The sequence below is a fragment of the Syngnathus scovelli genome, chromosome 3 (genome assembly GCF_024217435.2).
Source record: "Syngnathus scovelli strain Florida chromosome 3, RoL_Ssco_1.2, whole genome shotgun sequence".
Classification (NCBI taxonomy): domain Eukaryota; kingdom Metazoa; phylum Chordata; class Actinopteri; order Syngnathiformes; family Syngnathidae; genus Syngnathus; species Syngnathus scovelli.
Window position 1 is genome coordinate 22,874,300 of NC_090849.1, and position 260,308 is coordinate 23,134,607.

General features: G+C 40.8%; 8 protein-coding genes and 1 long non-coding RNA gene across 17 annotated transcripts in view; 5 read left to right on the forward strand and 4 right to left on the reverse strand.

The window, feature by feature from the left end:
- The window catches only part of LOC125994405 (protein prune homolog 2), an 18,947-nt gene extending 10,132 nt beyond the window's left edge, over positions 1–8,815 (forward strand). Inside the window, exons 8-19 of one of the 4 annotated variants that reach the window (XM_049763737.2) lie at positions 58–392; positions 461–3,478; positions 3,559–3,882; positions 4,621–4,730; positions 5,183–5,527; positions 5,590–5,689; positions 5,885–6,016; positions 6,102–6,188; positions 6,291–6,389; positions 6,553–6,594; positions 7,401–7,433; positions 7,744–8,815. In XM_049763737.2, coding sequence (XP_049619694.1) covers positions 58–392; positions 461–3,478; positions 3,559–3,882; positions 4,621–4,730; positions 5,183–5,527; positions 5,590–5,689; positions 5,885–6,016; positions 6,102–6,188; positions 6,291–6,389; positions 6,553–6,594; positions 7,401–7,433; positions 7,744–7,774 — 4,656 coding nt within the window. In that variant the 3' untranslated portion in view covers positions 7,775–8,815. Of the gene's footprint in view, positions 1–57; positions 393–460; positions 3,479–3,558; positions 3,883–4,179; positions 4,291–4,620; positions 4,731–5,182; positions 5,528–5,589; positions 5,690–5,884; positions 6,017–6,101; positions 6,189–6,290; positions 6,390–6,552; positions 6,595–7,312; positions 7,434–7,743 lie in introns of those variants that run through there. The other 3 variants (XM_049763739.2, XM_049763740.2, XM_049763741.2) reach the window with 3 other exon arrangements.
- A 2,195-nt stretch (positions 8,816–11,010) lies between these two features.
- On the reverse strand, positions 11,011–13,022 carry tmem167a (transmembrane protein 167A). Its single transcript, XM_049763763.1, has 4 exons — positions 12,908–13,022; positions 12,114–12,223; positions 11,838–11,872; positions 11,011–11,778 (listed from the first exon to the last, which is right to left on the reverse strand). Exons 1-4 carry the CDS (start codon positions 12,908–12,910, stop codon positions 11,708–11,710), a joined length of 219 nt encoding a protein of 72 aa, XP_049619720.1. The 5' UTR covers positions 12,911–13,022; the 3' UTR covers positions 11,011–11,707.
- An 8,253-nt stretch (positions 13,023–21,275) lies between these two features.
- Positions 21,276–48,356, forward strand: vcana (versican a). 2 transcript variants are annotated; one of them, XM_049763734.2, is made up of 16 exons: positions 21,276–21,366; positions 22,820–22,912; positions 28,594–28,657; positions 30,002–30,382; positions 30,645–30,819; positions 30,904–31,031; positions 31,796–32,089; positions 34,505–35,581; positions 36,822–44,651; positions 44,735–44,848; positions 44,930–45,043; positions 45,587–45,745; positions 45,840–45,922; positions 47,694–47,838; positions 47,901–48,083; positions 48,155–48,356. In XM_049763734.2, the coding sequence occupies exons 3-16, from the start codon at positions 28,594–28,596 to the stop codon at positions 48,298–48,300; spliced, it is 10,893 nt and encodes a 3,630-aa protein (XP_049619691.2). In that variant the 5' UTR covers positions 21,276–21,366; positions 22,820–22,912; the 3' UTR covers positions 48,301–48,356. The 2 variants fall into 2 exon arrangements, with proteins under 2 accessions (XP_049619691.2, XP_049619690.1); XM_049763733.2 differs by lacking the exons at positions 21,276–21,366; positions 22,820–22,912 and adding an exon at positions 27,084–27,808.
- A 1,021-nt stretch (positions 48,357–49,377) lies between these two features.
- Positions 49,378–203,604, forward strand: LOC137840124 (uncharacterized). 3 transcript variants are annotated; one of them, XR_011086576.1, is made up of 6 exons: positions 49,378–49,685; positions 57,606–57,759; positions 88,532–88,607; positions 164,705–164,777; positions 202,189–202,271; positions 203,094–203,604. It is a non-coding gene; the product is annotated as an uncharacterized lncRNA (long non-coding RNA). The 3 variants fall into 3 exon arrangements; XR_011086578.1 differs by having other exon boundaries at positions 49,379–49,685; positions 57,609–57,759; XR_011086577.1 differs by lacking the exons at positions 202,189–202,271; positions 203,094–203,604 and adding an exon at positions 190,496–190,692 and having other exon boundaries at positions 49,380–49,685.
- LOC125994417 (hyaluronan and proteoglycan link protein 1) lies at positions 50,625–56,417 on the reverse strand. The gene is made up of 4 exons (XM_049763759.1): positions 56,189–56,417; positions 52,739–53,080; positions 52,150–52,452; positions 50,625–51,576 (listed from the first exon to the last, which is right to left on the reverse strand). The coding sequence occupies exons 1-4, from the start codon at positions 56,262–56,264 to the stop codon at positions 51,287–51,289; spliced, it is 1,011 nt and encodes a 336-aa protein (XP_049619716.1). The 5' UTR covers positions 56,265–56,417; the 3' UTR covers positions 50,625–51,286.
- edil3a (EGF-like repeats and discoidin I-like domains 3a) lies at positions 81,365–129,147 on the reverse strand. Its single transcript, XM_049763754.2, has 9 exons — positions 128,835–129,147; positions 113,453–113,581; positions 104,713–104,826; positions 102,194–102,375; positions 99,889–100,044; positions 98,649–98,793; positions 98,385–98,569; positions 87,466–87,621; positions 81,365–83,670 (listed from the first exon to the last, which is right to left on the reverse strand). Exons 1-9 carry the CDS (start codon positions 128,896–128,898, stop codon positions 83,521–83,523), a joined length of 1,281 nt encoding a protein of 426 aa, XP_049619711.1. The 5' UTR covers positions 128,899–129,147; the 3' UTR covers positions 81,365–83,520.
- Positions 192,603–193,531, forward strand: cox7c (cytochrome c oxidase subunit 7C). The gene is made up of 3 exons (XM_049763764.1): positions 192,603–192,767; positions 193,186–193,315; positions 193,451–193,531. Exons 1-2 carry the CDS (start codon positions 192,693–192,695, stop codon positions 193,300–193,302), a joined length of 192 nt encoding a protein of 63 aa, XP_049619721.1. The 5' UTR covers positions 192,603–192,692; the 3' UTR covers positions 193,303–193,315; positions 193,451–193,531.
- Positions 203,605–208,389: 4,785 nt separating the features above from the next.
- Positions 208,390–223,169, forward strand: rasa1a (RAS p21 protein activator (GTPase activating protein) 1a). Of its 3 annotated transcripts, none has more exons than XM_049762841.1 (26): positions 208,390–209,551; positions 214,101–214,253; positions 215,049–215,184; positions 215,378–215,448; positions 215,666–215,783; positions 215,915–215,946; positions 216,038–216,090; positions 216,165–216,315; positions 216,401–216,479; positions 216,550–216,673; positions 216,752–216,908; positions 216,998–217,085; positions 217,323–217,403; positions 217,501–217,658; positions 217,737–217,813; positions 217,929–218,101; positions 218,167–218,326; positions 218,392–218,534; positions 218,711–218,826; positions 218,937–219,023; positions 219,287–219,354; positions 219,458–219,546; positions 219,613–219,690; positions 219,801–219,935; positions 220,019–220,098; positions 221,656–223,169. In XM_049762841.1, exons 1-26 carry the CDS (start codon positions 209,040–209,042, stop codon positions 221,702–221,704), a joined length of 3,168 nt encoding a protein of 1,055 aa, XP_049618798.1. In that variant the 5' UTR covers positions 208,390–209,039; the 3' UTR covers positions 221,705–223,169. The 3 variants fall into 3 exon arrangements, with proteins under 3 accessions (XP_049618798.1, XP_049618797.1, XP_049618799.1); XM_049762840.1 differs by lacking the exon at positions 221,656–223,169 and adding an exon at positions 220,180–221,002; XM_049762842.2 differs by lacking the exons at positions 208,390–209,551; positions 221,656–223,169 and adding exons at positions 211,788–212,118; positions 220,180–221,002.
- Positions 221,042–225,179, reverse strand: ccnh (cyclin H). Its single transcript, XM_049762843.1, has 10 exons — positions 225,044–225,179; positions 224,662–224,780; positions 224,452–224,574; positions 224,265–224,338; positions 223,904–224,117; positions 223,657–223,820; positions 223,514–223,584; positions 223,334–223,442; positions 221,220–221,283; positions 221,042–221,146 (listed from the first exon to the last, which is right to left on the reverse strand). Exons 2-10 carry the CDS (start codon positions 224,776–224,778, stop codon positions 221,120–221,122), a joined length of 963 nt encoding a protein of 320 aa, XP_049618800.1. The 5' UTR covers positions 224,779–224,780; positions 225,044–225,179; the 3' UTR covers positions 221,042–221,119.
- Between the last annotated feature and the right edge of the window lie 35,129 nt (positions 225,180–260,308).

Consider the following 260,308-nt stretch of genomic DNA (forward strand, 5'->3'; position numbering starts at 1 on the left):
GCCAGATGTTTCAGTAGCATGGTTTCATTGTAGAATATATTTTTTTTAATAATGCAGATCTGCTGTGAGCTAGAGGAGACCACCAGCGTGTCTCTCTCTGGCGAACCAGAAACCAGGGGTGATCTACAGGTCTACCAGGTCCAACTAAATAGCTTCTCGCCTCTGGGCACGTCATTGTTGCTGCTGGAGGAAGAGATCCGTGGCCTCCTCAAGGAGTTTGTGGATCGGCGGAGCTCCATGCTAGCCTGTCGCCCCAGCAGCATGACGTCCTCCACCGAGGGGGTGGCGGGCAGCGTGGAGTTCTCCCAGGGTTCGTCTGGCATCAATGACATGGAAGGCTCAGACACCGAGAGAGCCGAGGGAGCTGCTGGAGATGTGGTCGCAATGGAGAGGTGTGTAAAAGGGGCAATTATCCAAAAAGGCAACGTCGTCCAACCTTGTTCTTTTTGTGTTCCTATAGGGTGGTGCCAGAGGGTGAGAATGATCCAGGAGGAGTCCAAGCAAGTGTGGAGTTGGTGAGCCCCGACAGCGGTATGAACACCATCCGCAGCAGCCGCTCCTCCAAGGAGAGCTCAGTGTTTCTCAGCGATGACAGCCCTGTTGCCGAGATGATTGGGTCAGCGGTGGGTCCCGGGGGCCTCCTGTTGAGGAACCCCTCCCCCCTGGGGCTGTTGTCCCTCTCACCTCCTGCACCGCCCGAGAGGAGGCGGCGTCAGCATTCAAACAAAAAGAGGAATGATCTCTTTGATCAGTTTCATTTTGAGCCGCTCCATCCGCATCACGTCCTCCAGAATTCCGCAGGAAAAACAGACAACGATCAGCAAACGGCGGGGAGCTCCAGCCTCTCAGAATACGAGGAACTAAACACGGTGGATTTCTCTGATCCCAGTTCTTTGGGTGGTCTGGAAAGTAGGCGCTCTTCTTCTGATCCAGACTGTCAAGTCATGGAAATGATGGAAACTGTGGTTCCTCCCACACCGGTCAATAGCCTGGCGGGCGGTCACCCTTCCGGCAGCTGCGGCGCCAGGTTCTTCCCCGAAGACGTGGCAGAGAGGATCAGCGGCCTGCAGCACAAGGACAGCGTCTCGTCGTCCTTGTCCGAGACCTGGGAGGAGCTTGGCTTCGACGCGCCTTCCTCGAATGATGCCTGGAGTAGAACCAGAGGGACAGAGAGTCCTCAGAATCTGGAGGAACTACGGTACAAAGAGTCTGATGGTGAAAAAACAAGTAGGGAAGGGAGGTCACAGAGGGACTGGAGCTTGGAACCACAGCTTAGTTTGATCACCGAACAGACAGAATCATATGAAAACTGGAACCCGGATTCTGAACTTGGTGATCAATGGAACCCCGTTACTGCGGCCGATCTCCAGTTGACGCCACCAGAAGAGGAAGTTGAAAGCAAAGCTGGCGTCTTTGGAGTTAAAGAAACGACTAACCCTAACCCTAACCCTAACCCTAACCCTTCTTCACAGAAGAAGAAAATGATACTCAACACTTTAACGCCAGACACATCGAAGGAGGACAATGATGAAGCACAGGAGAGTAAAGCAGGTAGAGCAATGCAGACGCTGGATTTTTGGACCTATTCGGCACAGAAGGGTTTTCTGAAATCAGATAGCGGAACCACCACTTCATACCCGGAATCGCTTGACATGTGGAATACGACAATCCGAGATGACAGTTTTTCTCCACTCATGACACCTTTATCTGAAGACTCTGGAAACTTCGCTGGGGCGACTCCCAACATGAGAGGAGGAGCTTCCTTGGAAAGCCCTCAGGGATTCTCCTATGGAGGCATGGAAATGTGGAACACAACCATACAAGAAGACAGCTCTTCATCCGCAAGCCCAGAAGCACCTGGGAATGGGAAAGACCATAGTCACCCTGATTTAGTGGACGGAAGGGAGACTGCAACCAAAAAGCAGGATAGCGAAGCAGAAAGAGGAGAACGAGAAAAGGATATCGGACCGATGGGTCAAAAGCAGAGTGTCAAAATAGTAATAGACGGAGAAGAAGGCGGACGGTCAGATCCAGTAGGGAATCTTCCTGTTCCTCGCATGGTCATCTCCACTTCAGACTACGACAATGTAGGAGGCTGCAGTTGGAGCATTTCAACTTCTCCTGAGATTGACTGCGGTCCTGTCGTAGATACGATACAACTGGAAGAGCAGTCCAGCCCATTCGTAGCCGTGACCAAACCCGCAGAAGACAAAACGCAATCCGACGGAAGCGGTTCAGATAAAATCTTTCATTTTGAGGAGCAGGGTGACTCGAGTTCAGCTGAGAAAACAGTCGAGGTTCATTCTCCATTTCTTCTGGTTGACAACTGTCAGGCATTTTTAGAGGATCAGCAGTCAAATTTAGTGGAAAGTTGTGAATATCCAATCCAGAATAAAGACTCTTTATCTCAAAGCCCTGATAGTTCGGCGAGTCTTGCGTCTAGTAAACCCAAAAGTTCTGGACCAGCGTCACCACCATTGACTCTCGCTGATAATCAAAGCCAAGAATGTTCCATGAAAGAGGCAATGTCTCTCAGCCCCAGTTCTGGTGTTGACGAAGAGACACTCAAATTGAGCCCGGGCAGTCGAGACGAACTGAGGTCCAATTCAGACGGGGATTCGTCATCGTGCCTTGAAATGGAGTACATTATCGTTCCAGGAACATTAAAGTCTCCCAAAGACACCGAAGGGTCATCAAAAGGATCTCGGAAGCCCATGGAAACGTTTCACATGCTTTCCTATGCCGTTTCCGTGCTGAAAGCTCAGAATCAGAAGACGACAGAGCAAAGTGGACAGATCCAGAATGATCATTCGACCGGCGAGGAGCAAAGTCTTACCCAAGTTTTCCAGTCAGAGTCAAGACCATTGTCTGGAAGTGAAACACAATTGGAACAAGGGTCCTATGAAGATAAATCCAACGTCTTTGGCAGAAGTATGTCACCTTCATTGAGACACCCATCGGATCACTTCCTCAAAACCAGAGAGGAGGTTTACGTCCACTCTCAAATCTCCATGGAGGATTCGGGTTCAGACAGTGGCCACTCACCCGTCAACTCATCTACACCCCATCCCAACTTACAAGTCTGGGGGGATTCGTTACCGAGACGAGACACATCGCAATCATCGTGCAATAGCTCCGCCATCTCTCACACGAGCTCCTTGGTTAGTACGCCCGCCAGTGAATCGGGCGTACCGAGCGACAAGGCCCTTGGATTACCGTTTTCTGGAGATTTGATGGAGGAGGAAAATGATGAAGAGGGGCCAGAGGAAGAACCGACAAGGGTGCAAAGGTCTCACGATCTGTTGAGTTTTACAGAGGAGCTCGTTCAATGTTCTTCACTTCCACCAAACAGCGACCCATTCCAAGGTGATTCACTGGATTATTATGATGGACAAACTGAAAGGGCTGATGATTGCTTGCTTGAGCACCACCAGGTAGATCTTTGGGCCTCTCACCAAAACCGTTCTCAGAATTTAGGGTAAGTGACTAAACCAAGTTTCAGTTGTGTGTGTGGGTTGTTTGTATGACAATTTGACTTGTCCGTCCCTCATTTACCAGATGCCAAAATATGACATCACAACTTTTACCCCATCCGGCCAATCCGAGAGCTACGAACCAGTGGACAACGCTTCAAGGTTCACCTCAGAGCGGTTACAATTACCACCATGTTGACCAAAGGACAGAAAACCAGGAAGGTCCCGAACCAGCGAGGAACACGTCAGACGTCTACGCCGAATTTTCAACTCAAGTCCCTCATGCGGACTTTGTAGTCGAGCGGGACGAAAGCTACTTTGAACCTTGTCACGCTCAATACGAGGACCCGGTGCGGGAGGATTGCGTCCAGTATGTGCCTGAGGGATACGCCCACTTTCTCATGTCCAGGTTAGTTGTGCCTTATATAATATTTGAGAAAAAAAAAGGCATTTTGGAATTTTATTTTTATCATTAGTGTTTTTATCAGTCTTAGTAGTATTATTTCCTGGGGACTCAATATTAAGAATAATTCTCAGTACAATTTTACTGGAACTTGCAATACTGTGTATTGTTATATATTTTTTTGTTCATCCCATGCATCTTTGTTTGTGTGTGTGTGTGTGTGTGTGGCGCAGTTTTAATGATGGCTCCTCATTAACAGTTGCATCACTCGGCCCCCGCTTTGTAATTCTGATGAATTGCCCCCTCCCCTTTGGGGTACGCAGCCCTCCCTTGTCTTTGTTTGTGTGCCTGTGTGTGTGTCTGTCAGTGTTGTGGTCATGTGACACAGTTGCAAAGAAGCTACTCCATGCTAAGGTAGGTGTGTAAATAAGATGCGAGTGTGTGTCCACGTTTCTTATGTGAACTCCGCTATTGTTGACACAAATTATGGTAATGAGTCACGGGGGTGGGGCGGGGGGTCTATGTTGAAAGGGGATAGAGAGTGGGGGGTAGTACGGGTAACACTGGTCCGTATTGTTCCCTTCATCCCACACGTGCAGCTTGTCTTGAAAACTTACTTTATTCCTTTAAACATGTCGCTGTGTTATGTTTGTGCTCTTTTGCGGTGTCTTTTTGTGCATCCTGGACATGGCTGATAGCGCTGATTGCATATGTCATGGATGGCGTTTGTGTACCTCGGAACAGGCGAGAGCCCCAGGAGGATCGGCCGGCAGAAGTGACGGGGACAACGATGATGATGATGATGAGGAGGAGGACATCCAGTGAGGAAGCTGAGACTGTAGAGCACGGGGAAGGTAAAAAAACAACACCACAAAGTAAATGACCTGCTTGTACGGAGCGAAAACTATGTAAAATTGTGTTACTGTCACTTTAAGGAACAGTGTATGTCTTCCTTCCTTCCTTCCTTCCTTCCTTCCTTCCTTCCTTCCTTCCTTCCGTCCTTCCGTTCGTTCGTTCGTTCGTTCGTTCGTTCGTTCGTTCGTTCGTTCGTTCGTTCGTTCTTTCTTTCTTTCTTTCTTTCTTTCTTTCTTTCTTTCTTTCTTTCTTTCTTTCTTTCTTTCTTTCTTTCTTTCTTTCTTTCTTTCTTTCTTTCTTTCTTTCTTTCTTTCTTTCTTTCTTTCTTTCTTTCTTTCTTTCTTTCTTTCTTTCTTTCTTTCTCTCTTACTTTCTCTCTCCCTCCCTCCCTTGCTTCCTCCCTTCCTTCAATTAAGAAAAAAAAAATGTTCTCTACTATACCCTGTGGCAGACCCTGCCTCATCCGCGGACGTGTCGGGGGGCTCCAGTCAGAGGCGTAAGTTGACGGCGCCGCCCATGAACGTGTCGCTGGAGCGCAGCGAAGGCTCCCTGCTCTCCGAGGACGTCCTGGACACGGACGACGAGGATGCGGCTCTCGACACCGGAGATGACCTGGACGTGGACATCGAGGAGCTGGACACGTCCGAAGAGGAGCGCGATCCGCCCGTCCCTCCGGACGGAGTTAGCGAGGGGCTCGAGGACGGCCGGCTGTGGAGGAGTGTCGTGATTGGCGAGCAGGAGCATCGCATCGATATGAAGTGCATTGAGGCCTACAAGAGGGTCATCTCTCATGGAGGTATAGACGCCCGTCTATTTGTTTCCTCTTGACTGGTGTAACCCCCGTCATTCACGTGGCAGGTTATTACGCCGAGCGCAACGCCATCATCGTTTTTGCAGCCTGCTTCCTGCCTGATAGCGACTGTGACAGTTACAACTATGTCATGGAAAATCTCTTCTTGTAAGTAAAAATCCTTGACTTGCATTTCATTGTGAGCCAGCTTCAGATAGGCCACCGCTTGAGTGAAGTGTGTGTGTGTGTGTGTGTGGGGGGGGGAAGCCACATGTGCCGATGCAGTTTTCAGAACTGAAACACACGCATCCAAACTTAGAACACTTCCATGGAGCTGCGACTCCACCGTCTTCTTATGCGCAGGTACGTCATAAGCACCTTGGAGCTGATGGTGGCAGAGGACTACATGATTGTCTACCTGAACGGCGCCACACCTCGCCGCAGGATGCCTGGCTTCACATGGATGAAGAAGTGCTACCAGATGATTGACAGGAGGTCACTCTTCATTTTTTTTTTTTTTTTTTCATAATGTGGTTTTAATGTATTATTGATCCCTTCCTTCCGACTACTCTTCTTTCAGGCTGAAGAAGAACCTGAAGATGTTCATCATCGTCCATCCTTCCTGGTTCATCAGAACACTCTTAGGCATCACCAGACCCTTCATAAGGTTCATTGCATTTATCTGTCCCAATTTTCATTCGATTAACGGCGGGTGAATACACATTAGTCGATATTAACTTGAATGTCCAACATTGTGTTTTGTGTTCAGCTCCAAGTTCTGCAGTAAAATCAAGTACGTGGGCAGCCTGCAGGAGCTGGGACGCATCATCCCCATGGAATACGTCCACATTCCGCCCAGCATCGTCAAGTGAGTTTTCTGAGGCCCACCGGCACGGGTTAACACACCAACTGAACATACATTCTGTAGAAAACTTGTGTGCGGTTGCTCGCAAGAAACAAAAAAACATTTGGTTGGTTCACTTCAAATCACTTTTGTCTGTTGAGCTTGATTTTCCATGTCCCCTTACAAGGTATGACCAACAGAGGGCGGCACACACATTTACTTGCATGAGGTAAAAAGCTCCGAGCCTGAAACTGTACTAACCATCTGATACGGCCTGACGCCGACTCATTCGCTTTTCTAAGGTCCACTTTGTGGCTTTAACTCCTTCGCTGCTCATTTGATGGTTTGTACATTAGTCGCAAATTGCCCTCGTTGTGTTTTCTTTGCCGGGGGTTGAAAGTTAGTCTTCAATGCATATGCATGTATGAGCATTCATGTCAAACCAGTGTCAAATGGTCTTAAGGTGTTTTGCATCATGGTTTGTGATATATCTATTCATTAATTTAGGAAACTATTTCGGTAGGCTTGGCAATTAAGTCTGCTTACTTTAATGTCCTCACATGTGGAAAAGGAGAACCACAGTCACCTTTTATTTATTTATTTTTTTAATTGGCGGGAGGAAAGGAATAAACTCATGCAGGAGCTGCTGTCAACTACAGCTCACGCCCAGACACTCAAATGCAGAGTTTGCCCCACCAGGACACGGACACTCGCGTTAGTGTCAACAAAGTATCACGCCAGGCAACCTTTTGGACTTCTTGAATGATTCCTTTCAATTGTTCCTTGTAATATTTCACTAATTTTCTCAATTTCACCTTCTTGTTCTGAACTAATCCCTCATTGCTTGTCTAGCGTTTTTCCTTTGTTTCTTTTATCCCATCCTAAATGTAAAAAAAATTAAAAAATACTCTTTGCTGTTCCCTCCTCATGTGGGACGGTGGACACAGGCTACTCATTGAAGTGTCTCCAAAAGCAACCCCCAGCCCACCTCATTAACTTGTCTTCTCTGCCCTCTATTGCAACGTCACACACCAGGCTGGACACAGATTTAAAGGACGCCTCAGGAAAGTAAGTCTGCACAAGCCATCCCAAAACAAATGACATTTACCTATTTATTGAAGTATAAGAAAAACGTATTGGAAAAAAAATCTTGTGAAAAATGAGACCATAATAGCAGTCAATTTTTGAACAAGTGTCTCAAATATCAAAACATTTTGCTATAGAGTCATTTTCATATTCGAAGTAATCATAAATCAAGAAAAACAACGTGTAGCAGTAAAAATGGCAGGTGTTGAGCGCCACCTAGGGCCCAAATGTACACGTGCTGGTGTATCTTAACACCCTTGTCATATCTCTTTTGTTTCCTGGTGTCTGTCAGGTCCGACAGAAAGAGAAGTTTGGCCATTTGACAAAACCAGAGCTCCACTTGAGGCTGCTCGTCTTCCCGTGAGAAGGGAAGAGGTTGCGGCGAGGCGCTCGGAAAACACCGCATCACTGTCGGAGACAAAAGTGCTCTCCAGACTGCACTCAAAGAGGTTTACATCGGAATCCATTAATTACCACTGTATCCACCACTTGACTAATATGCCTTTTCTTTCACGATACTGTATCGGTAGCATTTTGGACCATTAATAACCTCTCATGCATCAACAGCCGTGGAGTCGGAGTTTACAAAAAATTCAACATACAATAAATCTCTGTACTGTACTTGTCGACAAACTGATACAAGTCAACATTGGTTGAAATCAGGGGTATGACAATTGCAAGTAATCGAAAGAAACCATTTATGAGAATATCTCAAAAAAGGGACAAACTAATAAAAGAAATATCACCGTAATGACGCTATACAGTTATGGTGTAATGATACATATATTGGATTAAAATGTACTATACAAGTACAAATATATTATCAGTATGAACAATAATAATATTATATATATATATATATATATATATATATATATATATATATATATATATATATATATATATATATATATATATATTATTATATTATCAGCATCATATAGACATTATAATGGCTATGTAACGGCATTTTTGTCCCACCCCGGATTTGAACGTAGCCACTCTGTCGTCAATCTCAAAACCGGCTTTCTCTACTAATCCGTTCCATCACTGTGAAAGTCGTCGAGGTAGCAAGATAGCACTTGAATGTGTTTGCGGTGACTTACTTGTGCATGCCTTCTGCTTGTGTGTGTGTGTGTGTATGCGTGTGTGTGCGTGTGTGTGAGAGAGAAGCGCTGGTGATATATTGTTGACAAAGTCTTGTGTGTGTGTTCCACATTTTTATTTGTAATTCTGCCTTCATCTTCTTACAGTAAAATAAAGAAAGGAATACTCGGCCCGTGTCTAAACTTTTAATGTTTTTAATTAAACATTAAATTAAATGAAAAAAATAAAACTCATGTGTTGAACAAGTGCGATATCCAGAGGAGTTGCCCGTTTCCTATGTGTTTTTGGATGTATTGGTTCGGAACACTGACACACTTGCGGAGGTCTTTGGTTAAGGTCAACAACTGCTCCAACGCGTCCTGCTCGCCCCTCATGATGGCCAAGCAGCGGCAAGCCTTCTCCGGGCTGTCGTCGTCATCATCATAGTCGATCCAGGTGTTGCGGCTGAAGCTACTCGGGGTGAGATTCCGGCCCACCTTGAGGCAAAACATAGAGGGTGGCCAACAGGGCGGCCACCTTGAGGCAAAACCTTTGGTGTTGTCCCCTCAAGCTCATCCTCAAAATGACAGAACAATAATTATGAAATCATAAAATAGTAAATTCACAGTTTTAAAAATTGCATTAGTCTATATTTTTATGTCTTTGTATTGTAGAGAATATTCTGAAAATAATTATTTGAAGTGCAATAATTTTTTTACCAACTTTACAGATTTACACAAACGATAGTATTTATTTACCTAAGGCGACGAAGGTACGTACTCCTCTATGTGTTACGTTTAGACGTCTGATTGTTTTTTTTTTTCTTTATATTACGCCTGCACATTACGGAAACCACACAAAACTTTACAGAATCTTAAATTTGGTCCACACAAAAGGCGCACCATACTAAAAGGCGCACCTTCGTTTTTTGAGAAAATTAAAGGCTTTTAAGTGCGCCTTATGGTGCGGGAAATATGGTATTTTATATTTTCATAATTTATTAAAAACATTTTGATTTGAATATAATTTTGTTTTTTTTTAAATTATTAAATTATTACATGTATTGTTTAATTTTCTAATACTAAGTTAAAAATAAACTGGCAGAAAACATATATTTATGTGCAAATTTGAATTAATACGATAAATGACCTCTTTATTTTAACATCTAATAAGTAGTTCGGGCGCATTGAAAAACGGATCATTGCCGCCCCCTTGTGTTTAATTGAAGCATCAGCAACAACGGTAAAAGGCTCATCGGCTGGTCAGTTATTAGTTCTAACACAACATGTTGGCAGAAAATTATAACGAGAACGTCATCATTAAATCATTTCATTACTTTACTTGTAAAGTACTGGAAATCCCCGCTTATTGTCTCTGCTGCATATTAATGATGCTGTTGCTGACGTCATTTGACTTCTCACGGAAAAGCCGCACAATTACGCACCAAAGGGGCACAAATTGCACAACTGAGTATTGTGCAAAATATGTTTTCTCTTGATGAGTGACTCGTTAGGTTATGCAGTGTGGTTAGACCCACATGGAATTCTCTTTGCTTTGGTTTATTTAACAATAAACTTCAACAGGGAGTGGCAAAAAAAAAAAAAAAACTCTTTGAGGCAAGCACACTTGGTTCTTTTTGGAAGAAATATTCACTCAAAATACAGAGTCCTAAAAAACAAAAATCCAGGTTTGCCATTTTAAGTTTTGTGGTCAGTCAGGGTGTCTCCTTCTTTGACCAGAGACATGTTTTGAGCATCACCCAAACCTTTTTCATGTGGGAGGAATTAGAAGCGTCTAGAGACCTCTAGATGTTGGAAACCAAATGGGATCCACCATTTAGTTAGTTTTTTATGCTGGTCTCGCTAGTGTCACCAGCATTGGCCGATGAAAACGTCCTTATCTTTTCCCTTTCATCAACAGAGACATTAAGGTGCTTCCTTGACATGAGTATCTCCGCTGACCCAAGATAGAAACAGACGTCTGAGAGCATCCCGCTTCTCCTGCGCCCGTGTGGCGGCCTGATAAATCGAGACTTTGCCGGCAGGCATCACTTGAACTCGACCTGGCAGGGCCTGAAATGAACGTGGGCCAACACGGCTCCCTAACAAGGCACGGAACACGGAAGGGGGTGACGGGATACGGACACTCAACAGGTAGCAGACTACGGAAGGTGAGTGAGTCAACAAGTTGTCCTCTTTATTTAGACCTCGGCGTGACACGGGCAAGCGGAAATGATTTATCTTCGGTTATCTGTTTAAAGTTCACTTGCAGTTGACGGAAGCAAGAATGCTGCAATTTGAAGACCGAATAAGGAAGTAAAGGCAATACTATATAGATTAGGACATTACTACATTTCAAATCTTCTTGAACTTTTATTTGCTGCTTCATATGGTCATTTGCCTGCCTTAAAGAAAATATATATAATGTGCTTGCTGCTGCTCTGGACGCTTAAAAAAAGAGAAGGTACAACTAATGCGTGGCCCCGACTTTATTCTGTCTGCTTAAGTACATTGCTATTGGAAAATTAAAAAGAAACAGCAACTTTCCATGGAATTACCATTTCATGCTGACGCCGTTCTCCTGCTTCTCTTGTGTTGGATCTCATTTGTTTGAAGAGTATGAGCATAAGATGTGGTCGCTATCCGCTAACAGTCGGAGACACGTTTGAGTGTCGACAGGAAACTCACATGAGAGGTTATCACAAAAGCCCCTCTTCGCTGCAACGAGCAAAAGAGATTTACACTTGAATCGTTCTCCATAGTCCACTCGAGTCTTCTGTGGATTAGATACGGTGATTTCTTCAATCGTCAACGGGTGGGGCGGGGTGATGTTAATCAGACACACCTTCAAGCCCAACCCATCGACAAAGGCTGTCGGACGATATGAAACATGTAAATGAGGAAAACCCAATCGCTACTTTTTTTTTTCGGCAACTGTTTGAGACATTTGAATGACAGACATTGATTTACAAACATGGATTTTCAACCGGACGGTGTCCCACCCACAATAATGGAACAGGGCCAGAGCTGCATGTCCGCACATACTCTGGTTTCTGGCTGCAAAAAGCGAGGGAGGGCAGTTTCCAACAGCTACTGGAGTTCTTGCCACGATCGCTGTCATTGTCCACAATGTTCTTGTTGTTGCCATTTCCTTCGTCCGATTTCGGATGCCTACTGTAGGAATAGTATACTAAATGCCATGATGAGACAGCAGCAGGCCACCCAAGGACTCTTCCGTTCACCTGAAGCACAGGAATCATATCAAGATCACTCCACTTAAACCTGACAAATATTGTCTCACCTATTCTCGCACATTTCCAGAAGATCCCCAGAAGCCTGAAAGATAAAGTCACATTTTCACTCTGCAACCAGGACAAAGATACCGGAAAAGAGGCCTTGACATGGAATGCATGCGGGAGATAATCTGAATTTAATTCAGATAAACTACGAGTGGGATGATCCAGTGAACACAAAGATAATGTCACCAAACTTGGAAGCTGATTCATGCACTGCTACTGGACGTAAACATCAAGCTGTAGTCCACAGATTGTTAAAGCTGCAAATGAAGCACACATACCCGGTTTTATTCTTGTCCAGCAGGCTGGGAGCCATCGCTCTGACGTAGGCACACGTACATATCAGGAGAAGAATCACCGTGAGCAGTGACTGGAAGTTGAAAATGGCTGACTGCAAAATGAAGAAAATGATTCAGTTCCAAATGTGTTGGAACACATGCCACAAAAGGTGAGCTGCAGCAACACAAGATTTATTTTCCTCGGTTAGCAATGCATTCAATTTCCATCTAGAAGGAGTGGGTGAGAAATTTGAACTTAACCTGCTGCTTGCACATCAATAGTTCCTTGAAAACCAGAAATGTTACTGTACTAAAAGTGTCAGGTTCAAGTTATGTTATTCTAGGAACTTGTTTTTGTGTCAGCACATGCAATTGATCATTTGATTTATTCAAATGAGGCACCATGGTGCAAGTGATGTGATGGAAGCGTCCTCAATGGGACCATTGCATCTACGTGGCACAGAACACATGCAACCCAGACGAGAAAAATCAAGTTAGAAATATATAATCCATGATAATAAGTGACGACGAGTTACAAAGTGGCAATTATCGATAGATCGGTCACGGTTAAATCAGAACTGCAAATTAGCCATTTACTTTTATTTAATGGCTAACCATTTAGCATCATAGCTACGTTAGCCAGCTGCTCCAGTTCAAATCCGTCCATTTACGCATATAATGCATTATTTAGTGTCTTAATAGGACTAAATCAAGAACCTGGTTCCGGCTGGACGCTTTAAATAAAAAAAAAAGTAATAATTAACGAATGTATGCGTTCTGCACAAAAATATGCTTACCATTTTGACGGTACGTCAACGCCTCATATAACTTCCGGTCTTGAAGCGCTTGCGTACAGTGACGTAATTACGCTATGCGTGCAAAATCTAGGTTGCTGATTGGCTGGCAGCCTAACCAAAACAATAGTTGATAGTTACAGCTTGAATGAACAGGGAAACAAGCGTTCAGTAAATTTCATTTTCATAAAGCCTTCGATCGGACATTGCAGTGTGCTAATAACCGTAAGTATGTTTTTACGGCTAGCATAAAGCAAACATCGGGACATTATTTTGTGATATTATTCAATCTCTGTGCAGCGACGCACTTCATTTGATGTCATGTACCGTACAGCCAAAGTAAGACACAGGCGCATAATATGACTTCCCTAGTGCTGCAAATTTTTTGCAAAGTGGTTACAAGAACACGCAAAAAGCGCTTGAGGTGTGCAGGAGAGGAGGGAAGAGAACTTTTCTGCACACCTCAAGCGCATTTTGGTTTTTGGGTGTTCTGCTGAGGTGCAGTGGGGAGACACTTTCAAAACCTCACTGGACACATTTTAATTGCAGAGTAAAATTTAAAAGGCTAATCCAAAGTGAGCTGACAACACAATTCCCACGACAAAAGAAATCAATTGTCTTATATAAGGCTGTGGATGGGGAATATCTTGCTTCTCCGAATCTGTCATTATCAATTTTGGCAAGCCCTTGCTCGCTTTGCACTTACGGAACCTAGCATTGTGTTTTGCTCCGTTTATAATATTGATAAGACAACTAATAAACAAAAGACAACAGGATGAAAGGGTCAAAGGTCATGAGCCCAAACTGTAGTGGAGCGAATGATCATTTGAACACTCCAGCGATTCTGTGTGAAGCACGTGAAGAGAATGACTTCAGGATCCTCCGAGGGTTTTTGTGCCGTTTGCAATTCCTAACAAAGAGCTCTTTTTTTTTTTTTTTTTTTTAATATATAATTGGAATGTCCTTCTGTCATTACCACAGCCTCATCATCCCAGCAGACCAGATGTTACAGTAACTAATGACTAGCTGGGCTCCATTTATGAGGTTAAAGTTGAAGCGTTCATCTCCATCATCCCCTTCGGTCCCCTCCTCTTGCCACACCCCTTCTCGAAGCACAAAGGGTCAACTTTAATCTGCCGCGTTAAGATTTTGGCGTACGGCGCAGTCTGCTTGGCAGCTTATACAGTAAGAAAAAAAACGAGTGCTGTCATGTCACATTATTGCAAATTGTCTTAAAGGACTCAGAGACAACTAGCAACTCGCCTAACTGCCAATTAAGACGCTCTTTTTCCCTTCAGTTCCAATTTCTTTGCCTTGTATTTAAGCAAGGAGGATGTTGATCTTACTCCCACTTCCACTGGAACCGCTAATCGCCTATTCTAGCCTGGACATCCGCAATCAAGTAAAAGTTCTCAAAATATTTCACAGGAACTCAAAGATGTTGCCAATAAACTAAAAGTTATTTTATTTTATTTTAAAACTGATTTTGTGGATTTCATTGCAATGATTTAATTATTACTGACATCTGGCATTGTATTCATATTGACATCTGATGTCATATTTAATTGTTTAATTATTTTTATTTTTTAGAATACGGTGTTTCAAACGTTGGATTTTTTAACTGAGTGAAACGGGAAAGTGAGGCAATTTGGGGTAACTAAAATATTAATGTAACGGAAGTTGAAAAATCAGACTGAAACTTGTTTTCAGGTTGCAGCATGAACGGAACAGTCAGACAGATCACCGTGGCAACACACCCAGGGATCCCTTATTTCCTGCGAGTTGACTTTGCCGGCAACCTTGGTGCTGGCTTCACGCTCGCTCTCTCCGATCTCATCTCTGCGTGGAACGGAGAAGGTAAAGGGACACTTTGACAATTGCAGGTTTCAGCTCACGTCTACTGATTTTACACACAAGCTAACACATATCCAAAGTCTTGCATTTATTCTCACCAATTGCTAATTATTAAATTAATAAAAATAATAGAACAGGTCTACAGTGTATGTGTCACTTCAATATTTTTATGTCATGGGACAAAAATTGTATCTCTGTCTAATAAAATAGATTTTATGTTTACTAGTGGCCCACTGTGAATTATGCTAGGCCAGATAATTGACTTTAAGATATTCTCTGCCGATTGTTTTCCACATTCCCTCCCTTCCGCACCAGGGAAAATGTCATGAATGTACATCAGTATTTTCAGAAGAATATTTGGGGTTTGTATTTTTTTCAAATTTTTGCTGAGATATCCTTGGTCACCATAAGAACCCCCCTGCCCCCCAAGGAGAAAAATCTTAGCGCCGCCCTTGCACGAGTTTAACGAATGAAAATGCCAATAATCGAAATCTTGAAGCTGTGATAAATATTTGTGCCTTATATGTACAAATTTTGATTGGACATTTCTGAGGGTGCTCGGAAAGTCCAGTCTATAACGGTTAAAATCTACAGGTGTCCTGGGACTCCATTCTGAGGAGTACTTGTTTCGAGTGATTACTCCATCACCTGTTCTATCAGTCGACAGACTGGCCCAACTGTTCACCTGCACCTGGCAAAGTCCTGCCCAATAATATTGTTTTCCTCCTTTCACCTTTGTGCTGCAGCTTACAGGTGTATGAAGTCGATGAAGCCCCCCCCCCCCCACACACACACACACACACACACACAAGGCCCGTCTTTGTGCGTGCACGCCGGTCTTGAGTGCTGAAAATTCTTTATGTCAAGTTTCAGAAGATGAGGTTCGGGAGGAGGCCAGCCACACGGAGGTCCCGATGGAGAGATACGTCGAGGATCTTCATCAAGCACTGATGGGCGGCGGAGACGATGACGTAGACGTCTATTCTTTCCAGCTCACTCCGGATCGCCGTCAACTGTCTTATCACAAAATATGTGACGGTGTCCCGGTAAGCCAACATTTTGAATCTACACAATATTAACAATATTAAATAATTGACCACAAAAAAAAAAAATACTGCCCAACATGATCTGTAAATCACAGTGGTTCTCCTACAAATTATTTAACGTGCATCGCACTTAATTTAAAAGATGACGGACCCCCCCCCCCAAAAAAAAACCCAAAGCCTATGTTTAGAAAGATCTCATTGATGCCTCATTACTTTGCCCTTAAATTCCTTAACATCCTGTGCCCACCCCCAGCTCGAACCAGCATTGTTCCCCGGGGAGAAATGCATAGCCCCTAACAGAAAGGAAGTCTTTTTACAGAGGGAGGTGTGTTAAGAAGATAAGGTTTATAGTCTCAATTATTGCAGAAATAGACAAGCCCCTTTCCCTCCAGGTGGCGGCACATGATAGAAATCATGCCAGGAGGTTGCGCTCCATTTGGCACACCCGGCTGGCACACCTCGGAAATCTTTCGTCCCCCAACCGCTTGACTGATTCAACTTAAATAGCAAGGTGCAGTTTCCAAAGCTGTCCTTCACTTAAACATACACGAGCTTCAGCGGCAGCCAATGAGAGTCCTTCTTCCATTCTTCATGGACACGAGTCGACTCGACTCAGCATTGTACTTTCAGTGTTCTTCTTGTCGGGCGGGCGCTCTTGCCTCCAGGGTGCAGGTCACCCCCGGGTCTTGAGATGTCTGTCTCGGCAGAGGCGACCAGAAGGCGAAAGCTCAAGAACACTGTAAAAGACCATAAAAGCCTGATTTATGGACAGGACGTCCTAATCTAGGTGATTCTTTTTAACTCCCTCTAGCTTTCTTTGTGAGAGTGTGTGCTCCATGTATGAAAGTGTGAACAGTTTCTCCGGGGGAACATTGGTGCCCAGGCTGATGGAGTTTTCATATACATATATTATTGTGCAGTGTTGTATAAATAAAGGAGAGTTGAACTTTAAGTAAATTATTACATGGCATTCAATTTATAAGGAAGACAATTGAAATAAATAAATAAAATGAGCTGGATTTTAAATTATTACATGGCATTCGATTTATAAGAAAGACAATTGAAATAAATAAATAAAATGAGCTGGATTTTTGAAATGTTTCTTGATACATGGGTGTGCAATGTGTGTGGCACCCTTGACACTTTTCTTTAACACCTACTTTTTTTTTTTGTGCTCTTTTTGCCTTTTCCCAACATGTGAGAGGTTAAATAGTTCTCCCAGCCAGATAATTTGAGGGTATAGGCATAGTCAAGTATTTGACGGGTTAGAAATAGAAGGTGGGTTGGGACAAAACAGGTGTTGAACTTGAACTCACATGAATATTTTATGAATATGAACACAGAAGTGGTAATGATGAATGTAATTTAGGTTAAATGCTACTAAGCAGGTGTTTTTGGTTGCGGAGTCAGACATGATCTCCTTTAAGTACAAATCTGAGAATGTTTCCAGGAAAGTTCTCTTTGCAAATTTGTATAACTATTTTTATGCTACGCAGTTTGATTCTCATTTCTTCGTAACGCTCATGCTTTCCTTTAAACTTCCTATGAAGTGAAAAATGTCTTTGGGCCATTACTTTCCACGCTTTGACGAGAGACGCTAGCCACGAGCTAGCTCTAGCTCACAAAGGGTTCGTTTCGGTGAATCAAAAACAAATACAAACGTGTTTTTTCCGTGTTTTATTGGACACTCTGAATAACTGTGGGAACAACTTTGTTATCAGGCCCGACCTGGCGACTCCCACCCCTGCTTCCTGCGACTTTATCTTGCTCCACGCCTCCTGACGGCTCTAATGTCCTCTCCATGCCCACGCTTCCTGTCTTGAGCACACTTGCTCACTTTCTACGACTTCATTCTGTCATCATGCCACTCGGTGTTATCACTCTCCATTCCTTGCTTACTTGGAGATGCTTAACCCTTGGAGCGGTTGGGTCAAATTTGACCGGTTTTGACCCAAATATACCAAACTAAAAATAATTATCCCACGCATCATACTGAATAGTGTTTCTAATTTTTAACATGTAGTATCAAAATCCCATATACGTATTTGTATTACCTCCATGTCACTATTTTGACCCCTGTGGTATGTGGTGTTAAATCCGAGTATTGGCTGTTATGACAGGCCAAGTATCTTTTACACCTATGTCCGCCCATTCTGCTTTTGTTTGACCTCGTGCTCTACTTTAGCTTTGTGAAGACACACAAAAACAAACATCGGACCACACATTTGACCATTTGAAGTCATGAACCCTTTACTTTCAAAAATCCTACTCAATATAACATTTAGCGCTGGCCATAATATTAGGCACTAAAAACATGATTTAGCATTAAAAAGAGATTTTTGCATTGTTTTATTACATCAAAAAGTGTCAGAAGGTCATGGATCTTTAAACCTCCCACACCTTCAGCTGACCTTTAACGTTATCTCTTTGTCTCAGGGGAGAAGCAGATGCCCAAGAAAATAAATTGAGCATTCTAGGATCTCTTTCTTCTTTCCACCGAGATCAACAATCAAATAATAAACAAATTCCATCACCCTCAAGCACCGGGCTTGCTTTTACTTTGGTGATGAGATATTGACTTATCAGTAATCCCCCCCCCCCCCCCTCCCAGAATTCCTTAAGAGTTAACTCCATAGAAAAACCTCTTATGGGCTCATTAAAATGTCCAAATTCATGTACTCTATTCGAATCTGAACAGAAACTCTGCGTTGTAATCATGGTTACATTTTTTTTTTGTCAACGCTTAAAGATGACAGCTAAATTGTACTTTACATGATCTCCATTCACATACTGTAGCTGATTTATTTCCAAATGATTTACTTTACGGTCAGATGACAGACAGCAGCAGGTTCAGGAGCAGATTGATGGAAGATTATAGTGAAGATGAAAGCTTCTTGTAAATTATAGATGCGATTATTTTAGATACATAGTTGGCTTGGAGTAGTGTAAAACATTCAGTGTATGCAAACTGAGACATGAATATAAGCCTTGGTGTCAGCCATTCCTCTTACTGGGCTTCTACCAAGCAAAGACTCATCGTTTGGTAGTGGAACATCTTGCACAAAGTCTTAGTCACAAGTCAGTGGCACGCGTTTGGATTTCCCTCTGCACTGGATCAATGTGACATTCTTATGAGTCTCTCTGAGCATCCTTCTCAGATCTCGGGTGGTCTTCCCATGTGGTATTTCCACTTTTGAATTCAATTAATTTATAAAATTGCTCTTGTTGCATTCAATAGACTCCACTTTGTTCAATGCGGTCAATCGTTTTATAGTGCTCAATTTTATTTTTGGATTTTTCACTTAACACAGTGTAACTTAAGTTCCCTCTAACAACAATTTTTTTTTTTTTTTGCATGCAGCAGAGAAAGGTAGACCACACACATACAGGCATGCAGGGAGGGGGCGAGCAAATGGGGACGTCACCCTCTGAGCTGAGTGTCGAGGGTTTCGGTGCCTTGCTGAAGAGCGCCTACGTGGTAGTGGTAATATTGTTGAGAAGGTGAAGGTCATTTTATAGGATTAAAATTAGGGAAGGACGATTACCGATCATTTTAAGATCAGGAGCAGAAATGATCTGTCATCGTTTTTTTGGGGGGAAATTTTATGCATCAAATACATTAGTTGTATCGATGCTTGGTATCGGTGACTACTCGAATATTTCTGGCATTGGCCTGAAAAAATATGCTATCAATCATCCTTTAATTAAAAATTACAGTGCTGAAGTGACAGTTTCCTCACAGCATGCAGTCTGTTTACGTCTTTGGTGAAATTTTGAACTAGGAGCCAATGGGGAGGAAACTGTGTGTTGACTCCTAGTTGAGCTGCTTGGCTATGAATCCTCCCCCTGTGTTTGTCCCAGACGGACGAAAACACCTCATCATCACATAAAGTCTAGCACCTCAGAGAAAACCTGATGTCATGGTTCGTTGCACCTTTGCACTGCAGATCATGTTGGGATGGCACACCAGTGCAAATGTTTGCTGAAACTCAAATGCAAATTTCGGAAAGCGGTGGCAATGAGTTATCGTTTATGTTTTGACCACGACGGGTTATGATCATTTTCTCTATTTTTACAACAGTCTGTTGGCAATCCCCTTTGCATTTGGTAACAGAGACTCTCCACACTGTGCGTCTATGGCTTGCCAATTTCTTCTCCCGTGACATACTTTATTCCAAGACTTTTTTTTTTTTTTGTCTCTTCCCATTTTTAGGTGCGTTTGGGCTCTTTAACGCTTCAACCCGCTCCAGATCCGTTTGCGCTGATCCGGGAGTTGATTCGACAGTCGCTCAAACGCAACACGAATCTGGTGAAGGAAAACTCGCAACTATTGGAGGAGAACTGTAAATTGAAAGAGCATCATGCGCAGATCCTTCAAGAGTAAGTTTGAGAATGTTTTTTTTTCTCATCTTAAAACGTGAAATAAATGACTACCAAAAAATGTCAACACAATATTTGTTAACTGTTACAACTCTTGTTGGTTTTTGGTCCTCACTGCCAGATGTTTTTATACACAAGCAGTCAACCGTTATGACATCATCACCGGCCGCCCCTCTGAGTAGTGAAGGTTACACCCAGGGCTCCAAACTATGCTTGTGATTTCTGAGAACTGCTGCATTGCTTTCAAGGTTTTTTTTTCTCCAGTTGTTTTTCTCGCCTAGGTTTCATAATTCTTCTGACTCCAAAACACTTGTCCAAAAATGTGACGTCCTGTATACACTTACGCCTCGATCTGTTTGTCACTAGGCTCGAACATCGTGTTCAGGATAAGGAAACGATGACAAGGGACCTGTACAGCCGTTTTGTTCTGGTGCTCAATGAGAAGAAGGCTAAGATCAGGAGCCTGCAGGATGAGATTAGTCAGCTCCGACCGACTGCCCCCGTTCAAAGAAAGCAAAGGTCAGCTGCAAAAAATTGTGACTTCAACTGATTATTAACATACCTGATGTGTCAGAAAAGTACCAGGACTGTTATGACAATTTGACAAACAGTACCCACACTTTTTTTATTAGTATTTTCTATTTCTTTTAATTATTATTGATTTTCTAGAAAAGCATTTGACCATTAACATTTTTACAACCCAACCTTAAGTTGTAATCACATGTGGAATCTGTTTCCAGTCTTAAAAAAAAAAAAACTTTACTTTGGTCAACATAATAACCAAGGCGTTGTAAATTGTATTCCTGTAAAGTAGATAAAATAGTTTTTTTGCCAGTTGGATTTAAGTACAGTACTTTCAAAAGCTGTAATGGTGTCATAAATTCTCATATGCATAATTCTACTTACGAGGATGATTTATTCTTATTGACGCTAATATATGGAGACTATAATGGAAACCTCAGAGACAACGAGAACCACTTGGATGCAACGGAAGACTTGACTCTGCTTCCCCACCTTTTTTTTTGTTATAAAATGAAATAATGACTGATAATGACCCTACATAATACAGACACTACTTTTATTTCCAAAGAGCAACTTCAAGTGAGGACGACATCCCAGACAGTCAAGAGGAAACATTTCAGGACAGCCATCCATCGCTGGAACCAACCATCCTCATCGCCGGTTTGTGTTTGATCCGAAATAAATGTCTATGCAGTCCACCACGTGTTTGCAGCGACATTTTTGTCGCTCATTATGACTGTCAACGCCATACGTGATATACAATATAGGCTACACAGCAAACTGACAAATAAGTGTTGACATTAGAGATGAGTAAAAACTGCTCCGATATTTTAAAAAGATACATGGTAATACAAATTGAGCAATATCAATTTGCAATTTTAGTATTGACACATGAAGTCGACGCACAATTTGTCACTTTGTCTGTAACTTTGACACCTATGGTGTACAGTGTAGTCAATTCGATTAGCTTTATTCTGCCAGCCGCACTTTGACTTCCGATCAGGCTTCAGATGAAAAAATGATGGCCGCACTCACTGATGCACTTTTGGGATGTTTATTGAACGAGACAAGCAGCCAAACAGACAAGTAGCTTGGCAAACGTCCAAACGGAGCTGCAGTCAGAGCTGCTGACGTATTCTGCTCGGCACACTTCCACACTTTTCTCAACTGCTGTGTCGTGTTGCGAGCCATAGTGTCCCCGCCCCCCCGTCTTTTTCCAGTTATTGCATTTTACCAGCCAATAAAATTCCCCAGTTGAAAATAACTTACCTACATAAGCAAAAAAAAAAAAACTTCAAAGCACAAATAAGCAAAGGGTGTAAACCCCCTGGTGGCTAAATTCTGGGGAGAACTACGAAGTCGACCGTGATTGCGTCCACGCAGGCAGATCTTACTTCCTGCGTCAACCAAACAACCAACGGAGTCTGCGAGGTCGGAGTCGCTTACAAACTCCCTCATGATGCAAGATAATACGCCCGCCACACCTCGAAACTCCTGCCAAGTGCAGACATGGAGTGTTCACTCAAAGCATGTCTTCGAAAATTACTCACCACTCATGTATCAATAAACTTTTCCTACTATTTCGCGTCATTAGACAGATGTTTTCAAGATGCGCCGTGTAATTTTTTTTTTTTTTTACTAATGACAGAGCCGAATTGGAAAAAAAGAATAAACACAGCCTCGGGGTTTATTGTTATTCTTAAATCACTCGCGGGAGGTGCCGCTAGATGTCAAACTCGAGGTCCGAGGGCCAGATACGTTTTATGCAACCCGCAAAGATACCAATACTAAAATTAGAAATTGTCTTTACTTGAAAAAAAAAATAGAGATATTACTAATCATTTTTATTACCATTCAATTTTTAAAAAAATTGAACAGTTTTTACTTAAAGTGATTGTTGTTAAATGCAATGTAGAGTAAATCAATTTGTTCCGGTATTTTTTTTTCTTAATCACTCAAATTCTACATATGGATTACCCCAGCCCAAATTTTCATGTCTCCATCACGGTTTGTCCATCTAATCTGGATTTAACTTTCCAAGTGTTTAAGGGCAGCTAAGCTTGTTTGCTTGAGATGAATGATGCTGAATCTAAGTATGTGTCTCTCTCCGCAGGCCATAATCAGACCAGCCAGGGTTTCTCTCTGGACCACACCATGTTTCTTGTTGACCAAAAGCCAGGAACTTCTAAAATGGAATGAATCACAGGTTTGTCAGACGTCCATGAAAAACTTGTAATTTTCAAGCTATTTCTGACACGCTGTCATAAAATGAATTTTGCTCGGTTGCATGTTTCAAGTCGTCAGCGACAGTGTGACGGCAAATCACTTTCTTGTTACGTCACAATCAATGTTTTTACTTTTTCCGTAAAACGCGGTTTGACGTTGTTGTTGGAAGATAACTTTGTTCACTGGAAATCAGAAGGCGTTTGATAAAAATTAGTCACAGATTCTGGGTAGAATTTTCAAAGCAGCGATCAAATTTTAGGAAACATTCTTTTCTTGGATTTTGTCTTTAAAATGTTGTGTTCAAAATGTAGCAAGTTGGATTTTCATATCTTCCGCAGCAAAGACGTATGAACCACCATGTTTTCCTCCCCAACGAAAAAAATCAAATTATGATTTCAAATTTCTTCGAATCGTTGCTTCTTCCTCTGTGAAATGACGTCTGGGAATCCGCATGGACACCAACCAAGACAAACTGTTGCAATCTCCTTATGACTAGTCAGCTCCCCCATTTTTAATCCTCAAGGGGGTTCTCCAATTTATACTCCTAAAAAAAAAAGAAAAAAATCACATCTGGATTGTTTTAATAATGCTCATCCTGCGTGTAGACATCAGTGGTGCCGTCATGCAATGCGCTCAGATGCGTCACCGATCACGTGATCAAGAGGAAGCGAGCGTTCCCTCAAAACGTTCCCGGGAACGGATGGCGTTGCCACTAATAACTTGGAGAACGCGTTTGAGATGACACCAGGAGCATGGAAGTCATTTTTCAACAATGGCCTTGAACTCAGCAAGTCTTGGCTCCGGGTGACACCGAGGAGAGCGCAACATCTTGCGCTGGCTACACCCAGAAAACATCGTGTCATCTCCAGGCAACCACTCCTGCTTTGTTGGACCTTATTTGTCATTTCCAGCTGAGGTTCACCCCCATCATTTATTGATGCCTTCAACTAGGGGTGTCCAAACTGTGACCCCGGGGGCCTTTTTCATCCCGTTGTCCATTTTTTGTCAAATACTTCTATACATTCGCAATGACGTGTCGTTTGCCTGCATTGATTCTCTGCGGAAAAAAGGTTTGGACAGCCCCGCCCCTTAGCGTTGACCTGCTTATATTTGTCATTGTTATCCACTCGTCTACTGACCTCACGAAGCTGAGGTGTGTTAAGATGAGGTTAATGGGGTTATTCTCCTCCCCTCCTAACCCTCACCTCGGCTACCAACTTCAGGTCCTGAGGTCACGGCTGCGACTTGTCCCGCTGACAGGAATGATTTGAAAAAGACTCGGGATTCTCGCATGTCTGGCCATTCGTCGCCGTTGGCCTTTATAATTCTGGTATTGTGAAATACCATATATGTCAGAATATATATACCGTACATTTTGGACTATAAGCCGCTACTTTTTCCCCAAATTTTGAACCCTGAATCACGAATTTTAGCTGGTACGGTTGTGGCTTATAGTCCGAAAATTACGGTATATATTCACGTGATGTATTCATCAATCACTGGATTACTGTTACTGAATCAAATAAAAAGATAAAAAGAAGCTTTGTGATGGAATACAGAGTGAACATGATTTCTGGAGAATCTTAAAGTTTGTCCAGTTTGCACAATGCTATTCTATTCTAACGAAACAGCTCCATGACGTGGACCTGGTCTGGTTCTCGTTACCGACCCATTTTCTTGCGTCATTCTCACACACACACACACTTCCTCTCTGTTTGTTCCTTTGCCATTCTTTCAGAAGTTTGCAAAATGGTGGTGGTCTCTGTGGTTCAGCAGGATTTTTCCAAATAATCACCAAAAGAACTCAAGATGAGGCCGATTCGTTTTGGTTAGTTGGCTGAGTCACCGTCACTGGGACCACTCAGTGGGTGCAAGTACTTAATAAGCTTTGGGTGTATACAGTACTCGTTGTCCTAGCATGTTATTCATTCCCAGCGCTGCGAGTTTCACTAAGATCCGAATCTTTATTGTTGAGTTCAGTTTAATTCGGAAAGGTACACATTTTTTTTTTTTTTTGCTTGTGCATGGCAGACATAAACGGTACGGGATGTTCCGATCTCATCGCCTTTGAAATCTGTATTTTACGCTATTGCTTTTAACTACTCTAATTATCTGCATGGGAAAATCCGTTTTAGCCGCGTTGAAGTCGAGACGAAGTTGCGGTGCTACATATTCCGCTTCATAGGTTTTATCTACACACCCGGTGGTGATTTATCAATTTTCTGGAAATTGTTTATGGAAAGGGCTTTTGGGAGCCATCACTTTTTCACATACGGGTTGTGTTACCGATCGCCACGCTATTGTAAATTTCGGGGTGGAAGACGGCATGAGAAGAAGACAAAATGAAAACAGCAAATTTGATGCCGCTTACCTCTCTTGGCCTCCAAATAAAGCTTGAGGGATCATCCTCAGTGGTCTGGGCCTCCATGCTTGGCTCCATAGGATCAAGATTCACATCTGTCCAGAGGCAACTTCATTTTCCCACACAATGGAAGCCTCACTCCCTTACAGTGTGCAACTTTATGAATCATGAAATAAGAAAGCTCGAATTCTAGAGACACTGAGCCAGGTATGAATCGAACAATATTCTTTTTATAGTCCAACTAACCATTAGGCACTAAGCGTCCTTAAATGGTGTCTGATTTAAGATTGTCTATATTTGGAATAAATTCCCCAGTTAGCTTTCAATCCAAGCTTGATTCAATTTTGTCATTTGAATTTTTTTTCTGTCTTTTGCTCTTTGAAGGAAGTTTTGATTTGATCTATGAAGGGAAAATGTGCTTAGGTTGAGTTATGTTTGAAACATTCATTTTTACATTTCTCCCACTCCAAAGTTTATTCTTACTTGGCAATGTTTTGCACAGAAGTCATATAGTTTATGGTACTGGAGGCTTTCCGGTCTCTCTTGGACGTTTTGAATTATTCCAGCAGTGAACTGCTAAACACGACCCCCTCCCCTCCCCTACAAGAAAATGCTTGCACCGTTTCAATAAAACATCCCTGCGGGGCCAGGGAGAAATTTAATGCCCCTTTAATGCTGTCTGTCGTGGCGTGGGGCCGGAGATGGACCACTTTTATAAGTCGTACGATATGCGGCTCATCATGGGGCCCCTCGCAGTCGATCAAACACCGATTGGCTCTTTTACGCCGTGATTTATGACCGCTGAAAAGCAACGTGCTTACGATTTTGACTTGCAACTTCACTTTGGTGACTCATTTAAAAAGTGATTAAATGATTCTTGTAAGTCCAAACTAAACGGTTGTTAATTAACGTCTCGGTAAATTCCATCCAGGATACGGGTTGGTTAGAGAACGAAAGAGAGAAGCATGCTTTTAATTTGAAGGTCAGTTTTGTTTCGAATGAACGTACGGAATGATGAGAATCAAAGAATGAGTCGCAAGCACTTCGCATAACGCAGCCATTCCAAAAACGTCCGAGTCACATGTTTTAGGGATGAAAAGCCAGCGCAAATATAAAAAGTATGATAGAATTTTTAACGTTGAAAATTGAATCATGTGAAAACTAATGTTCCGTTGTAATTCCCATCATGAGATGATCCATTTTTGGTTTTCTTCATTTCTATTTCTGATGCATGTCTCTTCATAGGTGGCGTAAAAATGAAAATATCTTTTCATTACTTTTTTGATAACTTGGCACAACTGAAAGATTTCAATCACATGAGTTTCTCTCTATATTTTTTTTATCAACTTTTCTCTATTATACTCTTTGTTATAATCATTTTTATAATTCTATTTGACAGAGAAGGAATAAGAAAGTTTTCAAATGTAAAAACTTACTGACAAAATACTTGGTAACTTCCCACTACTGCTCAAACCTGAAGTATCTGAGAAGACCCCCACCCATCCCTCCCACCCTCTCTCTCTCCCTCCCTCCCTCCCTCCCTCCACCTGGTAACGGACAGAATTGCACTGCTGGCAACAACATGAAGTTGTGACTCAATTTGAAGCCGAGACATAACTGTACCACCCTGTTTCCATTGCGCACCCATGGCCAAGGGGTGCGAGACATTTTATTCGTCATGTTGTATGTTTTGCTTTTTGTTACGTTCAGAGTCCCCCCCCCCTCAATTTTTTAAATTTATTTTTATTAATCAAGGGGCCGCTCCGAGTATGGTCAGGCTACGCATATGGCCCGCGGGCCACCAGTTTCCCATCATGCCCTAGATGCCTTAAAACATTTGTTAGAAAAGTCATGAGAAATAAAGCTGATTTAAAAACATTTAATAGGTAAATTTGTGAGCAAGAAGAAAGGACAAAGTGAGAAACCCCATTTTTAGTGGTGCTCATCAGCTATTTAGATTTAGTTTTGTGTTTTAGGCTATAATTTCAACAGCAAGTGCATTTTCTGCATGGACCGTTTGAAATTTCATGGCGTAAGGATAAGAAGTGACCTCCATTATCCTCCAATTCTGGACTGGCCCATAAATGTTGTCTTACTGGGGTAATAAAGAGTGGACTCGCCCTATTGACAGATGTTACCTGGGAAAACTGACTGGACGATGATGCGTCGTCCCTCAAGAGCCAAATGAAGTGTTCCCCCACCCTCTCTCCTCCCCAAGTTGTTTCTCTCATTCACTTTCCCGATGGACATTCTTCTGCCCCTCCTCCCGCGACACCAAGGAAATAACAGCGTGCGTTAAAAGCCCAAGTCAACTCGTCCATCGGCGACAGTTCAAGCCTTTCTTTCGCTCTGCAGACCAAGACCAACTCCACGAAGCTCTGGAGCATCAAAAGAGAGCGACGGAGTACTGCGCTCGCTCTTTTGGTGACGCGTTTACGCACGAAAGTTACGCACTGGGATTTACTGGATTTAAGGAGATATTTGGGTATTTTATGGAGTAATAGCAGCTTCACCGTAAGTGCGATTTTAATTAATTTTATTAAGGGATAATGTTTCTCATGGGGCAATTTTGTGTGGTGTTTACATGTTTAATAATAATAATAAAAAGAAAATGTTCATAGGGAGCCACCCAACGATGCTGTGTTGTCCTCGGATAACCTTCACGAATGTTTTTTTTTTTGTATTGCGCACGAGCCGCGCGGGTATTAGGTGACAGCTTGTTGATAAATGTTTTTAATTTTTCTCAAGTAAACGAACAATAATTTATCTATTATTATTTTTGATTAGGTTTTTGTCAATGTCATGTGATTCATCATCTGCGCCCCATATTGTCTAAAATATGTTTTTTGGGGGGTAATTTTATTGATATATTGATATAGAGTAACAATTTATTCCTTCAACAATGCATCGCTTCTGTTTAAAGAGAGTACTTGAGTGTACGGGCGGTGGGTGGGCCAGTCCTCATGTGCAGCCTGACCCCACAGGGAGCCTTGCTGCAACTGTTTCAAACTCATTTTCATCCAACCTCAGGGGAAAATGTGTTAATGGTTTACATTTTGACATAAAATTTCAGCTAAAATGACAAGAATAAATCAACAAGAAACAGATCTGGCACCCGGGCTCTGAGTTTGACACCAGCATCCTGAAAGCAACTGAATTTTGAAATTGCTACTTTTATTACTCCTGCCAAGCTGGTCTGATAATGATTATTTTGAAAGAGAATACCGTTTTAAAAGCCACAACAAACAAGAACAAATGTCCCTGTTTCTAAATGGCCAATTATGTCTTTTTGTCAACAGATGGTACTAAATATAAAGCAGATCCTGTGGCTTTATTGTCTCTGTGAAGCAGCAAGTGCAAGCGGTAGGTTTCAAACCTGGATGCTCCTCTCGGGCGCATCCTTTTCTCCCTTCTCATCTCCTGAGCTTGACTCTTTGTCTTTGTTTTTGGCAAGGTCACATCTAACCGTGTGCTACATGTTCCCCGTGATGCCTTGCAGTTCGCTAACCATCTTTTTTTTCTCAATTTTTTTTATTTATAAACTGGCATTATCAAACATATGGCATGCGGGCTAAAACTGGCTTTCCAACTAGTTAAATCCGGCCCAGAATGTAAAAATATATATTTTTTAATGTTTTGTGACATTTTTAGTTATCGCAATATTTTGTTATTGGCTAAAAAAAATTTGTCTCCATGGTATTATTTCATATTCCCTTCAATATATCCATGCATTTAAAAAGCAGAGAAAACTTTCCTTAAAAAATATAATAAAAAAAAGCAGAAATAATAGCTAAACAAACAAAAGAAAACTTCCTCTTTTGTGTCCGAAGGAAATATAAAACACGGGTTAATTGTGCCATAATTTATCTCGTCCAGCTCACTTGACATCAAATTAGTTAGGACGTGGCCCTTTAACTGCAGTGCAATCATTTTGACACCCCCACTTCAAACCATCCTGTGAGAGCTTTCTCAAGGTGACAGTGTGTCCTAAGACCTTTGCACCTGGGGTACTCATCGCCCCCCCTAAGGCTCTTCATGGCCCCTGGTCTGTCTGTCTGTCTCTGAGGATGGAGGGACACCTTTCAATTATAGCGAGTTCCCAGTCTGCAAATAACAGCTGGTTTCACCTCTCCTCCTAATAAGGCCTTCTGTTAAATTGTGCACACTCATGCCTGGAAGGCAGTCCCACCGTCATTTCCACAAAATTCCCTTCACTTCTCCCCAACCCCCTCTTACCCCCGCTCGCAACCCCTACGAAAAAGGGAAAAAAAAAGCAGCAAATTCCGTCTTCCCCACATGAGTCAGCGTGATTCAGTTGTGTTAGGTTGTCTGCCTGATGTCGGAAGTGGACCGAGATATATCTGCAGGATCCACTAGATACTGTCTGAAACCGCATATTATTTTTTGACTGGCAGCAAAAGTTAATTGCCGACGCTTGAGCACTCATGAAAACAAGTTGCAGAACCCCGCACCCATGTTTGCTCACGTCACTCAATTTGGAACAGACTTACACAGTCCTTATAAAATTGGGCATCATTTAGAAGATGAGGTGTGACTTTCCAAGATGTTCCTGACAGTTTCGGTGATTTTCTCACACACTATCGATGCAAAAGAGTCCCTAAAGACTTGACAGTATATGGATGACCCTCAGAGACAGATTCATATTTCAATATGTCCCTAACTGTCTCGTTTTGTTTTCCCTTCCAGTCGGCAACACATTATCAGTCATCAGGCCAGTCACTGGAACCCTCTCCGGGAAGGTTAACCTTCCCTGTTCCTTCTCAAGTATTCCAACCTCATCACCAGCAAACCCAAACACCACCGTGGGTTTTTCCATAGACTACTTACGCATCAAATGGACCAAAATAGAAGGAGACGTCGAGTCAACGGTGTTAGTGGCACAAAATGGGATCGTCAAGATTGGACCCGGTTACAAGAACCGTGTATCCGTGCCCAGTCACCCTGAAGATGTGGGTGATGCCTCCTTGACAATGGGCAAGCTGCTCGCGAGCGATGCGGGCACGTATCGCTGTGAGGTCATGTACGGCATCGAGGACTCCCGCGATACAGTTGACCTCAATGTTGATGGTAAGAAGATTCTTTTTTTTTCTGGGTACTCTGGACTCATGCAGAAAATATTAATATGACTAAGAGGCAAGCACCAAGCTGAGATGCTTGCTGAAAGGATTGAGGATGGAACCAGACTTGAGTTGTAATTTTACGAACTCCACTTCTATAATTATAACGGTTATTTGGACATAACAAGCAAGCTAAAAGTCTCCACCTGGAGATTCCGATGAAGTTATGAATCCATCGTGCTGTATGAACAGATTTCCCTTTTTGCGTCCAGGTGTGGTCTTTCACTACCGCGCCAACCTCAGCAGGTACACGTTAGACTACGACAAGGCAGTCCAGGCTTGCCGCAACATCGGCGCAAGCATCGCTACGTTCGAACAGCTGAATGCGGCATACGAGGACGGTTTCGATCAGTGCGACGCTGGCTGGATTGCTGACCAGACCGTGAGGTACGTCGTACTTCAAATGTGTCTTAAAAATTGTACACATATCGGAGCAATGTAAAACAGATCTTCCATTACCTGTGTGCATAGATACCCCATCATAAAACCCAGAAAGGGTTGCTATGGCAACCTCCATAATAAACCTGGTGTGAGGTCATACGGAACCAGGAAAGCCAGCGAGACTTATGACGTATACTGTTATGTGGACAAACTTTACGGTAAGAGAAAAAACTATCCGACACTCTGTAGTTGTAACTTGGCCAATAAAAAAAAAAAAAAAAAAAAATGTGATAATGGTGTTGCGAAAGTATCTGGCATTGTTTCTGATGATTTTCCCTCCATGTTTTTCTTACACTCATGTTCCAGACTGTAACTGCTGACAAGCTCAATCCAACTCAACAGAGCCGTTTAATGACTTTTTAAATCTTTGCCCAGTCTCCATTTCGATTATTTAGCGGAGATATTCCATTGCAACAAACGGAGCCATTTAAAATGACATTTGCATCATTTGTGTGAACAGATGCACACGCTGGTGTGAGCCAAAGTGCAAAACCTAAACCAACAGCCAGCTAGCTGTCATCTTTGTATGTTGACATATAAAATTTATTGTTTTGATTTCATAGATTTTAATCTTGATTGCGCATTTACTGAAAGTCCAAGTCAAAAAGGGTGAAGAAAATAAAATCCAAAATCAACCATCGGAACCTTCTGGACTTCATATGTGTCATTCTTTAAGGATGGGCGACATTCCTAGGGTGGATATCGATGGCGTTGTAAATCAAAGGAATTAATATATTTTATGGGATTGGTTGAAATGTTACACCCTGGACTAAATGAAAACATATTTTCAGCCCGTCGTCTACTTTTGGGCTGTAGTTTGATGACGACCTGGAAGCAAAAGTGTGCGTTGGTCAATAAATGAGCTTAATAAATTAATTTCAATCGTAAACAATAATCCAACATTTATTCATCGTCATTCCAGGTGATGTGTTCTACGCTCCCGTGTCCAAGAAAATGTCGTTTGAGGAAGCCAAGGATGAATGTAAGAGGAGAAACAGCGAGCTGGCAACCCCCGGCCAGCTCCACGCCGCGTGGCGACGAGGTCTCGACAGGTGTGACTACGGCTGGCTCTCAGACGGCAGTGCGAGGCATCCCGTTTCTGTACCCAAAATTCAGTGCGGGGGAGGCCTGCTAGGAGTCAGAACCATGTACCGCTATCGGAACCGAACCGGATTCCCGGAACCGACAACCCAACTGGGAGCGTACTGTTTCAAAGGTGAGTCGGTGGTGTTGACTGAGTTTTCGTGGAACATGGCGTTACCTGTTTGGGGTGGCGTTGACAGCGTAATATGTTGGCTTCATTGAAAACTGGGATTGAAGGTGCAGACGTTTTTGTAAAACCTCCCAGACGATGATCTCATCTTCTACTCAGTCCCCACCCTTTCACTTTTTCCCCCTATACATTCCCTTGTAGGTACAAAACAATTTTTTTTTTTTACGTCAGATTCTGATACATGATTTTCATTAAGGTTCGCATTAATTAAAAATACACAAACTTTTAAAAGCATATACTCCTTAGCAGGTAGTGTCCAGTTGTCACTAGCTTTTTTTTTTTTTTTAACCTGGTGATCCTGAAAGGGGGATCCTTCCATCTGTGGTCCCTTCTCAAGGTTTCTCATTTTCCCCTGGAAGGTTTTTTTGAGTTTTTCCTTGCCCTTTTGAGAGCTTAAGATCAGGGGATGCTTTGAGAATAATTGTCAATTTTGGCTATTTGAAGCCCTTTGAGACTGTTTGTGATTTAGGGCTATACAAATAACTTGACTTGACTTGACTTTTTTGTTTCCCCTGGTCCATTTCTGCAAAAAAAAAAAAAAAAAAATAGCCAAAAGGGGAGAGTTAATGGTGACAAACTGTTTACTTAAAAATGATTAGTCCAACTGGCCAGTACTTTAATTGGAAGTTTTTTAGTCAAGAGTTTTCATTCTCCTTTGGGCTTATCCCACGTCGATTGATCTAAACCACATTCTCGGCTCAAGTACTATTCAAACACGGTTCGATTGTCTTTTGCCGTAGCTTCCATGTCAGTTCATTCATTTCAATTGTGACACATCTTATGTGATCTCAGGGCTTGTCCTGTTCAATAGATTCAAGTATGCGTACCAATGAGGTCATTGTTGTGCCACGGGAAGAGAAGGGACTCCGGCAATACATCTCAACAGGGGTGACGCTTTGTGGTTCACTGGAAGTTAGCCGACTGGGACAATTCCCGACTAATCGGCACCCTCAGGGCAAAGCAAACAACTGTTGATAGGTTCCTTTTAGAGAAGCGGCGGAATCCCTCACCTGTCAGCCCTTTTAGGCTCACTATCTTCCTCCCCTTTTTGCCTTTCTCCGTTCATTTCCGCTGTCAGAGACTTTTTCGCTCCATCATTCTCACTCATACTTATCAGAACAGACATTTGGATAATGGACAAAGCTACCGCTGGACTTCTAAATTCAGTCATCCTCGCTGACCTTTGACCCGGCCTTTCCATCTTTACAAATGAGAGCTCGGGCAGATAAGCCGTCCCCTGCCCTGGCCATTTAGTGCTCTGAGGAAGCCTGACTCTCGTGGTGATAAGTCTCCACGGAGTTCAGAGGGCACACAAACAGCCTCCCCGTTGGGTGTTCCGTGTCAGCCGTTTGTATTTACGCCCCCATCTGAGCGGCCTTGTTTTTCGGGACCCGCTGCAACTTGGAATGGAGGGAAAAAAGGGCGTGATTGCCATCTGATTGGCTCCCGGATTGCCTCGGACAAAACAAAGGCGTCAGTAAATGCAACAGCTCAAATCTTACAGTGAGATAATGGACTGCTTTTGAAAGCTGCCTCTGTTTTCCCGTTTGGAAAAATCCTGTCTCGTCCCTGACATCAGGAATAGTTTCACCAGGATGGAGAGACTCTATGTGTATGTTAAAAGATGTGTTTAAACAAGTTATGTGTCATTGAGGAAAACTCTCGAAAGGCTTGTCACTACATTTCGTGTGTGAGTCAATGAATACGAGCAACGGGAGGAACGTTGAAAACAGGGGCGGGCACTTTATTTTGCCAAGAGGCCTCGTGAAATACTGGAATGCTTTCCGAGGGCGAGCTAGCATGCTAATCTAAACGTATGCTTCACTGGGTCAAAAACACTGGTTACTTAATTTTATATATCTTTTATTGAATAACTTTGATGCTACCGATACTTACGCAGTATCTCATAAAAGCCATCTGGTCATCTAAGACTATCTTTTTTTTTTTTAGCTGTGTTTGTCTTTGAGAACCGGGGAAAAAAAAGCAGAAAGGTTCAAGCGCTAATGAATTGTGTAAAGAGTTTACACAGTAAAAGGGCAGGGTGGGTGTAAATGTTTATGTTCTGTTCCACGAGTCACATTTGTTGTTCTGGGGACCTGAGGAAATGTTTAAAGAAGCAGAGTTCTTCTGCAAACTGGGTGTATTGCTTATCTGCAGCAATCCTATTTTTTTTTTTCAAATAATTAGGGAAAATCAGCAAAATTGATGGACCTAAATGACCCATCAGTCCATTAGTTTGATGACCACGTTAGACTCAAAGGTAGATGGCTCAATTAACAGATTGCCCCTTCATTCCCACAAACTGTAATTTCGTGAGAATATTTGTTGTCTGAATTTTATACTGTTTGTATTTTACAGGAAGGAAACAGATAGTCAACCAAACTTCTTTCGTGGATGTTTTTGTGATCAACGACACAAGCACCACCTTCAGCTCCTCCATCATTCCTTTACTTGAGAGTAGTGCAGTTACTTCTGAAATTGGATCAGAAGCTGAAGTGGACCCAGTTCTTACAGATCATCCATCTATGTTCTCTACCAGTATGGTTCCACCACGACCCACTCCAGCAGGCAAAGAAGAGAAGTTATTTACCACAGTGGCTCCGACCGTAATGGAAGACCAAGACATCGATGATCTAAAACCAGTAGACCCAGACTTTGACGACTTTGCAGATGATAATGTAACGTTTGTCGAATCAATTCCCCATCGCGGTGACACGTTGCCAGACGATCACTCGGTCATCGAGATCAGTACGATCGAAAGTGACGCGGTGCTTCGAGATGCTTCTCCTAGCACAGAGCCCATGTTTGCTGAGGGAGAAACGGAGCAAACCCTTCTCAATTCTAATTTCACTGACACGACAAGCGAAGTTGAAAGTGAAAAGGTTTTCAGTTCGACACCAACTGACTCAGCACCGCAATTTCCATTTTATGATGGCCACACTGATGAGATAGAGACAGGTCTACTGGTAGAGGTTCTTCCTGTCACAGGACCATCACAGGATCTCTTGCTCAGCACAGATGGGACGGACATCCCTACCACCACTGTCATCCCCACCACCACGACTTTTATATGTGACACCAAGCCTGCTGACAATGAGTTGGACATCAGCACCATCACCCCCTCACCACTGGAAACGACCACAGGGAACAAAGTCCTAATACAGCATGTCGCGAAACTAGAAGAACGTCTATCCGCAACCGGGACGGGTGCTCCCATTCTCATCGAAGACGTGACATCAGATGACGCGTCGACGAGTGTTTTGGAAGAGTCCGCCGAACAGATGTCAGAGCAAAGCGGCGATGTCCTCACACCGGTTGAGACGACAGCAAACATCGATGCCGAGTTCTTCACAACCGCTCCAGTGGTTTCAACCACAGACAGCGGCAGCGTCGCCGCGGAAACGACAGTCGCAAAGGAAAAGCAGAACACATCAGGTAAGACCTCAAACATCTTTAACGCTGAACACGTTCCACGATTCAAGACTTTCTGTTTCCTCTCTTTGGAGGTTCGATTTGCTTTGACTTGAAATATCAAGTCTGTGTGTCTGTCTTCAAGAGCTTCTCTTTCAAAAGTCTCAGAACGTTTCATTGGACCAGAAGCTCACTTCTGAATTTCAGGTGTCCACACTATAATTCAGGATCTGTCTGCCCGCACTGACTTCAACAATGACACAATGGTTTTCTGAGTCGTCTGTGATTTATTGCTTATTTGGCTTCCTTGGAAACTGTTCTCTAGGTTCTTCCCTATGTTTAACGGAATACTAGAAGTCACTTTCCAGTCGCTGTATGGACGTATGTCTGTGCTTACAGAGAAAGTCTTCCTGTATAGACTGTATGACTGCGCTTCAATCCAATGTCTACAATGTTTGTAGAATTTCTTTCCTTGTCAGCGCACCTCCCAAAAACAAGACAAACAGAAAGCATATGTCTTGGAGTAGCTCATAAATGCCCTTTCTGTAGCTCACACTGGACCTGAGATCGAGTGGTGATGTCAGCGCTAACACAAAGTCTCCGCTCGCTGCCAGGACAGCTGGAGGCCACGTGAGAAAAATGGGCGATTCCAGCTACTTTTACGTCTACATCATGTCATGCGGCTCAGATGACACATACGTTTTGCTCTCTCGGGATTTGTGGGAAACTTTTTTGGGAAAAAGTTGGAGGCATGTCTTGTCTGGGTTGCATAGGAACAGCCCAAAATAAGCTACTGATATTGTATACTCGATTCTTTGACGTAGTATGATGTGTTTGGGAATAATTCAATTCCAAATAGCAGTTTCTACGTTGGTGTTCATATTGTTGATGAAATCCGCATTTCATTCATTTTGATTTCCAAATATTAGACTGTAAAAACGCATATTTTTCACTGACGTGTGGACGTGAGCGGTATAATAAAAAAAAAAAAAACTGCCCCCTGAGGATAAAAATGAGTTGATTAATCAGCTTAATTTTATCCCAACAATCCAATAATAATTACCATAATTATTATATTTGTGGGGGCACATAGAAGATAAGTTTTTCACTTGAATTAACTATATATTAATACTGCTGGACTGTAATACTTGATTATTGTGAATATTATTTTGGTCATCCGCTGTTTTGTTTTATTTATATATAAAAAAAAATAAAATCCTTGCACATTTTCTGATCTTTAGCCTTTTCCTTTCTCTTATTGCAGATGATCGGTTGCAGAACTCTGAGTCTCCTGTCTTGCCTGACCATTCCAACGCCTCAGGTCTTGATGATGAGCCTGTCCTCCAGAGCGGACACCCAGACTTATCTCCTGCCACTGTAACTACCTCTCCGATTGTTAGTTTTATTAATGGAAAATATGAGATAACGCATAATCCGCTGAGTCCAGAGGACAAAGAAGCCAAAGGTACCCAATTTGTGACAAATATGAAAAGCTTAGGCGGAAATGAAGAAACTACCACAGAGTTGGCTTATGGATGGTCCAACCTTCCAGCAGATAGCTTCACTAAATCGATAAGGCTCCTCTCAAGCACAGGCAAACTAAACCCAGATGACCCTGACTCTGATAATATTCCAACAATTGAAACAAAACTCCCTGACGTTTTTTCTGAAATTGAAGAGGGCTCCACACAGAGAGACAAATCTTCTGCTCCAACTGCAACTCCGGGAGACACCACATCATTTCAAACCACACCAAAAGCTAGCTCCGAAACCACAGACAGGATGTTACTAACAACTGCTCATTTCTTTCCAACTGCATCACCATCTGAAGCGCAAACGACCAAAATAACAGAAGGCAGCCAAATAATCTTATCAGATAAGGTAACCTTCACCGTCATCACTACGCAAAAAGAGGGAGACAAGTCCAGGGGCGCTCCCACAACTATGATGAGTGACTCACAAGTGACTCAGACAGACAAAACAGAGGATCCGTCCCTTTTTACAGATCTTCCCACAGACACAAACATAACTGAGGCAACAGTAGAAATCAAAAGCGCCACTGCCTCACCAGCTGCTGAAGATTCCTCTCAAGCTTCTCTCCAAACTGTGTCGAATGATTCCGACGGGGAAACGAGCAATACTGACCGAATCTCAAAACCAAACATATTGCAAGTGATGTCAACAATTTCCTCTTTTTCTGATAATCCAATATCAATGCCATCCTCTAGATTTAGTTCCACCTCAAGTACACTTGACAGCACAGAGACTTCAACATCGGTCACAAATATCGACGAGTCTAAAATACCCACAGGAGAATCTTCTGGTTCTAGCATAACAATGATGGCCACAGAAACACTGCCCAACATGGTCTCCAGGGAATTCTCTGCTGGTTCAGAAATTTCAGATGCAGTTACTTTATCCTCACTCAAAGAGGAACTTAAATTTGTAACGGATCAGACAAAGGAAAAACCAGTTCAGACTCCTGTTTCTGAACTGACAGAGGAAACCTCACTTCTTGGTGATGGATCAGGGGATGAAGCACCGGAGATTAGTACACCTGAAACGGAATCATTATCTGTCAGCAGCACCTTTCCAGAAGGTCTACCTTTTACTAGTGACTCACATGAAACAATAGGAAGCCATGAAGCGGAAACAGATGTGACAACGTCAACCATCAGTGGACCAACAATGAGGAGTGACTTGGATTCAGTCGGTACTACCACATACACAGAGAATTCTGGAAATGGCGTTGATGGTGGTGCCTCAGAGATGACGACATCTGTTTCTTCAATGTCGCATGAAAAAAGCCAGACTGTTGATGCATCCCTTACACCTGAGAACAATTCAATGCCCTCCAAAACAGCCAAAGCCGAGCTAACTGAGCTGTCTCAACAACTACCAGGATCTTCTACAGTTTCATCATTAACAACTGACCTGCATTTTGAGGATAAAGAAACATTTTCCACAAGTTCACCTTTGAACACTGTTGACTCCCAAGAAGCAAATTCACATGAAACAGCAGAAAACCATGAACCAGACATGACATCAGTTCCAGGCAAACCATCCCTGGTCTCTGATGTGACAAAACCAATACCAACCATCAATGGCCCAACAATGAGGAGTGAAGTGGCTTCAGTCCATACTACCACATACACAGAGAGTTCTGGAGATGGTACCGATGTTTTTAGTGGTGACTCAAAGATCGTACCGACCAAAACATTGCATGATGATCGGACGAAAGACAGTTCGAACAAACCTCGAACAACTGCTTCATCCCTACGTAGTACTGAAAAAACAACTCAAGTGGATTCTGAAATACAAACAAGTTCATCAACGAGTCAGGGAGCTTTGGCTTTAACCCCAGCAGATGGAGATGGTTCAGGTGAACAGACTCAAGACATGCTCCATCAGACATCTCCAAATATCGATGATGGAATTATGAGCAGTGTGCTGGTTGAATCGTTACCATCTTTCCATCAAACAACCACGATGCCTGCAATGGCAACAGACATTGAAAGTTCCGGAGACACAATCAATGAGTTTTCTGGAGTGTCAGAAATCAAAACAACTGTCTCTTCAATGTTTAGTACAGAGACACCAGCTGTGACATCATCACATAAGGATGAAATCTCAAGTACTGCTGCATCATCTCTGTATAGTACAAAAACAACTCCTATACCTCATCACATTACAACTTCTGCTCTGACACCGGTAGATCTCGATGGTTCGGGTGATCAAAGCGCAGACATTTTCATTCAAACATCTTCCTCTACTCTGTCCACCACCGAGGCACTAACAAAATCTCCCGCTAGTTCATTTGCAGTCACAAATACTGAGAAAGAGGAGGTCAGCACTGAGCCAGTAATTGGATCAAGTCTAACACCTGAAACTGAATCCTTCTCATTAGTCAATACCAATTTGAATGAAGGTTCGGGACACAACGTTGGTCCTACTAGAGAGTCAACGACTTCTTTTTCTTCAATGTATGGAACTGATAACCCCGGACCATCTACTGAGATGCCCAGTGCATCTCCAGACTTGTCTTCGGTATTCAACACAGAGACACCCACAAAATTGTCAAATGCCGACAAGGACAGTCTTTCCTCATCTCTTCCTTACACACAAGCCCATGGAGGAATGCCCAATGAAACATCAGAAAGCCATGAAGCAAAAACATTATCAGTTACAGAAAATCCGTCCACTTCTGTGACCTCTGTCTTTAAGATCACAATGGCAGCGTCTCCAACGGTTTCAACCATTAAAGTGTCTACTGTTCCGGACATTGATTATGAACTTACGAGTAGTCTAACGACCACGGTTGACTCTGTTTCTTCTCTGAGTGGATCAACCATCCAACCTGGAGTGTCCTCGTTCTTCACTCTCAATAACATAGATGGTTCCGGCATTGAGGACTTTACGGAAATGACTAATTCAGTGTTTCCTACCAATACACCAGCAGCAACAGCATCCCATGGAAACGAGACCGATACTCTGTCAAACACCTCCGTTGCCCTCTCAACCAGCTACAGTACCGAAAAACCAACAGCAGAACCTTTGAGGTCATCTACGTCCGTACTTGGATCTAGTATGACACCTGAAACAAAAGTCAGTACCACTGAAGGTTCAGGAGCTCTCATTGATGTTACTGGAGAGACATTCATTTCAGTAACAACGTCCTCCTCTTCGATGTTTAGCACTGGCACCTCATCAATGACAGTATCACCTTCTGAACCTGTCAGAAAAACCGAGGACTCATCCTTACCGCTGAGGACTATTCCGACTTTGTCAGATATTGAAGAAGAGAGCTCAGGTGAACAAATAACCAGGATGACCGAAAAAGATTCTTCATCGACTACATCTTTCTTATTGTATCACACAGAAAGACCAACACAATTGCCACTTCAAGAAAAGGAGACTTCTACGAAAGACACTTTTTTGTACAGTACGAATCCCCTTGAGCCAGTTTCAATTGAAACAACGCAAAGTTATGAAACTAAGTCATCATCAGTTACCACGGCTGACTCTGAGATTTCTGGAGATAGCAGTGATGAATTAACTGGAGAACCTTCTCCTATGTTTGCTACAGGAACATCGGCAGGGAGTACTTCCCATGGTAATTCAACGAGTGACATTTCAAAAACATTTGCTACTTCTGCACCGTCCTTTGTAAGTACTGAGAAACCAACTCCATCTGGATCTGCTCTTTCAGACATGAAGGACATAGTGGATGAGGGATCCAGCATGATGGTTGAGTCTATTCCTTCCCACACTGGCTCAACGACTAAACTTGGAATCCAATCATATGCCACTCCCACAGATTTTGAGAGTTCTGGAGATAGTACAGATGGATTTACGAAGACGTCAATAATAACAACTGTTTCGTCACTGTTCAGTACAGAGACACCAGCAATGACTCCAACACGAGAAGCTCACAACAGTCAAGCCTCGACAGCATCAGTAACCCTGTCAGCCATCCACAGTACTGATAAACCTTCTTCAGTGTCTCCAGAAACCTTTAACATGAGTCATACAGAGAAACCTATGGCTACACAAAATCCTTCAGATACTCCAATCGAATTTGATGCCGGTTCAGAATCCATCAGTCCTACCACAGGGAAACTATCATCACCATCACCTGAAATTCAAACAAGTACTTCCTTAAAACCTCAAGTGACGTCAGTGTCTTCTTTGTTTACTACTAAGAAAATGACATCATCTACAGAACCATCGACAGAACAGACCACCTTCTCCAAAACCACCATCAGACCATCAGCTACTGTTGATGAAGAAAGTTCGGGAGATAATCTATTTAGTGTTTCATCCAATCCTCAAGAAGGTACTCAACGCATGAAAATCCCAAGTCACTCTGTTTTTCCCTCAAAAGAGACGTTCACTTATGTCGACATGGAGACTTCTGGGCTTTCCCCTGAAGAGGCTGATCTGGAGATGAGTTCAGATGGGTCAGGTGGCTATATCGCCATTGAAACGACTGATGAGGCAGAAACCCACGAGAGCACATATGATTCGTCAACTCAACCGAGCAGACAGTCCGCATGGGAATCAACCCAAGCACCATACAAGACTAGCAATGAGGTTTACGTAACTGAGCTCGGAAGTGGTGTCTTCACTGAGGATGACAATTCGGGTTCTGAATTTTTGGACACATCAACAACTTCCATACCCATAGCAACGCCATCTGTGCTTGACACCACTGCAGGTCAAATCAGTTCTTCACCCATTCCGCTTGCTGTCTCTGAGGAGTCTTCAACTGATGAGGAGTCTACAGAAAAATCAACAATCTTTTCACCTGAGTCCCAAACAAGATCAGAGAATACAACAAAGGATGGCATACGGGAACATTCCACAGAAGTTTGGGCTACAACATCTCATGAAAGGACTTCTACTGAAAGTGAAACAATCATCGTACCTTCCCGCCAAGAAACAACAGTGACACTGGAGAATCCAAAATTTGTTGTCACTGAGGAATCTTCTCTCTTTAGCGGACCCAGGTCTACTGTGACTGCAGCTCCTTCTCTCTTCAGCACAGTTAAACCGAACCCTGAAACATCGTATGTGATGCCAACTGTCCAATCAGTTGTTCCACATGTAACTGATGAATTCACACCAGATTTGATTTTGACAAAAGGTGAGGCTTCTGGTGACCAAATCACAGAGATGTTCACTTCTAAGCCATCTGTGATTATGAACGTTACATTTGGAGAGGCAACAGATGAAAGCGAAACGTTGGATTCAGTCACTTCAACTACAGATGAGAACTTTTCCAATACTGATTTTAAAGACCAAACATCCACCATCGTGCTGCATGTTTCGACACCATCTCCCAACCAAACAATCCTATTTACAGAAGATACAAGAGATGAAGATGAATCCTTCTCCACAGTTACCCACAGCACAGGAGAGGAAAGCCCGTCTGCTAAACTCCTCCCTAGCACTGATATCATCATCGATGCTGATACCATTTCCAACGTTCCCTCTTCTTCATTTCACCCAACCTTTCAGACAGAAGAGGCAGGAGGTCTCACACCAATCACCATGTTGCAACAACTGGAGGTGACCGAGGAGCCCGAGGCTTCAGGAAGTGAGGCTACAAACTTCTTCACACCTACATCAGCAGCCTCTTCTGAATACTCCACAACCATGTCTGAAGCATATCCTGAGGAAACGGTTTTAACTGCAGAATCTTCTAGTGCACCCACTGAAACATTTTCATCATCAGCTGTATCTATCAAACCAAGCCATGACGTAACACAATCACAACCAGTTTCCTCACTTGATACTCATACAATGACAGTTCTCAAGCAGATGGATGGTGAGGACAAAGATACCTTCTTAACGTCATCGCCCACAGCCGCAAGTGTGACATCACCCTCACAACTTTCTGGACATTCAGTCACTGTTACGCCTCTCGCACATTTGTCTACTTCACTTATCAGTCAAGTAACTCAACAAGAGTCAAGCGGGTTTGACTCAGATGAAGGTTCTGGAGGAGAAAATGTGTTTGGTCTTAAAACCACGGCAACAATAGATTTGACAGCAGTTGATAGAGTAACATCACCAGCTTCATCTCTGTTCAGCACCAAGAAGCCTGAAATTATTAGTGGCGTTGACGATAGCATTACACCTTCGAGCATCTGGTCATCCCTCTCCAGTACCGTGAAACCAACGGGCAATTTTGAACCCCATGTTCCTGGCACCTCGAGTAACGAAGGACTGACAGTTTCAACAGTGAAGCCCAAACCAATGTCACATTTAGATGAGTTACCTGAACCCGGTAGTGGGGAGGACGAAATACTTCTATCAACTTCACAATCTATTCAGTCTGCAAAACCACAGCAAGAAACTACACAGACAGATTCCAATTTAGTCTCATCTGAAACTTCTCCCGAAAGCCCAAGTGAGCAAAGCCCCACGTGGGGTAGTACATCCAGAAAGTATCCAGACAGTACCCTCCCATCTTCATTCTTAAGCCCTACAACCCCACCAGTAGATTTCATTTTAGATGTGACTGAACAATTGTCCTCTTTGAATTCAACAAGGCCACCAGCTACATCTAGTGAAAGTTCAAGTTCCTCAAAGAATGAGGAGCCTTCTGTGTCAACAGAGACAAGTCTCATCACATCAACAGAAGAAGATGGTTCTGGGGTCACCATACCGAGTGTCTACAATGCAGACTTGGCCAGTCCAACAGGGTCATTTTTATATGAAGAAACATCTGGTTTTACATCTACTAAGATCCCCATGACACAGATGTATTCAACCCCATCACCTGGTATGCCCGGAATTTCTACTAATACACAATACACTGACATAACAAGCACACTAGAACCCATTGATATGATACATACCAACCAACAAGGAGTGGCTACAACAAAAGCAGAAGAACACATTTCAGAAGTCCCTTTTGGATCAATACCTTCACAGGAAAGTATTTTGATACACTACGTCACAACCTTTCCTCCCCAACAAAACCCAACACCTCCCCAAGAATCATTGGAGCAAGCTCAATCAGAGATTGCTATCACCCATCGTTCTTACTCCTTAGATGTACCACCAACTTCAGTCACCATTCCCGTGTCCGGAAAAACGACAACCGACCTTACGGATGAACACCTTTCAAGTGGCGCCATGACCGAACCAACTCCTGAAACAGATGTCCGAGTAACCCAAGCCCCAGTTGATATCGTTTCCGCAGATTTCAATGAAGAGACCCCTGAATACGAGGGATCAAATCCCAACATCGTGGAGAGCATTCCGGAAGACAATCAAAGTATAAATCCAACAGATATAACAATGTACACAAATTCAGGATCAAATGAAATCCACACCGTCTTGAAGCTAGATGCTACCACTACTGCATCAACGGTGGAGTCGAGGAATGTTTATAGTGTTGGATCTACAATTCACCCATCGGACCGAACGTTGACACCAGCTGAAGCTCAAAACCAGAATCTCCTCTCAGTGGACCCCACCCAACCGACTGACAAACTAAACAGTGACATAGGAAAGAACACAACTTTGGTTCCGGACCATCCCCGGGGGGACACCATTGTAGGAGAGACTGTTGAAATCTCCGGTAGGTTTTTTAATGTTTGAAAAAATATTCATGAACAAATACAATTACAGTTCTTTATTGAACTTTTTTTTTTTTTTTTGCAGGAATTGACTCATGTGGTGAAAACATTTGTCAGAATGGAGGTTCTTGCCTTATGAGCGGCAGCGTGCTAGCATGTAGCTGTGCACCGGGTTATGGCGGCGATCACTGTAAAATAGGTAGGAAATATGTACGCATGGTGTGTGAACACCAAATTTGAAGACTCGTGGTTTCTAAATCGTATATCTGTTTTTTTTTAGACATTGATGAATGTCAGTCCAACCCTTGCCGTAATGGAGGGACATGCGTTGATGGGCTGGCTTGCTTCACGTGTCTTTGCCTCCCGAGCTATTCTGGACTATTTTGCGAGGAGGGTAAGTTTTTGGTGACATTTTTTTTTTTTTTTTACATGGTATTCTGTGTCTTTATTATTTTGTGTACGTTCGATCAAATTTCAAGCATATTGGTCTAGTTCAGAGCACAAAATAATGTTCGTATCATTTTTTTTAGCTAGCTTTTTTATTTAATTCTGAGCCGAGTGTTTTTTTTTGGGGGGGGAGGGGTATCGGCACTTTTTTGGAGTGTCTATTCTCCGCCTTTTGTTTTGCAAGCAATCACTCATCAGTGAATTACCCTCAGATTGTGTACACTACGCAGCTGCTGTTTTAGAAGTGTTTGCTCAAGAGAGATATTTGCTTTTGTATTCGTTTTTAATTGCACTGAAATGAAAGGACTTAAACTAACAGAGTGGCTTTTGTTGATAATATTTCCACGGAAGAATCACCATTAGTGTGATACAGAAGAACAAGACAGCGTGGTCAGCCTAAAATGGACAAATACTTTGCCCATATAACATTTCTTGAACTAACCAGAGATACCTTGTCGTCCTCAATTCCTTTTGCTATCTTCCCTTACAGACACGGAGGCGTGTCAATATGGCTGGCATAAGTTTCAGGGCCAGTGCTACAAGTATTTCCCAAGTAGAAGAAACTGGGATACAGCAGAGCGAGAGTGCCGCATGCAAGGGGCTCACCTGACCAGCATCCATTCCCACCAGGAGCAACAATTTATCAATCGTAAGTCTGAGCAGCACAGTTTAGAAATGGAGAATTTTGTTTTGTTCTATAAACGGTTCCTAATATCTCGTCCGCTATCTATTCCGGTCGCTAGGTCTCGGCCAGGATTACCAGTGGATCGGCCTGAATGATAAAATGTTTGATAGTGACTTCCACTGGACTGATGGGAGCCCCACGGTAAGATCGGTTGCACTCTCACGCACTTCTTTTCGCCCCCTCAACAAACATGGCAGAGCGACAGTCTAAATATTTGGACGTTATGTCAATGACAGATGCACTCGTGTCGAGAGGAACATCCTTTATTAGAGGGCACTGTTGATTTTCTCATGAACTGGGAACAGTGTGAGCCTGACAATATATGAAGAAGCTATTCGGGATAGCATGACTTGATGGGAAGTAACTGAGATTTGGGAAAGAGCATTTCTGGTACATCTAAATGAGACAGCTAATGAGGGTGACACTTTTTGGAGGAGGGGATAGAGAGTGTAGTCTGGAAGGCGTAGACAGGTATGGTTTAGTGTCCCCCTCGCAACCCCTCGAGGCCTCCTCCGCCTGGTGGAAGGAAGGGCCACCAGGCAGGAAGACAACACAGATGGACAACACCTGTGCCCGTCTGCAGAAAGACAGAGAAATGGACAAAGCAAGATGGGGGGTCCGCATGGGTGGTCACACTCACCCGATGGAATCACATTTGTTAAAAACATACTCGGATTGTTGACACTTTTTTTGTACTATCATGATCAATGGGGAGCTACAGTAGCGTAGTAGGGCTAAGTGTTCAGAAAAATTTTGTTCGAGCCTTGATTTCTAAAAGTAGAGCTAACATTATGGTAAGCTAGTCATATATATTTGAATATTAATGTCACTTACATATAAGGAGAAAAATCCTGAATGTATATTTTTTCCTTGTATTTTGGTGATTTTTATAAATGATTCTCAGCGTGGCCCTTATACTAATTCCAATTTTAAACGTTTTGTTTGTCGTAAACTTGTGTGGCTGATCAGTTTGTTTGATTATTTGGAGTAAGCTAGCAACCTGCTGTGCACAGTTGTGCAGTTTTGTTACCTTAGCAGCCGGGCGAGCAGGAAGTTGCTGTGTTTGGAAAGCCTAATGATAGAGTAGCACGGCCCAGGGACAAGACTTGTTGTAGGGGTCGGGGGTTGGGGTGTGTGAGGAGGGGGCTAAGGCGGGTCTCATCTTTGAAGAGGTCGTTTGAAGTCACAATGCGCTGAAAGACTGCAGGTCGCATCGATTGCACGTCGGATACCCCGCAGCGTTCCAGCTGTGTGTATGTTGTGTAAATGAGCAGCACATGCGTGGAGTAACATTTGTAATGTTAAGCATGCAGACTGTGTGATGTCATGTTATGGCAACGCTTCAACCGTGACGTCCTAACCCTAACCCTAACCCTAACCCCACATATTTAATAATCATTCTCATGCTCAAAATTCTGTTGGACTTGAATGTTTTTCAAAACATGCGTTTGGCATGAATCATGAACATTTTTTAAAAAAGCAACCATTTTTTGTCATATTTTCAAAAAATTAATAATTAGTGACATGGTTGCATGTGTGTTAAGAGATAAAAATTCAGAGCGTATTTATAATTTTAATAAATACAAAGAAGACTATTAAATCGGTTATTTTTTTACGTGGTCATTAAGGGGGCGGGGCATTTGGCATTTTAATAGTATTTGCAATAATATTTAGGAATCACTTACACTAAAGTTACATTTCAACTCTGATTACGCATTGACGGCATGTTTATGTACTTTGTGTTGTTTATTTACAATGAATGAGCAGGAGGGAAAATGTTTTGCACTTCTGGAATGACCCTTTGGTGATTTATAACCCTCATACCCATCTTTTCGCGCAGAGGCGCCCTCTTGTGGACATTAAGGAGAATCACTGCTCAATGAAAATGATTTTTGTGCTTCTTGAATTGCAGCACTACGAGAACTGGAGACCCAGCCAGCCTGACAGTTTCTTCACCTCGGGAGAGGATTGCGTGGTGATGATCTGGCACGAGGACGGCCAGTGGAACGACGTTCCGTGCAACTACCACCTGACCTTTACTTGCAAGAAGGGCACAGGTAAATTTCACACGGACAACAGCATATCATTCCTCCAATCTCTTACCTCGTTTGCTCCTCAGTGGCATGCAGCCAGCCCCCCCTGGTGGAGAACGCCCGAACCTTTGGGAGGCAACGTGAACGCTACGAGGTCAACTCGCTGGTGAGGTACCAATGCAGCACAGGATACATTCAGAGGCACCGCCCAACCATCCGTTGTCAGGGCGACGGACATTGGGATGTTCCTAAAATCGCCTGCGTGAATCGTAAGTCGAGCTAACAATTCCTTCCCATTCAACCCGTCGTTCTTTCTAACTTTTCACATTTGCCATCGCAGCATCCAACTATCAAAGAAGCTTCTTTAGGACACATCAACACACAAGGTTGTACAGCGTCAACAATTTTAGGCAGGTCTTCCCGCTCCATCATCAGCGTTACAGGGGACGGAGAGATAACCCGGAGCACAAACGCAAGAGGATGTGATTACCGACGTGGCTCTTGGGACAAATTTGCGTGCAAAAAAAAAAAAAAAGGAACAAGCACAAGGGAATACAGACAAGCTAAGAGGACCTGCATTCAGGATGACAATTGAATCTTGCCGAGTGCCTTTTAAAGACTTTTGCTATCGAGAGACGCACTCACCTGTGTGAAGAAATAGTTTTAAATGGCTACTGGAAATGAAAACAAAAGGACGATTTTACATGAAAAAAAAAAAAATTGCAACCATGTCACTCAATTCCACCTGAACCTTTTAAACTCGCCGTAAGAGGTCCTTACAAAACTTTTGTGAATTTATAGCGCTTATGAATTTTCAATGCTGTCCTGATCTTTTACAAAGACTATAATTGGGAGTATCCGTAATGATGAATAGTACGTCATATAACTGTCGACCGCTTTGGCTTTTTTAAATTTTTTTAATCAATCTGTTAGCGCAGGCAGCTTTCAAAGGTACCGAGTAAAAGTCCATCCTTGTTGCATGGCTTCTTGCTGTGACACGTTTACAAACAATAAAATGCACACGCCACAAAATGTTGCCCCTATCTGCTGCTTCTGAGCTCCACTCTGCCTGTTACTGAGAGAATGTATTTTGTGAAGACTTGAACGTAACACCTGTCTAAGCAGAGACGCACATAATTTATTTCCCATCCGCTCCGCATCTACTTAAAGGCTTCTACGTTACTGACCTGACAAATCAATGCCAGCCACACTGATGACCAAAAATCTTTACGACCAGCAGTGAATCAAATAATATGGATAAGATGTAATAATTTACAAGTGGATCTTTTTTTTTTCTGTGGAAACATGATTTTTTTTTTGTCTGTGAATGTCTTTGTGTCTCAGCCTTAATGTGCACATAATATCCATTTTATATTTATAACATTTTCTTTCTTGTGCCACACTGTGAATGTTTGGGATGTTTGCATTTTTTTTTTTTATTTCTTAAGAAAAGGTCTGCCTGTTCACCTCTCTTTTTTTGGACTCACTAAAGAAATAAAAATGGATATATGAAAATCCTGTACTTGTAACGTTTCATTTCATAAGTCAAAGTGAGGAAATGGTTTATCAAGGTTGTTTTTGAAAGACAATTTTGGATTTATACCAGCAGGCGGTACTGTTGCCCAGTTATTTGCTTTTCTTGTGGGTAGAGCAAGAGTTTCCATACCTGGCAGTGGTGGACATGATTCTGTAAAACTAGTGTTTAAACTTTGCATTTTGGAATTACAGTGGACTAAAAAGGGTTGCCTCCAAAAGCCGACAATTGATTTGCAAGGCTTTTTCAACAGAATGGCATTCCTGCAGAAGTGACATGCGGCATGTGATTCCAGCACCTGGAAGTCTTCACCTGCAATCTCAGCTTTCCATCTCAGGTGACTTTCACTTCTTAGTCTTCCACAGATTCAAACAGTTCCTTTCACTTTTTTTTTATTGTAGTCTAGCAAGTGTTGATTCATGCAAAGACAAATTGTGTATAGACTTCGTGTCAATACTAAAATTACAAATAAGTCTTTACTTAAAAAAAAGAGATATTACTAGCAATTTTCACTACCATTAAATTTTTTAAATAATTGAACAGTTTTTACTCGTCTCTGATTTCAAAACTAGTTATTCATCAGTTTGATTTGTGGCCTATACTACAATAAGTTAATAGTCATAATGGCCTTCTGAAGGACACGTGCAACGAAAATGAGTTTGACACCTTAAATTTGAAATATTGTATAAGTTGGGCCTAATATGTCATTGAAATAACAACAGTAAAATGCCTCAACAAGACAAATGATCATTTCATTTCGCTCTTTTAAATCAATCAATTTGGATTTTGACCAACAAAAAGGAAAATATGTTGGCTACTCTCATAATCATTCTTGTATATTGCCTAAATTGTTAGTTTAGTCGGCCATCATGCTTTTTTTTTTTTTTTTATAGCATGCATGAATATATTTATGGTTGAATCCCGTTCTTCCCTTGTGTCACGTAGACTTTGCATCAATAGAGCTTCTCACCAAGCCGTTTCAGTATACGTAGCTGGCATTTCACGACGGTAGCAACCTAAACCTGACCTCATTCCCATGCCTTGCAACAGACTGCCTTTGAGACAGACCAATGTTCCTTTTGTCTAACCCGAGGGGATTCCCAGCCACCCTGCTGCAAATTAAAATAAGCTAAAGAATAAATAAGCGCATTGCTGTTTAAATCTTCTCAATGCCAGGATGTGTGCGGCCTCTAAATAGGCAGTTTTGAAAATTGCCCCTTTGGGTTTATACAACAAACAAATGATTGTGTGAAGAAAAACTCAACAAAAGAACAGATGCGATGTTTGTTTTTTTTATTTCAAATTGTTTCGTAGAAAAATGCTGTCAGAATTGTAAAAAACAAAACAAAAAAAAGACAGAAAGAAATGTAAAAAAAAAATTTGGGCACATTTCCCCCCCCCATTTTTTAGATAAACGTCTGTGTAAGAGAATATGGAATATAGAGACTCCCGATTCAGGAATTCCAGGTTTGTCAATGATCTTCGACTCCAAAACCATTATTTGTAATCATGACTTATCTTATCTTATATCACAGTCTAAGTTGTGTACATTCATTTGACCTTCCCCTTTAACAACTCCACTAGCTGGTTGAAATGAAACAAGACCAACCGCATCGACGTAAACTGCACACCCAAAGTGGAACTTTTACTTTTTGTGCAAGGTGACATTTGCTGAATATATTGCAAACTTGTATTATGTTGTATAAAGAAACGGTTTCAATGTTTGCACTTTGATCATAGCAGCGCTAAGCCTTCCATAATTACTTTGTGGAGAAGGAACACCCAACTCCTTGTCGCTGAGAAATCAATGATGCATATATCAATCATTGCATATGATATGATAATGGTTTCTTGATGTACTAATGTTCATTTGACTCAAGATTATGTAATTTTTGGAGTTGCGGTTGATGAGACTCTTTGGTGGTCATGCCGAGCTCCTCAGGGGTCAGGCCTAAAGCAGTAGACACCGTAGAGCCTTTCTTGCTTGTCCGGAAAGCCGACAAAGCGCACGGCAGCCTCGGTGGGGCTGCAGTTCTTGCGAGGTCTGGAGATGGGGTAGCGGACGCTGCCGTCGGCCAACCAGCCGGCGTCGCAACGATCGTAACCTTCCAGCTTCCAAGAGGCAAACATCTGACCCACCGTGGCGATCTCGGCGCCATCGTCCACGCAAGCCTGGACGGCCTCGTCGAAGTTGAGTCTTTCGGGTTGGGTCAGCCAGTAGAAATCTCCTGTTTGGAGCAGACAAATCGGAAAATTTCTTCAGTGCCGTAAATTTGTCTTAACCGAGGATGTGTCATGCTACAAATTACACAGACAAGACAAAATGGCACTTAAATTCACTCAGTGCAGCGATGAATTATGGTCCACGTGTGGGCGAAATCTGCTGGCCAGATGTAGCTCTCGTCTCTGTTTATTCTCTTACTCTTTTTTTTCTTTTTTTTACCTTTTCCTGTCTCCTCCATCACCAGTGTTGAGAGGTAATGAAGTATAAATTCTTTTCACAGTTATTACAGAGATTTTTCAGGCTTCTGTACTCAACATTAGTATTTTTTTTTTAAGTTATACTCCCAACATTTGACAACAGATACGACTTAAAATAAGTATTGTATTGAATTAATAGTATAAAGGTGTTTTTATGTTTTACTTTTGCACATAAGTACATTTCAGTATATATTTGTACGTACTAATAATAGTCTAGTGCTAGTAATCAACCAGTACTGTGGATAATGACAAAAAACACACAGGTTAGGGTCAAGGTTAGAGGTCATTGTTTAAAAAACAACAACAAATGGAATATTTACCCTTTAATGGCGTGGCGAAGCAGAACACATCAAAGCGGCCCATGTTTTTGTCCCGCCTGCCGTAGCTTCTGAGGCCGGGTCCGTTGTTGGCACCACCACATGGTTCTCTCGGCTTTGTTATGGGATATTGCACGGTACCATCAGCCAGCCAGCCAGCATTGCACCAGTCCAGGCCAGCCTTCCAGGCTTCGAATAGATGATCGAAGGTGGCGATCACCGCGTCCTGTTCCGAACAAGCCTCCACAGCCTCGTCGAAACTATAGCTGTAGCGGCCGAGAGGCGGAAAGTAGGGGAACACAACACCTGTGGCGGAAAAAGATGCAGTCTCAGTAAGACATCACTCCTGTTGTCACAACAAAGATCTGCTGCCATGATTTTTCTTTTGACAGGGAAAATCTGAAAGTCACTTCTTCAGTTTAGGTCACTGAAGGTTTTCAGTGACGCTGTGGATGTGACACTGAATGTCTGTCAAATTCAGCTCCCTGCGACCCTGAACAGTGACTCGCTACTTTTAGATTCTATGCATATAAAAACTATAATCAAATAATATATATGTGTCAAAAAACAGAACGATATCCAAATCATTTACCATCAGCCATGTCACTTTTCACTTCCAAGCCAATATCTTGCATGGTATCGGTAAACCCGTTGATGATCTCGCAACGGTATGTTCCGGCGTCATCCATGGAAACGTCCGTTATCACCAAGGAAGCGTCGTCACCATCCAACTCCTGCAGGTAGACGCGATCTTCGAAGCTCCCGTATGTTTTCTTGTGGAAGCCCATGGAAAGCAACACGTCTTCATTCAGAGCCTCGTCCTCTGCCAGCTTGGTCCATTTCACTCGGATACCGACGCTAAAGAAGCTGGAGCTTTCTTCCGGCATACGACACGGCAAAGTAACGTTGCCTCCAAGATCGGCGAACATCTTAACTAGAGAGGAACACAGAATGATCGAATGTTGTTAGAAATGTTGAGTTTCAAACAGCTGATGACTAACAAAACACTCAACCCTCAATATGCGAACGAATTTATTTTGTGGCTTCCCACAATCTCTGTAATCACCATTTTGAGACCTCACAGGGCTTGGATAAGTGGAGCAGCCAAGCCCCGCCCCCCTCTAGGCAATAATAGCCCCCAGATGGACAAATGTACACAACCTCTTGACCTCTGGCTCGGCAGGTACAGCCCATCAAACAACCGGTCGAGTAATTGGAGTCAGTGAGCCGATTTGAAATAGCGAGTCTTAGATTTTAATAACAACTTGTGAAGGACATGATTGAGCTGAAGAGTTTCTTGGAATACTTGAGCTTAATATTTCCTCTTGGCACCACGAGTATCCTTGAACTGGTTTTATAAATAATCTGCTGTAATGCACATTGACTCTTCAAGATGTGTGGCTTCAGAGATTTCAGCGTACTTTGCGTGTGTTTTTTTTTTAAATCATTTAAATTTGGAAGAGGTGTTAACACCATTTTTTTCAAATTGAAATGACTGACATTCTGACACTCAGAAGATTTATCTGGAGTTTTTCTTCACTGGAGCCCATGTGTATGCTTGAACCCATTTGGAGATAATCTGCTCTAATGCATTTAACACTTGAAATGATTTATTGTGGCTGCAAAGTCGACATATGTGGATATTGTTTAACGCCTGTTACGTTGTTAATATTGAGCTGTCATGGACACGGACTGCTCCCACACTCAGTCTGGCTCAGATTAAACCAGAACATGTTTCATAAAACTGTGACTTAACATGCCAAGTAGGTTACTATATAGGAAACATCCTTTGGATCTTAGAGTTTTTTTTTTTTTGGGTCTGTGCTGCCAGAAATGACTGAAGACTTTGCCAGGTCTCATAAATGCTCTGCATGAGTACCCGTTTCATGAGGTGTGCTTAAAACCCGAGGGATTCCCATCCACCAACCGGTTTTTGAAAATTCCTGTAACGGAAGACGGTGACGTCACTCAAGATCGACTCGCCAGATGTGATTGTCGTTCACACATTAGCCCGGAGATCTCAATTTCGTCTATTATTTAGTCGATAAAGATGTTAATGAAATTCAGTGCTTGTTTTGAATTGCTTTTCAATGTAAAATATAATATAATCAGGTGTGACACTGATATATTTTCCAAAATCTTTTCAAACGGTGGTACGAATAAAATTACTACTATAGATTCATATGATTCACGGAAAGTTGAATTTGTGGTATTGACCATTTTGCTCGTGAACAGTGGCTTGACTGAATTATTAAGAAGTGTCAAACCGTTCCAACTTTATGACACTTTGGAAAAACACATCTGTGAATAAAAATACATTACGTGTGAATGAGGGGGAAAAAATAATCTTCAGCAGCTGCAGCCAATACTTACACAGCACTTTGCTCTCCCGGGATAAAAAGTTGTATTAGAAAGTGATTGGAACCGTCTGCTTCATTGTTTTAGCTTACAAGCATTACCTTAGTTCAAATCTGACGTTCGAACACTCCAACTCACAACTTTTCTCTTCTGTTTGTGTCAATATGGTGGAATAATTAACAAGCTGGGCCAGACATTGCACATCGAAACTTCCTCAGTAATTACGATACACGCTGAATAATGAGCACAAACATAGAAAGCGGCTACAGCTCCGTGTGGAAGCAATCCCCAACACCCTGTCATATTAAATCGACCTTATAATTCACTAAGTAAATGCGGCTGCATCTAATCTGGTAACCTAAACCTTACTTCAGTCTTGGATTTGGATTGAAGTCATTTCCAAGGCAGCCAACACAACCAACGAGCAGCACTCATAGACTATTACCTCACAGGCAAAGAGTCATTGGGCCGCTGTTCAGTTTGCGATTCTATACCTTTTGGAGACGGGTCGTTAATCTTAACTCGGCTCCTGTCGGGATGCCTGCTACCGTGGCAGTTTGCCAAAATGCTTTGAGTGTGGGAGTGAATCACTAAGTGGAGGACAGGCGGCAGACATCTTGTGAGCGTACGGACAATGTGCTGTTCACAAGCGCTATAAAATTTTACCTGGACTGCTGCACTGTACTCTTGCATTTTTCTAACAGACAGGAGGGACTCACTCTTTCTTTGTAATATGAATTCCCCCCCCCCACCCCCAAAATTAAATAAATAAATAAATACATAAATACATAAAAAATAAATAACATTGCTAATCCATACGGGTGCTAAATGCTACTTTTAAATGAGCAAATATAAATTCTATGTAGGTTGAAATAAAAATAAAAAGATCAATTCAAATAAATCTTAAAAAAAAAACTACTGGAGTTTTCCTGTGGTATTAATTTAATACTGTTTAAGCATAGTCTCAGCTGTGCAAATGCTTTCACATTGCCCCGCCCCCTAGGTCCCCACTACGCATGCACACACACAAATACACACACACACACACACGCACATACCACTGGTCATTGTGGGGACCATTCTCACATTTGAACAGGAAAAAAAAAAGCTTCACTTCTTCCCAGTGTTGTCACTCCCTCAGACAACTCTGAATAGCACAAAGTTGGCCGGCTATCCAGCCTGTGAGATCTGAGTCAGCAAGCTGGGGATGCTGAAAGTGCATTAAATCCGCTACATTTATATATATATTTTTGCATGGTTTGCAGACAACCTTTGTTTTATTTAACTTTTATATTCAATATATTTGCATTGAATCTTGAAGGAACCTTATATTTAGGTACTACTAGGAATTAAAACACACTATTGTATCTAACAAAAAAATCTAACCAAGCTCATTATTTTAGAGTAGATGCTTTTCAAACTACCAATTAATTGGCCCCCATCAGACATTTTCACAGAGTAACTTAGTTGCGTGGTTCCGTCTGACTTGGGGCGTGCTGGCAACAAGCGGGATTTTATCCCTGGAGGAAAGTCAATGAGCCGATGTCTGCGTGTTACTACCCCAGAAACCTTTGCTCCACTGACCCTCGTGCAGTGCGGAAGTACTTTCCTCATTACATGGCTCATTCACTTATGATATCAAATGACATCATCATTTTACACATAATAAAAATTGGAATCTTACCTGAGTATGTCGGCAGACTGTACACGCTGCCAACCAGGGTCAAGGAGAATATCGTGATGCAAAGTAGACTTGTCATTTTGTTTTTTTCCCACACAAAAGACCCTTCTTCAATATGGATTTTAAAAAATTTCAGCTTTTTTTTTTTTCTTTTTAATAATTTTAGGAGCCTCTTCCTTTTAGTGCAGCAGTAGCCTTTGATGCTACAGGAAAGTTTGGGCTCCTCAGAGGTCCACACAAGTGGCTTTTATTGAAGCCTTGTACGGTGGAGACCACTCCCCCCTTACCATCATCATGCGTGGCTCTATTGAGGCTCTTTGGCACATTTTCTGAACCCCCCCATCCCCCTCCTCCATCTTGGCTGAATGGAAGACTTGGCTTGGCGTGTTCTCAACAATGTATTTGATTGTGTGAGCCATGAGGACTCATGCAATCACAACAGTGATTCAGGTTTAGAAAGAATTGAAATAAAATTGATTTTAAAGTAAATTATACTCATTAGAGGCTAATGATGGCCGGACAGATTTGAAGTTTTAGATGGGTTGAGTTCACAGTTGTATTCAGCTTTTTAGTCTCATTTTTAATGAACATGTGGACCTACTATTCTTTTGTGTTCGCGTTCTTTTATGAGGAAATTTGACGAAAAAGTTTCAGTAGAAAATAAAATATGTTTAGTCAGAAGGTGCAATGACAACACAATGAGTTTAACGGTTTTACCTTGAATGGTGACAACACCCAAAATATTGGAAGCATCACATTCAGCAATTATTTGTCAGTGATGCTTTAAGCTACGAGTAAAATTTATTTTGGGATTACACTCAAATTATCTTTCCTCATTGGCCAAAATGTCATGCAATGGTCGTCATTTATTCCCGCCATTGATTTGCGAGCGGCGTATAGCAAAGTTTGCGTGACTCCACTTAATATTTTCCCAGCCACCCAGTTTGTCTGTAAAAAAATGGCAAATGGTGGAAATGCTGCTCTCAGCAAGCTTTCCGGTCCAATTGAACAAATAAGTCATTTGATACAGTCTACTTGAGTTAGCACAGCTGTAATAAGCTAAAGTGCTATCTGTCGCCATCTCTGGCTTCCCTGTCCATCTGTCAGGCTTTCAAAGCCCGCTGAGATGACTGGACCTCCATTGTATATTCGATAGTTCCAACACCGCAAAGAAAAACTTCACGCGGTGATAATTAGAAAACTTAACGATGTTGTCTTTGGAAGAAATAGATGCTGCAAGGGTAAGAAAAGTTGCTAAGTCAGCAACAAATTTCACCTATGCTAGGGCTAGGCAAGTCCGGTCCGTGGGAAACTTCTAAAACAGGCAGGAGAAGCGCGATCTTCTCGGACCAGACTTGCCTACCCCTGACCGATACTTATTGAGACGAAATTAAATAAATAAACATTTTCATTGCTTCAGCAGGACCCACGGACAAGCTGATGGATCGCCAAAAGTGCTGAGTCATCAAGGAAACCAGGACTTGAAAAATGCACAAGGCTGACAAATCACTCATCGGATTTCTTAAGTCGACGCATTTGGAGCTGCGGAGACGGACAACGAACAGCCAACAACGGTACGTGCAGTTCAAAAAAAGGTTACATAAGGCCCAACTCATTCAAACCCTGACGGGAACATGGCTACAATGATGGGGAAACATCTCCACATAAATCAGCATCTATGTGCATATTCCATTATTTTTGCTGGAAGCGCAACTCCCTCCATCTATTCGTATTGAATCCAGTAATCGTAAATTGCTTCTCATGTTATTTGAAACTACACGCTGACGACTTGATGTAAACTGTTAGTTGTGTAGGAATCTTTATATTCTTGTGGTTCACTGCGAAACGAGGACCAACCTCCTCAAGGGATGATAAGAAAATAATTTTATGTTACATAAACTGACAGACAAGACTCTCCACGCGGTGTCCAGTTTTCGGTTTTGGTGAGTTTAATAGAAGCTAAGACGAGAAGATCAGGAGAATCCGCAAATAATCCGCATCTTTGTTTAAACTCCAAGCCTTTCTCGACATTTGACGGGACAAAATGTACTGGAGGGTTTTGAGCTATAGCGGATGTCTCGGACTTGGAGCTCCACCCAAAGTGTCTTTCATAGCTCCGCTGCACCGGAGCCAAATCTCAAGGCCGTGAGCACATTCACAGCTGGCTATCGGGTGATTCAGGTTCCAGGTTTGTGCTGGCTTGTAAAGTTCCTGCTTAACAACAAGCAGCTCTCTCGGTGCTGGCCTTCGGAGCACCGGGGAACTGGGACAACTGGGAGTCGCTTACGTCAAGTTTCAACGGTGACGGTGGAAGCGGCGCAAGTCTGAGCTATGAAGCGCTCGCCAGATTTATAACAGCCAACGTCCAGCATGTGTTTGTCATTATTCTCATCTGCTTTTCTGAAGATGAATAGAGGATAGTGTATTGTTTGCTGCTAACAAGGCGGAGAGAAGAGGCTGAAGGGCGTGTGTGGAATAAGAAAGCAAATGTGCTGACTGGATAAAAAAAATTGAGCGGGCCAGCCATGGCTTCGCACAGCTGGTCTGCGTTTTGCTACGTGTTGGAAGAACTGGGAGAGGCAGAAAGTATAGATGTGGAAGGATGACTCATTGCATGTTGGTGGTCTCTTTGAGGGTCCTTGGGTCATTCTGAAGATTGGGTAGGGTGGATGGATTGAACAGTAGCATCCACTTAAGCGTCCATTTTCTATACCACTTAGTATCCCAATTAGAGTGAGTTGACATTCGGTTCTGGTTTTCATGGCCTACTTACAACACTGGAAGAAAATGGCTTCCATTTGCACCATTTTATTCCTTTTTAAGTAGTTGCACGAAAAATAAATCAATGACTCCTTTATTGTCTACTTCAAAAAACATCTGGATCCAGATGATTTTATTTCATGGATTCACTAACCCTAACCCTAACCCTAGCAACAACAAAATCCTCAGTGTAGTCGACCGTGAAAATTGTTTTACCTAAAAAAAATGGCCACTATAGTGAATTTATGTTGTACTTTAAAAGTGTCACGTCATGAGAAAATAGGGCGAGTATTTCTATAAGTGCATGTCAGAAGCGGACATAGCTGGCTGCTCTCGTATCCCTGCCGGCTCGTTGAATCGTCTCGATATTGCCAAGTTCTCACCCGTGGGTGTGTCAGCAACAGCTGCAGAAAAAATGTGAGAGAATTTCAGAAAATATTACACCTGTGAATTCAACTCATGATATCGACTCACGCCGTCAATAGCGTTTTAGTTATGAAATATAAGAAGATTGCTGGAATTCAGGATACTGAGTTTCCCCGTGATATGACTCGCATGTTTTATCAGTCCTAAATCTTGCTGACAACATCAACTCATAATTTGGAGGATTAATAGTCGACATTTACCTCAAATCGACCGTAAGACATGCTCTAGACCGATTTAAAGAATGGAACACTAACACAGATTTAAAAAACGGCGACTATTAAACCTTGACTCAAAGTAAATCTGAGTCATGCCAAAACGACTACAGAAGAGCTATAGTTTAAAAAACATATTGAGGTACTTTGTATTACTGGAAGTTGATTCATTGGACCCATAATGGAGTCCGGGTTGCCATAAGAATGAGTCACACGTGGAGATTCCCATGGAACATATACAGATCGTTACTCTTGTACGCCGTATACAGACTTTTTTTTTTTTTTTTTCCCACACGTATGATACATATGGGCGTTGGGTGTGATAGTGGTTTGGCAAGCACTGCGGAAATTAGGCAAATGTTGTTGCATTGGTAGTCATGGTAACGATAATTTACAACAATAACCACTCACTGTTTTCAATTAACAATGAGATGTTTGTCTTTAATGATGACCATTATGATGTCAAATGATTCGCTAGAATATTGGGAAATACCAATGGATATGTTTTCAACTAGCAAGCGTTGAGATGAAAAGCAAAAACAGAACAATCAAATTCAAAAAGGCTTTCATTAACCAAAGGGAGTTAATGCGTGAGTTGTGTAATGAGTGTGGGTGGATTTCTTTTTTACCGGAAACCATTCTGTTTGTTTTTTCGGTGTGTCCTTGAGCCTTGTTCTTGCCGCTACCTCTTTCTTTCTCTGCCAAGTACTGTTTAGTACGTTAAAAAAGCGATATCGAATGTATTAAATCTAAATCCCGTTGAATGTTTTTGTCTTTTATTGCTGTGAAGTGATTATCACCCAGTTTATGACGTACATAAATACTCTTCTTGGTTGGAGTTGCAGATAGAGTATCAAAGAGCGCTCCAGCGTTAAATGTCATCAAAGATCTCGATGATGCGGTTTTGGATTGATTTCACACCGATTCAATGGAAAAAAAACAACTCGGGATCCTTAACAATGCCACTATTTGAGCGCATGTGCTTTTTATTTAAGTCTGTGTTAAAAAGTCAAATTCAAAGTTTGGAGCGGCCAAGAACACGGGCGGGGGTGGCTCATTTGAAATTGTGAACAAAAAAACGTCAAACAGCTTGACGAAATGTTTACAGTTTATTAGAAACAAACCAAAGAGAATTATCACGGCCGATGAATGAAGCGTTGTTGCGTGGGGTCACCGAGAACCGCGTCCAACTCCAAACAAAGTAGGCTCTCAACATGCATTTGCTGATTGCAAGCAGACGCTGGCCCGACTTGAACTACGGCACAATCAAGAGCGTCACATGCTTTTACTTTTCAATTAGGACATTTCATGCGATGATTCATCACATTACGGTTATGACACAAACAAAGACAACTTGTTTCGTAATCACCCGAATGAAAGCCAGTAGCGAGGTCGAAATAGCAATATTGTATTTTATACGAGTCTAAATTTAAGATAAAATTGACACTTACCCAGCAGGGCTTATGGAGGGAAATGATGTAATTGATCAATTAGATAATGTAGACAGTAGTTCTCTTTTTCGTGTTATTATTCCAGAGGCTATTTCCAAAACATGCTGTGCCCAAGTAAACAATCTGACCATACTGCCTAACACAGTTTATTTATTGTCTTGAATTCGCTGCTTTTTTCATATTGTTAAACAAAGAAATCAAAATATTACCAACATCGTGTCACGCAAGTCTCTTCATCACAGCAAATTTCCAGCAAGATTTTTAAATCAATAGCTTTCAGGCAGTTATTTAAAATTGAGCAATTTTCTATAACAATTCTTCTATTGTGTCATTAAATTTTGTGAGTGGATTTGATTTTGTGGCTGGCCAGTGTACAAGTTGTAAATATTCCTTTTCAGTATTTCTCCAAACAACAACAATAAAGGTCATAGGTGGGCGGGGCCCAGACTGGTGTGCGGTATACCCGAAATGAGCCCGGACATAATGTTGACTTTAACCCTAAAGCAGGCTGCGATGCAAACAACTGCGCACCCCCCAAACTTCTCCGTTGACTGGCACGCCGAGTCTCCTCTCACAGAGGATCCTTTGTGTAATCGGCGGCGGTGTGAAAGCGAGAGAAAATGAGAGTGGAATGGATTAGTTCGAACCTTTTCTTCTTTTCAATCATGCTGCGAGAGCTGCGTTTGGCAGGAAATAATCAAATGAAGTAAGGCTTGTAAATGGCTTGAATGCCTATATTCATTGGGGCGGGGGGCGGGGGTGATGAAACTGACAATGAATCAGGGGGAAAATGAGATATATCGGAGGAATGGAACATTCTGTTTCACTTGTCACTCAGCACAACACTTAAAAGTGTTATGACGAGGGAAAATATATATAATAAAATGAAATAAATATATCATATTAATATATATGATATATCCTTGTATCTATATAATATAAACAATAACGGCCGAAATTATCGTAAATTTCAAAGCCTAATTCAACACTATACTTATTTTTGTGACGGTTGTTTGCAAACAATCTTTTTCAGATTTTGACACTTAAGTGTAAGATGACGGCATTATCATCCATAGCCGCAGCACACTCCCAATTAACCGCAATAATAAATAATGGTGTCGAAAAAATGACTCAATGACAGCTTTAATTATCTCTTTCGAATAACAACACCACGGTCAAATGTCGATCACAGAATCAGACCCCGGATGTTAAATAATCCAAAATTTTCAATATTCTATTGAACCGTAGGAATTAAAAGGGCCACCCAGTCACCCCGATGTCCCCTTCCCAGACAAGATGAATCTCTAGGTTGTTTTCATCTTATACAAACAAATGCAAATAGAGGTTCCTCAGTGGGGGTAGCATTTAAAGACCACCCGACCATTCTAACGCACAAGCAGGAAGTCCACCCGCAGATCTCAAACAAGGTGACGGCGTTGTGGTACAACACACAGCTGTTGCTGTTTTTCAGAACTAAAGAAGCACATGTTGGAATTCACAAAGCACCGCATAAAACCGTCTCCTCTATTTTCACTAGCGAGTCGCATATAGGCACTTAACTTTCCCCAATCCGAAAGTTCAGCAGTCAAATCCAAGCCAGTTAATTTCAATGCTGCAATTAAACACATTCGGGTTCTGTTGTTATACAAGTCCACTGTGTAATGTTATCCCCGCTAATGCTATCCTTCCCCGTCCAAAATCCTCAACCCGTCCTCTCTCCTGCTCATCATAAAAGTCTCGTCCGTTGCCAATCACATAAATAACCAGGAACTGCGAAGGAGAAAATACACCAACCCATTTGGATCAGGCTGTGTACTTTAAAAGGTATTATGCCAAAAAAGGGAATCGTACTATTCTCAAGAAGTCTAATCTCAGATTCGTGGCGTTCATTCTAGCCGTAACCCTAACCCTAACCTAAGTTGTGCTGCATGCAAATGGAATAAGCAGAAGTGAAGTCAGCCACAAGTATAAATGCTTTTAAATCCAGTTTGAAAAATATACTTATGATTGAGGTCTTTTCAAGTATTTCTATAAGCCGTTTTTCGAAATCTTGCGCTGTTCGTTCTACCTTCTGGGGTGTCTATGGAAATCTGGCCAATCAGTCTACGTGCTTTTGGCGGAGATACCAGAACCGAAATCCCGGCTCTTCTGTCCCTGAACCATCAGTGTCCATGTTTAGTCCTTAGTGCCGGATTCAAACGAGCATCTACCATGAACCCGTTTAGTTTTCCCGGGGGGTCTCATGACTGATAAAGCATGGCAGAAGAACCCTCGCTAGATCGAATAACGTCGAAGCATGTGGACAGCATCACACGTGCATGTGCGAGCGTCACGCTTTGACGCAAATGCACACAAATGCGTATATTGGCCGGAGGTGCGGTTTACTCTCACAGCGTTCCGATCTTTCATCGGCTTTGCGCATGAAAGCACATGCTTGCAGGAAAAGTAAACTGTCCGTTGAGGCGGCTATAGGATAAAGTTACCTCAAGCTGATATCCCCGGTGGGCTATATTTGAAGAAACAATATGAATATTTCCCTCCCTGGAGTTTATTCGTCACTCAGACTGGATGGTGATGACAACCAGAAACTAAAAAGTTTTTAAGTGGGCCTTTTCCATCCAATTCCGTCAGTAGTAGCCGGAGTACGTACGATAAGGCATGATAACCACGAATCAAAGAAAGTTGGTAGTTAAAAGAGCTCATTGCAGACTCAAGTTAAATAGGGCCAGTGTGTTAAATAAATTGGTGGAAGCAGGCAAATATAAGCCCCGAGAGTAAAAATGTAGGGTTTCACACTTCTTTAAATGATCCCGTCTTTTTTTTCGACCTTCCTCCACTGTAACAAGCTCAGATGTCTTTATGCAGACGCGGCATGCATACTAAGTTTGAGTTTCATACTAGTGCATACTAGTTTAAGGTAATGCCTTCACTGTAGGTCATTTGCAGCACACTGACCCATTGTTGCATAAACATTTGGTAGCACTTATTTCTGAGGGGTCCCATATGTTTCCTCAACCACTTTAAGACACGTGGGACTTGTATTCATCTGTTTTGTGGGGACATTTATCTGATTTATGTGTGTATAAAAAGTGGTTTTCACAGATTGGCAGGGATATAAAAACATAGTGACTTATTCTTGAGCTTGAAAGATTAACAGTCAGACGGAATGATTTTTTTTTTAGTGGAGATCAGTTGATTGACACGGGTGAAGAATATCCTCCCAAAAAACTACCGTAATTTCCGGACTATAAGCCATTACTTTTTGCACAAGCCTTGAAACCTGCATCTTATAGTCTGGTACATTATATCTATGGATTTTTATTTTTTTATTTTTATAATATTGTGAAATGATTTCTTTTTGTTAATACAGGTAATAGAAAGTCCAACCTTTTTTTTTTTTAGGTCACTTGAGGAAATGTCCCCAAATGTCAAACCAAATCACATGTAGAATAAAATTATAATATATAAGAATAAGATGAAGACATATTATATTATATTATATTGTATTATATTATATTATTTTATATTATTTTATATTATACTATAAATAAGATTTAGTATTATGAGACCTGTCTTTACAAAGTTAATAATGCTTTTATTCTACATTATTTGTGGTGATTTTCCTTTTGTTCTTGTCACTCTGGTTGACGTTAAGCCAAATGCGGGAAACTGTTAACAGACTTGCAATCTGGGCATCAGAGTTTATTCCAACGGATGATCGGTTCAGAGGTGTGATAAAAGTGCATATAGTGCATCACATAAAAATCAAATCCAGCTCCGCAGTGAAACTCAGATGGAAGGGAATCGGACTATATCGGCATGCGGAGCGGCGCTGTTGAGAAATGCACTCTTATTTATCTCATGACAGCCAGCAAGTGTGGTGTTGTGGGCTACGGTGTAGAATTCGCTTGTTGAATCGTTAGAAAACGAGTCAAAAACATTGGTGGGCCATCTCCAGAATTGGAAGACAACTTCTGCCCTTTTCCTTGAAAACATAATTATGAAAATAAATAGTCTCTTTAAAAAAAAAAAAAAAAATGTGTCTACATTGTCATCCAATCCCGGAATGACTTAAGGCGCATTATCTGCATTGTGAAGGTTGTTATGAACATTTACGAGAAGATTTATAAGGAGCCCCGGCGACCTGACGCATTCAGTGCCATGTTTCCCTCACGCCTGCTCGAAATGAAGACAAAAACAAATAATTCATCAAGAAAGGACATCCATCAAGGCCAAAAAGTGAAAAATGTCCATTTCATAGACCGTTCAAACATTACATAAGTGATTCAGTCTTTAACAAGAGAACAGAATTCTGCCGAGGTCAAACAGTTAACAAAAATGAAAACAGATTGTGGTACAACATGGCAATCGAATGAACTCTTCCTTGGCACATGCCTCACTCGCCTACACAGTTAGCAAACCATTTATTGTGGATAATGATGAATTCTTTAACAAAGAACATGTTCAATGCCATCCTCAGATGAAGTATGTGTTTAATTGAACCAAGTAACCTATCATTTTTTTAGCTTATTGCTAACAACGCAATGCGAAATGCCATTGAGGAGCTAATGAATAACATCCGATTTTTTAAACGATGGCTTTTTAAATCAGAAATATGAGAAGCTTTTGATAAGAAATATCGACGTACTTTGGATTCTTTTTGCATGGCATTCAAAGTTTTGATTGATCATAAGTATACTGAGAATTTACTAACACAGTGAGTAAAATCACAGCAGCAAGGGAGAAGCAGTTTAATTGCCTTACAACATTAACAAGGTGTTATGTGATTTCAAGCCAAGCACCATTTACCTCCTCTGGCTAATAACTCCTTATTTTTGTGGATTCTTGGAAATATAAACCGATTTCTTCGATACACTCATTTTTATACACGGCGTAATGTGTTTTGGTTGACTGCAGATAAAAAACAACAGGAATGCAAATAACTTTGAGGAATGAGCAACTGACATTAAAGGTTTTGGCTTTCATCTTATTGTGGAAGCATCTGGATGTTTTGTTATGATCATAAAATAAATTAAATTAAATTAAATTAAATTAATAAATATATATATATATATATATATATATATATATATATATATATATATATATATATATATATGTATATATATATATATATATATATATATATATATGTATGTATGCTTGCTCTTCAGTGCACATACTACAGCTCCAACAAGAAGAAGAAAAAAAAAGGCAGAGCAAATGAGAATCAGCTTCCAAAGTGTGTGTTCGACATGTTACCTAGCAAATGTTAGCCCGAGGAAGCGACTTAGTCTGGTTAATTGGATGCAAACTTCAAAACAAATGCAGAGTTCAAAAAGAAACCCTTCACTGCTTTCCCCTTGGGCTTATAATGACATACTGATTCGACTCCCCACCAAAAAGCTTTCTCTCCTCATTCAATTTGGCTCTTCCTTTTCAGTCATTAAAATGAATGTAATGACAAAAGAACATCAATAATTCTTTCTTCCTCTAAAATTGTCACATATAAAGTCAAGGCAACAAAGTCAAAGCGAGTACTTCGGAAAACATTCGAAAAGGTTACAAGGTTGTTTCTCAACATGACAATGAAAAACAGCTTGAATAGGAACGCTTCATAGTACACCATGGAAACTTTTTTTTTTTTTTTTATAAAAAGGAAAGCGTGTGCTGTAGACTTCTGACAAATGAGGGACATTGAGAGGAATCCAGGTGACATTTTGTGGCTTGCTGCCTGTTTTCTGTACTCCCTGGGGAGTAATTTCACACTCTTGAGAGGCTCCTGCACACATTTTTCAAAAAGCAACGAGGACTGCGCCGGAAAGGATGAGCGCATTTGATTTCCCATGTGTGTGCCTGGTGATAGGTATGCTTTGTGAAAGTTTTGCGCACTAGAATTCTCGGGGTTTTGTGAAAACGTCTTTCACAAAGGTGACTGGGAGAACATCTGGCGCCTTTGATAAAAAAAAAAAAAAAAACATCACCTATTGTTTGTTTGTGTTTCTCCCACATCTCCCGCCAGATGGGACGGAGATGGAATACGCACCAGGTGCAACCAAAGGCTCAAACATTAAGGTGACAAGGAGGTTATCTGTTTTTTGCAAGGATATATTTCCAGCAGTGGTTCTCAAAACACCAAAATACCACCTAAAAAATCACTTATCTCTCCGAGCATCGCTGTCATTAAAACAAAAGGGAGCTTTCCTGAAACAATAGCGGAATAGCCATCCATCGTTTGCCATAAGCAATCAAAATCAGAGCGAAGAAACATCAACGTTGGCTTGATTGGTCAACAATGAAGTTGAAATGCACATTTATCTGGAATTGAACTCATTCACCGCCAACCCGGTTCATATCTTTGACGTCTATACGCGTCAATGGCACTGAATGAGTTAAGTGATTGTGGATTCGCAAAAATGAAACAATGTAGTGACACAACATTAAGTCAACCTAGCAACTGTGGCTAATGTCATCTGGTTTTGGGTTTTAATGCTAGCTTAGTCTTTCGTTGATTCTGGAGATGCGTTTGTTGCGACATACCACTACGGGGAGTTCACTCACTTGGCGAATCTCCGTTGTCTAATCTACATTTTTGTTTCCCTTTACGGACAGATAGATCGAAACGCGCTCGTTGTTTTCCCACTCCTCATATAGGACTCAAAGCAATAACAAAAAGTTTCTTTCATCGGAGACGGGCAAAATAGTCCGTTCTGCAGAGATCTATAGACGTTTTTTATTTAACACAACCATGTGGACAAGAGATGAAAGTAAAAAGGAAGAGAAAACACATTTTATGTGCTTATTTTGTGCTTGTCAAATATACATACAGTACCACAGGGCTTCCAACTTCAAAGCTATTTCAATATATAATCCAACATAAACTATTTTTGCTGACCATAGCAGAACTGTATTGTAAAATTTCTAAAAAATACAACCTCAAAGCCTCAGTGGATCTATGAGGTCTGAGTTGAGACGCCGCAGAGAATGAGCTGGACTTGGAATCTTTTTTTTTTTTATGTAGTAAGCTCCTCTCCACTTGCACTAAAGTTTTCACTCCAACACCCTTGACAATTTATTTCTGTAAGTGAGAGCGAGCACAAACGCCAGCTGGAGGACGTGAGGAGACTTCACTGAATGAACCCATTATGCTCATTCGGGGTCAAAGGTCCAGCAGAAATGTTTCAGATTTGCATCCTGTATTAAAGTAGAATCAACCACTCAATGCAAAATCACTATTGCAACAATAATTATCATCACGTGCAGCGTTTGACACCTCACTCGGGAACGCCGGCATTGCCCGGATATGACTTTTTTTTTTTTTTTTTTTGTGAAAGGGCAAAGGTGCTCCGTATTATTCTGGGAAGGCGAGCAGGCTTTGTTCAATATTGACGCTCTCTGTGTAATTATATACATTCTTCCTGCTGGGAAACCTGACAATGCATAGGCAACAAATAAACCCTTCATTGCGTTGTTGAACAAACCTCGATGAAAAGGCTTACTTTACCGTAATACCTTTTTACTCGGCTGCTATTATAATTTTGCAAACGCGATTTATAGAGGTCCAAATCGACAAACAATAATAATATAGAATGAGGGTGTCTAATAATTGCTTCTTAGCATCTGGCTGTTGACTACAGTATTAGTCTCTATGACGGTTTCCATAATACTCAGATTTTGGTGTAATTCCACAGTTGACCACTAGATAGCAGTATATTATTTAAGCAACGGCTGTAGATTAATTTTTTATCTCACATACATCTTAGATGGATTATTGCTGATTTATATCATGAGATGATAAATTAACTTAGAAACTTTTTTTTTTTTAAATTGGAAATTTGCTCAACCGATGAGTGACCAGCAGTACTTAATCTTTATTTGTAAACAAGTAGCTACCTGTGCCCGTTAAGTAGTTGTGTTTTACGAGCTGAGTACACACTGTGCAATGTAGGACAATATTTGTTTGGAGTGTTTTACATACCACATACAAAGAGATACCTCTCGGCAATAAAGCCAAGATGCCAGGAAAGTGTTAGCAGAAGCCAATCCCTACGTACGAGCTAAATTCCATTCTTGCGTGTGCATGCGGATGATACGCAGACACATTTTCCACCCTCGCCACTAGCTAGCATCTGTTTGCGCGTTTCAACAGAGCAGTGACAGTAAAAGGAAATCACAGACATCCTGTCGCTTATAGGCCACACACGCCAGCAGAACTCAAACAGCTGTGTCAATGCCCCCTCCCAGCAACAACAAGCCAAATAATGGCCAAATATTCCAACACAATCTTTACTTGTGTGGCTACCATTTACAAATCATTCCAGTTTGTCTAAAGACAAATATAATTGACAAACTTTTATGAATAGAATCAAAGTCAAAGTCTGCTTTATTGTCAATTTCTTCACATGCCAAGACGCCAAAAGAAATCGAAATTACGTTCCCACGGTGACAAGACAAAGCACACTATATCCATACAAGTAAACAACACAAAAAAATAAAAACAAGAAGGTACAAACAATGAATAAATAAGAGTGATGAATAAATAAATAACACAATAAATAAGAGACTAGAATAGATCTTTATTGTCATTGTCACACATGTACAACGAAATTTAAAAAGTGCCAACCGATCAGGGCAAAAATAAATAAATAAATAAATAAAAAGATAAAAAATACAAGCTAAAAACATACACAAACATAATCATTTATGCTTAGATTGTTTGAAATTTCATTCGAGGGCGTGACAGAAAACATCCTCAATTATGCAACGTATCTTTTTAGCAGCAGCTTGGGACTTCCCTGCTCAGTACGAGCTTTATTGAGCTGTGATTGGCTGTTCACATTGACCTGAGCACATCATCAATCACTGCCGCCTCCCCAGGTGCCCCCCCACCTCTATATTCGTCGTGATGTATATTGCCGAGGGATATCGTTCATCTCTGCGGGGGCTGGAAACTGGGGGGACCACCTCACAGTCTGGCACGGAGATGAAGGGAACACACCATTTAAGCCTTTATGTGCTATGATGCATTCAAGGCCACGTTGTTATCCATCCATGAATTGATGCATTCCTCGGGAGGGGGTCGGGGCGATAGACAGTGATAGAACATATACATTCAGCTCCATTAGCAAACATGCAACTAAGAGATGCTACCCGTAGTGGCGCCCTTTTGTCTTTGCTATGAAGTAGATAAGTAGAATGGAGTGCCCCGAGTTGAGTTCAAGTGCATCTATTAAGGGAAGCAAAACATACATATATATTCTCCGCTGCTGATACTGTCAGTGGTGGGGAACAACAAAAGTACAAATACTCAGTTCCTGCTGTACTTGATAGATGTGTAGGACCTTTTTTTCCATTTCAGCTTTTAAATTGTATCGGGACTTTTGTATCTTTTTGCAAATAGTGTGAATGATGACACTTCAGACGCTGTATTTATTTTGTTTATTTTCATTAATCACCAAAGTACTGACTTGGAACTTTTCCACACACGTTTCTCTACTGAGCAAGACTTTTACCATCTCTGTATTGTGGAATTGCGTAATTATATAGAGGCAAACAACCGATATTATTTTGAGTGATATCAGATTAAATAACATATTTGTGACGTCTTGAAAGGGTTTTATTTAACACATCATCAGCATTGAATGCTGCAGCTTCCAAAGAAAGGTTCAGTAAATGAAGTTAAGTGCAGGGTGAGGTATTGACCGCTAGATGGCACCATTGGACACTTGACTCCCCACTTAAATATCTTCAGGTTTGGCATACAGGGTGTAGTCAGACCCATCTATAAAAGAGTCATTCCAAAACACGAAAATAAAAACCACCACATGAATGGTGTCCCTTGATAAGATGAATGTAATTTTCTCAAAATCTACAAGCAATGCTAATTTTACATGGACATACAGTACATGAATGCTTGCTCGCCACTATTTTCTTTTGACTTGTGTTGTCTCTCTCCGACTGCTCATCCGCATTGAGAGAAGCCAGATGAGCTGGCACGGGTTTCTAGTTAGGAAGCCTCCTGGATGCTTCCCTGCTGATGTGTTCCGGGAGATGTCCCACTGGGAGGAGGCTGGACTGGAAATGCCTCAGGATGAACAGATAGATGGATGGACGGGTGGACTGATAGATGGACAGACAGGAATGGGAGTGACATACCGTCATTTCTGGATTAAAAGCCGCACCTGAATATAAGCCGCAGCAGCTAAAATTCGGGAAAAAAGTTTTGTTCATATATAACCCGCACTGGAGTATAAACCGCAGGGTTCAAAGGTTGCGCAACAAGTAGCGGCTTATAGTCCGGAAAATACGATGGTGAAGTAAATGCATTGGGGCCACATCGTGTATTTGAACAACTTTCCAAACACTTGTGTGTTCTCTTCTCTGTTGGAATGTGTTAAAAAAAAATTCCCGCCTAACCCCTTCAACTCTCTGTTTGCCAAGGAAGGAATGAAGTGGTATTGAAGAACGTTCTTAAAGCACCTCCACGAGCTCCTTCTCGTACCCCAGCCTGCATTATTGAACATTCTGCAGCATATCCAGGAGCAAAGACACCAGGTCAATGTGAGAGAATCCGATCAGGTGTAGTGGACATGTTCTATTTAAATCAAGGTCAAACCTGTCCTCAGACAAGCACAGAAGCTCGTGGGGAACCAAGCGTTTGGGAATGCTCTTTGGGTAAAGCCAGGTTAATATTATTGACACGATAGTGATTTCGAGAATAATTGCACTGCAAATTGTTATACAGTTAACAGGAACGTCAAGTGAGGTTACGATTCACTGACACATCCAAGCATCCCTCTGCGGAGAACCGAAAAAGGCATTTACTAAACATCAGGAAGCATAAAACTGTTGGAGTTGACAGCCAACCTCTGATTGAACGGATCAATAAAATCACTCTAAGGCCCAATTCAACAAAGCCGTAAGGAATCAAAACAATAATGCAGCTTTAAAAATGTGTCTTTAAAATGCCAAAAAGATGACATCATTGAAGCAGAATGATATCATAGGGAGGGGACGCTGCAGCAGCTTGACAGCGTGATTTTGCTATTTCTGGCCATACTAAGAGAATAACCAAGCAGCTTGTTTCACATGACCTGAGGTGTCCTGCTGCTTAATCGCTTAGAGGCATGTCAAGTATGCCACGGGGAAAAAAAAAAGATTCCCTATTAAAATAAATTCTTGATTTCTTTGCGGATTGGTGAAATGTGACAAAATAGACAAGCACCCAACAAACTGCTGAGTTGTTTACATTTTTTTTTTTTTTACAGATAATCAGCCTCACTCTTAAGGTCTCATAGTACAAACTGTATCATCATTATCTTGCACTCAGGTTGTCTTGGAAACTTCAGCTGCAGAAAGAAAAATCCACAATGCCTTCTGTGGGAATTAAAGGAAATACATTTGGCTGAACAAGAAAGTATTTACCTATGAGTCATTATCCAATTATTGTCACAGTTGACTGCACTGGAAGATGAGTGATTTAATGGGATGCATTTGGGGGACACTGAGCCGGAAAGTGGTGGTGATGAGTGGAAGAAAAAAAAAATGGCCGCTATCTATCTATCTATCTATCTATCTATCTATCTATCTATCTATCTATCTATCTATCTATCTATCTATCTATCTATCTATCTATCTATCTATCTATCTATCTATCTATCTATCTATCTATCTAAGTTTTAGATAGTTAGCTATCTAGCTAGATCCAATGAACGAAGGTACCGTATTTTCCAGACTATAAGCCGCCGCTTTTTGCACAAGCTTTGAACCCTGCGACTTATAGTCTAGTGCGACTTGTCTATGAATTTCTTAGGACTTTTATGATATTGTCTGATTTGTGCATATTCTCTTATATATGGAAATGAAACATCAAAACACCTGCGGCTTATAGTCCAGTGCGGTTTATATATGAACGAAACAGGATTTCCCCCGATATTTAGTTGGTATGGTTTATATTCCGGTGTGGCTTATAGTCCAGAAATTACGGTAATTGAATTTGTGAAGCAAAAACCTATTGTTTTTATGTTCATGAGAGTTTGTGCGTTGGTGTTTCAGTCATGTGTGAAGACTGAGTATCAAGTCTATTGAAAAAGAAAATAAACATAGGTAAAATAAACACAGCATCACTCCAAAGTATCATATGCATGTGAAATAAGTGGATTGAAAATTTCACTGGGCCAGATGCTGAGCGTTGCAATAAGATTCGTTCTTCAGAGGCTCATTTGTTGACAAACACAATTCATGCCTGGAGGCTGTGAGATTTTACCAATTATCCATGTGTGCCATTGAGCATCCCCGCTCGAGCTGCATATAATAACGCATGTGTTTGGCTCCACGGCACCCACTGGAAAGGCCATTCAGACCGTTCAGCCAGCTCAGAAGCTGGCGGGGAACCTATCATCTAAATCAGTGTGTGCCTAATAAAGCAGCAATTGCAAAGGCATTAAAGCATTTTTTTTTTCGATGTTTGTTTCCACAAAAGGACGATAACAAAATGTGTTTACGTTCTGTTAGTTCAGAGATTGTCAAAGCGTTAGCACAGGCTGAAAGCTAACATGAATTCGCTATTTGGAATTTAGACGAGTCGTCACGCTATTGTGTCAAATTGTGAGGTCTTAAATTGTTTGACTATCCAGTTTGGATGAGAAGTCCTCTGAAGGTCAGAAGACTCTCTGGCGCAGAGTTGGCTGCTCAGACAGAGCGCCGGTGACAGCCATGCATTATGTAGAAGACGGGAAGGGACCACTGAATGTAACATTAAGACATTTACACGCGAGAAAAGAGAGGCTTGCTTGACTTTGAAAATATTACACTGACATGGACATGAAAAGAGAAGAGTGAACCCCAAGCTTGCGGCGCTCAGACACGTGAGGACTGAGTGGGCGGGGCTTGCAGTCAGAACCTGATCATTTACATGCCTGCCCAAAGATGAATGGGCGGGGATGACCCCTAACCTCCCCACCTTTTGCACGCTTGGAAAATGAAGAATATTCCATTTTCGTCTTTCGGAAAGTTTTGAGTTGTCTTTGCAGTGTTTCGCAGGAAGATAAAGGCGTAATTTCCTTTGCAAAGACAATTTTTTTTTTTATCAGTGTCAAGAGAAGCCAGGAATACTCTGTAGAAAATGGCCGTTATTTATTTTTCTCTGAAAAGACCACGATGTGTCAAACACACGGCACAAGTACCAATGGACCAGGCTTGCTTGTGTTTATTGATGATGTGACGCTTGATAAAAGTAGCAAAAGAAATTGTGAGCTGTATAGGAATGTAAAAAAAAAAAAGATAACTGATAGGATGGAACTTTTTGTGCAGATAGGAAACGACCTGAAGCTTTTTTTTATATTATGAAAGCAAGAGAGGAACTTTGGAGGGCTAATGAAAAGGAATATTTTAATGGCTAAGTCAGTGGCCTGCTTTGACCTCAATAGCGCAGCAGCTTTCTAACTTTTTACAAGTGCCATTTTAAAAATACACTTAGCTCTCCAAGTACCATAATGACCAACATTATAATACGGCCAAAGTGTTCATCAAAAATAACAAAGCTTTTATTCCTTATTATTTTCCCCTTGATACAACTGAATTGTACATGAAAAAAGAAGTTGTGGGATAAAAGTTTAAAAATGCCAACTGGCAAGCTTTATTCTATTTATTCAGTTAAAAAATAAATAATAATCTCGTCATATTCTTACATATTGTTGGATTACTACTTTTGAAATCAAGGATAATAGTTTGTTCCGTAATTGAAAGTGTAAAAATATTTGATTACAAAAACACTCGGCAAGCGAGCCCAACGGGTAGTGATGCATTTAAAGACATTCGGAAATGTCAAACACTCAGCACAACATGATGTTTTCGCTGTTGCCCCTCCAACAATAACAATAACGTAAGCCAGTTCATTACAGCAAAATAAATTAAACTCATACCACAAGGCGCTACTGTAAGTCCACAGTGGAAACTTACCACCCACCATAAGCTGCAACCCCCTCAGCCTTTGCTGCACTATAATGGCGCCTCTGCAATTAAAAAAAAAAAAAAAAACTCAGACGGCAAGTGTTGACGTTTTAAAGAACGGGCTTATATAATGTATTCGCAAGCAGTTGCCGAAGATCCCCCCTCCGAGAACTCCTCGCTAGCAGGGTCACATCTGTCCTCCATTGTGTGTGGGAGAGACGCCTGGAGTCAAGCGCATTCATCATCTTCCAAGTTGTTGATGATATTTTTTATTAACTGTGAAAGATTAATGCTTCAGATTAGGTCACTGCAGGAAGTGGCATCTCGTTCACTCTTCACGGTTGGTTTTACTGGAATAATGGTGCTATATTTTAATTTGCTGTAAAACCCAGATATTAGATCAGCCAAATGTCGTTTGGGCTGATTACTCCCGGCGGTAGAAGTAGCGCCATGTTTTTTTGCGTTTTATTTTTGGTTTTTGAAAAACATTTCAATCCAAAAATTACATTTGACTAAGGGGATGTAAAATATTTCAGCGGAGAATCCTCGGAAGCTGGTGGCTAGGGTGTAAAGACTGTAAAGAGACGGCTTCTAAGAGTAATAAAAAAATGGAGAATATTAACTCGGGCGTACGCGCAAATATACGACACGCAAGGCGATGTACTCCGCAAGCTTCAAAAGGTTCTGACATCTGGAAGTGTGCCTCTCGATTAGTCTTTCTTGCCAGTTCTTAATCTTTATCCGTCCGTCTCTTATCTCTGGCGTCAGTTGAGGTGAATTGGTGGCCTTCACCCCCCCCCCCCCCCCAACCCCCCCCCCCCCCCCCCCCCCCCCCCCCCCCCCCCCCCCCCCGCCCACCACTCGTCTTTTCCGCATAACTCGGCCATTTCTCCTCATTACTGCTTCAAAAGACGACGTGGCTTGGCATGATAATGCGGCGGAGCGCTTTTGGCTTGTTAACGCTCTTCGCTTGGTTTTGTGCTCTATGACTGATGTGCGTTCTCCATTTGGCCGCCCACGCTGATTTGGCGCCTCCTGTTAAATTCGTAAAACGCCATATTGAGAATGGATGTTTTATCGCATTTGCGTGGGAAACTCAATGGATACAATTTACATATACATGCCGTACACTTTGTTCCACACTCCCCAAATCCCACAATGCACCGTTTTCAAGTTTTACAATCGATTTTTATTCGTTGTTTCGGTGAATTTCGGTTAGTTGTTTCAGATAAAACAAATTATAGCAATACATGGTATGCTTCTGGCAGATTGCTCTCAAGGATGCACGCTATTTTTTTTCCCCGCTTCTAGCCAACTGGGATGCCACATGTTGAAAGTTGCCTCCAGCTTTTTCGTAAATTCGGATGGTTCTACACAATCTCACTGTCATTTGAATGGCAACAGAAAATCCCAGGCCCAAAACAAGATGTAAATAAATGTGTGGAGGAATAAATGCGAGCAAAATGGAAAGACAGCACACACAAAAAAAGTGGATATTTTCTGTTTTGTTTCATATCCTTTTCAATTCCAATAAGTCATCTTCAAGAAAGGTTCTTGTTGCACGCGTGTGAAGGAAACCAGAGCCTACGAATTCCAGGACAGCGCTCACATGCTGCTATGTGAGCACATGGCGTTTTGACAATTAGCTAACGGCAGCAATTCATCTTGGTAACACCGAGATTGGTTTGCGGAGCTGCTCGCCTCATACAAATATCTCATTAAAAATGAGATTAAGTTCCATGACAACCAGTTTTCATGCTTCATAATAGTTCCTTTCACATCACATATATATTTGTGTCTGTGAACGACGGAAAACGCATATTCCACGCGTGTCCGGTCAGCGGATTAGCACCGCACGTCCGTCAGAACCTAAATGGGGGGGGGTTTGATATGTGCATCTGATTTTCTCCGATTAATTACCATCATTTTTCGCAAATATTAATCAAGTTAGAGAATGAATGCATAAAATCGAGATGAAACTTTGGAGGAGGGAATAAATGATGAGATGTATTGCATGTAGCAGCGGGGCAGCAAAAAGGTTCTCTGTTTGAGCCCTCCAGCATCAAACATAAAACAGTGAGCCATGTGGCTTCATACTGTTTGTATCCACTCAAAGCCCGAAGCTTCATGTATTGAGTGAAATACAAATAACTGTGTCTTTGTAAACATGTCACCCAAGCAAAGGACACTAATAGAATTTTGTCAAACACCGCGGGGAGCGTTTTATTTTTATTTGTTGTAAAAAAAAAAAAACTACAACGAAGAAATCAAGAGATGGGTGTACATAAAAAACGAAATGATTGCTCAAGAATCGCTCAATCGTCATGAAAACGTGGAATAACGTAAGCCGCGAGTCTTATTGTGAGTGGATTGACACTTGCGCACGTAAGGCTCTTTCTCCATCTGTCGAATTATGACACATCATGGAGCGGTTTTATGAGATGGAAGATAATCCCACGTATGTGACCTTGTTTGAGGTGAACACTTGGCATTTTCCATCATGGTTATAATTGAATCATTCCAGGTTTTTAATCAATTCTATTTCTAATCATTCTCAAAGTGCTTGTCACCTTGGCTACTAAATGTCGACTAGGTTGCCTGTTAAAGAATTGACAGGAAACCACTGAGTGTACTCGAAAAAACGATATTGAATGGCAGTTTCATTCGCTCACGTCTTTTGTGAGATAATTATTACTCATTTTATGTTTGTACGATGAATGTCATCAAATCAAGTGGAATTAGCATGAAACATGACAAAGTGAAACAAAATTGTTACAAACAAGAAGATAGAAATCCATCAGCCGCAACACCTCGCCTGTCCAACTACTGGCATCATCATTCCTGTAGATGTTCCAGCCTCAAGCCAACAAAAAATGGTTTTAGTAGGTGGCCTGACCTCAGCAGATGAGAGCCAGCGAGGACAGCTGCGGGGGACAGATGCCATCGTTTCGGGATTTGGAGTGGATTTCCGAATATTATTAGGCTGCACTGTAGTGTAGGCCCCTTTCCGATGATCTGATTCACTCTGCAGGAGTGATTCCCCAATCCGAGTGAACATTCATCTCGAGACTTATCAGTCGTGTGGCATATCTTGGAGATTGTGAGTAGGGCTGAATACTGCGTGGAAAGTCCTCATTAGTGTTGAATGTCAGTGGAACACGCTGAGGTTGGCGGTATCAAAACAATTTCTTTTTCCAACCTGCTCGATATGTCCTTCCTTATCATTTACCTACTTTAACTATCTGGCTTCATTTGTATGTGTTCAACTTCACTTTGCCACTTGGTGATTAGTTTTGATTGGAGAATGGTGAACCTCAGCGACCGAAAAATATGCTAGGCTGTTTTCTCCAGTGTTTGTTTGACTATGGATGCATACCGTAATTTCTGGACTATAAGCTGCACCGGACTATAAGCCTCACCAGCTAAAATTCGGGGATATTTTAGTTTTTTTCCGCAGGGTTCAAAATTTTGGGGTATAAGTCGCGGCTTATAGTCCAGAAATTACGGTATATTATGGTTACTAAGCTATATAAAATTTGTCCTAAAAATGTGATTTAAAAACACACAGCCGAAAAACTGCAAAACAAGAACTTGTTTGCTGACAAGAGTGATAAATATTCATCAAACTTTTTTCTAGAGAGCTCTGGCGGTGCTAGGGGGGGGGCTGCAGGGGGCATTGGCTCCCTGAAATATGCTCGGACCCCCCCAAATGCCAGAATTTACCGTATAGCACCTTTTGCATAGACGAGTTCCCGTTCACCCATGATGACAAAAAATACACAGCTGTACAAGTTCTTCTCAATTTTAGAAAATGTTGCATGTTTATGCAATCATGTAAATATTTCACGGAAATACAGTTAAGTTGAGATAACCAAGGCCACATCGCTTGCTAAGCCCTTGGAGGTATTTCTTACCAGTTGATTGGCAGAAATCCCCACAGAAGTTCCGACTTATCTCGGAGACATCAGGGAAAAGATGGAGTCTAAATTACCTTGCAGAGTATGGACGTGCTGTGCAGTGAAGGTTATTTGAAATAATGCACAAAACCTTCTGATGGTGCCCAAGATGCCCTTGCCTCGTTCTTTTCCCCAACAAGCGTTTTCTTAACGTGTGTTGTGTTTTCTCACCGCATTGGCATTCTGCTGAAGAATAGTCAAGATCACCCGAATAATGAATGAAGAAAAGTCTCTTGTGGCTTTCATGGTAATTTTTGTCCTATTTGAATGCGCGATATGTCTGACAAGTCAACCCAAAATAACATTTGCATTGTTTTCATTAGGTGAGCACAAGGCACAAGATTGGCCCAGTTCTGCCAAAAAAAAAAAAAAAAAAAAACTCTCCCCATAGACGACACAAACAAGATATCACACAAAACTTGCTCGCCCTCAATACTGATTGTGACAAAGCGCCACAAAGGCAAATTTAGTCCATATAATAAATGAGACTAAATTTAGCTCAAACGCCAGCTGGTATTGTGATGTTCTACATTTCAGCCGTAAGATGGATGTTGTCATCCCAGATTTTTTTTTTTAGACGTTTTTAAAGAGCATTATGCTCTGCTTTGTTCCAGACAAGCTTTAAGAAGCATTAAGGAGTATTTAGAAGATGTCTGATTACACTCCCACAGAAACTCAAATATGTGAAAATACCCTGTTTAATGAATTCAGAGATTTGGTTCTAAATGTAGTTGTGGATTTGGTTCTGTTTTTGAAGAAAATGGCTGAAAACATTTGCAAAGACTGAAGATTACATAAGAACTGATGGATAATGTATTTGCCTGTTGACACTTGCGTGGGACACAGCATTTGAGAGCAGAGAGAATGGCTTGATTCATTTTTATTTTTTGGAAGCAGCCTGTCACATTGTTGCACATTTTTAAATAGTGTTTATTCCCTTCCGCTAACCTCGCGGTCTTTTTATGTGGCACATCTGCTGTCTGCGTGAAGTGGGAATCTGCCAATTGTTGCTCTGCAGTGAAACAGCGACCTAGATAGGAAGATCCATAAAAGCTCAGAAGCATCCACAGCCGCATGTACTGTGCGTGGTTGGACCCAAATTAAAAATCATCTTATCTTGGAGCATATTTCAAACTAAATATGGTCGATAAAACTGAAACTCTACACAGCTCGGTTTTGTTTTGGTCCTGTACTCTTGTGATGTCCAAACATTGTTAAGCATTTCAGAAGCACATCTGGCTTTGCCGAGTCGATTCCGTATATCCGCCTGTTCCCTCATCAGTCTTTACGATGCTCTTCTCTCGTTGTTACCCGTGCAGCGCCCGAGGCTCTTGCGAAACCGGTGCCGAATAAGACCGCTGTCTTCCTACCGTACGATCGATTCAATGCCCTGAGAATGAAATGACCAGAATGAATGAGAATATTTACAGGCTTGTTTGCACCGGTCTGCAGCCAGCCAGAAAATAGCAAAATGCACTTCAAGTGGGAGCTTGCAAGCAAATAAGTCTCCTTTCCACGTTGAAAGGATGTGCTAATTTTAGACAGCATGTAATTCTTGAAACCATACAGAGATGGATCACACCTAGGGGGAAACCTAATTAAAATTTGATTAAGGGCCCTTCACACTATCACTTCTAAGTTCATTTGATTTAAATTCGGATTCATTATTTTACCCACTCCGGTCCATTTGGGCAGATGAAGAAACCAGAGATGGGTAATAGAGTAGCCAAAAATAGTACTCTAATAAGAAAACACTTACTTATATGACTCGGGCAAAAGGTATTCCTCGAAATAATTGCTGAAAGGGGGGGGGGCAGTATTTATTCATTCGTTCAATCGTTCGTTCGTTCGTTCATTCATTCATTAATTATGTTTATTTAGTTATTCATCTATTTATGTATTTATTTCATTTTTGTTATTTATTTGCTGAAGTAACTACTTCCATTTTAGTTGTGCAAAAATGTACACTAGACTAAATAATTTATCTGGAGGGCCGGGATATGCGATTTGAATAAGCAGCTTGACATTCTGCGAGAGTATAGAGAGTAAACATGAAGCTGCTGCCTGGAGCCAGTAAGCTTAGATCATCAGACCTGCAGTGACTTCCCCAGAGCTGCAGCCGCTTGCCTGCAGCCTTGCCAAGTTGAGGTGAAATTTCCTCTAAAAAAATTTTGGGGGAACATATGCATGCAACTGTATTTTTATTTTATTTTCCAACTAGTAAATAGTTTTAGTGAGCTTGATGGGAGTGTTGTGACTTTACCAAGATGAGCCTCACCATCTGTTGGAAGACCTTTTTTGCTTATTTGCAAGATTTGAGCCAAACAGTTGTTCATCTACTCTAAGCATTAAAAAGTACTCCAGAAATTTTTGGACAATTAAAAAGTTTAGATGGTGATTGGAAGAAAACGCAACCACACAACCTTCACAGATATGGTTTTATTTGTCAAACTGAACTGATTTTTGGAGTTGAAGCAACTTTTTTTTTCTTTTTTTTAACTGTACACAACATCTGGTGTCCCTCAACTGGCTTGAACCTAACCAGCGTTCTCCTTAATTACATTTTCTAGAAGGACACCCAGGTTGAGCAGATCAAATGACATAGACATAGAAAGACAAGATGAGTTTCTCTTCATTTTCTCCCACTTGTACACCACACAAGACAATCATTAGTGAGTGCAAAGTAAAACCTGTGTGAGATGCATCAACTCAATGTCGCCGTGAATATCGTTGTACTATACACTCCTCATGCAAATCTGCTCACGGGCGACAAGGATGGAAAGGCTGGATGAAAAGATTTGGCAGGAAACACATTTTCTTCAAAATAAAATAGTCATTATTTGACCGGTCCATGAAGAATGCTATTTATGTGTAAATATTGTATTTATACACAATAACAGTTCATACAGCTAAAGATGTCTGAGTAGATATTATTACTATTATTTTTATTATTATTTGCTGTGCTTGTTCTTGTTTGGACAAAGACTTTATTTTTGCATGGCAAAATTTGAATGCTAAGTGAATGAAACAACTGGTTGGAACATTTAATTAAATCATTTACTTTCTCGTAATACATATTCATTTCCCATTTCAGGCTCTAGTGCAATCTAAGATTGGATATGATGCGTTTGGACAAGATAAAATAAGCAAATCAATTCCTTAAAGTTCATCAGTCATGTGACACAAGAGAGCTCTTTCACTTCCTCGAAACGTTTTGAACAAATATTAATTGGAGGCCATTATAAAGAACATCCAATTAGTCCGACGCCATTAACACCATTTTGCATTCTGAACGTGATCGTTGTAAAGATATTTTAATCGCTTCTCAATTCCACAACACACTACCTACTAATGCACTGCTAGTGCACATTGGAAATATTGTGACAAATCTAACGAGAACCACAAAATACTTCACTTTGAGATCGTAATTGCATTGCCGTTTGAGAGGAAGTATCTCATTCGGATTAAGACGTAATCCTTATTGAGTTTGAAGAGTGTATTGTGATCTGTTACCATGGTTATTGCAAGTGTGTGAGATCGTTGCTAGTGTTGCTGTATAAATCATCGGGCAGCTCGCCTTTACAAAAAAAAAGAGATAATCAAAGTCAATGGTTCGCTAATGGACTTAACGCGTACTCACTAACCATTGTGGTTAAATAATAAATCACAGATAATGTATGTGGCTTTTATGAGTGGCATACAGTATATCCTGAGCTTTTTAATAAATTCAGCTTACATATCGACACGACACACTGATTTATAAAAACAACAAAACAAAAAATCTTTTGAATAAATACAAAACGCACACAAATCTTTGAAAGAATGAATACATAAGAACGTTGTCGACATTTGTGTCAATGCTGAAATACAAACGGATGAATCGTCAGGAGTATTTATCGACTTCACAAAGTTTTTTTTGTTTGTTTCAGAACAATTTGTAAATGTACGGAAAATAAAATTCCCTAAATTAAAGTCAGTTTTTGACTGATTTGTCGTATTAAGCAGTCCTTTTATTCACGCACCATGCAATTTCCTAGTCTTTTACATATAATACAAGAGCATTAAATAGTGTTTTTTTTTTTATGCAGTAATGCGAGTGCGCATTTAGGTGAAAGCTTGGCCTGACAAATTTAAAGAAAGAATATATTTGACAATATGATGTGTGTTTGCGTGTGTGTGTGTGTGTTTGGGTGCCAATGCAACATGGCTGACACATACTTTGTTTAAAAAGTGACTCTGTACAATAGTTTGTATGGCAAATCCACAGTGAGACCCCCCACCCTCCTCCCTCCCAAAACCCCGACCCAAACATGTATCTTACAGTTCTCAGGAACAATAAAAAGGCAAGAATCACGCTGTAAGGAAAATTAAATTGACATAAAAAAAGAACGGAGCATTAAATTATTGTACAAATAATAGTTAAAAAATGGTGACCCTTCACAAATTCTTTAAAAAAAAAAAACTACTGTAAATTAATTTCTTCTTTTTTGTTTTTACAAGTTGCACAGTTTATTTTTCCACTACTAATTGGCATACGCCGGTATACCGTTAAGACGGGAGAAATGTTGAACCCGTGGACGTCACTCTTCCACGGTGCAGCCGAGTACCTCCGCACGCAAAGTGATCCTTCCGTACCACGACCACGGAAGGATACGGATGAAGCGAGCGTAGATGGGTGGATCGATCACGTTCTTTCTGTGCGTGTCGTTGTCGAAGTTGCCCTGAAAGACCTGCAAACACGGAAACAAGAACATGAGCGAGTCAAACAAAAGAGGAGTTGCACACTTACTTTTTGCAAAACTATTTAAAATGTAAAAAGTGACATTTAAAAGAAGAAACAGAGCACCACACTTCATTTTAATTCGTAAACTTTCTGCCCTAACATTTGCCATAGTGAATTTTAAATCAGCTTGTTATTATGCCTCAAAAATTGTAGCACTCACCTTCTGTTTTTTTTTTAATTTTCTTAACTATTCGCAGAAATGAAAAATATTTCAAAAGTTCCATTCCTCTAATGTTGGCTTGGCACTGCAAAATATAATCAACATAACACTTTGTGCTGCATGCTGATAGCAATTGTCGCTCGCTCACATGTACCTGGCATTGCAGCCCCTGAATCACCCAGGCAACTAATGGAAGCTAAATTAAGTCTGATAATTAATTTATGAATCACTTTGCTAGCAATAAACATTGAAACAACAGTGTGGGGCCCAACTAATATTTACAAACAGGCAGGATGCAGCATTGCATTGGTAAGTGCTTAATTGACAGTAGACTGAAATTTATTAAGAGGAAATGAATCTACGGGGGTAGCTTCATTGAAGGATATGATCATTCCAATTAAAAAGCCATGATTATGCCCGTTTAATTGGAACGCAATGGGATTCACTGTTGTGCAAAATGGAAAAGAGCAGTGGGCCAAATCCAAACAAATGATGAACGATGGGACATTTTTAGGCTCATTTTCATATTTTTTTTTCTTTATTCAATTCTGAAGATTGATATTATGGGGGTATCGTTTAAACGGATGATCATAGACAACGCACAGGCTTGGAAAATATGTGTTCATTTTTAAAATGACTTTTGACCTAAAATAACTTTAAAATTTGAGTATTTTCTAAGACTAATTTGGATTCTGTCAAATATGGCCCTGCAATATTATAATTTTATAATGATCTCAAATTAATTCTCCAAACATTATCTGCAGATTATAAAATGTATCAGTTAATTAAACTCTGTGTTTATTGTAAATGAAGTAGTGACTTACTGTAAATGTACGAATGAAAGCTCCCAGAAGGATTACAACATTTCTTGGCAAGCAAATATGCAAAGTAACTTCCTCCCCTTTGTGCCTTCATATAATACTTCATCCTATTTGAATTTGTTTCCTGCTGCCAAATTTGCAGTGTTTACCATTAAATTTCATTTTCTCATTTTCTTATCTGTGTCCTGAGACGAGGTTGGCAAAAATCCCGTAAGTAATATTTTACAACTTTACGATTTCATCAGCAACTCCGCTTTAATGCCGTAACGACAACGGACGAGTTTGTCGATCCAAACTTGGACCGATTCATATTTTTTAGCTCAGAAGGGATGACTGTAGGTCGTGACTTCTACTTTCTCATTATAAGGACAAAATTTGCAGCTTAATGTGCAGTATGAAATGTTCCTAATGAAGCTGCATATCCGCCCACTAAATATCTTTAATCAGCCTGAGGCAAGACTGAATTTAATCCTTAATTGCAAACCAATTTGCAATCTCGTCTCTAGGGATCTGCAAACTCCAGTAATCAGGACTGGATGGAAGATTCTAAAAGAGACACAATTGTGCAACTTGAAATTCTGGCCCTGGAACTAGCAAACCTAGCTATTAACTTAACTATTGATTATGTTTTCTGGTATCAATACTATCTTCACATTGCCACGGGAGGCCTTGTGTGCCTTGGGAAAGACAATGTTCGAATATTTTGTGCAGCCCGGGTAGTCTAAACATTGCAATCTGATTAACGTTGATCTTGTGGAATATGAATGAAGCAGTAAAATCCACCCATTTTTATCCATCTCAATGACATCACAGTTGCTCAGGTAACAGCCAATCACGGTTCAGCTTTGCTCATGCGAGAATATAGTCAACCTGTCTATGCTGGAACAAAATAGGGCCTTCCCCAAACTGATAAAAGCAGAAAATTCTCAGAAATGTCTTGGTCCAGAATTAGAATTCCGAATGAAAGCCCGATTGATCAACCCATTGATTAAGATATGTGACCATGCAGTGAATCATTATTTAAACGTCACCATGTGACACGTCTCTTGTGAGGGAAAGGCAAACAAGGTGTCCTCTGTAAGAAGATCCCAATATGAGCTGCTGACTGCCGCTATCTGTATTCTGACAGAGGCTCCTCTCTGAATCTCCATCTAACTGCCTTTAGCTGCCGCCACACAAGAGCTGAAGGCAGCGGCTGAGAAGAATACTTAGAGGCATCTTACACCGTGCCCAAACCAAACACACACATGCTGTCAAGTCCGCTATCGTGGTATGGCAGGAGGAGCCACTGGAGTCCAACAGTCAAATGTGTCCTCTGGCATTAATAGCAACTTGAACCGTCTGAGGGTTGGGTGGGGTGGTGGTGGTGGTGGTGGGGGGGGGGCACCTTGAAGAATCATCCTTGTGAAAGGTCCCCCCCGCTCATTCTCGGGACAAACTGATTGACATTCTCCGCAGCCCTCCTAAACAAGCCCTCTTCTCTAATACACAACGCACACGCTTGGCAGACTGGCTGTCCTTGTTTTGCTCTGGAGTATATCGCCCAAATAACAAGAGGGAGGTGGGTTATACATTGAAATATGAGTTTGCTTTTATCTGCTTTTAAAATTCAACTGAGATAAGAATGTTGTAGTGAAGGTCAAAAGTAGACTAAAGTTGCTAAAAATGGAATAGATGAGGCCATGTGGTCTTCCCCCCGCCCCCTCAACAAACATTAAGCAAATTTTGGATGAAAAAACTGAATTAAACTCGCATTCATAGCAGTAACTACTTTTAGTTCAATGATCAAACACCAAAAAAACCTTTCTTTTTATTTTATTGTCCTGTTTTCTTTTTCCTTTTATATTTTACTGATATCTTTTTCTGTTTTTAAGCTCGAAATAAAATTGATCAATCAATTAAGGAAATATTTCTGCATCACTACAACACTCCTCCATTATAGATTTTAATTCAGTATTACATCTATTTATAGCTACATACCTTCATCATAGATAAGTCTCAAAGTAAAAACAAACCGATTTGCATTAAAAATCGGAATAACGGTCCAATTTTTAACCCAAATTTTTAAGGATAAAGGATGGCATTCTACTTTGCATGATTGTCTGCCTTCTATTTATTTGATCCCCATCATAAATTTACCAACATCTTCCACACTTTTGCAAAACTTCTAATTTCAACTTGCTCAATGCGTTAAGGTCTTCAAAAGATTTCCACCGTCATGGTGTCACTCAGTCACAAATAATCACAAGAGGCAGCGCTTATCTGTCAGTAACACGGAGAGCCAGAAAAGTAAACAGCATGCGCAAGACAAAGGTTTTTAGCTCTCGCCGTATCGAGACAGCGCCGACCGAAGCCCCCACCGCCTCCGATGCCGAGGCCGATTGGCGGCAACACGTGTACTCGACTGAAGGGCCGTAAACAAGCTTTTCTCAACGGAACTGGTCAAGCTCGGTCGACGCAAACGTCTTATCTGATCCGAACGCAGAGAGGCAATATGACAGCGCGAGCTAGGTCAGTCTGAAGTCGAAGTGGAAAAGAGACTCAGCTAGACTACAAAATGGACGTCGGGCATTTTAATCAGCTTGGTGTTTCTTTTTTTAATGCTTTTTTCGCTCACTCTGGAATGTCTTCATCTTTAATGGTATATATAATTCAAAACTTAAGTGTGGCCTCCATCCATGAGCATGTATTTGAAATTATACTTTTTTTTTTTTGCCCCTGATATGTGCATTATGCAGAAGGTTGGGTGAACGTTCCATACCTTATCCTTTCCTTGCTTGTCATCTTGGTACACTTTCCACCGCTCTCCGTCATTACTATACGCCAATTTGTACGAGCCCACAAATTGCACGTGGCCAAAGTCTTTCGCTCCCTGGGTGATTACACCTGTGATCTTGGTAGGCACCAGCAAGTCCACCTAAAGAAAAAAAAAATGCATGAGTGGAAGAGAGACAAAGTGGAGCAGAGTTGGAAAAACGCTGACAAGATTAGAAGAATATTATTTTTGCACGTCTGCGTGTTTTTTTTTGTTTTTTTTTTGTCGTCGTCATGCAATGAGAGAATTATTGAATAGAAACACGGTCACGAGGGATGGCTTTCATTATTCACAGATATTGAACAGCAGGGGCAAGTTCACAAGCTTCACTAAGCAGTCTGGAAATCGCATGCAGCTTCAAAGAGCCACAAATGTTGACTGGGTTTCATTTCAAATAGGTTCTTTTTTCCATACAAGCAGATGAAATGTTATAGTGCTTATGATTTAGAAGTAAAAAATATTTTTATTGATATTTGAGGTTTGTTTTCCTGCAATGGTCGCTTTTACTAATGCAATGTGAAAAGGTGCTTTTAAATCTATTATATTTTTCAAATCATAAAATTGTGTGCCTCATTTTGTCACACGATCTCAATCACGTCCGCCTCACAGTTAGGAGGGTGCGGGTTCGATTCCACCTCCGGCCCTCCCTGTGTGGAGTTTGCATGTTCTCCCCGGGCCCGCGTGGGTTTTCTCCGGGCACTCCGGTTTCCTCCCACATTCCAAAAACATGCTTGGTAGGCCGATTGAAGACTCCAAATTGTCCCTAGGTGTGAGTGTGAGTGCGATTGGTTGTCTGTCTCTGTGTGCCCTGCGATTGGCTGGCAACCAGTTCAGGGTGTCCCCCGCCTACTGCCCGATGACGGCTGGGAAGGCTCCAGCACGCCCGCGACCCCCGTGGGGACTAAGCGGTTCAGAAAATGGATGGATGGATGGATCTCAATCACAAAATGAAACCAATTTTGAGTGTAATTCAATCCAGCGCTAAAATGTTTATTTTTTATTTTTTTTACAGGAAACACAGACGATGCAACTCACACGAGACCAAGCTGACAAATTTAGAAACTCAAGAGAGTACAAGAGCTACAAAGGTGAGCAATCCTTTTGCTGAATATACAACAGTGAGGAAAGATACATCACACTAATTGGCCTAGCCTACATCCGCTAGAGCAAATCACAGCGCGCTGACAGCGGATCCAGTGTAGGTTAAAAATAATCTTTTCATAAAACATTAGGATAGGCTCCGCCTTCTGCTTCACTCTTAGCCCACCACATTGCTCTTTCATTTACCGTATTTTCCGGACTATAAGGCGCACCTAAAAACCTCAAATTTGCGCCTTATATATGGACAAAGTTTTAAAATGGGCCTTATAGTCCGGAAAATACGGTACTGACATAATCTGAAATATTAACCAATCTGAAATATAGCAGTGAATGAGCTAAAGGTATTGCTAACGAGGAAGCTATTGCTAGGGCATGTTCATTTTAATTCTCTTCCATTTGCACAAGTTGACTTGATGTTACTCTAAGCAAGCAATCAAGTGTGGCATCCAAACAAAGGCGCCCTTGAATCGAAACGCGTAATTGTTATCGCGGGTAGTGGTCAGATAATCCAAAGCACCTTTTTGCAACACCAGCGCTCAGCACTTTGATGGATTAAACTAAATTTGTGAGCGAGATAAGCTTGTTAGAGTCGGACCCCTGCTCCCCCCCCCCCCCCCTCCTGTGCCCAAACAAGTAGGAATCACTAAACACTGTTGAGATGAATCCATTTCGTGTTTCTTGCATCAGTAGAAAATGAGAAAATATGCTCCCCTAATGTTTGTCACCAACATTGTTACACAAGTGACCCTAATTGTACCGACAGAAGGCAAAAGAGCAACATTTGTACACTTGAGCCAAACAGACACTCTTGTGCTCATTAGCATGAGATTCGCCGGGCAAACTTTGTAGCTTCGAAATAAACAGATGAATGCAGCGAGGGCAGTCGGAGGCTTTTTGCTATCTTATAAATACAGCACATGCACGCGTAACATATTGCTGACACCATCGCTCGAGCTGTGCCGCTTTAACCGTAAGTGGTGAAGCCTCATTTAGACTTCTTAGCCTGCAGCAAATTCGTGCGTGCGTGCCGGAGATGCATGTTCTCCACTAAGTCACAGTGCAAAGTTCAGAGCACATAAAACTCCCGGAAGCATGAAAGAAATGATGCTATGGACCATTAACTCCACAAACACGGTACAAATGCTGCTTCAAACTGACAAGAACTTGTAAAAAATATATATAAACATTTTTTGATTTATTGAAACAGGCAGCCCGGAAAATGCCATTCATACGTACAGTAGCCTGAGTGAGATGGAGTCGGTAAAATGTATTTATAGAGTACATGAAAGTGCTAAACTAAAGTGCTGCACATTAGTTGAGAAATAAAACATTTAAAGATAAAAATAAATGTACAAAATAGATAGAAATCAGAGGTTTGCAAAGTCAAGAGGCAAACAATTTCACAAAGTAAATACAGTTCCAATAATCTAGAAGGATTTTATTTTTCAGATTATTGTCAAACAGAACAGACGAGTGTGGACAATTTAAGATCCGTTTCAAGGTCGTTGGAATAATTTTCTTGATTGCTGTCCGACCCGGCCATCGATGAATATTCCCAAGTTGAATTTGTGCCAGCTTTAAACTCTTGGAGTGAAAATAGATTCGCTCTAAGGTGACGATCACTACTGTGTTTTGCATTATCCAAAAAAACAAAACCTTGCGTCTGGGATTTAAAAGGAGAAACAAACAAACCTTAAACTGCAAGACATCAACAAATGTTTCATTTCCTTATGGTCAAGTTTGTTAAACGTGAATCAATCAAATGAGCTGAAACAGATTAGCCAGAAACATAATAAATGGATTTTGTTTGCCTTAGCGCTGCGCCAAACAAATAAACCTGTGCTCCTTCATTAGTTCAGACCATGCTGGACAAAGGCATAATAATGGATCATGCCCAAAAGCCGAGGAGGTCATAATGAATAGCTTTCTGGTGAAAGAAAGAAAGCAGATGATCAGGACCACACTGGAATATCATTTCTACAAATGACAATGTGGCTTCTTTTTGGGATAATTTTTAATTTACATGCACGTGGAGTTATCGTAGAACAATAATCGAGGTGTGACAAGATGCCTTTATCACTCAATTAACAAGTCCACGTGTATTCCTGCTTGGATTTTCATCTGTGATTTTTTTTTTCTTTGGTTTATGCAACATGATTAGCTCTCGATGTGTAATTCTCTACTTAGAAAACGACTCCTGACGATATAATTGAAGAAAAGTAGTAGTCTAGTTTTCCTTTCGCCCCCTAGTGGAGATAACAGCAGTGTGGCAAACAAGGCTGGTCTCGCCATCAAAACTACTTTCTCATGAAAAAAAAAAAAAACCCACAACAACACAGGCATGAATGTAAATGTTGCACCTTTGGAAAAATGCTTCTTTTCCACTTCATAGCACCTCATTATGCTAACTTGAATTTTCCCCAGTATGACAAGACGTCATAAATTGCTGAAAATATATTTTGCACTGGATGACTACATTTAATTCATTTTCTTCATTTTAAGTGCATTAAAATAAACACTTGAATGGGTTTAAAAGGCACTTGATGTAGTGGGCTGAATTACAATCCATATAGCAACCTGCAACACTGCTCACCAGCGTTCCTACAGTGTGCAGCAGGCTGAATCCCCCCTCCCTAAGCCTTCATCACATGCTGAAAAATGTGATGCTGACCGACCTGGCAACGTCTGAAATATCATTTCCGTGACATCAGCCAAATGTGACTACAAGAGTAGTCAGTATAGAATGTTACACATCAGCCTGACTTGTTTTGGCAGGACATTACAATGAAGTCAGCTGGTTGCTTGTTCAAAACACATCTCAGAGCCAAAAGTGTAAACTGGGGGATAAAATATGAGGAGAAAACACAGTGGCGAATGGTGGCAAGCACACAAACAGTTTTACATGGCACAGACATCACCATGCATTAGGCAGTAGCTCCTTCCTGCTCTCCAACCCCATCACTTCCACACTCCCTCTTTATATGCCAGTGGAGCAATTGCGCAATTTCGGTGTACCTGTTATTTCCGAGCAGACATATTTTGTGCCTAGAATATTTTAAATACCCATTAATTATCGAAGTTATTTAAAATGAATTTTCTTTTCTTATGAGCAATAATGACAAACGCTGACTGATGAGTCTGTCTGCAGTTTTTCTTGATAGTATTTTCAATTATCAATAAATGGTCAAATATTTTGTTGTTGAATAATTTGATTGGGTGTTTTTTTTTAATCATTATACCATATGTAAATCACATGGTTCTCCTTCTTTACAGTCAAGCGTGTGATACGCATTTTGCCTAAAGTTTAATTCAGCATACGCTCGATAAAGAGCTCCAATTAAATTTGTGACTCGCTCCACATTTAGTCAAGCTTCATCATCACGCCAATCTGTTCAGTGTTTCATGTTACGTATGCCGTCACGTTCCATCCGCAAGTGTTTGCGCTGCCTTGGCATTTAATCGTGTTCTCATAAGCTGTTTCAAAATATAAACCATTGTGTAGCGGTTAAGCTGGTTTATTAATCGTGGACCTCGCGATGAAAATCTTCCATTAAGTCATTTCCACATTCATTGGTTCCACAAGACTCAGATTTGTAGGTAGAAATGAACAGCGCAGACTTTTTGCCAGCTATTATCGTTTTGTATTACAAAACGTATTGTACTATGCCATTGAGAATCGACTGAACAAATCATAAGCAAATCATAAAATCACTGTCCCATTTATTTCCCCTTCTGCGACGAGACTCTAAAAAATACGATAAGCATACCAAACTAAAATTGAATTCGGATATATATATATTTTTTTTCAACAATGGGGGACACCTTTCAGCACTCCGACTGATGTTGTTAGAGCCACTTAATGGTAGACTGCAACAATACAGATGGAGCCCCAGTTCAGCTTGTCAAGTTTACTCGAAATGGCTGCGGGAACAGATGAAGGGAATTGGCCATGGCAACACCAACAGGAAGGAAATCAAGCATGATGCTGTGGGTCATTTAAAGCTTTCACGGCAAGGAGAACAACATCTGTGACTTTCATAGTATGTCAGTAAGAGTGAAGATGAAAAATGGCCCAGATATTGCCTGAGAGCGAGACCCGGTAGATTTCACTCTTTTTTTAATGTTTACCGTGGTTGAGCATGTGACGGACACCGTGACGATATTAGCAATAAGAAGTCTGTTCCGATGTGTGTCCTTGTCTAGAATCCAATCTGCAGTACACACAAGGACACATCAAAAGAAAGGTACGCTTCACAAACTTGAAATATTCCTGCGGTCGACATGATTTTGGATCATTCGGAGTCTTTGATAAATACGGTGAAACCCTTCATTTGAAGTCACATATTTGTGTTAATTGCATTTCATCCGCGTAGAAGATGTCCTGTTTTTGTTGGATAGTCTTCAGAAGTCTTTTTTTTTTACAGGAAATAGTGGGGCAAGTCTACTTTGCTTTTAAAAGCAAAGTAAAAGTAAAAGTGCAATTTTAGACTCTTTGTAAAAAATATTACTGTGGATATTTGTTTGTGTAGCGCAGGGGTGTCAAACTAATTTTTTTCGCGGGACGGATTGCAGTCATAGCTTCTTTCGCAGGGCCATTATGATCACCTCATATTATATACAGTAAAAGCTACAAAACAAACTGACAAATAACTCGTTTTCAAATCAGACGAGTAAAAACTGGTCAAATATTTAAAAAAAATGATATCAAAAGTGAAGACAATTGGCAATTCTAGTAATGACATGAATTTGATGCACAATTTGTCTTCACGGGCCACATAAAATGATGTGGCGGGCCGTACCTGGCGCCCGGGCCTTGAGTTAGACACCTGTGGTGTAGCGCTAGCTTTTCATGCTAGCATGCTAACGACTAATCTTGATAAGCCTCATGTGAAGTCGGTTTGTTTATATTGAATAACGTTACCATTGAATGAATACGCGAGGATATCGAAATGTCCAAAGGTGAATGGAAATTAAAGCAAAATATTCACGTCCAAAATGAATTCTAGTTCAGGTCGTTGCACTCCAGACAGTTCTGGCAGAGCACTCGTGGAATCCATCATCACCAGATAAAACAGATACGCACGCCCTAAGTTCAACTGAGAGCCAGCAACGAGAAGGTGGAGAGCAAGTGTGGCAATGGATGTGTTGTGGAAAGATAAGATGGCGTCCTTGGATAATGAAAAGTTACACAGACACCAGCAGCCACGTACAAAACATTTAAGCGGGTGTATAGGTAGACGCAAGGGATGCTAAAAACCTTCCGACGTAAGTGAATCAAGGCAGCAGACGGAGTCGCCATATATTCCGTAATCTAATTTGGTAGCAAATTTAATCATACTGGCTATAGGGAAATCGAATAAAACAGAGGAGGAAAGAAGTCTAATGAAGAGAATGTTATATAAATCAATAAAAACAATTGTAAAAAAAAAAAAAAATACTTCCAGCATGTTGCGATAAAGCCGTAAAAAGCTTTAAAGCAAGTAGCGTAACGAAGCTTCCGCTAATGAAGCCATCTAAATATTGGTTTTATTTCAGGAGGTATTTCTAACACCAAACACAAGACTGCTTTAGTAGAATTAGTCATTAGTGTTTAATGTTGTATGAATATGTGGGGTTAGCTATCGGCCACCTTTTTTGTTTGTCATTTGCTCATGACTAATTTAGCTCCCCGCTGTTCTTCTTAAAAGAGAAATAAACAGCTACAATTGACGTGTACGTTGTCATCGGCAAACCAGGGACACGATTCAATGTCGTAATTGAATCGATGGCAGCAACAATGAAAATCTCAACTGTTATGATTTGCAATAAAACTGAATAGTACAGATGGAATGAAAAAGTGTTCAAATAATGAGCAGCCATTTATTGAAAAACTGATGAAGAGGCAGACCACAAGGGAAAAGCACCTTTATCTCTGTCCAACTAGATCAATATAGCGTGACAAGAAAAATGCTGGATTCGCCAACAAATATGATTTTATATATATATTAATTTATTTTGTGGCTATGTGTGAGGGGGCGGCAGAATCAATCTGGAAGAAGTCAAACAATGACTCGGTTGCTTTGCTCATAAGTCAACAAAGATGTCTGCTCTCGAGATAAAACATAATTATTGCTTTTCAACTTGATCCCGATTCACTTTAAAAGCCTTTTTGATACTCAGTGGATGGAAGGAACAAACAAGCTAAGTCGAGCTAATGGAAAGAAATACAGTTTGTTGTTGTCGGCGGCGCTCCATTTGAGGTGACGATTAGATCGGGAAGAAGTGCCAAAGTATCCGCCAACTGATAAAAGCCGGTTTGATTACAACGGCATGCTCACAGACACGGACCAAGCGGTAATCAGTCACACATTAAAAGCGGATTGTTCCCTGAGGTCCCACGTAGCATCTACAGCGACGTGTGTCGTCCTGCGACTTGCAAACAGATGGCCTATTTACGTTTTATAGGATATCAAGTCATCCATTCCGCAAAGGGCATTCAGAATTTTAAGATGGGAACATACTTTAGAAGACTTACAAACGGGATGAACAGACTGAGCCTAATCGTTATATTAGGTTATATATAAAAAAAAAACGATTCAAAGGCCCTTATATAAACAAAATTGAGCCAGCTCACTATAGGTGTAATTTATTCACAAATAAGATGTTGTGATTATCACTGTCACAAAAAAAAAGTTTGGCGACAGCATCATTTTTCAGACTTGGCACATTTACTGTGAAACTGCTTTAATTAAAGGTGACTAATTAATTCTCAGTAAGTTGTGGTGTTAATTTCTCTCCTCATCTACTTTTCCTAACACTTGAGGTTTGTTCTTCTATGGGGAGCAATGTTTGACAAAGTCATACAAAGCAAAACAGAGTAACTGCTCAGGCCCTTGAGTACCGTATTTTTCGGACTATAAGGCGCACCGGACTATAAGGCGCACCTTTAATGAATGGCCCATTTGAAAACTTTGTCCTTACATAAGGCGCACCATTAATGCATCATGTCATATTTTTAATCCAAATCAAATCATTCTCCATTGTATCTTTTGTATTTCAACTTCAGATGCAACAAATTACTTTATAATCACAAAATAATGATCCATAGTCTTTTTGATTCGTGATTCAAAGTCTTCAGCGGGCCACTTATGATTGATTTCATGACACAATGCTTCGGGCCAGTTTAAATTTAGGAATTTGGTCCATATATAAGGCGCACCGGACTATAAGGCGCACTGTCGGCTTTTGAGAAAATTTTAGGTTTTTAAGTGCGCGTTATAGTCCGGAAAATACGGTAATCTCTTGTTTTTGCTGAGATTTGAAAAATCTTTTTTTAAAATGCTAAATTGTTAATACAATTATAAATTATTATAATAGTATATTATTGATTATATTAAATGATATATCCAGATGTCATTTATTTAACAATAAAATTTAAAAGTTTCTGAATTCAATGCTCTTCCCAAATTTCCAATCAGAGCTACTTAATGAGTAATCGCCTTCCTCTCGCACTTTCACACTTGTTGCCACCGGCAAGTACAATCTGTCACATTGAGCAAACACGCGTCACACCTGATGTTCTCTCGGCAACGGCAGGTACAAGCCAGCGACACGTGCCCTCGTTGCGGCAGTAAAGAAGAGCTGTTGAAGAATTTCAACAGCCAAGCCCAAAATTTCGTGTGAACAGCAGATGTTAATGACACCGACAACTGCGGATTCGCCTGAAACGAGTGACTTTAATGTTGTTTACAAAGTCTAAACTTGGCTATTAACCACTCCTAGACCTTATCTGTCTTTTTAATGTTTCCTCATGGGATCTGGAAGAATGCGAGAAAACGTGATCAAATTTGAGAGAGTTCTAACATTCCGTTCGACCAACCTGAGCTGACAGCTACCGATAGACAAAATTAGTTTAAATAAAATAATGGACGTTGGATGAAAAAGTTGTTTTGGGGTCACGTAGAACAGGTGCACGTTGTATTAACCGGGAAACTATGAAAGTTGAAAATAATCGGGGGGTGTTGGAGTGTATAATAAACTAATCTGCTTCCACCAGCTGGAGCACTTGGCAGCTCAATCTGACAAGCTTGAGCTTCCCTCTTTAAAACATCTTGAACGATGATTTTTTTTTTTCCGTCTTGGACAAATCCCAAACAGGCATGCTTCTTCTCGTCTGTTGAACCTTTTAGAGCTTGTTGGCGGCGCCCAGTTTGTTTTCGTTTGGGGAAAGCCGAGATGGGCTTTTCAACAAATGGTTCTGCTCAAATATTTAATCACATGGTTGAACTGTCCGTTATCCTCGATTGATGTAATTACGGTGGGTAATTTCATCGTTTAACCGACGAGACATTTTTGCTGGGAATACAACTGTTGATCTAGTTGTCGTAATCAGAAAAAAAAAAAATGGATGCAAGAGCCGAAATGACTTCCTGCAAATCTTGTCATTAACCTTCGACCTTCTTCCTCGCTGGCCTCGTCTTATTGGAGCCAATCTCCAGCGGTGACTTGAAAAATGAGTTTAATTTGTTGCGTGACCTCGCTTGTAATTCACAATTTAATGGAATTGCCTTTTATCTGTTAGAGCTTCAGAATTTTTTTTTTATACAGTATTGAATAAAAACTAGCACTTGTATAAACATGGATTAAATAATTAAATAAGACTAATGACGGCAAAGTGAGGAAATATAAGTAAGACCGTAAAAATGTAAATGCGAGAAAGCTGCCTAAAAAAAAAATCATACCAAATGATTTTTTTTTCCCCCCTGCCATTAAAGTCAAGTGAATGCATCAAGTAGTCCGGTTTGCCATTAGTACCTGAACAGTTTGCAGCTCGGAGAACAGTGTTGGGTGTCTTGATTAATTGAAATACTTAACTTGTCATTAAGGATGATTTATCTCATTAATTTGTAAGGTTGAAACGAATTTGGGAACGTGAATTAATTATTTTCGACGGTGGCACAACAAAGATAACAGATGAGTTGAGGTTCAATACATATAAGAGTGATAACTTCTTGATTAGTCCGACTCAGTAGCACACAATGCACAAGTCTTAATGTTTTCTCTTTTTAAGCCTGTCGGCGAGCATCGATTTTTCTGAGCGCAACTATATAGCGTCTAAAGATTCCTGCAGGCACAGCATGTAATATGAGACACCCGTCTGGTACGCGCCCTGCCATACCTCCAACAAAAGCTTTCAGTGTAATCACAAACATATCTGACAAGAGCCCAACCAATCTAATAAGGTCCGGATAAGTCCACGGGCAAGATGCACCAATGGAGCGACGGTCACGGCAGAAAGGCCAATAAATCAAAGAAATCACTCAGATCTTCAATTCCCTCGGAGGATGATCCACATTGCCGTTCCCTCCACGCTATCGGTTTTACAGATTGAACTTGGAGCGGGGAGGCTGGCTTGAAAAGGAATCAGCCTTTTTTTTGCCTTTTTAAAAGGATTACGGCCACGCGACAGATCATATAAATGAAGACATGCTGCTAAATGGACAATAATCCTAAAATGTATTGGTCTCATTTTGTTAAACACAAAGCGTGGGAGGGTAATGGTTCACTTAGAGGCATATCTTTCCTGTTTTAGGAGACATTTTTGCCCATCACTTACTGTAATGAAAACAAATGAATGACTGCTTTGATGGAGATAATAAAAGCCCAAGATAACGGCGCTCATTCAACGATGGGAAGTTGGAGACATCTAGCGCTAGCTGATACCACTTGCGAATTGTCCGAGCACGGAAAACCATCTTCCAAACAGAACTCTTGGCTTTCCTTACCTGCAGCCACTGCGACTGGTCACTACGTCCCGCAGTCCAAGCGTTGACTTTGCCCTGCTTGTCCAAACGGGCTTTTCCAGGCTCCCAAGTGAACATGTCCATGTTGAGTGTCCTGAAGACGGACGAGGCCGTGACTTGGTAGTCCTGAACGTGACCAGACTTCATCCCTAGTGGTTCAGAGCAACCTGGAGATGACAAGAGTGGATTTCTTTTGTTTTCCGTTGCAAATATTAAAATAAGCGAGTTTACGATCGGGTCACTTACCTGTCACCTCACATCCGAGCAGTTCCATACGTAAGGTGCAGTGCCTTCGGCACACTTGGGGATAAATACGCACAAACTGGGCTTCAATAGGCGGAGTGAAGGAATTGGCTGATGGAGCATTGTTGTCGACGTTTCCTCTGAAAATCTGACGAAAAAAAAAAACGTATAGCAATACGGTGGTGACGAGGGTGCCGGAACGGATCACTTGTACTGATCCGTCATGTAGCAGTCTATCTGGCGCCATGTCTCCGGTGTCTACTTAACACTCTACAAATTGCTCTCCCGCAAGGTCAATGAGCTCCAAGTATTGCGAAACTAGATCGTTTCTCGCACGATTTGAGCGGGTAATTCATAAGAACAGTCGTGTATTTTAGATTAGTGCTCCAATTATAGAACTATTCCTTCTGACAACGCTTCCTTTTCGAAGGACTCATGCACCGTGAAATGGTACGTTTACCCAAGCTTCACGTTCACTGTAAAAGCATTTGCGGTTGACGGGAAAATGTGCTTGAAAATATCACGCCGTTTAAGCGGCCAGCTACGATGTCACGAATATGCTGTTCAGTATTCTTAATTTAGAAATTTTTTAGGGTGCTATCCTGTAGAATATTGGAATTGTATAAATAGCCGATATAGTGAATACTGCCATTACAATTTCCACGGATTCTTTTACATTACCGTATTTTTCGACTTCAGCTATTTGCGTAAAGTTCTATTTCTTTGCTCATCTGTGATATCACATCAGTTTATGCTAACATATTATTGAGGCTAATACTGTGGATGAGGCTAATGTTTTGTTTATGTTAAATAATTTGACTTTGAAATCCAGGTATGTAAGATTGTCTATAGTTAAAATTCAAAAGTAATCATTTTAGTGTGTGTCACGAGTCTTGATTTTTTTAAACTTTTGAAGGTCAGGGTTATCCGGCGCATAGCCCAATGAGGGACAGGGGTAGTCTTCTGTCAGGAATGAAAAAATAAAATAAAATAAAATTAAATAAAATTAAATTAAATAAATACATTTTAAAAATCTACTTGAAAAAATCATAAAAGTGAAGGGGATAAGGGGTAGCGAGATAAGTGCTGTGTCTGCTAGCTAATTAAACAGCAATCTCTGCTTGTCCTCTGCCCTGCCCTTGACTGAGTGAACGACCTTTCACTGCAACGTGTAGCTTCAAAAAATGGAGACACCGTACATGGTCGCCTCCAGTTGTGTTTTGTGCAGATGTGTATTCCTCACCATGTCCTCATCTTTGCCCTTGACTTTGTACGTCCTCCATGTCTTCCCATCCTCACTGTAAGCCACTTTGTATGACTTGACGTACTCCGGGCTGCCAATTCGTTTTGCTCCCTGGGTAATTAGGCCCGTGACCCTCATTCGCCTCTGCAGGTTAATCTGTGGGAATGAAAAGAAAGAAAACAAAAAATAAATCATGCAAATGCCAGAAATGACAGGCTTCACGGGGCTTTGTGCGTCAATTGAAGTCATAGAAATCAATGCAGTCGCTTCAATCTCCCTTGTCGGGGCCATCCATCTTTTCAGAAAGTCTGCGATCAGATAGAACGTTTAATCAATCCTCCCATTCCAAAGCCAATCTGCCATCTCTGTGCGGACTGCCAATATGGTGCCATGTAAATCGTAGAAGTGTGCGTGTTTAAAAAAAATCACATCCTTCAAAATGGATGTTGACGTATTTAAAACAACAAGTTTGTGGGTTTTAATTTGAACTCAGACCCTTCAAAGTCAGGAGTTCTTCTGTTCCACTGTCAAAAATATGTTTTATGTATGTTTAAATTAGCAGGCAGATGGTTTAACCCTCGTGACTCTGCACAGAATAAGCAGAAAGCAAAAGGGATGGATAGAATAGGAATGCTAATAGCCCCTCAAAATCAAATTTAATCCGTTCTGTCATGACACTCAATTTTCCAATTATGTGTTAGCATTAGCATTACGCTAATGGGCAAAAACTGATGTATGTAGTTGTTTTAAATACGCTTTTGACAGAAAATCCCAACTGGCAAAGACATGCTTGAATTTCTTTTTCAAATATTTTTCTTTAAATACCAAAATACCAAATTATTTTGAAGATGAGTTTACTGCCACCATACAACACTCGCATCTCGAGTGAGAAAAAAAAAAAAACGATCAAAATGAGTTCATATGGCAAAACTCCCAAGCATCTTTGCTCACAATTTTGGTCCATTATCTTTTTTTTATCATCTCATACAGGCCTGTGGAAATAAAACTCCTTTTTCCAGCGTACGTCCAGCAAATGTTGACGTGTGCCTCTTATTCCATTAACTGTTTAACATCTTCTCAATTATGCATGGACTTTCACACGTGCTTTGGGCTTTTCCAATCCCCCCGCAGCGCCGGTTGCAAACCGTATTTTACCGATATTGGTCAGACGTGTAGTATATTTCCCTGGAGTGTTCAAATGTGTGAGCAAGTTGTTGAAAAGACTGTTGAGAGAGGAGGGGGGAAAAAAAATGACACTCACAACCGCACAGATGTGTGAGGAGAAACAAGTGCATGAACCAACACAAACAAGCATAGTGCATGCGAGCTTGTAGGCAACGCTGTGATGTATTATTCAAAGTCTGTTGCTTTTTGTGATTCATTTGTTGAGGTTCAGAGGAAAAAAAAAATCCACTGACTAGCTTCCAAAGAGTCCTCACTGCACCAGAACAAGACTTTCCAATAGCCGGAAGAATCTGATCTCTTCACAGACGAGGTTGTCATCTGTCAATATTACCGTGCCATATTATAGACAGCCAGCCAAATAGTTTTCTGATACAAAAGCATCCCCAGAATAATCCCAACGCACTGATATAACTCTACACGTCTGTTCATGTTCCAATTATCTGAACCCACATGAAGAAGAAACACACAATGCCTACAGCATCCCGCTCAACATCCCACATGACATCATTAAAGGCAAACAAACTGCCTGAATGTTTGATGTCCTGTTCTCCGCAACCTCTGCATGTGCCAAACACCTCGTCTCGCGTTAACGTAGCCTTCATGCTTTTCTTCTACAAATCCCTTTTTTTGTTGTCTCATTTTTCCTCGAGGTACCATTTCTATGTCTCTGTATGAATGATAGAAATATGCTAAATTGTATGTTGTGCTAAAGGGTTATGGGTACAGTGTAATTTTTTTGATTGACAATTTAAAGGGATAACTGGCATGTCGTGGATCAAAAAGTAACGTTTCATATTTTTGCTGGCCCAAATATAATTCAATTTGTCATGCGGTGATCAGTCATAGTTCAAAGTTCAAGTAAACTGCTCCATGTGTCCTTAGTGCGAGCGAAAACGAATAGATGGATAGATGCTTTATTTAAATCAACGGACATTATGATTATTGTTTCTTCCTGTATAACAAAGTTTCAGAGACAAATCACCCAGATAAATCAGAGAAATGGATTAAGAAGCAAGAAAAATATTTGCATGAAGCCCATTTTTAACATTGAAACCTAATTTCAGACTTGACAATCAAACTGCTTAGTGACTCATCTCTTCCGAACGCGATGTGTATTTACCTGAATCCACGGCCATCTGTCGTTTTCAGCGGCAGTCCACGCGTTCACCAAACCCTTCTTGTTGAGGCGTGCAAAATACGGGTACCACTTCTGCAAGCCAAATAAAGCCCGGTGGGTGGAGGAAGCTGTTATCTGTTGGTTGGAGATTATGCCGCCTTCCATGCCCAGTGGTCCAGAGCATTCTGAGCAAAGAACGCACAGTAGAACATTTGTCATATTTTCATTCTCAAAGGTCCCGAATGTACAACTGCGGCAAACAGTCATGCTGATCTTAGAGGCACGTAAGAAAAATAGGATACATTTGTAAACACATTTTTCGACTCTGCTGGATAAACAGCTGATTGATTTCTTTTGTTTAAGATATTTCCAGCTCACCTCAAACATTCCTGGCTATATTTCTGCACTCAGAATAACAGCTACTGCCTAATTGTTAGTACCGTGTTTTCCGGACTATAAGGCGCACCTAAAAACCTCCAATTTTCTCAAAAGCCGACAGTGCGCCTTATAATCAGGTGCGCCTTATATATGGAATATATACATATATCTTATATATGGACAAAGTTTTAAAATGGGCCATTCATTGAAGGTGCGCCTTATAATCTGGTGCGCTTTATAGTGCGGAAAATACTGTAACCAAAGTTAGAAACGTTAGCAAGTTTGTCAACCCACAGTGAGAGAAAATTTGTTCGCAATTAATTACAGAACTGAAACACATACAAATCATACGTGAGTTCTATGACAGACCTTCCGGAGCATACAGCTGTGAAAAAAATGTTGCCCAGAAGGAGGTGTTAAGGAAGAACGACCCAATAGAAACAAGTCAAGCACATCATGTCCAGCTGCTAAAACAAACATGGAGCCAGCAATGTCTCGCAACTGTCCAAAGGGACGCAATGGAAACACAAAGAGAGCAAGTAATATCTTTCTTTTTTTTTTTTTTTTTAATACCACCGTCGTAAGTCCATCTCACCTCATAAGACCTTTCGTGTGTGTGTGTGACTCAATAATTCCAGACGGATGAGAAAATGTCGGCGGTGAATGTGGCATTGCACTATTTATCTGATTTTCCACATCAAATCATTTGACCCTCATTTTGGGAGACTCCCAGAGTCCTTTTGTAAAGTCTTTCACCAAAAACTACTCCAATCCAGTGATCTATTAATTGGATTGAATACATTTGTGAATCCCTAACTAAAAGGATAACATTGGATTTGAATATTTTTGGCAAACAAGGTAACACGGTCATCGACGTTGCTAGTCTTAAAATATTCATACCGGCGGGACGAAGGAAGTGGCGTCAAGGAATGAGGAGAAAGTCAAACACCATTTCTGTTATCAAAATATGATGTCCACCAACTGTGAGACGACAAATGTATTCGTTTGTAACATGCAGAAAAATCACAACACTTGCTTTGTGAGTTTAGAGAGTCGTAATCACTTCAAAGTTGTGGTCAGGCAGTCAACCAACAAGACACGGTTCTTCTCACCTCGCAGACATAAGCGGGTACTCTTAATGATCTGCCCGCCAGTCGTCTATCAGAGCAGCAGAGGCAGCCGGCCCCCGAGCCTTGGCCTGCTGGCCCCGGAGCATACATCAGATCTGCGACAGCCCCCATCACTAACGGCACCGCCGCCGTGTGACGCCTGGATCCATCTCGCGCGAGCCCTACCGACAGCCTCGACAAATTAGCCGAGCAATACTAATGAGCGTGCGGCAGATGGCGAGATAAATAAAATAATAATAATCATATCTACCAGGCAGCAGGTGTCAACAACGGCGTCAATACGTGACACGTGAGGCTGGATAAAAAATACCCGTTAGAAAGCTAAATGACATAAATTTATGCTAAATATCGATATAAATCAGAGGTGCTGCCACACATACCCGAAAACCGCCACTGCTCGCTTGTCTCATTGACTGTACTTCAAAAATGAAATATATCATTTGGCAAGTATAGAAAGAGAAAAATGAAATGTAACCCCTTGACAAAAGCTATATGTATTATAATCCAGAAGAAGCGTACTGTATCTTCTCCGCCAGACACCTGCAAAGCAACCCTGGAATGTTTTTCTGTGAACTGTAGACATGCCGTGAGATAGAAAAGCAGATGAGTACATTTGTGAGTCACAGTGCAGTGGAGGCTCACGCTTCCGAGTGTACTGGAACATTAATCCTAATCTGCTCTCAGAGTGAGTGGGAAAAATCCTTAGAAGAAGCGTAAGAAACACACTAAGTTCCTTTTGAGCCACTGAGCATTTTGTAAAAGAGAAAGCCACTCGTGATAAGACAGAAGCTCCCTCTCATTTTCTGTACAGCCAAGGGGGAACACTTAAGTCAAAGAAAAACAAATTGGTTGTGAGTCGTTGTACTGTTTGAATATGTCATTACTTTATGCTTGGGGGTCTAATGTGGTTTTATAAATATGCTTTTTATCTTAATTTGCAAATGTGTTGTGATATAAATTGAAATGAAGTTGGATGTAAAGCATTTTATGATGATGAGCAAAGCAAGTACATACTATGTTGGCAGTTCCTCCCCATGTACTCCCCGGGACATTCGCAGGAGTAGTTTGCAGCCAGATCAGTGCAAAGTCCCCCGTTCTTGCATGGCTCTCTTTCACATTCATTAATATCTGAAAACACAAACATAGATTCACAGTAATCACATTTTTATTCCAACTAAAAGTTAAAACTAATGAGAATTCAAATAGCTATGCAAATTGGCTATTCTGGACAAATTGTGGACAGTAAACTAGATTTTTTTTTTATTGTGATTTATTCCATTCATTTCACTTTATAGAAAAACAATCTTTGGAAAGAAATGATGACATGATTAGAACTCAATTTACACAGCGTGGTAAATACTTGAAATAAACACCAGCGTTAGCATTTAGCCTTTATGTACCGTATTTTCCGCACTATAAGGCGCACCGGATTATAAGGCGCACCTTCAATGAATGGCCCGTTTTAAAATGTTGCCAAGATATATACATTTGGCCCGCAGGCCGGACTTTGGACTCTCCTGCTGTAGTGGCCATATTGGTCCATATATGAGGCGCACCTGATTATAAGGCTTTTGAGAAAATTTGAGGTTTTTAGGTACGCGTTATGGTGCGGAAAATACGGTACATAAAAAATGGCTTTAGTGTCACTTATGTTAATTGTATGACAGTTAAATGAGGTTGTCAACCGCCTGACTGACCATTAACTCATTGCCAACGTACAGCTCACAAGATACATAATAGCACCGATGTATGATAACAATAGCCTGTATTGATTTTTCTCAGGCCTTGGTCCTTGGAATGGAGGAGAAAAATGAAAACAGCACCCACCCACAGAGTGACAGAATTATTTCACCACAGCACAAAACAATACACTAGTTACTCGTTTATGTTCATAGAACTGTTTTTTTTTAACACTATAGGTTCAAATACGAAGGTTATGGGGGGGGGGCAAGTCACAAAAATAGCCTGGAGTCGAACACACAACAGAGAAAAGCATAGTGAGCACTTGTACCGTTTACCTTCATTTTATGAGCAGTCATAAGCCCCCAAGGAGATCAGAACCAGGACTTCACAAGCGCAAAATCATAAGGGGGAGAATGATTGCCTCAAGGAACGTAGTACTAAAAGCAGTGAATGAAAAGGAGACAGTGAAAGAGTGACAGCATGACAGACCGAGCTAGAACCTTAACAGATATGATGGAAGCGAAGCCACTGAGTTGCTAAATAAACCACTTTAGGAGATTTCTTCAAATGAAAACGGCGAGGGGATGACGATACGCTCTTATTAGCTAATTTAGCTAATGATGTGCCGTTTTGTCAATAGAGGAGAAATAAATTTCACTTTGTGCTCTTTTGAAGTGTGAAATGATGAATTTGGTTACCATATTTTCCGGACTATAAGATGCACCTAAAAACCCAACATTTTCTCAAAAGCTGACAGTGCGCCTTATAGTCCAGTGCGCCTTATATATGGACCAAATTCCTAAAGACTTTGAATTATGAATCAAAAAGACTATGGAGCATTATTTTATGATTATAAAGTAATTTGTTGCGTCTGAAGTTGAAATAAAAAAGATAAAATGGAGAATGATTTGATCTGACATGAAGCATTAATGGTGCGCCTTCTAGTCCGGTGCGCCTTATATAAGGACAAAGTTTTAAAATGGGCCATTCATTGAAGATGCGCCTTATAATCCGGTGCACTTTATAGTCCGGAAAATACGGTACGTTTCTCACTACTAGCCTATTATACTGTATGCAGAAAACAGATAGGATCTTTGCTAGGAAGCAATATTTTGGTCAAGGTTATGACTGCAGGTAGAAACAAATTGAACAGCTACATTTAGTTGCAAGACTGCTCTCTGGGTCCTTGTTCTGACTCTGAAACAGTTCACTGAAACGTCCCTTTCTTTGCCTCAGCTCCTATTATTCTCAGAAAAGTGTCTCCGCTGGACAATAATGAGAGCAATGAATAGTGCTATATGTCAGGAAGCAAGGCTGGCCGTGAGCGTAAATTGGCTGCGGTGTGTCCGGGGAGCGGGAACATGCCTTCAGGTCTGCATGGGTATGACTCTGCGGTGACCTTTCAACTGGACTGCAATGACCTCCACGGTGCCTGCACCTGCTGTGGACACGTGGCTGGAGAAAATCTGTCTTCCAGTTCATCCAGGTCACAGTAGAAAAGTACCTCTTTGAGATTAAAGATTAGCATATAGATGGAATTGTGAGACCGACCAAAGTAAAACAATGCGTGGCTTTTATTTTTAGAGAGCGAGGCAAACATTTTAATTGTTTTCCTACGAAATACGTTGATTTGATATCTATATAATGTAACAAACATTTTAATTGTTTTCCTACGAAATACATTAATTTGATTTTATATCTATATAATATAACAATTATATCGGATTTTTTTTAATCCTCAAAAACAAAATTTAATGAAACCGTAGTCCACTCACTTTACCCAGGCAAATCAACCACTATGTTTTACTCTAACCTAAAATAAACAAATACGCTGACTTTGTACAAGACCTAGATCTGTTCTACTGCTCCTAAATGGCCGGGGAAATTTTTTCCAATTCTACCCCTATGCATTAACAGTATATTTAGCTAAAGTAAATATCGTTAGATAAGTGGAGGCCACCCACGGCAGAGACTTCTCAGTTTCCCAAGAAGCAAGCAGCGTTTGTTTGACCTCTCTTCGGTGATCGTCAGGAATGAAGCAGACAATATAATTAATCTCTGACCCTGACTACTCAAAGCTTGTTTGAAGTAATCATCTCACTTCCTTAAACAGTGCGGTTTAAGCCCGGAAAAGCCTCCCTGCTGATGTGATTCATGGTGGTCTCGCAGTCAGACGCTACAGAAAAGCTTACGATTCTCTAGATAACGGCATGAATTTATTAAGGGCGATTTGCAAATCAGACACCCAACATTTTTTAATGCGAGTCTGGGTGGAACTGATCATCACCAGTTTGTAAGCTTAATGACAGTGGCTGTGTTGTGCTTTATCTAATAGAAGAAAATATTTGATTCTCGAACAAAAGTGAGTTTTATTGTTATTCATGAAACTGTGGTTGGGCGATTAAGAAAGGTGTAGAGTATTCCAAGGACTATCCCTTTTTGAAATGGGATTAGTTTGTAAAGGAGTTAATCGCAGAAGCACTCTAAAATGGTTCTTAGCGAATGTGATGCTGAAAGCCGTCAGTGGAGAATAACTGGACGAATTTTAAGGAATCGAGTCCAAGGATTCAATTCAAAAGTTCTAAACAGACTTCAATCACTTTGACTTGAATTATTCATTTTTTCGCTGACCTTAACTTTGAATACTTTCATATTAAGTAATAGCTTCTTCCTTCTCCTTTTTTGAACATGTTGATTGATTTGTCTTCTTGGCGTAACATGGAATTATGTGAAAAAATGATTTTGTTTGGTTGATCTCATGTTCAAAAATAAACTTCAACTTTATCCGATTTAAATATTCTGAATATATATGTATTCTGGAGGAAATAGCCGACTAAATAATGTTCTATGCTTTCATTTTAAAACATAGTATTATGGACCAAATCTACGTTTACATATAACATCCTATTTTTTTTATTTTTTTTTGGTGAGCGTCTTAACTGTGATTGTCTGCAGCTTTGTTTGGTCGAGCTTTTATCAATGTGTCTGCTAATGCCAGACAAAAGCCTAGGGCAGGATTGAGCGAGGGTTTAGAAATGCCTTTGAGCTGATGCTGTCACCATCTTCCAGGTCCTGCAGGTCCTTCGTTTGTGGAGAGGCCAGGAGGTCACAGTGTAGCTGAATTAAAGCCAAGGGGGATGTAAAGTCATCGGCCAAACTTTTTCACAAAAAGGTATAGAGTTGAGGAAAGGTTGAAGAATTGCTTCATTTCAGTGGGTTCTTTAAAAAAGGATGAGAGATTACCTCTTTTTCTGACAGCAAATATGAAATACATTTCTATACTTTTTTTATTTTTCACAGAGGACAGCGAGCTTTTTCCATAGACGGGTATTGAAACGACGTTTTTTTTAAAAGATCTCCACTTACAAAACTAACGACCACTTATCTGGTCTTGCTCAGTGTTGAAACAAGGAAAACCGTTTTCAAATATAAAGATAAAGGCTTCCTGAGAAAAGGTTGAAGAACATATTCATATCAGGAACTACTACTACCTTGAGCCTACCTTGTTAACCTCAGTTTGTGCCCTCTGACAAAGACGAGATAGCTTTGCCTTTACGGTACACAGGATGTAGCGACAAGACCTTGGGTGAAACTTAATTGTATGATATGTACGTATGAATATATTATATATATAGACAGTATTATGATCTGGCGCACACAACTGGATACAGACTCCAGTATCCAATCACATAAAAGCAGTCTAAAGTAGATTAAAAGCAAGGTTATTCAGAATAACGAGAGAGGAGGAAAACAAGAAAACATATTAGCGGAGGCAGACGCTATGCTAACAGACCAACGTGCTAAAAAAGGCTAAAGGCTACCAACACAATTATTTCAGTAATTTATTCCAGTTAATGTTCAACCACAACAAGATAAATAAGATGGTACTTTGAATTAGCAGCGAAACAACTGTGAAAATTTCTGTCAGATAAATTTCACCGTGACCGATTACATCGTGAAAGTGCAAATGTTTGTGACTCTCAGGAGCTTGAACACTGTACGGGTTATTGCTCTCGTCAGAAACCGCTACTTCTGGTTCTCACGGGTCTGTTAGCAATGACTCTGTCTATTTTAGCATTCTCTATTGCTCTGTGTCGTTTTTAATCAAATAAAACCATTAATCAGTCCACTGCACAATTTCCGAGCTATGTTTGATCAAAAACTTTCCACAGATGATCAACAACTCCTTTGCAGCCATAATTACATTTTTTCTTTGGCTAACCTTAACTATATTTCCGTATTGAACTTCAGAGACCATTAACAGTCAATCTGTGGGCTGTTCAATGATGTCTAGAGGTCTGGCTGCGTGACTGTGGTCACGCTTTGAGATATCTCGTCAACTGTGGAACTTTTCACCCCGGAGACGCTCATCTCTTCCTGTAAATGTATCTGGCCACAGTTTGAAAAGAGTAAAAACAGTGGGTGGGCTGTTGCGGTATGTGAAAACAGTCGTGACCTCCGTAAAAATCTATATGGCACACTAATTGAACACAGTGGCAAGCCTGTGCGTTCACTACCAATAGAAATCGAAATCTTCAAGGAAGTAGCTTCCAAACACTGGAGAATATTTTATTGATTGATTGTTGGATATAGTTTAAGATTATTTTCTTCTTCTGTGATTATTAGTCTATCCTACGAAAATGATTCCCTTATTTTTGCATTTAAATTTTTTCTGTTCTTCTGTTTTGGTGTTGATAGCAGTTAGCAAGAGAGATGCCATTAAATCTCGATGACTAGAAACAATCGGTTAGCTCTATTAAAACAGAAAAATCGACTTCACCACAGTCTTGGAGATCTATTTACATTATTGGATTTACTTTGAGAGAGACAGAGACCCTAATGCCTCCAGCCAGAGCTGTCACCAAAGCAGAGGCAGAACAAAACTGGTGTGCACATTACCATAATATTCATTATCCTTCACAACTTTTATGACCCAAAGTCAGATTTAAATAAAAAAAAAACAAGAACAGACCTAAGGCACCCTGACTGAAACTTAAAGTATTGCTTCAGCCTGTTTACATAGGAACTTTTTTCCTTGAGCAAACATTTCTTCTAACTTTTAGCTGTACGTTTTAATCAATTTAGCTAATCCTTCCCTCGCAGCATGATTTCTGGAAGGATGAGGTGAAAATCTTTGGCGCTTAAATAAATGAAGCAGCTTAGATGAATAGCAAACAGATTTTGTGGACACACTGAAGTCTATTTCTTGGAATTACGAATATGAATACCATCCTGATTGTGACACGTACGTCAGCTCCGAGTATTTCCGCCTCCCCAGAAGTCTGAGCATGCTAACCATTTTGACTTCTCTTATGTGAGCAGAAAGTTAATTTCACTGACTTTTTTTACCGAACTTCAAATTCCAGTCGAGGCATGATGTCAGCAGTGCGGTGAACATTGCAGAGGATATAAATGAACATAAAGAGGAAAAAGTACAGACGCATCAGCACAGATTGATGAAAGGTAGCCTGTGATCTGTGGCAAAAGAATTGATTAAAAGTCACCACGCACAGCAGATTTAAGTCGGAGCGATTGTCCTGTGGCAAGAACCGAGATAACTGCTGTCGATGAGCAAAATACGTTGTCTGTCTTATTCATTCACGTTTCCTACATTTAGTCCTTATCGGTTCTGCCCGACTACCACGTGTTCCGAGAGGAATGGTAAAAAGTCCGTCGTCAGCACCCGCCGTCAAAAAGACAACCATCAGCAATTCAGGTTGCACCGTTCATTTCTTTTGTTCAACAGGCCGCTGCCATGTTGAGCGTGACTTACGGTTTGCGGTGAACGGAGGGAAAAAAAATCACACTTGCTGGGGAAAAATCTCTTTATGCTTCATTTGTCCTTGATAAACTTAGAGCATGCACCCTTAAAATGATTTGGCACCCACATGACAAGCAAGGCAATCAGTTGCTATCTTTACGCGGTGACAGTTCATTACGATGTTTGACTCCTTTCCCGATATCGGTCGGCTAGCTCTGGTTCATGACACACACCATTACAAAAGATGAAGGACTGCGAGGATGAAGGCTGAGACGATGAAATCGATCAGACTAAAGACAACTTTGAATTGAATATTAATCTCGGAAATATGAATTTAATACGAACACATAACGTTAGCTAATTTGCTGTCTGAAAGTTTTTTTCGGAAGCCTATTAGGAGTATTAAATAAACTGAATGTCAAGTTTTTCTAATTTGAATCCCATTTGTAAAAACTTCAAAGTCATGTCCATAAATGAGTCCCAAAATTTAAATGATGCTCGTCCAGTACAGCTCATTTGGGAAACTCGGGAGCTTCTGGTTATTTTTCTCGTCCACGTGTGACACTTTTATAGCAGAGCTTCATAAAGCAGCTCTAACAAGCGGGATGTGCTATGCACGCATTAAGGATAATGTTCAAAGGTGTGAAATTGGATTTAGCTCTGACAGAGCAATAAAGCAAATGCAGTAAAAGGCGGAAGATAGTGTGTTAAAGTTCAAATCCACAACCGCTTTTAAAACGCGGGATTTGCGTTTGGTTTAATATTTAACTACTGCTAATGCTTCCAAGACGTATTCATAGCCTGACGAAATATACAAGCCCGTTAAAGAAAAGACTGTTCCATGCAGATACACTAGCGGCTGAACCAATTAGTTGACTTTACTCTACAATGACGTTTATAGCTTGAGGTTGATTATGCGGCAATCACTTTTTAGCAACAACACGGACGCTTTGCTGAATTCAACAGGTGCTCGTGCTCGACATGTCCCCAAAAAAATGATCGAGTGTATAGTTGATTTAAAATGTTGAGCAGATTCTCCCAAAATCATTTATATACCGTAATTTCCGGACTATAAGCCGCGACTTTTTTCCAAAGTTTGGAATCCTGCGGCTTATAGTCAGGTGCGGCTTATATAAGATTTTTTTCGTGATTTTTGTGATGACTTGATCACTTTTATACACTCGTAAAAAGGCTGTGGACCACTGTTGTGCGGTATCTTGAAGAAAAAAAACAACAACAAAAATACTATTTTGAAACACTACTATGGCTGCTGCTTATTCTGTCTGTGTTGCTTGTGACTATTATGAGCTTTAGTAGGAATGCACGCTAGGTGACCTGCGTCAAAGGGCTCTAAACCCTTTCTCTTAGAGATTACACAAAGCATTGGCGCTGTTTGGACCATCTGCATTGTATTAAAACCCAATCAATCAGCATTTAAATTCAATTCTTCTGACATTTTGCTCACCAAAAACAAGTTGTAATGAATGTGAACTTTTAATGCATTTTATTCAGAAGGTTACTTTGAACCCTGAGGCTTAAATGGAGGCGAGGCGTATTTATGGATTTTTACGGCTTTATGTGTCTTTCTTTGTAAAAAAAAAACTCATGTGCACGTGCGGCTTATAGTCCGGTGCGGCTTATGTAAGAAAAAAACTAAAATATCCCTGAATTTTAGCTGGTGCGGTTTATAGTCTGGTGCGGTTTATAGTCCGGAAATTACGGTACATATCAGATGAATCTCAATCTGGGAAACTTGTCTGTCTTTTCTTTTTTTAAGTCAGATAGTTTCCCTCAGCATTAAGTTAGACGACCAAGTAGCAATTATTTATGTCTGTTTATCATTTAATTGCCATAGAGCTGTAGATTTGATTGTCTCTCCAGATGAAGTATTGTCACTCTCTCGCTCACTCATTTTCTCCCATTGAACTGTAATGACTGCGAGGAAAATTGACAGCCATTAGTGCATTCAGCCCGTTTCGAATCAGCTTCCCGCAACCCTGAGGGCTTAAAAGAAAACAATAACTGAATGATGATGAGAACGCTTGCCAGCGCCACACTGTTTTGGCTGGAGACAAATACAATACCGTGATACTGATATGTTGACTTTACCCGATTCCCTTTTGTGGGGATATGTCTTTTAATCAAAACATGACGACAACTTATTTGATATGAGTTTTTTTCTACGATCATTAAAGATCGGGGTGGAATAATTGAGAGCTTGCTAATTGACATGTTAGATATTTACTCAGTCAAATCAAACCCATTGACTTGATGGAAGGACCAGTTGATGATTTTTTTTTTTCAACTTACTGTGTTGGCAGTGAACCCCACTGAAGCCTGGTGGACACTTGCAGACATATCCAATGAAGGTGTCCCCCCTGTAGGTCTCACTCATCTCACATGCCCCTCTGTTGTGGCAAGGGTTTGGGTGGCAAGGCCCTACATGCAAAAAAAAAATAAAAAAAAAATGGTGCAATTAATCAAAGACCATTTCAGGATCAACCTAAAATTCACTAAAACCTTTTACATGTAAACTTAATTTAACCTTCTCTAAAACTTTGAACTACCGTATTTTCCGCACTATAAGGCGCACCGGATTATAAGGCGCACTGTCGGCTTTTGAGAAAATTGGACGTTTTTAGATGCGCCTTATAGTGCGGAAAATACGGTAACTAAATTATAAGTAAAACATCTAAAAGCAAAAGACATTACGAATGCGTGCAGAATTGTGTGTTGAGTGTGTGTCACATCCACATTTTTCAAAGAATTAATTACTGCAAAAGCATGTCATAAAACAACAGCGTGCTGTTCCACATTTCGCACCACCATTGTTTCAATTCAGCGTTTTCGATGTCGAGAACGCTCGGTAGCTCTTAATCATCTGTGCTTTGGAGAGCTGGAAAGAATGGAAACATGGAAAGCTAAAGATGATTAACAACTCGAGCTGAGACTGATAATTAATATTTAACACCCCCTCCTTCCTCTTATCGCTAATGGTGATGATCAAGACATTGAGACTTTTACAACTTATTGAAAGCGGAGCATATGACACATGAATTAGCTCCGAGCTACTTTATATTACAATCCGAGTAAATGTGCAGCATCTGCTTTATGACAAGGTCTTGAGTGAGGGTTATTCCCTTTTATAAATCAATGCGATGCAAATGGCTGACTTATAGTTGAGTGCGTTGGCCAAATTTCAAAAAGAAAAAGCAACTTATTGGTTATAGAACAGAAGAATCAAAATCATGTAATACAAAAATATGCTCAGAACTATAAGGTAGACGTGCAAACCAATTTAACACAATTAAAAAAAAAAAAATCTGTTCATCAAATACTGTCCAAATCGTCAAAAGGAAATACAGAATTTTCATCTGCTTGGCGATGAAGGCATACACGACAGTACCTTGAGGGTTTCCCTTTCAGGATCAGAAAGAAAAAAAAAATAATATGAACCAGTCATTCACGATCCGTCTTCCACCGAAAGAAGAAACCTCAAAACTGCCGTGCCATAAATCCCGTTGACAAACGGCCGTCACATTTTGATTGTCATGTAAACAACTCCGAGATGCCGTGCAGGTTTTGCTCAAAATAAATACAGTCAGTCAGGGGGAAAAAATAAATACAATTTAACATCACAAATAAGCAGATTATTGTTCTCCTTTGGGAATTAGCTGTTGAATAATAATTCCAAACAAGGTAATCCCATCCAAGTGGTTCCATTTCCAAGTGTTACTAATAATGAGAGTGGCAGCAAATCAGCTGTGTAAGAGCCATCACGGAGGCTCGCTCGGCCTGCCGAGGGAGTCTGCTTGACAGCTTTCTGCCATGTTTTGACGTGACGATCTATAGCGGCACCAAAGCGTGCTGACACCTCGCTAATGGAGAATGCATAAAGCAGAAAAAAATAGGAAAGGGGTGGGAGGGGACATTGGTGTCCGTCAGTCTGTCCGTCTGATAGATGCTCTGAATGGCAAAGATGTCTTTTAGGGTTTTAAAGAGAAAACCAATAGGAAAGATAGTAAATAGCAACAATGATTGATCTGCTGACACTTTGATTTATGGAAGTGGATGGCAACATGAGCCGGAAAATGTAATAATAAAAATGATAAAAAGACTGGATTGAAGTCCTTTCTATTTTTTTACTCATGGAAATGTAAAGGCGTAGACATCTCGACATCAAGAATATTTGGGGTCTATTTGAGCCACGGCTGTAATCTGGATCACAGAAAAGAAATGATACCTTCAAGTCACTTCGAGCCAGCATGAAAAGGGTCTCGCCCCAAAATATCCGAAAACGTATTTCCGACCGTTCCTCAGACTGTTGTGACAACAAAACCTTCACCAATTTTCCATAATTGAAAAAACATACAAGCTCACTTCTAATTTACTGCCTTGTCCAAGAATGACAACCAGCCGACATGACATATTTTGCATTTGTGGTTTATAATTTGTGTTATTTTTGTTACGCTCTAAAATGGTTTGCATATTTTCAACACCAAATGCCACCCTAAATAAAGACTTGGCTCACCAAGTACCACCACTCTAGGCAACATTACAGCGGTATAGCAGGCCTAAGTGTTCATCAAAAACGAAGCAGAGGCACTGTAAAAATATTATCGTTACCCACTGCAACTTATTTAATTTGAACATTTACATTTCTCTTATACTCTACTTGAATAATAAAAGTTAACTCAGTGATTAGTCACCGATACCCATACCCGATACCCGTAAGTACCAAAGCCACTCATACTTCTGATTTAAAAAAATAAATACAAAAAAACATATCCTAGTATAGCATCGTAACCACGGATCATGTATGTCGTCTCGCAACATCTCCACAGGAAGTCAGTAATCTTTTCCCTCACTGCTCCATGTTCCTTGTGTGATGATGGACCATGTGATGCATGTCTGAAGGAAAACGGAGGCAGCTTTCCTGTTTGAATGTCAACTACTCCAGCCATCGCGCGCCCTATGATTGATGTGACTTGGCGCACGGTCCAGCGAGAGCGTTGTGATTTTTTTCCACGTCTGAAAAGAGAGTTCAATCAATCAGGCGCCAGAACATGTCTGGTGGTTTAATGCAGAAAAATAATATTTGTTTCCTTTCGGAGATATGCCACCAGACGCTTTCAGGTTTAAACAATGGGTTAGGTGCTCGTAAATCTTCGCTGACAGGTGTCGGGCTCATTTCTAAAAACTGCCTAATACAATCACACTATAGCGATTACAATACAGACATTCAAGGTGAACTACTGTAATTTCCAGACTATAAGCCGCACCTGAATATAAGGCGCACCAGCTAAAATGAGGAAAACTCCTCTTTTGTTCATCTATAAACCGCCCTGGACTATAAGCCTCAGGTGTTTTAAATGCAACATCCTCATTTCTATGTATTACCAAAACAAATACTCTTACGATATCACAAAAATTATGAAAAATCCATAGATAAGCCGCACTGGACTATAAGCCACAGAGTTCCAAGCTTGTGCAAAAAATAGCGTTTTATAATCTGAAAATTACGGTATATGTTCTGATAGTATATCTTGACATCCAGTATATTAAAATATTGACCGATATTGTCATATCATTTTTTTCTCATCCCTAACTTAAGACTTGGTGTAAAATTCCCCAACAGCTTCTCTGATAACTATATTCCGTTACTAAATTATGTTTCCTCCAACTGTACATCATTATGGTGGGTCACAGAACGGTCAGACAAAATATTACCCACTGGATGGCTGATTTTTCCTGATCCCGGTGAAATATAGGTCAAGTTATGGATTCAGCGAGAGGAGCAAATACACCAGCAGCGGTTTTAATTTAATGCTTGGCAAACAAGCACGTCTCACACGGCTTCGATTTAACCGACCGTAACCGGCGTCTTGAAAAAACGACACTTACATCGTCGGATCAGCTCTGGTTCCATAGTGCCGACACATCGACCGCATTGTTGTACGATAAACGTAACAAACATGTTTCACGGGCCTTGGGAGACATCGGCCTGGTCTCAGTCAAATGCGACATAGCCTAAATGTGTCAAACCTGGTTTAAATCCGCCTTTCTGTACAGTTTCGGTTCACAAGCTCAGTGAACCCATCCTTGACCTCCACCGATCAACGTTGGCACCGAAGCACCGAAATGACATCAGTACTCCCAGCAGGGGGCTGCAAAGTGCTCAAGCCGCGAGCGTCTCCCATTTTGTCATTTCAGCCCATCAACGTTTGACAAAGTCAGACAAATGCACTTAAGAGTTGATCGGATTAAGATGCACGAAAAGGCAAAAACGGCTCGGAATATGTCAAAGCGTAATAAAAGCCGTGGGTCACGTTGAAGATCGGCATCTTTCTCCGAGTCTTGTCAGAGACAAAATGTCACCGAAATGTCACAGCCACCACCCTTAAAGGTCTCTTCAAAACAAGGTGTGTTTTTTTCCCTTTGATTCTGATCGTACATGAATTATCATGGATTTTTTTTTTTCCGAATAATCAGAGTCTCTTGAGTAAAGTTTAAATTGATTACATTTCTAGTCAGAAAGTTTTCAAGTCTTTGTCAAAGAGCAATTAAATGTGAGTTCGGAACTTCTTGTAACAAAAAACAAGCTGATTTAGTTTTTTTGGGTTTATTCAACACGTATGTAATAACGTACATACTTTTCAGTCAAAGGTAATGCAATATATGTATAAAATAAAATAAGATATTTAAATTGTATTTCACGGAGTGAAATTTGAGTTCTTAGATGGATAAGTAACTAAATGACTTATGCGTGTGTTCTTCTCTGGTTTCTCATTTTTTGTGAGGCGCCAGAGAGCATGTAATAAATGACTGCATTGATACTGAAGAGGTTTTGGAAATTTGAACAGTAGAGCCTCTTGGTACATAATGGAAGACTGGCATCTTTTATAATCAGACGTTATTAACCCAAGATGGGTTTGATAATACCTACCCAGATTTGGTTTCATACAAAACGAGACGGCATTCAGTAATCACATTGAATTTGTGTATTAAACCAACTGTGAATTCAACACAAAAAAGGTGAGGGCCATTTGTTCTCATTGTATTCATGTTCCATATTCAGCAAAGCTATTTTCCCCCCTTTCAAAGTTTTGTAGCTAAATTCAAAGTGGGTCACAGTAGCAAGGAATTTTCTATTTGTAAATTGGCGAGTAGGCATTCGAACATAAAGAAAAGTTGAAATGGAGCCAATTTATCTGATGCGTTGGCTGTTGAAAATAAAATGAAAGGCGATACCATGTTTAGCAGACTTGGCACATTATATTCCCGCTACTGTCAAGTATCAATGCAAATGTGGATTGGATGGATAAAAAGATTTCAGGTACAAAGTGCCTAAGAAAGCTAACAAATATTCTATTGTGACAAATATTCCTTTTACTGAGACAAGAGGACAAGAATATGTAGATTAGATGTAGCTCGACATACAGACGATATGCAAATTGTGTCATGAGCAATGACAAGCTGTGTGGTCTCATGCGTGACTTTCCTCATCATACTGTCCTATTTTCTCTTCAAGTCCAGTTCCAGGTCAGCGGTCGCGAGTCACACCTAATTTGGGTCGATATGAAGTCGGATAATTGTTTCTCCGGCTGTTCTTCTCATTCTGTCTGTCATGTCAAACGTGGAAACCTTTAGCCAGTGCGTGTCGTATTGAATGCTATTAGACTAATAAGGAACAAACAAGATGATCCTTTTCGATATTTTTGCCATTACTTTGGATTTCAAAATAGTTCCAAATGAGATCATTATATTCAACAGTGATGCTTTGCCATACAAGTCACCCGACTCAGTTTAGATATTCGTGCTCCGTGAGGACTCGGCACACTTCACAGCGGAGAGTAAACAAAACTTCAAAAAAGAGGCTTCAAGCTGTTTCAAGCAACACTCAATATTTGTCAAACTAATTGTAAAACTAAAGAGAATTACTGATTGTGGGTGTTTTTTTTTCTTTTATGTCCACTAGCTTAATGCTAACACATAATTGAATTGCCAGGGTAGCATATAGCATCTACCGTATTTTCCGGACTATAAGGCGCACCTAAGAACCTCAGATTTTCTCAAAAGCCGACAGTGCGCCTTATAGTCCAGTGCGCCTTATATATGGACCAATTTCTGGCCCGCGGGCCAAATGTGTTGTGTGATATTAACATTATCGATATATTGTTATTGTTTTCACTATTTCAAGTTATTATATTGTGACTGCATTAGTGCGCCTTATAGTCCGGTGCGCCTTATATATGGACAAAGTTTTAAAATGGGCCATTCATTGAAGGTGCGCCTTATAGTCCGGCGCGCCTTATAGTCCGAAAAATACGGTATGTGTTATTATGCTTTAAATTATACATATTTGAACACTAACAGAGGTGCAACACACGTAGACCGACAATATGGTGATATTCACGTTATCATTATCCTATCCTATCTACAATTCAATCGAAAGGAAGCGTCAAAGAATATTGCTACACTATGATTGGCACTATAAAGAAGGAAGGATGAAGCTCAGCCGAGACTTACAAACTCACTGTAAAACACTGTTGTGCATGCCCACAAGACACAAATCAATGGAAATCATGTTATCAAGCATAAAAATCCCCCCACCTGCTGAAGTTGGTTCCTCGCCATCTGCTGCTACGGATGGTGAGAGGAGAGGAAGATGGAAAATCCAGCATCTCAGCTATGTTGCACTATGCACTAATCTGACTACTACTGAGCCAACATTAATTACAATATGTACTCACATATGGGTAGTAACAGTTTGCATGCAATCGGAGAACGTGCATACTTTAAAAAGGACACACCTGGTTCCCACGTTCAAAATCCTGCCAAATTTTTCCATGCCCCACTTTGCACTAAGCAATTATCCCATGTCCTGGTTGGAGGCCTTGGACTAATATGTACCCATCATTCTGGACCAATGTCAGATTAACCCCTGTGGCACATGAGCTCGCTCCAAAGCTGTACCCGCCGACTTGCTCGGCACCACTCCAGCCCAGTGGTTGAGATTTGGCTCATCGACAATCATTACCGCAGTCCTCTATCTCCATCATCGCTCATAAAATTGCTCCGAAATGGGCCAGACAACTGGACGCTCGTGAAAAAACAAGGAGTCTGACAAATGGGATGACAGATCAGTGGTGGGGTGACGAATCAAAACACACACAAAAAAAAAAAAAAAACCTTACATATGTCTGGATTAAACTGGTAAATATTAGTGTGGTTTTCTCTCTGACATTCCTGCTCGGCTCTTTCCACAGGGGTCAAGAGGCCATGCACACAAACACACACAACCTTGCGCAGCTACTGTTTGTGAAGATAAAACCAACATAATTGCACCTCGGAGTGCAAATGAGTTATATACAGTAAATGGAAAGACGGAGGAAAGATAAATACATGTTTGCTTCATCCCTTTTACCGACTAATAAAAGTGGTGAATCACAAGGATGCATTGTATTCCACACAGCGGACCCATTATCTGCTTTGAAATCTTGATTTTATTTTTTTTTTTCCATGAGGAGTGCATTGCATGACTTATTTTACAATACTCAACCTCATACGGTAGATAAAAAGTCCTGGAGATACATTCGGGGATGGCATTTGAAAACAAAAATGCATGAAATGAAATAACCCAACGTGACAATATTTATTTCTGGCATTTCTAACCTCCTTTTCACCAAAATAACCCTTACGCAGATTTACCGGTTCATACCTTTCAGACTCTGCATTTAGAGAGGAGAAAAAAAAAAATACAACGGCCTCAGCAAATTGTCTCAGCCTTGATAAATCATAGAGTTGAATTGCATCTATTCCTCTCAGTATTTCAAATGCATAAAATGAACTGCGCTGAAACGGTGTCCATTTGGCAGGCAGGATTCTGGGTGAGCTTAGTTAGTTGGCAGATGAGCTTTTATCGTACCCAAAGCTACAGTTGATCGAGTGAGGGTTACAAATGGCTCAATTGTGCGAACCTTGCCAACATACGTTGTGCTTAATAAATAAATGAAACAAAGAAAGAGACCAACGACTTCAACGAGCGGAGGGGATCCATTTTCAAGCACGAGACGAGTCCATCCTGGGACATATTGGTTTTATCTGACTGATAGCCAGAAGGCAGGAACAACATCCGTAATCTAAATGGGACCAGCCAGTCCGTCCAACATGGCGCTGATACTACGTTTTCCAATGTGTTTCGTGGAGATAGGAAGGTCTGTGTGCAGGGAACATGATACAGAATGCTACATTTGCATGTCATCAGTGACGAAGATGTTAAAAAGGAAAAAATATATAGACACTTGTTGCGTCAAGGGTTTGGGTTTTTTTAGGGGCTCGGGTGAAACTGCAGTGGAACTTTAGAATATATAGCAAAACAATCGTCACCGTAGGGAATAACTCATCATGAGTCTGATAATCACCTTGATAAACTATATGATCGTTACAGGCATATAAAAAGCTAAAATGCTTAACTACCAAACAACGTAAGAAGAAAATATCCAGCGTTAGAAAAAAAGACATGAAAAATAAAATGTGCGGTGAGAAAAAGTAAGAAGTCAAGTCATATCACAGAGGTGCAAAGATTAATCGCTAAATTAGCAATTATTTGTTATTAATATAATATATATCATATAATATTTGATTAATCATTAAGTCTGTATATTTGTCCAGATCCTCAGAATTTTACTATTTTCAGATTTTTACAAGCACATTCATTATCTTTCTGTTGAATCAAAGTAAAACAGCAGATTTTATTTTATTATTATTGAGTTATATTATTATTATTATTATTTTATTTTATATATTTTCCTCTTGTTTGGACAGAAGCGACGAACCCATCCCTGATGACAGGATTTGACTGACTTTGATGTCCAAAGACGCTATAAAGCTCATGACTTGCACCTTCATGGCAAGTTACCACACGGCCATGTCAAAAACAATCCGGCTAATGGATCGTAGCCGTATTGAGACGACTGACAGTCGGCTGTCACTGCTAATGCTGGCAGCCTCGACAGCACTCACTGGGGCAGACAAATCCTGTTTGTGTCTGTCAAGTCCAAGTCGTTCTTGTCTTGAATCTAAAGCAGTCAAACTTTTTCACTAAATTCTTCACGGCATGGGAGCCCAATAAGGGAGTATGTCAAAGTATGCCTTTTACCAAATCCCCCAAAAATCGAATCTAGTTTGAAGCATTATCGCTGCGTGTAAATTCAATTTCAAGTCTTTTTCTTGCAAGCAAAAAAATCTGCCAAATGACGGCTCCTATTACAAAAAACATAATTAGGATGCTTTTATTTCAAGTCTCACTGTATTTAGAAATGAAGCAATTATGTGTAATCATCTAAATTAAGTCTCTATATAATTACTGGATCAAGTTTCACTTTGACATGTCTGAATTTTTTTTTCATTTGCAATAATTCCACCTACATAAATTAAAGGCAGCGCCGGGCGGTGTTAGATGGAAAATAACAACGGTCGTTTTAAAAAACTCAATAGCATCTATTGATTGTGGCGACATAGTTAAGCATCTGCTTGTACTCTAACGTCTGTAATGTTACTCAGGCACAGACTAATTTAATTGGCCTGCATGATTGATTCAACGTTTTTTCTATACAATTTATTTTTATTTATATGCATATTTACAAATAGACTTGTTTTCATTAAATTGATAGGTTGCTTTTAATCATTTACCGTATTTTCCGCACTATAAGGCGCACTGGATTATAAGGCTCACCTTCAATGATTGGCCCATTTTAAAACTTCGTCCATATATAAGATATATACATTTGGCCCGCGGGGTGGACTTTGGACACGCCTGCTGTAGTGGCTCAATATTGATCCATATATAAGGCACACCTGATTATAAGGCGCACTGTCGTCTTTTGAGAAGATTGGAGGTTCTTAGGTGCGCCTTATAGTGCGGAAAATACGGTACTAGTTGGAAACGTGTGTCTAAATGAATCTGCATATATTGACAATTTAGTTTAACGTACGGCAACAATTGTCACTTTTGTGTACAGAAGCTACACACACACACACAAATAGTTCAATCCAAAGCAGATGCTCATAGCACATCCATCTCCCACATAATGTCACCCTTCGAGGTGTTTGTAGCATCACGGCAGTGCTTATTAACATTAAATCATCTCGGTTTGGAGTGGGTGGCTGGCTGGCTGCGAAATGACTCACACACACGCACACAAAACAATAGCAACAATAATTAGAAAGACATTGTTGATGCTTCACTAAATAAGTGAATAGAACACACCAGACACCATTTTGAATGTGAATAGCTCATCCGCCCGTGTCAGAAGAGAAGCATTCAAGTGTGAGCTCGGGAATATTTTCAGCTTTTTAGAAAAACTGTCATCCATTTGTTTTTCCCGCCAGTTGACCGATATTGATAGGCACAAATGATTTGAAAGTTCCAGAGCATGCTTGTAAACACTACACGGCATCTATTTGGATCGATGGCACGTATATCTTAAATGAGGCTACATCAAGAATAGACAATTAGAAAACTTGACAACGTGATAACAAATGTCAATAAAACACAATCTCTGATGTTAGTAATTAGAGTTGCATCATTGATCTTCGGGCAACTCAAGCATGTTGCATCTAATACGACAAGATGCAAAATGTTTAAGAAGCGGCAAAATGTAACGAAGCAGTTGGAATATCGAAATGGTGGGAGAGGAACCCAAATATGATTTAAATGTAGCATGTCATAGTTACCTCCTGTTTTGGTCTCAATACATTTTGGTCTCTCATAAAAAGGAACTTTGTGAGGAGCACTTTGATTAAAGGTGAAATGAAGAAAAAGGGTCAAGTTAAAACGCATTTTATGAAAAAGATGAATGAATCATTGATGACAGAGAACACTGTGACCGAGTCAAGTTGAAGATTAAAGACCGCTTAGATGTACCATGTGAAAAAGATGAATGACAGCCAACAATGACTGTCCGCAAATGTATTTGAAACATTTTCGGTGATATGAACTTAGATTGACATGTTTGTTGTCGGTATCAGTCCTTATTAAAAGCGACAAGTGGAGTGAATTTAATAGAAAAATATGCCACATTCAAAAACCTAACAATGATTTCAAATAGAATTGTTAAACAGCAGTGATTTAATTCCCCCCGGTGTTATTTTCCGACGGCAAAACAAGTGAGAACAATATCAATAATTTCCTTTTTGTCATAATATGGCAACTTAAAATAAAGTCTATTTGATCTAACAAATTGTGGCACTGCCTAGTACGAATATTTGGATAATATTGTATCATTTTAGTTTGGGATTTATATTGTAGAAAGACTCATGGTAATCCTAACCCTACCAGTCCAGGTCTTACAATTTCCAGTTATCTGCAACCTTAATAGTTTTTTTTTTTTTTAAATGACTGGAAATATAAATTGATTTGCGCAGCTCCTCTCTCTCCAAAGTGTTGTCGAATTGCAGCTTGTGGCAGGTTCACAACACGTCTCTCTACCTCTAAGCCCCCCAACAACCACCCCCAAAGCTCATTACAGATGCCCTAGTTTGCTCATGAGCCAGGAGAGTCTTTTTAGCCTCATTACAAACTTGGACACCTCCCATCGTTTGTACCTTCCTACCAGACAAGCATGCATTGGAGTTTCCCCAGAAGAACCTTAAAGAGATGGAAGTTCTTCTACAAATGATCAGAAAAAAAAGACGGAAAAAACGGGAAAAAAATGGGCATTTTTTATCCCAAAGACATTTAACAAAATGAGCGACAGAAAATGTGATGGCAGGTTGAGATCTTTTAATACAAGCATTAAACATGTCAATACTCACTATGAACAAAAAGAAATAGAATTTATTTCAACCAAAGATCTTTGATTCACGTCAGGAGAAACAAGTTGGCCTGAGCAAGTCCTGCCCTGACCTCACTTTGCTACGATGTGTGTTTAATTTAATAGAGCGCAAGTTACCGTGTGCTAGTCCATTTAGCCCTTTTATCTCCGTGTTTAATAATCCCCATGGCTTGTTGGAACCCTTGGCCTTTTACTTGATAATGGAGCGTCATAAGTGGCCATGATGATTATTTTCCTTGATTTTATTTCATTATTTTCCTTGATTTTATTTGAAGTTTTATAAGTTCATTCAAATAACTTTTCAAGTTCACGTCCTCTCTTTTGTCCTTGTAATTATGCAATCCAAGGAAACAAAACATGGTGTTTAAGACTATGCAATGATCTTTTATTTTTGTTGAAAAAGTCAAAATTGTGTAATTATTTATCCAAGGAAACAAAACATGCAGTGCTAAATTCTAGTGAAAAACTTCAAATAAAAAAAAAAAGTCAAAATTCCCCCCAATTTTCCAAGCCAGTGCTCACTCCAATATCTTATTATAGCTGTCCTTCTCAGATCCTAATAAAGTTTTGGGATAAGCACCTCCTCAGCATGTGTCCTTGCACTCTCCAAATCTGTCCCTCTACTGTCCTTCTAATCAGTCAAGCTTGAAATGTGGGCGGCACAAAAAAAAAAAAAAAACCCCAGAGCAGCATGAAGACAAATAGCAGTGTATCCATTAACTTGTCAGCATCACAGACAAATAAAATCTCCTTCAAATCCTAATGGGACTCAAGTCCTGATCAAAAGTGAAGCCACTGACCAATGATGAGGGATGGCATTATGAAGATTGACTCATAAATCCCGATCAAGCATTAAGTACGACTTGTCCTCCGATGGGTGACTTTGACTCCTTTTGATCATCATGGCAAAAGTAACCTTGGCACTGGGGATGACCTCTCTCGACTGATTGAAGACCGTGACTTTTAAAAGTGGAGCAGAGGACATCGCAGAGGTCGGCCACAAACCGTTGTTATTCAAAGTCACCTGGACTACCTTTGCTAGCCTGAATATAATGAGCTTTTAAAAAGATTGCTATCATCTGCGATACATTTAATCCATAAAACAGCTTTTTTTTTTTTTTTTTTTAGTTCATGGTTGCAACTCAAAGTCCAAGACTGGGTGAATTCCCGGTTTTACGGTATCCTAGTTTTGGAATATGCTAAAACTGGCTTAATTGGCTTTTTCCTTTGTCCAATAAGTCGGGTCATTTGGTAATTTTTGGAAGGCTACCATGGCTTGCTTACCAAAAATGCTGCTAGTGGAGACAATTTTGTGCTTACACTACTCCAAGAGTGTCAAACTAATTTTTAATTATTTTTAATAAGAAACATTGAATTGACTCACATGATTTTGCTTTTGCGGGCCACATAAAATAATCTGACGGTCCGGATCTGGCCCCCGGGCCTTGAGTTTGACACCTGTGCACTCCCCTATCATATATACGTGAGCGCCACCCGTCACTCCTCGACAAATTCAGGGTCACGTTTATATACAGCGTTATTGTCGTTTTCATTTGTGATCATCGATTACCGGTATTCCTCACCTTTTCATTTTAAATGTGCCACGTTTTTTTTTTTTTTTTTTGACTGACGAGCTAAAAACCACCAATACATTTACAAATACACGTATACTGAATATCTATTTGCGTATTTCAGTGGAAAGCTTGGATGTCAAACTCTCTTCCCAAAACAGTCCGCATCTGAAACATGCAGCGCTTACAAGAGCAACCATTGCTGAAGCTTACCAGTGGATCATCGTCTAGAAGTGTCAAAAAAATCTCTCCCTCTGATCATCCCGTCAGAATATTTTAGTGGCCCATGCATGATTCTGCTATATTTATAGTACAGTGTGAAAGAAGCATGCTTACCATACAGATGAATTTCCCCTGTGTGTGGTACCCGCTAGCCATCTGTTTTTTTTTTTTTTAGTTTGAAAATGTGAGCAACTAATTCTGCCCATGCACTTAAAAGGCCAATGATCACCAAACATGTCATGCTGTGTTTAACAAGCCTCTATTGGCTAACGGTTGCATAAGCAACACCAACGTCCGACCACAATACTTGTCATGACTCATCAATAACAAACAACATCGCTTTTCCAGATGGCCGTCCATTTGCCTAAGAGACTCTAATTTCAGAGCCATTATGCGAGGACAGAACCCCAAAACAAGATGCATAATATTCATTAAAACAGCTTTTCTAAACAAAGCATCATTGCATTCACGGACCCGGGGGTGGGGTGGGGGGGGTGCAGTCGTGCTCCTAAACAATGCGTGCGACTCGGCACCAGTAACCAAGCAGAGAAAGAGACGTATTGCGATGCTCCTCTAAAACAATGCAGTCTGTTTTACCTGAAGGCGAAGCGCTTCCACCCCATCAATTTGCTCTGGAGGACAAAAACACTCGGTGATATCCTCTAAAGGGTGTTTGCTAGCGTCTGTCTCTCAGAGGACACTTGTCACCTCAAGCAAAGAATAAAGCCTTTGCAGGGTGTCAACAAAGAGAATGCCTAATGAGACCAAGTTCCATGTGGTGGGATTTCTGCTTGGAAGTAACCTCCAGCTGCTCAAGACAGCTTCTGTGTTTTCCTCCCTTTTGGCGTAAGACAACAGTAATTAATTGGGCTGGTATTTTTTTTTTTCTTGAAACAAGTCAACATTCATCAGAAGAGTCGACCGCACGTTTGACACCGAGAGACTCGGGAAGCCTCCGGAACTCGGTCTGTCTAACATGTGTGACTCCCGAGGCGTGCATGTTACTAAATGAGCACAGACACAGAGGCTGTCATGACCCACTTCCATAGAGAGATACGCTTGCTTTCTACAGCAATCCCACAGGTAGGCCTGCCCTGACTCTGACTGAAAAATATTCACTCTGGAAACGCTTACACCATCCTGTCACAACACAACTGGAGGGCAAAGATGGAGGAGGATGTTTCATCTTCAGCTCTACTGTAACCAAGTAGAAAATGCTATTCCTGTAGAAACCGAATGCTGATGAGATGGATGAGCTAAACGGTTGCTACAGGTTAAAAAAATTGGGAAGGAGGCTTAAAGGTAAAGATCATTTTGGGAAAATGCTGGAATGGGAATAATTGCCGATGTGTTCTGCAATAGTCAAGTTGTAATCGTTCAAGAAAGATTTTTTTTTTTTTCTGGGAAAATTGGGAGTGTTGGAAATGTGGAACAAAAGGTGCTCAGATGTTGTAAAAGAGACAATTTAGAACAGGGAAATTTGGAAAAACAAATAGAGAAAATAAGAACAGGGAAATTTGGAAAAACAAAAATATATAAAAAAAAATACAACTTGTGTTGTGAATCTACAACTGTCACGTTTCACTTCAGGTCATTCTAAAAGGGGCTACGATAAAAAGGGTCTTAATATATCATATTTTTCCTGTTTTGTTGTTAGATATAAGTCATGTGATTTTATTGAGCTATCTATTTTTGTTGACCCTGTTTTATGAGATGAATAAAAATCAAATCAACCCAAACCCCGCTCTTCCAGACAATTTAGTTTGAGGGGGAATTAAAAGTGACATCTCTGTGTCTGGTCAGGTTGTTATCCAGTGACACCCAACCCAGCTCGGGATGAGAGTGCATTCCACCTGACATATGCTTTCCAAACGCCCCTCGGCTGAAAAAGAACAACCGCGTTATAGGAGACTCACTTTAAAAATAACCAGTGGTCTGATTCCAATTACGCACGGGTTGCAAACACAACCACCGTATTTTTTTTACGCACAAAAACTGATTCTGTAACAAATATCACTTCATGCGATAACAAGTGGAAAGATTTTCCCCCCCCCCACTTACCCGTCACATGCTGCGGGACAGCGGCGCTCACGCACAGGGCGATGGAGAGGAGGAGCGGTCCCATCCTCTCAGAAGAGACGTGCTTCTTCGTGAGAGATGGAAGAGAAGGATGGGGAGGGGAATCACGACGAGATCAATTCAAAGTTGTCCTTCCGTCACCCCCAGGAGAACAGTAGAGCGGAAAAAATATGTCCTGTGTGATAAAGTCCTCCTCTGTGCTGGAGCAGAGTGGTTGCGAGGTTGCTTGGTGCTGCTTGGCCCGTTACTACCGCAGTGAGTGGAGACAGAGGTGCGCGTACTTGCGCGCAACTCACCAAGAGCACTGTCAAGTTAGCTGGTGTACTGTGATAAAGCATTTCCGGTTTGGCCCTACAAAATAAATTCAAGAAACGTGGTCACAGCAATGGCATATTTGGTTGAGATTCTGGATATCTTTTAGAAGTACTATGGCGTATTTGGGTTATTTGTTGTGGGTTATTGTAGATTTTTGAAGATCAGGTTAGACACTAAAATATTACCAAAGGAAGAAAATATTCAAATGGACTATTTATGGATTTATTTATTTGGTTGATATTCTGAATATCTTTTAGAAGTACTATGGCGTATTTGGTTTATTTTTTGTGGCTCATTCTAGATTTTTGAAGATCAGGTTAGACACTAAAATATTACCAAAGGAAGAAAATATTCAAATGGACTATTCATGGATATATTTATTTGGTTGTTTGTCCCTTTATTTTTGTCAGTAGTCAAGAAAAAGTTCATTTGTCCAGCACATCTATACTATTCTACAGTATATTTCGTTTTTACAAATTATTAAAGACAGCATTTTTGTTTATTTGAATACTAATTTAATATTAGAGGTCCTTTAAAGTCACCCATCCTATGTATTTACAACATACAGCTTTAGGTTCCAATTCTGTGGTTTCATTTTTTTTTCTATCGTTCAGAACCTCCTGCAACACTAAAACAAACATGGCATCACCCGTTTTATTATTTGTATGCAGTGAACGGCGTCCATGTAATTATAGGAGAATTCAGATCGTGCTCCAATGTTCAGTCCAACAGTATCATGTCAACATTTTCAAGGAGCGCAGTGAGCTCGGATTCCATCCATGTTGAGATGTTCCTCCCTTTGCTATCATCTCATCGGTCTGTTGCATCCTTCCATGTGTGTGCAGTCTATACATCACAGCAAGACCAAACAGCAGCTCTGTAACTCCCAGAGGGGAAACATCAGTACAGAAGGGTAAATGTCTCAATGATGGAAACGACTTCTCCACTCTCTCCTGTCGTAAGCTCAAGGAGCCTGGATCATTGGGTTTTTATTTTTCCCTCGAAACCTCCCTCGCTTACTCTAAAGTTAGCACCCCAATCATCCACGTTGACTTATTTGCTACCTGTCATGTCGCTGCAAACTGGATAGCAGTCATACAATATTTAGGATTTTATCGTGTAGTTTACTCTATAAAATTCCAATAATGTTCAGAATTACATGGAAGGGGTGTATTTATTTATTTAGTTGTCTGCTTTGGATTTATTTTTTAAATACGTCTTAAGCTTTCATTACAATTTTCCTTTGTTTCTTCACGGGCCATTGTAATAATGTAGAACCAGGGGTTAAATGATTTTACACTTTAGCCGTTCGAAATTTACAAGGCCATTAACCTGCAGCGGGTACTGTAATTAAAGTTTAGATCATGCACAGTAATTACCGAGATAATTTGCATGTATTTATTATGATTCATTTTCTGTCCGATGTATTATTTACACTAAGATGAAGACGTCAGGAAAAGTATACGTTGCAAGGCGACACTTAATCATTTTGTGAAATCGGTTAAGTTCAGTGAGACATCCTCCAACTCTTTCTTTTTCCTCATCAGCCAACATTGCATAGTTATCAGCATGACCTTGAGTTCTTCGCAATCTCTGCTTCATGAATCATAAAAGATATGGAGTGTCCTTTTGTTTCATGCAGATATAGACCTCTAACTTTACGCACTTAGTCAAGTCCAATAAATCATCCCACTTGGCCAGTTATGTTCCCCGACACCTTCATGCGATACCGCCGTCTGTCCTTACGATCATATTTTCATATTGCTTTTACAGAAAACAAGATCCGTTACTCTCAGTAATGACAACTTTCCCCAAATAATTTAATGGGATTGGACTCAAGCAATAAAATACTCCTCACTGGATGTTTGACCTTTAACCTGCTTCCACTCTACGCACTGACGATATTCCCTCGGCTAAATCTTTTTTATCTGAAACATTGTTCCCTCCTCTAACTCAACTTTCCTCGCCTTGTTTGCCCTTCGCTGGTTTTTTTTTTTTTTTTTTTTTTGGAGTGGCTGAACTCAGACCACTCAGTCCCGCACAGCTCACATCCATCCTCATTAAGATCCACGGGGACCCGTTTAGGATGACTGGAAAACGCGGTGACCTTCTCATATTTTATTTTTTTTCCCGATTATTTTTTGCCATTGAGATGAAGCGCCATGTTTTCATTGCTTCCAAAGTTGGAGAGTTGACAGGGCGGCTTGCCTGACAAGTAATGCTTCCCCTTTTGAAGGAAACAAAGATTTTATTCTCTCAATCGGGTGGAAAAACACAGAGAGGGGGGCGTCCGTGATGCAGAAAATAGCCTCAAATTAAAATGTGACGAGTAAGCGTTTTGACTGAGTATGTACCATTAGCACAAAGCTTTATTATAGTATGTCACGCCCTGAACATTTCCATAAGCACGAAATTAATGAGGTTAACCTCTTCAAAACAGCCTTTCCATCAGCCCCCCCCCATCTACCACTCACTGGACTTGAAGTCCATAACCACTCCATCTCGCTCTCCAAGTTCTCGTCCCTCCCAATCAGACTTCTAGGCTCGAGTCTTGTGTCTCTCCCTCTCTTTGCACTCTCCACAAAGAGAATCTAACAAAAGCCCAAGGCAGAGAAAATGTGCGCCGCTTCCTTCTGGTGGTGGTGGTGGTGGTGGTGGTGGTGGTGGTGGTGGTGGTGGTGGTGGTGGTGGTGGTGGTGGTGGTGGTGGAAGGAAGGAGCAGGATGGAAACTGAAGACAGAGAGTGTGGGAGGTGGTAAGGAAGGCAAGCGGCACTAAATTAGACGCTCTTGGAGAAAAGACATTGAATTAATTCCAAAGAGAATATTGCATTGTGTCATATTTTCCCCATCAGCACTGGAGTTATATTACCCACTGTAAGCGTCTAGATTTCTCGCTCCTCTCCTCCTCCTCCATCCCAGACCACTGAGCCGGCTGCTTGGCATCAGTAGAGACGTCTCACACTTTCGTCAGCAAACATCTTTGCCGGCCTCTCGTTAAACCATGGCTGGCGGGAATTTCATTTTTGAAAGAAAGCTACGATGACTTTTCATCATCTCGTAGTTTTTTGGAGATATTCAAAAAGGCGTCTTGGTGTTTCAAACCTATTCAACACTTGCCAGAATGTGGTTCGAGGATGCAAGAGTAATACGGTTCCGTGTAACCCATACTGTGTTTCCACCACCACCGTGACGAAGTCAAGAATTTGTCGGTCGCTTCAAACTCTGGAAATTTTTAATGCGTGTCTGGAAACACTGAGTCGTTCGTTTTACTGTGTCAATTCCGATGACATAAAAAGTTGGATTCAACTTAATTGTAGTGATAGCTCAAATATGACAATGGCTCACTTTTTTTTTTTTACTTTTTTTCGGGTGAGTTGGGTTTCCCTTTGGATCGTCTAGTCTTTTCTTGCTGCTGAAAAGATCAAATCAGGTTTTGAGAAAGTGGAACATACACATATTTGTGATTAAGGGTATTTATAAGGTCCACCATTTTCTCTGTGGTTCTCCACAATGACATTATGAATGACGTTCCTTTTTTTAAATTAAAAAAAACAGGATTAACTACAAAGTGTGTCATAAATTTCCAGTGAATTGAAAGTGAACGTGCGAAGAAATGTTCCGCTGCCAAGCAGTGTCAACACGAGGATGATGGATCAAAACCGAGGCACCCGCAGACACTGGCAAGCGTGGAAGAGTAGTCGACCCTTGCGCCAAATTTCCATGCCAAAAAAGTAAACCACAGTTGATGCTTTGAAAGAACATGTTTTATTTTAAATTGGACTTCGATTATATTTCTTTTGTTTAGACAAGCGAAACATTTTTAGATGTTACCTGTTTGGACTGTGTCTCCAGTCTTCCTCAGATGCGTCAGCCGAGGTGTTGCCGATTTAGATTGTTCCGCACGACCGTAATGATGGAAAATTATATTGAATTAACCACTTCCTTAACTACAAACTGAGTGGAGTGTGAATGATTTACTGTGCTTATGAAAGGCAATGACAAGATCATTTTACTTTAATGTAACTTTTCAACATGAAAATGATTCTTTTTTTTTTGTCACGTTCCTTCCGCAGTAATTGTGGTAAGGTGCTGCAGTATATTTAGCAAACTTTGCGGATGTAACAGTGATAGTAAAAAATATGCTTTCCTTTAAATGCTTATCATGTTCAAGGCGTTGGCTTAAACTAATATTTTAGCCGGTAATTTGACTGACACAAATGTAGCATCTGTCCAAAAAAAATATGTTTTTAATTATTTTTATTTGTGTATTGAGTAACTTTAGGAAATTTCCTTATAGGGTGCCAAAATGACTTTTTTTTTTTTTTTTTTTTAATTGCCGTCATGTGCTAAATTAGGTCAAATTCGAGTCAAACTGTTTGGAAAATACTGAATCATGCAGATACTTGAAATGGTTGCGTCCTTGCATGTAGTATGTACCGTATTTTCCGCACTATAAGGCGCACCGGATTATAAGGCGCACCAATGAATGGCCCATTTTAAAACTTTGTCCATATATAAGGCGCACTGGATTATAAGGCACACCTTCAATGAATGGCCCATTTTAAAACTTTGTCCATATATAAGATATATACATTCGGCCTGCGGACCGGACTTTGGACATGCCTGCTGTAGTGGCTCAATATTGATCCATATATAAGGCGCACCTGATTATAAGGCGCACTGTCGGCTTTTGAGAAAATTGGAGGTTTTTAGGTGTGCCTTATTGTACGGAAAATACGGTACTAGTATTCAAACAAGTGGTATAAACCCTTATGGCCAGGTAGTGCTGCTTTTTTTTTTTTTTTTTAGCAAGATCCAGCAAAGTTTGAAGTTCGGTATATACTTATCGCCATATTCCTTTGCACAAACTAAGTACATCATATTGTATAGTTCCATAATTACCTATATTAAAAAAAAGATCACATTTGATGCTAATGGTGTGCTCAGTTGGTTTCAATTGCACGGACTGCACTTTTATAATGACATGATAACAAAAGACACTCATTCAAATGTGTTAAAAAAAAAAAGAAAAAAAGCCATGCAGCAGCAGTTTCGAAGATGATCTTTTCGCTGTAAATGATGACAATTTCCAAGAACACCAGATGTAATGGTGAATGTGCGCCCTGGGTGGAACAGAACCCGCATAAGTGCAAGGTCTCCCTCGAGTCCCCAACAGCATCACCCACGTCCGTAGCCATGGAAACGATAAATCTCTGGGGGCGTGCAAGTATCAGTAACCGACAAACAAAAAGCTCCAGCTGTCGTCATGCTTTGGCATCTTAAACCAAAAAAAAACTAATTTACCGGCGTCTTCTAGTTTACATATGACCATTTGCATGCCTGATGTGAAAGATGGCTTGATTGTTTTTTATTTTATTTTTTTAGTATGACAACAAAGAGACTGTCTGCTTCTCAGTGTTTTTTTTAAATTCAATTAATTAAACAATCTGGGACAGCTCTATTGTTTGAATTGAATTATAATAACGTTCTTAGATTATTTTTTTTTTAATCAACTGCCAACACGTCACCTTTAACGTGTTGAAGTTTTTTTCAGATATGATTTTTTTTTTTTGACTTTCATTTGGAGAAAGATTCTTGCTCATGCCATCCTGCTCTGTAGTTTTATTGATCTTCTGTCTCTCCTTGCCTCTCTCACATAAGAATGAGGAAATCAAGGCAATCCTTCAAGATCCTGTCATGGATGCATTTTGGTTTCTTTCAGAAGTGTTTACTTTTATTCTCGTAGGACACCATATTTTGGTTGTCTTTTGGGTCTCATAACACCACCCCGGCTCACCTTGGGTCAGTTGAGGATAACAATATTTTCTTTTCCTTGATTGAAAGACCATTCGTAAGTCCAAAGTACCTTATAGTGTGGAAAATACGGTACTGGTTTGTGTAAGTGACAGGCAAAACTGAAAATATTTAGTGGAAGTCAAAGAATACATGCAAATTTGAAAAGGATAAAAAATTTGACTAGTTTCGCCAATTTTAAAAGTTCCTTTATTGCAAAAAAAAAGATGTTAACAGAAAATGACATTTAATAGTTAAGCTAAATTTGTTAATATAGAGCAGGTTGCTTTAGTCACACGTTTTTTTTTCCCTGGTCTTGATACCAGGCTTCCATCTTAGCCTAAAAGTCTCACACATCACTTAGTTTCATGCTGTGAACATGTTGGGAGCACTTGACAGCCTAAAACGCAGCTGCCTTAAAGGTTTAACCGAGAAAACTCCCCGTGGCTGTCAAGTATATGCAGGATTGGCAAAAATGCTGACACTAAATTCATACATTATAATAAGTACATCATTAAATAGAATTAACGTTTCCAGAACCTTGAAAGTTGCTTTAATAATTCCATTTTGAAAACATTTTATCAGTACAAGCATGAAAATTGATATAAATATGCTGATGTAAACATGTGACAGCACATATATATTTTTTAAATCAGTCCAGCACAACCAAAATCATTTCGACAACCTACTCAACATCACATTTCTAACGCAAATGTAACGTCTATAGTCGTCATTGGTATTGAATGAGTGTGAACAGTCCACTTAAGGCTGCGGTATGAAGTCGAGTGCATTCCGTGCCTTCCACATTGTTACATCTGCATGCAGGGTGTGTGTGTGTGTGTGTGTGTGTGTGTTTGCATGTGGGGGTTGTTGATAAACACCGCAGGGAATGTCTCCTGCAGTAGCGAAGAACTCCCAACGGCCAATCTAGATGCTGCTGTAATAAGGAATGCTGAGCACATGCTAACGTGACCTATGCTTGATCACCGTGTTGGTTGGGACTGCTTGAAATGCTCTGACCATGTTAGGTCGCCTATTTGCGATTCAGTGGTGGCGCCTTGTTACGTTTAATCACTCGTATGCATTTCAATGACGAGACTAGGGGGTGTGGGTTCCCATCCAAAATTTCACAGCCATCTGGCTGATGCAGGACTTGCTGCTGGAGTCTGCAAAGCACATCTTTGTTTTTTTCCAGAAGAATTAAACAACAGCTTTTATTTCCCACAAACTAAAATGTAAGAGATCGCCTTTCGATATTTGGCTCTATGATGTACTCCGATTGTTTTACCTCGACACACTCGACTTGGAGAAGTGATTGCTATCGGTGACAGCTTGATTTTTATGTCTCCATTTGCTTTCCTCTCCGCTTGTAGCAATGTGTAGTGAAGTGGAAAACAATGTTGACGATGTCATTTTTATTCCATTGATTTCATTTAAATCAGTCGCTTTCCCGACACGGTCTGTATATTTAAGCACGGTCCACATGTTCGACAGAATTCCATCCGCTGTTGTAAAATCAAAATCAAATCAAATGTCACTCTTGACTGACGCTTCAGTATTGTAAAATAAAGCCATCACCACCAAAAAAAAAAAAAAAAAAACTTTGTGGAACTGACCTTTCAAGATATGTCCAATCAGAACTCAAAGTGCTACGTTGCTTGGAGATAAAAACGACTGTGTGCCATTTTACAGCAATCTTTCTTGAGAACATATATGAAGCTAGCTCTCACCATAGGTTGATGCGATTAGTAGTCTTAGAAACGATGCTAAAGTTAATCGTATCAATCTAAATTGTAGAATTCCATCACTTATTTTGTTTTGAAATGGTTTCCAAAGAAAGTTGTAGAATTTAAATCCCCCTGGGTTTCTAGTAAAAGCGCCGAAATGCAGTAGTGAAGCAAATCCTGCGAAAAAGTCAATGTCACACTTTAACCTTGTTGTCACATCATTTTTTGACGGATAAATAGCATCCGTTGAATGGGTAAATGAAAAAAAAAATTCTTTGCTCATAACCTTGAAGATTGGGACTGATCGTAGTTTTCTTTTCTTCCGTGTAATTTTATGACGTCCGTATGTGGCGCGAAGGGAAAATCAACAGTGTGTGATTTCTACTTTCCGATCTGTGGCGAACAGTTTGTGTAGTACGTTGTCTTTTGCCCAAAATTAGCTGGACGCTTACCGTATTTTCCGCACTATAAGGCGCACCTAAAAACCTCAAAAGGTGACAGTGCGCCTTATAATCAGGTGCGCCTTATATATGGACCAATATTGAGCCACTACAGCAGGCGTGTCCAAAATCCGGTCCACGGGCCAAATGTATATATCCTATATATGGACAAAGTTTTAAAATGGGCCATTCATTGAAGGTGCGCCTTATAATCCAGTGCGCCTTATAGTGCGGAAAATATGGTACTTGTGACCCTTAGTGAGAAAAACGCTGTAGAAAACTTCCACTTTTCATTTCCACTTCAAATGAAGTCACAGTGACGTTCCTGCCACCTAGACACGCATTTTTTCTTCTTACCATCACAGATGAGAGCCACGATGATTCTATTTGTAGGGTTCAATGTCCCCAAAGAAAAGCGACATTGTCACTTGCAAATGTATCTCTCTGTCTCACGCTTACAGTATTCCGCAAAATGAAGCACATCAAGCAAAATCAAAGTGCTGAGTCGCAGAAACCTGATTTGCTTTTTTTTCTGCTTACGGTCACACTTTATCCGCACGTAATATTTACACGGAACGCAAGCTTTCTACTCGCAGACACAAGAATGCAGTTTTGGATTTCTGCTGGAGCTACGCTTGATTAAAATCACTCATCTATTAAATAAAAAAAAAAATGGTGAGGTTGTCTTTAATGATGAATGAGAGTCTTGCAAACAGGAGATGCGGGACATGCAAATGAGTTTTGCGTAGTGCTGTGAGGTCCCCAGATATCACATGGGAAGACGCTTCGGTGTGTTGGATGAAGAAGAGAGGGGGGCTTCTTATGAAAAGGTGCTCGCATGTTTCGAGGGAATTAGCTTGCCAACTGGCTCAGGCACTTCTTTTCAGAGAGACTTCAAAATTACATCTTTAAATGATACAACTGTATCATCGTGTAAAACTTTGGAGCAGAACCCATTTTGAAGTTCAACCTGATGTCTTTGGGGCTTCATGCATCATTTGGTGCTAAATGAAGGAGCATGCTTCAAATAACAACATGTCCGTGCCTTCAAATCAAGTTGACTTTAATCTGCTTGATCAAAATCATGTTAAACAACCTGCGCCATAACTTAAACCTGCTTTTAGCTGGTCTAAGGTCTAAGTCTACTTTCTGTCAGCAAACTGTCAGAAGAAATGCAAAATGTCAGCTCAGTCTGTCGAATCCCCAATCACAGTAAAGTAGTAAGTAAACTGCCAGGCACATTTTATAGAGATGGCATACCCAAATCACGTATTTACAGCAGGTCGCCTTCTGGAAAATAAGAATGTTTCCCCGCGGATGTATTTTGTGTGTAACAAGCTACCGACTATGATTGACTGGAAGGTGTCATGCGGTCAAGATGAAAAAGAGTCCAGATGGGGAGAATGAGCTGAGTTGCTAAAATAGGCAGGAAAACTAAATGTTTTATGTACCGTAGTGTACATGCTTATGCAGGGTGCATGGAAATATATCAAAGAGAACTGCAGCGGGGAACAAAATATATTTGTACCATGACAACTATGCCTTGCTTTAAATTCAAACCAGTACATTGTTCCTGTAATGATTCACATTAAGGATGCAAGATTACTCATTAAATGTGATTAACTGAAAAAAATAGAAGCATATTTATGCAATTGTTAAAGCAGAGGAGGATTAAGGCATCGCTGTCCTTGTAAGATTTAGCAAATGTTCGGACTGTTATGTAATATACTTAAATGTTTGTTTGTACAATTTAAGCACTTTTTTTTTCCGTCAATGTGTCCGAATGAGATTGTGTTAAAACACGGCCTTAGCATCCCAAAAAGTGGAAAAAGAAAGATGTCTGCATGTGCCTGTGTATGTTATATAAATATACAGTCTGTTATGATTTATTCATTTTTCTTCGCAGACTTAGCATGCCAAGGGGAGTTGTTTTTTTTCTCGAAGGCATGTGAGGGTGTTTTTCATACAGAGAAAAAAAAAAAAACGTCAAAAGCAACCAACGAGACCACCAGTGCCTTCCATTGTTAGTATGTGACCTAAATGTTACCGCTGTAACTCCATGGACGGACACAGCCTCCGATTTGCAATTCAATTCCGTTCAATTATATTTATACAGTGGCAAAGGACTACACGACTTGTCTGGTGGCCCTTTACAGATGCAGTCGCACTTGTAAAACCTCTTTATATATTGAGAGGAGCGGCAAATCCTCTCCAGTGGTAAGGAAAGACTCCCTGGTTGCACGGGATTGAAAGCTAAATATAGTCCATAGGAGTGCAGGTACGTTATGGCAGCAAAATTGGCCACGTGCTGCAAGAAGCTGCTATGGAGCAGCGCCTCAGTCTGAGGTAGCTTTTTATTTTCCGCTACCATGCTGTTGTTAATGTGCTACTTTGAAAGCTGATGTCACACATGCTGACAGGTGCATCCATCATCCAGAACATTGACTACAGTTATAAATGCCGTAAATGATGAGACTTTCAAACTGTAACCCTAGTTTAAAATACCACTTTGAAACCCATAGATTAAATTTGTTAAATGAATACCGTATTTTCCGGACTATAATGCGCACCTAAAATTTTCTCAAAAGCCGACAGTGCGCCTTATAGTCCGGTGCGCCTTATATATGGACCAAATTCCTAAATTTAAACTGGCTCGAAGCATTGCGTCATGAAATCAATCATAAGTGGCCCGCTGAAGACGATGAATCATGAATCAAAAAGACTATGGATCATTATTTTGTGATTATAAAGTAATTTGTTGCGTCTGAAGATAAAATGAAGAATGATTTGATTTGGATTAAAAATCTGACATGATGCATTAATGGTGCGCCTTATATAAGGACAAAGTTTTCAAATGGGCCATTCCTTGATGGTGCGCCTTATAGTCCAATGCGCCTTATAGTCCGGAAGATTTAAAAAAAAAAAGATAAAATGGAGAATGATTTGATTTGGATTAAAAATCTGACATGATGCATTAACGGTTCGCCTTATAGTCCGGTGCGCCTTATAGTCCGGAAAATACGGTATATTTGCTGGATGTCATTTATAATAACCATTATATTATTGTCATGAAGTAAGACTATTCAAATTATATTTGAAAAAAACAAAACATTGTTCCGTTGTTGTTTGATGTGTTGGTGTTTGTAGTTGTCCATCTTCTACGTTGAAGGCTTTCTTCCACCGGTAGCTGCCGTTAATATTTCATGCCTGACTTTTTACACAGCCTATTTGTCTTTTGTCATGGAACGGCAGACGCTCTCATATTTATAATACTTTCAATGCCAGCGAGACGATACCTACACAAAAGCTCCCCTTCACTGAGACTATTTGAATATACAACCGGCTGGCTTGTCCTACCGTGTGTACACAGTGGTGCACGTAAAAACAGTGTTGGGATAGTGCATCCAGTTTTACTAGCTGTATATATGACCGACGAGGTCACAATAAATTTATAGTGCATTGTGTTGCACTTGCTATAAAGTTTCTAAATATGCCTGCACTGTTGGAGTTAGCTAGCGAGCTATGCTTAAATTATATTTACAAAATGCGTTCTTTAACCATATTATCACTACTATGATCTAAGATTGTTTCAAATGGAAATGAAATCACCAGGAGACTTTTGATGAAATAATAAGTTTGCCGGAAGTCGAATAGATACGACTGCATGCTCCCACACAAGTTAGATTTTGGGACACCCCGCAGCTTTCACTGCCACAAAAAGTCACCTACAAATATTCAAGGAGAAGAATAAATCTGCCTGAGACTAATGAAAATTTGGATTTGATGACTTTAAAAAAATATGACTGGAAAGATTGATTTAGAATGAAATATTATTCAAAGGCCAAAACAAGTAGTCACATTGTGGGAGCTGCATCAGCGCTAATGCTTTGTGATGTCGAACAAATCATCCAACATTATTTCAACTTGTTGATTACATTTCTTAAAATCTCAGGGGTCATTGTCATTGTGGAAAACATATTTCCCATCAAGATGTATCAATTAACGCATGCCGGCATAACATTATAGTCGCATTATGAAAATCGCTAGAGGCTTATACTGACAGGGGAATGAATACTAATCAAGTCTATGTCTGTACCGTTTCAATGACGGAAGCATCCAGATGGAAGCAGAATGTCATCTTTTCCTGATTATAAACTAATTTTCAAGTTGTGTATATATAATCAAAACTTTTCTTATTTTAGAAATCCCAGCCTTCCATATTCATACTGCGTATCACACACATCGTATAATTTATCGGCTAAGTATTCAAGATCACAATGTCATTATTTTTCTATTGAAAACTTTTCTATTTTTCCTTTTGAAAACACGGCCCAAAGCCGTAATACACAACACTGCCTTTAAGCGTTGGCATACATGACTCCAAACACTTTATATGTAAATGCTAGAAGTGAGAATTATTGTAATCAAAATAGGCTTTTAATATTTTATAAGTTGTGGGTGGGAGTAGGCATAAAAAACTGCAGCACTCAACCTCATTGTTTGCCGCTACGGTGTGCACATTATAAGGCACTGACTTGCCTTTGGTTCCACGTAATTGTCAGTTAGCCTCTCCGGAATTAGCATGTTTATTGCTTACTGTTGCCTGGTCACACGTGTTTGCATATTAAGACCTTAGCCCAAAAAATTTGCAATTGTCTATCAGCTTCAGGCATGACAATTGTTCCCCGAATTCAAAGCTTGACATTACGAACTGTTCATTTCTCCGCTTATTCTTCTCCAGGGCTAATTACAACAATTTTAATTAACTTCTACTTGACTCTAATAGAAAAATTGAAATTCATACATTTTGCTTGTTGATTGGAGAGTTTCTTGGGGACAAACAAGTAAACAGTTGAGTGAGAAAGTTTTCTGGAGAAAAGAAATATTCTTCTCTGTAAGCTGAAGTGCTTTCTGTTTTTTTTTTGCTGATTGATCAACCACACCTGGATTTCATCCCTTTTGTGGCTCCAATCTATCTTCTTGTGTGACCCCAGAAAGAGCTTCCACTTGCGCTGGATAAAATGGCTCAAGCCATAATGAGTCTGTAGAGAAATAACAGTAGATCACATATCTGTGTCTCCACAGGGCCTGGCACTGAAATCTTGTTACGGTTCAGAAACAACATGGAGGTAACGGGAATTGGTAAAAGTGGGGCCGCTGACTGTAACGATACCCGGGCTCTCTAACTAGACCGCAGGGAAAGCCTTTCACAGTGCGATCGCACTGATTTGATCAGAGGACATCAATTCGGCAGGCTGCGTCATGCTAGCCGTTCCGACGCACAAAGGTCTTTTATTTTATTTTTTTATACGACCCTGATGCACCTGACAATTTGGCGACGAAAAGTAGACTAGACTTTAGAGCAGTTTGGAGCAGGTCAAAGTTGTGGCGCAGGTGTTGTGAAAATGTGATCAAGGTGCAGGCAGACAGATTATGAAGAGTGTGAATGGATGTATTTCATTCAGAAATATGACAATACACATTATTATCATCTTTATTATATATAAAAAAATACAAGGTATGTCAAATCCCGGTTCTGGAGTAGCAAATTAACACAAAACAACCAAGCTGAGTCAAAAGAATATCTCTCACTTTGACATTTTTGTCCTTGACCAAAGTAAATATAAGCTTTGCGTATTAAAATGATCAACATAACATTAAATAAAACCAGAGAAAGTACTTTTTTTTATTTTAATCAAGCAAAATTTATTGTCGTCACGACTTACAGCGCGCTGACTGTATGTTTCCATTAAATCACCGAAGAGAATCCAAGATCACACATAACCTAATTTCATACGGCTTATTTCCGGATATATCCTGAAATCTCTTTAATGTGGGAGACAAGTAGGATATCACACAGCCAGTTAATCACTCAGACATTCTGTCTAGTGCACGGAATCTTCTGAAGAAGACTTAATGACACCTCACTAGGCAGATTTGGATCACCGATGACCTGCCTTTTACCTTGTTGTCTTCATGTGCTTTGTTTCCGTATTCTTTCCCTTCACACGGAAATATGACATTAGAAGAGACGGTGCTGGCAAATCCCTTACGTATAGAAAAATTAGGTCATGTTATTGAGAGAAATGAAGAAGCTTGGCTGTACAATGTACTGTAGTAATTTATGCAGAATCTCAGCGCTTCTCACCTCTCTCCCCGCAGACTTGGGTGTTCTATCTGAAGATCATTTTTTTTGGCAGAGCTATGATACAGTTAATTAGAGCGCACTAACAATTTTTTCCTCACACTTAGTCACACAGGTAGGAAAGGCATTCATTTCTTCCGGGCTTAGTTCCTGAGACAATAATGCATTATTCATTAGACTGCATCAGATGTTTTATTTTAAAGTCAAAAACACTGACGGCATAAAGTTAATGTTATACTTGCTTATCTTTTTGTCGTTTTGTAATATGGAGAAGAGCAGCAACTAAAGATGAAGACTCAAAGTTGTTCGGTGTTAGTTAATCATTTATTTAGAACTTTTTAGTTGACTCCAGCATGCCATGAAAAGAAGGGGGGGGGGGGGGCAACCAGAGAAAATATGGACTGCAACGGATAGCTGGAGTGGACCAAAGCTGTTCCATAGCAAAGATTATATTCTTTTCTCTTTGGTTATTACCAAGCCGGTATTTGGGAAGGCGTACAGATTTGGCACTTCACAAAAGAAAAGAAAAACCGCTCTATTGACATTGTCTAAGACGATACAAAAGGACAGTCAAAGAGTCAAGCAGCCAATTTTCAACTCACAATGGATCCCTTCACTGGTTTTGGTCACCTGGCAGACACGCTATCTAAAGATGAAAACATTGCAGAAGGTTGCATGGTCAAAGAATTGGACTTTGCTCCCGTGAAAAGGCTTTTGAGCTGTGCTTCATTGCGGAATGCCTTCATGCATTTGAAATATACGTGTAGTGGACATCCAAGGTGAATATAATCCAATACACTGAAATTCCTTGTTCCAAAGTCAAGCTGTCAAAGAGTTTTAATAAATAGGAGAATAGTGGGAGCTTATTTTTGGTTTTAAATGCAAACTCCACTTTAAAACAGGTCATATCCAAATATGAGAGCCAACTGAGCAATTAGCCGGCGGCTAACAATGTACCCTTGCGGATCTCACTTTTTTCCAACACCTCTCAATTGTTACAGAAGTGTTAATTCTTTACGGTATAAAAACAACGTCAATGCTTAACGATAGCAGAAGGTGTATCTTCTTCACTTCTTAATTTCGTGTTAATTTCGCATTAATTTTTTGGCAGTATGACATCACCGTGGCTTCGCACTTTTGTCTCGAACTCACACACTGAAGACAAACTGCAGCTTTGTTCCTGATTGAAAAAAAAAACTGATTGATGACATAACATTGGTTATGCATGACTAACTATATGTTGCACCACACAAACACGATTTGACGCCGTCAGAAATATTTCAGAGGTCTTACTTACTGTAGCTGTAGTTGTACTTGTCCCCCATAACTCAATCCCCTCAGGCAAAACATATGTGTTCCGAGCCAGCCATCCCTGAAATTGCTCAAGATCTCACAGACAAAGAATGGAAAAAGGCAAATCCAACACTGAAGGACCAAGTCCAATAGGTTCTGGGGAATGATAGATGATTGTGCTCAATGCATTTTTGCAGTTCAAGCACTTGCTTTATGTCTCAACATTTCAATCTTTCCTCCAACAGGGCCACCCAGAAAGAATATTGTCACATTTTCTATAATAAAAAAAAAGATGCACATATTTTACATTTATATATAAATTAATTCATTTAAATAAATAAATAAATAAATAAATAAATAAATAAATAAATAAATACATTCACGAATAGACCTACTAAGGCCAGCTCTGTGATTTACATTCCAAGATCAGGGTCTAAATAAACTCCTGAGTTCTATCATATTCTAAATTTCATCAACAACTGTTAAATGAACTTTTTTTGGCTTTTCTTTTTTTTTTTCTTCCCCATGGAGCACAGACAAAGTGACTCATCATCACCAAATGACGGTTTGGGGTATAGTGGGAGATGAAATTCCTATTAGCACTGATTAAGTTGCTCTTTTATCCTTGGCAATGACATGAAGATTAATGACACCCTCCACTATTTTAAGCAAGGTTATTTAAATAGGCAATTTTACTTTCCTTACATATCATTGCATTGGTGTTAAGCACAAGTCAAGTCAGCCTGCTTTTCATTTTTTTCGACTCGCCTCTGGGGCATTTTTTACAATGACCTTTAAAGAGCATTTGTACAAAGATTGAAGGACTGAAGTGGTCATTAATTGTGGCGGTGGGGTACGTGCCCCCTCAGAACTTCAACGACCAACCAGAGAGACACAGAACCATTCCGTCTCATTATGTTGCTCCCTTCATGACCTCTGACCTCAATGCGACCGTCTCGAAATATCAAACTCCTAACGTAAGAGCATACAGATATTTTTTTTTTAAATTGTATTTATTTATTTTTATTTTTGTGCATGGATTGTTGGACAAAATATCCTTCAATTCTGGAGTGAGTCAACCATGATGTTTTATAGTCAAGTGCATTTCCCATAAATTCCACTGACTGATTCATAAAATAAAGATGAGTGTCAATAATACCGAATTCTGCAGATGTACTGCGCTTTTTTTTTTTTAGCACTTGAAAAAGCTTTTTATACAAATGATGCAGCCATACATTTAAAGTAAAACCTTTTAGAAGCGACAAGCATATTGTACACACAGATTCCACTGTGAAAATTACACCTTAGTGGATCACACCTGACTCAACACTTGAGCATTTTACAAAAAGCGGCTATAAAAAAAATAAAAAAAACATTGTGAATGCCAACTTGCCAAATGAACGGCCCGATGTTTGTTCGTTTCTGTTTTTGTCTCAATAGTTGAAATGAAATTCTGGAGCAAAAAAGAAGCCATTATCAGTCTGGGTATGCAAAACTATTTCCACCGTGCACTTTTAAAATACCCAATGGAGTCATTTTACCTATCAAACATATCACAATACTGGAGGACAAGAAACTGGTGCAATCTTCAAAAAGTCTCTTTTCAAACCTGCATTTCCAACTACACGTTCATCTCACTCACGGCAATATTTTGAACGTGACTGTTTCGACAGTCTTATCAGCAAGACACAAAAAAAAATCCATTTGGTTGTTTGTCCAAATTTACCCTTAAAAGGACAGATATATCGAATATGATGACGGAACACAGTCGAATATGTTGATTGTGCACACAACAGCAAAAAAAAAAAAAAAAAAAAAAAAAAGTCATTAAACATGAACGTCGCAGTTATCGACTAAACTGTCATCCAACCTGAGTGCTGCAAAACCTTGACTTGGTAAATGAGCGCATTGTATCACCTTTTGCCTGGCTGGATTTATGTCCATGTTACCATGGAAGTGTAAATACTTAGTCTGTAAAAATAAAAAGATAAGGGAGTCATGGATTTTTTTTTTTAGTTTATCAATAGGAGACAGATGGGAGTACAAGAATCCGAGTGAAACAATTTCTCTTGCACTCGCGCAACCGCAACAATACAAGCTTTGCTATCAGATTGATGTGTCAATCCGCAAAGAAGAAGATAGGCTAGTAAAAAAAAAAATGAAAAGAAAATAAAGCTCCTTGTTATTCCCAATTTAGCTCTTGAATGCTGCCTGTAAATCATATTTCTTTCTTTTTGTGCTAGATGCAACAGTGTCATTCCTTATGTTTGCATTGTCGCCAAAAATTTCAATAAACTACAATTAGGAGATGGCATCAGTGAAACATTGTCTCCTGAGGGACAGATGGATTTTTGCTTATAAAGAACAAAGCTCATTTAGGACAAACAGATTATAGGGTTTAGTGTAATCTGCATATAATACGTTCTACCCCCTCTTCTTTATTTCCGGCATAATCCGCAACAATCCCATTTCATTTCATTGGCCGACAGATTACTCTGTTTTGAAGAAATGCAATTATCAGACTTTGACACTGCAGAATACATGACATGTGTTTCACTAATGAATCAAATTTGTTTGTGTGTTTGTTTAAAGCAAACCCTTAATTCAATTTAAAAGAATAGCATCGTATTCCGGCGCTATCCATCTTACTCCGAGTACAAAACAGAGCTATTAATGTCAATATTATAAGGCAGAAGATGTGATCTGGTTAAATTATTAATTCCATCCGTCAGATGTGATCCTTAGGCATAGCAGATTTTTTGATTTACTCTGTGGAGTGTAATTGAGACGCCCCCCCACCCCCCCACCCCCTCCCCTTCTCGTCATTTAATTCAATTTAGTCCAGCCGACTGTCCTTTAGAAATGACAGCATTGCTTTAAACTCTTTTGGTATTCCTGACATTTTGTCTTTTCTTCTAAATGATCCAGTAGACACCATGATAATCATTTTGGTGTCCACGATCTGAAATGTGAGACCTGCAAAGTACAGTATTATTAATGCTCTAAATTGAAATGGAGAACAACACTATAAAGTTAATTTCTGTCCAATAAAACCCAAACCAACAATCATTTCTAAATTATGGTGTATTTCATTCCTATCGGAAAAAAATGGAGCCATTTTAATCGTCGCCCCGGTTACATAAATTGCTCAGCCTATAAATGATGGGTGAAATGTCACGCACAGTTTCATCCTCGTGTTAATGTGCCACTATCTTTTAATTCTCTCATTTGAGTTCAATTATGTGAGCTGCTATTGAGCTACTTCCAAAAATTTTAAATATTAAAGAAGACGAAGAAAATTACCGAGTGACACCAATCGTTTAAAAAGCCGCGCGTGACAAATAAACAAAGTAGTCGTTGATGAGATGATGTTCAAGTTGTTATTGACCCCGTTCCAACTCTGCGTCATTCATCAATTGCAAACGATGCTCTTACAACAAACTGCAAATGTCAACACCACTCCCATTAATCTCCCAGGTGCAAATGTGATTCATATTCCATTAAACAAATATTTGAAGGATGTCTTTAGCTTTAAAATAAATCATTCTGCCCTTCATAGAAAAATAAATAAATGCAAATCTACTTAGCTGTGCAGACAAATCTTCATAAATATCTTGGAAATGAATACTAATGATAAATGTTTCAGTCTAGGGTTGATACATCTTTATGGATTGCCTGTACAAAAAAAAACCCAACAACACATAATTTACTGCAACTACTTATGTTAAAAAAGCGACTTATAAATATTATGAAAATGTACTGCGGGAGAATAATTAAGATGTATACCTAAACACGCAAACTCCAGATTCCTGCAGTTTACATTTAAATTGTCTTAGGACATCTTATTACTATTATATTGAATTATGCACCAAATAACATGCTAATCATTATTCGTTGTTATTTTTTTTTGGTAGGTTAGGAAAAGGGTCAACCTCTTCTTTGTTTGGATTTTTGTACATTTTGTTCCGTAACAATTAAATGATATAAATAATTAATTCCAGGGAGAAACTGTCACCATGTATAATATAAATATTGAGCATTTAAAAAAAAATAAAAATACAATGACGAGTGAGTGACACCAGTTTTGACTGCTCATTTTATGAAATGGCACATTTACTATAACTGATGAAATTTAAATAAATAAATAAAAAATATATGAATTAAAAAAAAAAAATATATATATATATATATATATATATATATATATATATTAGTTATGAGATGTGTTATTTTTATTTTATGAAATGCCACATTTACCACAACTGACGAAATTTAAATAAATAAATAAAATATATACTATATGAATTTAAAAAACTATAATAAATATGTATATTAGTTATAATGAGATGTGTAAGATTGACAATTAAATATGGCCACTACCTGGGAGGGCCCGTCTCAACACCCAATGGAGCATTAGGTGTTAGACAGCATTACGCCGACGCCATTATCGTACTAAAACCTCCATCTTCCCCTCGAGTGTTTTACACGGTCTGGTTCCGCTGAGTCGGTGTTACCCCTCCACCTAATAACAGCGGTCGCTCGCAAAAGCAGCGACAATGTGTAATTATCTTTTCAAGTATTTTCTGAAGAGAGACTTTCCTTCTGAACTAATGAGGCCAGCAATGATGGATTATGTGTGTTGAAAAATTACCGGCAATTTGATGGAGGGAAGAGGACGTTGAGTACGGGCCAACTTTTTAAAATCCGATTTTTTCAGACGTCTAAAAACATGGCAGACTCAATACTGTCCATATGATGTTGAAAATAAAAATATATTTGAGTGTTTCACTATCCCTGCCAAATTTCGCTCATTTGTGAATTAATTCATCCTTGTGACTCCGTCTTATTAAGAGGAGTCCAGAAATCGATATTTCGTGTTTTTTTTTTTATTGCCTGTTCAGCCGATTTCATCTGCTGGTACATTTCCCTCTACACTAACAAATTCAATTCAAAGTGCAGCAAATAAAAAAAAAAAAAAAGTATTTACAGTATTTCTAAGTCCTTGGATTTCTGACCAAGCAGCAGTTGTATTTCTCCTTCCTTGTATTGATTTATACATCTCACATCGCCTTCACCTCTAATTCGTTTTCTGTTTAATTATTCAGGAATAGTCCATAATTTATCATACATGTTTTTATGCATGGAATCCTGCCCATGGGTGTTGTTGTTTTTGTTTTTCTAACCAGTACGGAATACTCGAAAAACTGCGGACTGGAGGCGAAGGGTGTAAATGTTAAATGGAGCAACTTTAATGTTTGAAAAGGAATAAAGTGAAAAAACACTCTATTGATTCTCGGTCTGAGTACACATATTCACATTTGCTGATTAAAAGTATTGATTTGTGGAAAATGGCGGACGTCACAGCACTTTACCACGGGGAATACCCGTCCAATTGTTATATTTCTTTTCCTTTAATTTACTTTAATAAAATTGCGATTCATATGATTATTTTTTTGTTTCAACCGTAAACATTCAAAGAAATGTACTTCAAATTTCAATCATTGACTTGAACCCCTCATGATCACATGTCCAACTGAACTAAATTAAGTTTGAAATAATGAACTCAAGCTCCTCCGGGAAATCAGTTATTGATCGAAAAACACTCGACTTCTGTGACCTTTGACTTCGTTGAGGATTTTACAGCATTATAGGTTGTGATCTTACAATACAACGCTCCAGGCTGTCAATAAATACGGACGATGGGGGATTTGGGAAGAGGCGCTATGTTTGGTTTGATGTCCTCATAAAATAGTATTTTCATTATTTTTTTGATCGATGACCGATTGGAAGAATTTTTGCGGATATCTTTGAAAACTGAAATCAAACGAGAAAGTTTCTTTTCTCAAGCTTTGTTTACTCTGCGCAAGTCTCATGAGTCCGAGCTTGGGAGAATTTAGATCTGAAGGCAACAAAAAGGATGGAACCTCATCACACAAACGTCCAGGGGAACAACTTCAACGTAATATTTCGGGGGGGAACATTTTTCATTTGACATCAAAGGCCCGTGAGACACGAACGCTGCACTTAACGTGTTTTATAAGCAATTTTGATTTTTTTTTTTTTAAGCAAAGCTTATTTTCTAAACAGTTGTAGTAATAATAAATCACAACCATCACTTTATAAAATATATTTCAAATATTTAAATGCAATGTGCCAATATAAATTAAATGAAGAAAATACGAGCATATATATACGTACATATATATGAAATATATATATACATTATAATGAAATATATATCAAATATTCAAATACAAAGTGCCAATATAAAGAAAATGAAGAAAATACGAGCGGGGATCAATTTGTCATAGAAATGGCATTGGGCCGGAATGATCTACCCCCCTTACCTGTGTTTTGTAATATTGCCAGTGCCAGTGGACTATGGCAAGTTGTGATGGATCTGCTCTGGGCGGCAGGGAAGCAGTGCAGCTGGCAGCTCCGGGGTGTCAGCCATCGCTCAAATCTGAGCTCAGGGTCTGCACTCTGCCGCTGAGCCTGGCCCCTGTCCCATAACATGAGATTGCGCCCTTTGAAATATTAAGCACGGAGAGGAAAGGGCGCGCTGTTTGACGATTACGCGTGTCAAGTACACCGAATGGTTCCGAACTCTGCCATATGTGCGGTGACGCTAAGAGGCAAACGCTTCCTGTGGCTTTTAGTCCAATAATGCATGAGGTCGGTCGGCTGAAGGGAGACAGCTCAACAATGTTACTAAATATAAACTGCAGCGTTGTCACAATTGCATGGGTTAGCTAACACAAGAGCTTTTGTGAAGCATTTGTGTTGCTTTTACGTCGTTCGGTTTCTGTAATAGTATTTTAACTGGACCTTCCAAAAAGAAAAACGGCATCAGTTTCGCTTTGAGCTGTTGCAAGTGTTTTTTTTACAATTATGCACATACTAAGACTTCCAGTTCAGGATAGATTTGGAAGTTCTACAAGTCGTCCTGATACGAGCCTGTTCCTTTTTGGACGATTGATTTTTTTGGAGGTGTGACTGTATTTTCTTAGTGATGTTTAAAGTTTTGCTTTTTTCGGATTGGATCGTTCGTTTTACCTTAGCCAATCCACTAACAGGCTTCCCTTGTATCTTTCTCAGTTGTCTCATGTTTAGTCTCTGCTTCTGTTTCCTATTAACACTTAGGACCTTAATCAGTATCCACTGAGATTTTTGATTGTTTTTGCTTTTCGTCTGTGTTTTTTGATTTCTTTAATAATGTTTTGAGTCCCTGCTAAGATCCTTGGCTGTTGTTGCACTGCAGTGAGACCAACCTGCCTCCTCCTTTGCAACCACCAAACTTTCATAAGTACGATAACACTCGGTTAAAAATTAGAATTTCCCAGAATGCTAGTTTTGTCATGTTATTTCGTAATCTCCGTGGTTGAACAAAAACACATTATTATTCTTTCCTACAATAAATAAAGTCGCCTTGACTTATATACGCGCCATTCGGTAATTGCTAGATATACCTCAGCCATCTATTTGTGCAAGCCGCAAGCTATGATGCCTGTTCCAACCCACACACTCCCGGTAGTGCAAAGACGGTGAGGCTCCAGGTGCTCTAAACTACTGATAGCACAAATCTTATAATCCATAAAAAGAGCTCGCAGGACCAAGGGGTCTGTTTACAGGCCTTTGGCAAATTAGACGTTTTTCTTTTGTATGGAAACACAGAGGTGGGGTTGGCTGTTTTATAAAACTGTGTCATAGGTGCTTGGAATTATCCCGTTGTAAAAAATTCATAAGATAGAACATACTTTTTATCTTTGACTTGGCACAATGGAAAAGCACAAGACCTGGCACACCGCTCCCACCGTCGAGCCAAATTATAGCCATGACGTGGAAAAATGACTTGACAAATTGTTCCCAGTCCACCTAACGGGAAAGCAAGAGATGAGACGGGCTCTAAGGAGATCTTGGGCAATCTGGCCCGGCTTGTGGAAGCGATAGAAAGATCTTTCTATTTTTGGGCTCCCCTTGTTGTTTGTATTCTTGTCAAAACTTCTTACAAGTTTTACTTCCAACATTTCACCCAGGAGAAGCGGTAAATTATTATTTTGCTTTTCCAACCATCATTCAAGCTTGCTTAAAAATATTTCACTCCACGACAATGGTCAATTTTGAGAAAATGTCACGAAGGATAACCTTTATGAATGCACCCAACCGTCGGATTACGGAATCGGCGCCTCGGTGAAATGCTCTCCGTGTTCTCGGAAAACACGACCCATGTTGTTTCAACGTCAAACGTGTCACATCCTGGTGTGATTTTTATATCATATTATGTATCCAATACGCTCTGAGGGTCGAAGTTGGTATTGCAGTACGGTTGTTGTGACCTAGGGCGATGTGACTCACGTAGTTTTTCTTTCCCCTTTTCCTCGCTATCATTTTTCTACCCGAGTCTTGTCACTCGCTTGCGTGATATGGTGAAGTAACTGCTATTTATGAACAAACGTCTCCCAGGAGGCATTTGTTTCTTTTGAAATGTATGATGACCGGAGCCCTCACTCACCCTTCTCATCTTTCTTCTTCCGTTTGTAATATAGCATCTAAACAACATCTGTAAATTTAAAGGATGGTCACTTCCGAGCCTTATGACATCACCGCTCATCTCCACTGAATGCTGTTTTTGTTTTATGGTGATGGGAAAGTATAGAAAACTTCTAAGCGCAATGCCTGACCGGCATGGTGTGTTTGCTTCGAATAAATACAAATTGGATTTCCACAGCTGTACTTTAATGTTTAATCTAAAGTAAGTGGTTCATAAAATAAATGTCGACACAGCGTGTATGATGAATACCGCAAAAAACAAATATACTATATAAGAACTGCAATCCAGTAAATGGGAAAGTTGGACCCCTGGAACAAATATTGTGTTTATTCATTTGAGTCAAGATTAAAAACAGTCAAGCTTTTAAAATGTACTTTTGGGATGCTGTGTGTGAGACACGCGAGGACTGCTCTGCTAAAAGCACACCTTGATTTTTATCGCTGAATATATAAATTGAGTCTGATTGAATTTTACTTCATATTAGCCCTTCCTATTATTCCCTAAAATTGCCAAAATATCTTCTGGCCGAGTCATTGTTTAAATGTGTCGGCTCTGTATGGTCAACGCCAATCTTCAGCGCTGTGTAAAGAAAAATGAAATTTAATGACTTGGTCCAAATAGTCACTTTTATAGCTAAAAGGGAAAAGTAAAGGGGGGGGGGGTTGATGATCCACATTCATAGCACAGTCACAGGCCAAGTGATTATGCTGAGGGAAGTATTTTAGCTGCACATGAAATCAGTCTGCTTCATCACACAGGGTCAGACAGTGGAAAAAGACTATTTCTGTAGCACAATGTGAGTGATGAATGCGACTGTGCAAAGCAGTCTGAAAAATGAGCATAGCGGCTTGAACCATTTAAATTATTTAGATTTACTAGTTTGAAAGCGTCTGACCCCATTGTCCTCCATATTTTTTATTATTATGAAATTGGACAGATGGACAGACAGACGTGGGGAGGCAACTCCCGGTCCTCGATGTCTTTCTATGTCAGGTGTAGGGAATTTGACTGACATTTCTCAATCAGGTATGAAGAAGATTAAAGTGTATTAATCGATTTATATTTAGATGAAATGTACCATAAATTTCGGACTATAAGACACTACTTTTTTCTCAAATTTAAAACACTGAATCACCAATTTTAGCTGGTGCGGCTTATAGTCCGGTGCGGCTTATAGCCCGAAAATTACGGTATGTTTTTCCGACTCACAAATGATCTCCAATCTATTACAGGTATCTTTCAAAAGTGTTTCAAACTTTTCTGCAATATCAGGCCATTTAATAAACTGGACACATGTACTATTATACCATTGACAAATGAACCCTGGCACCCCTGACATGGGCTTCTCTGGCAATATAAAATACCCAGACAGTATCATTTCCCCAAGGCTGGCTGAGTTGGCCTATTTAGTCTCAATTATATCCCTTTTATCAAAGTTATTGAAGACGACTTGAAATGTCGGAATAGTTCACCCCTGAATTAAATTGGTCGCACAGCAACTGACCTCGCAGATGTATGAAAATTGACTTACTCATTCACAAAACAAAAGATCAATGGTTAATTGCAATGCTACACGAAGAATTGTATTTTTTCTCGCCAATTATTGGAATAAACCATTTGATGAGGTGCGAATTTAAAGTAGCCAGCTGAATTTCAGAGCAGGCCTATTAATTAAATCCATTATATAGACCTCGCACAACTCCAATGAATTTGCCCCTATGTGGTTATTGCCTGTACAATATCAAACAGTATGGCATGCTGACAAATGTAGTCATTATTTTTATATTAGCAATGCAGAGAAATCTTGAATTATAAATGCAAGTCTTTGACTAGCTCTGATTTGTATTTAATATAAATCATTTAATTATTTGTGTATTTTAAACACGTACAAGAACACACTGGATAGCTCAGTTGTGGTGACCCACAAAAATAAAAATAAAAAATAAATAAAAACTTATACAAACCCATAAAATTCTCCCCAAAATGCTGAAAAAGATTAATTATGTTTTCTTTATGAGTGAATGGTGGAAATGTGGGAAAAAAATCGATTATATGGCCCGGCATGCATACATAATAATGTTTCCAAGAGCAAACATATACAATGAAAATCTACGTTTTGATTACAGATGCTAAAATTAAATTAAGGTTTTTTTCATCAACCTTGCCTTTACCCCATTCTTTTCCGTTCTTGTCAGACTAATGATGAATTATCGGTAGACCGCTACGGTTTGCAGACTCGGTTATCTGTTCACAGGCTATTTGAAACGTGTAGGCTATGTGCATGCTGGAATAAATCATTACTCATCGAGGTGTATCACACAAAGAGCTTATGTGACCTTAGTTTTAAAATAAGTTCTTAAAAAGGTCTTTCACACTCTTGATCAAGATAAATATACCACTAATGTGGACTCAAAAAACCTTTGGAAAGTTGAAGGTCCAATTTGGAGTAGTTTCGATAAAACGATCCCAAAATGTGCAAGTTGCAAATCCATTGTCCAGGAGTATAATTGTTGTGAATTACAAATTATAGTGCAGAGAGTGAAGAGAAAATAAGCTTGAACTCACTAAAATCCAGCAAACACCATAATACATCCCTTGCAAATAAAAGTAACATTTGTTTTGTTTGAGCAGAATTATGAATAATGCATTCTTTTAGCTTGAAAAACAAAGAAAATCTTTTTCTTCTCCCAAACAGTAATTAAGCACTTGAGCAAGTCGAGGAGCTACAGCAAATATTTGGATAAAAATAAATAAAAAAACATTTTTTGTGCAGATAATTCAACATTTACATTGCCTTCATCAAAAAGTCAGTGACCTAGTATTTTTAGTTCCACAATTCCCATGTAGAAAAGCAATCAAGGTGCAATCAAAAAACCCGGCATGTGATCTCAAATCTCAGGTAGAGTGCATTGCTATTTTTATAATAGCACGTTTGTAAAATGATCCAATCTGCAGTGCCTATATGCTAATCGCAAAATGTAGCTCTGCATCATCTAAAAACAAATGATAGCGCCATGCGGAGAGAGTTAATGAGTCTTGGGGCCTTATATGCTATCCTGCTTTGTATTCTCGTGTCTGTGAAGCTTAGTAGACTCTAGTGTGCAGATCATTACTTGGCCACAGTGCTTGTTTTAGCCCTGCGCAGCCACCTTTTGACATCTGCGATAATGTTTAGGACGGTTTGACGGCAACATGCTGGCTCAGCCTTAATGACCTGAGCCACATCCCATTCCGACTTTTGATGTTCAAATATTGACACGCTGTAAACCAGGGGTGTCAAACTCATTTTTTTCGCGGGCCGCATTGTAATTATAGCTTCTTTCGGAGGGCCATTTTGACTGTCAACCCAAATAAATCTACGAGCACCTCATATTATATACAGTAAAAGCTGCAAAACAAATTGACAAATAACTCATTTTCAAATCAGATGAGTGGTCAAATATTTAAAAAAAATATATATATTATTAAAAGTGAAGACAATTTGCAATTCTAGTAATGCCACACGAATTTGATGCTTTGTCTTCGCGGGCCACTTAAAATGAAGTGGTGGGCCGTATCTAGCCCCTGGGCCTTGAGTTTGACACCCTGACCACAATCTCAACAATAAATAACTACAAAAAATTAAGAATAAAAATGAAAATTCACAATCATGGCACAACATTTGTAGGAATTTGATTTAATGAAGAAAAAAAAAGATGGTGTTTCCGCTCGTCTACAAGGACAAAAAAAAGTATTGTAGCAATGGTGCGATAAAGACCCATGGCAGAATTGAAGCTAAATTTAGACCTGTTTTTCTCAGCTGGAAAATATTCTATATACCCTCCCTGTCTCTGAGCTCCCACTGAAATGTCCCAGTGGTTAAAGACCCAAAGGAGTAGATTAACTCGATGGCTAGTGAACAAGGATTACATTGTCTGTTTTGGCTTCAGAGGGCTGGGAGGATTTCTCTTGGAACAGCAATGTTTCAATCCCTACAAAAGATCCTCACGTTCCCAAGGGAGAGTCCCTCTTCAGGTCATGATCCTAAACGGCAGGTTTCCTCCGACTGAACTGCAAACCTAGCAAATCTCAGGACTGAAGATGTCTATCCATGGTACCGATGGCTCGCTTTTCGTTTGTTTTGGAACATGCTGTATTAGAGCCGCCATTAGTCATTATTGAGCTCTGTCTTTTAATGACTGAAAGGACCACTTTTTCAATTTTGGTTTTCGGAAAGAACACACCATCACTTATTTTAGCATTTCACAATTTTCTTATACTTCTCCCCACTAATGTGAAAGTAGAACTGGAGTCTTGGGCACACACCAACAAACCACAGAAGTAGTCCACAAAGCAATATTATAACATTCCACAGTGATTAGCAAATAGAGGTTGTTAATGTCTACAGCTAAACTAGCAACAAAAAAAATACAATCCATACCAACAATGTGTAGTGTCATTGCAAGCCTCGTTTACAGACTCTATTCCCTTTATAGCGGCAGAGGCTTTATTTGCTTATATTTTATAGGAAAAGCGACTTGTTTAGAGACCTTCTTCTGTTTGTTGAACGCAACAAAACAAAAAAGCACAAGAGGATTCCTGGCAGAGCACCAGCGTACTGTTTTTAATCACAGAATAGAGTGGCATCAAGCTGGCTTTCATTCTCTGGATAATAACAAAGCGGTATCATTGGGGAGGTCAATCGTGAGGAACGGATCGAGAAGAATCCAACAGTCTGCTTTTCTCAAATGATAAAAGGATAGCGACTTATAATAGTGGAGAAATGTGACGCCTCCATGTGCAATTGTAGCGATAATTAGGTGATCCAATAAAATCCAGTACAAAAACAACCTTGACTTTGCATTGCCATAAACCATCAAAGAACCAGTAGGTATCCTCTCACCACTGGTGATCAGACATTCAGAAAATGTGTGAACCCGTGCTGGTTTAGATTTAAAAAATAAATGAACAGTCCTGTCTCAGTAAAATAAATGTGCTATTGTATGTTAATGAATCGCCATCCCTTGTGGAAGCTTGAAAGAACAGATGAAAAGGTTAACGCAGGCTTTGATGATACTCATGATGATTTCCTATAAAGGAAAACAAAACATGATTTGTATTCCCAAAAAAAGGTAATCATGCTGGATGACCTTTTGCTTATTTCTCCAATGCATCTTTTCTAACTGGGGAGTGAAGCAACAGCTGCAATATTTTACGCTGTGGTTAATATCCCAATGAAGACCTTGCACCATTGCTGCCTGTAAAAGCCAATTCGCCCTCTTATAGTTCAGAAATAAGACAAATAGTACATACATATATTTAATGTATTTTTCAGACTATAAGGCGAACCTGATTATAAGGCGCAGTCTTATGCACCGGGTTCTAAGCCAAACCAGTACAGCAAATGAGTCTGACTTTATTCAATTTCAATTTGACATAAATCGCACCTGATTATAAGGTGCACCGAAAAATAAAAGGTTTTAAGTGTGACTTATAGTCCAAAAATACGGTAGACAGACTCACAAGCATATATTCTGTATTCTCTACTAAAAAAACAACAAAGATTATTGAGTCACTAATAGTAGTAGTTGTGAAACTCTTCTTTGGCTTCTGCATGACTGTACTGCCTCCTGCTGCACAAAAGGGAATTCTTTGCCTTTCATGTAATGATTATACTTTATTAAAAAAAAACATCACACAAATATTTACATTTTTTTTATCTGGAGGAGGTTGAAACGGATTAATGGCATTTCTATTATTTTCAATAGGGAAAGGTGATTTGAGATCCTCGTGCTTTGAACTTAGTCAAATACGGTTTAAAGTCGTATCGCAAGGCTCTACTGCATCTTCACATATTCATTTTCGGCCCACATTTCAAGCACGCTTCCAATTTGCTGCACTTGAATGCCTGTATTTCTCCACCTGCCTGCTAAACTTAGTAAAATGACATCAGTCAGAACATCAATGATTAGTGACAAGAACAGCCACAGGTCAATGAATGGAACCCGTGTTGCATCGCCCTGAAAATATCACTTACATCGCTACGAGGCAAGTGAGAATAAAAAATGAATTACTTTGCACGTGTAACTTGCCTGAAGTTATTTTAGAGCTATTTATGCAAACATAAACATGTGCACCCAGCAGCATATTTATACATTTTAATGTTGAGGAGTGCATTTATTTATCCCCTTAAAGGTAGTCAGGAACGCTGGCAATTATTCAAATGGTTTATTTCAACTTTTTATTATTTCAACTGTGCTTAACATTCCGCTGCTGAAAAAAAGACCTTTGAAAACAATTCAAGCGTTTGCTCGTGACGGTAACCACAACAGCTTGTCCGGGAATTCCGATTCAGCAAACTTTATTTAAACCTTAATGCAATCTAAACTAAGGAGATATGAAATGCACGAGGTGTTACAACTTTTAAAAGCCAGATGCTAGCGCTCGTTTCGAACCTACACACGGCTTTCTTGCCAAGTACCTTTATTGTTCCGATAGCCAGCGTGCCCATCTGTGCACCCATATGCACTGTTTATTTTTACCGGGCCAATCACTTGCTTGGCTCATTCCGACCTTATTGTAGTGCGAAGCAACGACGCATTTTATTACGGGAACAGGAAAAAAAAAAAAAAAACATCTAAAATCCTTCCTCCCCAGAAGTTGAGTTCTATTTTATCAAAATTATATTTTGTTGACTGAAACACATTTCTATTTGATTTGTGAGATCCCAGCATGAGATCATTTTCACAATCCAATTTGACGTCTAATAACGCTCAATTACAATTTCACTTTATTTCCCAAATTTGTAATGTGTCTTCTTGTAAGCACAGACTGACAATTTATGTGTTTACCATTGGCAACGCACTGATTACGCGACATCACGCCTCTAACTCTCTCCAGCATCTGGCAATAACCCAGATTGATAGTGTAAGTTAGAACAGTCATTTGGAGCCTGATCTATCGCACAGTGTCTCAAGGGATGAAGCCATCACGCCTACTCTCAACCTCCCGCTCAAAGAGAATGGTCACCACGACCGGCTAGGAGATGTATTTATAAAGTGCTCCGCTCAGCAGCCCCGCCCCCCCTTCTCCAGTCTACTAAATCTAAGAGGGAACTAAAATGGGAAAATGTCACAACCCAAGGACACTACAAGGATCTCGGCCTGACAGTGCCGGCAGGTAATTGGGGTGTGAGTGAGTCAAGGAAAGCTTACACCTTCTTGCGCTTTTTTTTTTTAGTGCAAACAGGAGAAACGGAGATGGATGAGCAGAAATAGAACAGCAGATAGAAACGCAGATGGTGTGCAACATTTGTGGTACAGGTGGGGCAAAGTAACTCATGAAACAGCAGATCAATATATTGCCAATCAATATGGTAATGATGGGATAATATGGAATGTAAATAAAGGGGCAAAAATATTGCTCTTTGTTCCCCATATTGAAATTATTTTATAACTTCATTTTTTTTCAAAGATGGAGCAGCTTTCCCTTGCTGATACAACTTTCCATATTAAATTCATCTAATGCTTAAATATTCAATTTACCGTTACCTCGTCCATATGGCATTTTATTAAATAAAATCAGTTAAGTGAGTCTAAAAATAATTAGTCTACTATAAGTAATTTTTTTTTATCCCCACACAGCTATTAATTTCTTCTGCCCCATTTTATTTTCCGAGCAAAAATCAAGCATTAAGCGCAAATTTTCCATGAAGGTATTGATTGTGTTTTACGACAAAATCTATATGAAACGCATTGAAGTATTAAAAAGGAGAGCTGAAGAAAACAAAGTGGTAGTGGAGTGGCCGCTGTCCCTTGAGTGCTTGCACAGTTGAGGTTTGTACAGTCACATGATAAAGACATTTTCATGGACTGCAAATGATGAGGGCGGCTCGTGAAATTAAAAGCCCGTGTGTGCTGTAATTGCTCAAAGGGAGTTAAGATGAGCTTAGAAAATTCCCCTGGGAAAAACGATGTTACATGGATGTCCTCTTCATTAACTAATTAGTAGGACGGGGCAGTATAACGACGCGTATTGCTGAAAGTGTTTAATGTATCAGTGTCTGTATAAAAGTAGGGCTGCTTTTAACATGCTCGCTTGAAGTGGATCAAAACGATACTTGCGTTTGAATTCTCATGTAATGATGTTGACGACTGCTCACTGTGAAGACAGACTTTATTTTTTATCATGCCATCAATTGCAACTCTGTCACGGTTTTCTTCCTCTTAAAGAGTAATATTTTTCGAAATATTCCATCAACCCTTTTTTTTTTCCTTATTCCAGGCAGTCTGCCTTAAGCCTGTGCTCTGAAATAAGATTGTTATGTAAATATTTATGCTTACATGCTTTATTTGTATTTTATTAGATGAATCCACATTACCGTATTTTCCGGACTATAACCCGCGAATTTTTGCAGTAAAATTCGGCTTATCTATAGATTTTCATGATTTGGATAATATTTGTGCATATTCTCTTGCATATGGAAATTAAATATTAAAACTTTTGCGGCTTATGGTTTCTATAAGAACAAAACAGGATTTTCCCCAAATCTTAGCTGGTGCAGTTTATAGTCCAGAAATGTATCGGTACGGAACTCCAAACACAAGAGAAGGAAGATCCAAACATTTCTCAGGATTGTCCCCCGCATTTTACAGACAAATATGTCATTCAAAGTGTTGAACATTATTATTATAGTCAAGGCTATAGTCATCCTAAAATGGTGCTTGAGAATAATGTCAAGCATCCATCACCATTTAACTAACTGTGGAAAAAAATGTTAAGAAGGCAGGAAACGTTTTGGTTTCTTGTCAAATATACGCTGTGGGTGATTGCTCTAAGTAGTCGAGTCGATGGGCATCAATCTCATTGGAGTCGCTCTATTGAGCACAAAGAGCCGGAGACTTTCAACCTCCCTATCGTTTCTTGGTCGGATCATTAAATTCTCCTTTGGTCATGGTAAGAGGGCTTTATTCCTCCCTGGGGTCCAACTTATCCTTCCACTTCTGCAGATTGGCAACGTGACAAGTCAAATCATTGCTCGGAGGAGCTTGATGTTCCGGATGGACGGACGGACGATATAAGGTTATCATCATCGATGACCTTATTTCTGCTAAAACGTATTGAAAAAAAAAATCTCTACCTGGCTTTACCTGGTAAAATAAAATATATTAATGAAATGGTTCAACCCAGCGTTCTTGAGAATACAAAGCAAAGTCTTGACGGGGGAAGAATTCTTAGGAGCACATAATGAAAGTCTGTTTAAATTGCTAGTAAAAAAGTGTGTCCTTCAAAAATAAGTAAAGTGAAATCGAGTTGGAGACTATTGTTTGTTTCGTTGAATATTGAGTTTGTAGAAAATGAGCCATGACTGGTCCTTAAGGAGAAGATATTTGTAGAACTGATGAAGGACAGACACATGAACACCTCAACTATGAGCGTCCAAGGTTGAAGAAGCACAAAGAAACTCTCTTGTCATATATTTATTTATTTGGGACAATTTTGTGGGAGTACACATTTTGATATGGCACAATAATTCGTACTTTCAAAGAGAGACTTTCTCTGAAAAGAGTGTAAAAAAAAAAAAATAGCACTCGTAAATTCAGAAAGTTGCAATCCAACCTTTCTTATATCGTAAGAACGTGTCTACGGAGGCTTTTTAAAAAGGCCACAGGCAGATGAATAAACTGCACCAGAGCAGGATGAATTTTAACTCCACAATTTTGGGGAGGTGTGTCAAAAAAAAAAAAAAAATCCAGTTCTCCACAAGCAGTATGCATGAAATATCTCCAGAGGTATGAAATAAAACTGGGCTGACTTCCCCTCCTCTATATGAGCGTTATATTGAGCTGCAGGTTGGCGAATTGTCGAAACGTTTTCTTGAAGCGAGGCTGTGTCTCTCCTATTTATTTCCCCTCCATGAAAATATTCTCTTGAAAAGATTGACGTCTTCACATGCCATTCATCGTAATATCTTTATCTTGCTTCCACTGTCAGTGAAAACTACATTTGACAGATTAATATTAATGGAAACACACGGAGTTCTGCAAATACCTCTATTTGGATGAACAATGCAAATTAAGTACCTCCTGCGGATTTATCAGTTCACATCATGCATATGCAGCAATGAGAATAAATATTATCGCATTAATCACATTTTTGTAGACTGCTTTGTTTTGCAATCAAAGTGTACATCAATAGAGTTTTACTGTTTTTTTTTTTCACTTTGAAAGAGTCTGAAAAGCACATTGATGAGATCAGAGGAACTGGGAAAGGAGCACTTTTCTTTCAAATCCTAACTCAGGCGGTGACGACTGTGTTTTACCGAGAAATGTATCGGAAAAGATGAATGTATGCATTGGAGATAAAAAATTAAAAAAAATGGTGACTTAGAAAGACAGAAAATATGCCTTTGAGGACGGGAGTTGCCTACCCATATTAAATATATAATCTGTCATATTTACATTTGTTATTATACTGATTTTCATTAATGTGCATTGTCCTTATTCAAATAAATAAATAAATAATTGCATTACATATGTTGTATATATTATATATGTATGTACTATTGCATATTATATTCGTTCAAATATATTTGCAAATACGTTTCAACGTATTTCATGAAAAAAAAACACCCTGAGCCACTTTTTTTTGAAGGAATACGGTAACTAATATTGTTAATTCAAACAAAAATACTTTTGCAGTAGGGAAGTGAGCAGGTTTATAAATAAATGTAGGTTTTTAGTTGTATTCTTTTTTTTGATCAACACATTTTACTCGCTAACAGGCAACGGTGGGAGTGTAGGGTCAACGTATATAAACAGTCGCTGGAATGCCTGATCGCTAATAATCACGAGTGTGTTCACTAATTGCCTCATTATAATTTCTACTTGCTTCTATCCTCCGGCACAGTGCCTCATGTTTGCAATGCTCCCTCTATATCGACCCCCCCCCCCCCGGAAAAAAAAAAAAAATCTCCCGCAGGCATCACTCTTGCCAATTTGAACATGAACCCCCAAAAAATTTTTATTGTTGTAATACTATGTGCAAACTTATCAGTGATTCATCGCTTTCCTGCGGTGCACTCAATGTTTTATTCAAACTTGGCTGGCAGCGGTGGGTGATGCCACGAAAAGAAAAAGAAAGCAATCACCCAAGGCAAGATGAGTCAAATTGTTGTAATCAAAAGCGGTGATGATTATTTACTTGTGTCCCTCCTTCTCGCTTTTGATTATTTCAAATCTTGAGATACCTTATATTGATCATTTGGATTGCACTTCTCAAGAGCATAAACATGGCAACCCTGGTACTGGCATTAACTGAGAAAATTCCAAGGCTGAAAAATGTGATTACTACCTACAACACTTAGAAATAAATCACCTTGGTTCTCACCTCACTGAACATTTCATGAAAGCCTTGGCAAGGTTTTTTTTTTTTTTTTTTTTACTGTAATCCATCTAACTCCTCCACAGTATCCACCTGAGAGCTGGACTTTCTTGGCAAAATGGCCACCTTATTCTCCATGGCTGTTGAAACGCAGCCCATAATTTACTGCCCATTAATTCAGGCATCCATTGACTTGTCTCCGTTGTTTTTGCTTTATGTTCACAGGCAGCTAACATTTAATGTTGCAGTGAAAACACAGCCAGGGAGGTTGAAGAGGTTCTCAGAAAGAAGGCAGCAGGTAAAGACAAAAAAATTAATATCGTTGATTTGAATCGTAATCGTTTATAAGGCAATATAAACACAAAGCATGCAAATGATACTAATCGTAATTGCCCTACTTTCCATTGAAGTTCTCTGTTCTCTACTTGCTCTCTTTATTTTTTTTCCCCCGAAGGTTTTGGTTGAGTTCACTTCAGGGGCATCATTATTTATTTGACTGATTCCACTCGATTACATTTCCGATTTGTTATATATTTCAAGCGGGTTAAAAACAACCGTGTCAGTCCCCGAGCATACCGGCAGATGAGTGTAATTAAAAGATGGCGTGCAATAAAAAAAAATGTGATGGATAAAAAACAAAAAAAAAAACTTGGAAGGCTTTTGAAATGCGGCAGGGATGTGCCTGATATATTTATTTATTTTATCGCCTCCCCAGACTGCGTTGCCATTGACAGGGTGGTTTCTCAGGTGGGTGAATACCCACGCAAGGGAAAGGCAGGCAGCCAAACAGACGGATAGAAAATAATGATGAGATGAATAATTGATGACTCCAAATTTTCCAAGAGAGTAATCAAAAATAAGCATATTGAGCCAAAGAGCCCTGCATATGCATGCGGTAAAAAATATTTTGCCACTGTTACGATGAATCTTCACTCCATTAAGACGGCGAATGTAATCCCCAAAATTTTCCAATGGAATAATTTAATCTACACCAAACATGTGTGCAATTAATAATTCAGGCAATGAATAGATTGCACACACACACACACGCTGGATGCATATATTATAATTTAAAAAAAGAAAAGATAAAATACCCAAGCTTCTTTTGTAGTGTGGGCGTAAGACCAGTAGGCATGTTGGCATGCAGAGCGATGGCTTGGTCAGGATATGAGGTTTTTGCTCTGGTGATCCATCAATGTAAAATATACTCATATTCTGACCTTGGTGTGGATGCATCAATAAGTCAGAGAAAGGCGAAGAAAAACATACCGCTCCCTCCGCTCACTCTATTCATAAATTTCTCACAGAGCCGGAGGACGGGCATCAATTATTTACCTTTCCAGACAAGGCAAAGATGGAAAGGAAACAAAAAGAGAGCTAAAGGCCTGAAAAGAACAAGAGAGGTTGATTGAGTCATCAAAATGTTCAATTAGTATTCTGATAAAAGAGGCAAGCACATTCATATTGACACTACGACTTTTTGTGAACCAGACTTTGATTGCATTGCGCTGATTTATCTTATCGTGATCTTATGCAATGACAAATGATGGGAAACTTTGAAAAACTGACCGAGTAAGCGCCTATGAATACTGGTTTCCGGAATCGTCACTAATCGTGACGAAGAAAATACACTCAAGTTGCTGATCTGGCAACAAACTAAGAGTAGAAACGGACCGAGTGTTTTGATTTGGCTCAAAATAACGACGGACTGACAGTGAAGACGGGTAGCCCGCTCGCTGGCTGACCGTCAAAATTTACTTACTGATGGAATACGATGCGAGGAATTGCGTCTTGCCTCAAGATACAAATGGTAGCAAATCCTTTTCCAATATGGTGTCAGCCCGCACCTGCTGTCCCCATTTAAACCACCTCGTTGCCTTTGATTAAGGTCCTCGGGTTAAGAAAATGTCGTGTGCCCGCCCGCAAGGTAGCCCGTGGGGGTACCCTTTTAACAATTAATTCTCACTGTGCTTCTGACAGTGACAAAACACCGAGCGAACCCGCTAATAACTCTCAGCTCATTTGCTATGAGGATATGCACCACCCTCATCTGTTACAGAGATAAATTACTCTGCGACGGCACATGTCTTTTCTCTCTTTTTCTCCTTCCCCACAGAGTAAGGTCTCGGGGAAATGGGTTATATGACAGAATCACTTTCCACGGAAAGTGATTTCTAAGATGGCTCGCGAGATTCGATTGAGCGCCTCCGAGGTGGCTCTGACAGGGAGATTGGGCAAAGGCGCTGGGCTTAATGACATCACCTGGAGTAATTGCAATTAATTCACCTATAAGGTCGCGTGTCGACTCAGCGGTTGATTGATGTTTCTCATCTTCCCCCTTCGGACTTGTTTTGTCAATGACAGTCGAATCGACACGTAAATATCCATGCAGACCGCCGCTGTTTATCAAACTAGCAAACTAGGTTGAAATTAAAGTGCCTGTTTGGAATGGTTATGAGAGATATTATCAAGCTCGCTAGTTTCCTAATTTCCCTTCCCTGTCGGCATTTTATCATACTACCACCCCCGTTTTTATTGCTATTCACCTCGGCGTGCATACTGTATATGCGGTGACAAGACGGTGACAGTTTTATTAGCATGTTTAGATAAGCCCGGCAAATAAAGCTGGCAGACAGTTCAGCAGTCATCCCGCATTTACATGTAATTGCCTCTTATAAAGTGACGCACTCGGTCAATCTCCGGAACCTACGGTGGGAAAATGAGATTTAAAAACTAAAGTTTGCGATGAGATAGCATCTTTCTGAGAGTTTGGGGTCAGCCTTTTATAAACCCAGGACAATATGACTACCGTAATTTCCGGACTATAAGACGCACCGGACTATAAACCGCACCAGCTAAAATTCGGGGATATTTTAGTTTTTTTCTTACATAAGCCGCACCGGACTATTAGCCGCACGTGCACATGAGTTTTTTACAAAGAAACACAGTACACAGAAAGCCATAAAAATCCATAAATACGCTGCGCCGCCATTTAAGCCTCAGGGTTCAAAGTAACCTTCTGAATAAAATGCATTAAAAGTTCACATTCATTACAACTTGTATTTGGTGAGCAAAATGTCAGAAGAATTGAATTTAAATGCTGATTGATTGGGTTTTAATACAATGCAGATGGTCCAAACAGCGCCACTGCTTTGTGTAATCTCTGAGTCGCATGGCAGAGTAAGAGAAAGGGTTTAGAGCCCTTTGACGCAGGTCACCTAGCGTGCATTCCTACTAAAGCTCATAATAGTCACAAGCAACACAGCCAGAATAAGCAGCAGCCGTAGTAGTGTTTCAAAATAGTATTTTTGTTGTTTTTTTCTTCAAGATACCGCACAACAGTGGTCCACAGCCTTTTTACGAGTGTATAAAAGTGATCGTCATCACAAAAATCACGAAAAAAATCTTATATAAGCCGCACCTGACTATAAGCCGCAGGGTTCAAAATTTTGGAAAAAAGTTGCGGTTTATAGTCCGGAAAGTACGGTATACAAATCCCGAGCTGTGCTTATAATCACACCATTTTGTGTCAGTTTCAAAACTCTTTCACTGGTCAGCATAAGTGAAAACGGCATCCTTGTATTTTCTAACAATGTCATTTACTCTTCTCGCCAGCTTGATTTATACATCGTCGGTGGTGTTTGTAATTCATCTTCATGCTCTGTGCTCACAGATGCAAAAATCACCTCTCTCACCTCTCTTGTATTGCACTTAATTCAAATGCCAATTTCAGTGTTTGGGCCATTCCCCACTGGCCTGTGCAGCGACAAAATGACACAATAGATTCTGGCCCCCATTCTCTTTTGGCCTGTTCTCGCTTCATCCTGTCCACCGCACACACTATATCGCTCTCATTTCCTGGAATTCTGAAGAGAGTCGATTTTCTCTCCTCTGTCCCCCCCGTCCTGTTCCTCCCCCTTCTGCCGGAAGCCTTGCAAACAGATTGCCAATAAGTTTGGGGCCAACTTGCCTCCCCCCTTTCATCCCTCCCCTGGTAATGGCCTTCCTCGAGGGAGGGAGCTGCTACCTGTCACTGATCCGACTTGCCCTCATAACCCTGGCTTGCCCCAATCTGACTGCCACCATTTACCTGCTGGGAGGTAATTTCATTCCTACTTGAAGGACGAGCCTCTCGCGGGATAAATTTGGCTTGGTAATTCCAAATGGATGAGCAAATAATTAGAAGAGTTGAGTCTCATTTGCATAAAAGCGCATAAGTTAGATGTCAATACCGACAGCAGAAATTGATGTTACGGAACCGACGGTAGTGTGAGGTAGCTTCCGAACTGAAAAAATCTTTTTCACACTGTCCTTGCTTATACAGTACAAAGTTTTTCTCGTCATGTGTTTTGGTTGACTTTGATTAGATTTAATTTTGGTTCAGGTTTTGTCATGGCTTTCCTCCGTCCCATTTTTTTGTTTTGCTTCCCACCTGTTCTGATCAGCCTTCATTGTGCCGGCCAATTAGCGCGCTCCTTTCAGCCAATCAGCTCCCTTCTCATTGTCTTGTCAGTTTGTATATAGTTCCCAAGTTTCTCTCGTCATGATATGTGTTTTGGTTGACTTTGATTAGATTTAATTTTGGTTCAGATTTTTTCATGGCTTTCCTCCGTCCCATTTTTTGTTTTACTTCCCACCTGTTCTGATCAGGCTTCATTGTGCCAGCCAATTAGCGCCCTCCTTTCAGCCAATCAGCTCCCTTCTCATTGTCTTGTCAGTTTGTATTTAGTTCCCAGGTTTCTTTCAGTTCTTCTTGGTTCAATGTTTGTCACGTTAAACAAGTTCATTTTTGTGTTGGGTTCATTCAGTCAATCCTGCAAACTGAAATATTTTAGCATCTATACTTTTGACAGAATTTCACAAAATTCCCAGCAATTTTAAAATGAATGTGTCGATTTTGTGTGGCGCAAATCTACTCCCTCCCATTCAGCTCACTGGATTCAAAAAGTTCCACTGATGCTTTCACATATTGATTATGGCACATTTCTGAAATGCACTTCAATGTCTTGTGTAACCTTTTACATACTCCCTGCCGCTCACTTGCGCTGTCAATGGTGATTTAATGATCCCGATTACCCTTTTACCAGAAAGTGTCAGAAACCAGCATGGGCTGGAGAATGTGCGCATGTGATTAATTTTCAACGAGTGACACACTCAGTTCTGAAATGTATTTTAGTTTTACCATTTGATCTCTGAGCGAGGATTTCTCCTTATGAAAGCGGCGACATATTTGAAGCATTTTGCAGCAAAACCGATGAATGTCTTTGGCTGCTGCTGCTGTCACCATCTCCAAACAAATCAAACTGCTGGGCTTTCTCCCACTCGCATCAATGAAGCAGCCTCATTTGACATCTGCAGCGGTATTAAAGGGCAAGTGTTCATTTATGTGTGGGCAGCAAATCTATTATTGCTTCAGCGAGCGCTGCTGTGTTTAGGTGCGTTGCTTTTTCATGGATCGCTGTACATTTGTAAATCCATCAAGGGGGACAGGTGCGCTGCAGCGCCTGCATGGCCTACTTTTGCACGGGATCTATGACTAATTCAACGCTCTAATACAAAGAAAACTGAATGGAAACTTTTTCTAGTGCACAACCACAATGCAGGAATGGGATTTTTTTTTTTTAGGCCTTTTTATGCTCAGATAAACGCAGGCAATCCTCAACAGGTTGGATTCACCTCTCATCCCTCGACTGCTTTTCTCATCCTCCCACCAGTAGCCTATTTTTCACCATTGCATCACTTGTTTTTCCCAGTTCTCCCCGTGCTTTCCTAATTGGTGCAATTAAGCAGAAATATCTTGAAATGGCAGGTGGCTCTCCAACGAGCAGTATCTCGTCCCAAGAAGACGACACGATAATTGCTATGAAAAATTCACATTTGTTGAAGTCTTATGCAAGCATTCAATGTAGGCGAGTTTTATTTTTTTTAAATAGGTTGCACACCATGATTTTAAAATTCATACATGCATTTTCTGTACGACTTATGTTCAGGGTCACAGCGAGGAAGCCGGAGACTATTGCAGCTGACTTCAGACGCACTGGCGGAGCTAGGATTTTTTTTCCTTGGGGTGGCCAATGGGGAGATCTGGAAAAAATATTACAAACCGCCAAAATTATTCCGAAAACAGTGGCATTCAGCATATTTCCGCAAGTAGCTGTAATTCTACGTACGTATTCTTACACCCTTGCACAAAATAGTCATTTACGTGTTGTTTGTGACCTCGAAAGCTCGCATCGACAGACTGCCGTAATCCGACCCACTAAATATGAAGCCAGACATGAAAGTTTGAACACTGCAGATTAACCTCCTTGCAAATTCTGATCCGACTCCAAAATGAAATTCATCAGGGGCATTTGATTTGCAGATTCTTTCCGACTCGGCGCCCTTTCTGCCTCTTTTGCAAGCTTCATTTCCATCTTTGGCATTTTTCCTACAACATCATTTAGTGACTTGCAATTCCTAAGGTCATTTCAATTTCCAATAAAATTCTGCAAGGCAAGAATTGAGACTATTTTAATGACATCACATCATGCCAATATCTAACCGTTTATATTTAATGTTTTCATAAAGCGGTTTTCTATTATTCCCCAAGCCTCTCATCTCCTTGGTAGCACTACGGAGCCCTGGAGGCATCTCAATTCCCCGCACTCATCCTTTATTCCCGATTATAGCGTCAACCGCCAAGGTCTTCATGACCTCAAGAGGGCTCTCAGGATCAGACAGCTCCTGCTTGGCTTGCATTTCAGCAGCCACGGCTTATCTGTTTCATTTTTATTGAATGGGTGAAGGTATCCTCATACCCTTGGGCTCCAAGGGGGAACGCCCACATGCTGGTCTTACTTGAGGAGCTTTTTATGCTGACTGAAGGAACATGTTAGATCGCCTACAGTGAGCGGGATGACATGTCCACATGCTTTACCTGCACAAAAGCACATACACTACATCTTTGTCACAGACCCCACTGGAGCAAGTTGTGGTAAATATATTTCATTCCAGAAATATTTTCTCTTCAGATGCTACCAAAATGGCTTCAAAATAAAGTGTACACCAGATTTTTAGCATTTACCATATATATATATATTGCAAGTAGTCTGTATTGTGTTGTAAAATCCAAAAACATGAAAGCCAGATTTAGCTTGAAACTAAACTAATGGCATCATAAAATAAAAGATATTAATCTGTTGGGATCGGTCTACTTTTATAGAGATGCCACACCTCAGCAAACCAACACCATTATAAACATTCGAATCTTAAATGGCCCAACACGACTGTTAAAATGTCTGACTAACAATAAAACTTGGGCTAACGCTCGGAGCGCTGCGCTTACATTAATCACCAGCGACGTGACTAAATGGACCATGATACCGTTTCCTGAATGAAGGTGCAAACAAATCTATGTTACAAAATCCCTGCAGCTGTTGACCTGATCTGAGGTGGCAGAGCGGCGAGATGAAAATAAAGATCACGTGGAAAATTTAGACATCAATATAGTGGAGACGGGAACACACACAAATACAATATATCGGATAAAAATATCGTCTGTCAGGGGTGGCTTCAGGGAAGCTCGCAATCAATTGTTGGTTTGTGGAGAAGTTGGAAAAAAATTGCCCAATTAAAAAAAATTAATGATGATTAAAATCAAAAATTGTGTAAAATCAAGTCGTTCTCACCGCTCTCAAACTATGGGAACAAGCCTGCTAAATGCGCTCAACGCTACAGAAAAATAGATCGAACTTCATCTCACTTTTTTTCTTTTTTTGCCAACACAACTTTAAGCCTCGGCTGAAAAAGAACACAGTATATCCCACCGGGTCAGCTTTTCCCCACGCAGCACACAATGTGCATGTGGGAAGAATACTTCAGATCTTTAAATGTATCTAAATGCTGCATCTAGCTCCTAGCACGGTAAAAACTCTTCTGGGGCTTCAGCAGTTTAAGCGGCACAACACTGTTGACCTCTTAGCTAATGATGCACTATGTAATACTCTATGTCTGGAGCAAGAGTTTCAAAAGCACTGCATAAATGCTCAATTGACTTTTTCTTAACAATAACTAATGACCCCAAAGGAGGCAATTACACTAAAATAGGTGGGGGGGGGGGGCAGGGTCCAAAAGCATTTTTCAGCCGGAGCGGTTAATAATTAGTATACATAATATTTTCACCGATATCAGATCCGGTTGGCAGCTCAGTCCCGAAGAACGGCGCTTAATAATAGCGGCAATAAAACACCCCATTGGCAAGAGTGTTTTGTGTTGTCATAGCATTTAAAATGACTAATTTGCAAAATTTTTCCCCCTCTGATATTATTAAAATACAAATAAAGAAAGATCAGTGATCTGCGACAGATTTTATTTGCACTGAAGCTCTTAATAGTAAATAAAATACAATACGCTATCTCCATAATGTGTCAAATTTTAAAAGACATTTATATTTCCACTTTACAAGGACTTTAAGGTCGAAGCGCAAGTTTCGTCATCGCACTTACGAACACACAAGCTGCCTTAACGAGAGATAAAACGCTTTTACTGCCGCGTTCCGACAGATAACTTTAAAGTCGGCTCTGGTTGATTTTGCTGGAAGCTGCTGTTTATTCAGAGTGAAGCAGATGTCGGCCTGCCAGTTAGATGTGATGAAATCACGCAGCTGTGTCTGATAATCACTCAGTCGGCCTAAAAGGTGAACGGAGATGAGTAGAGCTCCGAAAGGTCGCGAGTAATTAACGGCTTACGTGAGAGATCTGAACTTTCCAAGCCACCCTTTTTGTTTCTGAGGGGGGGGGGGGGGAGCAGTCACATTCCATCAGAGGAGGCCTCTCAGATGACTTCATTCCTATCATCACTGAAGGACACGTTTCATGACAATCCATCCCATACCGTAACTTAATCAGCGATATTCCCTAAACAGGATTAAGCCAATCATGGAGAAGACAAGATGAATGCTTGATAGGGGCCCACGGCACAAGGTCATCAAGCTACCTGAAAGTGAAGTGATTATGATCCTGTTTCAATCCAATCACTTAATTTGATTGCTACATTCTCTATTATTTGGATTCCTCAGAGGGACATGTGCCGCACACACGCGGCGGCGAATGTCATATTTTATTTTCATTGCCATCAGGCCGCACACATGACCAAACAAATGTAATCATCGTCATCACAGAAAATCCCCCGGGCTCATCTTTTCTTCTCTGTTCTTTCCTCGGGTACCTGCATGACAAAGAAGTCGCCGACAATGCAACAATTCCCCCGCTGTCACATTTATTAGCATGTAAAATGTGTGCGCATATACAAAGTTAATGGAATATTCCAACAGCTCAGAGGAGACTGCGGATTGACTTGTGTGAAGCTGAGTTAACACCGATTGTTTTTATAATAGGCAGACGATCTTCCCGAGATTGCATTAACTCCCCACGTGTTGGCAAAATAGATTATTTTAATGGTACATGAAAAGCATGTCGATAAAACAGACGTATCTGCAATTTCAAACATGGTTGAGTCGGCCATGTATATATTCATGGAGTGATTTTATAAATGAGTTGCCTGGAGGATGAATATAACAATCTGCGTTATGTATTATCTTGTCAGTGGGACCAATATGATATTTGCTATTATCAATGTAATGGGGTAGAAATGCACCGAGCCCGATATCAAACGATATTAACCTGCTTCTTCGATGCATCAAATATTTTAAACTGTGTTCTTGTGGATGCTTGTTCTATCTCACCTGTGACCTGACACGTGATGCTGAACCATACCAGTCATAATAAGCAACACCAGGATGTTAAATCATTATTTATTTATTTTTTTTAAATGCTCTTATGTTTATTATTTTTTTTATTTATATTTTATATATATACATATATATATATTTATTTTTAATTTTTTTATTCTTTAATTTAAGGTTATTTTATTTGTGTTGAATGAGGATAATTGTCAAGGCTAATTAATCGTTCCTTGATTAAAATTGGTTATTTAATTGGAAAAAAATGCTCTTGTTAAAATGTATTATTTATACTTTATTTAGATTTAATATTTATTTTAAGGCTATTTTTATTTGCGTGTCGAATGAGGGTATTTGTCGAAGCTAATTGATAGTAGTTAATCAATCCTTGATTAAAATTGATTATTTAATTGACACGTGGCTACAGCATGTAAAAGTAAACAGATTGCAGTTTGCAGTTGACACCTACTGGATGATCACTAAATATCTTGTAACTAAACATTTTCCAGTTAAATTTTAATCATGAGCAAAATAACTGAAGATTTGGTGCAATCAAAGGTAATCAAGATTCCGACGCACCGGCTAAGTTACAATCAGCTCAACTTGCAAAGTTAAAAGCAGCAACGCCCCACTTGGAGCGATAAACAACGCTAGACTCTCATTTCGATGACCAGCTGTGCATCTGATTGTCGCTGCTGAAGTAATGTGGCTGATTGCTCGGCGTGCTGAGCCACCTGCAGCACAAAAGACTTTAAGAACGGCTCGTATGCACAAACAAGCGTTACCTTTGGATAAATAGAACACCTTGTTTGCTTTGTGACGCAAATATTTATCTCTTTCATAGCAGAGCTAAAAAAAATCCATAACACATGAGGGGAGGGGGGGGGTGAGTGTGTGTGTTCATAGATTTATGATTGGGAGAATCTATTGACGGCACCATTGTCGCGATTCTGCTCCAACTGTTTTGTTCCGATCGTACTTTCAGGCTATACCGACCCCCGATTTTGACTCACTCATACATTCTGGTAAGAATGAATCGTCGCTATTTTCTCAATTTCTAGCCTGAGCTGAGGTTTCTATTGAGAAAGATCAGAAACTTTTTTGTTGCCGTTTGTGCCCTCCTCCATGGTGGAGGGCTCACAGCGGGGCAGGGCAGGTGGTCACCTGTCAAATGTCATCATGCAGCCATTGAGAAGCAGCAGGAGCGCAAAGTGGTTACCATACACAAAAGCATGATTGGAGCAAAGTGATGTGAAAAATCAGCTTACTGTTGTGTTCTGGTGATGGAGCACACACAGAACAATAAGGCCACCTACAATCACAAATATCCTCCCACAAAGCAGATGGCTGACTGACCTGCGAGATGCGGCAGGCAGACTGAGAAGGAAGAAGAATAACAGGCGATTGGATTGCAGTTGCAAACTCCTCTCGCTGTAATTTTAATGTGGTGAATAACAAGAGTTATGCAACAGCGCAATCTTCAGTTCACTTTCTTTAGTTGGGTGGAACCGACTAATACCGTATTTTCCGGACTATAAGGCGCACCTAAAAACCTAACATTTTCTCAAAAGCCGACTTATAGTCCGGTGCGCCTTATATATGGACCAAATTCCTAAATTTAAACTGGCCCGAAGCATTGTGTCATGAAATCAAAAAGACTATGAATCATTATTTTGTGATTATAAAGTAATTTGTTGCGTCTGAAGTTGAAATAAAAAAGATAAAACGGATCTGACATGATGCATTAGTGGTGTGCCTTATAGTCCGGCGCGCCTTATAGTCTGGAAAATACGGTAATAATAATAACAATAATAATAATAATAATAATAATAATAATAATAATAATAATAATAATAATAATAATAATAATAATATTTCAAAAAAATAATGATAATAATAGGTGGAACTGATTACTAATAATATTAACGATAGTAAAAAAAATTACATTTGAAGGCAATTCTCAAAGTGCTAGTTGACTTTAGTACGGCAACAAAATTTACAGTCAAGTAAAATTTGTTCTTAATAATAATGTTCCTTTAATTACCACTGAACACGACATTCTGATTAATATTAGTAAGTAAGTAAGACGTAAAAGCTACCTGTTTTCATCCATCTCAGCGTCCATCTCAGCCTTTTGCTGTCAACTGAAAATGACATGGCGGCTGTTACTTTTGTGTGAAAAGCTTCAGCGACACCCTCCCGACCAAAGTGTCAAAGTGAGACACAAACGTGAAATGCAGCAGTGACTCAAAAGTGAGACGCAAAGTTTTTTTTTGTTTTTTTTTTCCAAACAGCAAATTAAATGGTGTTGACACTTGGCGTACTGCGCATGGCTTGCAGAGTCAATTAAACAGTAAGGAGCATTTAGGGAGTGAATATTCCTTGTATAAAACTCCATAATGAGGGTTTTCTTTTCAGACATAAACCCTGGAGCGCCCTATCATCATCTCTAAGGCTTGCCGAATTACTGGACTGTTTCCAATGGGGCCTTTTTAATTAGGCATCAGGCTAGTTTATGAACGTGCTGCTCTGTGTTTTTATCAAGTGTTTGATTGCTCTGTATCGGTTGGAGTAACACTAAGGTCCCGGTTTGCTCGTGACTGAAGTGGAGTTCCTCTCGGGAAAAGCGCCTTCTCCCTGTGTAATTGCCCGGGTGTGATTGACGGGACCGCCACCCCCCGACTTTCTCATTGATCAGATCGCCTTTCCCGCAATTTTACAGCTTGGCATCCCAGCAGGGTTAGAGGTTACACTTTTTATTTCACTTTCTTCTCACTGGAATGGAGAAATGTGCCACAGGCAATCCCGCCACCTGCCAAAAAAAAAAAAACAACCTTGGCTGGTTTTCCTTTTTTCATTGACCTTGACAGTGCTCTCTAAAGTGTAAGGGTTCCCAACTGACGTACTAAATATAACCTTCATCAGCACCAAGATAAAAGATTCACTTTAAGTAAAAGGAAATGTTAGCCTTTGCGCCTTCGCGGAAAGAAAAACAAAAATTCGCTCACACTGTGCGATGCAACCAATGTCTCGAAAGACAACGTTATTTTGGCTGCGTGACGATGTTACCTTTTCCTTTTAAAGACTGAAGTGCACGCCTCATTAAGCGAAGGCCACTTTGGATTCCTGCAGAGTAAGAATATTAATGACTCTGTTAGCATAGCGACTCAGCAGCACTTTGTTGGTTAAATATCTCGACATTGGACATTCAAGTGGCCAATTATTTTGAAAGTATCAAAATCAAATCTGTTTGATTTCTTTACCACGGGGCAAATTTAACCACCACCTCCAATTGTTGCATCGATCGGGCTGCAGGTTAGCCGATTCCTGACTCCAATTAACTCTTGTTGAAGTAATTAGCCGGAGGGTTGACATGCTTTTGCGCTGTAAGTGTCTAAATCATATGTCCACTAAAATAGTTTTTATTTATTTATTTATTTATTCTATTTTATTTATTCTATTTTATTTATTTATTTATTTATTTATTTATTTATTTATTTATTTATTTATCTATTTATTTGTCAAAGGCATGAAATAATCTCATACAAAAATGGAGCTGTTTATTTATTTTTCTAAATCCGCTAATGCTGTTCAAGTTTGTGGGGAGCAGACTGTGGATGAACGTTGGCCATGTACGTACACTGACGCTCACCCAAGAGATCTATGGAGAACCTCGGGATCATTAATGCAAAGACAAAAGACTGTATCGGTAATTCCAAAGGAGGCTGAACTTCCCATGAACTAGTCGGGTTGCGTTTCACAAAGCCTCTGATAGACGACAGGTGACGAGGGAGAGGTGTTTCCTCGGGCATCTTGCAAATGAACGCAGCAGACAGAGAGTTGACACGCTGCGCCGCTTTTGAGTCGATTGTGCTCGACTACAATTGAGTAAAAGGCGAGGTAATGGCGTCAGTCAAAGGTTGGTCTCGCCGGACAGTAAGAAAACAAAGTCTCCCTGTGAGTGCACCTTCATGTTCCTCCTTAGTGTGTTCATTAGAAACCAAGATGTTTGACAACTTTAAGCAGTGTCGGCAATCAAGTGGCATCTCCTGTGTTTATTAACGTGTTGAAGTAAATGGGAAAAGACGGAGACCACGATTCCCATTATTAGCGTAGCTGCCGGCAATGATGATGTCATATTCAAAAGATAGTTTATTACTCCCCCCCCCCCCCCCCCCCCCCTCCTCTGAAGTCTATTCCTGTTTGTGCAAATAAGCACTTGAATAAAATTATGGTATCATTCAGTCATATAAATTGTGTTTTTCCCTCCCACAGCATCAGTGATGAATCTAATTCCACCAAGCATGCATTTTATTGCAAGCAGTTTTATTTTCCACCTTGATGGTGGCCTGCAGCAAATATTGGCTCGGGCATACTGATTAAATGAGTGAACAAGGTTTGTGCATCCATTACAAAGTTGGGCTATATCTCCTCAGCAACAACGTAGTTGTTACTTAAATGGAAAATGTTGGACAGGCCACGATGACAAGATGGAAGCGTTTAGATAGCACCTGTTTTGAAACGAGATATTTCCATGCTGAGATGCATAGATAGCTCAAACTTATCTGCTAAAATGAAATTAAGTTCAGCATGATGAACACCTGCTCCCAAAATGAAACAAAATAATCACAATAAATAACCAATTGCTGTTTTTCCTTAATGGGAAAAAAAATGAATTAAATCAGTCACCATATTTGTCAATATGCTCAAATGTGGAAATTGTTAAAAGATGTCAAATTAATCGTTTTTTCTAAAAATATACAAATAATCTCCGAAATGGTTCATTGACTTTGTCATCAACCCATGACGCCTTTGTTGATTTTAGACTTATTAATATTCAAATTGCATTTTTTTTAATATAATGTGTTGCTGGAAATGATTTTATCTACATCCCCAACCTTAAAAGAATTCAATCATGCTCAAAAAGCCACTCAATAAAGATTTAGACATACAAATGTTCTCGACCAAAACGGGCCCTGAATTGAGAAAGTAAAGAAACTATCATTGTTATTTTTATACCTTCAAAAATCTAACCAGTTCCACATGATTGGATTGCACAGTTAAGGTACAGCGTGTCGTCTAACTGCCAAGTGTAAATTAGGATCGGCAAGAAAAACGGCTCCATTTTCTAATCAAAATTTTTCACAGTGGTTGAAAAACAGGGCCTCTATTTCTCCAGGGAATGATTTTTCACTTTGAATTACTCACTGTGTCCATTCATCTCCTGGCCAATAAAGTCCAGGATCCTGCACACACCTTGTCATCTTGGAGATTTGCTGTCAGTCCAGATGAATTATATTTGATGCCCATTCTTCTGTGCTCCTAATGGCCACAGCAGGCTGGAGGCCAAACACCAAAATTAATTAATTCAAAACATTATCCTCAAAAGAGGAAAATTATGCAGTCGGATTCAAAACAGAATTATCCCTCTGGAAAGCTAATGGCAGTTTCAAATGAAAAGTTGTGAGAAATTGTTAACAATGAAAGTGTACAGTCACTGGCGGAGCTAGATTTTTTATTTTTGGGGTGGGAGTGGGGCGGAATGGGGAGGCAAGGCTATCTCAGGGAGTCTGCAGAAGAAAAACATCAACAATCAACTACCATTTTTTTAATTTAATAGAATTTACATAATAATAATAATAAATGCATTAACCGCCCCCATTTTTTAATTTTCTACGCGTTGTATGAAAAAAGACAGTAGCCAATTTTTACCTCGAGGCTGCCATAATTTAGAGTCACATAATTTTATCAAATCTCCAACCTCAGGCAAAAAATGTCAGGGAAACTAGACCAATGTTGATAGTAACTTTAATATTCGAACTTTTCCACTAGTTGACTGTGGGAGTATATAGATTTTGAGTGCTCCATGTCCTCATGAAAACCCCCAAAATTCCGCAAAACATTCGTTATATGTTCCCTATGGAGAATGAGTCGATAATGTGACATATTTCTGGTGGGGGTCAGTGCCCCCCGGCCCCCGTCTAGCTCCGCCAGTGTGCACAGTGGAAAATCAATATAAACAGTGTTCTCAAAATAAACAACCACAGCAAATGTATAAATGGCAATCTGTAGAATAGTGAGAGAAAATAAATTGTCTTAATACAAACTTTGAACCCAGATACATAATTTATATGCCATTAATAGATGAAGTTGTTCTGGCACGGAGGAAGAAAATGAATTATTTGCAAACTGAACTGTGAGGTGAACGAGGGCCGCGCCACAGGGGTCACAGGGGTCACCAAATGCTTGAACCACAACATTACTGCAATGCATGGGTAGCCATCACTCAAAATCTATACGGTTCTCACGTTGATCATTTTCCTCAGTTCAATTTATCTTTTTATCACGTGCCAACCCCCAAAGCAGCCTTAATCTGAGCCTGGTGCCCAAGTTGTCAATAAATGTCAAGGCCGGCCGTTTTGTACAGTAAACGCTTGTCGCCCACAGGCTAGCGTCAGCTCACCGCCATGTTGATTAGTTTTATTTGTTTCTCTCGAGTTGTCTTCTGCATTCCCAGGAGATATCAGTATTAAATTGCTTTTTGGTTCAGAAGCTTCTCAAATGCATTAGAACTTGTAATGGACTTTGGTGAAGGCGTCACACGCTTTATTGATTGTGCCTATTGGGTACAACCGAAGCTTCTTCACGCTGATGAATAATTCATGGTCGCATTATGTTGATTGTCCTAATTGTCGCAGTGTTTTGATGGCAAACTGCTTGGGAGGAAACAAGGCTGACTTTGTCTGGCTGTATAATTTAAAAAGTGGAATGGTAATGTGATCATTTTTCAAACAATATATTTGTATGCATTACCAAGATGATAAGTTACGCTGGCTGAAAGGCAAACAAAGTTTCAAAGGGGTGATGCCTCTTAGTTTTAATTAAAAACCACAGACAGCTTAATTGTGGTGCAGTTGTGCTCTGGTGGCCCGTGATTGCTTCAGACACAGAAAATGAGATTGCAGGAGGTGTTGCTGCAGATATTGCTTTCCAGTTTCTGCCCCATGCTGTCAGCATCATGTCTGGACTTTAACCAATTTATCTCCCAAACTTTCTTTTTGGGGTAATGAAGTCCCCGTAGATTTCTTCATTTGTTTGTAGATAGGTCAACACTTGAGGGGAAGAAAAAAAATGTCACTTGATCTTGTTCTCCATGCACATGAAAGTCAAGTGAGGCAATTAAGTCGTTTGCCTTATTTGTATCACACAAAGTAAGTCACTTAGGGAAAGTACTGGGTTGGAATCTACTACGATTCAGGACAAGGTGTTAAAAATATGTAAGATAACATCAGCCGTCGGCGTACATTTAGCTGATTGTGCACCTCCGCGACTCGAGCAGCCTGATTTAGTCATAATCCATCATTATGCCATGAAATGGAGCATGGCCCAACATCTCACTTTGTTGTCTGTCAATAAAATGATTCCCTAACGCTAAAAGTAAAAGTAGCATCAAAGTTGCCTGTGTGTGTGTGTGTGTGTGGGTGGGGGAGTATGTAAATGTGTATATGTGCATATTAAAAATTAAAAATATATATATATGGAAATAAAAAATAATGTATATATAAAACAATTATATATTTTTATATATATTCATTTTTTTTTAATTTCCATATACCGTATTTTCCACACTATAAGGTGCACCTAAAAACCTCCAATTTTCTCAAAAGCCGACAGTGCGCCTTATAATCCAGTGAGCCTTATATATGGACCAATATGGATTCGTGGATGAGGACTAACTAATTAAAGTAAGCCTTACGTGTTTATTTTGTGTGTTGTGTAATATTAACGTTTGAGCAATGTTGAGTTATTGATATATTGTTATTGTTTTCACTATTTCAAGTGTTACTAGATTGTGATTGCATTAACGTTTGAGCAATGTTGAGTTATTTATTCTATGCGCCTTATAATCCGGTGCTCTTTATATATGAACAAAGTTTTAAAATGGGCCATTCATTGAAGGTGCGCCTTATAATCCGGTGCGCCTTATAGTGCGGAAAATACGGTATATATACATTTTTCATTTAACCTCTCAGCCTTGTTCTAAATTGCTAAATTGTTGTCGTGCACGTCTGTGAATCAGCAGCCTTGTACACCCAGATGCAAATGAGTTCAGACTCCCTCAAATCTGATCAAATACTTGTCAGACACTGCAGTCAATGTGGTCAAGCACATTAGCACACTGACACCTGACAGGCCTGTTTATCCCTCCTCCGGGTGAGTGCAGAAGTTAAACTGTAAAACTTTTCCCAAGGCCGCCGCAAAGTGGTGAAAATTGCTCCGAGTCAGCGCTTTGACTCCATCTAAAAATGCCGCCTAAAATCTTTGGCATTAACCCCAAATGAATTCCATTTGAATGAATTTATATGAACACAAGGCAAAGTACTACCTGCAGATAAAATTTAGAGTGCCGCTCTGATAACAAGATAAAGTCGCTCACCTGCAGTCTCCTATGAATACGTATTAGGCGGACGTTTCTCCAACATTATTCATGTAAAGTGCTTATTTTAATGATATTTCTCCGACAAAGTCAAAAATGAGCTTTCCCGTGAGTGAGGGATGTTTAAAAGGTAATGTCAGCCTCGTGTTTTCACATAGTGCAAATTCACGTGGCAAAGTCGGCGTGTTGGGAGGCGCTGAATTGTCATTGCGAGGATTAATAAAGAATGAGCTTCTTTAATGTTTCGCCTGAGCGAGCTCATAAAAGCTGACAAAGTCAGAGATGGAATACAAATAACATCAGGACCAATAAATGTCACTGCGTTATTTTTTGCGTTTGCAAGGCGTGCAGGAAATGTTGGCTGGTCCGGAATCTGGAGACATTTTTACTCATTGCTGGAATTGGTAGGATCCGTTCAGAGGGAGGTTTGTTGTCATGTAAGGTTCGTCTTTTCAGCTGATTGCGGTTGCTTCAATGACCTTTTGCAAATGTGTTCATCCAAGCATTCTTCACATCACCTTCCTGGTGGTTTTCCTTCGCCGTCGACCTGTTCACACATTCCGAATCGGTTAACTGTCTGATTTGCCATCTCAGTTCAATCCATGTTACGGATGAAAATTTCCCGGAGCATATTCGTCTTGTACGGTTTGACATTGTAAAGCCAAATTCACTTTTTTTGATCACTCTGTGTTAATATGCGTCTTTGAAAAGCGCTATATAAATTGAATGATTATTATTAATAGAGTGGTGCCTTGCAATATGAGTTTAATTTGTTCAGTAGGTAATTCAAAACATTCCTATCTCAAATCATCTTTTCCCAATGAAATAAATGGAAATGCAATTAATCCATTCCAGCTTCGCTTCAAAAAAACACTGCATTTTGTTTATCATATTTAGTTTTTCTTCCAATAATTTGCATTAATTATTTTTCAACCCCGGTTCTCTAAAATGGTTTGTTTTTGTCCGTTTGTGCTACGCTCACAGAATAGTAAGGAAACAAAAACTCAATTTGAAAAATGCAGTTGGTTACAACTGAGACGTTTGTGTTTCTTGTTTTTTTCTTATATTTTTTCCTGCAGCTATGATGTCACTTTTTCTTACTTTCTGCTGTGCTAACCAAATCAATAGGTAAAACTGCACCCACTTGTTTGAAACATTGCGATAGGTTAGGTAATTACAGCTAATTGGGTTGGAAAAAAAAAAAGAGGTGTCTATTTTAGGAGAGGCATTAATTTGTCGTGCCTTATGAAGGGCGGATCAATGTTAACGGGCAAACAATTTATCACAAACATTTTGCTTCAGTTCCTTAGTAACACACCCTGTAAACAAAGTCATTCATAAGTCATTACGTTTTTCATCGACATATGTGATTACAGACCCGTTTAGTCACCGTGAACCAAAACATCGACGATTCGCTCAAACGGCTAAAATGCTACATTGTAACACGCAAACATTGCGTCTATGCCTTCAACGATGAACTAGCAGAGACCCAGAAAAACACAGACTGAGCCCTTGGGCTAGAAGGGCCGCAGGCGAAAAAGAAACTTAAATCAATTCCATTTGATGAGGTGCCTCAGCTACACTACATCATTATAATTCCATTAACGCAGGCATGGATTTTCCAATGAATGTAACTGCAGGCAAATGCTTGGGCATAATTGTATGAAATGAAATATAACTGGGTTCAGAATACAAGTGTGAATATCTTCACTTCTCCACCCTTTGCAGATAAGGACTTTGGCTCATCCTTATCCGGCACGCTTGATCTTTTCCCTTTCGCAAAGCTACATCCTGATATGCTACTGGAATGCTTAATTTTTTTTTTTTTTTCGCTTTCCATCATATCGGTTTCGGCTCAGTGGGCTTCGCTTGGCGGGGCCAACCTGTCGTGCTGTTGCGATAAATAGATCGTATACGTAGCAGTAATTACTGCACACAGAGGTTAAGCACTTCGGTAATGCTTATTATTATTATTATTTTTCATACTGAGCGACCGAGGTCAGCCTGAGAGGCGGTTGGAGAACCCTTATTGACAATAAAAAGGTCAGAGGAAGTTAATTCTGAGTGAAGGTAATGCTAATGCTCAGGACTTCAAGCAATCATAATAGCGCTTTAGTTGTGTCAGCTATTTTGTTAATAATGCACCGAACAAAAATATGTTTGGGTTACAATTTGTTTTAACTAACGGGCACTATTGTTCTTTTGTTTTGCCAGCCATTTTGTTAATAATGCACTGAACAAAAATATGTTTGTGTTACAATTTGTTCTAACTAGCGGGCACTATTCACTTAGCAAACAAAGTGCAGTTGAGAAATAAAAAAAATATATACATATATACCGTATTTTCCGCACTATAAGGCGCACCTAAAAACCGCCAATTTTCTCAAAAGCTGACAGTGCGCCTTATAATCAGGTGCGCCTTATATATGGACCAATATTGAGCCACTACAGCAGGCGTGTCCAAAGTCCGGTCCGCTGGCCAAATATATATATCTTATATATGGACAAAGTTTTAAAATGGGCCATTCATTGAAGGTGCGCCTTATAATCCGGTGCTTATAGTGCGGAAAATACGGTACATATACATTTAAAAAAATACATAAATAAAAATATAGAGAGAGATTTATTATTTATATATATATATAATAAATAAAAATATAAATTATAAAAAATAAATAATGAAAAAAAATCTGTGTTGCACTGAACCTGCGATAAGTGAACAATGTTATAGTGAGAAATGATTGAACACTATGATGGGAGATCACTCAAGCCCAACAATCTGTTCTGGACACACAAGTATGACCCAGTTTGAGCTGACAGCATCTTGTTTCATCATGGATGTTGTGTTCTTCTGATGATGGGCACTGCTGAACTTTACTTTCTTTGATTTCTCTGTGAATACTTCGCTTACTTTTTTTTCAGTCTTTTTCGAACATTGATCACAGTCAACTACTCTTTGAGCAACATTGGCACACTGTGCTGCAACTTTAATGCAGTATACTCATAAAATATTTGTGGCTCTCAGCCCAGCAACACAAGCGCTGACTGATTGCCCGCTTGCACCTTCTCGCAAAGTTGCCCTGTGCTGAACGGACGCTGCATAAATTCATAGACACAAAAAGTCCAAGATGAAAATCACGGTCCATTCGGCTGGGAGGACACATTCTGTATTCAGGTTTTTGATTTGCATATTTTTTTTTCTAAACACATTCCACAGTGTGCTGAAAGATTTTCAGTTTTAATGTTTCGTTCCATGAGAACCTTTTGGAGCAGTGTGCATTTATCGACTTCTCTAGCTGCTGACCGTGCATTTCCTTCTTATATATCCCAATTGTAAATTACACTTAACAACTACAGACAGAAACAGAGAGCAAAACACACCATTGTTGCTACTTTATGAACTGAAACCAACCCACTTGACAAAATAAGAACATTACATTTCTTCGGCTGGTTCGATTCCTGCTCTCGCCTTTAAACTAGCCAGGTCAAAACGCGTATTTGTCAATCAATTCCAGCTGAGATTTGTTTCTCAGCTATATCAACATTCCTCTCTTCGCTGCCCTTGTCTCAAGGTCCCTTGAGGGCAACAGGATAAAACCTTCAAATCCACTTGTGTACATAATCGTGTTCTTCACAGCATATTTCGGTGAGCCAGAAGCAAACATCGCAATTGTGCCAGTTTATTCTGCACAAAGGGAAATCAAGAAAAAAATTTATGGGCATAATAATGAATTGCGTGTCTGCTTTAATTACAACGTTTGAAGTATGCTGCAAACCCGCTCGTCTTATGTCGTAGCCCTTAACGCCGTAGGCAGGCATCGAATATTGCATGTTGTTGAGATGCCGTTAACAAACTGCAGCAAAAGACGTTTAATTGCCAGCTCTGCCTGCACAAGTATTTCACGTGTATTCCCGTGATTATTCACGATGACATTTCATTGTCCGTTATTGAGGTGGGAAAGAAAATCCAAACAAAGCTGCCAGCATTTGTGAAATCGATCCCACTGGAAGCCACTGCAAGAGTCATGAGCACCTCTAAAGTCATCCAAGCATCATTAGAGGGGCAGAGAGAAGCCAACACAGATGCTTTTTACTTACATGGCCTCTGCTGCACCTGTCCCCGCCATATGCTAAGAGCTTGGACCATTCCAAAGCAGGCTAAACAATGCGAGCGGGTCAAAATGTCCTGCCAGAGCAGGTGTGTGACGGCGCCACCTGTGTCTCAGTTGGCATTAGCTTCATCCCACTCTTACACTGATAATGAGTTCTTTCTCTGCTGCTTAAAAAAAAAAAAAACGAGAGATCTGTCAGTTTGCTGGCAGGCTGGAGGTCTCCAAAGAACCAAAGCTCCCACCTGCTCTGATCATGAGATGTTGACAACCCAGTGGGGTTGCATATTGATCATTTTTGTTTTTCTCCGTGGCCTCCTTCTCTCATTTGACAGATGTAGTTGGAAAATAACACTTTTTGTTCACTTATCAACAATACAGGGCAAAAATTTGTAAGAATGTAAAATAACTTATGACTTAGCTGTGTGCATTTTGGTGACAGAGGCTCTCCATGCTTCACTTTTTAGGAGTGATGGGAAAACGAAGCTTCAAATGTGGTTCATAAACCAGTTGCTGTATTTTTTTTGGTACTTTCTTCAATATTTGCCCTGAAATGACATCGATTGCCATTTCTTAACCCCCTTTTATTTATTGCCATCTAGAGAGGTCAAAAAGTGGTTCATGAAGCAAATTTGAAGCTTCATTTTCCCATCACTACTTTTTAGTCACAAGTAAATATGAAGTTGTAATTGTAGTTAGGTGTAATTGTTAAGAACCATCTGTAAATACAGTATTGGTACAGCCTGGTCACGAATATTCAAATCTCAATTCATACTTAAAAATGCAATTTTTACTATTAAAGCTCTCGTCCAAAGCTCTGTCAAGTTCCATCCTGGTGTTTTATCATGTACCGACTGGCGGAAATGTTAGCTTTTCGCCGTTAACTGCTTCACCGTGTTTATCAACTACTCGACCCTCGGAGCTTTGTGTTTACAGCTGCCTGCTGGTCTTGGCTGTGCTGGACCGTGAAACAGCAGAGTCGCAAGTTTGGGTTGCGCAGCCAAACAGTCATTGAAGTTCCTAAACAAAACAAATTGTGTGAAGTCAAGGGAGTGTTGGAAGACAGTTGTTTCGTCCTTTTGACTTTAATCTGGCCATTTATCTCTGCCTAATTCAAACCACCCTAATCAACATGGAGTTCTTTTTGCTGCCTTCAAGAGAGGCTTTTAACTAAAACTAATAATAGCTTCTGAAGACTATACTGAGAGAAATAAGGTTCTGAAGTGGCCCACATACGTATTACCGAATTGTTGATGTCGAGCCGACGGGATCCCAATAGGAACGAGCTGGCTGAGACTGAAGCGATGCTAATATGCATATTTTGCACGCAAATACTTTCCATGCAAATTGACTTTGGTGTTAAAGCAATTAGGCGGCTAGGACATTGGAATGTAATTGTGTTTTCTTCCTTATCTTATTTTCCTAAATGGACACGTACAGGACTAGCTCCAATTGCAGCGTATATACAGATGGTGTTGATTGTCCCGTGTAATCAACTACGTATTAAAAGTTTACTAAAAGCATTTCATCCTCAAGCCAGTTTTCGCAACCTTCTGTTTCTTTTTTTTTTGCTGTTTACAACATACAGTGAAACAAGGTCAGAACCCAGGATAGTGCATGTAAAGTGAGATGAGAGGAGGCAGAGTGTTTTTGATGGAAGCTTGGCAGGATGACAGACGTGAAGCATCCTCACAATGTGTTGGCCTCTCACTGGTGTGCGCTGCTCTTTTTGTGGGGCAGATGGCATCAATGGAGGGTGTGCTTTTGAAATTTCGCATTCAGATGGGAGTAACATTGTCCTTCATACGCTCTTATTTGGTAAATCAATAGTACCAAATCATCGTTCCCATTTGAAATGAATGGAAATGCTGTTAATCGGTTCTGGCCACTTAAAAAAAAAAAAATTGTTCTTTAATCTGAAAAGTAACATTTTAATATATTGTCGTTTTGAAAAAATAGAATAATAGCATAAATGTGTATTTTCTGTTGAACATTTCGAAGAAATATATGTCAATAAATAGCATAATAAGGCTAAATTACATTCCTGACAGGTACGAATGTTATTTTCTAGCAATCACAAATATTGACCTTGATGTTTGTGTGCTTTGTTTGAAGCAGATGAATGTGTTTTTATTATATTATTTTCTTTCAAGCTACATTTCATCCTTTGATGTTCTTGGGCTCCTCTCAATGGAAAAAAAGGGTCACCTTTAGAAACCCGCTGCTAAAATGCAACGATCGGAAATTCCTCAAGAAAACAACTATCATCTGTTTATTTAATTTGCGTGCTGTTTTAATGCGCTTGTCAGCATTTTGTTGGCACATGCTTGTTTTCTTGCGGCTTGCGTGTTATTTCAATGTCGCTCACGACAGCCGAACGGAAGGAGCCATTGTTAGCGACGAAGAGCGACGGCAACGGATACGACAGCTTGACAGCTCTCATTAGCGTATTAGACACAAACAGTGGCACAGATGCTCCCGGTCAGTCCTTGGTCAGCCTGGAGCTCTGCATAACCGCCTACTGACAGGTGGCTTTGTGGCCCTGTCTCATGGTTGACAGGGCGCTAAAGCAGGAGCTCATCTTCAATGGACTACTGGGATCAACAAATGCAAGAGCTGTTTCAAACACATTAAGCACACACATATGGAACAGTAAATTAATTTAATGGAAAGATTTCACACGATATTATTGGCGGATAGGTATTATGTTCTGTTACTGTTTTTCATATAAAACAGGGAATGTCGAGGTAATCGCACCATCTGGGTTAGCAAAAGCGCTAGCATGTTAGCATAGCATGTTACTTAAATCATTATGTCTGGTGAATTAAACAGTACTGCTTTGAGATATCAGATTTGAAGGCAGTCTTTAAGAGCCTAATTTACAGCAGTGCGAGCATGCCGATTTTGAAGGTAGCTGCTGTCACCAGCTATGAAGCGAGTCGGCTGTGTTCACGCCCACAACGGCGCAAACCTGCATCTGCAAAAATGACTCTCGCACATGCTTGTGCAGATTCACAGCATAGATTCATAGCATACAGAGTCCTGAATGTGTGTCCCACTGGCAATAGTCTGAGCAGAGTGCTTCAATTGTTGCAGGAGTAGAAGGTCCATAAAGATTGCGCAATAAAGACACAAGTCACAAGCAATTAGGTCCAGTGATACTGCAGTTCACTCGCTGAAATCATCTTATCTAACACGGCCCATCAATCTGTTGAACAGGTGCTCGCTGAGAAACCCCAAGATAGCAAGAAACTCGTGTGGCAGTTGCAAAGGCTGTAGAAACATCCAATTGATTAGCATCTCCATGGAATTTTCACGAGTAATTTGTTGGACAAAAATCGAAGCGAGCACACAAAGTAACGCCAAGACACATTCCTGGTGTTCTCCTCCAGTGATTCCCTTTAGTGAGAAGTTTTTGCTTCTACTGTAACTATTGTCATTTGTCACAGCACAGAGATCAAAAGTTCGTTTCTCACTTTGGAGAAAAAAAAAAGAGAGAAAAAGGAATGCTCAAGGCACCAATGTTTTGTAAAACTGAAAAAAAAATGACATTAGTTTTTCCCTGGCACCTTTTTGAAGTTTTTGAAAGCCTCAAGGGTGAAGCAGAATGGCTCTCAGAGTCAAAGCAGTTTGAGAGAAAAAGTGGGACAGCTAAAAAAAAAAAAAAAAGACATTGAAGACTGAGTGACCCTTGTAAAAGGAAGTTTCTTTTAATTTGCTTGGCTCAAAGCTTTTTTTTTTTGTCACAGAATTGTCTTGTGGCTCACATGAAGTTCTCAGTCAGCTCGGTGGGACTCAACAACATGACAGAATGATTTGGCAGCTCACACTTTATTATTATATAACACTACCAAAGAGATTTTGTTTTGACTTTTCTGAGCTCTTTGTTTACTTTCATGAAGAAAGCATCGCCCATAAGGCCTGCCACAAAACAAGCCATGTCGCACAACATAAAATAACAAACGTCACAATAAAAGCTTGTTTTCTTCTGCAGATTATTTCAAAAAAAGAAAATTGCAGGGTGGGTGAAAGAAAAACATTTGGGAGATTTGGTGCTTATATAGAAATGCATATCAAAGTGTGTCCAAATATTTTTGTGTAATTGAAAGCTTTAGTAACATTGTGCTTTAGAGGCCTGCAGGGATCATGAATTTTTATCAAGGTGAAGAGTTCTGCTATTTTAAGAAGCCTAACCTGGAATAGGAAAGGGCATAGTCTCGGTCAGATGCGCCCCCCTGTTAATCCACAATAGAGATTAATGTCAAATCCCAGTGCGGTGTGCATGCAATGAACTCCCCTGGTGATTTAGCTTTCTCTTTCTATCAATTGCATCCATTGTTTTTCCTGATCTACCGAGGAAAGCATAATCTCAAATTAATTTGACAATGGATTGATTTCTTTTTGCAAATTTTGAGGATTCACTTTTTTTGTGAGACACTGTAATCAGGCTCCATCGGTGGCAATTATGCAAGACAACTTTCAAGCCACGCGTAAAATGAACTGTCCTCGCTGTTGTCCTTATTGATTATCATTATCCATCTCACTGTTTGAGCGAGGTTGTTTACCTTGCCACTTCAGCCAGCTCTTTATCACAGCCGCTGTCGGAATACTAAAATCCAATTGCAGCGAGTAGTTATTGCATATGCTGATATTTTGTTTTCTAATGACTGTGTGAATCCAATGAGTAATTTTACATGCACTGTGATTATCAACGCGGCCTATGAAATTATGCAGTGTGGATGCCTCATTAAAGGTTTGTTTACCGCTGTGACAGGATCAAGGTAACATCAGATCAATGCTAATTGGAAGTGCAAAATGATGATGCAGGTTATTATTTGAGGTGACAGCTTTGTTTGATTATTTGCATTAGGGTGTTTGTTTACATTTTCTATCCACCTACGTGACTGCTGAAAAAGCGCACAGCGCAATATAGCACACAAATCTAATAAGCTAAAAAAAAAAAAGGAGAATATAGAGAGCAAGGTAAATTCAAATAACTCGACAGCAGCTAAACTTTTTTTTTATCCAAGCACGAGGAACAATAGAGCAGAAACATGGCAGCATGCAGGAAAATAATAAATAACTTTTGACCCATTTTGCGATCTCGTATATGGTGTGTTCTCAATTGTGTGATGGATGGCTATGAAATGAGAACTTTTACTCAAATCAACTATTTATCTTCTGTGATGTACTTTTTTTATTCTAAGAGCAAATAAATGAGCTTCAATATGAACTAAATGTACAAGTTAATGAAGATCTGGCGCTATACAAGGACAAAAGGCTTGTCTCAATAGAAATCTCTCAATTCGACAGAAATCCCCACTGATTAGTTTTTTTTTTTTAATAGCTGATAAGCATCCTATCTTGCAGTTATCACAAAGCAGCTGTAACTCATCGAGCACGATCTGGTTGGGCTGGTTGCTGAGTACTCCCAAGGCCCTTTCCCTTAAGTAAGGTTACTAATATGAATGGGTATGCATGTAGTACAAAGAAAAATAATCTACAAAAATAAATAGCCTAGTCATTCTTTAAACTCATTGGGTTGTTTATCCACACCATATTAAAATATTATTTTGACACAATTTGAAATCTGCTCAAAAGAAACTCTTATTTGGATAGAAAACAAAATAATTGTTCAATATCTGCCAAACTGCAGGCAAAAAATAATAAAAATAATAATTTACTTTATAATTTATTACTTTATTTATTTTTATTTATTTTTTACTTGATTTTCTTTTCTTCATTTTTTCCTACTTTTTAAGTAGGTGTAAAAATACCTCGAAGTAGTGCATTCCAAAAGGAAGCGCGTCTATCCCAATTTAAACTACATTTCCCATGAGCGTCCGCGGTTCCCAGCATGCTTTGCGCCGCGCATGCGCTCTCCATACCAGAGAAACAAGAAGGTCGCAGTTAGCAGCATCGTAGGACTCAAATCAACACCTCATCATGCTGGGACAAGCCGTAAGGCGATTCACGACGTCTGCTGTGCGTTCTTCGCATTATGCCGAAGGACCTGGACAGGTAAAAGAAACAACTGATTTAAGCAAAACTAGATTGTTCAATGTGGTGTTTTTAAAATCGCGGCCTAGTCTTATGTCCGGACCTTAATTGCTAAGCTAACCTGGAGGTCATGCTGTAAACTTCTCAACATTATGATTCCGAATTTCTTAAAGCAGAATCGACTACAAATGTTGCCGTGTAAATGGTATATTTATATATTAATGTGAATGTGGTAATTGAAGTTGTTTTGAATGGGGTGACCGATTGCTCTTGACAGGCTCCATGCAGCTAGCGTTAGCTTCGTGGCTAAAGCTAGGTATCAACAAAACAATTAGCATGTATTATGTCATACTATCATGGGCAGCTAGGTGTACTGTATTTGTTTTGCGGTTGTCATTCCATGGCGATGTTTGACCGACTTGCTTTTGTGTTTGTACAGAACCTTCCATTTTCTGTGGAAAACAAGTGGCGTCTGCTGGGCATGATGGTGATGTTCTTTGGCAGCGGCTTTGCATTCCCCTTTATTGTCGTCAGACATCAGATCCTGAAGAAGTAAAATGTCTTCAGAGGTAATTATTGGTTATTTGTTTTTTGGAAAATGGAAAATGTTGTCTTCCAGCTAGTCGTGCTCTTGCACTTTTATTATTAATGACAAATATTTTATCATCAAGTGCATTTACTCATTCTTTTTCTTCTACTTGCAGGTTTGGTCATCAGACTTCTACATGTGCAGAACATTGGGACTAACTTAACAGTCTATGTAAATAAAATTCCCTAAGATATGACCTTGTCTTTTTTATCTTTGACCAAACTGCCTTTTTTTTTAATAGTAGCCTAATGAATCCCCATTATGAATTTGATTTGAAGCAAAATCATTTTAAATCTGACTTAACTGATAAACATGGAAGTCAAATTTAAAATCAGTTTTTGCCACAGACCAACAAATAAGAAAATAACTTCAAAACAATTCACCATGCAAATAATAGAGCGAGCAGGCTGTACCATTTGATCATTCTAGAAATATATGTATACACGGAGACTGCAGTGCTGTCTGGGGTTTGGCCTTGTCTACAGGAAGTTAAATGCGCCTGAAAACCTCATGCATATATTTGTCCTTTGACCTAGAATCTGCATTAATCAGCTCCCGTATAACATCACTGCTCCAAAGTACTTTTAAACATTAAAAATTAAAGCTGTGTTGGGACTTTTATTCTTGCCTCCTGATGGCTATACGGCTCCACTCAGTTGAACTCCTCCTAACTTATTTCCCATTCAATTAACCTTGTGCTCATGGCGATAATTATCCAAGGACAAAGTATTGAAAAGCTCGGCGGTAATGTGATTTTTTTTTTTTTTATTCATCGCGCAGCGCCCGAGTTGGCACGAATGCACGAGAGGCACTCGATCCGATATGAGCGTGAAAAACAACCTGGCAGACCTTTTTGTGTCTCGCAAACACATCCCTAATAGTAACTTGCGAGCCTGCCAGCTCGTGTGTCTGGAATATATAATATTTTATATTTTGTGTGCACCGCTCTTGCTCGGCTCCAAAAAATATCAGACGTGTTTTATGTATGTTTCACATAGAATAGGTTGTCCTTTGCTCAAGGGGAGAGAGAGAGAAAATATGGCCTCACATTAAATCTCCAAAGACTTTTCACTTAAGGCTACATTTAACTCTCGTAGCAACCTTTAATTTTCCTTGTTTCCGCACGTGAGGAAACAAGATGGGCGTCTCGTGAGAAATTGTCAACACTGCATAATGCATGACATTCAAATTCCGCTCTCTGCGACGGCGTCGTATCTTTTCGGCGTCACCCGTCGTCACCGCTAACAACAATCTCTTCTCAGAATGTTCCCTCATAGCGTGTAATGAGCCATCCTTCATGTCGCTCATTCTTTTTGCAGACACCTCTTAAGAGCTCTCGAGGCATCTGAGACAAATACGTGTCTCTGAAGTGATGTTTCATCCCGGCGCCCTCCACTGAGTGCTCGACAAGAGGCTGTGAATATGCGACTTTTCACGATGCCGTTTGTCAGACACGAAACGCGGCAGCTTGTAGATTTTTCCGCTCCACCTTTTGGAATCTTCCAAAAGATGAACTTTTGTTCCCTGAACTTTGGCAATGTGAAAGTACAAAACTAGCGCTGGCTATGTTTGCCTTTACGTTGCTTTTTTCTGTGGCTTGATTAGTTGGAAAATAATATTTATGATCAATTAATTGAATAATTGACCTTTTTATGCAAGGCCACACTGATCACTTGCACTTTGTTCTAGACTCCACATGGCCTGAATCGTTTTATCCTATTTTGACCTTGTCAACCATTGTCATGTGTTTGACTTTCCGCGCCAATTCCAAAGTATTTCTATATTTGGAACCCTTTTCCCTGAAAAAATGACACTGGATGTGAATCTCCGCCTCGAGAAAGTACAAATTTAGGATTAAATGGAGTGGAAAATCACATTATTTGGGCGCCTCCGAGGGAGAAGTGCACTCTTTGGGCATTTATGGTATAAATGTTTGATCTATTATCGAGCATTACGCTTCCGAGTGGGGCTTTTAAGAAGCCTAGGTGATGCCCCACTCCATCAGTGTGGACAAATTAGACACAGTGGTGTTATCCGCTACACACGCTGGCCAAGCTGCAGAAGCATTTCAAGCGACTTAGCAAAAGTCTGCTGGAGGAGGGCATGTTGCAGCAGGGGGTGCACATGGCACATTTCAGTTGGGTTCCTCGGCGTGGAGCTGGGGGAGGGAAACGTAGAGTACCCTACATGCCAAGTCTATTGCGGGAATTTGTCACGCTATATCCACTATGCAAGTATTAGGAAATGTATGCTTTGTGCGTTTCTGCTGTTTTGTGTGTATGTGTGTGTGTGTGTGTGGTTATGCCAGCATTTGCATCTTCATTAAAGCAAGTAAACTCATTATTGTAATTGTTGCACCGAATGCTTTGCATTCCCGGGCGTACGGGCTCTAATTAAAACAAAGTGTAGTCATTAAAGATCAATTGCATGCCAGTTTATACTCATTCAAAGATTGCTTAACGTCATGCATGCTAATAAAATAAGTAGGTTATCCTCATTACGGCAGCGACTAAAAAAGGTACGTCTTCACATCGTAATCTCCGCTGCAGCAATTACTTGGAGATTTTGTCCAAGTGGCTAAATGCTGTTTTATGTGCCGTCCCTGATAAGTCGCCATATTTGCAGCATCTGCGGCCATTCATCGCGTGTGGAGGGTTCGCTACTCGCCTTTTCCACATCACACACACGGAATCTAATTATAGGACTCATTTGCACTTCTGAGCAGAACTTGGCTCGGTGCAGCCGTCTAATAGAACGACAGACTCAATATTTTACGATTCTCTTCCTCTTTCACGTTAGTCGGATGGATTTTAGGATGACATTAAAAGTCTGTGATGTTTGACATTAGCCGAAATGAGAGTGGGTGTCTGACAAACATTATGTAGATTAAATTTATTTGATGAGCTATAATGGTCATCTCGCACGGTTGTGATGTCAGGATTGCCGCGAGAGATGCATTGAGAGATGAGCAGCCTCTGTCAGTCCTTCCGAGTTTCAAGGACACACTCAAGTTTCCTGTTAATCACATCCACTTATCCGCTACTGTCTCTGTTTACCGTGCTTGAGCTCAGAAATGCTGACTCGTGAGGAAGTGCGGAACTGCCCATGCAGAAAAATGAAGCCACCTGCACATTCCACTCTGGTAGAGAAGGCCTCAGTCATGCAGAAACGCTTCACTGTCAAGATGTATCAAGAGACCGTTTGTAAAATGTGCTCTTAGTCACACTGTGTTTGACGCTTTGATTCACTGCTTCTTAAACTTTTTACACGCGATAAAATAATAATAAAATACTTTTGCTGTATAGGTATCAATATCATGACGAAAAGTGAAAATATGGTTGATGACAGGTTAGCTTAGTATAAGCTAGCTGGATCTTGGAGGATACCGTATTTTCCGCACTATAAGGCGCACCGGATTATAAGGCGCACCTTCAATGAATGTCCCATTTTAAAACTTTGTCCATATATAAGGTGGATTATAAAGTGCATAGAATAAATAACTCAACGTTGCTCATACATTAATGCAATCACAATATAGTAACACTCGAAATAGTGAAAACAATAACAATAGATGAATAACTCAACGTCGCTCAAACGTTAATATCACACAACATACAAAATAAACACGTAAAGATTACTTTAATAAGTTAGTCCTCATCCACGAATCCATATTAGTCCATATTTAAGGTGCACCAGATTATAAGGCGCACTGAGAAAATTGGAGGTTTTTACGTGCGCCTTATAGTGCGGGAAATACGGTAATGTAAACAATTTGAAACTAAAAAAAGTGAAACCTTTCTGTGATGTTCTACTGTTACACAGCTTGCACTGACTCGAGAAAAAGCCAACAGTGAATGATATTATTTCCTCAAGTGAACCATCTCTTCAGATATGTTGGAACAGCATGCATGCAATGTGGGAATGAGGTCTAACAATGTGAGGTCACGCCAGATGGAGAGTAAGAATAAAAGCCACAAAAGCCAAACAGTTATTCTTCTTAACAGTCACAGATTTCTTTCGAACCAGCATTTAGTGAGAAAATATTTATCGATTTTTTTTTTTGCAAAGCGTCCTCCCTCTTTCCTGCAAGCCCACGGTCTCGATGCACTCGGTGAAATCTCGCCTGCCACTATTCACATCTGTGTTTGCACATATTTAAGCCTCCAAACAGATGTACAAACACTGCTAGAGTACTTGCCACTCAAACAGTGTGTGCTTTGTGTGCTGAAACAAACAGACAGGCAAGCAGCCCACTATAATCTGTCACATTTATGCCAAGGCCATGTGTTTGTGAGTACATCGGTTTATGCATTGCATAAATTAAACAGGGTTTTGTCAGCAATCAGCATTTCCTGTTGAATTGATGCCATATTTGCACACGAAAAAGTAGTTGCAAAAGTTAGCTAGCATCTTTTAGACTCTACAGTGTCATCGGCCTCTATTTGCGCCAGTCATTCTGAAGTGTGAGAGTCAGCACTTTGCTGCAAGTCTGTTTGCCGTCATTTCTGGATCTTTCGTTGAGCTCAACGGTGGTGTGACAATCTCAGATGCCAAAGAGGTTAAAAGCCTTTGCTTCTGCGGAACAGCACAATAGCGCCCCCATTTGGACAAACGTAACTTTACACATAGACGGCCTATATCATTCAGAATTCAGTCTGACTTTTCTGTACATAATGAGAAAGTTTTTAAGTGCATGCTTAATTAATTGCCCCATTTTTATATTAATGAAATCATTTGGGGTCAAAGTTTACACAAGCATCGTTTGAATGGAGCTTGCCACAATATTTTTATTGATAGGTTAACTCTTTGAAGAAACGGCCAAACGCAAATGTTATGTGACGTCACGGACAAATTTAAAAATGTCACATGGGTGTCCAAACGCTTTATCCGAAAGGGAAAAAAAATCCATCGGTCTAGCTAAGATATTGTGTCTGCCTCTTTTAATTTTCATTTTATTCCGGGATGTTGGCCACCTCTGTTAAAATTGGCTGCATCCTTAGTTAAATCATTCAATTCTACCCCTGAATATATATTCCTGAATGCGAATCGAACTATTAAATAATGTAGCCGATGCACAATATGGTCGGTAATGAAGCTTTTTTTTTTTTAATAATATAGGGAGAAGCCGCAATAGAAAAGATCCTCCTAAGCATGGAAACTTTCTGCAAACGAGAGCTGAGAGTTGAATCTCAAACCTCTGAACAACCACTAGCCCACCGTGCTGATGTCTTTTTCATTCCTTGAGCACAAAAAAAAAATTGGGCATAAAAAAGAAATGGGGAAAAAATGACTCCAGAGTTATCTGGATTTCTCACTGCAGACGAAATAGCAGTTTTGGAATTGATGTCAGAGATGGTATAGATTTTGTTTAGCACATGTCACAGGGTTGTGGTCTCTTCAAGCGCTTGTGTGTATATGTGTGTGTGTGTGTGTGCTCACGGTATCTTCTTAAAACACTCTTACTCTCATAGAAGAGGTTGTGATATCCAATTAATAAGCAAGGTTAAAGTTGACTTTCCGCTGGGTGATTCCAATCACAGTAGGTGCCCAAGTTAATTTGGTGAACAAAGTCATGGCAGGGGTGGGCAGCCACTCAGGGAAAAGTGAAGCAAAGAGAAAAGGATGGATGAGAGGAAGCACGATAAGGACTGAAGGAAAGATTGCCGGCCTCCTCCTGACAGCTCAGCTTGCATGGCAAATGAGGAAACTGAGTGAGGAGAAACATCTGCTGAATGTGTAATGAGATCACTCCAAGTGAGAGTGACGTTGGAAAACAAAGACCCAGACCAGAATCCTCAATGACAAGATCTTGGATTTTCTTGAATTAGGTTCCAGCATACTATTTTTAATTTTTTTGTGTGACGTCATCATAAAACGTCTCTTCTATTGTTCACAGTCTTTGCATTTTTATTGATTGACGGTTAGCAGTATGAAGAAAGTGATGACCTACAATCCGATTTAAAAAATCATTTTATAGCCCAATGTGACCAGAATTACACGATTGTTTCATCATTTTTAGTGGTGGTATTATCTCAATACAATCTTGTCATACAGTGAATTCTGTTTACCGTATTTTCCGCACTATAAGGCGCACCGGATTATAAGGCGCACCTTCAATGACTGGCCCATTTTAAAACTTTGTCCATGTATAAGATATATACATTTGGCCCGCGGGCCGGACTTTGGACACACCTGCTGTAGTGGCTCAATAATGGTCCATATATAAGGCGCACCTGATTATAAGGCGCACTGTCGGCTTTTGAGAAAATTGGAGGTTTTTAGGTGCACCTTATAGTACGGAAACTACGGTAATCGTTTCCATCCATCCTTCACAAGTCCCCCCAACGCCCCCCCCCCCCCCCCCCCCATTGCTTATATCAAACACATTGCACTACTTTGCTGTCATTTCCACTGGAATACGTTCAAGCAAGTGAGCAGACTTAATTTGATGCAGCTTTGCTCTTTTCCACTTTGAAATTGGATTTCACCTATACTTCAAAGTTGGGCTAACGCAATTAAGTAAAGTTCTTGGACTTTAAATGCGATTTGGGTCTGAAGTGTCTTTGTTCTTAATGTCTATCCTCATAAGTTCATTTATTTCTCAGCGGGTGTTGTTCAGCAGTACATAATGGCCATTTATGGGACTGAGCCTATATAGCTTATTCGGCTGCCCTGTTGTCAAATACCTTGGCTGCGAGGTGAAATTAATCCTCGCCGCCTTGTGGAGAAGCTATTATTGCTTTCTTTCATGAATTGCTCTTGGAGTAGCTCATGTATAATCTTCATTATAATATTAAAGAGTGAAATGAGATTGGTGTTAAAATGCCTTTCAATTGCATCAGCAGCAGCACAAAAATCCATCAATCGAACGTGGTCAATGTTTTCCAAAACTGATCCAGTTTTGAGGAACTTGCCATGGATATTGTAAACTGTATTTTAGAATGCATTGCAGGAGAATAAAGCTGGTGGAATTGTCTCTGAGCTGCAAGTGAGAGATAGAAAGGCTTCTTGCCAGGGAGCAATTTTGCAACGCTGCTTCAATGTCAATTGGTGAGCCATGTGCTCAGAAAAACTGCAACGCTTTAACTTGTCAAATGTTGTCTATCTGATGACTACCTGAAATGAAATAGATTTTTTTTTTTTTATACTCCCCATGCACACATTTAATTGCAGTATGATCTTTGCCCTATAAAGGGCGTCTGTCAGGGTGAAGCAAAGACGATACAAATAAAGCTTTGGATGCAAGCCTGCAAAAGATTCCCTGGCTTCGGATTCCTTTCAGCTGCCATCTTTGAAGGAAGCGAAGAAGAAGGTGGAGCATTTGGGAATTTTGGCTGAATCCAATCTGTGGCAGCAGCTGCAAACAACAAAAAGAAATATGGTGGCTTGGGAGCCAAACAAATAGAAGAATAGTGCGAGTCGAGGAGAAAACTTTCCCTCAATGCACTGTAAGGGGGGGGGGGGGGGAAATAAGCCTCAGACAAACGCTGGCTGAGTTCCAGGGGTAATGCGACGACACAAACGCTTGGGAACACTGCCATCAACTGAAGAGCAAATTCAAACAAAACACATAATTACACACATTTTTATGACTTAACATTATTTGGAAGAGAAGACGTGCAAAAAACGAGGAAGTCGGGGAACAGACGACCGCTCTAGCGTTCCTGCTCAGACGCCACGGGGATTCCGAGCGGGAGAGAGACTAATCGCCTCTCTTGACCTTTGAGAGAATAGCGACATACAATCGTAATCCACTGGCAAGGGGAAGCTGAGCAGGTCTTAATATTGAAGCTTTTCACTCAAGTGAACAGAATGCTGGCTGAGAATGATAAGCTCGGGAAGGATGTAGGCCTCATCACCCCGATGGACTCGTGCTCTTGTACACGTTGTATCTCTTAGTCTCGCAGCTCCGGCGATTATGTTGGAATTCATTTATTTTCACTCTTAAAAAGGAAAGCGGGATGCCTCGGCTCACCGAGAACGCTTGAATCGTTTTAAAGATTTGTTCCAGCGTCTTTGCTTTGGGCTGCACTTTTTCCTCTCTCTTCCAGCCAGCAGTGCGTTGAGGTTTTCCAATGCGGCGATTCCCACTTCACTTGCCCTTGTTAAATTTACACTACCCCCCCCCACCATTCAAAAGCTCTCTTTGCACTTTTTTTTTTTAACCACACAGTGCATGTGCCGAGTTCTCACCACAATATTTTATAGGGCGGAAACCCAAATATATCTATACCATTAGAAAAACTAACCCACCCAGATGAACAATGTCACATAATCAATTATCAGACAAGCACGTTATTATGACAAATAACAATGAAACATCAGACAGCTGGTAATGCAACCAATTTGTCTCCGTGAGAGTCGTTAATGACGCAAAACAGAATTGCGTGAACTCACCACACGGAAACTTTGGATTGTTATCGCACTTTTCATTAAAAATTGAAGCCCAATCAGTATCGTAATGGTCCTGAAACAACACGCTAATCGATCATCTAATCATTTCATTTGGCTAAATCACTAAGAGGTGCTGAGTGGAGAAAAGGCCGAGATGTAGATCGTATAGAAGCTGCGCTGTTTTGCTGAACAATGCAGTATAAATTGCTTTCCGTACTTGCTCAGCAGGTTCTCGTGCGGTCACAAAGTCATGATCCCCAAGACTTTAAGACACAATATACCCTCAGCACTGATAAAACGTGTGAAATAGTGTACGTACAGTTTAAAGCAGGAAGAGAAGTTGTTGCAAAACGTGCACACGTTGCAACCCTCACGATTTATGGCTCGCTAAATCACAGCCATTGTAAAAAGAATTTATGCCATTTAATTAAGGTTTCGCACAATTATCTTTATTTACAGCTGCACGCAGCAGGCAAGGAGGGAAACCGTGGCAGACTGGCAGTGGGAGCCAAACAGAGCTTGTTGTTTTAAAAACAACTTTGGTGAGTATATACAATTACCTGTTTGAATTGAGTCACGATTTTGCATTTATATAATGGAGTCACAATCCGATTTATAATTCTATCAGCTCTGATAGGTCATATCTGCTTTGGAAATAACATATGATAAATTCATCTTTATGGTATCCTATTTTTGTTATCAACCAATCTTCTTCCCTAATTTAAGAGTAGATGAGTCTTGCCTAATGAGATGTGGTAATGTGCGGCATCTTGGCAATGCGGCGTGAGATAATTGTATCGCAGCGCCGCCTACTGGACAATTTAAAATGGGTTAGTTTCATAAAATAACTGTGATTTAAAATTGTTCAGCACCATTAATTAATTAATTTGGGGAAAAAATGTCTTAAAAATATTACAGGCATCCTTTCATTGTTAAATAATAAAATAAAAATGTTTTGAGATTAAAATTTTAAAAAATCATGAAGGCAATATTAAAAAGAAAATTTAATAGTGCTGGACTGCACAGTGTAATGCATAGTATATTTATTTTTTCCAAGTGTGTCCAGGAGAGGACGCTTTATCTCCAGTTTTCTAGAAATGCCACATCAGTGTTTTCCTCCCTCTTCTTTTTCTTGATGGTACTTTTAGAAAACACTGAAACCATTCCAAGTAAATACTTTAAAATAAAGGTCCAGATAATTCAAACTAGACTAGACTCGGAAGCTGTGTTTGTTTTGTAGCTGATGGTGTACATCAACAGTTGCTGTGGAAAAAGAAGGAACATGAAATCTCAGAGGCATAGCGACTTAATGCAGTACAGATTTACTTTTCATTATGTTCCATATTGTTTGTTTGTTTGTTTAGGGTGCGGCTGGTCTGTCGCCGAGGGACTCTGGGAGATGCTTTTAAAGATTAAAAAGCAATTTAAGGTGAGTAGAGGGAAGAGCCAAACGGAGGTGTGATGACTCAACAAGTCATAAATTCAGATGCACAATTATAATGGTGAAAAATTAAAATGGAGCAGTCATCAATCAGTTCAATTCAAATCCTCTGCTCGATGTACCTCTGAGAATAATTGTCTGGGTAAAAATATAAGCGGCATTCCTCATTTGAAGACATGTCCTAGATTTCTCTACCTGCAGTTATCCTATTTTTTTTTCCCCCACTCACATCCACCATTGCCCCTCCTCCTAACATAATACAAAACAAAAGCTTTCAATCCAAAAATATTTTGCAGATTATGTATGAACCATCTTTGGCCTATATTGTCACATTGTAAATTGCCATTCCAGGAAGTGGATTAAATAAAACCAATGCCAAGCAGCCACCAAGCTGTGTAGTGATTTTTAATCTAGCTAATGTAAGTTTGGCATCTGACCTTTCATCGCAATCTGTCTTTTTTTTTTTTTTTACGCAATAATATGAACTGTGCAATATAAAAGAAAATTACATTATGTATACAGTGCATGGCCAAATGTGTTGCATCACATGGTTTATCCACAGGGGGCATATCACGCCGTGTTAAACAGCATCCACAGCAGGTTGCACAGGTGATTGTAAAACACAGTCGACCTAAGCGATGGATTTGCTGAATGGCTCCACCGATCAATAGACATTAAGCTTTGTTGAACAGGTTGTGACTCCCTAAGGACTTTTAATCATCCAACACGTATAGACAACACATGAACACTACAATTGTTTTTAAAGGAGAGTCATTCCGTCCACTCGTATACCACGTTTAAAAAAAGCACATATTTTATATTTATTTTATTTATTCATCAATATTTGCAGTTATCGAGTTGTTGTTGGGGATTCAGGCAGAGATCTCATTGATTCCACCTGTGCTGTAAATAATGAGAATAAAAACTAATGATCGATCAATATTCTTATGCTTGCGAATATACTATTTATACATAGCTACCTTAGCGGTGCTTTGTGGGGTCCCACATGAGATCATGTTTTCAGCATGACATATGTGTGAAGGCAACACAGAGGTACGTGTCCTCTCCATGGGAGCACATGGTGCAGCTGTGACTGTCAACGCGTCTTTGGGGGACGCTCCATTATTTACACTGTGTCTTCCTGTGACCCCGATAAGACATGACAGGAGCTACAGGAAGCTCATAAATTAAACAGAGGGGCCTAAAAGCACAAGAGGGGGAAGGTACCGGGGTGATGGCGAGGACTGGCAGAGACAGAAGTCTGCAGATTGCAACGAGCATCGTGCACGAGGTGCCTGAGGCGCTGAAGGGAGGTGAAGCAGGAAGGGAAGATGAGAGTTCTGTGAGGCTTTTGGAAAATAAGTAGGATGTAAGAGAAATGGTGGGGGGTGGTTAAGCAACAGCATGCTATTAGGAAGCTACAATGAAGCACACTGGGGGAAGAGTAATGGGCCAACTAGCAACAGCAGCCTTAATTTAGCCAGAGAGACATTAATCCCTTCCTGATGCACATAAAACACAGCAGCAAAGATGATGTCATACATTGAGCGGACAGTCAGCGGGGAGTGCGATGTCTCAGCTGTTGCTCAAATAGGCCGGCCGGCCGGCCACGGGCGGCTTCTGGTGTCATCCGGCATGCTCAGACGGGATGGATGGGATAACCTCATTTAGACACTTACTCACTCATGCAGCAAAGCAGCATGCAGAAGCTGAAGGCCATAAAAAAGGGGGGAGAAAAAAAAAAGCACATCCATCGTATGAGTGAAGTAATACAATTTGACTAATGGCTATTGAGGTCACGTGCAATTTGATGGATGCTCAGGCTTTGCCTCGCTTTGTGTACACACAGCAGTGGGTTGGAACGCGGAGGTTTTGCAAACACGTGGCTATTTGTCGAGCTTAGTGTTTTGTTTGTTGTGATTTCATGATGCATATTTGTATTTTATTAGGGTTTCTTTGTATTGGTTGAACAAAATCACAAAGGGAAATAGTATTTGCAGGCAACATCTACTTATAGAAGCTACAAAAAACTAAATGGGAGGGGAATGAGGAAATTAGTTGGTGCAAAAAAAAAAAAATACATATAAAAAGTCTACACACCCCTGTCCACCAACTTTCTTGAATTCCCCCCCGAAATATTTCTTCAATGCAGTTCGTAAAAATAAACAAGTGAAGTAAAGATTAATTATGAGCACGAGGCTTCTACTCAGAAGCCAAAACACAAATGTCGGGAAAAAGCCAAGCAGAAGATTTGAAATTTAATTGGTGTAATAATAGCACATTCTAATCCATTAAACAAACCCAAGCAGGCAGGATGAGCCTTGCGGCTAGAGATTTATGGATTTTTCTTCTCTCATCCTTAAAGATGCACACACACCAGTTTTGGCTTTAATGATATATGAGTATAACTTTTTTGCTTCTAATATTCGTTCTCTTCATTGGCCCTTAGAGAGCGGCTTTACTTCACATCACTGATGGTCGATGAAGAACCCGCCCGGACATTCAGTGCCAGGGTGATATCATACCTAAAACACGGGCACTGAGCCATTTTCATATATAGAAGAAAGACCTCATCCCAGACTTTCCACTCATATAATCAACACCTCCCTTCAATTTATTATATCGATTGTCTTATAAAATTTGAATTTGTGAGTGTTATAGATCTGAAAGTAAATTAGTCGTATCAATTTGAATAGTCAAATATGACTCCGACCCTGTGAAGCTTAACAGAGCTTGTTTTATCGATGTTGTCCATTAGTTGTAATTGTAGTCGCCCTTTGGTGTATCACTTGTCCATCTACGTGTACTTGAGTGCTTTTAATCCCCCCTGGAGTCCATCTGGACAAGACTCTTTCCCCGAAGTATGACAAAGCACAAATATGGAAATGCAGAAATGCATCCAAGCTTTTATGTTACAAATAGAATTAATGACATGTTAGCAGTGACATGACAGCATGCAAAGTCTATTATTAGTAATCTATTATTCTTAAAGCTCAATGTTGTTCAAAAAAGTTCCAGTAGAAAGAAGCAGATATGAAATTTGACATTTAATATAATTTCAGTGTAATTCGTCATTTCGACATCACACGCCAGTGCGTCCGTAAACTCGCCTTTATCAGGAAGGACAGACACCACAATGACATTTAGAGACCTTTGTAAATGTTGCATAATAAAATAATCATGGTGAGAATGGAAATTGACAAAAAGAAGAAAGTTGAATGCCACTACTTCATTTTGGTCATCAATTTTGGGTAGTGATGGGAAAATGAAGCTTCAAGATGATTCACGAACCAGTTGTGTTTTATTGAGCTCTCCGTTCAACGTAAAGTTGTCATTTCTCTGAACCAACAGTGCTATCTAGAGGAGTCCAAAAATATAACAGTTGGTTCAAATTTGAAGCTTCATTTGAAGCTTCATCATGAGGGAAATATACCTCAAGAGCCTTGGAGGTCAAATGTCATCATGCAAAACTTCATGTGACAACTGAAACTCCCTTAGGTCTTGTTTTGAGCAAGGCTTCTGCAGTAAGTATCTCCTGTGACAAAGTTATGCTTGGAGTTGCCAGCATCCCTGTCAGAGTGTGACTGAGCAGGACATGTGCTTAGCCAAGACCCCACCCCCAACATTTTGCCCATATGTGCACTCAAGTAGCAGCTGCAAACTTCCTCACTTGCCTTTTGAAGAAAGAAAGCTGAGGGGGAAAAAAATAACCAGTAATAAACTAATAAATAGTATTATTATTGTAAACCACTGAAACATTTTTGCACAATTTCAAACTTTCCTCCAGAATAAAACAAGGCACTTATATTGATGTTAACATCACACTAACAAGTAGTAGGAATAAAAAACTGAATATTTTCAATTTATTTCAAAGCAGCAGCAAGATCGGATAATTAAGAAGCCATAATACTGTTTAGCCTAAAATGATATTGTCTATATTAACAGGAAAACATGGTTCAAAACATTATCTCACTCAAATTATTATTATTTTTTTTTTAGAGAATTACAAATGACATATTCCATTTGAGCGATCTCATATGACATATTAAAGTTTAACCACCTGCTTGACATTGTATAGTGCATGACATGAGCATAAATCATTATTTCATAAATCCCATGTTGGAAAAGCACACCCTTTACTCTCGTTATTCATGCATTTGTCACTCACTGGCGTTTTTAAAACTTTCATGTCAAGGTTGTGAATTATTCACTCTAAAATCTGACGTAACCAAGTGGACTCATACACAGCAGCAAATGTCTGACTGTGGACACACACTTCTGAGATTTAATCAAAAGAAGATTATATATGATCAATAGCCACGACATAAACAGGCTATTCAAGAATAAAATATTTGCTGTCAAGCTACATTAATTCAGCTGAGAAATAATTTCAAAATGTTTAAATGCGTTTGTTTTGTTTGACAGCGGAATAAAAAATCATAGTATTCAAGTCAAACCCGACACTTGATATTTTCATTCTCAGGTAAAGCTTATTCTCAAGATTCTTCAGTCAGGGAAAACCAATTATCCGCATCCTGTCCAAAATCTTATTACCCACAGTTTGAGGATCCACAGCACACTGGCTGTCACATTCAGACAGACTATGGTGACTAACAGGCCAAGCAGCAGTAAGCGAGGGTAAATAAGTCTCTGAAAAGAAAAAAAAAGGTCTCTGAATGACCCATGGGAACACAAGGCTCTTTGCACATTTAGGCCCATCCATTTTTACGTCAAATTTGGAGCCATTGCTTGCAAACTGGATTAATAGATTAACATTGACATTAACTCAGAGAACACTGCAAATCAGAATACACTGATTAGGGTGAAAGCATTTTTTTTTCACTCGTATGTGTGTATCTTTTCTATTTTACAGATACATACATAAATAAATGACAATACAGCTGTAGCATTGTTTTCCGGTAATTATTGCCTAAATATTAAATGTTATATGGATGAAGAATAAACACTCTTTGCTATAATGCCAAAATGTCCCCATGAATTTATCTTCATTAAAATCAAGAGTAACCCCCCCCCATAAATAAATAAATAAATAAATAAATAAATAAATAAATAAATAAATAAATAAATAAATAAATAAATAAGCGAAATGCAGTCCAGCCCTGCTAGTGATCGCAGACTGCATGGATTGAAGGAAGCCGTGTCGCTCTGTGCTCGATTGGTTTGGTCTGCTCGGTGTCTAGAGGGGAGTGGGCGAGGGAGCGGGGAGAAAGGGGAGGGGGAGAGCGAGTAAGCCAGCAGCGCAAAAACCTGGAAATCAACGCAAACTTCGCTCCCAGCGCGCAAGAAATGTCCACTTGGACATAGCGATATGCTCGGGGTTGCCAACCAACGCACCGCGCCGTGAGTTTAGGCGACAGGAGCGGGTGGTTTGTGGACAACGCTCGCGACGACCGGACTCTGGACGCAAGATCAGTGGTTTAAAAGAGAGAGAGAGAAAGGGAGAGAGAGAGAGACGAGGATTACACACGCAACAGTGACAATAAAACAACACAACGACAGTGCCGAAGGTGAGGTCCAAGCGAAGAAGCAGACTCGAGACTTGGTGTTCAGTTTGGAAGACTCAGCATGTGCTTTTACGGTGCAAACTTTAATCTCAGGAAACAATGAGGGACGTAGTAAAGAAAGAAGTCATCAAGTGTCTCGGACCTGCTAGCAATGCGAGGTAAAGCTAACGCGTGCTAGCAAAGTTAGCTTGTGGGCTAACGCTAGCTGACGGGCTAAAAGACATTTTGCTCAACTTTTGCTGTTGTTTCCCGGGAGCCCAAACACTGACGGAGCGTCTTAACAAAAGAGGGGAAGGGCGGGCTCCCTTTTGGACTTGTTCCCCTCTACGTATTTCCCCGGAACGATGGCAGCGGAGGTCAGTAGTGAGGAGACGGGCTCGGTCACGTCGGGGACGGGCGGAGGAGGCCCGGAGACGGCCCCGTTCCCTTGCTATCCCAGGTCAACCGGAGTCAGGGCGGCGGATTTGGGACCTGTGCCAGCCCTCCGTCAACACTTAAAAACATCTCCGGACTCGCTCCCAGACATGAGTGTGATCTATCCCTTCACAAGTGGGGATATAAGCGGATCTGCCCTGTCCCTGTCCGTAGCAGGGAGTGGCGGAGGTGGACATTCACTTTTCCAGGGAACGAGCTCAGGGAACGTGGGCGGCATGTGCGGCTCTCCCACTTCGGAGGCACCGGCCTGTCGGATTTCACCCACATCCTCAGTCCCGGATTTCCCCCCACTACCGCCTCCACCTCCTCCCCCACCCTCTACAGGTAGTGGCGGCACGATGGATGAAAACGACCTGCAAGATGGGCCGGAATACGAGGAGGAAGAGGTGGTGTTCCCCCTCTCTGCACCGCCTACAAACCAGTGAGTACAATAACAGTAATGATGCGTGCAAATACACAGTTTTGGTTGGCAAAAAATAGAGTTGGAGGACAGTTGTAAATATTATATAGATTGTAACTGGATTGCCCTGTCTTGAAGATGCTTCACTTCTCATCTGAGAAGGTGTCATCGGTTCATGCGACACGGCTTGATTAGGACAGCCCATCCTGAGCAATAAGGATTTATTTTCCATCATTGCTTTATTTCAATACACCGATCACTTTTTTTTTAGTTTGTTCTCTGCTGCCTGTGATTCTCATTCTCTACACCACATAAAAACTATTTCTTTTTTCTCCCAGCATGCATTTATGCACAAACAGCATTGACTAATTGGAAACACATCGGCAGAAATGCTCAACTGACAATTTGTCTGACTGCAGCCTCATTGAGGGTGAAAGCATAGGCCAACATGGATTCCATGATCTTTCAGACAAAGATCCAGTTTGTTGCTTCACATTCCTAATTTGTTTTTGGGTCATTGTTGAAATGCTAACAGCCACGTCATTTCTGTTCTAAAAGGGACCAAGGTGGTCAAAACATGAATCAAATTGTCTCAAAAGACTTTTACATTATGTATTTCTTCATCCAGTCAGTCGCTTTAGCGGTGGATTTACATACAGAGGAGAGATTTTTAAGTCTTGACAGAAGGCCTCCGAGTGTTTCGCTTTGCCCCAGAATTGTCTTAAATAGTTTGACGCTGCAGCAGGATCCTTTACGTAATCTTTTCTCGTGCTACTTTGCGCTGCTCAGTCTTTAGTGATGTCATTGAAAGATGACAACATACAATAAGTCATTTTGACGATGCTTGTAATCGCTTTTCATGACTAAACTGCACTTTGGACTTTGTCATCCTTATCAGCTTACGTGATCAATATTTTTATCATTTGTGACCCATTTCAGAATTATTCACGTTTTGCAACCAAAACACTTCCCCATCTCCGCTGTAAACACTGAAATGACTCTACAGCACTCATACAGCCTTGACATTAGTTTTATTCTCATTAGCAAAGTGCAGCATTATGTCATTTTTGGCCCTCGTGCTGAGATATGGAAAAGCTGGAGTGTGGATTCAGCTTTTATTTTGGGTGCCGCCCTGCCCTGTTGATGAGACAAGCAAGCAGGAGCTCCGGCATCCAACTGTTTTGATTGTGCCGCCAAGTCTACCATAAAATTGACTGCACTCGAGATTTGACCTGAAACTACATTTTCGATACACGGATAAGAATTTTTCTCTTGCTTTTCTAGTAGCACCATTTGGAGTGACTATGTTTTCACCAATTGAGGCCAAGACTGATGTTCAATTCCTTTGAGTTAGCGGCTCGTGAAGTGTATTTTAGAAGAGTGGACAGTGGAAAAAAAAATCCCCGATAGAAGTGCGCGTTGCACACTGACCGTGAAAAGCTTAACTCGCCACATTGAACCGAGTGCCACGAGCGAGAGACATTCATAAACACCTTCCGCAACGTGCCGTTCATAATCTTGCTGTCTGCAATAAGAATGTGACAGTGGAAAAAGTCAAGCTCCAATCGGTCCCACAAGGGTCGATTGCTACTGCCTGGAGAAAGCGCCAGCTTAATGCCCGAGCTTAAACAAACAACTCTGGGAAATGAGTCGTAGATTTTCAAGTTTCCACGAAGATTAGAGACCGCCTAAATCAGAAAAGGGTTTCCCGGAGTTATTGAGGGCTTGGTTTGAAGATGATTACCACGAGTGTGATTGAGTTACCAAATTTCCAAAATGGTCCACCTGTCTCCCTTTGGAGAAATGTATTTTTGGTCTCTTACCTATATTTGCAGCACCCGTCCCGTATTTAAGTCTTTAATGAGGGAGAAGCCTAAAGTTTCCATACATTTTCGACGCATTATGCAATGTCCTGTGGTGCCCTTCCAATCGGCTCTCTGCCCTGCCTTTTCTCTCCAGCATCCTGTTTTTCAACACTTCTCGGCCATTCATTGTAACCTTAGCAGGATCCTCGATTGAATTCATTCATTTGAACTGAGGGGGCAAAACCTTATAATGATTGTCTTTAAGCACATCACGGGATTATGATGACGAGGATCTGCCCATGTGCATCAAAATGTGTATTGTGGGTGCAAAATTGCCACTCCCTACCATTTGTGTCCCACTGAGTCAGAAACCAATCGGCTGCATGCTGGTGGTTTTTATGATGGGGGGGGCAAGGGAAGAGAAGAAGCCAGGAAAGTCAGAGGAGGATACGTAAGAGCAACAACTGCAGGGCTACACTTTACTTGACTCTCCTTCATAAGAACGATTAACCCTACTAATGGATAAAAGACCTCGTTAGTCAAAGTAAATGCTGGAGTGACGCTCGTCTGAGTCTTTGCGCCCTCGTCCTATTTCCGCGGACGTCGGCGGGGATGAACGCATCAAGGCGACAGCGGCGTCGCACGCTCATGGCTTATTTGGATTTCAAGCCGCCTGGGCTCGGCTCCCCGTGTCTAAGCTCGCGGTCGACCACGCGGTAGCCGCATCAGCTCGGGAGACCACGGGACGAAGCGGAGGGAAATGCAGCAGAGGGTGAACTCATCGTAAGTGGGGCGTCCGTAAGTCGTCGCTACGTTCCCGAGCAGCTTTCCTGACGGCACCTGCTGATTTGCTCCAGATTCATCTTCGACTCTTAACATCCGATTTCTTGACTCGATAATACGCGTTACATCCTTCGAGTCGACGGGACGATTTGTTACCATTCTGTCTTCATGTATTGTACCCCCCCCCCCCCCCCCCCCCTAATGAATTTTGGCAGCTCCAGTGAGATAACACGAATCAAAAGTCGTGCAAACTTGACGTTGCCATTTCAGTACACAAGCATCGAGTTCTCTGATGACTTCAAAATAATTACAAGTGCCCAAGCTAATCCATTTATTGGCGATTGCCTAATCACATTTAGGGCAAGCATAGAAACTGTTGCTAATCCTTAAAATACCCGTTAATGAGTGGTGTGCACGTTTAATACTCACAAATTGACTAACGATTTTGATACTTCTGTTAAATTGCACACAGGACGATCAAGTGGCAAGTACCAAAAAGTGGGCCATATTTTTTTCTATTTTTCTGTGAGACACCGTTGAATATTTTCTAGGTCAAGTCTACATGCAAACACAAAATTATTATCATTAATTCATGTTGAGCTGCTTTCGACTACCCATTTTGGTCACCATTTTGTGTCCCTCAAACTTACTAAAGCGGGCCCGCCGAGGTTGCGGCCTTATTATTTCGACAGATTCAATTTCAACAATCCTAAGTGATACTTGACTTGACAGCCAACAGGCAGTCAACCTCGCTCGCAGGAAACGCTAAAATTATCTGCCTTTTCATCTCGCCTCATGATAACATGACACTGGGCCACTCCACAGATTTTGGTGCCACTGCGCTGTGGTGGGTCTCCCTCCACTCTCATACACGACCTCATTGTTAAAAACGTCCCCGTTCTGCTTTTGTTTATCAAGTGGGGGGGGGAAATGCAGAATGCATGACCTTCCCTTGAGCGGGGTGTCAGTCATGGAGAGAAACAGAACGTCACCATGCTGCTCGCTGTTCATGTTCAGACATGACGGGGCATTCCTCAAGTCGAGAGTAGGGTCTATTCCTATAACCACTAGCATGGCTAACTAGCATATCATTCAAGGGTGACTTTGGAAGTTGATGTATGAAAGTGGAAAATCACATTATTCGAAATACACCATAGTGGGCAGTTGACTATGAATAATATAAATGTCAAAATTTGCAATGCAATCGGGTCATGAAATGAACCTCGCGTGTCGAACGTATAATTTGTGTTCTTTAAATGTTACACGTGTAATTAATAGCGCCATTCTGGGATGGCAAATGCTTTAAACCGTAATGTGGTCGTAATTGGAGGCAAACTTGTAAAGTGATGTGCTGAGTGCTGCTTTCTGACACTTTTTTGTCTTTCCCCCGCTGGCTCGTCCTTCAGAATGATTTCCCACCCACCGTCCTCTTGGCTCCTTGCTGCAACTTGGCCCAACTCTTGAGCTGCACTCAATCGCCCTCTTCAATACTCTTATCACTCCAATCCGTTCAAAGCCCCACTTCACTTTCCTACTCCTGGCTTCTTCTCCTTGCTTGCGGGCGTTTTCTTTCCAAAAAAGTGACTCGCTGCTTAAGAACTACACGGGAGCCCTTTTAGCTCTCCTGTTACAAGAAGTGCTGTAGGTTTTTTTTTTTTCTTCTTCACCTGAATGGTTGCCCTTTAAGGCACTTGTGGTCTAAATTTAGATCGAGCATGTTAATTTTTTAACTCCGTTGAGAAAGGACAGCCTCACCTGATGAAAATTTGAATAAGATTTCTAAAAGCCAGGTGGTTTGAGGTTTTTTGCTTTGGAGGACCGCTCAGATTTTTCTTGCCGCTTTTGAATAAACAAGTTCAGTTTTCAGAATTGGAGGTGATTTATTACAACCAACAAGTTTATAGCTATTGCTGTTAAAGTAATTGCTAATAAAAACAACCAGTCAGCAGACACCCCTAAATCGCCTCGTTTGGTTCTCCCAGGTGGTACCATGGCAAGCTGGACCGAACCATTGCTGAGGAGCGGCTGCGCCAGGCTCGGACCCACGGCAGCTACCTCATCAGGGAGAGTGACCGCCGGCCCGGTTCCTTTGTCCTGTCTTTCCTCAGCATGACCAATGTGGTCAACCATTTCAGGTACGTTTCCACACATGGAAAATGGACATGGCTGTAAAAGTAAAAAAAAAAAGGTTACACAAACGACAATGACTTGCAGTAGATGTCTTCGGATGTAAATAAAGCAAGTCTTACTACATCGACCATATTTTCCACCAGTCATTTCAGAAACCACAAGCGATAGCGTCTTAGGTTCAATTCATAAACGCTATCACGTAGCTGGCTGGTTTGACTTCATATATTGCCCAATCATTTTGCTGCGTTCGATTGTGGTTGGAAAACCACCGAAACTGAAGCGATGATACAGCAAGGAGGTATAGTTTCCGGTGGACGATTTTCGTGTCAAGCTGACGCTAGTTGTGTGTGAAAATGTACAGTGTTACGCAATATTTCCTTGCATTGTGTCTTTCAACTCATCTTAACCAAGATGATTTACTGTATGTTTTCCGACTTATATTTTGTGCCCAGGACAAAGTATGCTGTTCTAATTTTGTATCAATGACTTCATATATTTCACTCATTGCATTAGTGTGAGGCCATAATGTAATTATTGCCGGGGGGAGGGCAAAAAGGGCCCCTTTAAATAAATTATAAACATCAGGTTAATTGCACGACTTCAAATGCTCGCTGCAGTTTAATTTAAACACAATCAAAGAACTAGCTTGAATACATTTGTAGCCTTTTTCTTTTTTTTGTATACACAATTGCAAACTTTTTTATTAATTTCTACCACATTTCTGCCGTATATAAGCAAACTGTTAAATATTACTGTGATGATGGAGTACTTGTTCTCATTGTTTTGTTTTTTTGTTTCAGGATAATTGCCATGTGTGGGGACTATTACATAGGCGGAAGGCGGTTCTCTTCCTTATCCGACCTTATTGGTTACTACAGCTACGTGTCTTGCCTGCTCAAAGGAGAAAAGCTGCAGTGGCCCGTGGCCCCTCCAGAGGTTCGACTGAAATATTGTTGACATTGTACAAAAATACCAGGAAAGCGCTAAACTACATTCATTCGACACTTGACATTTGGTAGAGCAATTTGAGGAATTTGCATAATGATTTGGGAGAAAATGTAGCATATTGTAAATGTCACATTCAGAAGGTGAGAGACATAATTGCCTCAATTTTTGTCTCTTTGTTTAGCCTGTAGAAGACAGGAGGAGAGTAAGGGCCATACTGCCATACACCAAAGTGCCAGATACTGATGAGATCAGGTAAGCATTCATATTCAAATTGCACGTCAAGCAGAAACATGTGAAATGTGGTTGAACGGCCGAGCACTTCAAATGTTGCTCAAGCCTGACCTCTACTGGTTAGTTCATGCTACATCAGAAATACCAGGAAGTGGGCCGTGGTTAGTGGGGATGATTGTGACCAGTTTCATTTTATGTGACATAGTCTCGCTTACGAAACCAAACTATGCATCTTCAGCTTCCTGAAGGGAGACATGTTCATCGTTCACAACGAACTGGACGACGGCTGGATGTGGGTGACCAACGTTCGCACGGAGGAGCAGGGCCTCATCGTGGAGGATCTGGTGGAGGAGGTGGTAAGCGGATCCGGCATTGACTTCGTTTGTGTCGTTTTATTTCGTTGCAACTCTAACAGTAGCAAAAACAGTCCATTCCAAACGTTATACACTTTTTACAACAAAAAAACTTTCTCTTAATACATTTCCAGTGCCGGGAGGAGGATCCACATGAGGGAAAAATGTAGGTTTTCCGATTGTGATTATTTTATGGTTGCCATTTATAGCTAAATGTAAATAAACTGATCAATATTATTTATGTTGATCCTCCCCAGCTGGTATCATGGAAAGATCACAAAACAAGAAGCCTACAACCTGCTGATGACGGGTAAATCTTTTCTTTCACTCCCACACGCCAACGTTGTTTTTTATCAAAAAGTGAATAATGACTCTCGTGCACAGTTGGCCAGGTGTGCAGTTTCCTCGTGCGGCCGTCAGACAACACGCCTGGGGACTACTCCCTCTTCTTTCGTACCAATGAGAACATCCAAAGGTTTAAGATCTCTCCCACCCCCAACAACCAGTACATGATGGGAGGGAGGTACTATAACAGGTGTGTGGCCATAAAAAAAAAAACGTACACTCACAATGATCACAATTTAAATGTACCGTCTCCTCTACGCTGTCGTGTCCGGTAGCGTCGACGACATCATCGAGCATTACAAGAAAGAGCAGATCGTCGAGGGTTACAACTTGAAAGATCCCGTTTCAGTCCAGGTAGTGGATTTAAAATGGTATAGCGATGATCTTTGTGTCCGGTTGTAACCTCTTGTTTGTATTCAATTAGCACCAAGAACAAGTCATCACTGACACGGTGGACGGGAGAGAAATTTACAACACAATCAGGCGAAAACCAAAAGATGCGTTCTACAAAAATATTGTGAAAAAAGGCTACCTCCTCTTCAACAAAGGTGTGTTGCACGAATTGTGTTTTTGCCGCACAAACGTCGCCGTGGCGATGACTTTCCTTTTAATTTGAACGCTTCCAGGCAAAGGCAAACGGTGGAAGAACCTCTATTTTATCCTGGAGGGTAACGATGCCCAGCTCATCTACTTTGAGAGCGAGAAAAGAGCCACCAAACCCAAAGGGCTGATCGACCTAAGCGTGTGCTCAGTATATGGCGTTCACGACAGCCTTTTTGGCAGGTATGTTCTTTTTTTAGTGAGGCTGTTTGGAGAAAGTATGGCGTATTTCAATGCTCTTCTTTTTTTTTTTCTTTATTGCTCATTTTCAGGCCAAACTGTTTCCAGATTGTTGTCCAGCACTTTAGTGAGGAACAATACATTTTCTACTTCGCCGGGGAAGCTCCAGAGCATGCGCAGGTAATAAGACCTCTTGAGTCATCAAGCACTTAAAGTGCTAAAATATTTATATATTATATATTATTTATATAGAAAATATTTTATATTGATGAAATATTTATTTATAATAATATTAATAATAATAATAATGTATTATATATAATATATTCATAATATTTATTTATAATAATATTCTATGACCTTTTTTGGGGGACAAAGTTTCTTGTGGTTTTAATATTCTTTTTCTTTCTGTTCCAGGATTGGATGAAATGCCTTCAAACGTTCTGCAGTAACTTAAGGAAGACAACTCAGCCCACCTCCAACAAAAGGTTGAGACAGGTATGCGAGAGTGACTGCTCACCATTTCGAGAATCGGTGAACGTATTTTACAAAAAATCATATTGTTTGAAGTCTGAGCTGGTCCCTTCTATCTTAGGTGAGCAGCCTGGTGCTCTACGTGGAGGAGGCCCATAAGCTGCCGGTGAAGTATTTCACCAACCCTTACTGCAACATCTACCTGAACAACGTCCAGGTGGCCAAAACGCACCCGAGGGAGGGGCCCAACCCCGTCTTCACCGAGGAGTTCATTTTTGAGTGAGCCCCCTTTTTACGCGTTCACATTGGAGCGCCTTGCCTACTTAATTAGAAATCATCGCCTTTGTCTGTTTCCAGCGACCTCTCGAGTGAAATCAACAGATTTGAGATCAGCCTGAGCAACAAGACAAAAAAGAGCAAAGAAAGCGACATCTGTACGTGCATCCGTCCGTCCGTCTGTTTTGACGTCTGGCCTATTTTGTTTGTTATAATTTCATCTTTCCAACTTTTGGGTTCTGCTCTTCCTCGGATGCCGCTTCTACGGCGTAGTATTCATGCGTTGCCAGCTGAGCCGTCTGCAGAAGGGCCAGATGATTGACGAGTGGTTCCCTCTCAGCTCCCACGTGCCTCTGAAGGGCATCGAGCCAGGCTCCTTACGAGTACGCGCACGCTACTCCATGGAGAAGATCATGCCCGAAGAAGAGTACAGCGAGTTTAAAGAGGTCAGTTCCGCTGCGATTCACTCTTAAGTGCTGTCCACAATGACCACATGTGTGTCTTCATGTAGATGATCCTGCAGAAAGAGTTCCACGTCATCTATGCTCTGGCCCACGTGTGTGGTCAGGACCGCACCTTACTGGCAAGTCTACTCCTGAGGATCTTCAGGCACGAAAACGCCGAAGCCCCTCTTCTCAGGACTCTCAACGATCGAGAGATTAGCATGGAGGGTAAGGAAGTGGGAAAAACGCTTTGCAGAATCAATTTGGATTGAGCTAACACTGCTTGCGGACAGATGAAGCCACAACGTTGTTCCGGGCGACCACATTGGCCAGCACACTGATGGAGCAGTACATGAAAGCCACGGCCACGCCCTTCGTCCATCATGCTCTCAAGGACACCATCCTCAAGATCATGGAGAGCAAACAGTCCTGTGAGGTAAAGCCAACATCTCTACTTATATCGCATTATAATCATTCACCACACACATAAAAAAAAAAATTGGAAAGATAAGCAGCACAATTATTCATATTTCTCCCGAAGCGGCCAATATTAGCACGAAAACTGTAAATAAATGATGGAAAAGCAATGGTTTCCATCTCTCCCATTTCAAGTTGAACCCCTCCAAACTGGAAAAGAATGAGGATGTCAACTTGAACCTGGCTCACCTCCTCAACATCCTGTCAGAACTGGTAGAAAAGATCTTCATGGCTGCTGAGATACTACCACCGTAAGCACACCAATGACTTTTATAAAACTCCTTTTCACGTTTGAGCTTGGTTAACACGAAGGCAATGTCTCTAAGGAGCCCCAATAAAACTCTTATTGTTATCGTTCCAGGACGCTAAGATTCATTTATGGCTGCTTGCAAAAATCTGTGCAGCAGAAATGGCCAACTAATACCACCATGAGGACCAGAGTTGTAAGGTAAACACCGTTTTCTTCCTTTATTATTGCTGATGAAAATGAACTTCTTGCTGCTTACTCGCCTCGTTGAATTGAAAACAGTGCTTACAACACGGAAAGAAAAAGAACTGGATTTTCACACGTCTGATAAATAGAGGCACTAACCTTTTATAATGTTGCAATTACTTCATCGGTAGCAAATAAAGATCTCAGGGCATTCAAAGATAGTTTGCTTTTCATAGCTAAGCTAAACATTTTTCTCTCTCCTATCTTTTGTCCTCCAGTGGTTTCGTCTTTCTAAGACTCATCGGTCCCGCGATCCTCAACCCGAGAATGTTCAATATCATTGCCGGTGAGCAATGCCCGTCAATAAATTCGATTGGTCGTCAAGCTCTTCATTTCTGTTCAATGAATGTCTGAACGTGATTCTAATCTGGTTTCTGTCCTCTTGCAAGACCCTCCGTCTTCAACAGCCGGCAGGACCCTCACACTGGTGGCAAAGTCCGTTCAGAACCTTGCCAACCTTGTGGAATTCGGTGCTAAGGTATGAAACCGATCCAAAATGACATTGTGTGATCGTCTGACATCGTGTCGTCGTGTCCACACGCAGGAGCCTTATATGGAGGGTGTGAATCCCTTTATCAAAAACAATAAGCATAGGATGATCATGTTTCTGGATGAGTTGGGGGTGAGTACCATCTTTTTTTTTTTGAACGCCACTTCTTCTCGGGGGATAGCCGCTGTCGCCAATCACACACTTTAAATATCACTCTTCACACGTTGGGACTTTATTTGCAGAACGTTCGTGATCTCCCCGAAACCACAGAGCACTTTAGGACGGATCTGTCCCGAGACCTGGCCGCGTTGCACGAGCTCTGCGCCACGCACTCAGACGAGCTTAGGACGCTCAGTAACGAGAGGGGGGCTCAGCAGGTGAGACACGAGTGCTGAAACGAACGTTATCTGCTGTAGGAAGGCAAAAAAACTGAACCGGTGTCATTTTCTTTCTGTCCCAGCATGTGTTAAAAAAGCTGCTGGCCATCACAGAGCTCCTCCAACAGAAGCAGGCTCAGTATGCCATGTCCAACAGCAACAGGTAGTACCGCATCATCACCGAACCCCCCCCCCCCCTCCCCTGCATCTTACTTCACTCCCATCTCCCCTCCCCTACGACAAGTCTCCGCCACTGGGGGGTGCCGCACTGGGGAGACTTCGCATGTTCTACCCTCATCTCCATGGCAACCCCATCCACCGCCAACCATAACGTAGGTGTCGGATAGTCCCGCCCATACCCATCCGTGTTGTCCCAGTCACCATGAGAGCTATGCAACAACAGCTGAGTACAAACAATGCACCAGTGACTGACAGCTGGCTGCACTGGACCCCCCCTCCCCCTTTTAGAACTGTGTGAATGATTCCAACTTTGGGTACAATCGGTTCCCTTGCACATAAGGGACAGTGTTTGGATTCTGAAAGCTTTCTCAGTACCCGCCATGCTTTTCTAGCACAAATTGCCAAAGTGTACCCTCTCCCGCTTCGTATGAGGAAACTGACATGAAGAAGCTTGTTGTCTCGTTGAAACTGGATTGCGAGCGAGGATGCTTTTATACTGTAAGTAGCGACTGACTTTTTAAGTTTGTGACAATGTAAGGCGAAGCGCTGAAATGAGCATGCTTCTTTTTGTTTTGTTAAGTTTTCTAGATTGAATCCAAGTCTTTGGAGGAAAATGTCTGGTTATTTTATATAAGAATAAACTCTCTTGCTGGAATCATGAGCATTTAAGAGAGATGAGCTGAATTATTCTTCGTCAGATTGTACTTGCTGTTTTAATTGGTTAAGATCTTTTTTTTTTCCTCCCCACCAAAATTTTGCAATCTAGGCAAAAAACAATCTGAGAATCCAAGTATGATGCAAAGTGTTTACAACAGATTTTTTTTGGAAAATAGTACAGACTGTACCCGACATGCATGCACTTATTAAACTGTTTTTTTTTTTAAGTAGTTGATGGGCTTGTTCTTTGTCATATTCAAGACAGGGTGTAAAAAAAATACATTTTATTTCTAATGCACAATGACGTTTTGTCACTACTTCAAATTGGTCACTTTGAGGAAGATTGGTCACATGAGGTCTTCATCCGTCCAATCCTGTGATACAAAACAACAAGTATGAAGACAAAAAGCCGATTTGGAACCACGTCAATTCAAAACGTAATCTCACCTCTTCTTGTATTCGCGGCTCTTTCGCCACATGGCCTTCCTCCTCGTACCCCCGTTTGCGTTTGCTGCCACACAAAAAAAAAAAAAAACAGTTGACTGTTGTTGAGCTCTATGATCCGTGTTGTGACCAAACATCTTCCATTTCCATTGATGCAACCATAGATCGTAGTTTTCATTAGGAGTAGTTCTTCCCCCTCACTCATCACTCCATTTCAAGTAAGTACTTATATAGACTAGATGCAGTTTTTTCCAACCTTTATTGAGCCAAAAAATGCAAGTTAATAATGTGCTGTGCCATCTAGTGGTAGAGCATTTACCTGTCTTCATAAAGCCCTGGCATAGATTATGGATTATTGACACTGGTTGGGAATCACTGCACTAGAGTATCAACTCCCACCCACATATTGACAGCCTGTACCTTCCACTTTATCTTCCAGGACAGAGTGCACCATCATGTCACTGGCAGCCGCCATCCAGGTCATGTGAATTCCGTGGAATCACACCTGAGAGTCAAAAGTGCTGGCCAGAAAGAGCCTAGGCCTTGTCCCGGGGGCCTCGGGTTATTTCCTCAGCATGTGGCCTACTATGTCCATAGTTCAAATGCAATAATAGCTGCCCCCCCTACTGAGATGAGAGCAAGGGGGTGGGTGGAAACACCGTGGCTGCATATGTCAACATTTTACTTCCAAAGCCTTTCCCAAAATATGCTATAGACACTGTGTTGGAGCGACTGATGATGGACCTGAGCTACGTTCAGCTGCAGAACTGTATGAACTCCCTTCCATGGATGTGGACATTAAAAAAAAGGGGGGGGGGGGGGGGATGAAGCAGTAAAGTAGCATCGTTTGCAGTCGTCAGGGAATTTGAACGGGAGTCTACACAAGCCTTAATTCCCCTTTGGACAAACCACCCACCCCACGACACTTGTTACATTTTTTTTTTTTTTTTTTTAATATGCTGCTTTTGGCGATAGAGAATCAAAAATGTGTTTGTATGACGTAGCTAAACGGCAGAACGGTAGTCTTGTTTAGGAGACGTGTGTAACTTGTCTTGTGCATGTGTTGATCCTGCTACAGAAACGCTGTCCTTCTCAACTCAAGATGTCAGCGCGTTGATTGAAGTTTTCACTTGAGCGGGGTACACGCGTACTGATGTCGAACATCTTAAACGAGACCTGACGGAAAATGAAGATACAAGGAGCTCGAGTCGCAGTTTTAAACTAAACCGGTAAATGCAACTCCATTCTACCTAAAGGTTAAATACAAGTAAGCTCGACTTAAATTTACGTTAAATTAAAATGGCCCACTGTAACATTTTGCAGTTTGCACATTTAATATTGCGTACCACTAGAGGGAGCAATTGTACTGAAAATCTGCTCTAATCTCGAATGCAGTTTTTCCATAGTTGGACTATATAGTCACAGTAAAAGGAGCGCTACTTGGGCTCGCTTTTAATTCCGTCACGACAAATGCCAGTACGCATGTACCCCGCTTCATCTGCAGTCTCTCCCTTTCTCCCGTGGCCCACATCACCACATCTCTGTTGTCTTCCACGCTAGGGTTGCAAAAGGGTGTGTGTCATTTCCTATAAACTTCTAAAGAAATGGAAGATACCCCCACGGAAAGCTTCCAACTGAAACTTCCCCACACCCAGCACGCCTTGCTGGTCATAGTCTGGCTTTGCCTCCTTGTCTGAATCTGTGCCTGTCATGTAGGTCAAAGTGTGCACGTAACGATACCACAGACCTCAACGAGGGAGGACCACCACCGCCGTCGGCTGTGCCAGCAGGTACGGGAGACCCCGGCGGCGACGCCGTGTGCCGCACTGTACTTTCTTGTTCTTTCATATGCTCGATGATGTGTTCCTTTTTATTTTTCTACCTGAAACTCGAACCTTTTTTGCATCTTAGATATGACAACCTAGTCAAATAAAAACAACTGTTGTGACATGACGCAAACTCGGTGGTGGTGGTTCACTCGACCCGGAGAACGGAAACTGCTGTACGTGCAACAGTAAAGTCACCGACGCTACATTCAGTGTCGCTCAACACTGAGCAATGTTTGTCTCCGAGATTCCACGCAGGCTTCATTTTACGTCAATCAAGATGCTCCTTACTTGCTCGAACTTGGACCCAATTCCGCGTGGATCCTCGCCAGCTTCTGCTTGCAAGCATTCACCTCGTCAGGTTTTGGAAGTTCATATCGTTTCAGGAGGCTTTTGATCCCTGTAGCGGAAGTGTGGAGGTTTAGTCATGGAGAAGAGGCAACATCGCCATCTTGTGGACGGGTTACTCACGTCTCATGGAGTCGTACATCTTGGACAAGGTCTCCTGCTCGCCCTTAAGTCCCAAGCATTCAGTAAGGTAGCTAGAGAACAACACATTGTTGCATATATTTGTGATGTAAGAACTTCGAAACCAAAATCTCAAAGCGGCCTACCTTTCTACGCTGAGGCCAGCTCTCGAGGCACTGCTTAGGATAGCAGTGAGTGCAATTTGCGAGGGGGAAAAGAGCAGCCCCGCGTCAGTCATGGCTGCATATGCCAGGAAGTCATCCACGTTCTTCCTCAGAGACTCTGGGTTCTCCAGGGTATGGTATCTGGTCTGGACAGTCAGAGTTGAGATAAAGCGGGGAAAACTTTAGTTTATATTCTATTGTATTCGTTTCATTTTGAGAGTGGGCCCACCTTGAGGTCAATCAGCAGCCCCTCCAGGGGTCTATAGGGGTTGTGGACCACCAAGTGAAAGTTGAGTTGCTGGACAAGCAGCAGCTCGTACTCCAGAATCTGCTCCGAAGCACGTTCTTGTTCGGCCGGGCTCTCCTGTACCAGGTTGCCCACAAACTGGGTACTGGATACGTTAAACTCTTCCACCTTGCAGGCTAGGTAGGCGCACGTCAGCCTGAAACGGAGAGGAAAGGGAAAAAGATGTAAGAAACGACTAACCCCGCCCTGCTCCTTTGTGCCATAGTTGAAGAGTGCCACTAACTGATGACAAAGCAGTAGTCAAGTGTAAATATTTGTATTTAAAACAAAAAATTGTACTCACATAATAATCTTTGGATGGTACTCCATTAGAGAGTTGTTCATGTAGAATCTTCTGAAGTACATGATAGCCGTACCCTGCATGCAAAACAATTTACACAGTCAACTGGAAGTGATGAATCTCATTGTACATATCCAAATAAGCAGATTCACTGTCGTTTGTTCTGATGTCTAAAACTGAAAATACATACAATAACAGACTTCGGCATTGCAGGTTTGAACACATTGCAAAAGTCCAGCAGTGTCCTTTCATAGTTCCGGAAGAGAACATCTTCTTCGTGACGGTTCAGGAACATGGACTCACTGAGCAGGTGCTGTGGAGTCGAACAACAAGAGGCTTGGTCAAATTCAGGTACGCAGGATGAAGTTGCAAGATTCGTGGTTTTATTACTGTAATTAACCTTTCCGCTTTCTTTTATCTTCTTCCTGAACTTCTGGTTGGCTTCATATCTCAATTGTTCCAACTCCTCTTCGTTGTTAAACGTCCAATATTTTCTTTGGGAACTGTTATGGAACATGGCTGCAAGAGAAGACGTCACAGCAAGTAAGTTATCATTTATTGCGATACGTTTTGCAGATATAGCAAACATAAAGACATTTTATTTTACAGCCTTTGTTACCAGTGATCAAAAACCGAGAAACAAATTGCTTAGCTGTTGCGTTTATTTGTTCGTGTGCAATGGTTTCGAAGCATCGTTCAGCTACGGTTGTCGTGCATGTTAAGTTACGACAGTTCACAGTAAGTCCTACCTAATACTCGAGATTTAGAAAATAAATATTTACCCTTGACGACTACAATTTGTCAGATAGCAGCTTGTTAGCATCCGTTAATTTCATGAATTGGCTTGCATTTGATGATAGTCTCATGTGTTTACGTCACACCATGTCGTCGCTTGCTGATGACGCTACCGTAATGATGATTAGACTGCGCATCAACATTTTAATTTTGTTAGTTTTACCGTCTGAATCAAACCAGTTTATTTCATTTTTATAATAAACATTGACACACTAAAAGATGGAAAAATATATATAATATTCATGTGATTACTCTATAGATTGCACTTATCACCAATATATTATTTACTGTGTTTTTTCTTCTTCTCATGTATAACCCTTTACAGTTCACTACTCAATGTACCTTTGGTCCGTTTTGCACAAAACGTGCATTAGTTTAACCAGCGTGCGCTTGATCAGTGATCACAGGCTGTTTGAAACGTCGCCACTCAACACCCCGCCCGAAATACCGCACACCGCAATTTGCATAAACAGGAGTCATTTATGAATAATGAATGCACATGCATTCAGCAGGAGCCGCTCATTTGCATACCAGCACGAGCTACGGTTTGATTTCGGTGCTCGGTGTTGTTGTCCTTAACAGCCCAGCCTGTCTGCCTGCAACCACAAGTGAGGAATTACTGAGCTTGAACGGGTATGTGTTTTTTTGGAGAAAACAAACAAACCAAAAATTTCCTGTATTCTGCCATTACAAGTTAAGTCTGTCTGTGATTTGCTTGTTCGTGGGAGGATTGTGCGCGTTTACCCCAACTCAGCCCTTTGCGCCTTTCCTGCATTGCATAAACATAAGGAATCATGCAATATTGATGAGATCATTGCAGTGTGTGTGTGCGTGTGTGCATGCAAGGATACTTTGAAATAAGGCCAAGAACTAGTACTGGTACTCGCCCATCCCAACATTTTTTTTTTTTAGTGGACACATTAAGACCAAAACAATAATTATTAGTTTAAATCATCGAACAATGCAGTTGTTATGAGACTTTTGGGGACCCCCTGGAAATCTCAGGCCCGAAGCATTTGCCTGCTTTTGCTGGATGGGCAAAACCGCCCTGTGTGTGTTTTATACTCTCGCCAATGTTTTATGGGAAACAGTGTGATCACTTTGCAAGACAGGGGCATATTTAAACCCTATCTCAGCACTCCTAAAATACCACAGGTGATAAATGTAGTTATGATGTATTGTATTTTTATTATCAATGTATAATATTATCCTCAAACCCTGCCTTTGAACCTATCAGGGACCATTTCAGGAGTTATAAAGTCCTCTTAGGGCCATATGAAAGGAAAAATAAGATTGAAGCAATGTTTATTGTTATTATTATATCGTGTATTATAAATGTTGGTCGAGTAAATGTTTTGGGGCCGTTCGTCTGGGCTTTCGTTTTTAGAATTACAGGCTCCTCCTCTGCCTTGGAAGCTTGCTCTTATAGCTTGTTTGAATTTGTTTTAAGCGTTCATTTTGTGACACGAATAAGTGGTGCCTCATTTAAATTTGAAACGCGTTATGTAAAGTAGGTACGGTTGACTGCTGCATTTTTTCGTCTCTACATTGTGTCTCAAAGATGCAAGGTCGTTATATCATTAAGTCTGTTAATATAAATACAAATATAGTTTTAAACTAATTTTCCCACTTTTGTCAATTTTATTAGGACCGTTATTTTGTGACGGCATTAATTCCAATGCAATATTATGTTTCAGAGTCTCACTTGAGTTTCCATCATAGATTTGCCCCTGCTGTCATCTTCTTGATTTTAGTGCCTCTCTAATCAAGTTAGCCTCCACCTTGAATCGTGTCTTTGCTGGCATATGACAAACCCTTTCATGCACAAAATGTGAAAAGATTGCAATTTGTGAATACAATGTCACCAGAAATCCAAGCACAGACTGATGGATTGCTACATTGTCACCTTGGCCGTACACATCTGGGAGGAGGAAGGCTGATACAATAGTTACCGCCACATATATGAAGCCCGTCTCTCTTGTATAAAAGGAAATCATTTGGAAATAACCTTGGCAGCCATGCAAATGATTTCTCTGACCAATGAGCTCACAAAAATCTCATTCAATTTCATTTTTGTTAAGCAGCTCAGCTTCACGCACCAACAAATGCAATTAAATCCTGATTCTAAATCCCACCCCCTCCGTGTGCATATTAATTATTCTTCCCTCCATTACAACATGACCTCCTTCTGTTTTTTTTTGTGCAGCCGTTACCATGGCAACCGGTGCTTGATGTCAGAGCCACCTCCAAGGACACTCATCCAGGCACTGGGTCATGTGCGCCGAAGCTGGGCATCGACACCAAGATGGCCACCAATCACCTCCCGCCCTCTCATATATTTTGCCGCATGGGTGAGTGTGACTTTGAGCTTGAAACAAAGCAGGAAGTGCATGCTGGTTTGATTTGTGTAGTGCGGGTGAAAGCCCCTCAGAGAGCCACAGGTTTGGGAAAAGAAATTCGAAATTGCTTTGAATGTGTTTGCTTTCCTTTGGTTGGCATTGTTTTGTTTTTTTCATCCTCCCTTCCCCCTTCCCTGCAGACATTTTAACGCGCCCCCGCTGACTCCCCCCACTCCCCCCCACTCGCTCTCTAATTGAGCTTTGTGTCTACCTCCATCTCTATTCAAACACAGCCTCATTTGCATAGCACTGCAGCACCACGGACAGCTCCCCAGCTGTACAGTAGAGAACTAAATGAGGAACACAGACCCACTTTACGTGAAGTGAATACTAAGCAGCCCGTGCATCCTTGTCAATGTTTCCGGAAAATACAACAAGCACCTGAGAGATGAGCAAGAAAAGCAAATCAACGTATTCACACTGAGCAACCTGAAAAGACACGTACACTTTTGGGTGTCAAAATGTTTCGTTTTATAAATTCATGGAAAGGAACTATAGAATTTGTGCAAACAGCAGTTCAAGGATTGATACTTCTTATTCACTTTGGAACAACGTAAAGACTACAAAATGTATTAGCCTAATTGCTGTCCAAGTTATTTTTAGCTTACTGTCATAATATCACCTAAAATAAAAAACTCTCAGTCAGCATGACAAGAATGCTGTTAGGCTAACAATTATTTTAAGAAAACCTATAATTAAGTGCAAATTAATAGCCTGCTAGCCTGTATTTTTTTTTCTTTGTACCCATACAGTATCACACTTTGTCTGAGTCCCACTGACATTATAAAATAATAGCCAGGGGTGCGAAGATTATTTTTAGGGGGGGGGCATGGGTTATGCAAAGAATCGTAGTTGCTTCTTGCAAACATTTTTATGATTCCCAGGATTCCTCCGTGTTTTCTGGCCTAACACGCCTGTACCACATCACAGAGTTCAGATGTCACAAGCTGTCTTCCAGCCCAGCGCCGGCTTGCTTCGGTGCACAGAGACACAATTACCGTGCATTTTTCATATCACACTTAAAAGCACATGTTAAGTTTATGGAAACCTAAAAAACAAAACGTTTATTTTTACTTCAGGCACGTTGGTGGAGATTTATGACATTATCTTTTTCTTATTTTAAGATTCATGAAGGGGATCGTGGGAAAGAAATGCAGTAAAATGGGACTTGAATTTTACATGGCAAAAATTTTTAAATCGGGGTCACTCGTGTTCATTTGTAAATAAATGCCAGTATTTCAATCAGTCTTTTTGGATGTTAACAATTGTGCGTGTGTGTGTGTGTTTACACATCTCACGTCTGCAGTAAACAGTTGCAGTATAAATAGGCTGTCACGTATTTAAAGTCGGTACATTTGATTTAATTAAGTATGAGATTGAGTATGCTCAGCTCGTGTTTCCTATCTTTGTTACACATTCATTTTTTTTTTTTACCGTCTTTAAGGCCCTGCAGTGTGTGTGTGTATGTGTAATCCCGTACAGTATGCAATGCTATTATTTTTGGCTTTAATTAATTTTTTACCGCACCTTAAATTATATGTTAATTGTCAACAATCATTTTACATTTGTATTTAATCTTCCTGGTCATGTGATAATGACACAACATAATAAAAAAAAAAACAAGTTGATTGATTGATAACCTTTAATAGGTGAAGGAACCATCAGCAATAATGGCAATGATAATACCCTAAAAGTAAATACATAGAAGACAAGTCGATCTTCCCGACATACAATGATTACTATTATTATTTCAAAAACCGGTAATGTATTTGCTTTTTACTTCATAATTTTCCAGAGTTCAAATATCCACTAGTGCCGTGTAAAGGTTAATAGTGTGCATTCTAGTATTCAAATTAGTAGCAGCATGTTTGAATATAAGAATTGGTTGTTTAAGGTTTAAGGAATGTGGCCTGCTTGATCAAGGCTGGTTGCCCAGCAACCCAAATCATTTTTTCAGACCAAAAAAAAAAACCTCAGAGATTTAATAATCAGGTGGTGGGCATTAAAATGCAAAGCAGGCTGTCGGCTGCACCTGAAAGACTGCAGGAATTAGATGAGGGGTAATTTTGCTACTTACAGGTGAATAGCTGACCTTCGCCAGCAAGTGCCTGTCAAAATCACACAAATTAGGCAAGATAGGTTTTAAATATGTCCTCTTTTCACTGGATAAAATGAAACATTTTTATTTTCAGCAGAAAGTATTTTTTTATTGTCAGTAATAATTCCTGCTTGTGTTGTGTTGCCGCTCGCTCTGATTCTTGTTTAATCTCTGCAGCCAGCCATCTTTTGTTCTCCTAATTGTTGCCATCCCCCTTTTATCTGTGTGTAGGAGTTCTTCTTTGGCCTCCTGTAGACACCCCACAAAAACCTTGTCAGGTGGTCGCAGCCATTAGCTGCACTATACTTTTCATTGTGGCGGAAAACACACTCATCATACCAAAGCGCTCGCTCTGTGCAAATTACGTGCATTTTAAAATCTGGAAATGTCATGAGCATTACATTGCGAAGGAAGCAAGAGATGATGATATGTTATCAGAAATGTTAAGATGTCATTTGGAATATTTTCATAAAATTGACCAGAGAGCCAAACATTTTGTTCACCAATATTTGATGTGCTTTAAGTCCATGCCAGCCTTAAATTAAATTCTCTGGCCGTGCTAAGACCAGTAATGTGAAAAGAATATATGATTAATTTATATTATGATGATTAATTTTGAGCATTTTTATTTTGTTTAAAATTTTTCTGAAGGCTTAATTTATAGGACTGCATGCATACGTACGTGCGCGTGCACACACACACACACACAAACGCAAATGAACTACTCTCGCTATTCACTAGATGGGGTAAGAACATCATTCAATGGGCTTTGCAACTGAGCTTTTTTTCTAGACTGGACCTAAATTATTCTTGAAAATCATGCACAATGGATCAAGATTTAAATTTTTTATTTTAAGGAATGTAAAGCAGCATATCAAGGAAAATGTCTTTCAACCAATCAAACATGATTATAATATAATATATCATATTATTATTATTGTTATTGTTATTATTATTATTATTATTATTATCTAAGTCAAGTCAGATTTATTTATCTAACATGTAACAATAGCAAAGTCGCCATATCATTTTCTTGTTGATTCTATCAGAATCAACCAAATACTTAATCGAAAATAATTCATAGAACTCAATCATGGATTATAGTAATTTTTGAAAAACATTATAATAAAAGATGACACATTAAAGACTAGTAGGAAATAGCACAGCTGACATGTTCTGCTTACGACCAGATCAAGAGTGCCTCTGCTGGTTGCAGCCAAGTACTGCACTCAAATCACTTTACGTAATTTAGCATTTTTGTGCTTTTAACCTCTAAAATGATGTTCCTGCGATACGTTATTCCAAATCTCTGTAGATTTAAAGAATGTTCCTTTGTGACGATTCTAGTTCCTAATGTGGCGTAATGCTTGCTCCATTCCCCCTCCCCAAGTAGCATATCATTAGCTCATGGCCGTGTTGCGTCTCGCCGTCGGTCGTCGCCCGTGGTCCCGGCCGGCTCCTCGGAGCGTCTGAATTGGCCTGGGGAAGAGACGACCGAGGCTTAACCGGCCAAACCGCGGCGATGACAAGGAGCTCCTTGATGAGCCTAAAGGCCGACTGAGCCCAGCCACGCTTTGCCCGTGTTCTGTATTCATTCCCCCTTGTCCTTTTCTCCCAGAAAGAGAGCCAATAGGGCCCAGCAGGTGAATGTAAAGAAACGCGAGAGGACTCCCCCCGGATGGGCCTTTCAAGGCCAGACAATGGGCCGGCCCACCTCTTGTACAGCTGCATTAGGAGGCTGATTAAAGCTCTTCCTGTGAGCCATTGATTGAAGATGCAAAGCTAAAACCAACAAAAACCCCACACTGCTGCCGTCTGATAATGATGGAGTCCCACCTACAAAGCGCAGGGCTTCAAATGATTAGTGGGGCTTTGTTTTCTTAGTAGCCTCGCGAGTGTGCGTGCAGGCGGGCGTGCTTGCGTTTTAAGACGAAGGAGACGCTTGTCTAACCATAGCAGGAGGTCTTCAAACAGATAGCTCCAATTAATCGCCGCCTCGCTAAAAATTTGTAAGATCCTCGCTTTACTTTCAAGGCTTTCCATTGCAATTAGCAGAGACAGTACGTGTCTTTGTTCAGTGTGTGTGCCATATGTAGTATAAAATCATATTAGAATATTTAATGCACTTACTTGCTCTCAGGTACACCTAATAGAAAAAAAATAGAAATTGAAAAAAAAACTTTATTTTTAAGGAGTGGGTAGACAATAACTATGTCCAAATATCCAGCTTTGAAATAATGCTAAATTTTTTTTCACACTGTCAACTGGTTCTAATATTCTTGTTAGCTATTGGAGTATTAGCATAATGCTAAATTGTATCAGTTTGTATTCGGATGACAGACTTCAATCTCTGATTGTTTGTTCTTCCTTGGATCGGGTGGTTTCTTGGAAATTTTGAGTTTTTCCACATATCATATTTATCATACAATGTCGGACTGGCACGTCATTATTTAATCAATGTGGAAAAACTATTTTTTTTTTAAATTGTGACACAGGCAGGGAGCTATTCGAAGCAGAATGGATGCCCTTGAGCATATTACAATAATAAATATTCCATAAAACTAAACACCATCATATTTTTATAAAGGTCAAATATTTGATCGAGTCCTTGTAATTATGAGTTTGCGACCAGTCAGCACGTCTGAAATGAGCTACAGATTTTTTAAATTTTTTTTTTAATTCACATTATATTTACTGTGACAACCATGACAAAATGAAGGGCGGGGCTTTTCTTTTATTCTCACCATCAGAGTTGAGCAAGCGCCTTTGATGTACAGTCACTTTCACACGGTGATTATTACTTTCCCATTTTAAAATATGGATTTTTAAACACTTCTATCATTGTTATGTTAACGGAGCCTTTCTGCATGTTAATCCCTTTATGAAGGAACGCTATAAGGGAGACGCATAAAGATGTGGGAAAAGATTTGTGGATGGAATGCTGGGAATACTTAAACAAGCCGTGTGTGTGTGTGTGCGTGTGTGTGTGTGTGTGGGGGCAAAACCGAGAGTTCTCGGATGATTCATAAATATTGCATTTCTTTTGGAGATGAATGTGTGACACGTTTTCATGTTTCCGCAACAAATTTCACTGTCGTAGCTCTGCTTTTGTCAGTCGTCTTCCAAACGGCTCATCCTGACAATTACTCAATAGAAACTGTGCAAAAAAAAAGCAAAACACTATATATTGTGTGTGTGTGTGTGTGTGTGTGTGTGTGTGTGTGCCTCTTCATATCCGTTGTACACGCATGATTTGATTCCAGTCGTGTTTTAAGCTTATGAGTTCTCGTGATTTTTTTTCGCCGATGTTTTGCCGATTTTTAATTGTTTGGTTGCAGTTTTACAGCTGATAACAAAACAGCTAGTTGACGTCATGCATTAGCATTATTTGCCAGTCTGTGTATTTTGTATCCTACATACAAATTTGAACCAGTTTGATATTTGAAAGCAATAACCCTAAAGATTATTCTTTCACTTTGAAATTTGATGGCTTTTCCTGAAGGGAATGAAAAAAATATATATTTTAAAATTTTATGCTGGTGTGTATATTTAGGCTGACTCAGGTGTGTGGCAAATTGTGGGGATCTTGGAACTTTGAGATTCTGCATGCCATAAACAGATTTTTTTTTTTTTTTTATCAGCCCTCCTGAGAACTGTCCAGCACATTTGCACAGAATACCACAGAGACATGTGACTGTTGAACTTTGATGGCTTATGGATAAATTTCGCAACAGTGAAAAAGCAAAACACCATCCTGAATTCCATATTCTTTTGTAAATCCAAAATTGGGCGGTATAAATCATTGCGTAAACCTTAATCATCCATCCATTAAAATTCTGACACATAATAATTCATTTTCAAGTTCATAAAATATTTAATGGCCAAGTTATTCTTTCATCCAACTAAGTCATGAGAACTGTCTTGAAAGAAACAAAAATATACTTCTTCAAATCCTGTACGCTAACCCGTTGAGTAAATAATCGCTATTGGAGGAAATACGTTCATTAAAACATTCCAGTTTGGCAATATGGAGGAGTAAAGTGCAAGTTGCTCTTCAACGGCCTTCAGCACCGCACTACAGTGAAGGCCCATCACCATTTATCAGAACAGTTTACGTGGAGAGGTGCGCGCTTATTTGGAGACATTCGCCTACAGCTTCCCGAAGCCTTTTTAACTCGGTGCACCTCGTCCTCCCACTCTACTGTTATTAGCCTCAGACACTCAGACTGGCTGACTCCACCTCCCGGCATGCATATGAGTCACAACGACCTTCGTTCTCGCTTCTTGTCCAAGAGTGTAATTGTTTCGTGTGGAAGCCGTGCATCAGCGCGTTACTCGGAATTTGGAGAAATTGAACAGGGGAACACATCATTCTATTTTGGGCGAAGGAAAGTTATGAGAGAGTCTTTGGAGACGGCGTTTGTTGAATATGGAACAAATTGCATTATTTGTCTCCATCTTTATACAGAAGAATATTTAATATTATATTTACGGTTTCTTCAGATAAGCCATGACCAAGTCATTAGAAAAATGGATGTATTGTTTTATTTATAAACAGTGGTCTGGTCCACGGTTATTATGGTTAATGAAAATAAAAGTAAAAATGGTTGCTAAAAAAATAGGTAAAAATCTATGAAACTACATTTTATATTTACAAAACTCACTAAAATTGAAACAAATCTAAAACTAATAAAAACTAAACGAAGTATATTTTTTTTAAATATAAAAAACAAGCCAACCTGCTCTAAACAAACTAAATGAAACTCAAACAAATAAAAAACTATCACGGGAAAAAAAAAAATCTATCATAACCTCAATCTGGAAAATCAAATTCACCGCGCGTTTGCGGCCTCACAGTAACTGGCACTCCCGACACAACTTTTGTCCTTAGCACCAGACCCACTCCTCCAAGCACCTTTGTCCTTGCCACCACCCACATTCAACAAAGCGTGGTCCTCCACAGCACAAACAGCAGCAATTTGTCACCAGCTCGACCCTTTGTGACAGCGCCGGGTCACAGAGGTGACAACGTGTTGTGTGTGCGGCTAAACACACATGCTAGCACGAAGGACTGCCACCTTGTCACCGACTGTTAAAATATCTCTTTAGTCGCACACCTGACCCCGTTGGATGCGGCCCTGACGACAGCGAGGATGCCGACGTAACCGCTTGGAATTAATAGCGCGTTTGCCGCAAGATGGGCTAATCTGATTTGACGAGCTAACGTGATTTGAGTGGGCTCGGATGAAGCGCCGCGGCGTCGAGCAGCTCGGTTTATTCACTTGATAATGAGAGCGAGCCAATGTGAGCGAATGAACCCTGAGGTTGCACGCTAGCTAATCGGGACTATTAACAGTTAGTTGGCCAGGTCTTGGTACTAGACTTTAGACAGATCTGATTGGCTGGGTTTGATCGGCAAAGAGTTTGCATTTTTATGACAAATCATGTCATAATTTGCCATTCGATCAGGGTTTGCAATTCTGAAGCGTACCCGACCAAAGTCAACTTTGTGGACATCTGGTCTGACAACGGAAGCAAACCAGAGTCTGGTCTCGTCAGATGTGGCCCTCGATGACCAGAGTGAGACCTCGCTTCTGAGGACGAACCCCCTAGCGGGCCCGCTAATCCTGCCTAAAAGAACCAGGAAGATGGCTTCACTGCTCCATCTCTGAACTTTGCCCCTCCGACACCTCCCAGTATGTGAGGGGGATTAACGAAGCAGGCATCGGGCCTCCCTGCTGACTCAGCGTGGCGCTGACCCTGCCAGCCTATGATCGGGCGGACCTCTGTGACGGCGGGGACGGCCGGACCTGAATTAGCGTCTCTCCAAATAAGGTGCCCCGAAGGGCGCCAGGTATGACGGGGTGGACAAACCCCTGCGGTGGGACACAAAAGCAAGCACGGGATCACCTGCCCATTGCCAGATCAAATGAGGGCTTAAAGAGGGGCTCCTCTCTTGTCAAACCTCTCACCATGGAAGGCCACAAACTACCGTACGCCCCTCCCGCAGTCTCAGCCTCCCGCGGACCCCTGAGCCTGTCCACTTCTAACATCAATATGTAGCCTAGGTCCCCTCACAGTGGTCATCAAGATCTTAATTCGTACTCTCAGCCCTTCACTAAAGTACTGTGTGCATAATGGAACCATAATCAACCACCGGAGTCTTTTCTCCCAGCATGTCTGCACTCACGTTGATCCTGCATGTCGACTCGCAATGATATGCTAATTAGCCCTGGTGTATCTGCCGCCGGCCTAATCTGCGTGTTCGCATTCAGGTGCTTTTAATCCACGCGAGCGTTTTGCTCATTTGCGGCTATTATGCCTGTCGTCAAGGCGGCGACGTGATTTCATGAAACATTAGGAAGAAGTGTTTCTAAGCGCGTTTACAGTAAGCCATGTCGCTTCACAGCTAACGGTCAGATGCTGTTCTGGCTAGCAAATAACCTCATCACGCTATGCGGCGTGACAGGCTAAGTGAGGGGTGTGGCGGTCTAGGTGCCCAGCACAATGCCCCTTGTCAGTCAGCCTCATTCCTGGGGGGGAGGGGGGCGGTGCAATGGAGGTAGCCACAGGCCCTTGGGTCCCTGCAATTGGCCTTAATCCGCTAGATAATAAGTTCAGAAAGGGGCCATATGCTGCAGTGCAATGTGTGGGGAAGGGAGTGTTGCCTCATGTTACTTACACCGGGCCGCCGCTTTCTCAGGTACCGCCCTCCCACGGTCTGTTCCTTTGTACTGGAGGATCAGCCCTCTCCACGCTGTGAATGCTGCGAATTGATTAAACCCCACCGTATAATTGTCAGCAAATCCCAGCGAATCATTTCCCATCCATTTGAAAAGTACAATGTGCATTTCTTCTTTTCTCCTCGCCTCCTTTCTTCCACAGCCCTCCCCAACCCTTCAATCGTCCTTCCCCTCCTGTTTTCTTCCTCTTTTCGGGAACCGGGTTTGTCCCCGCACGTCCCCACCCCCCGGTCTGTGCAAAGGGGCATGCTCGGCCGGACTCCTGGCTGCAGATGAAAGTGGAGATGTGATTTAATCGGTGGCTGGCTGGGTTGACCTGAGCTGGTACCTGCCTGAAAACAGCCAGAACCAAGTCCTTGCACAGCATCGAGTCAAAAGAAGGCATGAAAGGGGATGAAAAAAAAAAGCCTTTCTCATTTGTTAGTTATTCAATTTGCCAAACTACACAATTTTTCTTATTTTTTTTATTCGTCCAGTCGAATGAGGTCATGGTGAACTTGGCATTCGCTGCAAAAAAAATAGACATTTGAACATTTTGTGTAAACATGAACAATTATTCCCCAACACTGACCCACATGACATATTTTTCTTCCCATCAGTCACCCATTATGAACTCTCATGTTCAACATCTTTTCATTGATCTCGGGTGTCCCTGGACTCTGGTTCAAGACTCTTTGACCCCATTTAACCCCTGACCCCTCGACAGCAAGCCAGAGTCTGGGGATTCGTTTTATTTCATTTGGCCCTTGGCCTTTGGGGCATTTATTATTTTTATGGACGTAAATGTTTCGGCTGAGGTTTTTGAAAGATGCTGTCATTTCTTTAAACATAATTTGGTGGGGTGTCAACTTGCATTAGGCGACCACGAGACTATGACATATGCCTCACCTTATTTTCAAACTCTTCGTATCGCCTCTTTTCTATCATGCGTCATCTACATTTGTTATGATTTTGCACTCTCCTCTTTAGCCCCCCCCCCCCTTTAATTTATCTCGCATCTGCGAGCTAGTGGGCCCTGTCACCAATCCCCAAACCTGACATTGATCTCCACCTTTGCCGCTCGCCTTTCATTACCATCTTGAAGGGCGTTGTTTGTGAGAGTGATCTTCATGTAAAGTGCTCATAAACGTTCACAGGCCACGCCGGGCAGATTTATGGGCAGCGGGTTACAAGGAGATGTGGGACAATGCGCCATCTCATCTTAACTCACATAAACGGGACACTCGGCTAGCTTTGGGGTTTGTCAGCGGTCGGTCATGATGATAGCGATGATGAGAAGGAAGTGGAGGTGAGAAGGGCCCCGGCCGTAATATATAAGGCGTTGCGGTTGGGATGATGTTGCCGTGACGACTGACTGATTTGGTGCTATTTTCTTTGGAAAGTACTTTGTGGATGCTCATGTGGAACACCCCACACAAATTAGCGTAGCTAATGGTCAGGAAATGCCGCCCCTTTGGCCTCTTATTTCCAAGTTGGGTAATTAACCTCCACATCAATGATGGAAAGCGCTATATCCGAAGACCCTTCTAAAGTGCTGATTATTTTTCTCTCTCTCAAAAAAAAAAAAAAAAGCGTTAATGATGATGTTCTGCATTAATGCCTCCCTGTGCGCGCTGTAAATTTGCCCTCCACCTGTCTGTTCCAGAAACTATAAGTGAGGTTTAGTTGTGGCTCAAGGTCAACGCTAGTTTGCTGCAACTACAGCAGAAGGTGGCAGCGTTTTCCTCTTATAGTTTATTTATTTATTTATTTATTCATTGATTTATTTATCACATTAGAAAAGAAAGAAAATATTAAATAATAAAATAAAAAAATAATAAAATTTCAGGGTGAAAGACTGCCATTTAAGATATTTTTATTGCTGTCAAACCGGGTCAAACTTGACCCTTAACATTAATTGTAAGGATTAATGTTGTGTACTGACTCGGGAGTCCATCGCGAGCATCCCTCTGGGAATTAGGTCGTGGTGCTGGGTTCGCGAACTTTGACCTGCAGTGACCACAGTGGTCTGACCCACACATGTTGCCTGTGTAGCAATGAGGTCATCAATGGAACCTTGTCAAGGGCCTGGAGAAAACCCATTAAGTGCATTGTTTGCTAAATAGGATGACCAGCTGCCTCACTGCCCATCGGCGTCATTATGTTGCTGCGTGGCAGAAAGGAAGCAGACGCACACGCAAGAGTCTCTTGCTTGGGCAGCAATCGTATTTAGATAAATGAACGAATGAATTTTTATTAAGGAACAAATATTTTAATATTCAAAATTGTACTAGATAGGTGATAGATGGTAAAATTTGCAGAAAATAATTCAAATTAATAAAATATGAAATATGAAATGAATAAAATATTAATTTTGCAGTAATATAGTTGCAAAGAGGACAAAGGAACAAATATTTTAATATTCAAAATTGTACTAGATAGGTGATAGATGGTAAAATTTGCAGAAAATAATTCAAATTAATAAAATATGAAATATAAAATGAATAAAATATTAATTTTGCAGTAATATAGTTGCAAAGATTTATTTAGAGTTATAAGATTCTAATGTTAGGGTGACGTCCTTATGTCAAAGAACTTCATTCTGATTTATTTTGACCTTTTTTTCACAAATTAATTTTGTGTCAATTTGTACTTACATATTTTTTCTCTTCAAATTTACTGTTTATTTTTCTTAAACTGCAACTTAATTTTCTGACTATTTTTTTATTTATTATTTTTTATTACATCACTTTGCAATGTTTACCGGTTAAATTGGCATCATTCAGTGCAGCAAGTTCTGTATAAAAAAAAAAAAAATTAAAAAACATAAAAAATATGAATTCCAGCTAAACCGTGGCCAGCCAATAGGTCGGGGGCGGGGTCAGTTGCTTCATGCTAATCATTCCCTCATTAAGCCCTTACTTCATAACAAATTGCCCCCTGACCATCAGTAAGAAGCCTGTCCGTGTCCGTCGGGTGCAGCGCCCCTTGACCTTTTAGATATCCTCATTTGACCCCTCAAAGCCATATGGAGCGTAGCCTTGGCTCAATTGACCTGGATGGCGAACAAGATGGGAGGTCAAAGGTTAAATGACCAGGACTGTTTACAAAATGATGGGTTGTTCTTCTCGGTCCGTTTATATGTCTTTACTTCGTGATGCACTTTTTATTTTTTCTAGTTTTGCTTGAATCAGTTTCCCTCAAATGAAAATTGTGATTTGAGTCCGAGCCAGTGTCAGGTTTCGGCGCCTTCATAACATCTCCTCACATGGGTTATGAATCTGATTAACGCGCCGTTTGCCTTTGTTTAGTGTTTACATAAAGAGGCCCAGTGGGACCAGGCTCGCAGGTCAGCAGGTCGAAACGAGCTTGTCAGAGAGCCTTGTGACATTTCTTTCCCACGTTCCGAGTCTTCTATTGTCTGCCACCGGGAGCCCCCTTTAACGTTTGGCCCTAGGAGGTAGTGTGGCGTGAGAGGGAGGCCTCGGGGTATTGGACCCTCAGCGGGTCCCTGGGAAACGGGCGTAACCAGGCGGGGCTGAGGCGAGCGCAGACAGCATGGGGTCATTTTCCGGCTTGCTGCCCCTCTTAAGGGCTTTGGAGCCCTGGATTGGCCCCTGGAGGAGAGATGGTGTGGAAGATGGTACAAAAGCCTTTGTCTACGTGTTCGTGTCTGTGGAGATGTTTGTGTGTGTGTGCGTGCGTGTCCTCTGAATTTATGAATAACTAATTGTCATCATAGCTGAGGAAGTACAATAATACATGAGACTTTAATTGATTCATTATAAAAATCTGAAGCAGTAGTTTGGCATAAAATGAACAATATTTCAAATGAAAAAAAAATACAAATCTTTACTCCCAGTAGAAGTTAACACAATTTTTTTTAAGACCGTTAAATGTGGTGTTTAAAAAACACAAAACATTGGCCTAAATTCGCTTAGCTTAATGCTAACAAATAATAGATATTTGAACACAAACGGTGGAGCAATTCATGTAGACAGATCATACACATAGATCATTTGAAATCAAAGTGTTCCAAGAATTAATTCAACTTTTCTCTCAAGGCACCATTGCATTTGTCATCATTTCCGTTCAAAGCTGATGCAATAGAATGCCTTACTCTGATAAATGAATTTGGAGCCGAGCTGCGCCAAGATGTAATTTACACAGACAGTAAAGCAAATAACGTCACTTATGCATGCTGTTCATTTTTTTCCCCTCTAATGCATATTTAAGAAACAGCACTGTCTTGCGACATTAACACGTATTCCATCTTTCTTCCGCTAAGTAGACGCGCATTTACATTTCGCCAAGTGTCGTCCGAGGGTGTCGTTGCGCGCCCAAACACGAAGCTATTGAATAATAAATTGACAACAGCAAAATGAATAAATAAAACATTCCGTTCTGCCATTATCACTCTTTTCGCCATCTACACGCCGAATAGGAAAGAAACAGCCCACATTCTAACTTCTAATAAGGTCATCATTTTTTAATCGTCATCTGCTGGTATCTTCAGGCTGGCTGCTAGGAAACGACATGTTCTCCTATGTTAGAGCACAGTGTTTCACAAGTGGGCCGAGTGTGCTGACAGCCTTTGAGACTGGTCACTGACCCCCCCCCCCCTCCCCAGCATAGTCCATGACACCTTAAGAAACTGATATTGGAACACAAACGGTGCAGCACCACATTGTAAATTGGCCTGGGCTGAACTTAATAGCAAACAGGAACTACATTGATGGAAATGCTCCACTTTTGCAAATTGTAGACAAAACAGCTCTGTGTTGGCTGATTGTAGATATTTTCTTGCCTCTTTCCTGAGCAAAATTGTTTCCTGGTCCTTCTAAGTGAGTCTAGCGAATGTGTGTTGTTGTGTTATTTTTTTATATATATATATATATATATATATATAAAACTACAGATTCCATCAAAATAAAATATTCAGTGAAACAAGGTTTGTAAAACTTGAACCAGCAATTTTTGTTGTTGTCTGGAAGCAAAACATTTATGTCCCTATGTTTAGTGAAAACGTGGCAAAAGTGCCAGGCTGGGATTTTTCAAAATCATCTGCCAATCTATTCGCATTGTGCTCATGAACACAAAGTCTGCAGCAAAACATGTAAACAGACAATTGAACAATACTCACAGGTATATATTCTATAACCTTCATGAAAATATTACCGCAGCTCTCTAAGTAGTCTTCTTTTATGTCACTTTTTTATACTTACCCAAAATAGCTGCCTTGTTTTAATCATTATTTTCTTCATCCGGTCCTACTAAACGTGTGCATTATTTTTTCTCGCAGACCTTGCACCTCAACCTAGGTTATAAAAATGTAGATTTATATGCCTCCATTGATGGCAGGGTAAATACACACACCAAGCCAAGGTGCCCCCTTCATCATTACCCACACCGTGTGTGTTTGCCCAGCAGTTAAATTCTTAAGCGAGATTGTTTGGTGAGTCGACAGCAGCCAAACTGCTGAAGGACACACCACTTCAGCAAACACAACCTCTTCTGATTGGCTCGGCGACAACTCGGTCCAATCAGTTTGTATGGTGGAGATGTGGAGGGGGGGGGTTATTTGAGGGCTGCCGCCTGTCAATTAAAGCCTCCCACCGCCGATGCCCGGAGGTGAAGTGCGCTTGCCGTCATCTCTCTTGTCCTGTTGGATGTGTGGAGATAGCTGAGGTGTCGTTCAAGCTCAAACAGGAAGAGCCTGTCAATATTCATCTATTTAATAACCCTGAATGTGGCGCTCACGCTGTCTTTTGAAGACTGTGGGGTCCGCGGCTCGCTTTGATGTACTTTCATTGTCAGACTCTATCGAAAATCTTCCCAGATGGAATAGGTGACATTTTCTCGATTTTCATTCATTCAATCCAACCTCAAAGGTTTCCTGCGCTATTTCGTTTTCCGTCCGAGGCGCTTTGTTGTGCGCTGGCTAGAATTCTACTTGGGTCTAGTTACTCACTGCGATTTCAATCACGAGGTAATGGAACACCAGGAGATTTAGCTGTGGATGTTACCGGCAAAAAATCTACATTTTGATATCCCGTGCATACTGAAACTTTACGCTGGTGAGGTGAATCGCTTTATTTCAGTTTGACTTCCTTAGTGCAGAATCATCAAGTTAGCAAACAGCCGGACATTTATTTGATAGTTTTCAATCATAACTGAGTTGTCATAGTTTCCTTCGGAGGGCCATTATGACCGTCAACAAACCGATGAATAATTAAGTTTGAAACCGGAGACTAGTAAATACTGTTCAAATATTTCTAAAAGATCAATGGTAGCAATATCTGTATTTTTTAAAAGTGAAGACGATTTGTAATTTTAGTTTTGACACATGAAGTTGATGCACAATTTGTCTTCGGGGGCCACGTAAAATGATGTGGCGGGCCGTATCTGGCCCCCGGGCCTTGACTTTGACACCTATGTCTTAGACGTTTAGCTTCATCAGGTCAGGTCTTGGTGAAGTCCTTTTTTTAGGAGAACGGAACTGGTTAGAGAGATCTCATGCCTGAACCTGTAAAGTCCAACAATCTTCATTTGGCCAGCTCCTTTTTTAACTCATTTGGGTCCTCTCATCTCTCCGAGTGCCGCCCAAGTCCTCAGTCGCCATTTTGTCTCATTTGCTAACTCCGGAGGGCCGTCACGCGAGCAGATGAGAGGAAACAAAGTCTCGCCGGCACACTTTGAAGCCGAATTTGAGCGCTTCGATCGGTAAAATAAAGGGCCCTCTCGTTAAAAGCACTTTACCTGTGCTCTCTCCACGGATCATCACGCTCATTAAACCGGTTTGAGGTTACATTCACATCACAATTATTTCCAGCACTAACCGTTCAGCGGCAACGGGGTCGGAAGACAAAGAGAAATGTTTTTGACATTCTCTTTTATATCTAAAATGGCACTCAAACACATCTTAATGTGGAAAGTAAAGCATAAATGAACCTTAACCTTTTCTAAAACAAAATGTGTACTATTAATCTACACTGGAAGTCTAAAAGTCTCCAAATCAACTTGGTAGCTTCTGTTTTGTGTTATCACTTGCAGTATGTTAAGTACTTCAAATGTGATAGGAAATAATCTTTGCAGTTTTTTTTTTTGTAAGTACTTACTATGCTGCTGTCGAATGTGTGTGTGTGACAAGTCAAACCCAACGATTCTCTTCAACACTTCAGATTTTAGTTTGACCTCTAAGATTAGAAACATGAATTTTGTTTTCCACAGGAAATGTCACAATATGTTTGATTGTATGTTTACTTGAATGTTTATTATCAGAAAGACGTAGAAACAATAAAATTTTCATATACGGCTTATCTAAAGCTGACCACCCCCACAGCGGCGCAGCCCTCCCCTTTGCAAATTTGCTGCCCTGTGCTCATTTGTGAAATCACCAAACGTCGAGTCTAACCTGTGCAGAGTTGTGCCACGCAGGAAAATAGAGCCCACGAACTTGATATAAATGCGAAACGGCAGAAGTGTGTTTTCAAAAGGTCAGACTCGTAGCAAACCCAATGTTCTGTATTTGGCAAGCTTGCTCATGTGTTGCACATGTTTGCGTTTATGCGTAATGGCCACTCGTGGTTAGTGCCCGAGGCAATAACACACGAGGTAATCCCGTGTATGCCTCCAGTCGCTTAGCTGCCCGCATGGATGTGGAGAAGCGTTTGAGCCCCTGCAGTTTGCTGCAGGGCACAAACGCTCGCCCTCCAGTGCGGCTGGCTAACTGGCAGCAGCCACCCGGCGTGGCTCCGACATGCTTTTTACGCCCCGTATCGACGTCGCCCAGTTCAATTTGCGGCAGTAAGAGAGGGCTCGAGGAGGGAGAAATTGACTTTTGACAGCTATTATACTAAAGTATGCACACTTTTACAAATTTTTATCAGTGTCTGGAGGTGAGGAGCCCTCGCTTGGTAGGAAATCAAATCATCTCATGAATGTGTGGCCTTATCGTGATTGGCACTTACTTGTGCAAAAAGCTAAGATCCTCTGCTGCTAAATTCAAGCTCGCTGACAGGCAATCATAATTTCATTTGACAAAGGAAGCAGTTAGACACTAGATCCATAAAAAAATATTATCTATTGAGGTTTTGGGTGTATTTACTTATTTTATTGGGGGTTAAATAGCTTCTTAATAAACAAAATATGTTTAATTGTTTTTGCTGACTGAGCAAAAAAAAAAAAAATCATTTGCATTCATTGCATTTTCATTTGCCTTTCGAGCCCCCCTCCCAAATAAAAGATACAGTCCTGTCACCTTAAAGAGCTGTGATGAGGTCGTCATGGAGTCAAGCTTTCTTCCTTTCCACCATCATGAAGCTTTCTCATGCACTGATCTCACCTCTGATGTCTACGGCTACAACAGAACACAGCAGAGGCGGATCAATAGGTGTCATAATCGATAGGTCAGGATGAGGAACAGCGGTGAGGTCAGCGCTGATCGATTCCCACATTATTGCACCGCAACCTCTTCTACCAAGTGTTGGTCATTATCTGCCAGACCCAGCAGGGGCACCGGCACCCCCGCCTGCTCTGGCTAGCATCAACTAATCCTACTTATTAGTTGAGCTCGGGCCGGATGAGCAGATGACAGCATTTTCTACATCAGTGGGTGATGTGATAGCTGTCTGGACCTCACACCCTTGACCCAGCTCGCCGTGAGACTGGTACTCGTTAGAAGGAAGTCAGCTGGCTTCCCGCTGGGTGGATCTGCTTCCGTATGACCATCAATAGTCGAGTGAGATGCCGTACGTGGGTGGCACTCCGTGAGGCTTCAGGACCGGCATTGGAGAGCTCTGGGAGGCCATCCTGAAGCAGATCAGAAATCTTACAGATAAGAACAATCATAGTCCAGCGTGTGGCTTAGCGGGACATCTTGCCGACGTCTCGGCGACTGGTTGACCAAGTCGGATTGAATGTGATTTCCATCTCTGTCAGGTGTTGTCTGATGCTTTGATGGAGGTATGGTTGGCTTGTCACTATTGAAGTCAGCATGTATTATTCATTCTCACTGACAGCTAGCGTAGAATCCGTGTTGTTGTGACAATAAAATGCTAAACTAACCTGGACTTTCAGGAATTGTGGGTGGTGAGATGTCAAGAACAAGACGGAAGGCCAAGCTGAAACCTCGGGTTCCAAATGGATCAAGCAACACATTTTCAATAAGCTAACGAGCTAAATTTCAATATGTGTCAAAATAGATTAAGTCACAAAATCAAAGTCGTATAAACACAATGAGTCCGTTATGTCCACAAATAATTGACTCACTCCCGTTCGGTGATTCTTTGAAACCTGTTCTGTCGAGTGCTCCTTTGCTGAAACAATATTAGCATAACCATCCCAAACACACTGAGGTGATTATAGCGTTAAATTATATCTTTCCCCGCTCAGTTGTGCCTCCATCTGGGTGCGGGCCTCAGCCTTCAACCGAGTCTTTCGCTAATGCCAGGTCTTGGCTCTGTCCTTCCATTCAAAGGGAATGCGTAAGTGAATTTGACACGGAGGGCCTTTTCTTTCAAGGGTTGCAACTAATGAGACACTTTTCCTTGAAATCCAGGCTGGTGGTGACGGGCGAGGCCCGAAGATGAGAAAAACAGAATCGGGTGTCGGCCTTCTCGTCCGAGACAACAAAAGGTATTTTTTTGTTTTAATTATTATTTTTTTTAACCGATGATGTGTTGTTTGAGAACAGGCACCCCTCCCTGGGCCAACTCCGACCTCTGTAATTTTCATACGTGCCAAGAAAGAGTGAACACCAGCTTGGTCTCCTCCCTTTTCCATACATGTATTAGAGCATACAAAGATACAAAGACAAGCTTAAAAAGGTTCGCGCAGAGGTGGCAATTAAACGAAGGCGGTAAAAACGGACTCTGGAGTAGGTCCGAGCCAGTTGTGGAAAGACGGCGATGAGAATCAAAGGGATGAGTTGTGGGCCCCATAGAAAGAGGTCTACTTGACAGTTTGCGGTTTGGGGATCATCTGAGAGACACCGCATGGGCGCGTTGATGAAAGGAATCAAGAGCTTTGCGTCCTAGGGGGTTGTGTTTTTAATCAGGGGCCCCTGAGGAGAGAAGCATGCAGCTCGCGGGGCCCCTGGCTGTTGCTAACCACTGTCATGCTAATAAAAGAGACTCAGGGTGTGAATGGAGAGACTAGCTTGTTAGCAGCATCCTAATTAATGCACGCCGTGCGACTATGTACGATTGTGTGATGCTTTTTGTGCATCCTTAATGAGGTGTCTGAGCGTGTGTGTGTTTGCATGTCAAGATGACGGGATGGTGAGACGGATGAGAAATAAGGGGCTCAAAGCACTTGGGAGGACTAGAGAAATGATTTTCAAGGAATTACCTTCGTTTGAAGACTTCTTATTATCAATAATAAGGTCATTTTTACTTTCAAAGTCGGGCGAGCTTTTAAAATAAGATGTTTGAAAGCTTTTGTGGTTTGTTGGTTAGCAGTGGCAGGAGATGCTATGGAAGAATGGAGATATGGATTTGTAAATAGGAGATCATTTTAACATGGAAATATTCATAAATTGACTTTTGGCATTCATGACTTAGAAAATAGAAAAATATATGGGGGAATACTGAAATTGCAAAATCAGGCATAAGGTTCCCAAACTGTGACAAATTTGAGATGATTTTTTTTTTTAATCTCATTTGTAGATCTCTCCTAGGATGTGACCCACTGACTGAATATCTGCGCTCTCCTTTTCCCTGTCAATCATTTGACATCCTTTTCAAAAATCCATTTTGAAGCCATCTCCTTTCAACTGTAACTGAGGTGCTTTTATTTTGTTGTGCCAGTACAGTCGCATATTTCGCAGGCTAGCAACCCTCCCCCCACCTGACCTTGCCCCCACCCCCCTCCTTTAAAGTGCCATTACAAAAGTCAAGGGCTTCTTCTCTCTCTCGTCCTGCTTGTCAAAATCAAGCGCCATTATGCAAATGATGTTTGAACACACTCTCGCCAACATTTCTATTGTTAGCCCTGGGGAATTTTCATGATTGCTAACCTTGCATGGACTGTACTCATTTATGAAATGTACAATTTCTTGATTGTGATGATGATTTGCAGAATTCTGTTATAATCTTTTCCAGTAAATGTATTCATTAAAATTACATTACCCATTTAAATATTATAAAAGCAAAAAAGAATTCCCTCTCGTCAACATTTTAAAAAGCGCATTTATCTTTCAGTATCAACATTAACAGTCATCCTATTTTGACATTTGTAAAATTTCCACATTATTAGATGTCAAAAATCGCATTTGACTAAACTTGAATACATTTCTTTAAATAAGGCGAATTTTTCACCACTGCTGCTTGACTGATTGAGCAGATCTTACGAAGCGGTCAGATGTCAACAGCACTTCAAATTGGATTCAAAGTGATTTTTGCCAGTGATGATAAATGCCTATTTTGCATTTCTTGACTTTCATCCTGGTTTTGAATGTTACAATGCTGGCCTCTGCTGCAATGTGAGTGCAGAAAAATAGAGGTCAAGAGAGGTCGTGATGGAAGAGAAATACTTGTCGCCATTTGCAAGGGGCATTAAAGTCGTTTTCTCGCTGTTACTTAAATGTAATCAAAATGGCCTCGGTGTGGAGAGCGGAGGAAGATACTACTGGGCAAGTAAAGTACAAATACATTTGGTTTCCTAAGATACAACTGCACTGCGACACAACAGAGACATTTCAAAAGAAGATCGGGCCTTTTGTTTTGACACCCTCGATGCGAAATATAGCTCGGCATTATTTGTTTGCGCAGGCAGCGGAGTGGCGTGAGTGACAGCGAGGGTGATATGCGGCGACGTACGAAGCTGCTTCGCATTTCCTCTAATTGCTCCGCCAGCCTCGCACGTTCGGCATGTTAAGTCAGTCGTACATTTTGGCGCACACAAAGACAAGGAGGAATAGCTGCGTGTTTGTGCGTTTATTATTCTTGAAGGACAGAGAGGTGACGGCCTTGTTTGTACACCTCTGTGGCATAATAATGTCCCGCTTTCAATCTCTAGCCCTTTAAAGAGGGGGGAAAAAATAGCAGCAGGGCCTCGCCGGCCAATCAGGTGTCGGCGACGCAGGCCGTAGGTTTTGTTCAAAGCCACGGCAGACACGGCGTCACTTTGGATTTGCTCACAGGCGTCGGGATTGGAGGAAATCCTTGCAAAGGCTGGAAAACGCCCTGATGTGCGCTGATGCTGTTTTAATTAAATAGTTGCTAGGTTACACCACGCAGGCTGGTGTGGCACGGGTGCCTCAGAATGTGTGTGTGTGTGTATCGTGCTGAACAATGCAAGCCCGCCCTGCACCCATCCCATGCAGCATGGGTGAGGAACCTACGGCCCGTGGGCCAAATACATCCCGCTGTTTGATCCCACCCACTATGTCATTCTAAAAAAAACCTCATAGGAACTATTGTGGAATCCAGAAATACTCTGAATGTAATACTTTGAAGCCTTAAAATACAAGTTGCCATTATAAGCTTTCAAAAAACTGATATTTGACCACAAACGGTGGAGCAGCACATGCAGATGGGAAATTCAATATATTAATTTGTGTCGCAGTTTGGACTGGAAACTCAAAGGGGTGTGCTCGTGCCTTTTCCCACCCCCACATCACGTCTTCTTTATTCGAAACGTCCGACCTCCTCTCCTCCTGCTTCCCTCTATGACATCAGAGATAATGGCATCCTTTAAAGCAGCTATGCATTGTGCACGGTGACTGATGCTTGCTTTTCTTATTTAATATGCGGCCGCCGACGCCGGATAATAAGTCTTTTTGTCGCGAGAATAAAGGCAACGCCTTCAAAAGGAGCCGCACATTTTACGTTATATTCACTAATGTGGTAAAAGTGCGAGATAATTCTCTCCTTTCATTAGGAGCTAAATTGATAATGATGAAAGACATTTTCTATTGTCGACTCAAATATCGCAGGACAAAAAAAGGTTCTCAGACATTTTTTCACCTACAGTGTTTCTCCAGTGACTCCTCCCAAATGTCTCGGGCTCATTTTCTCCCAAGAGACTCATTTGAGATGACGCCGGTGACCCCGCCGCCTTTGCCGCTGGTCAGCGCACGTCGCGGATGCTGCCAATTTGCTGTCAAGAGGTCACGGGTGTGTGTGACCCTCTCAAACGCAAGCCAATGGGAAAGTAATTCTCCCGACAGGATCATGTCATCGTCATTTGAATAATCATCTGAATGCAACAATATTTGTAAAGAAAACTCTCCTTGTAAAATGGATTTAAAATTTCTGACCAATGGCATTCGCCGCCAAGTCATCAAATTTGGCAATGCTGAAGTGCTCACTGATTGGATGGCAGGAAAAAAACGTTGACACGTACACTCAAGCTCTATCCATATTCTAAAGCTGCATCTTCGAAGGCCGCATTATTCGGCCGCATGACGTCAGAAAATGCAGCCTTGGGAGTAGCGAGCCTGTGAATTTGGAAACACTCTCGCATTCAATGTCACGCTTGTTTGGTGGCACCAGGGGGCACTCCACTCTGATGCTTGGCGTAAAGGAGGGGGTTGATCATGGGAACAACAGCAGGATAACAAATATCCCTAACATTGCATGCGGTTTGCATTCCTCTGGCTTCACCCAGTTTGGTTGAATAAAAACTTCTTATTAATCTTATTGCACTATCCATGTACAGTGTGACAAATATCTCCAACTTCTCAATGTATGACACAACCGCCCGGTCGCTAAATGTGTGAATTGAATGTTTGATAGAAAAGGTTACATCCAAGTGGCCATTGACAGTCTCAATCAGTGCTTGCTTGTCCAAGGACACACTTTGTTAAATGACAATTAAAGTAAGATTCATTCAAACCAGAAAAATATCAACAGCCAAGAATGAGCTTTGATTGTTGTCAATACACTCAGCAAGGGGATTTTTCCTTTTCATCGTGAGTTTTATTGAGGACTGTGTACATAATCTCTATTGAATGACTCTATAGGTTTGAAATGGTCCAAAAATTGAGTCGCTAAATCAGTGCTTCTCAATTATTTTCTGTGATGCCCCTCTTAGGGAGAAGAAAACATTTTGCTCCCCCCCTCCCCTCCATGTTATTAACATTAGAGAAAAAAAATAAATAAAAAAGTTCAATATTATCAATGGTATATTATAATATCTGTTCAATATTTTTCCATGGCGTCCCACTGCACTTTGTATCGCCTGCTCTGTCTGTGCTGTGTGTGCTCGTGTTGGCTCGTGAGTAAACGATTCGTTCAAAAGACCAAATCCTTTCAGTGAACGAGTTCATATGACTTCAACCAGTAGGTGTCAGTAATGCACATTGAAGCTGGTATCACCTCACCGTACAACAAAATGAAAAAGATAATGACGTCATTTCCTGTTGACTAAACCGTTGTGAATTGCATTTCCCGCTCGCCAACTGAACGGGTCTGTGAGTGAACGAGTCAGTCAGTGATTTGCATTTCCACATAATCGCGAGAACGGATCAGTGAGGGAACGAATCCGGACTTTCCCGTTCGCGATTGAGTCAATGAGTCAACTGCCTTCGTTCCTGTGCATCAACGGATCAGTCAGTGAACGTGTTGCGTTTCCCTCCTAGCGTGAGCTATGTAAGTATGTATTACGATTTGCCAATTCACTGAACATTGTGGGTCGTAGATAGTTGTAGATAGCAGGGGAGGGGCCCCATTTCAACCCCTTACACTGAGTGCCAAGCAGGGAAGAAATGGGTACCATTGTTATAGTCACTGGTATGACTCGGCAGGGGTTTGAACCCACAACCTCCCAATCTCAGGGCGGACACTCTCCTCTTAGGCCACTGAGCTGGTAAACACTTGTATCGTAGTATAACACTTATAGTCGTTTTTAAATAACGTGTATACCTATATACGCCTAAATATTGTTATCCAATATATCTACTGCAATTTCACATTAGATTGCTGGTTTGAAATTTGCTTTTAATATTATTATTTTTAATAAACATTTATGTTAAAACTTGTCTGGTGTTTTATTCCTTGTTTCTTTATTCGCCAATTAAAACATAAAAATCAGCTTAATCATGCTTCATATGACAATATGTGTAGGTAGACCTTCAATAGGTACACTACACAAGGTTTAAAAAAATAAATAAATAAAGCACAACAAGGTAATACATACATGTCGCATGCACTGAGAGCAAGGCTTCCATAGGGTAGTGGTTAGTGCTCTGGGCTTTCACCCCAGCGACCCGGGTTGGAATCTCGGTGGGACCCAAAAAATTTTATCATAGAAAATTTGCAACACAGTTGCTCGTGTAACCATAAAACCATACATGTCGCATGCACTGAGGGCAAGGCTTCCATAGGGTAGTGGTTAGTTCTCTGGGCTTTCACCCCAGCGACCCAGGTTCGAATCTCAGTGGGGCCCAAAAAGTTTTATCATAGAAAATTTGCAACACAGTTGCTCGTGTAACCATAAAACCATACATGTTCCATTCATTGAGAGCAAGGCTTCCATAGGGTAGTGGTTAGTTCTCTGGGCTTTCACCCCAGCGACCCATGTTCGAATCTCAGTGGGACCCAAAATGTTTTATCATTGAAAATTTGCAACACAGTTGCTTGTGTAACCATAAAACCATACATGTCGCATGCACTGAGAGCAAGGCTTGCATAGGGTAGTGGTTAGTGCTCTGGGCTTTCACTCCAGCGACCCAGGTTCGAATCTCAGTAGACCCAAAAAGTTTTAGCATTGAAAATTTGCAACACAGTTGCTCGTGTAACCATAAAACCAGACATGTTCAATGCATTGAGAGCAAGGCTTCCATAGGGTAGTGGTTAGTTCTCTGGGCTTTCACCCCAGCGACCCAGGTTCGAATCTCAGTGGGGCCCAAAAAGTTTTATCATAGAAAATTTGCAACACAGTTGCTCGTGTAACCATAAAACCATACATGTTCCATGCATTGAGAGCAAGGCTTCCATAGGGTAGTGGTTAGTTCTCTGGGCTTTCACCCCAGCGACCCACGTTCGAATCTCAGTGGGACCCAAAACGTTTTATCATTGAAAAATTGCAACACAGTTGCTTGTGTACCCATAAAACCATACATGTCGCATGCACTGAGAGCAAGGCTTCCTTAGGGTAGTGGTTAGTGCTCTGGGCTTTCACCCCAGCGACCCGGGTTCGAATCTCGGTGGGACCCAAAAAAATTTATCATAGAAAATTTGCAACACAGTTGCTCGTGTAACCATAAAACCATCCATGTCGCATGCACTGAGGGCAAGGCTTCCGTTAGGGGGTTAGGGTAGGGCTAGGGTTAGGGTTTGAGCTTGGGTTAGGGTTTGAGCTTGGGTTAAGGTTAGAGCTAGGGTTAGAGTTAGTGTTGGGGTTAGAGCTAGGGTTGGAGTTAGGGTTAGGGTAGGGCTAGAGCTAGGGTTGGGGTTAGGGTTAGAGCTAGGGTTAGGGTTACAGCTAGGGTTAGAGGTAGGGTTAGGGTTACAGCTAGTGCGAGAGTTACGGTTAGAGCTAGGGTTAGAGTTAGAGCTTGGGTTAGGGTTAGAGCTAGGGTCAGGGTTTGAGCTAGGGTTAGAGGTAGGGTTAGGGTTAGAGCTAGGGTTAGAGTTAGTGCGAGGGTTAGGGTTAGAGCTAGGGTTAGGGTTACAGCTAGGGTTAGAGGTAGGGTTAGGGTTACAGCTAGTGCGAGAGTTAGGGTTAGAGCTAGGCTTAGGGTTAGAGTTAGAGCTTGGGTTAGGGTTAGAGCTAGGGTCAGGGTTTGAGCTAGGGTTAGAGGTAGGGTTAGGGTTAGAGCTAGGGTTAGAGTTAGTGCGAGGGTTAGAGTTAGTGCGAGGGTTAGGGTTAGAGCTAGGGTTAGGGTTAGAGCTAGGCTTAGGGTTAGGGTTAGAGTTAGAGCGAGGGCTAGGGTTAGAGCTAGGGTTAGGGTTAGGGTAAGAGTTAGAGCGAGGGTTAGGGTTAGTGCTAGTGTTAGGGTTAGGGTAGGGTTAGAGCTATGGTTAGGGTTAGGGTTGGGGTTAGGGTAGGGTTAGAGCTAGGGTTAGGATTAGGGTTAGAGCTAGGGTTAGGGCTAGGGTTAGAGGTAGGGTTAGGGTTAGAGCTAGTGCGAGGGTTAGGGTTAGAGCTAGGGTTAGGGTTAGAGCTAGGCTTAGGGTTAGGGTTAGGGTTAGAGCGAGGGCTAGGGTTAGAGCTAGGGTTAGGGTTAGAGTTAGAGCGAGGGTTAGGGTTAGAGCTAGGGTTAGGGTTAGATCTAGTGTTAGGGTTAGGGTAGGGTTAGAGCTATGGTTAGGGTTAGGGTTGGGGTTAGGGCTAGGGTTAGGATTAGGGTTAGGGTTAGAGCTAGGGTTAGGGCTAGGGTTAGAGGTAGGGTTAGGGTTAGGGTTAGAGCTAGTGCGAGGGTTAGGGTTAGAGCTAGGCTTAGGGTTAGAGTTAGAGCTTGGGTTAGAGTTAGAGCTAGGGTTAGCGTTAGTGCGAGGGTTAGGGTTAGAGCTAGGGTTAGGGTTAGAGCTAGGGTTAGGGTTAGGGTTAGAGTTAGTGCGAGGGTTAGGGTTAGAGCTAGGGTTAGGGTTAGGGTTAGAGCTAGGCTTAGGGTTAGGGTTAGAGTTAGAGCGAGGGCTAGGGTTAGAGCTAGGGTTAGGGTAAGAGTTAGAGCGAGGGTTAGGGTTAGAGCTAGTGTTAGGGTTAGGGTAGGGTTAGAGCTATGGTTAGGGTTAGGGTTGGGGTTAGGGTAGGGTTAGAGCTAGGGTTAGGATTAGGGTTAGGGTTAGAGCTAGGGTTAGGGTTAGGGTTAGGGTTAGAGCTATGGTTAGGGTTAGGGTTGGGGTTAGGGCTAGGGTTAGGATTAGGGTTAGGGTTAGAGCTAGGGTTAGGGCTAGTGTTAGAGGTAGGGTTAGGGTTAGGGTTAGAGCTAGTGCGAGGGTTAGGGTTAGAGCTAGGCTTAGGGTTAGAGTTAGAGCTTGGGTTAGGGTTAGAGCTAGGCTTAGAGTTAGTGCGAGGGTTAGGGTTAGAGCTAGGGTTAGGGTTAGAGCTAGGCTTAGGGTTAGGGTTAGAGTTAGTGCGAGGGTTAGGGTTAGAGCTAGGGTTAGGGTTAGGGTTAGAGCTAGGCTTAGGGTTAGGGTTAGAGTTAGAGCGAGGGCTAGGGTTAGAGCTAGGGTTAGGGTAAGAGTTAGAGCGAGGGTTAGGGTTAGAGCTAGTGTTAGGGTTAGGGTAGGGTTAGAGCTATGGTTAGGGTTAGGGTTGGGGTTAGGGTAGGGTTAGAGCTAGGGTTAGGATTAGGGTTAGGGTTAGAGCTAGGGTTAGGGTTAGGGTTAGGGTTAGGGTTAGGGTTAGAGCTATGGTTAGGGTTAGGGTTGGGGTTAGGGCTAGGGTTAGGATTAGGGTTAGGGTTAGAGCTAGGGTTAGGACTAGGGTTAGAGGTAGGGTTAGGGTTAGGGTTAGAGCTAGTGCGAGGGTTAGGGTTAGAGCTAGGCTTAGGGTTAGAGTTAGAGCCTGGGTTAGGGTTAGAGCTAGGGTTAGAGTTAGTGCGAGGGTTAGGGTTAGAGCTAGGGTTAGGGTCAGAGCTAGGCTTAGGGTTAGGGTTAGAGTTAGTGCGAGGGTTAGGGTTAGAGCTAGGGTTAGGGTTAGAGCTAGGCTTAGGGTTAGAGTTAGAGCGAGGGCTAGGGTTAGAGCTAGGGTTAGGGTAAGAGTTAGAGCGAGGGTTAGGGTTAGAGCTAGTGTTAGGGTTAGGGTAGGGTTAGAGCTATGGTTAGGGTTGGGGTTAGGGTAGGGTTAGAGCTAGGGTTAGGATTAGGGTTAGGGTTAGAGCTAGGGTTAGGGTTAGGGTTAGGGTTAGAGCTATGGTTAGGGTTAGGGTTGGGGTTAGGGCTAGGGTTAGGATTAGGGTTAGGGTTAGAGCTAGGGTTAGGGCTAGGGTTAGAGGTAGGGTTAGGGTTAGGGTAGGGTTAGAGCTATGGTTAGGGTTAGGGTTGGGGTTAGGGTAGGGTTAGAGCTAGGGTTAGGATTAGGGTTAGGGTTAGAGCTAGGGTTAGGGTTAGGGTTAGGGTTAGAGCTATGGTTAGGGTTAGGGTTGGGGTTAGGGCTAGGGTTAGGATTAGGGTTAGGGTTAGAGCTAGGGTTAGGGCTAGGGTTAGAGGTAGGGTTAGGGTTAGGGTTAGAGCTAGTGCGAGGGTTAGGGTTAGAGCTAGGCTTTGGGTTAGAGTTAGAGCTTGGGTTAGGGTTAGAGCTAGGTTTTTTTTTTTTTAAAAACTACCATACACGGTAGTTTTTTTTTTTTAAACTACCATTTATGTTTTTTTTTTTTTTTTTTTAAAAACTACCATGCACGGTAGTTTTTTTTTTTTTAAACTACCATACACGGTAGTTTGTTTTTTTTAAACTACCATGTATGGTAGTTTTTTTTTTTTTTTTTTTTTTTTAAACTACCATGCACGGTAGTTTTTTTTTTTTAAACTACCATACACGGTAGTTTTTTTTTTAAACTACCATGTACGGTAGTTTTTTTTTTTTTTTTTTTTTAAACTACCATGCACGGTAGTTTTTTTTTTTAAACTACCATACACGGTGTTTTTTTTTTTTTAAACTACCATGTATGGTAGTTTTTTTTTTTTTTTAAACTACCATGCACGGTAGTTTAAAAAAAAAAAAAACTACCATACATGGTAGTTTAAAAAAAAACTACCATGCACGGTAGTTTAAAAAAAAAAAAAAAAAAAAAAAAACTACCATACATGGTAGTTTAAAAAAAAAACTACCGTGTATGGTAGTTTTAAAAAAAAAAACTACCGTGCATGGTAGTTTTAAAAAAAAAAAAAAAAAAAAAAAAACTACCGTGCATGATAGTTTAAAAAAAAAAAAAAAAAACTACCATACATGGTAGTTTAAAAAAAAAACTACCGTGTATGGTAGTTTAAAAAAAAAAAACTACCGTGCATGGTAGTTTAAAAAAAAAAAAAAACAAAAAAAAAAAAAAAAAAAAACTACCATACATGGTAGTTTAAAAAAAAAATACCGTGCATGGTAGTTTAAAAAAAAAAAAAAAAAAAAAAACTAACAGAAATGGTAGTTTAAAAAAAAAACTACCGTGTATGGTAGTTTTTAAAAAAAAAAACCTAGCTCTAACCCTAACCCAAGCTCTAACTCTAACCCTAAGCCTAGCTCTAACCCTAACCCTCGCACTAGCTCTAACCCTACCTCTAACCCTAGCCCTAACCCTAGCTCTAACCCTAACCCTAATCCTAACCCTAGCCCTAACCCCAACCCTAACCCTAACCATAGCTCTAACCCTAACCCTAACCCTAACCCTAACCCTAGCTCTAACCCTAACCCTAATCCTAACCCTAGCTCTAACCCTACCCTAACCCCAACCCTAACCCTAACCATAGCTCTAACCCTACCCTAACACTAGCTCTAACCCTAGCCCTCGCTCTAACTCTAACCCTAACCCTAAGCCTAGCTCTAACCCTAACCCTAACCCTAGCTCTAACCCTAACCCTCGCACTAACTCTAACCCTAACCCTAACACTAGCTCTAACCCTAACCCTAACCCTCGCTCTAACTCTTACCCTAACCCTAGCTCTAACCCTAGCCCTCGCTCTAACTCTAACCCTAACCCTAAGCCGAGCTCTAACCCTAACCCTAACCCTAGCTCTAACCCTAACCCTCGCACTAACTCTAACCCTAACCCTAAGCCTAGCTCTAACCCTAACCCTAGCTCTAACCCTAACCCTCGCACTAACTCTAACCCAAGCTCTAACTCTAACCCTAAGCCTAGCTCTAACCCTAACCCTCGCACTAGCTCTAACCCTAACCCTACCTCTAACCCTAGCTCTAACCCTAGCTCTAACCCTAACCCTAATCCTAGCTCTAACCCTAACCCTAGCTCTAACCCTAACCCTCGCACTAACTCTAACCCTAGCTCTAACCCTAACCCAAGCTCTAACTCTAACCCTAAGCCTAGCTCTAACCCTAACCCTCGCACTAGCTCTAACCCTAACCCTACCTCTAACCCTAGCTCTAACCCTAGCTCTAACCCTAACCCTAACCCTAATCCTAACCCTAGCCCTAACCCTAACCATAGCTCTAACCCTACCCTAACCCTAACTCTAGCTCTAACCCTAACCCTCGCTCTAACTCTAACCCTAGCTCTAACCCTAGCCCTAATCCTAACCATAGCTCTAACCCTACCCTAACCCTAACACTAGCTCTAACCCTAACCCTCGCTCTAACTCTTACCCTAACCCTAGCTCTAACCCTAGCCCTCGCTCTAACTCTAACCCTAACCCTAAACCTAGCTCTAACCCTAACCCTAACCCTAACCCTAGCTCTAACCCTAACCCTCGCACTAACTCTAACCCTAACCCTAAGCCTAGCTCTAACCCTAACCCTAGCTCTAACCCTAACCCTCGCACTAACTCTAACCCTAGCTCTAACCTTAACCCAAGCTCTAACTCTAACCATAAGCCTAGCTCTAACCCTAACCCTCGCACTAGCTCTAACCCTAACCCTAACCCTACCTCTAACCCTAGCCCTAACCCTAACCCTAACCCTAACACTAACCCTAACCCTAAGCCTAGCTCTAACCCTAACCCTAGCTCTAACCCTAACCCTCGCACTAGCTCTAACCCTAAACCTACCTCTAACCCTAGCCCTAACCCTAGCTCTAACCCTAGCCCTAATCCTAACCCTAGCTCTAACCCTACCCTAACCCCAACCCTAACCCTAACCCTAGCTCTAACCCTAACCCTAGCTCAAACCCTGACCCTAGCTCTAACCCTAACCCAAGCTCTAACCCTAACCCAAGCTCTAACTCTAACCCTAACCCAAGCTCTAACTCTAACCCTCGCACTAGCTCTAACCCTAACCCTACCTCTAACCCTAGCCCTAACCCTAGCTCTAACCCTAACCCTAATCCTAACCCTAGCTCTAACCCTACCCTAACCCCAACCCTAACCCTAACCATAGCTCTAACCCTACCCTAACCCTAACACTAGCTCTAACCCTAACCCTAGCTCTAACCCTAACCCTCGCTCTAACTCTAACTCTAACCCTAGCCCTCGCTCTAACTCTAACCCTAACCCTAAGCCTAGCTCTAACCCTAACCCTAACCCTCGCACTAGCTCTAACCCTACCTCTAACCCTAGCCCTAACCCTAGCTCTAACCCTAGATTTAACCCTACCCTAACCCCAACCCTAACCCTAACCATAGCTCTAACCCTACCCTGACCCTAACACTAGCTCTAACCCTAACCCTAGCTCTAACCCTAACCCTCGCACTAACTCTAACCCTAGCTCTAACCTTAACCCAAGCTCTAACTCTAACCATAAGCCTAGCTCTAACCCTAACCCTCGCACTAGCTCTAACCCTAACCCTACCTCTAACCCTAGCCCTAACCCTAACCCTAACCCTAACACTAACTCTAACTCTAACCCTAACCCTAACCCTAGCTCTAACCCTAACCCTCGCACTAGCTCTAACCCTAACCCTACCTCTAACCCTAGCCCTAACCCTAGCTCTAACCCTAGCCCTAATCCTAACCCTAGCTCTAACCCTACCCTAACCCCAACCCTAACCCTAGCTCTAACCCTAACCCTAGCTCAAACCCTGACCCTAGCTCTAACCCTAACCCAAGCTCTAACCCTAACCCAAGCTCTAACTCTAACCCTAACCCAAGCTCTAACTCTAACCCTCGCACTAGCTCTAACCCTAACCCTACCTCTAACCCTAGCCCTAACCCTAGCTCTAACCCTAACCCTAATCCTAACCCTAGCTCTAACCCTACCCTAACCCCAACCCTAACCCTAACCATAGCTCTAACCCTACCCTAACCCTAACACTAGCTCTAACCCTAACCCTAGCTCTAACCCTAACCCTCGCTCTAACTCTAACTCTAACCCTAGCCCTCGCTCTAACTCTAACCCTAACCCTAAGCCTAGCTCTAACCCTAACCCTAACCCTCGCACTAGCTCTAACCCTACCTCTAACCCTAGCCCTAACCCTAGCTCTAACCCTAGATTTAACCCTACCCTAACCCTAACCCTAACCATAGCTCTAACCCTACCCTGACCCTAACACTAGCTCTAACCCTAACCCTAGTTCTAACCATAGCTCCAGCCCTAGCCCTCGCTGTAACTCTAACCCTAACCCTAAGCCTAGCTCTAACCCTAACCCTATGATAAAATTTTTTGGGTCCCACCGAGATTCAAACCCGGGTCGCTGGGGTGAAAGCCCAGAGCACTAGCCACTACCCTATGGAAGCCTTGCTCTCAGTGCATGCGACATGTATGGTTTTATGGTTACACGAGCAACTGTGTTGCAAATTTTCAATGATAAAACGTTTTGGGTCCCACTGAGATTCGAACCTGGGTCGCTGGGGTGAAAGCCCAGAGAACTAACCACTACCCTATGGAAGCCTTGCTCTCAGTGTACGCGACATGTATGGTTTTATGGTTACACAAGCAACTGTGTTGCAAATTTTCAATGATAAAACGTTTTGGGTCCCACTGAGATTCGAACCTGGGTCGCTGGGGTGAAAGCCCAGAGAACTAACCACTACCCTATGGAAGCCTTGCTCTCAGTGTACGCGACATGTATGGTTTTATGGTTACACGAGCAACTGTTTATCGTATGGTTTTATGGAGCAGCTCACAAGCGACTAGCTGAAGACTCCACAGCAGATGTCATCACAACACGTTGTGTACACGAACACCTAGCAAAGTACAATTTAAAATGACACTTTCGAAGTACCCAAAGTTAAACTTACAAAAGAAAACCCATAACAAATAAAACTTACACAAGAAGAGCCCTAACGTGGCACTTAACAGCTGTCAGTGTCAAATGCAAAATGTAAACAAGGACCATGTGAAAATTAGGTCAATGCAATCTCCCGTATAGAATATGTTATTTTGTAGGTATTAACAAGTAGAATAGTTTTAAATTAGTCACAATTATTTAGGCAGATAATTATGGGATATTTTGGTACACTACACGAGGTAAAATAATAATAAAAGAAATAAATAAGAAAGTGTAGCGAACGAGTTGGTGAACGATTCTTTTGAACTAATATTTTG

Bases quoted from the DNA above. Each gene is read 5' to 3' on its own strand.
- tmem167a (XM_049763763.1), bottom strand. The intron at 11,873-12,113 runs GTATGTGTGCTT...TTTATCTTTCAG, and splicing joins CTGGACAAGAATAAAACCGG to GCTTCTGGGGATCTTCTGGA. The intron at 11,779-11,837 runs GTGAGACAATAT...CCTGTGCTTCAG, and splicing joins CTGGAAATGTGCGAGAATAG to GTGAACGGAAGAGTCCTTGG.
- vcana (XM_049763734.2), top strand. From the start codon at position 28,594: ATGGTACTAAATATAAAGCAGATCCTGTGGCTTTATTGTCTCTGTGAA. The intron at 44,652-44,734 runs GTAGGTTTTTTA...TTTTTTTTGCAG, and splicing joins AGAGACTGTTGAAATCTCCG to GAATTGACTCATGTGGTGAA. The intron at 44,849-44,929 runs GTAGGAAATATG...GTTTTTTTTTAG, and splicing joins CGGCGATCACTGTAAAATAG to ACATTGATGAATGTCAGTCC.
- LOC125994417 (XM_049763759.1), bottom strand. From the start codon at position 56,264: ATGACAAGTCTACTTTGCATCACGATATTCTCCTTGACCCTGGTTGGC. The intron at 52,453-52,738 runs GTAAATGATTTG...TTTCCGCCACAG, and splicing joins GAAAAGTGACATGGCTGATG to GTGTTGTGTTCCCCTACTTT. The intron at 51,577-52,149 runs GTAAATATTCCA...TGCTCCAAACAG, and splicing joins CTTCGCCACGCCATTAAAGG to GAGATTTCTACTGGCTGACC.
- edil3a (XM_049763754.2), bottom strand. From the start codon at position 128,898: ATGGGACCGCTCCTCCTCTCCATCGCCCTGTGCGTGAGCGCCGCTGTC. The intron at 102,376-104,712 runs GTATGTACTTGC...TTCTTTGCTCAG, and splicing joins GGGGAGGAACTGCCAACATA to AATGCTCTGGACCACTGGGC. The intron at 87,622-98,384 runs GTAAGGAAAGCC...TTTTTTCTTTAG, and splicing joins ACCAGTCGCAGTGGCTGCAG to GTGGACTTGCTGGTGCCTAC.
- cox7c (XM_049763764.1), top strand. From the start codon at position 192,693: ATGCTGGGACAAGCCGTAAGGCGATTCACGACGTCTGCTGTGCGTTCT. The intron at 192,768-193,185 runs GTAAAAGAAACA...GTGTTTGTACAG, and splicing joins ATGCCGAAGGACCTGGACAG to AACCTTCCATTTTCTGTGGA.
- rasa1a (XM_049762840.1), top strand. From the start codon at position 209,040: ATGGCAGCGGAGGTCAGTAGTGAGGAGACGGGCTCGGTCACGTCGGGG. The intron at 217,814-217,928 runs GTACGTGCATCC...TCTACGGCGTAG, and splicing joins GAGCAAAGAAAGCGACATCT to TATTCATGCGTTGCCAGCTG. The intron at 219,691-219,800 runs GTGAGTACCATC...CTTTATTTGCAG, and splicing joins TGTTTCTGGATGAGTTGGGG to AACGTTCGTGATCTCCCCGA.
- ccnh (XM_049762843.1), bottom strand. From the start codon at position 224,778: ATGTTCCATAACAGTTCCCAAAGAAAATATTGGACGTTTAACAACGAA. The intron at 223,443-223,513 runs GTGAGTAACCCG...CTTCCGCTACAG, and splicing joins GATGTACGACTCCATGAGAC to GGATCAAAAGCCTCCTGAAA. The intron at 221,284-223,333 runs GTAAGGAGCATC...TTTGTGTGGCAG, and splicing joins TTGGGTCCAAGTTCGAGCAA to CAAACGCAAACGGGGGTACG.